The following is a 262,324-nucleotide window of genomic DNA, read 5'->3' on the forward strand; positions in this document are numbered from 1 at the left end:
TCGTGAATTCATCGATGAATTTCATCGATGAATCGGCACCGAATTCAGCAGCCGGTGTTTTTTTTCTGCTGATGAGAAGTCACGAAAACTCTCCGAATAAATGTGAATTAAACTGAACCATGATGGAAATGCTGCCGTGTGCAGAACAACAGGCGGCAGCAGCATCTTCTCCCCCCGCCATGCGGCTCCCCTGGGGGGGCAGCCGGTGCAGGAGAACCGGACTAATTCAGCGGCTCGCCGTCGTGCAAACCTACCGCCTGCAGCTTGTGCCGGACGGCCGCCTTCCCGAGCGGCGGCGGCGGGTCGCCCTTCTTCTGCAGCCCCCTCCTCGGGTGCTCCCAGTCGGCTTTGTGGAGCCCCCCGGCTCGGTCCTCTCTCTTCTCCCGGCTCCTGGCTCCTCCGTCCCCGGCAGCCGAGTCCAGGCTGCTGAAGTTCCACACGATGAGAGTCTGGACCAGCAGGACGGCCAGGGCGGCCAGCAGCAGGGCGGCCCGGGAGTGGCGGGCCAGCCGGCGGCCACACGGGTTTCCGATCATCCCTCCGGCTCTCAGCCCGGCCGATAAACGCCGACAGCGGGGTGTGAATGCTCCCCTCCCGGCCTGAGAGGAGGAGGAGGGTTTGGCACAGGCTGGAAATGAGGAGAGAGGTGGCCGCCTGCCAGGCCCGGAGCCAGCACCCCCACGGCCCAGGGCGGCAGCAGCCCCCCCAGAGGCCCCAGGAGCTTCTGTTACTAAAAACAACAGGAAGAGCAAATTACAGCACTCATGTTGGAAATGCAAAGACATTTAAATGAATTAAATATTTAAATACACCCGTAAAACCAAAGAGGGGAATAAAATGTACGATTTTAGATTTATGGTCATGTGATTTAATTACGTCACCGACATGTATTTAAAGTTCTGTAGAGATCTGTTGTTCTAGTTCTGGCAGTTTTGATTTATTTCAGAAAACTATTCATCCTTTAAGTTTACATTTCATTCAGATCAATGAAAATGTTTCTCATGAATTTACTATTTTTCATTTTGATTTGTTTGGGCGGGAAGGCGTTATCTAAACAAATTAACTGATGATTATATAATTAATCATACGGTCCAGTGTCCACATGTGAAATATACGATTTTTTTAAGGAGCATATTTTCCTCTGTGATTTAAAGTGAAATGTGGGGTGACTTTTAAACATAAATAAAGTTCATTAATGCAAGAATTTAAATCTAAACCAGTATATTGTATGAAAATAAAATGAAAGTATGAAGAGACACATTGGCTGGACTTTGGACGGAGTAAAGTCAGAGCAGCAGTTCACTGTTTTCTCGGTGGATCACTCACACTTTCATGAATGACCGGAGCAAACGATGAGTCTCCATCTGAGCAGTGACTCCTCATCAACGATCCTCCTCTGTTGCTGATACACTTTCAGCAGATTAGTCTGATTTCATGCATATTTCAGTGACGTGCCAACGATCTAATTGAATGAACATCTTAAAATAGAACATGATTTTTCTCCTTTCGCTCCTTTGCCCTTTCTATCTCTTTCTCCTTCCACATGCTTTAATTCAGGCGTCTCCTCTGTGTGAATTATGTCCTTCGCTTTTGTCTCTTGTGAGTCATGGGAGTTTTTTTGTTTTTTTTTTGTCCTTCCGGGGGTTGATGTTTCTCTGTTGTGGCATGTTAATACTGTTATATCTGTACCAAAAGCATGACAGGGTCAAGATTTGAATTTTTACTTGCAACTAGAAGTGCTGGTGTTTTTCTTGTTGATTAACATTCACAGAAAAGGCTGATGGATTGTCCACAACATCATTAATTTTCAGTGGCAGAAGTTCACAGGCTGCAATTTTAGAATAAAGACCTTTATTTTGTAGGTTCCAATGACAGAGTCAGAAAATACGTTATCATTTATTTTTTTATCCAAATATATAAAAATACATTTGAAGATACAAAATAAACTGCTGACATGTCATAATGCTCACTGGTAGCCCCATGCACCACATTGAGGTGGAACAGGGAGCGGTTTAATGAAATTAATGATCTCGATTTGTCTGGGATCCCAGATACAATTCTCCTCCAGGCCGCTCTTCACCATGCCACAGTTTGGTGGCACCCAGGCGGTGTCATATCCGTGGGCATGCCAGGTCTTCTGAAGCGGGTGGCCCTGGCGATTGATGACGACCACCTTCCCCACTTTCACAGTGACCTTGATGACGACCCTGTCGTACTCAGGGTGGTCAATTGGATAGCGGCTTGCTTTCTGCAGGTCTCTGCTCAGGTAGACTCCAGGCCCAAGCATCCCATCTGCAGACTGCTGAAAACCGCTGGTCCGAATCCGTTGAGCATTCCTGCTGGTGGTGCCGTGGTACATGACGTAGGTTTTATCATCACGAGGCTGAGGCTCAGAGAGCCGAAATGCCCCACGTGGCACATCAAAGTCGTCCTCTGCCCACTGGAAACGGCTCATGATGGTTTCAGTATCACTGTGGGAAGGCAGTTTAATGTTGAAGAGACTTGAGACAATGAAACAACACAAAAGAAACTGAATTTCACAAATGACTCAGCGACACAATATTCAAGGTCTTTCCAGGTTCCGGAAGCGTTTATCTGAATTTACAAAGACTGCTGCCCTTATTTCCAAAGGTATGTGATACAGCTGAGCCAATAAATTAATAAAGTTTTACTACACCTTTTCACTAAACTGAGCTCAGCATTCTGATTACTTTGGTCTGAAAAAATCAGGATTAATCTGATAAATCTAATCTGTCTGACATCAATTTATTGCACTGAAAGTTTGAAAGCCCCGTCTCTTCATACACAGAGCAGAGAATTATCGATATTTAGTGAGGAAACAAATACTCACGCACCTTTCTGCAGGTTTGTCCAAAAGTAGTGTGTCTTTTTTCACTTTCAGTTCACTTTATAAAGAGTCATTGGATTATGGGAGGAGGTAACATAAAGGCAAATAGCTTTCGTTTCACCTGACACATTGAAGAGTTTAGTTTCTCTTCAGGTAGGTGCAGGTGAGGTAAACATACTACACTGATGTTGGACAACTATACGTCCATGTCAAGTATGTTCAGTGTTGATAGACTGGATGAGCTGAACATTCAGTATCACATCCAACAGGAAGAGGCTTCCACACATGGCACACCCAAATTCCTCCCTTTGTCTTAGGTTTCCATTCTGATGCTGCACTCTGCTTTACATTGCCACCGTCAGACCGTAGCCAAAACGTTAATCACTGCTGGGGATCAAACCAGTTTCTTATAATGAGAAGAAGTCACGCCCCTGAATGTGTGCCCAGCTTTATGGCCTATTTGTATTGAAGACTTCAGCAGAGAATCATCATAAACTCATTTGGCAAATATTAAATGAGCTAATAAATAACAAAAATTCAGTGACTGTCTTACTTCTGTGTCATTGAAGTAAAATGGTTGGACCTTTTCTTCTTCTGGTTTCTTCCTTATTCAGTTAAGATGAAGTCTCAGGAAATTAGAGCAGGACATCGTTTAGCTCAAAACTGCTCAGAGCAGAAGTGAAGCTGCGTTAAAGACAACTGATTCGTTCATTTCATGCTCCTTCTTGCAGCCGATGTCTGTTTCAGGATGAGTCACAGCTGATCCTCAGCCATCCTCAGCCTGTTTCAGATCATGCAGGGTCAGAGAGACAAAACTGTGGCGTGGGATGTTAGTAAAATGAGCTGAGGCGTTTGAAGACCTCAATTTAATGTGTAACTGAATCTGAAGTTGAACTTTCACGTCACTAAAGGTTTTTTTGAGTCTCAGTCTGCAATTCAGAAGTTTTCTTTACATCTCCTCACAAATACAAAATATCATCACATCCTGATGAGCATTGACATCTTTTTTATTCAGCCCTCCGACGTAATTATAAGGCCTTAAACCTTTGTTCTATCTACCAACCATCAGGCGTCGACTCCACGGGTTGGAAAAAGAAGCCATGTTGGATTGAAGTGTGATGATGATCAACAGAATACATCACCCAATCAGGGTGGAGCACAGAACAAGTCAGCTCCATCTTCTCCAAACATGGTTTCTACTGGTTTAAAATAAAAACAAGATGGCTAATGGACAGATGAAAAACTGGAGGCTTCGAAACAGCAGCTCACAAACGGATGTATGCTGTCGTGGAGGACTGACACAAAAAACAAAATATGACTTTAAGTAAAGGATTCATAAGGTTTAAATGCCTTTAACCCAAATGAGTCTGAATGTGATAAACGAAGTGATGAACACACTCGCTCCGGTCCATCTGCCGACACATTAACCTTTTTGTTTGTCTGAATTCTCTGCTGAAATTTACCGAGACATCAAATGTGGCACACAATGAGTCACCAGAGATTAAGTCTGCCTTCTGTTTGCATCATTTCTTCCTTCTCCTGCCGCTGTTACTCTTCATGCTTCCTGCTTGTGTTGTTTTTGACTCTTCAGTTCTGAGACACAAACCCCTGAAATTCAATGACATGAAAACGCTCCTAAAAAGTTCTTATCCAGAAACCAATGAGAAGGAGAGAAAAAGATCTAACAAAAGATGGAATATCCTTCAATTTTTCATCAATCAAATATATCATAAATGGATTTGACCTGTGATCAAAGTCCATGGTGACGGATTTATACAAATCTAGGTCACTTTACGTGATGGCAGCTTGTGACCAGTTCATGTAATAAAATGTGTAAAAATATTCATACAATCCAGTTCTTCATCAGGATCTGCTGGTTGTGAGGCTGGTGTGGTCATCATGGAGTCACAGCACCACCTGGACACAGAAACATGCATCAACACCTCAGCGCAGACGATTGGAAGAAACAATCCCACAGTCAGATCGATCTGTGGAAGCCCTGAAAGGGAAACCGTTCTCTCAGGAAGAAAAGAATCTTTCCTTTCAGGGTAAAAAGCTCATTTTATATGAGCTTCATGAAATTCACGAGACTTTAATTTACCGATTATATTTCTTCAGAATTACAGAGATGGCTGCAGGTTGATTGCTTTTTTCTTTATTGTCAAAATTCAGACATTAATCAGGTTAAACGGATCAGTGTGATGATTTTTATGATTCATCTCAGAGTAAACCTGATAACATCATGTGATGACTGAGTTAATCCAGGATCTGATATTAGATCTACGAAGCGCAGGAGTCACGACTTAAATGCCCTTGAAAAATATGCTTCAGCTGACATGACTCTCGTGAGCTCTGCATGGGAACGACACAGCCATCAGTTTATTATATCAGCCTAGTACGAAGAGTGGACTGATAGCATGACTCCTCCCAAAGGTAACACAAGACGCAATTAACACATATCTAATCTGTTGATAGTTTCAGAAAAAAAGGCAACTGAGATTTTCCAATGACAGAGTCAGAAAATACATTATCATTTATTTTTTTATCCAAATATATAAAAATACATTTGAAGATACAAAATAAACTGCTGACATGTCATAATGCTCACTGGTAGCCCCATGCACCACATTGAGGTGGAACAGGGAGCGGTTTAATGAAATTAATGATCTCGATTTGTCTGGGATCCCAGATACAATTCTCCTCCAGGCCGCTCTTCACCATGCCACAGTTTGGTGGCACCCAGGCGGTGTCATATCCGTGGGCATGCCAGGTCTTCTGAAGCGGGTGGCCCTGGCGATTGATGACGACCACCTTCCCCACTTTCACAGTGACCTTGATGACGACCCTGTCGTACTCAGGGTGGTCAATTGGATAGCGGCTTGCTTTCTGCAGGTCTCTGCTCAGGTAGACTCCAGGCCCAAGCATCCCATCTGCAGACTGCTGAAAACCGCTGGTCCGAATCCGTTGAGCATTCCTGCTGGTGGTGCCGTGGTACATGACGTAGGTTTTATCATCACGAGGCTGAGGCTCAGAGAGCTGAAATGCCCCACGTGGCACATCAAAGTCGTCCTCTGCCCACTGGAAACGGCTCATGATGGTTTCAGTATCACTGTGGGAAGGCAGTTTAATGTTGAAGAGACTTGAGACAATGAAACAACACAAAAGAAACTGAATTTCACAAATGACTCAGCGACACAATATTCAAGGTCTTTCCAGGTTCCGGAAGCGTTTATCTGAATTTACAAAGACTGCTGCCCTTATTTCCAAAGGTATGTGATACAGCTGAGCCAATAAATTAATAAAGTTTTACTGCACCTTTTCACTAAACTGAGCTCAGCATTCTGATTACTTTGGTCTGAAAAAATCAGGATTAATCTGATAAATCTAATCTGTCTGACATCAATTTATTGCACTGAAAGTTTGAAAGCCCCGTCTCTTCATACACAGAGCAGAGAATTATCGATATTTAGTGAGGAAACAAATACTCACGCACCTTTCTGCAGGTTTGTCCAAAAGTAGTGTGTCTTTTTTCACTTTCAGTTCACTTTATAAAGAGTCATTGGATTATGGGAGGAGGTAACATAAAGGCAAATAGCTTTCGTTTCACCTGACACATTGAAGAGTTTAGTTTCTCTTCAGGTAGGTGCAGGTGAGGTAAACATACTACACTGATGTTGGACAACTATACGTCCATGTCAAGTATGTTCAGTGTTGATAGACTGGATGAGCTGAACATTCAGTATCACATCCAACAGGAAGAGGCTTCCACACATGGCACACCCAAATTCCTCCCTTTGTCTTAGGTTTCCATTCTGATGCTGCACTCTGCTTTACATTGCCACCGTCAGACCGTAGCCAAAACGTTAATCACTGCTGGGGATCAAACCAGTTTCTTATAATGAGAAGAAGTCACGCCCCTGAATGTGTGCCCAGCTTTATGGCCTATTTGTATTGAAGACTTCAGCAGAGAATCATCATAAACTCATTTGGCAAATATTAAATGAGCTAATAAATAACAAAAATTCAGTGACTGTCTTACTTCTGTGTCATTGAAGTAAAATGGTTGGACCTTTTCTTCTTCTGGTTTCTTCCTTATTCAGTTAAGATGAAGTCTCAGGAAATTAGAGCAGGACATCGTTTAGCTCAAAACTGCTCAGAGCAGAAGTGAAGCTGCGTTAAAGACAACTGATTCGTTCATTTCATGCTCCTTCTTGCAGCCGATGTCTGTTTCAGGATGAGTCACAGCTGATCCTCAGCCATCCTCAGCCTGTTTCAGATCATGCAGGGTCAGAGAGACAAAACTGTGGCGTGGGATGTTAGTAAAATGAGCTGAGGCGTTTGAAGACCTCAATTTAATGTGTAACTGAATCTGAAGTTGAACTTTCACGTCACTAAAGGTTTTTTTGAGTCTCAGTCTGCAATTCAGAAGTTTTCTTTACATCTCCTCACAAATACAAAATATCATCACATCCTGATGAGCATTGACATCTTTTTTATTCAGCCCTCCGACGTAATTATAAGGCCTTAAACCTTTGTTCTATCTACCAACCATCAGGCGTCGACTCCACGGGTTGGAAAAAGAAGCCATGTTGGATTGAAGTGTGATGATGATCAACAGAATACATCACCCAATCAGGGTGGAGCACAGAACAAGTCAGCTCCATCTTCTCCAAACATGGTTTCTACTGGTTTAAAATAAAAACAAGATGGCTAATGGACAGATGAAAAACTGGAGGCTTCGAAACAGCAGCTCACAAACGGATGTATGCTGTCGTGGAGGACTGACACAAAAAACAAAATATGACTTTAAGTAAAGGATTTATAAGGTTTAAATGCCTTTAACCCAAATGAGTCTGAATGTGATAAACGAAGTGATGAACACACTCGCTCCGGTCCATCTGCCGACACATTAACCTTTTTGTTTGTCTGAATTCTCTGCTGAAATTTACCGAGACATCAAATGTGGCACACAATGAGTCACCAGAGATTAAGTCTGCCTTCTGTTTGCATCATTCCTTCCTTCTCCTGCCGCTGTTACTCTTCATGCTTCCTGCTTGTGTTGTTTTTGACTCTTCAGTTCTCTTTGACACTTCAGACACAAACCCCTGAAATTCAATGACATGAAAACGCTCCTAAAAAGTTCTTATCCAGAAACCAATGAGAAGGAGAGAAAAAGATCTAACAAAAGATGGAATATCCTTCAATTTTTCATCAATCAAATATATCATAAATGGATTTGACCTGTGATCAAAGTCCATGGTGACGGATTTATACAAATCTAGGTCACTTTACGTGATGGCAGCTTGTGACCAGTTCATGTAATAAAATGTGTAAAAATATTCATACAATCCAGTTCTTCATCAGGATCTGCTGGTTGTGAGGCTGGTGTGGTCATCATGGAGTCACAGCACCACCTGGACACAGAAACATGCATCAACACCTCAGCGCAGACGATTGGAAGAAACAATCCCACAGTCAGATCGATCTGTGGAAGCCCTGAAAGGGAAACCGTTCTCTCAGGAAGAAAAGAATCTTTCCTTTCAGGGTAAAAAGCTCATTTTATATGAGCTTCATGAAATTCACGAGACATTAATTTACCGATTATATTTCTTCAGAATTACAGAGATGGCTGCAGGTTGATTGCTTTTTTCTTTATTGTCAAAATTCAGACATTAATCAGGTTAAACGGATCAGTGTGATGATTTTTATGATTCATCTCAGAGTAAACCTGATAACATCATGTGATGACTGAGTTAATCCAGGATCTGATATTAGATCTACGAAGCGCAGGAGTCACGACTTAAATGCCCTTGAAAAATATGCTTCAGCTGACATGACTCTCGTGAGCTCTGCATGGGAACGACACAGCCATCAGTTTATTATATCAGCCTAGTACGAAGAGTGGACTGATAGCATGACTCCTCCCAAAGGTAACACAAGACGCAATTAACACATATCTAATCTGTTGATAGTTTCAGAAAAAAAGGCAGCTGAGATTTTCCAATGACAGAGTCAGAAAATACATTATCATTTATTTTTTTATCCAAATATATAAAAATACATTTGAAGATACAAAATAAACTGCTGACATGTCATAATGCTCACTGGTAGCCCCATGCACCACATTGAGGTGGAACAGGGAGCGGTTTAATGAAATTAATGATCTCGATTCGTCTGGGATCCCAGATACAATTCTCCTCCAGGCCGCTCTTCACCATGCCACAGTTTGGTGGCACCCAGGCGGTGTCATATCCGTGGGCATGCCAGGTCTTCTGAAGCGGGTGGCCCTGGCGATTGATGACGACCACCTTCCCCACTTTCACAGTGACCTTGATGACGACCCTGTCGTACTCAGGGTGGTCAATTGGATAGCGGCTTGCTTTCTGCAGGTCTCTGCTCAGGTAGACTCCAGGCCCAAGCATCCCATCTGCAGACTGCTGAAAACCGCTGGTCCGAATCCGTTGAGCATTCCTGCTGGTGGTGCCGTGGTACATGACGTAGGTTTTATCATCACGAGGCTGAGGCTCAGAGAGCCGAAATGCCCCACGTGGCACATCAAAGTCGTCCTCTGCCCACTGGAAACGGCTCATGATGGTTTCAGTATCACTGTGGGAAGGCAGTTTAATGTTGAAGAGACTTGAGACAATGAAACAACACAACACAGAAACTGAATTTCACAAATGACTCAGCGACACAATATTCAAGGCCTTTCCAGGTTCCGGAAGCGTTTATCTGAATTTACAAAGACTGTCAGAAACTGTTGACCTATCTTTACTAGCTCAGAGACACAGCAGGCAGCCAGCTGTGTCTTCACAGCCAGAACATCATTTGTGGAAATTCTGATGAAAGAAAAACTCCTTCACAGTCATCGTGAACATGTTAGCATTTAGCATTTAGCTTTCGGCCTCATCTGAGTCCAGGAAGTCCCAAACTGTTCACCATCCCTTCTATAACACTGCTCTTATCAGATGTAGTTTCCCATCATTTCTAGAAGTGGATGCCACAAATCTATCAAACAGCATCAAGTTGAATAAAAGCAGTTTTTTTAGTTTAAAATTAGAAGTCTGAAGTTCTGGTTAGATTTGAAAAGAATCATTCTGTGTTTATCACACAGGTATAAGGGTTTCAGAGTTTAAGAGGAAACTTTGTGAACCAACTTCTCACAGAGATGAAGAAATGTGAATAATATTAACTGAGAAAATGTTGAGAAAAATCAAACTGTGCTCACATACCTCTCTCACGCTGGTTGAAGAATGCAGTCTCTGAGTCCGCCTCACTTTATTTATGGCCCTTCGGTTTGGGGAGGAATCCCGCATCTGTGTTGTAGTTTCGTTTTTCACGCACTGCTTTGTCTGATGATTTTCTTTTGCAGCCAAACAGGATGTAGGTGGGGTTAGGAAAGCACAAATTTTTCCTGTTTTCTCTTCATACGAGATTTAGATTGGTGGTTTTCTGGGAATTCCCTCTGTGATAACAGATGTTTTGTGACAACTGGATTCCCCCAAAATATGTTAAAGATATTAAAATAATTTATTCATACATGGTAGCAGGTTTTGACCCTCCAACCTCTGATCTTAATATCCACCTCACAGAAATGCAAATAACTAACAATCATCCATATCCGCTGTTCTGCAGTGAAGTTTGTACCTGTTTGTAACTCTAATCTGATCTGGTGACACACAGGGCCAATAACTAAACATTTTCTCTGAAAAACCAGGACATTCATTTACACGGATAGCTAAGTTCATTTATGAATGTATACCAGTAGATTTCTATGACAATATCATGATGTTTGCAGTTGTTTTGTGTTGTGTGTGCATGTGTGTGTCTGTTTTTGGCCCCAACTTTGAACTGATTTTGGATTGTTGCTTACACAGGAAAAGAGATGTTAAAAGGACTCTGATAAAATTATGATAGTATAATCTATATGATGCTTTGTGACTTCTATACCTAAACATACGCTCCCAGCCACTTTCCTGAAGGAGAACCGGTCCTGTTGTGTTCATTCAGACTGATATTGGACCGACACAGGATTCATAAATGGGTCAGCACACAGCACCACACAGTCAGACATTAATCTCAGCAGACCAGGTGGCAGCCGTCCGGTCCGGTCCGGTCCGGTCCACGGTGGGGACCTCCTCATCGTGCTGCGCCACTTTGGATCCGTTCATCATGTTTGAACCCGAACAGTTAGAATATTCGGGTCGGTAGAAGAAACTCCAACAGTACGCTTTAATTCAAAAACCAAACAAAAGTTACTGCAACTGAATATATCCATTTTTATTTGTTAAACACATGTACAAATATTGGTTAGTAATATTTTTTATTAACTGTCTTTACTAAATGTGTCAGGTTGGGCCTCCAGGTGAAGGCTCACCCTAACCCTGATCACCTGAACCTGAGAAGGTAACGAAAGGTTCAGGTCGGTGTCTCCTTCCATACATAACAGTAACAAAAGTGCAGAACTTATTAAGAGTTGTTCATTTATTTGGTCAATAAATGTGTTGATGTGATAAAACCTGTTGTTGTTGTTGTCATCAGCGTCCCACCTGACTGGATTGTGTAATAACAGCCAGTTGTTCTGTTATGGATGAGGATCTGATCAGCTATTGTTATTTAAAGATTTTTAGTTCCTAACTGGAGAAAAGATTTGAGAATAATGGACCTCAGCTTTAACACGGTCCACTCGCTGATGAGTCTGTTGTGGATCATTTATCTGAAATGTTAACCTCTGCGGCTTTTTGGTCAGTTTGTTTTTTGTGTGGGGGAAAAAACTCCAGACTCGGCTGTAAAGTGAAGGTTTATTAAAACTTTTCGCACTGTGGCACCGAAACGATCTCTTGTCCTGAGACTAAACAGATGTATCAGAGTTTATATCGGAGATCCCTTCAGTCATAGGCACGTCGTGAGTGAGCTGCATTCAGGACAAACAGAACAACTGCACACATGTTGGCGTATGAGAGCTGCAGATAAGGGAGCAGGTGCCCTGAACATGGATGAAAAACACAATTTTAACACAAAGATTGTTCATATGATACAATAGATTCAACATAAAATGTTTACACAATGAAAACGGAAATAAAATATAGTACATACAGTGTAAATCTGTGAGGTTCTGAACATAGAAATATCAGTTCATAAGTCATTTCAAAAGCTGGTGGAGATCACAGTTTTACATTAAATTCTTAAGTTCCAGCAAAAAAAAAGGGCCAGTTACCCATAGTCTTCAATACAATCTGACTTATTTTTGACCAGTGGAGTTGCCCCGATGGTCATTATATGGGATGAAGGTTTAAGGCTCTTCAACATACAGACCCAGAGTCCAGGTCCAGGTCTAGAGACTTTATAGGTCTTTGGTTTCAGCTGTCAGCGCCACCTGAACCTTCAACTGTTTCTGTGTTATGTTTTGTGTTGTTGGCTTTCTTGGTCTACAACATGAACATGACCTTTTCAGACCGTGTTCTTCGAAGGAAGCGGCTCCTGAGTTGAGACACAGATAAATTGAAGATAAAGAACCAATTAAATTCAAAAGCTTTATTTACACCCCACTGTACCAACAGAACAGTCACTTCTCTGTCGAGTGGCTCTTCATGTGAAGCTTCACATACGTCTTTCGATGGAAACCTTTCCCACAGATTCCACAGCGGTGTGGTTTCTCCCCAGTGTGCATGCTGCTGTGCTGCTTCAGTGTGGAGTTATCGCCAAAACTGCGGCCGCAGACGTTGCACAGGTACGGTCTCTCGCCTGTGTGCGTCCTGATGTGTCGTGTCATGTTGTGGCGACAGTTGAAGGACTTCCCACACTCGTTGCACAGGAACGGTTTCTCCCCCGTGTGGATCCTCATGTGCTTCTCCAGGTTTCCCTGACTGTCAAAGCACTTCCCGCAAACCTCACACACCTTCCCGTTCCTGTGAGTCCTCAGATGAAGTTTTAAGTCTTCCTCTGAATCAAAATGCGTCCCACAAACACCACAGACGTCTGTGGCGTGACTTTTGGCGTGATTAACCAGGGAAACCATGGAGCGGAACATTTTCCCACACACTTCACAAACGGTCTGGCTCTGCTGCTTCTTTTGTGACAAAGTCTTTGCCTTCCTCTCGCTGTCGTCACCACTTTGATTCTTGTTTGCAGACGTGCTGCTGGGGTCAGCGTGCTTCTTGTACAAATGAACCTGCAGGTGGCGTTTCAACGTGGAGTAGTCGTTGAAGCATTTGCCGCAGATGGTGCAGGGATACGGTTTCTCCCCCGTGTGTATCCTGATGTGTCGCATCATGTTGTGGTGGCAGTTGAAGGATTTCCCACATTCACCACATTTAAATGGTTTCTCTCCCGTATGGATCCTCATGTGTGTCTCCAAAGAGCTGGATGTCCCGAAACATTTCCCGCAGACGCTGCAGATTTCAGCTTTGACGTGTGTCTTTACGTGGACACTGAAACTCTCCTCGGTCTCGAAGCGTTCCCCGCAGATGCCGCAGACGTCCTTGGGGTGAGCTTCCATGTGATTGACCAGCGAGACATTGGCGTGGAAGTCTTTCCCGCAGACTTTGCAGCAGATTCTTGACTTGTTTTTCTTCCTCGGGTGAAGTGTCGGGGCCGTCGGCAGACGTGGTACCTTCCTCTTCTTCTTTGTGGCTTTGGCGTCGCAGCTGTCACTCTCAGAGCACACGCTGCCCCTCCACTCCTCGTCGCTGTCGTCTTGGTCGGTGGTACTGGAGGACGCGCCGTCATCGCCCTCGAGCTTCATCTGGTCCTGCTCAGCTGAGGTTCCCGGTGCAGGATCCCGAAGCTGGTCCTGCTCGTTCTTCCCGTATAGAGGCGTTAAGATGATCCTGATGGTGTGTTCTTCCTTCAGCTCCTGCTGCTCCTCCTCCTGGCTCTTCTCGGTCCGCGGAGGCTTCTCGTCATCCTGGTCCCGACTGGAGCTGCAGTCCAGATCCTGCTGCCGCTGATCGGAGGGCAGGTCCTCGTCCCACACTGACAGAGCTAGTGGTGGTTCGTCTGCCAGAAAAAACAGAACGATGGATCAGTGATGTCACAGCCAATCAGATTGTTGTTCTTTTTCTGATGATCACCTCTGAAATAATCCAGCCTGCTTTGTTTTTCTTTGGATGATTCTACGCAGCTAAATACTTTTAGCTGTGTATTATTGAATTCACTTTACTTCTCTTTATTCTTCTCATTGTTGGACACCAACTTTAATTTAATTTAATCTTTATTCTGTATGTGCTATTTCAGATTCAGTAGAATGTTTTCTTGAGCTATAAGATGTGACTGAGTGAAGCTAAATATTTTTATCATTTAACTACAACCGTATCTATAATGTGACACCAGGTTCTACTCAATCAAACGAGTTTTTAAATGTAGTCTTTCTGCTTCGGTGTCTTTAAATGAAGTCAACAGACGAAATAAATTCCATTTTCTCTGAATCTGCAGCAGTTTGGTGAAAATCTTATGAGCCGAATATAAAAGAGTGGCTTTGTGATGGATAATCTTTTAGAAATGACGTCATATCCGGTGTAAAGCCTGAACAAAGAACCAGCAGACTTTATACTTTCGGACTTTTGGACCGGTGTCCTCTCGACCCGGTTTTTAGTCCACCTGAGACCGGCAGGGGTCCCTGCGGGTCCCGGTCCAGGAAATAGTTCACCGACCTGAGTGATCGTTCGGGTTCGGGTCCGCTTTAGGAACCTGGACCTGCAGAACCCGGATCTCCTCCTCGATGGTCCTCCTCACCGCCTCGAAGATCTCCTCTGCGGCCGCGCTGAGCCGCTCGTTGACCTGGACCCGCAGCAGCTGGATGCGGGACACGATGCGGGCCATGATGCTGCGGAGGGACGGCGAGTCTGGTGACCGGAAGCGGCAGATCCGTCATCACCCTCCATTCATCCCTCCGTTTTCTGCTGCTTTCCGTTTCCGGGTCACGGGGCGTTCTGGCGCCAATCCCAGCCAACGTTCCGGGCGAGGGGCGGGGTCAACTCCGTCATCACCAGGGAGGTGGTTGTTGTTGTTGATGTTGTTGTTTTTTGTTGTTGATGTTGTTGATGTTTTTGTTGTTGATGATGTTTTTTGTTGTTGATGTTGTTGATGTTGATGATGTTATTGTTGTTTTTTGTTGTTGATGTTGATGTTGTTGTTTTTGTTGTTGTTGATGTTGTTTTTTGTTGTTGATGTTGCTGTTGTTTTTGTTGTTGATGTTGTTGATGTTTTTGTTGTTGTTGATGTTGTTTTTTGTTGTTGATGTTGCTGTTGTTTTTGTTGTTGATGTTGTTGATGTTTTTGTTGTTGTTGATGTTGTTTTTTGTTGTTGATGTTGCTGTTGTTTTTGTTGTTGATGTTGTTGATGTTTTTGTTGTTGTTGATGTTGTTTTTTGTTGTTGATGTTGTTGATGTTTTTGTTGATGTTGATGTTTTGTTGATGTTTTTATGTTGTTGTTGTTTTTTGTTGTTGATGTTGATGTTTTTTTGTTGTTGTTGATGTTGTTGATGTTGATGTGGATGATGTTATTGTTGTTTTTTGTTGTTGATGTTGATGATGTTTTTGTTGTTGTTGTTGATGTTTTTTGTTGTTGTTGATGTTGATGTTTTGTTGATGTTTTTTTGTTGTTGTTTTTTGTTGCTGATGTTGATGATTTTGTTGTTGTTGATGTTTTTTTGTTGTTGTTGATGTTGATGATGTTATTGTTGTTTTTTGTTGTTGATGTTGATGTTTTTGTTGTTGTTGATGTTGTTTTTTGTTGTTGATGTTGTTTTTGTTGTTGATGTTGTTGATGTTTTTGTTGTTGTTGATGTTGTTTTTTGTTGTTGATGTTGTTGATGTTGTTGATGTTTTTGTTGTTGTTGATGTTGTGGAAGACACCAGTGTGAAATTGTAATGAATCATTTCCCACTTTTCAGAATAAAAGCGACATTTGTACCACAGACTGTCTGTTAATCCTTCGTTTCACCTTCTGACCACCAGGGGGCGACTCTACCTGTAGACAGGAGTCAGACTGTACTGGAGTCTATGGGAAAATGTCCCTCCTCCCTGATGAGTTTATGGTCTCAGTCTTCAGAACAACATGATGTTCATTTTTTAGATGATGCTCCATTCAGAGGGAAACAGAGCAGGAAGGAGGGGAGGGGCTACAGACTGTACCATCCAATCAGGAGAGAGAACAGAGCAGGTCAGCTCCACTTTCTCCCCTGAAGATGGATGATGGATTGAGAATTTACCAACTGCAAACTGCAGAACTCCACAGAGGGTCGAGAGTAAAAACATGAGTTGTATCAGAGTCTCCTCTGGTTGAAATGTGTGAGTCTGATTTTCAGTCAGTGCTGATGATGTGTTGTTTTGTGTGTTCCTGTAGATGGCAGTCTTCCCACAGCATCCAGCAGCCTCTGCGCTCCAAGATGATGTAAGAACCATTTGTGTTGATAAAATAACTCATGCCCACACTGTGATGTTGAGCTCATGTAATGATGTGTTATGTGTTGCTGATGTTTTGGTTGTTGCATATTTATAAAATCTAAATAATCAGCAGAGACGTTGTGAGTCCAACATTCAACAGTTTTATTGTGAAAAAGTCTCTCTTCATACCCTGAAACTGTACAATCAATAATTTAAAAAAAAGAAAAATGTTCAGCTTAGTGTTTGAAGAAATTGTCTCACACACACACATACATGCATACGCGCGCACACACACACACACACACACACACTCAGATCACTCAGCAGCTTTTTGCCAAAAAACAAGAAAAGTGTTTTAGAGGTGTTTTTTTTTTAACTCATCATCATCACGACAGAATGCTCCTTTACACAAACATGACCTCATCAGGCGACATCAGAGGGCAGCCCTGAGGGGTCCTGATCAATCTCCCATCATCCTCAGCAAACAATTCCATAATTAAAAAACAAGAACACTGACAGAGGAAGACGTGGAAACAAACCCTGGAGGAAAAGGGTTGTGTTGTGACGTAACACAACAGAGCTGGATGTACAACACAAACAATCAATATCAAAGCGGGATTAAAAATCTTGGCAACAAGCTGGAGTTCAGTTTCCTCATCGGCTTGTTTATGTCTGTGTGTTTATAAATCTGCTTCTTGGCCTCATCAGGACCAAAACCACAATCCGGTCTGTCTCTCCTGTTTAAACTAACATCATCATCCAAAACACGTAGCGCTTCGTTATGTGTCTGTGGTGTTACAGCTGTTGGTTTCTATTTAAACTGGCTTTTTAAATCAGTTCTGGTTTGACACCTTCTCTGGGTCCTTTTCCATCATTGTCTTGTGTTCTGTATTCAGAAACTGAGCCTCTCTCAGTGTTTTACCTGAAATTTGTTATATGTTGATTGAATCACTCAGAAAACAATCAACCAATCAGAGGAAAGGATCAGATCTTCTCCTCTGATTGGCTGACTGAGCTGTTGGTCCAGAGCAAGGAGCTGCAAAGCTACGCTGAGATATCTGATATCTCTAAACTCTTCAGATAAAACACCAGAGGAGTTAAACTTCAGAACAGAAATATAAAATATGGACCATTGTTGACTAAATAAAACCAGCTCCACAAAATGGCTGCCTGAAACATGCTGGATCAGTCCAACGCAGTGACCAACACCTGAAGCTTCTGACCTGAGCAGGGAATCGAACAGAAAACAGCAGGACAAGCAGCACGATGGGGAAGTCCTCCAGAGAGCTATGAAAAGAGCATGTATTATTCAGCAGCTATGAATCATGGGACAGCGTGTGGAGGTGGCGGAGCAGATCAGAGTGAGGGGGGGTTGATCCATCAAAGTGTTTCCTTTCAGCTCATACAGTTTAAATCCAATAAATTAGATAAAGCAGCAACGTCGGAGAAGCTGCAAACATTTTTCTTCAAATCAGCCAGTTTATAAAATTGTTCATTTGTCTCAATTATTAAACGAATCAGACGTCGGATCTTCTGTGTCCTTATAAAGCCAATTGGACTGTTGTTTTCGTGAATGTGACCGGCGTGACTTCATAAACAAAGAGCCATCTCTACCTGGATCCAGACTACAACTCCCAGAAGCCACTGCTTTAAAAATACCACCAGTTTCCCACCAAGGGGAATAAAGAAGATTGTACCTGCAGCAACTTCACGACCCAAAAACCAAGATGGCCGCGTCCGTCCTGTTGGAGCCACAGACAGGAAGTGACTGACTCTGATTTATGACTTCATTTTGTTCTAGTTTTACTCTTTACAGCTCCGTCTGGCATCAAGTTAAAAATTAATTGATAAAAGATGTCTATGCTGCTTTTAAAATGTAGTAAATGGTATCCATGGCAACAAGCACCAGCAGATCCCTGCTGGAGTAAATCACAGACCTGAACCTGCAGCCCGGGCTCTTAGGCTGGACCGAGACTCTAACAAGTTTGGGCCTGAAGCTGAAAAGGAACCGTCACTCAACTTGCCGCCAAGATTTGACTTCAGCAAGAGCTGGAAGAGCTGCAGATAAACGCGGATCAACGAAGGACTGATATTAGTGTTTGGTGATCTGTAGCTTATTGGTCAGTAGAAAAGAGGTGTGGACAGAAACAGGAGAGTTTAAAACCAGACAGAAAAGTGGAGCTTTGTTGAGGTGATGTCAGAGACGCATCATGTAGAGTAACTAAATATGAGCGGTGAGGGATTCTGTACATGTAGCTGACGCTCCAGCAGACTGCAGTGAATCATATTAGAGGATATGGTGAGACTCAGAGGCCAGGAAGTCTGCGGTCGTTCTCCTCTGACATCCTGAGGCGTCATTCGAGCTGGAAGCTACGTCACACCGGTCTCAGCGAGGCGGGAGGTAGCACTCCTTCATCCCTTCGTCCGTCATCTCTGCTCTTCAGCTCTTCAGGTTCAGGGATTTGCTAACTACATCCTGTACACGTGTCTCCCGATCCCTGTCCTACGCCGTCCTTTCCTGCCCCTCCCTGCAGGAGGCTGCAGTTAGGAGATTTTACAGTTGTTGCGGGTGCAGTTCTGTGGGGGGCTCTGAGGCGGACGGATGGATTTGGAGCGTTTCAGGCTGTTGCCTTTGGATCCTCCAGCCGGGTTAGCCAGCGAGTAGGAGCGTCCGTGCATCATGACGGCGTTCATGCCGTTGGCCATGGAGAAGGACTTGAGGTGGGACTTGATGGCGACAGGCAGCGGGAGCTTGTCGATGAGGTGGACCGGCGTGCAGGACACGATGGCTCTGCAGCAGAGATCCTGGAGGCTGAAGACTGGGGGGGCAGAAAGGAGGTGAAGAGAGCATCACAGCCACATTCAGGTTTTTCTGTTGTTATTCTGTCAACACAGCGAACTCAGACTGACACTGACACTGACACTCACCTCTGTTGGGCCTCCAGAACTTCTCCATGCCATGTCTCATCAGGACGATCCTCGACAGCTCCGTGAAGGACTCGATGACGTTGAAGTTGCACAGAGGACTCACCTCGAAGAAGGTCATGCCATTCTTCTCAGCGTACGCTCTCGCCTGCTCGGTGGGAACTTGCCGTTTGAAGGCCAGATGCAGCCGGTTGCCGACCAGGATTCGAGGTACTCCTGGTGCATGCTGGGAAAGAAGACACAAAGCACACCACAGGACTGAGCTACTTTGTTGGTATTTAAATCAAAAACTTTTCATCTCTGCAGCTTTAATATCCTGAAACAAACTGACACTGAGATGGTTTTTAAAACCGCAAATATTCTTATTTATATCTAATCTGAACTGGAGAAGTTAAAATAAAACCCTTAAATGTGTCAGAGAGAAACATTACAGTCATACAAAGTGAGCAGCGGAAGCCTGTTATTAATTCAACACCATGTGTCTGCTCCACCCTGACTCATGTCCTCCTCCTCCGGTCGGGGAGTAAAACAGTGACGACGTCAGAGGCCTCGCTGCACCAGGCTTCAAACATGTGAGGAAAAGTTTTTTTTTTTTTTAACAAAGCGGTCACACAGATGGTGACAAAGTGGTTTAATTTCTCTTCATATTAAACAATCACACATCACATCCACAGCGTGATGAACACAAAGACCAGCAGTGTTGTTTCTGTGTGTGTCAGTCTGGAGTCATTTCCTGTTTTCATCGGACATTACGCCGTAGGAAATGTAAAGAGAAGTCAGACTGTATTGAAGTCTATGGGAAAAAGCCCCGTCCTTCTCCCTGATTTATTAGCTCAGCAAAAAAAGATGGCTGACGTCATGGTGGGTCATCTGCCTGTCTGTCTGTCCGTCCTCTCACACTGATGGAGGTTCCCTCCAGCTTGTGACCAACAACTGTAGGTCTGAGGAGGTGGAGCAGGAAACACCAAAACACATTCCACTGGACAGAAATACACACAGAGACACACAACAAACGGACATCCTCTGTGTTTCAGCAGGAAGGAGACACACACAGGTTGTCTTAAGTGATTCACTTCGCTCCTGTTTTCCTTCTGTCCCGACAGAGACTGTCAGAGCTCCAGGATGAAGAGAATCTGTCTATCTGGACAGACCTGTGTGAATGCAGATTCCTCACCTCGTCGATCTCCCTGATCCACCTGTCGATGCCGTCAAACGACCAGCGGTTAGTGATGTCGTACACCAGCAGGATCCCCTGAACACAAAAACAATCAGCTGTGAACTTCAGGGTCGGACGTTTCTGAACGTTAAGAAACAGCGGCTTCAGACTCACCTGAGCGCCGCGGGAATAAGAGCGAAAGATGGTGCAGAACCTGCCCTGTCCTGAGGTGTCCCTGTGGGCGGGCAGAGAATGGCGTCAGTCAGCTCACGTTTCTATAGTAACCAGGATATTCAGCACAATGGCCGTAGAGGTTTCACGTTTCAGCCTCCAGAACCGAACGCTGGACTGACTTTCACCCAACAATCACTGAACCAGCAGCTCTGCAGGTCGACTCAGGGCATCGGTCTATACAAAATGATTTCAGCTTTCACAGCTTTGACAGATGAGGGATCAAAGCGGAGGGTTTAAATAATGAAGCTGTGAACTTTGTGAACAGCTTTCTAAAATAGATCTTCACTGTTTCGCTCCTTCATGATTCTTTCAGAAGCTATTTTTGGTGGAGAGTTAAGAGGAAATATGATTATTTCAAAATGACATGTTTTTCCAATCTGAAAAGGAAAAGCAAAGACTGGTGACAGCTGAGAGCAGCTCAGACAGCGGGAGGCTTCATGTTGTCAGACATGAAGATCCCTGCTGAGGAAACCTTTTATGGAGTCAGATGATGCTCGCTGGTCTGAAAACCGACAGGCTGATTTCTGTTTTTCAGAAGTCTGATGAGAGCTTTGTGAATTAATGCTGATCATTTCTGTGTCATCATCTGGTAAAGACCCAATCCTTAAATAAGATCTACAGCATGAGGCCTGCTGCGATCCAGAAGTCAGTCGAGAGCTCCTTACAGCCTCACGGTTTGCTTCAGACTACATCAGCCCGTGGATATCAGCCCGTCAGCATGCAGCATCGTTTCGGGACTATTTTCAGCGGTGGATGAATCCACACATGTTGTTTTAGAGACTATTTGAGGCAGCAGGACTGTGTGAGAGTCCGAGCCAAATAAAGTCCAGTGAGTGTTTTGGTGGTGATACAGAAACATGTGTGTGACTCACTGATATGTTTTTAATAGATTCTGCTCAGAGGAGTCAGATATCAGCTGTAGATGCAAACAGAGCGTGTGAGTCGGAGACATTTCTCTCTGGCGGACACATCTAGTTATTTTAGTTTTTATGTTCTTCAGTTTCTCTGCTTTGTCTCCACAGGCAGAGACTGAGAGGAGTCCAAGTCATGAGGCAGAAATGGAAAGGAAGCTGAGGACAAGTAGAAGGGAAAGAGTGTGAGAAAGAGGAAAAAAATGAGATTCAGACGTGAGGAGAGGAGGAAAGACTGAGGCAGCACAAATAAAGACAGTCCAGCCTTTAAAGCGGTCTCTCCACGGGGACGAGGCGTTGCTTCTCCCCCGAGGAGCTGAATTCCTTGGCCTACTTCCACCAAACAGGCCTCGCCTCACGCTGCAGTGTCTTAACTGACAATTACACACATCTGCTGCATCTTTACTGATGCACAAGTGTTTGTGATGTATTTTAAATGTGCACGCTGACGTACATCGACGTCACAAGGAATGTATTCACCTCACAGATCAGTTTGGGCGGTGCGATTTATTACTAGAAATGAAACAGTTGATGTTTTCATCGGTTTATTATATAATCCTTCCTGCTGTGAGTTTGGTTCCATATATGAGCCTCACTCAAATGTGATGAATATTAATTCAGCTGTACAACAAGCAGTATTTTCCTTTTTTATTCTGTGTCATGTTGTTCCAGCTCTTCACTCTGATGTCGACTCACAAATGTGGAGCGGCTCAATGGAACAGAAATATTCTAGATGTATTATGCATCATTTTATTCCCGCTCACATATCTGACATTGACTTTGGAAACTTAAAGTAAAGAATTCAAAATGAACTGTTCTGAGTTTGAACGAGGTTTGGTCGAGACAGCATCAAGTACCTGAGTGACACCGTACTGTGACGTCACCGCTCAGTGCGCGAGCTGCTGTTTTCAAGCTGTCAGCCATCTTGGTCTGAATCTGTTCCCCTCTAAATGGAGCATCATTTAAAAATGAACATCATGCTGTATTAAACACTCTTTAGGAAAACATTTACTGCACTGATAAATCAGGTGTGAAGATGTGGGAGGTCTGGAGCGCAGCGCTCGTTCGTACAACATGACAGGTTACTCATTCAGCGGCGACATGTGCTCACCAAAGCTCCAGCTTCACTCTCCTCCCGTCCAGAAGGATGGTGGTGGTTTTATAGTCGATGCCTGGACAGAGAGGACAGAGACAGAGGAAGACATTAGACAGATGGACGCATCAGGAAGGTCAACATCAATCAAGGTTATAACTCAGCAGAAAGAGACAAGCTGCTGCTCCATCTTCAAACACAAGACTAAATCAAAGTGACATTTAGGAGGGGCGGAGCTTTAAAATGTGACAGCAGCGTTTTTAAATGCTGGTTGGACGTTTCAGTTAGGACCAGACACCAGGTGGACCTGACCTGCTCTCTACTGTCTCCTGATTGGCTGTTACAGTCTGTTAGTCACACAGTAGTCCCGCCCCCTAACCCCTCCCCTTTCCCTCTAAATGGAACTTTATTTTAGAAAATGAAAATGAACTCATCAGGGAGGAGGGACATTTTCCCATAGACTTCAGTACAGTCTGACTTTCTTAATCTCTGATTCCAGCTTCATATCCAGCCTGATCAGCAACACGCCAACATGTTCATGATAGCTGATGATCAGCAGACACATTAAAACGAAAAGATTGTGTCAGCACTTCAGCCGGTTAACGGATCGTCTCAGCACCAACTAACCGGTCCGACTGCTCCACGTCTGGACACGTTCTCTGAGGTTGGTTTCCCACCAACAGTTTTTTAAGGGACAGAAAACGAGCCACGCCCCGTTTTACTGTCATTTCCCGACTGCTCAGCTGACGGTTAGTTGATTCATTCAACAGATAATTGATCACTAACAGCGTCAGACCGCAGGAGGAATTGTTCAGATTTTTCAAAATGAAAACTTTTTGAAGAAAAAGGGATGAAATAACAGAAAAGTCTTGATGTGGCTCTCCAAAGGTGAACTGTACTGTTTCTGGTTTGACGTTAACATTCACAGATTGATTGGTGGATTGAAAAATACTTGTGTGTGGGACCTGTCAGGACTGAGACTAAAAACACAGACTGATGTGAAAACAACCTGACAAGAACACGGAAACGCAGCAGAAGACCAAAGAACAGCGTCCCATCAGTCTTTGGCAGCCGTTAGCAGCTGCTGGCTAACAACATTAGCTAAATCTTCCAATTTTCCTGGCAACATAAAACCGCTGCTGAGCTAAAGTGCTGAGCTCAGGCCGGCCTAATTGAAATGGGGCTTCGTACCAAGTGCTTCCTTCCTTCTGGTTTCTGCACTCACTCAGACTTCCCAGATAATCAATAGCTGCTCTGATTTCTGAGCTGAAAAGTGCTGCTTCTATTCTGGGAGGCTGCTGACGGCTTTTGTTCTGCGGCCGCGCTCAAAGTGTGAGACAATCAGCTTTTGTTGGGCCGAGCCGGCGAGGTGCTGATTGAAACTCTCTGGTGAAATTACAGATGATGTTTTTGAAGGCCAAAGAAGCAGAGTGAACCTGGGGTGAGGGGGCGGAGCTAAAATCCTCCATCCAGGCGTGTGTAATTACCTCTGATTAGCACACTTCCATAAAATCAGACCTGACAGGTATGAGTTTATCGTTTTAAATATTGTCTTTTATTTGGCAGAAGCAGAAAAAACTGATGGTGATTTTTTACATTTACAAAATCTGAAGATTATTGAAAAAGGATGTTTTCTGTGGATGTATCGCTCCGAGGCCAGGTTTAATAAAACCGGAAAAAAGAAAGATCTGTGCATCCTTCAGGAGGATTCGACCTGGTTCAGTCTTTGTTTTCAGGTTGGGGGTATCTCTGAGCTGGCCTGCCTCCAGCGATAGCTGCTGTCGATGGATATGTCGCTGTGAAAGCAGCCACAGACACACAATGGGCCTGGTGCCTGGTGGACCGCTGGGGAATATTCCATTGTTGGTGAGCGCCGAGTGAAAAAGAGATTTAAGAGGCTCACTTGTCTGCAGCTGCACTCTAAAAGAGCCTTTTTTTGAGCTGCTTTTGCATTTTAATTGGCTCCGCGTCATCTAATGGCTGCCGTCAACCGACCGTGAAATTTAAAACCTTATCGCAGTGGAACGGTAATCTGGAAATCATCTAGATCCCCCAACACAACAGAGCCGCCCCTCAGCTGTGAGTGTGGTTGGTTTCATTAAATCATCTCTCATTCAAATTAATTGATGAGACATAGAATCCAGAGAATGATGTTTCAATAAAGTCTTTACAGTCTGCTGTGTAATGAGGTCTGGTCACATGACTCTGAAGACAAAAACATGGCAGACGTTCGGTCTCTAATGACATCAAGGAGCGACGCCACAGGTTGTGAAAAGGAGTGTGATTGTACTGAAGTCTAAGGGAAGATGTTCCTACTCCTGTCATTCTTTAGCTCAGTAAACATTCTGCGGTTCACATTTGATGCAACCTATGAAGACTGTCTGTTTAATCACTGCTGCTGCTACAACAGCATGCTCATGTTGAACAGAAAGTAAAATAAAGAAAATGTGAAAGAATCATTTGAATGATTTGTTAATTACTACTCTTCTCTGTAGGAAACTGATTTCTGATGGATAAACAAACAGACCCCCGCTGTAGAAATGCATCAGACCACTCGCGGCCAATCGTAGCCGGAGTTTTCCTGTCCTGATTCTGTCCTCTTAAAATATTTATCTTGCTTGCGAGTGTTCTCCATCTCTCTGCGCTGACCGTTGTTTTCCAGAGGGATGGAAATCAATATCAGAGCTTCTGTCTGCACAAACATGGCAGCAGAAACGTTCTCGGCCACATTCAGCTCTGCTCGCTCATATTTAATGAAGCCATTTGAAAGCTTTTGATCCGGCTCGCATCAATTAGGACGGCTTTCTGTTTCAAAAGCTCTTCAGAAGCTGGCCTCCATCATAACGCCAGATCGAACTCTAAACCAGGAGAGGCTTCCATCTCGTCAGTAAAAGGCTGTCATACTTAAAACCGTAACAATTATGTCCTGACATTATTGTGCATGGCAAAATAACAGATCAAAGTAGTTGTTCGTTGTATTTTTCTGGAATGACACTGTAGTGCTCCGAATAGGAAACAAATCACAGCTCCAGGACCAGGATTAACATTCAGTGAGGCAACAGTGCTGCCCCACTGGTCAAGCTTCTGACAGATCAGTAAATGTGACAATTTCACGAGCCCAACAAAAACATCCACAGCACCCGGAGCACAAACGCACTGCTCTCACTTTCATTAAAAAAGCAGCAGCACGGGAACGTCAGCACTATTAAGGGGTGATTAAAATGGCTGCTGGTAAATTTTCAGTCCATTGACTAATTAATATCCCGACTCCAACTTCATCACACGACTGTATGAAGCACCTTGTAAATTTTCAGGAAGTGCAATCACAGCCAAAGACAATCAGCGTAGACCGATACAGGCTCATTACTTATTCAGGATGATGAACCGGCTGCAATCAAACAGCCTGGCCTTCGGTGAACGGGGATGATGGAGGGTCGTCACGCTGCTGCCACATGCCAGCAGGCAGCATCCCCCCTATGGCATCAGATAAGCACTGATGAAAAAGAGTCCCTCTGCTGACTGATGCATTTTTCATGAACGCTTGCTGTTGCTGCTAAAGGCAGGAGAAGATAATCTTCATCTGAGATCTTAAGTGGATGCTCAGGGGATGATCTACCGCAGAATTTCTACTGCGGACAGTTTGCCGTGGCGATGCGGCTCACGTACAAATTTTACCTTAAAGAAATCAGATGATATTCTGAAATCTGTGATTTAAAGTGAAGAAGAAGAAACTCTAATTAGGCAGTATGCTTGTGACGGATGGACTCTCCTCCTCTCTCTCCTGCTGTGCACCTCATTACTGTTTCACTGTCTCTATTGGCTTCATGCGAGCGTTTCCACAGATACAGGCGTCACCATCTGTGAGTATAGAGGGAGTAATCCTGTTATTAAAACATGCAAACCTTTGTGCTTGCGTGTTCAGGCCATTCAGATTATTTACATTTCAGCGGACTGATTCCCAGAGCATACTGTAGCGTCTTCCTGTCTTTAGTTTTCATTGGTCTCACTTTGCTCCAGCACATTTGTGAAAAACAAACCCCAACCCTTTCCCAAGTTGAGGTAATCCATCACAGTGAAGATTGCGGCTTGCACAACATCCCAACAACAAAGTAACTCGGACAACAAACATTACGTTCAGTGCGGTGAAGTGTTTCCCATATGGGGAGTTAATCTAGGCCACATTTATTATTACTTCCTTTTCTTTGGCAGCTTTAACCGCATTCTCCTAATTATTTGAAGAAGCATGTGTGTCTACAACACAGCTACAAGTGACGACAAAACCACAAAACCAGTAATAATATACAGCTGTATAAAAAGGACACGTGAGGAAGGGGACTCCCGTATCAGTGCATGTAAAGTCGTGCACCAGGTTTGACCGGCGTACATTCAGTCCGAAGATGTGAGCACAAATCTTCGCCAGCTGTTGTGTGTACATGTCGTGTGGCAGACAGATATGCAAATTAAGAATTTCCTCTCATTATTTTACCCCCTCTAATCTTTCTGCTTCTGCTTCTGCTTCGGCTTCTCTTTGAAATCCGTGGGAGTGTTGGGAGTGTTGCAAGTGTGTGTGTGTGTATGCGCGCACACACAGACGGCTTGGTGCAGCAGTTGGCTGTGCTCAGATAGTAGCTGTGAGCCTCGGAGCAGCAGCAGTGAGACAGCCAGGTGATGTGAGGGAAGGATCATCTGACTGGGCACGGCTCCATCAGCCTTCCCCTCTGACAGATCATCTAATTCTGTCTGAAATTTAAATCTGACAGAATAGTTGCAGCTGAAATTTTTTCTTTAGACAACAGCAGAGGGAAAGGATGTTGATAATCACGAGACGACCAGCACATTCATGTAGGTCTGAAGCCTTTTGTTTAGCTGCTGGTCTCTCAGGTCATGAACAGCATTGTTAACTAAGTGACTGATGATCTATGTTAAAAACAATGCACATACAACGATTGCAGTCTGACTCACTTCCATAAGAATGCTTTGTGTTATTGTATTTGTGCGTTAGTGTATGTGAATGTGTTTTTCCATAGACACTGAAGAAAGGTCTTTGTGCATTCTCCTCGGTCCACACTGTAAAATACTGCTTGTATTTTCACGACATTTGTGCTGAGCAAGCATGACACAATCTGAGAAGCTCGTCACAGATTGCAGGCCAAACTCAGCCAGCAGGTTCCAATCAGCTGAGACAGGAGTGACTCACCGCTGCTGTAAGCGTACGGGGACTCGGCTGATCCGTCCTGCAGGCTGTCCAGGATCTCTCCTTTGCCCACATCGCTGTCTCCAACCAGGAGGAACTTCAGCAGGTAGTCATAGCTCTTCACCGGGCTTCCCTGGCTGCCCATGATGTCTCACATCTGAGCCCAGTCCGGACCGGGGCTGAAGATGACCGACTGTGGACTGACTGTGACCAGCGGACCCCTTTAAGCGTGCTGTCCCTCTGATGTGAACAAAAACCAAGGAGGGGTCCGCTATGCCATGAACTTAACTTGGAAGTCTTTATTCTTCCTCTGGACTCTAAGTCTTCCAAACTGTGTGCCAAGCGGTTAAGTTTTAGACTGAAACCACACCACAGTCTCACAGGAATGCCCTGCTTGAATAACAAAGTGGCTGCCAAAAGTCTGCTTCAGAAAACCAGCACATCCTCTCTGCTGAAGTTAAAGACAAGAAGCCTGTTAGTTCTCTCTAAGGTGGTGCTCACTGCAGAAAATTCACTTTCCCTGACCGAAACAGATGCACAACCAAAAGCTTTTAATTTAGTGAGATTAAAATCCATTAAAATCTTAAAAACACAGATGATCAAGGTGCAACTCCAGCAGGGAAGAACATGATCATTTTCTGCTTTATGCTAGATTTAGCCACTTTCACAATAAGAGACACCCACTGGCATTTGTATTTTAGCATGCAGCAGAATAAACACTAAAATCTGTCTGGTGTTGGTGTGTTTTTGTTCCTGCTGACTGGAAGCTCTCTGCCAAAGTTAGCAGGGGACAACAAGCTAGCACCACCGGGAGCTAACAGCTAACGTCACTAAAAAGACGTAAATCTGTAATTCTTACAAAAACAAAAACACGTTTCTCCACAGACAGACACGCGTTGTCGTGTTTCTCTTTGTAACAACACACAACAGAATTAAAACACACTTGGTGTTTGGCAGCAGGCTAACTAATGCTAATGCTAACTAAGCTAGCGCAGCCCGTCGCCGAACTTCAGCGGCCGTCTGAGCGGTCTGAGGCCGCCTGCCTCCCTCCGCTCCGGGACACAGATTCCTGCAACTTCACGGCGTTACATCCAGAAAACTCCGAGCTCGGCGGCGGCTTTAAGCGGCTCTAGGTCCAGTCCAGATCCCGGTGAGTGTGCTCGGAAACCTCCGCCGGGGGTTCTTCCATCTTTCTCCGTGATACGGAACCATCCCGCCGGCTGCTCCTCCTCTGCCGACACTGACGGCCCCTGAGGCGGCCGCTGACAGATCCGAGCCCCGCTGTCCGCGCCCCGCCCCCTCTTCGACGCGATTGGACGCCTGCTCCGCGGGTGACGCAGACAAACGGCGTTGATTGGCTGCGCGACACGTCCGTCAAAGTCTGCTGTCAACAACAAGCAGCTGGTGGAAACCGAACCGGGAGGAAACAAAGGTGGGTCACCTGACCGGAAACCGACCGGACACCGGGAAGAAACAAAGGTGGGTCACCTGACCGGAAACCGACCGGACACCGGGAGGAAACAAAGGTGGGTCACCTGACCGGAAACCGACCGGACACCGGGAGGAAAAAAGGGGTGGGTCACCTGACCGGATACCGGACTGGGAGAGGGGAGACCTCTGACCTCTGACCTCTAAGCTCTGACCGCTCTGCTGACAGACGGTTCATTTCATTTGTTTGGAAGGTAGAACAGACAATGACAACAACAACAAAAAAAACACACAAAGACACACAGAACGACCAGAAACAGCCAAAACAACACAAAGACAGTTAACACAAACACGCCAGCCTGCACCTGAACTCGTATCAGTTAATTTGTTATTCAGTTCATTTTTTACTGTGGTTTAATTTTCAGTGGATAGATCTGTATCAGTAGGTACAGCAGCAAGTAATCAGACTGTAACAAATAAAACTGTAAACCTTAAAATATGAAATAATGGAATAAATAAACGGGCGACGTTCAGCAGGAGGTCATATGAATTTTAATTTAACACGAGATGAATCCGAGCTGAAAGATTCAGATTGTTTCCTTTCATAGAGAAAACGTGATGTTGGCCTTTCCCTGTGCTGCCGTGTGATTAATGTTATGAGATGTGATGTACAGTAGCGGTGCAGTTTTTGTGTCAGAAGGGTTTTTGGAGCATCATGACTCACCTCCTCCCTCCGCTGGGCTGAACTCCTACGCAGAAAGAGTGAAGCCAACAGATGACAGCAGCTTGAATGGAATCATAAGATGAGCAAAGTGCAATTAGAGTGATAATCTGGTGGGAAATATAATTTATACTGAATCTTTTAATGCACTCGGAGCTCCTTATATGGAGCAAATTTATTAGTGATGCAATTTATTACACCAATAAAAATGTTAATATCTTTGAGCCAAAGAATTATACAGTAAATTTAACTGCCCCAATAATTACCCCCCTCCACCTCACCGGGGAGATCGCCCATTCGTTTGTCAGCAGGATTAGTCTGTGGTGGTTGTGGTGGGGGGAGGGGGGCTGCAGGCACCAGGCAGGGCAGATGTTTGGTGCAGGCTGAGACGAAGGGGGCAGAACTCATTGAGTGCTGTTCTTCCCTAAAAGATGCTGTTCCTTTGTCACTGTGTCTTCTTGTGCGCGTCCTGAACTGTATGTTTTAATGGACAGTTCCTGTTAATGTTCCTGAGTGCTTTTATCCTGACAAGCTTCTTAAAGTTCAGTGTTTTCCCCTTAACTGCGTTCTGGGCCATTAATGAGGGTTTTTATGGCAGCGGGCCACATGGACTCAGCCTGCAGAGGCATGCTGGGACATCTGGACCTTATAAAGCTTCAGAACTTAATAACTAGTTGAAGCACCAAATGTTTATCCAAACACACACACACACACACACAACCAGAACAGGCTTTAACTCACAAATGTAAAAAAAAATAAAATAAATAAATATAAAAAAAAATAGTGACACAAAGGAATTATAAATAAAAGTGGCCTTCTAATCCTTCGTGGTCCTGCAGATTAACAGGAATGTTGTGGAGAGAATCAGAGAAGCTGCTGCAGTGCAGGGATCGTTCACGTCACGATTCAGAGCTACAGAAATAAATCTAATTAAATCTAAGTACATCAGTTCTGTTTCAAATGAATTATTGATGGAGCAGCTCCCTGTTTTGTTTCTTATTGGTGCTGCAGATTAAATTATATGAGACTTTCATGATTTCTCTTTCATTCATTAACTGTTAATAAACACAGAAGAGAAGATAGAGTGTTAAATGTGAATTAATTTTATTAAATAACAATGGGACCATTGGCACACATCAACAAAAGATTCAACTCAAAGAAAAGAAATGATGAAAATAAGTAAGATGCAGATTTACCAATTCAGGTGTAAATAAATGACAAGCTAGTGTTTTTTAGGAATTAAATAATTCACATTAAAATAATAATCTACAATTTATTCTACCGACAGATAAAATGGTTTATATGAGGATTTGTTTTGATTCTGACAACCACAAATATGTCTTTATAGATTTAAACCCTTCAAAGTAAAAGACTGGAGAAGCTAAAACACAGACCTTTAAATAAGTTTTCAAGTTCAAACTACCGGATTGTTTCTTTTACCAAACGACCGTTTGGGTTGTTTGTCGTAAACGATTCCAGGACAGCATACAATGAAAAATTCCATGATTAGGCACATAAATAAAAAATACTCTGACAAACTGGCTCAGAACAGAATAAGACTTATTCAGACTGGATCATTCATCTCACCAGAACTGACCCTCAGGAGCCAAATTCATCCATGAGTGTGAAACAGTTCCAGGCCTTGGAGGAAATATGGCAATGAAGCAGAGTACTAGTCACTTAATGAAGAAGAAAAAAAACAGAAACCTTAAAATATACTTAGTAAAAATATCTGTTCATCCAGTTGTTAGAGTTTGAATTCGGCTCATAGCAACATGAAATCATCTACAATCTAAATCTCAGTGCAGTTTGACATTAATACCTGAAGTTTTAAGGGAGGAGTTCTTCTTTACATAAAATACCGTCTCATCCTCTCACTCGTTTCCTTCTCTGTTAATCTCTTATAGTTAATGAAGTCAGCCTGATCAAATCTTAAAGCAGCACGATGTGACGTTATTTTAGGATTCCTCCAGGACCTGATGGTGACACTGAGGGACCGGAGTGTTAATGCCAACTAACAGGTTAAATACTGACATAAAACAGAGAAGTGAGGTTTGTAAATACGTTTTAAGACTAATCAGCAAAGTGGAAGTTTAACTTTTATTATTAATCATCAGATTTTTTTGTCTTCAACATTAAAACAAGTAGCAGGGTTGTCTTGGTCCTACAGGAAACACTGTGTGTAACGGTGTGTTTCTGTCTGATGATCTAAACAAGGAAATACCTGCTGAAGGGAACGTTAAAGGATCCTCAGCGCGTCCTGAATGAGGCACATGACTGCTTGTTGTTCATTTCGCTCAGAAAAGTGTGTTGAATTGGCAGCTTCTCTCTCTCGCTGACGTTTTTTTCCCATCGAACATGAAAAGCAGCTCAGCTCAGAGTTTCACCTTTACTTCCTCTCTGCCTCCATCTGTCTGTTTCTGTCTCATTATTTATTCAGTCTCTTCCCTTTCCTCTCTCTCCCTCTGTCACATTCCTGGCCGGTGTCTCTCAGTCAGTCTTGGTGGTTTTATGTCTCCAGGGGTAAATCAGCTCCCCGACAAACAGCTTCTTGACCAGCGCCGCCCACGAGTCTTTTGGGTAGCAGCTGTAGGTCGGCGTGCGGTAGGTCTGAACGACTGTGCTGACTTTAAGAGGGTTGATCTGTGGAGGGAAACAAAAGACAACCTGATGCTGAGAAAATCAATAACCCAAATTAAACTCATTCATCTTTTTTTTTTTCATCCTGTGGAATTTTAAATTTCTTCTTAAAGACGTCATCAAAATGAGCTCGCACAAGAACACTGAGTGACCTCTGACCTCCATCAGCAGGTGAAGGGCCGTCCCAGGCTCATCACACAGCACCCTGAATTTTACACCCTCTGTAACACAAAACACACACAACAGCAATTCCACTGTGTACCAACACTCATTGTGTTACTTATTCATTCATCCATCCATCCATTTGGAAAATCACTTCAGGAAACGTTAAACACATTTATAACCGCTGCATCATGTTAGTGTGCCGTTTTCTACCTTTATAGATAAAATTAACAAATAAAAGCATACAGATGATGGTGTGTGTGTGTGTGTGTGGGGAGGGGGGGCTACCTGCCAGTCTGTAGAACCGACAGACTCGGAGTCCAACAGCAAACAGAGGGAAGGAGTTGATGAAGTCCACACTGAGGTGGAGGACACCCTGGAAAAGTACCACCACCAACCGCAGCTGCACAATAGAGGGACACACAGAGGTCAAAAACAAACACACCCCTCTGCACACAATCACAGGTGGAAGTTTATTTAGTGGAAAAACTGGATGTGGACCAGTTAAGAGTCCCAGATTACAGACGAGCAGCATCATTAAATAAACATGAAACATTCATCTGATGACGTCAAGTCTATTTATAACCATCAAACCCCCCAGAGTCTGCTGATGGACACCAGGATTCTGTGATAGAATGAAAAATCCTCATCCAGTCTGAGAAACTAAAGTCATAATGAGAGCGGCGTTGTCTTCATGACAATAAAAGACCTGAAGAATAATAAAGTTTAAGTGTAAGATTAATAACCAAAATGTCAGGTTTACCCCCCACATCAGATCTTACCAGAGTGAAGACCAGGTAGTAGAGCGCTGTGGTGGGGAGGAGGAAGAGGAGGATGGTGAAGAGCAGAGTCCCGATGAAGAGCTGGAGCATCGAACACAGGAACACCACAGTGACCATCTGAGAGCGTGAGGACCGTGCTGCTCTGTGTGGATGTGTGTGTTGGTTACCTGGTCCAGGTCGTAGGAGCAGGAGTCTACTCTCTGTCTCAGGACGTTCCACTTCTTCCCTCTGAAGAGCCTCCAGAGAGACGAGAGGCCGTAGATCTTCAGACAGTACAGCCTGAAACACACACATGTTGGATGCCGCAGGCCACTGGAGGACTGGGTCTGGGATGGACCCCCCGACAGTGACCTTTGACCCCGGCTCCTTTAACGCCACCTGCTGCCCACCAACTGGAATCATCAGTGGTCCTGATGTTTTGGCTGTTGGAGTTTAGTTCTCTCGTCCTGTGACCACAGCTGGAGATATTTTTAGGTGCATCCAGATTTAATAAGTTCTCAGACTGAATCTAACTTTCTCCCACAATCCAGGAGCTGTCGGAGCATAAATATGTAACGAGGAAGGTGGGTAATATTTCATTATGCACCCGGGCGAGGGAGCGACCTATCTTTAGAGCAAATGCATAATTCAGTGGCTCCTTCCCGCTCCAACGCTGTGACCATTATCAGACAGACACCGACAGACGTTACTCCTGCACAGCTGAGAGGAAATCAAACCTGCGAGTCTACGTGATTCAACCTGACAAATAAGTAAAAGCACCCCGTCATCCTTTAATCCCCAGGCAGGACTTTCCAGTGATGACATGTTGGGACTTGGCTTCACAGGGATTAACAGAGAATATTATTTTAAACCATTAATCTGACAGGGTTTAAACTGAACTGGGGTTCTTTCAGTCCAACGATGCTCCGGGATGTTTTTAAATTTAAATTCTGACACCACAGAGTGGGTTTAAAACGTGTCTCAGAGTTTACAGTCACTCCAGTGATTCTGGGAGGCTGCTGCACCTTAAACATTTGTTTGAGCGCGAACACGTCAACACGAGATAATATAGAACCTAATCAAACCAGAATGCCTCTGTGGTTGTATCCCTCCACAACTCAGACTAGTTCCAGGGTTATCCAGAGTCATCGGACATTTTCATTGTTTGGATAAAGTTCACTGATCTTTAAGTCCAAGATGCAAAAAAAATCTGAAGTATCATAACAAACATCTTCACAATGTTTTCTGTTTTATCGACCCGGTCAAGATTGTGGGGTGGGAGGAGGGGTGGGGGGGGCTGAGGCCGAGTGAAGGAAGAAACAGCTAAATCATGTTTAACAACCGTTGCACTCAGTTATGTAACAGCGACGTTCGGCAAAACATCCTGTTCTCAGAGTGGGCTCAGACGATGAGTGTGCTGCTTTTCTCTGTTCTCCGGTGATAAAGAGACACAGACACCTTTAATGTGTTTGTTGTTGTTCACGCTTCATCACGTTCGAGACATTTGGACAATTATTGTTAATCATTGATCAGCAGGACGAGAAGACGATGTCCTCCTGATTTTCTAACATCAGCTGAGAATGTGTCAGTGATTTATTACCACTGAGCATATTTACCCTCGCGGGGCAGATAGAGCTGACTGTCGAGGTCACATTCCGGAGAAGCTCAAGAGGGAATGATGCTGTTTTTACTGAAGAAAACTGCCCCCTGCTGGGGAATAAAGACTGACTGAGCAAAGCACATTCAATTATTACATGTTTTTGCTTTTCGTGGATCTTCAGCATCTTCAGAGAGGGGGAGGGGGAGAAAACTCCGCCTGTGTCCTCTTATGGATTAGTTGTGAGTTAGGGGGCGGAGTCTGACCCTGCCCAGATGGCTAACCTGTCCCTGTTAGATGCTTCCTGGGCCGAGGTCTCACCTGGCTCCGTAGACGTAGAAGCAGTAGATGTGGAAGGTCAGCAGGGCCACCATGTCGGACAGCAGCGAGAGGGCAAAGGTCAGGCCCAGGCAGGCGGACAGGCCTCCGTACCAGAAGATCCCCTCGATGAAGGGGGACATCAGGTGGATGTAGCCTGGGAGGACAGACGACCATCAGAGTGATGACCTGTGACCTTCAGCAGGCACCGACAGGACGTTCACGCCTGTTCTGTCTCATTGTGAAACTTTGTGACTCACTGATCCACAGATGAATGTGATACAGGAAGAAACGTCCCAGGACCTGATCCAGGGCTCGGTTCATCTTCAGGCCCGCGGGAGCTCCCATCAGCCACTGCAGCAGCTCCTCCAGCTGTTTGGCCACATGCTGCATGTGAAGGCAGTGCGTTACATTCAAACTCAAGACAACAACAGAAATATCTCTTTTCTCTTTAATCATTTTTTCATATTAATTTTGTGAGTTCAGTCCGTCACATCAACACAGTAGGCTGAAATATTGTGTCGTGTGAAGAACACACACATCAGCTGCAGGCACCAGCGTGTTTGCCAACATGCTGATGTGGTTGTCTCTGTAGAGCCACGAGATCAGCAACATCCCGAGAGCCACGTCCACCAGGAACGACACAAAGATGTTGGCTTTCCTACAAACACAGACGACATGATGATGATAAGACTTCAGAGATGGAAACACTGAAGACTGAAAAACAAACAGGAAGGCAAACAGATAGAAAGGACGTATTTCCGCATCCATATATCGAGAGAGACAGATAATAAACAAATAAACCGGCAAAACTAGAAATGAAATCAATAACCAGGTTTAAGTCAGGTTAAGGTTCTGACAGTCCAGAAAAGACTCACCTCATGAACTGAGTGTGTCCAGCGGCTGGTCTGGGGGAGCTGAGCGTCCTCATGTGCTCGGTCCTGTAGCTCAGCTGGACACAGGTGGAGAGTTTACTGGACAGGAAGCAGAACGGATACAGGCTGAAGATCCTGGAGGGGAAATACAGAGACAAAGATGACGGGTCTGAAGCCTCCCGAAGGATCTCTGTCCTGATCCTGGTTGTGATCTGGATAATAATGACACAATAATCACAGATTTTTTCTAAATGGACTTCCTCCTCACCGGATGTTACAGATCCAGGTCCATAAGGACAGCAGCCAGGTGACGAGCAGGCAGAGCGGGACTGACGCCTGTTTGAGCAGCTCCACGATGATGCTGGCCTCCCGACCTTCAGACTGCCAGTGTGTCGACTTCAGTGGCCCGTCATCATACTTGTCCATGAAGAACAGTGGTTGGCTTTGGGCCACAGTCTGGAACATCTGGACCAGAGGAAGACACATCAACCTGCTGCCTGAGCCACATTCACACCGAAGACATCTGATCCCAATGTTCAGGTGTGGAAACACAAACGATGCTTTCAGGATGCAGATTCCTGACGGACCGCCTGCTCTGATGGAGGTCTGAACAGGACTGGACACGTTTTGGCTGTGAGCATCAAGCAGACTGAAAACAGGCAGCCAGGCTCCATAGAGACGCTGAAGCCCTTCTGATGTCAGAGGATATTATGGGATGTACCACTCCAGACTGTTTAAAGGAAATGTGGTCGGAAGCACACACCTGACAGTTCAGCTGAACTTCGAGACGTGAAGGAAATAACACAGTAACAGTGAAAATGTGAATCTGTGTGTCGTACCTGTCTCAGCTCAGACGGTGGATCAGTTTTGGGGTCCTGAAGTCCGTTCTCGATGGGGTGAAGCTGTGACATCATCACCTTCCTCTGCTCGTAGTGGATGAAGATCACCTTCTCTTCCTCCTCCTCTTCCTCTTTGTCCTCCTCCCCCTCATCACCTTTCACATCCTCATGTTTCTTCTTCCTTTTGACCTTCTGAGCCGATTCTCCATCTGGACATGGGAAAGCTTAATTCAGCCTGAGCTCTTATAAAGGTCCTGTCTGAAAACCGACTTCCTCTCCTCACAGTATTTCCCTCTGTCCTCATCCCGACGCTCTCACCATGATCCCGGTTCAGGACGTTGCAGATGAATCCAGTCTTTCCCATCTGGCGGCTGATTTGGAGCCAGCGCTTCTGGGGGAAGATGGTGCTGAGGTCCCTGAGGAAGCTCTCCATGCCCTCCTGCCCCTCTTTGGGTAGACTCCAGGAGCCCAGCACCGACAGCTCCACGCCGCTCCGAGTCTGCATCTGGAGGGAGACCTGCATTTTTACACTGCGGCTCATTTGGACAGTGAGAGTCACAGTTGTGTTCTGGCAGCCGCTGCTCTGACCTGCTGGACGTACTGTTTGACCTGCCCGGGGATGAACGGGTAGTGGATGACCGCCAGCACCACGGCAGACTCGTGACCGGAGATCCAGCGGCCCACCAGCAGCCCGCTGTCAGCCCGATTACAGCACTGAGGAAAGAAGATCTTCAGCACCATGATGTCAGCGTTCAGCCACTCTGACCACCTGAAGGAGACAGAACAGGAAACAACCAGAGATGAATAAAATAAACTGAAGTAAAATAATAGTAACAACGGTACATAAATGAGCCCAAACGATACATTTGGTTTAAGTTATGAAGATGTTTAGATGTTTATAAAACTGATTTGCTCGAAAACACATAAAACGTTTATATTTGCCTAACAGATGTGTGTGTTCAGTTTACATGTAAACGGGGAAAATCCTGACTCTCCTGTTTTTTGTCCTGTTTGCCCTTCATGGGTCGACTGTGGGTCGGCCTGATGTGGCTCAGAGCCCGGGGAGGATTTCCATCGATGTCGGTCTGAACCAGAAAGTCGGTGAACCGTGAAGTTAACGGCCGAAAAAATTAAAATAAAAACCGGAGCCGCTTCCAGTCCACCGAAGTCCGGACCGAAACAGAACCTCAGGAATCAAACTGAAGCTGCGGTAAAAGTCACTTACCTTCTGAGTCACCGACAGTTTTCAGCTCCCATCAGACACACCGACTTCAGCCCAGCCGTTAACGAACCGCCGCCATGTTTTTTGTTGACAGTCCGTCAAATAAAAAGTTCCGTCCGGAAACACGTTCCTTCTATTAAAACGGCTCCGTTCAACTGCATTACAGATTTAACTATTTCAGCTGAGACGGAACAATTACACAACTATATATAATGTAGAAAAATACGTGTTCTAATAGATAATGTATGCTTGAATATAACTTAACCTCATCATTTACCGACAGCACAGAAAAACAAACAGACAGGCTTTATACAGTTTGCTACCAAACAAAAACAACTGATATATATTATACTGCATGTCTCCTTTTCTCATGGAAAAAACTTGTTGTTTTGTTTGTATTTGATTTTCAAGTGTTATCTTTTCCAGCAGTTCTGCAAACACAATACAATAAAATAAGAAAAAGTCTATGATATCATATTTACCTTTTTGTTACTCACCATTAACTGTGTGTGTCTGTGTGTGTCTGTGTGTCAGACTTATGAGTAAATGAGGAGTTGGCTCAACTGTAAAGAGATTTATCTCTCTCTGCGGTGACACAGCAAAAAAAGAGCGGGAGATAAAACCCACAAAGACTAAAAATCTTCAAAAATATTCAAACATGAAGAAAAGATTAAGTTACAATGTGAATAATTTGTTTTTATTTTGTGAGTAAAAAATATAATTATCTCGGTTTTTCTTGTTATAACTCTGTGATTATAAATGAATTGTAAATACACATTTACATTTTTTTTAATGAATTCATTATTATTCTATGATTGTATTTTGATATATTAATGTAGCTTCCCTTATGCCTTATAAAATACATTTACATTTATATTATTCTTTATCTATTTGTGTTTTAAGCTGATTAAAGATGAAAAACTGTTGGGTTTTTAAAACTACACTACCCGGTAGGTCCAGCTAGCGGCCATCGCGGTGGATTGTGGGTAAGCAGGAAGTAAACAAAAGCATGTTGCAGATGGGACATTGAGAGGAAACGGAGAAGTTAAAAAAGATGGAAAAGAAAAAGATGGACATTTTAAAAGATTTTCAGGGTTCATTTTTCTCCATGAGGCGTCTGCCGTCACTTCCATGGACGGTGAGCGAGAAGGACAAACTTCATTCATACTCAGTGCGTCGGTCCGTGCTGCTGAGCTCAGCGGCCTCAATAACAACACAATTCACCAATAATCAATGATAATCGATGACAATCACCGTCAGAACGGGAGTGACATGTTGTTCAATCAATGCTGATCTGAAGGTTTTATTTGTTATGATTCACTTTCTGCTTGTTAATATAAATAAAGTTTGAGTTAAAAAAAACGGAATCAATAATAATCAGAACAAAAGTAAATATATATCAGCTAAACAGACGACACGTTATTAAAGTCTTAAATGTATTGTTAATAATGACGATCAGTAGCTCCACAGTGAATCCATAAATAAAGGTCTATTATCTTTACTTTTCAGATGTTGAATCAGCTGAGAAACTTCACATTAAAATCCTGGTCTCATGTAGTCTTGATCCAGAAGAGTCCTGTCACTGAAACCACCTCAGACCTGAATGTGTTACACTCAGTGATTTCTGATTGATGATTCCCTCTTTTACAGTTTCTAGAAGAAGACCTTGAAAGCAGCAGGTCATCCGAGTTGGTTTCAGAAATCCTGAATCAGGTGAGTTTCTCCTCACACTGACCTTTAACTGCTCAGTCATCATGAAGCCGCTCAGTGACGTCTCTGCTTGCAGACTTGCCTTCACTCTGTGTGCAGGAAGTTTCCTCCGTCCGTCAGATACAGGAGACTCTTCCTCTCTGAGCTCATCAGGCGACAGGAGGCGGCGGGCTGCGAGCCCCTGGACCAGCTGTACGACGCTCTGGCCGAGGTGGTGGGAGCTGAAGACACGGCTGAGTGCTACAAGAGCTACTTCCTGGTACCAAACACTCAGTTTCACTGACTGCTCATGTTGATGAATTCATCACAGGAATGAGACATTTTATTTTTTTGTTTATTTGTCTTAAAGGTTTTTTTTCCTTTCTCTTTGCTGCTGTAGATTTGCAGACTGGGAGACTAATGAGGGAATATTTCATTTCATCTGTGTCGGTAAATTTGAGATGAACAGAGAATTAGAGAAATTAAAATGACTGATTGTGTGCTGCAGCCGTGTGGTGATGCCGTCAGCCTGCTGGAGAGCGTCGCTCTGATATCGGAGGGAACGACGGGGCTGGTGACCTGGGAAGCTGCTCTTCACCTGGCTGAGTGGGCTCTGGACCACCAGCAGCTCTTCAGGGGCAGGTATCGCTGCCCCAGCTGCCCCGTCTGTTTCCAGGGATAAGAAGAACTTTGTTCTTCATCAGTGTTCTGTGGTTTCCCTCCTCAGGACGGTTCTGGAGCTGGGCAGCGGCGTGGGGTTGACTGGGGTCACAGTGTGCCGCTCCTGCGGCCCGCAGAGGTTCGTGTTCAGTGACGGTCACAGCAGCGTGCTGCAGAAACTGAGAGCCAACGTTCAGCTGAACGGGCTGAGCGAGCAGACGGCGCCCGTGGTCACCGTGGAGGAGCTGGACTGGACGGCGGCGACGGAGGAGCAGCTGGAGCGGATCGGGGCCGACACCGTCATCGCTGCAGGTCAGAGTTCAGCTCATCTCAGGCCGTTACACCTGCTGCCGCAGAGTTAAACCCTTCAGATGTTGCATTGTTTTGTTCCAGATGTGGTTTATGACCCCGACGTCATGGGAGGTTTGGTTAAGCTGCTGTCGAAGGTCCTGAGCTCTTCTTCTCCTCCTGACGTCCTCATCTGCTCCACAATAAGAAACCCAGAAACGTACAGCGCCTTCAAGCAGCAGTTGGGTGAGAGTTCGCCAACGGGGGGGGGGGGGCTGACATAAACTAATGAGCTGAACAGATCTGTGTCAAAGGTCGAGGTCAGCATGACCTCAATCAAAAACAAACAGTTGTCACTTCAAATTTCACACAAATGGTCTCAATTTGATGTGATCTTGTTGTTTTGTCATTAACTGTAACTGTGTGTTGTGACAGGGAACGCAGGAATCAGACATCATGTGATCACAGGACCCGTCAGTCATGTGTTCCCGTACAACAGACTCTCCTCCATCGAACTTATCAAACTGTTCACGTGACTGTTGAACAATAAAGATTTCATTTACAAATGTACATCAGCGCCTCTGTTTCACACTTAAAGGGTCTAACGGGGTCTGGTCTTCATCTGGGGCCATTGAGGAGCGGCAGGACGTTCTGGTCCCAGTTGTCGTCCCAGCGCTGCCCCCTGCTGCTGCGAAGGTTCCTCCTGAACAAACCCAGTCGACCTCCTGAGGCGGGGAGCTCTGACAGCAGAGACTGGAAACACACAGGAGTCCTGATGAGTCTGAGGCTCAGAAACAGGAAGTCAGACCCAGAACCAGAACCGTGAGGTCTGAAGGTCTCACCTTGAGCTGCTCGGCGAGCTCCTGAGAGTCTCTGAAGATCAGCCCGTTCTCCTCGTGTTTCACCAGCTCCTGTAAACTGAGCAGAACATCTCAGGTTCACTGGTCCATCCAGGTTGATCAGCCCCCCCCCGACCCCCCCTCACCAGTGGAAGTGGACGGCACAGACGGGCAGACAGCAGCCAAACATGTCCACCACCTTCATGGGCAGGTCCAGACCGCTGGAGGACTTATGGAGACACACACCCAGGTCTGCAGAACCTGCAGGAGAGAACAACCCCAGTTTGAGTCTCTGTATCTGGTTCCACACTGAGAACAGAGCTGGAGGCGGCCTGACCTAATAAAACAGGATAATCCTCAGCCTCCAGCCACGGGGTGCAGATCTGCACATGTTCCAACTCCAGCGAGTGGATCAGCTTCCTGTAGTGCTCCTTCTGAGGGCCTTTACCTGCACACACACACTCATGTAATAACAAAAAAATAAAATCAAGCAGCTCTTTAATCGCAGACTCTTGGACAGCTCACCTGTGATCGCACAGACCAGATGCGGTAATGAAGCTCCTCCTTTAATGAATCCTTCATACTCTGAAAAACAAACAGGTGTGAGGTGACAACTGATCACACACACTGTGGAGTTTAGTTTAGTTTGCATGTCGTACCTTTCAGAGCTTCCAGGAGGATGGAGAAATCTTCATCCTCTGTGAACACAACATGAACGTATCATTATATTATTAATATTGTTATTGTGGTGTTGCTGTTGTAAAATGTGTGATTATATTTTCCATCTGACACATGTTCAGGTTTATCCCCCCTCACCTGTCCAGCTGGTGCTGCTGACGAGCAACGCCGGTCGCTCTGCCCTCAAGGTCACAGAGCCATCAGTGAGGTCACGAGCTGAGAAGGCGGTCCGCTCCACATCGGCCTCATCAGACCTGAAAACACAGCTCCGTGTTGTTGTGGTGTTTTTGTTGAACGTTTCCGTCACAGAATTTCAGCGTTGATCTCACCCTTGCTCCCTGAACTCAGGATACGTGTCGGCCAGTTTCACAAAGAGCTGGTGCTGCAGCTCCACCGGTGCCTCTCTGAAGATGGAGGCCGGTCTGTCGTACAGAGTTGTTGCCCTGCAAAGGTCCGACAGGAAACACATACTATGCAACAGTAGCTACACGTGCTGACTGCTTTTACATTATGAGAAGTTCTGCCAACAGCTAAAATGTCTGTGTTGTTAATTTTGTGCTAAACACAAAACAAATTGTACTTGATGCCCCAGTTCTTCTGTAAGTCGTCCCTCATGGCGTTGGTGACACACAGGTGGTGAGTTGCCAAGGGCCCGAAAAAGTGCTCGTACCTAGAAGAAGAAGAAGAAGAATTAAAAAAACACCCGAACGCTGAACATGTTGGGCAGACCTGCAGCAGCGTTTAGACTGACCACTCAGCCAGCCGGACCACCGGGTGTCTCCGGCCGTGACTCAGCGCCATGATGGTGTAGCCGTAGTTGTGCCAGTCGATGATGAGTTTGCTGCCCCGAAGGACGCACACTAACCAGGCAACAGCGATACTGGGCAGCCCAGGAGGATTCTGGGATAGAAAATACCATTGTTAACATTAACAGAGAGTTGAATGTCTCAGAGACAAGGAGGACAAGTTAGACGGAGAAGAAGAAACATGGAGCTTTGATATAAAACAAGGTCCTGCAGACTTCAGGATCTACCTGACCTGCAGCAGAAGATGAGACTGCAGCTCCATCCTCATCAGGACGACCAGCAGCTGCAGAAACTGACCCATCACCTTCGTCACGTACGTGATGAGTTTAGGGCCAGCTGTAAAAAGCAGCACTGAGTGAAGCCTACAGACCGACAGGGGGCCGGCAGAGAGCAGCTGAGGGGTTACCTGTGAGCCCTTTGACCTCAGAGACCGGGACCATCCTGATGCTGTCCTCCCGCAGCACGTCCGGATGGGGTTTACTGTCTGAAATGAGACAGGAGACACTCTGAGCTGGACCCCCGGAGACACACAGCTGAGGGACACCGAGGCGGCCTCACCTGAGAAGCCGACGAAGGTGACGACGAAGCCGCTTCTGCTGAGGGACAGAGCGTGGTACTGCATCCGGGGGCTGCGGCCGATGTCCCCGAGGACCAGGACACACACCCGCCGCTCAGTGCCGCCGTCCGGCCGCCGCAGAGGCAGCAGAGCGGCGGCGACCAGCAGACACACAACCGGCACCACAACCGGAGCGGACCCCGACACACAACAGGCTGCTAGAAGCGCCGCGACCAGCGCCATCACTGTGCTGGGCGACGCCATGTTTGTTTGTAAGTACCGATGACGTGGCTCGGTGGAGGGGGGCGGGGCTTGCTGAGGCGTTCACTTCCATCTGTTCTATCAGGTCAGTTCATAATCACATTACGGTTTAATTAAGTGTTATCAATTAGTGACATCACGATAATTCACCATTTAGTGAGCAGATTAAATGAACGTGGTGGATTTATGATGAATGTTAATTCATGATAAATGATCATACAGGACATTTTATTGGTTGGAGTAGTTAAAGCTGCAGGTGGAGCAGCTTTAACTACTTTTTAAACAGTGGACAGAAAACTACGTTACCCTCTGACGTCACACCTGCCCCCCCCAGCCCTCACCACTTCCTCTCTCCGTTTCGTCCCGGAGCCTCCAGATCGGATCTATCCCGGTGAGGATGCGGGCAGCGAGGCTCGGTGTGGCCGCGGCTCTGGCTCTGTTTGCCGCAGTGAGCGGCGGCTGTCGGGCGGAGGTGATCGATGACATCCTGGGCAGCTTGTCCCGGGGAGCAGCCTTCCTGGAGAGGCAGCATGAGCACATCAACCTGGACGGGGTGGTCGGTTTCCTCATGCTGCAGGGTAGGTCAACATCTGGTTTGGGACAATTATTTCACTTATATCAATAATCTGAGAAACAGTCGACACGGTTGTAAGACGGAATCAAAAGCTGCATAATAATGATTTCTTTATAGACCTTTGGGTTGCCAGGTTTTTTGACACTCCATCACTCAGTTGCCTTAATCAGAATCATCCAAGCCTGTAAGCAATCATATTTATAAATCTTTACTATCATTGCTTATTCCTTTCATTACAATCTGTTGTTTCATCTTTAGTCTGTTTCCAGAACACAGAGACTCTGAGGTCAGAAAAATAACAGTCAGCAAAAACTTGCTTTAGAAAATGTAAACTGATCCGTTTGTGAATTGATCCTGATCCAGATTCTGCAGCTGCTTCCTTCCCTCTCCAATAAAATAGATAAAATAAAACAATTGATCTGACAGTTGTTGAGAAACTTCAGAAAGAAGAAGTCTGGAGGTCACTGAAGGAATTTGGATTCTTCCTCTGGGGAGCAGGAATCTGAGTTGGTTGAAGCTTCCATCAGATGGTCGTTTAGATACTTTAGTCGGTGACCTCGACACCAGTTGTGTGTTTTTAAATGGTGTAGCTGTTTTGTGTCTCAGCTGAACTGAAGGAGGCGATCCGGACGTGGCCTCACACCGACCCGGTCAGCTGGGCTCAGAGAACCTCCGCCGTCGCTCTGGTCAGACGCCTCGACCAGAGTTTCGACAAAGCAACCAACGCCCTGCAGCAGAATGACCCCAACTATTACAGAGGTGAGACTTCATGAGTCCACCAAGAAGAAATGGAAACCCCACCAGGTCCGTTTCCGATTCTTTCATCCTCCCACTGGTCTGTTTGTTTAGAGTTTGAGCCGCTGCTGTCCTGGACTTTCTGGTTGATTCCTCAGAAGTGGAGCTCCACAGACCCCAGTCTGGTCTACCCCTCCACCATGACCACGGAGTGCTACAACGAGCAGCTCAGTGACAAGTGTCTGACCCTGCTGCTGGGAACCTGGTACAAACACACAACAACACACAAATTGTCTGTAGGCCATCTTTGTTTTTTGAAACCAGAAGAAACCATATTTGGAGCAGAGGGTGGAGCTGAACTATTCATCAAACACTTCAAGGGAGAGGTAGGGACATTTTCCCATAGACTTCAATATAATCTGACCTTTAACAACCAGAGGATTCACCTCCTGATGGTCATTAGAGAGAACGAAGGTTTAAGGCTCTACAATGTTGACTTCAGTCCAGGTCCAGGTCTCAACGTGTTATCTATTATATGAAACACTTTTACTGAAGAGCTGCTGTTTTTTAGGAAGATGAACGGGACGCCCTGCATCGTCACCAAGCCGTGTCGGGACACCATGACCCGGTTTGGCTGTCCACACTACTCTCTTTCCCACCAGCTGCTCTACTTCATGATCGGGAAAATGGTGAGATGTGCAGAAATTCACCTGAAATGATGCCGCCCCCCTCCGGGTCAGACTGACTGGCTGAGTTTCCCTCTCAGAAAGGCTGCACCAACCTGCTGAAAGGAGACACACGAGCGTCCAGAGCCAACATGACTGAACAAAACTACCAGAAGATCTTCTGCTCCAACATGATGAAGACCAACCAGGACATTATCAGGGACGGGCTCACCGAGCAGACGGTGGACATCTTCATCGAGAACAGTCAGTGTCCCGAGCTTTAGGCGGCAGCAGCTTTGTTCATGTTTGTTAAACAGTTTTTACACATTCTTCATATAAATAATAGAATTTCCTTCATTTTTGAAATATCAAAGATCTCAATCAACAGAGAAATGCCGTTAATGAGATCAGACCTTTAAAATGAAAGACTGCAGAAGTTGAATTATGGACCTAATGTTTAATCGGCAGGATCACAAACATGTTAAAAACCTGAAGAGGTGCAGACTGAGTTTAGTTCCTCTGCTTTCTGTCGACAGTCCTGATTTGTGGACTGGCGGGTTTCTCTGACTTCTACAAAGCCGATTGGCTGCAGCACATACTGAGGCTGCAGGACGAGGAGGTCGGCTGCTTTGGGCGAGACAGTGAGTGAACAGGAAGTGTCAGATAATGTGAATGTTAACTACTGTGAGGTTTAAAAACGGGTCAACCTGAACCGACGGATGGAAGGATGAGCTAATGAATTTCTTTCCTCAGAGAGCATCATGTCTCAGATCATCGGAGATGAACTTCTGGAGCAGCTGCAGCCTCACAGGAGAGTGAAGAGAAGGGAGAAGATCCTTCCAGGTCAGCTGACTGGCTCATTGATTGATTGACTGATTGGTGTAATATGAATAACCACTGATGAGCATCTCAGATCAATGAGGGAGTTTGAGGCATTTGAACAGAAAGTTTAAGTACAGACTTAAAGCTCTTCCTGTCGTTCATGTTTAATGTTACAGCTGCCCCCCCCCCCCCCCTTCTCCCACCTCCTTCCTTTGACAGATGGCTGTTCCAGTCACATGACCGCGGTGGCTGTCGGCGCTCTGGGAGGATACCTGAACTATTACCTGGCAGAACAGGACATAACCAAGAGGCCGCTGTCTTGAACGCTGACCCCCCCACCCCTCACCCCTCTGCTCGGGGTGTGTTCGCTCATTGTAGATCATCAGGTAGAGACTGAGCTTCGACACCGTACGTTTCTCCATGAACATGATGAAATGTGTTTCACATTATACTCTGTGATCATAATGAGAAGCTTTTAGTTCTGATGTTCCGACTCCACCTCAGGCCGACATCTTTCCAGAATGCTGACTCACCGTAGATATCCTGACTGATTTAATGTCTGAGGCAGATCCTGTTTCTGTCCAAATCCACGTGGACTCAGTCTCTTCAGCTGCTGTTCGCGACAAACCAGCAGAGTCCAGGAGAATCAGCTCTTTCATCCATCACAGTTTGACATTTCGAGAGTTTCCAGTTTATCACAAACAGATTTTACTGAAGAGAAGCAAGTCATGTTTTTATGACAGACGAGCTGCAGCTGAGTTATAGCAGGAGGGACAGACACAAACTGGGTCATAGTCCAGCTGTCCCGTCCTTCAGAGGCTGAGTCACAGTGGTGAGAATAGAATGTCCCAAATCTTCAGATGTGTCCTTCTTCTCCTGGACCAAATACGGCCCAACATGTCCCAGGGTTCAAAAGTTCTGTGTTAGGAGACAGTTTAGTGCTACACCTTCATACACCACGTCCAATAAAAAATGCTTGATTGTTACCCAAGAAAAACCCCATCATCATCATCGTCGTCGACGTCGTCATCATTTAAATTTTTTTCATTAAAAATAAGTGATTATAAATCATTCTGATTGAAACTCAATCACAAATGCAATATCTACCACAAGTGCAAGTTTTTAAAGGCTCTTTCTACAAAATGCTGAACAACAACTACATATTGGCCATGAGAAAATAAGGAAACCCATAAAAAAGTTTTTTCTTCTCAAAAAATAATCATCCTTTTATTGTCTTTAAATTATGTTTTTGCTTTCCACAAACGGTGGTTAGTGCTGAATATGAAGCAGCAGATGAGGCTGGAGTGTCGGTAGAATAGAAGCATGAATCATGAATGTATGTAGATGAACTCACATAACGGTTTTATGTTGGTAGATTAAACACAGATAATAAAACAAAGTCTGAAAGTCTGCCCTGTGTCTCCGAACCTTCTCAGGCTCTTTATGATGAGAGGTTGTGATGGTGAATGTTGATGCTGAGTCTTTGTGTTAGTGCTGTGGAACTGAGCTGAGGCCTCCATGAGAAAAACAACACAAACTGATTACATAAGTTCTGTTGGAGCCAAATCTCCCCCAGCTCTACTCAGATTCAGATTGTGTGTGTGAAATGGAAATGGTTTTTACTTCCCAGAGGTGTTTATCTGCTGGTTTGATTTAAAATGTGTGTGTGTGTTACGTTAATTATCCCTTCTTTGGTTGCCGTCAGTGAAGTTTCTGGGACTGGACCTTACACCGGTTATGTCACTTGTTCCAGCCAATGACCTCGTAGAACAGTGCCTTGAGCAGCCGTGCCTCGTAGGTGACGGTGTTCTTGCCGATATGGATGTGGACTTCCTCCAGAGGCTGCTCGATGATGGCTGGAACCTCCTTCCCGTAGACTGGGAACAAGCAGAATTGTTATCAGCAGGAGTCTGATGGTCCACGTCCATCTGAGGATCAGATCATGTTCCGGGTTGTGATGAACTCATCATTCAGTTTTCCCTCAGTTTAAACTGACGTGGTCTGAACTGAGAACTTGAAATGTTTTAGTTAAAGTTCATGAAAACTACTCTCTTCAGTTAGTGTGTGTGAAGCTCTCAGAGCTACCTAGTTCAGGATTCACAAGATACCGAATCAAAGTGTCCAAGTGTAGGATGATATAAACCATCAAGTGAAATCTGTTGCTCTGCTCAGATCAAACTATGGTGTGTGTGTTTGTGTGTGTGTGTGTGCTCACCCTCACAGTGCTCCAAGAACTGAATACACTCTTGTACCACGTCATCCCTCAGCATGACCATGTGTTTGGACATGTTCTCCAGCAGAGAGAGGAAACAACGCTTGGCATAGAACCATGTGTCCGTCCCCAGCTATCAACACACACACACACACACACACAGTTTTAATCTTAAAGCACTAAAAGCCTGAACCTGCACAGTCGTGGTCTGGTGGTCTGCCAGGTGACATCGAATGTGGACCAGGATTCGGACTCCATTCTTCTGTGGCGCTGATTGTTGAGGGGAACTCTCAGGATGACGGCGTGTGTTCTCAGCTGGAGTTGAGTGGACTCAGCTGCAGCCAGAGTCCAGTGTTGTGACTGGACCAGTTCAAAAGGCCTCAAAAAGAGCAGCTCAGACTCAGGTTGATTGACGGGGGACTGATTTTTGCCTTTCAAATGTTACATTTCAACATCATAATGATTTTGGTCTGACATCAGTCAAACAAAGAAGAATAAAAGTAAAACAGTTTTCATTAGAATTCATTCATTCTGAGTCTGTTTGGGGGTAAAAATCAACGTCATGTAAACTGACTGACCTTCTTGTTATACGGCTCCAGACTCTTGATGACACGAGAGATGCCAAAATCATAGTTGCCCTTGGCACAGTACAACGTCCTGAAAGTGACACACAAAGATCTCAGAGCCGAATCTCCAAAACTAAACAACAAGATGACAATATTTTACTTCAGGTCTGGAGTTTTTGATGTTTATGAACTTCAAACAATGTGTTTCATACAATGTGCTGAAATAAAAACTGAAAACAATGAAGATGATGGAAAAAGATTCCAAACAGGAAAACGGACATCTTGAACAATTTTGTAATTCTTAAGGAGTTCATGAGTTGGAACCAAACACAAAAAGGCCGGATCAGGGGAAGTGGAACAGCAGCTTGGACTCACCCGATCACCAGGTTGACGATGCAGAGGTGGAAGACCTTTTTGTCGGGGTCGTCGTAGGAGATCTGCTCCTCCTCTTTCTCGATCTTCCTCATCAGTTCCTCAGCCTGTCCAACCAGGAGGAGATAAGAGAAAACTTCACTGGCCAGTTATCATCTAATGCAGAATGACCTCTTTGTGCTACGTTGTCATACAGACTGACAGCAGGACTGTGTACAGTACCTCTTCGTTCTGGCTGGTCATGATGTAGGACACACACAGATTGGCCAGGACCACGGCACTGACGTTCAGGATCTGCAGTCACACACATTTATCATCATGGCGTTTTTTGAGAACATCATTTTGGCTCCTGGAACTGATTCTGTTCAGCTCTTGAAAACAAAACTTAAAACATATCTCTATGCCAAATCACTCGGGCTGTACCTGCTATGATTCACCACTTTTCAGGACCTCGATGAATCAGTCAAATCAAGTTAATTCAGCCTCTTTCAGGTCATCCTGATGAAATCACTGATTCTCTTCAACTGTTTTTATCTTACAGGACTCGAGTATCCATGACTATCTTCACTGACGATGCCTCACATTACAAAATGGAGCAGTCATGGAGATTTTAGAGGCTACCATGAGGATTGATTTTGAAAATGAAGTAGGGATATATGGTGCTGCCTTATCAGAAGAACATAATGTAACTGCAAACAAACAAACCAAACGAAAAGAAAAACTGCACACAAAAACAGGAACAGCAGGAATGCCTTCAGACAGACATCATGCCAAGATGAGAAGACACGGCAGAGGAAGGAAAACATCTGTATGTCTATTTTACCGAAGGTTTGCACCTGCAGGGACACTCCTGAATTTTACACTGCTCCACCTGGACAGAGTCAGAGTGTCAGTGTTTACTCCTTCCCTCAGCACTGCCGACAGGTGACCCCATGACCCCTCCCTTCCTCCAGCCCCACTTACATTATCGTAGTGCTTCTTGACGATGGGCTCGTAGAAGCCGATCGCCTCCTTGTACTTGTTCTGCATGAAGAGCACGTGCGCCACATTCAGCTTCCAGGTGTCGTCCTCGTTACAAACCTCCACCGATTTACGGAAGATTTTCTCCACCATCTGGAAGTTCTCTAGGTTCCAGTAGATCTTGGCCTGGGCCATCAGGACCACAATGTACCTGCAAGACAGATGGGAAGAGAGAGGAGGAGGAAATGATCCGGATTTAATCTGGAGGAGCAGCTGATTCCCAGCTGACACTGGATGGATTCATCCTGATTGTCATCACACTGTCCCACTCAATTATTATTATTATTTCTAAAAAGTATATATTCTATGCAGAAATGTATGTGTGATATCTACAAATATACACATTAAATTTAAATTTTTATATCCAAGCCGTGTGTGTGTGTTTGTGTGGGTATCTCTCACTTCTCCTGCATCAGGTCATAGTCCTGCAAAGCTTTCTTCTGTGCTTCGTCGTCTCGAGCCAGCCTGGCTTCCTGAACCTGGGAGACAAAGGACACATCTATACATCAACTCTGGCTTTATTTTTGGCAGAGTAATTACAGCACAGTAAGAGTGCTAAGAAGTGTCAGTGCTTCCTTCAGCTACTATGAATCAGAACTGAAGAGGAGTAAGGAGGTGAAAAACCTGCTTGGCCAGCTTTCGCAGCTGCTCGGTCAGTTTTCCGTTCATGTCATCAAATTTCCTAAAGGCCTGCAAAGAAACTTGATTTTATTTATTGATAAAACACAACGAAGTGTACAGATTCTCGAGTTAAAGCTCCACTGAGCAGGATTTTTCTGTAAATACACTAGGCAACACTTTTCCCTTTGAAACGTTGATTAAAAGTACCTCCTCTGGTGCCGTCTGGCAGGTCAACAGGGCGTCAAGAAACTCATACATGTACTGGAAAAGGAGAAAACTCATCATATGGATTCAGTAAATCTTATTGTGGAGTTTATGCAGCGTGAACCAGGAGCCCATGTGGTTTTTGAGGAAACACTCTAACGTACCGGAGACAGGAACTTGTAGGTGAGATGGGCGTTTTCTGCCAGAACGTCAGCTGCCAGGTCAAAGTACTGATGGAGACAGAGCGAGATATTAATACTATTTTAATGACAGACCCGCAGCTCCAGCTCTCTCCACTGAGAATAACACCTTGCGTCCTTCTTTCTCGGTCCAGACCCTGCTGATCTGCACCGATGAAAACTGCCGACACCATCTCTCATGAGGGGAAGAGCTCAACAGGAACAGCTGTCGTGAAGACGAGAACTATCTCCGACTGCTTTGGGACTGGAGCCCATTGGGGTTCGAGCCGGCCCCTGCTGCTCACCTCGTGTTTGCAGTAGAGCAGCAGCAGGTTTCCAAAGGTGACGGGGGGGAAGGAGGGCTGCTGCAGCAGGAAGGCCAACTTCTCAAAACCTTCTGACGGCTTCGTGTCCATGTTCACCAGAGCCTGGTTGTGGAGCGTCACTGGGTCCAGCTCCTGACAGAACACAGCAGTAAATGAGAGTACTGTGGATGAACACTGTGAGAACACACACAAGAATCACTTCCATTTAATGTAAACCAGCTCTGGAACAACAGAGGGTTATCTGGAAAATAAGGTCACATTTAATGAATTGAAAAACACCAAGGGATAAAAAAAAAAACAAAACAGAAAAAGTTTGATAGTATTTGCTATTTTTCCATTTTGACACTGACATCAAACATTCACTAGGGGGTGCTACACGTCCACATGGATGTTAAAACAGAATCATGACTCAGTGGCGGTGACACAATGGATCAAGGACAGAGCCCCATCTGTACATTAATTTTAATGAGGCAGTTTAAAGACAATGAAATGATCATCACTGCCTCCCTGTAAGCCTTCACATCCACATTTCTGTTTTAATTTTCTTTTATCTCTCTTAACTCCAGGCTGTTAGTGAGGCATGTCCAAGCAGTTCCCTCAGATTACAGCAGAATGATCACACACACACGGTGATGGTGTTACCTCCTCTGATCTGGGGGGCATGTCTGTCAGAGCCTCCTGAGCTCCTTTCACTGCAGGATTCCACAGGAGAAGAAAACAGAGAAAAAAGCAGTTGGTAAGACTCTTCACACACTTTTCTCTATGAAGCAGCTCAGATGAAACAGATACACGAAGCAGTGTTGTTTTACTGCCTTGTTTACTGCAACATTTTTCTTTGACTCAGAGAAGCATTCTTCAAACATGCTTCATACTGGTGTTAAAAAAACTGATGAAACTAAGATATTTTACAAACGCACAAACAGGCAAAACCATTTCATCCCTGAGCACTTAAAAAGGTGAGGATCACAGAGGTGGTCAACTGTCTTAAGAGAGTCAAAGCCTAATAATGAAAAAGTATAACTGAAGTTTGCACTTGAACTTTAAATGGGATAGGACTTCGATTTTGACATAGAACTTAACCACAAACTTTATTTTCAACTTTTACCACTTATGTGATCATTTGGGGACATTATGTGGTAAAACTTTGACACTCTGCCACTGAGCACAAAAAGATATTTTACTGTATAAGGCCTGGAGCTTTCAGAGTGACTCTGCCTTTAATAGACGGGAACACTCAGTTGGGAAATGAGAAGTGAAAGAGTAATTGAACAAGGGATTTTATAGCTAAGTCCCTAACAGGACGGCTGACTCTTCAGCTTCTTCGTCTTATGAATATGAATTTGAAAACATGAGTTTATTCCTACACTTCAGGTCTAGATCTTGAGTGTCTTGTAGCTGTGTGTCCTTTTAGAGAGCAGATGCTTGATATTGACTTCAGACATGCTCCCTTCTGCTCTCTATCCTCAGATCACTATTCTTGAAGCTTTGTTCTAATAATGTGAGAGAGGCTGGAGGGAAGGAAGGAGGAGGTATTCTGCTTTTGAAGATCCAAGAAGGCTTTAAAGTTCTTTTCCAGGTGATTTCATCTGGTTCTAAGTGTCGTTGTGACTAAAATTTCAAACTCCTTAGTTCTGTGAAATGACCCAGAATTTATCTCAGAAATTATCTCAGATAAACACAAATGACCAACGTTGCTGTGACGTCTGACAGGGCTACACAAACTTTACCGGTGATTTGAGAGCTACTGGATTGCGATGTGTCATAGTGAAGGATAATTCCAAAATGTTTTTTAAATAATTGGCGGTTACTTCTGAAAGTCCAGCTCTCTGCCTCCTCCTCATCTCTTCCTGCTGCACCATGTTCACAGGCATTGCCTGGGGTCTTACCATTCTTCAGCTGGTATTCAATTGCGGCCTTGAGGTTGAAGGCTTCAATCAGAGCTGTCTGATGCAACACCAGAGTGTTGCCCACAGAGTGGACGTCAATGCCTTCAGTTGTCAACCCCACACTCAGCTCTAAAGCACAGAAACACCACACAGAAAAGCTTACTCTCACATAATCAAATGATGCATCTCGGTCCGGACATTTTCACTGTTTTTCACCTGGATGTTCTCTGATGCCTCGTTCAATGATCTCTCCGATGTATTTGAGTGCCTGAGCGTAATTCTTCATGCTGTAGTAAGACAGCGCAATGTTGTAGGACAGTGCTGAGGGAGAGGAGGAGCAGACATCCCAGTCAATGACTTTCTCTCAATCTCAATGTGATAAGCTTCAAAATTGCACCGTACACCAATCAGCCATAACATCATGATCGCCGACCTAAACAGCCCTGACCTGTCGAGTCATGGACTCCTCTAGAATTCTGCAAGTGTGATGACAGTCTCTGTATCAGATTGTGAGAGAGGACTGTAATTGGGAGTTTTATTTCAGATGAAAAAAGGCTTTGATCACCTCTTTAAATTAGGTTGCACTCTTTCCATCTCACTCCTTCACAATAAAGAAAGCAGAAAATTGACTCTTACCTCCAGCTGTGTTTCTGCTGTATGTAAAGATTACAGCACAACATTAACCAACTGTGTGTTCCTGTGTGTGTCTGTGAAAAACTACCTGGCACATATCCCAGCACTTGCATAGCAGTCATAAATTTCTTGCAGGCCTCCTCATATTTTCCATCCTGGTAAAGCAAGCAGCCCATGTTGTAGATGTAGTCTGGGTCGTCCTGGGGCAGCTGCTCCAACAGAGACTGAGCACGCACACACACACACACAAAATTGCATTAAGCAGAAAATGAATGTGTTTGGCTGCAGATAGTAAACTGTCTCCATATTGAAGAGAAACGGATATTTGTGTGTGTAAACAGATGATGTGTGAGAAATTCTTCACCTTGGCAGCAGAATAATCTTCCTCACAATATTTGATGCAGGCTTGCAGCTTGACCATCTGTACCAGAGAGAGAGAGAGAGTTAAAATGAATGATGAAATTGAGAAATGATGTGTTGAGCCAAGTGTTAATTTGGTTTGGGGGTATAAAAATTAGGCACAAATGTCCGAGTTTGATCCAAACTGTCATTCATCATTGATTTCAATGATCTGGAACATGTTCGTTTTCACAACAAACCAACTTTCTGTGTAAAGTACGTATTCTATTGAATAAACGAATCCAGTAATGAAAGGTGTGTAAGAGATGGCAGGAACAATGCAAAGATTTTAATGTGAAAAAGGTGGCGTTTGGGATTTTAAAAACCTGAAGCAGAAAGAAAAAGGTCCCATAAACAATAAAGTGAGCTTAAGTGGAGATGCTGAAAGATCAGGGTGTTGTGTGTATGCCCTGGATCAGCCATGAGATTATGACCACATGCTAATGTTGTGAAGCACCAGTCCTGACCCTGGAGACCTGGACTAGACCTCTGGAGGTGAGCCGTGGTATCTGTACCAAGACGTTACACCAAATCCTGCAGTGTTGGAGACGCTCTAACTCCGTCATCCATCCATCACAGTTTGGTCATCCTAAAAGTCACTCATAGTTTTATGGCTGCTCATCTGTGTGTATGGGCGTGCTGTACCTTGGTGTGACTGTTCGGGTTGTCCAGAACAAAGGAAGCCTTGGTGGCGTCAGGATAAGCACCAGCTTTGTAAAGGGACTGGGCATAGTAGACCTTGTACTCCTCCACCTCTGGGTGTAGCTGTGTGAGCTGCTCGTAGCACTCTGCAGCGTTGGTGAAGTCCTGGACGTGATAGTAGCAGAAGCCCAGCAGAGACAGTGCTGCCCTGGACTGGGACATAAAACAAAGAGTGTGTCACACTGACTGCTGCGTGGATTATTAAAACACCAACCTCAGCCAGTCACACAACAGCAATAAAACATTAACAAAGATGTCTGCAGTTACCACAAATCTAAATGTTAAACTGAGAAAATCCTGTCTGAACTTGATATGAATTTAAATGGAAGTACAAATGTAAATCAGTGCATACATTTTTTTCTTAGCATTTATTTTGACAGTTATTTTCCTGATTCTCCTCCCCAAAAATCATATTAACAGACATAATTTAATGAAACTAATAATTCACAATGAACATTACTGGATCATAATAATTGTCTGTCAATTCAGCATCCAGCTGTAGTTGGTATAAAATGTGATTAGTATTTAAGACAGTTCAGTGACACTGAAGGCCCCTCAGACAGCTCTCTGTTCGCTCTCTGTTCAGGATATTTATATTTTTTATGAAGACAGATGAGCAGAATCCTTTCTTACCTTTGTGTGTTTCTGAAGCTGACTGTTGAGGATGTGGATGGCCTCCACATACTGCCCATCTTTAATCTACAATCACAGGAGAATGAGCTGAGAAGGTCCAGGGCAGGTTTCTCACACTATTAGCACTGTTATTATGGGATTGAGATGAAGCTACGACCTAAAACTGCTCAACCTTTCCTGATGAATTCAACTCGCTGTCTGATTCACCAGATTCACTGTCTGATGCCGCAGAAACATATAACAACAGTTCAGATATGATCGGATAACATTGGTACTTGTCATGTTTAACTTGTGCTGAATGTAGCAGCAGGTGAATTTAGTGAGAGGACAACTGTTATCTGTCGTCTGTGTCGATTTGAACAAGCAAGAAACGAAAAAATGAAGGATTTCTGAACGGAGTTTCGGTTACCGTCATCCGTTGTTGAGTTCTGAGCTAAGTCGGCTAACCTTAGCAAAAAAGCATAACTCTCACCAGTTTGTAAATAGTTGCTGTGTATTCTCCGTCTTTTATAGCTGTCATGGCTTCAAACGAGCAGCGTTAACGACCAGAAATTACCAGAAACTTTGCATATTCCCATATTCTTACACCTAGCATTTGGCTAGCTCCTGTTTAGCGGACCGACGCTCTGTAACTTAGCAACGGAGCACACCGGAAGTTGGAAATTTGACGGGCGTTCGTAACAGCCAATCAAAAGCGGGAACAGACTTTCACTTTTTGTTTGACCTTTATTTAAAATTTGACTCTAAACAAACAAACAAATATGAACTGCTCCTTCTTCTCTTTGCATTAACAGAAAAAATGCTGTCTTTGTATTAAATATTTATCACAGTATTATTAAATTTCTGCAGATTTTATTTATTTATTATAATTTTATTTCCTAATAAAAGGCTAAAAGGCTTCAGCCAAGAGAGCACGTGATTGGTTGTTTCCTCAGTCTGGATTAAATCAAATATCATTATTTTAATTTCACATAACTTCAGAGAAAAGGAGACTCTGACGTAAAAACTACGTGTGACATCAGTTAGTTCCTGGTATCTCCAGGAGGTGACCTGACAGATAATAAAGAAATCAGTTCTGAAAAATGTTTTACTCCTTTGAAATAGTTCACTTAGTAGTGTAGTTTTATGAAATAAGCTCAGTTGTTCAAATGATTATAAAACAGTCTTTATGTATCTGTTTCATTCAGAATCCAGAACAGAAGCACAGATTGGTAAAATCTAACCTGTGATCTCATATTTGAAGGATCCAGGATGTGACTTCATCCAAAGGTCAGGAAAGAAGAACACACACAAGCAGTGGTCAAAGCAGCCTCAAACCTCAACCACGCTGTGCTGACCACAGGGCCTCCATAATGATGGGGAGGAAAGAGTCGATGCTGTGCATGTGAAGGTTTGAAAACCAGTGTGAGTTTTTCAGTGTATTTGCATGTGCATGCATGTTTTTATACAGCAGGGGCGTGTGTGTTTTCTCCTTCACTCTGTCAGGATTTCTTCAGTTTTGCATACCTGTCTCGAACTTCATTTGGGATTGTTGGGAAGCTTTGCAGTAGAGGAGCTGCAGAACATCAGGTCCAAACTGTTGTGGTACAGGTATGTGCTTAGAACAGGATTTATTTCACTATTGATTATACTGATGAAAGACTTTCAATTTCCTTACAGCTTTAAATTGTTGAGAAAAGTTATAAAAGGAGTGTTTATGATTTTTCTTAATTTTTCCAAAATGTTCCAAACAGGAACATTTTAGAAATTCTCATAGAAGAGAATAATACATTTTTTTGCCCTTGTTTTAAGTGAAATATCTCCAGATTCACGCTGCCAACAGGAATCACCCCTTAAAGATTAGAAGAAACTGGCTCTTTATTAGTATCTGTTGTTTAAAATGAGCCAAATTTCTGTCACCTTTGGCAAATTGTGCATAGTTAGAGGTGATGAGATTTTGGTCCATTTGAAAAAAAAAAAAGGGAAAGATTTACCTGCAGAGAAAACCTTTAGTGAAGGGTGAGGCAGCGACACGTGTGAAACCTGATTGTGGTTGCTTATGTATGCATTTTGTGAGGCGTTGATTGCATGTGGATACCTGCAGGATCAGCTGCTGGTGTTTGTTCAAAGCTTACCAAGTTCTTGGGAGATGGTTAATTTTGCATTAAGCAGTCTATTCATAAACACGAAAAACCTCCACATGTCCACAACTATTAGCTGAAAATTAGATGACGATGTGATATACAGTTATAATTTTAATTATATAACTTCTTGATTTACTCGTTTAGCATATGATCATCTTTACAACATCAGGAGCAGATGTGAGCTGATTTCTGTTTAGAGGAAGGAGCCGTCACACATTCAGGCAAACCAAAAGTATTTAAATCTGCAACTAAGTGATAAAAGAGATAAATGGAATCTGTTTATTGATTTCAACAAGCTGTAAAAACAACTCTATACGTTATCACTGAAAAACATGTTTACAGCTACCACCAAGTATCAACCCTGCATGACTAAAATATGAGCTCCATCACAGTTTTCTTCTTTTAATCTAGCAACAGTGGGTTTGGTCTTTGTCCTGTTGCCTTCTTCTCACTGTCACTTTCATTTCTTTGAACCATCATTTCCCTGTTGGGAGCTGCCCAGCAGGTCAACACATGTCTGAGATGACCGACTGTATAGTCTACTACAGTTTTTGTGTATTATTGCAGGTGTGTGTCAGTAGAACAAACATGAAGTTGCTGGGGTAGTTGGTCCTGCATGTCTCTGCAGCTCTCCTCCCAGTTTTCTGTGTGGCTCTGTCGGCTCAGTTTTGTGCATCAGGCTCTGACTGGCGCTTGGACTCGTTCCTTAATGTGAGCCGACTGCGGGAGCTGAGAGTTTAGCCCCGGGGCGTCTTTCTCTCCTCCATCCCTGACACGCCTGGGAGACTTAGAAGTTTGCACTCTGAAAAGTTAGATTTCCTTTTTCTCTGCTATATTAGGATTGATGGCCACGGCAGCAGCAAAGCCAAACAAGGTCTTACACACTCTGAGGAGGAGAGTAATCCAGCAGCATGCTGCCTCCGGCTGCACTGAATAATAATTTTACACTAAAATAGAGAGTAGCATAAGGGACTCAGAGGAGATCATGTACTTCAGAGGGGACAATGTCTAAGACGTCAGGAAGAATGATCAGAGAAGCTGAGGATTAATAAAATGCACTGACTCAGACAACTCTGTGACTTACAGGTGTAATTGAACAGATTCGCTCTCTGCTTTATCTCCAACCTCTATTATAATAAATATTATTGAAATCAACTGATCTGTTTTATTTTACTGACAGAAAAAAATCAATCATTTGAATAATTATTGAGCCAGATTAAGGCTTTTCTGTTGTTTCAGCTCTTTTCATCTCAGAAAGTTCCTCTCATGTGTTTGGATCGTTCTACAGCTGATCTGAAGGTTCTACCTTTGTCTGATCCGGAGTTCTGCTCATTAATGATGAGAAATCAGCTCTTTATTCTGTCACACAGTAAACTCAGAAACATACAGGACTGATCCAGTGACACTCTGATTGGCTGTGACATCACCCGCCGGAGCCAATAGGAGCGTCCGATGGAGAGACATGACTCTGGAGCCCTGAGTCTGAGAAAGAAGCTAAAAGGTCGACACCATCTTTCTTATTTAAAAGTAAATATTGACACTAATGTTCTTTCAGGTGCTGGTCTGGATCATGGCCTCCAAACTGAGTGTGCTGCTGCTGTTGCTGGCTGTTGCCATGGTAACAGTGATGGCCCAGAGGCGGCGCCCTGCATCGACGAACACCGAGTGGAACTACAGGGATGGCTGTGAGCACCCAGATTACTCTCTGTTTACTCCGGGTCAAGGGTCAATTCAGGGCTCATCTAGGTGATGTCACAGCTGGAAGTGAAAGTTCAGGCCTTGCTGCTCAGAGCCAACCAGTGACTGACAAGTCTTCATTTGTTTTTTTTTTAAGGTGTCTCTTAAGGTGGAAACGTAAAAAGCAGAATGTTTGTGATTGTGACTGAGCGTTCAGACTGAGGGGGCTTCGTGGTGCCTTCAAAGGCTCGCTGCCATAACTGTAAATGTTTTCTGTCCGCCGCAGCTGAGAAGGTGAACATGCGTGGTGTGGCGAACCTGACTCAGGTTCTGGACAACTGGAGGTTCGACATCGTGAACCAGATGAAAGGACTCCTTCAGAACGACCACCAGTCTCTGCTGCCTGACTACGCCAGGTATGTACGGGAGGAAGGAGAGGACAAAACAGTGTCAGGCTCCTTTCAGACAGACAGGAAAAACAACAGACAGGATTCAGAACATCCTCTCCACCATTCCATTAAAACAAATGGTGGAAATGAGTGAATTATTGTCTTTAGATATAATGAAAGTTTAAGGCTCTCACATTAGAGACGCTCTGTGACTTTAACATGATAGATTCAGTATTTCAGTTACTATCAGACTGAATCTGCAGGTTTTCTTTGGTCCTCTAGTGGACAACATGAAGCAGAAGAACGTGAAGAAAAGGCTGAGTTTAGTACAAATCATCTCAAAGCTCTATAAGCATCTCCACAGATGACTGAGTGGACTGTATCCGTGTCCTGTGTGTTTTGAAAGAGCTGAATATTCCACATGAATGAAATTAAACTGTCTGGAAGCTGAGAGTCACCACAGGAATTCGGTTTAAGCTGCATGCCCAAAAATAAAAGCAAGAGTTCGATGGCTCATTAGAACCTGCAGCTGAAACTGCAATTTAAGAGTCAAAAAAGGAGCAAGCTGCTGCGCCGCATTTTCCACAAGGACGTCTGCTGTTTCCTGCCCTCTGCCACAGACATCATAATAGTCCAGTAGCTGAATAAACAGTGTTTAAAATTCTCTCACTCATTCCTCTTCACACATCATTTTATATTCTGTATTGGTGACTTTTACATTTTTGTACCGAAGATGCAGGTAACATAAAATTTTAGAACTGATCCTCTTTCATCTATGAACACCAGAACTGTGTCTGAGTCCGCTCTCAGAATCTAAAGGGTTTGTTTATCCGGCTCTGCCAAACTGAACTGAAACTGATCTTTAAAACAGCAGAGAGCCGGAAAACATCCAAAACCAAAATTACACCACCAGTGAGGTCTGCAGTCCCGGAGAATAAAAAGTAAATCAAAACTTTTAAGGTCCACAGGGTGTGAAGGTAGACCTCGATGTGGACTTTCTGCTGTAGCTGATCAGAGCTCTGAGAGGATTTTTCAGTAATATTCAGTATTTTATCTGAAGAGAAACAGTGACTGAGTCCCGTTACAATCCTCTCTGTCTCCGTGTCCAGGATCCAGCCATTATCCGAAGCTCTGGACGACCTCTACAAAGAGTTCAACGCCCTCAAAGCTCACCTGGGCGACCTGACTGAGAAGTTTGCTGCCATAGAAACATTCATTGACGAGGTCAAGGCCAGCCGCGCCAACGGTAACGCCAACGCCAGCGCTGGCTCGGCTCAACCTCAGCCTGCCGTGCCCAGACAGAGTGTGAGGAGGGTGATGAAGAAGAAGGCCACCGCTTCCTCCTAACCAGCCGATGACCACTTCGACTCTCACGTCTGTGTCTTCTCCATTTATTCATTATGACCTTCGTACATAAAATGTAAATCTCTGAGCTCCGGGCCGGTCGACTCCTCAAGGCCTTTTCTTATTGGCTCTAAATCACAACAGGAATCAGTGAACTGTGTGTGCACATTGTGTTTATCAACACTTTGATAAATCATTAAATTGATAGTCGTCCTTGAAATGAGACACATGTTGTGTCAGACCACCCCTCCTTCTCTAAAAGCCTCCAGAAGAATCATTTGTTTCCACTATAAACAAGCAATTATCAAACATCTGATATTAAATTGGAGTCTAATTAGTCCCAGTTTTAGATCTTTGGTTTCTGCTGAGCAGTTAACGGAGATGTCACATCTGCTCAGCCTGTTAAGAGTCTCTGATGATTCATGAAAACTGTGTTTAGTGAGAGTAGCTCAGAAAACAAGACGAACTAAAAACACTCACTGAATTTGTTTGTATCTGATCCGACATGAGGCGACCTGCCCACAGCAATTCCTTTTTGTTGCTGTCCTTCTTCGGTTTGGGTTTGAGCTTTTTTTCCATCTAAACTCTCATTAAATTCTCTTCTTGCATCGTTCTTCCTCTCAGTGATTGCTTTATTCAATTAGTGAAGGCACAAAACTGCATCACATGTTTTGGTCCAAATTGTATGAAAGAAACAATGAAAGGACTGAAGGACCTGCTGAGGTCTGTGGATGGTGATCTGCACAACAACCTGATGTTGACTGCGATGCCTCCATTTTATCAATGAATTTGAAAATATAATAATTAGGTGAGAACAACTGTGATAAATGAAAACCTTCCTGAACCTGAAAACTTTTCAGTTAATTTCCAGAGTTGACATTTTTTAAGACTTGTTCTTATGTGATGTTAGCTTTTTTTTTTACTGATGTTTTTATTGGAGACCTGAGAAAACAGGAAATAGAAGATAGAAAAGCCTCACAGGCTGACAAAAGCTGTGACGCTCTTCAAGTGGCATTGCCTCTAACAACATGGGAACACTGTCCAGATGTCATTGAACGCACCACCAGTCACTGTTAGCTCCATCCATGTCTGTCCAATGGCAGCAGATCATTTCTGACAGACACTGTGACCGATGAAGTGACGAGGGGAAACAGATGAGGACCAGAAAGATCTCAGTGAACAAAAGTTCTAAATCATTTGCAGAAGCAGTTCAGGGTTCATTGAACGTCTCCAAACTTTTACATCCCAATGACTTTTGATTCAACAAGTCAGTGCTTGAAATCTGTGCTTATTGAAGCCTAAAAGCTGCAAAAGCTTCAGATCTGTGGCTGTGAAATACAATTAGTCACTGTTGGCAACAAGAACAACAACAAAATAACTCTAATGGACGGGAGTCTCTGAGCTGTGACCCAGATTTATTACATCAGAGCTGCTGACAGAAACATCAGTAATCCCGTTCACTGTAACATACTGAGTGTAATCTGTCGCTGCTCTCAATCCTGAGTCACTGCAGGGCATCAGCAAGAGGTGACACAGGGTGAAGGCCAATAAAATAAAACTTTGTTCAACAAAGATGGCGGACCAGAATCAGAGCTGATTCTCCTGTTTAAGGTGTAAATATAAGAGCTGAGTTGACCTTTAGATTCAGAGGCCTTGAACGATGGGCTGTGAAACCCATAACGAGGGGTCAAAGGTCAGCGTGTGTTCACAGGAAACAGGACATCACTGTTTGAGCGGAGCGACAAAGAAGCAGAAGATAATTTTAGAAATCACAGTGTGTCTCTGTGTCGCCTCGGTCGCAGCAGAAAGCATGAAATTCGTTATTGATCCGCCCCCTGATGCAGCGGTGTGATGTGGAGGCAGGAAGGGCCAGTCAATCCACTCATGAACTGGTGAAGTGAGGCAAACCGATAAGACCGTGTGACGAGGAATTCAGCCGTGAAAGTGAGTCTCGTGTTCATCTTGTGGTCCAGATTGGTCCTGTAAAACAGTTTTCAGTCTCACCAACTCAAACAGCTTCAAACGGGCTGATTGCATCATTTTTCCCCGACGGAGCCGTTTGTGAGTCCTGGATGTCAAAGGAGAGACTTCAGGTGAAAGATGAGAGCAAAACTGAACCAGAGGTCGTGTCGATGCAGACAGATTTTTGAAAGGTTCAATCTGAGCAACGTTGAGAAGATTTGGAAGACGCTCACAGCTCAAAGTGACAGAAGTAATCCTGGTCCTAACTCATCCCTGAATGAGATCTCTCCAGTTCATCTTTTTCAGTTCAGCAGCTGATAACAAACCCAGAACGTTAAACAGGAAAACAACCTGAGCCAGGCCACTCATGTCGTTTCAGTCACTTCATGAAAATAAGCAAAGTTAAGTCAGAATAATGGAAGATCCTGCACTGTGAGAGAGACGTGAGGAAAAACTCTCTGACCTGGAGAAGAATCAGCGCCGAGCCGGTCGGACAGAGACACAGCCAGTGAAATAATGTGCTGGAAATATAAGTCAAGGATGACGAAGCGGGATCAAAGTGTGATTGAATATGTGTCAGAGCCAAGGAAGCTGGTCCAGGACTATAACTTTGGAGTGCAGTGAAGGTTGCTGGTGGAGGACACTCAGGCCGCAAGGCTGCAAACATCAAACACACAATGAAAGAAAAAGCTCAACACAACTACAGTGACCGGAGCCTGACGGAGCTGTGGAGGGAAGGTGGCTCTGCTACAAGTATCCTTTAAATATTCAGAGCTAATATTTTCACTGTGTTTTCCTTGTAATGAATAATTATTCAACCGGCCCCTGATCTGCCACGGCTCCGTGAAGTTAGCGAGAACGCCTCCCCATCGGCCCACTGAGGCGTCAACTTCCTGCTCTGATTTCATTATTCATCAGGTGCCGAGCTGCAGCTCTTTATTGTCTGAATTAAGATGAGCTTCTGAAAGCGTCTTTCAACACTGACGCTTCCCAGCAGGAGTGATGAAATATGCACATTAAAAACATTAAAACTACAACAGGTTTAAATAAACCCAACACAGCTTCACTGATCTGAAATAAGGTTTAATGCAGATGTCAGCAGACGAAAACACAAAACACCAAAACTGCGATCGTAATTCAAGGGAGAATCTGACGACGATGTTTTCCTTCATAAGTGACGTCTCAGTTGATGTGGAGGGTTTTAAAAAATGAACATCATGTTGTGTTGAAGACTGAGACCATAAACTCATCAGGGAGGAGGAGGGACATTTTCCCATAGACTTCAATGTAAAGGAGGAGTCTAGGACCAACTTCCTGTCTTCTTCTGATTCGTCCCTCCTGACAAGCAGCCAGTTCATCTACGAGCTTCTCATGATAATTAGCTGTTAGCTGGTTTGACTCATCCAAACAAATGAACACGACATTTCCTGATTCCAGCTGTTTCCTGTTAAATCCCTCAGTTTGTGCGAGCGAGCTAACAAACACAAACACACACACAGAGCTGGCTGGGATTAGAAACCATGACAGGGAGATGGAGGAGGGATTATTCTGTTCCATGAGGAAGACAGAAAGCCGTCTGCTCCGTCACTGGAAAGCATCGAGCCTGAAGTCTGAGCTGATCACCATCGCTGACTTCATCCTGACCATGTTACACACTCCTTCATCTCAGGCTGGTGTTTGTTTGTGTTGTTTGTGTCTTGTGTTTGTGTTTAACTTTGAACTCAGAAGGTCAGACAGTAATTGACCTGCCAGCGACTCACTCTGATCTCAGAGGAGAATGTAAATGATGCTTCTGCCGCATCTGAATCCTGAAGAAGGGAGTCAGTCTTTGCTTTAATGGGAGCTTTTGGTTTTAGTATCGTCAGACGTTCAGGATGTTTCTGACATCTTCCAGGACAGAGTAATAAAAAAGGAGATTAAGAAGCTAAACGTCATTAAAGTCCCATTAATCAAGATTTCTTCATGAGAGAGTCCGTGTCAGGAGAAATAAGTTCATTACGTCTGCATTCTTTGAGCTGAAAGGGTAAAAAATGCTGCAACTTATTTTAAAGAAACTAATAAACTAACAACCAACAAAACATATTTATGTTTAAATATCATGTCTTCATGGATAAATCATAGAAAAGGTTTTGATTTGTTCCTGAGGCCCAAAACACTGAAGGAGAACTCTTCTAATCAGACGCTGCAACAATAAACCCCTCTGTGTGTGTCTGTGTGTGTCTGTGTGTGTCTGTGTGTGTCTGTGCGTCTTCATGTGTTCATACTTTATTCATATTTCTGCTCTTTGAGGTTTGTTGGGATGCTGCAGACAAAGCAAACAGGATCACAGAGACCTGAATGAGAAATGAACAGAGGGACGCTAATTTTATTATGTTTTCATGAGTTCATGTTTTCATGAGTTCATGTTTTCATGAGTTCATGAGTTCATGCTTTCATGAGTTCATGAGTTCATGAGTTCATGTTTTCATGAGTTCATGTTTTCATGAGTTCATGTTTTCATGAGTTCATGAGTTCATGTTTTCATGAGTTCATGAGTTCATGCTTTCATGAGTTCATGAGTTCATGAGTTCATGTTTTCATGAGTTCATGTTTTCATGCTTTCATGAGTTCATGCTTTCATGAGTTCATGAGTTCATGTTTTCATGAGTTCATGTTTTAATGAGTTCATGAGTTCATGCTTTCATGAGTTCATGAGTTCATGAGTTCATGAGTTCATGAGTTCATGTTTTCATGAGTTCATGTTTTCATGAGTTCATGTTTTAATGTCGTCATGCTTTCATGATTTCATGTATTCATGTTTTCATGGTTTCATGATTTCATGATTTCATGTATTCATGTTTTCATGCTTTCATGATTTCATAATTTAATGTATTCATGCTTCCATGCTTTCGTGCTTTCTTGAGGTCTAACTCTGAACACGGAGCAGCGTAGATTTACAGAATAATTCTCTGAATGTGGTCGAGCTTTTGAAATTTTAACAAGGAGAGAAAACACTTTCACTTTTACAGCTTAAAAAAAATCACAAAATATCAAAGTTTTTTCATGAATATCATTGAAAACTGGATCGTTAGCACTAATTTTGTTCCAAAGTTAAGAGAGGAGGGACCTTTTCCCATAGACTTCAATGCAACCTGATGGTCTTTAGAGAGAATGACGGTTTGAGGCTGTCCAATACTGGCTCGCTCCCCAGTCCAGGTCCAGGTTCTGGTCCAGACCAGGTCCAGGTCCAGGTCCAGACCAGGTCCAGGTCCAGGTCCAGACCAGGTCCAGGTCCAGGTCCAGGTTCTGGTCCAGACCAGGTCCAGGTCCAGGTCCAGGTCCAGGTCCAGGTCCAGACCAGGTCCAGGTCCAGGTTCTGGTCTGTTTTCACTTCCCCTATTTGAATTTTGTTGATTTTGTCGTCCAGCTGAGGGAAAGTTGTGAGTCTCCAAGGATGTGACATCCCGATTGTTGTATTCATTTGTCTGCAGGTTGACGTTACTGTGGGTGAATGTTTGGTCTGTAGTTGTCTCTTGTGCGACTCCACAGTAACAGCTGCTGCTTCTGGGTGAACTCGGTAACACAACACACACAAAACAACATTGACATGCCGGTCACGGAGGCTGAGCAGAAGGAGGTGTGTGTGTTGGCTGTTGTGTGAAGGCCACGCGGACCCCACAGGCGGTGGACTCGACCCATGGATGTGTAAATGTGTTACACAAACACAGACGCACACAATCCACCATCACTGAATAATTTAAATGTGTGTGTTTGTTCACACCAGGCCACAGTGACTGTGTGTGTCTTCACTGCTCCTGATCAGGACCTGAACTCCATCTGGACTCCAGCTCTCCAAACAACAATCGATTTATCCGCCCATGAGCGTCCGGGGAGCGCCGCAGCACGCCGCAGCACGCCGCCAACATACGGTGAGAAATCCCACGCAGTGCATCTACTTTGCATTATTTTACATCAACTCTGCAGCACAACCTGAGAAAATGTTACACAAACACAGAAACACATTAACAACACAATCAGAGCAGAAAAGCTCTCCAGGAGGTTTTTTAAACTTTATCAATTCTGCACCGCCTGATTCTCAGTCCGCCGCAGAGACGTCTGGGACTTTATGATGTCACCACGAGACGGTCAGTGTGTGTGTTTTCCTTTTTGTCCCTTACATCTCTGGAAGGGACAAAAAGGACACACACACGTTGTTTCACACATTGTCTTCCATGATAGACAAGTGTGATCTCACAGCGAAAGCCCAACAGGTGCTTTAATAAAGAACCTCCACAGGGCGAGAGCTTTGATGAGAACACACACACAGACACACATGCACACACACACAGACACACACACACACACACTCACACGCACACACACACACACAGACACACACACACACACACACATGCACACACACACACACAGACACACACACACACACACTCACACGCACACACACACACACAGACACACACACACACACACACATGCACACACACACACACAGACACACACACACACACACTCACACACACACACACACACACACACACACGCACACACACACACAATCCCTTACTGAGTGCTACTTGCTGCAGGAAGCATCTGGTGTCAGCGATGACACAGGTGGTGGAGTGTGACATCGACCACCTGGCTCTCTTTAAGTGTCCTTTTATAGATGAGGTGAATTATATTATAGTGTGTGTGTGTGTGTGTGCGTGTGTGTGTGTCCAGCCTCCTCAGACAGGAGGAGGTGTTTCATTAACATGGAGGTTCAGAGTCCAGCAGATGACGACCTCCTCCTCCAAACAACAACATGTCTGCCAGAAGAAGAAGTCATGAAGGCCGTTCTGAGTTTTTGTATTTGAGATCTGAAAAAGTTCGAGAAACACTTTAAACTAATGAACTCAGATATTTGCATAATGTTTTTCATATTTGCCCTTTGAAGGGATGACGCCATCTTGTTTTTGCGCCCCAGGGTAAGCAGCTGAGTGTGGAGCTGCCCGGGTGGTGTCTGCAGGGGAGTCTGGGAAATCCCCGGTGGACGTCACCGCCGCCGCCATCCACGTCAGTCAGCTACGGTTGGACCTGCTGTCCTGCCCCAAACAACGGCAGCGCCACAGGGGGGTGAAACCAAACACACCACCTCCTCAGCTGATATTCATGATCTCCAGAGGATCGATCCTTCAGACGCATCACCATCACAAAGCCCCAACACAACACAACAGTTTTCCATTATTTCCAAAACACACAAAGCTACTGATGACAACAAGCTGCAGGATCTGCTGAGTCTGTAACTGGAACCAGAAGACCCCAAACCTGTGAAACAACAACAGCATCCTGATCTCCCTTCACTGCAGACTCACCTGCTCAGCTAATGATCCGAGTGGGGAGGAGGAGGTGTGTGTGTGTGTGTCTGTACTGTATGCAAACTGTGTATATGTTTGTGTGTACATCCAAAGACAAAGTGGAGGTCACCGGTCCATCGGACATCTCAGCTCTAATTTGATTAATTTTGCCCCCCCCGGTATTGGACGGTCTAATTTAAACAAGGTGAATGAGCTGGAAGGACGCACACACACACACATGACATGAAGTGTATGGGTTCCAGCTGTGCGTACATTTGCTTCTGTCCTGAAAACAATCACTCATCTCTGTGGGGTTAATTTGCCGCCCACCGCGTCCGTGGCGACGTAGAAGAGCGAAGGTGACGGACAGCGAAGGACAGCGAAGTCTATCGATTCGTTTTTGTGTTCACACCCATCAAGGTCAACGATGACGTTCATCAGGCTTTGTGTGATCCTGAATGCGACTTACAGAAACGCTTTTCCCAAAACTTAATCCTAACCCTAACCCTCGAAGATACCATGAAGGTTTAAGAAGTTGAGCTGTTTAGTTTCAGACAGAAACCTCTGGAACAAAAAAAAAACTGTTGAAGATCAAACTGATTGTTTTTTGAGCAGATGTGACTTTATGCAGCTGACTAGAGCAGTTTAAGGTCAGAAGGTCGTCCTCAGCTCTGGTTGATTCCAGCAGATTCTGGACATCCACATAAACCAGCTGCATCTCTCTAATCGATGCACAGCCTGATATTACTGTGAGTTATTCCTCCGCTGCAGACGGTGAGTCTGAGACCTGCTGAGACCGACTAACAGACAATCTGAGATCCTGCTCATGAAGAGCAGGAAGTCTGAGTGACGGTGAACAAAAGTGGAGGAGACGGCAACATCAGGGCTGAAACGGCTCATTGATACAGTCTAGTAATTTCAATATTAAAAAAATCCTCTCCTGTCTCAAAGTTGAACACCTTCAGAGCCACATCAAGGCTTTTCTGCTTTTTCATCTGATTCTGTCTGTTCAGACTCTGTTCTCTGGAATCAGACGAACGAACGAACCAAAAACACCCTCTGAATGTTTTCCTTCTTTTCCTGAAGCAGAATAACCAAAGAAAAGTTCATCTCATGTGTTTGGGTTGTTCTGCAGCTGATCTGAAGTTTCATTATCAGAGTCAACAAATATTCAAGCTAATAACTCGACTTTGCTCTGAAACATCGGCTGTCAGAATAACTGAATGGTGATTGATCATGAAGCCATTGGAAAGCCTGAGTGTGTGAAGTTTTAACCTCAGTCTGTCTCCCTGTCACTCACTGATAAGCCTTCGCTCTCCTAAATCACTGGTGCTTTTTGTCAGAAACACAAACGAAGCAGCGAGGAGGAGAACAGACGGGCTAATCAACTATTGATTATTGAGTTCTTCTTTCTCTGTTCTCTTCATCCCTTCATCCCTTCATCACGTTCCCCGTGTCCCACGGAGACAGTCAGGAAAGCAGAGATGAGGAGAGGTCGTTTCCATCAGCTAATGAAGCCATGTCCCGTCCAATCAGCTGCAGCTGTGGCTCTGAGGGCTGATAAGGAGCGAAGCTGTGATTGAAATTGACCATTCGGTCGTCTGCTGGCTGAAATACTCCCCGACGCCTCAGACAGCAGGGATTTACCTGAATCTGCTTCATTTCTATTAGTTTAAACTCCCACAGGAGCATCCGGATTCTAGATTCCAAGTATCCGGACCTGTTTAGTCCGCCAGAGCTTTAAAATACATCATGTGTGCAATAATGCAATATATGTGCATAGAAACAAATCTTTCCTGATTTGGAGTCACTTTTGGACTCAACCTGAAAGAATTGCAGCTCCAAGGATCTTGTGTTTCTCTCAACTTTCCCTTCAAGGCGAAATAAAAAAAAAAAAATCCTCATTCAATTTTCATTTTTGATCCCAATAAGACATAAAAGCAAATCCGCAGCCCGTTCTTTTGTAGAAACCTTCTGGAGGCTGTGGAATAATTGGCTGAACAGTTTCAGCTGGAAACAAAAACAAAGGGTGAGAGAAGTAAATGGACTTTGTCTTCGTTCACCTCGTCAAAGGGAGAGGTGAGCACCGACGGACTGAATAAAACATGGACTCAACGAGCAGTCGGACCGGCACACACACGTCCTCCCAGAGAAGGGATTTATGGAGCATCGCCTCCTTTTCAACCCCCCGACACTTTCATTACAAAGTAAAATATCAGAGGAATTGGACATTTCCATCCCCGGAGAGGCGAGCTTTTCAATAACACCTGAATAATCCTGATGTGTGACAGAGGGGCCCTCAGAAGAAGCATGACCCCCCTCACACCGGGGCCCCGGGGGATCAGCTGGACTCCAGTCCCAGAAGTTACACCCAGACACTCAGTTTATTCAGTTTCAGTTGCAGTGTATGAAGCGCCGGCCTGAAGGCAGCACAGGAGGACGAGCGATCCGTCTTCTGCTTCCTGCTGTCCGTCCTGTCGTCCGTCACTTTCCCTCTCAGTCTCTCTTCAGCTGCGACCATCAATCTAATCTGTTCTACTGGTCGGCCGACTCCGAGCGGAGGCTGCAGATTTACAACACCGGCCTCACCGTCCGAGCCCGGGACTCCTTTCCCCTTCATCAAACCCGCAGGAAGTTACATCTTCAGAACTCCAGCCCTTAAAAAAGACCTTATCTGCAGCTCCACCACAAATCAAAGAAAAAACAATACGAGGCGGGGACTCGAACGCAGCTCAGGCCTCGACAAATGACAGCAGCTGCAGCATCTTTTCTTCCAGCGAAATGAACTCTGGTTGTTCCTCGTACTTTGATCGGTCATCGCAGAGATGTGTTTACTTCAGCAGCTTCATTTATTTTTAATAGCAGCTCCACGCCGTCTCGGCTGTGAAGAGCCGCGGGATGAATCCCAACCGCATCAAACACAGCGTGATTTAATCTGACTCAGCTCTGTAAATGCTGTTAAAAATAATTGTCAGTGAGGTTTTCTCATCTATTTTTCAGCAGCATTCGTGCTGGAGGGAGTGTATTTCCAAACGTTCCTGTTCCTGAACGCAACATCGCTGCAATCTCGTCAAATGTTTACTTCAGTTTTGGTGTCCGAAGGTCAGAGGTCAGGCTCTTCAGAGTCCAGGTCCAGATTTATGTTGAGTCCGCAGTCAGAGCTGATTAAAGAAACTGCAGCTGTTTGGTTCAGTCATGGAAGTCGCTTGGAAAAGAATCTTATTGCCGTTTGCTCGGATGCAGCACAGATACAGGAATTCTTTGAGTCTGAATGCTTTCTTTGAATTGTTTTTGGAAAAAAGGAGAAGCTAAAAACAAATAAATATTACAAGAATGAAAGAAATTCACGACTAAAACAGCAGTGAGAGAACCGTGTAGAAATGTAAGAACAGTCAAATATTCCAGTGTGAAATAGTCCGGTCTCTGTCTCTCTTTGTTTTTGTTGAAAGGTGCATCTGTATCAGACATTTTCTTTCTTCCAAAAACAGAATCAGTCATTAAACCCAGAAACAGAATGGTTTAAGGATCGAAACAAAGAAACTCGAAGTCTTAGCTGTCACCAGCTAACCAAACGTTTTCTGCTCACACTGCGAAGTGCTGGTTTGTTTTGCTGAAAAAACAAAGCTGTGTGGCTAATCAGCGTCCAGCCGGAGCCCCCCCCCAAAACACAAACTCCAGCTAACTGGTTTTCAAAGACAGGAAGGAAACACGCATCCAAAAACCGAGGAAAGTGTAGTTGTCCTCTCTGTGTGGCCTCTCTCTCACTTTTAAATTTAGTTTTTCACAGAAAGAACAAAGACACAGAGACGAGTCAAAAATGTGCTTGTTTGTCTGAATTTGTTCAAACTTTTCCTCCGCTAATGCTAACTTTAGCACTGCAGCAGACAGCCGACCTTTCTCCATTTCAGTGGTGATAATTCAGCGTCCTCTGCTCTTCTTCACAGGCCGGAGCCATTTTAGCTTCGTTAACTTAATATAATCTGCTGGTTGGAGCTCTGAAATGTTCAGAGCACACAACAGTTTTATTTTTGTTAGAAGTGAAAACGTGGGCCTTTAAAGTAGAAGCTGGTCTCCAGGTGAAGGTCATCAGGTCTTTGAGATCATGAAGGTTTATCTTGTGTGGAGCCTTAAGGGACGTTTGACCTCTAAGTTTAGAAGAGGAATCCATAATGTTGCAGAAGGTTTGATCTTCTGGAGAACACAAATGTCCACATCAGATATTCTCCTTTTTTACTGACCCACTGACATTCAGTCTGGCAGTAAAAAAGACTGACGGGAACATAAACTGTCTCGACGTATTTAACACTAAAGATGAAATATGGACCCTTAAATCTGAGTAATCGTTTGGATTTAGGATCAGAATTTAACCAGCTGATAAATGGATTAAAGCAGGTTAGTGTGGATTGGCTGTTTGCAGCCCTTCAGGGATCCTCTCTGCTGTGGAGCAGCAGGTGTTGGAGCCGTTCGGGCCCTCTTCCACCTGAGAAGCAGCTCATCTGTATCCCACAAAGGCAGCAGCAGGTGTGAAATGAAATTACAGCACAAGCTCGGCACTTCCACCAGGACACCAGCGTCTCACCTGTCAAACACCTGAGCTGTCCACAGGAAGGTCGTGTTCGATTCCCACGTCGAAATGCTACGGCCGTTTGTTGACATTGACATTCAGACAGCGGATCACTGATGACTGGGAAGTTATCGGAGCTAACCTTCACAGTGTTGAAGGAAGATGTCAGTGAGACTCACTCAGACCACGTATCCAGGTCGTGGTTCACCCTGGACAGGTCCACAGTCCACACCAGGACACACCTACAGTCAATTTAACATGTACGTGCATGTCTGTGGACGGTGGGAGGAAACCCACCCAGGCCGGGAACCGAACCTGCAACCTTCTTATTGTGTAGCTAACCACTACGCTCTGGGCTCGGAGGAAGAAGATAAATAAACTCACACACCATCTGCAGGCTCATGAAGGTGTCCACTCTGTCTGACTGAGGACACACAGCAGGAAATGTTCGCTTTGCATCATTTGAAACTGAATCCTGAAAGCGTCTGTTCACCCCCCAGTTTCATGTATGCTTCCATTACTCTGTTTAACTTCAGATTTGGAGGCTTTTTCCATTTCAGCAAGAATAAAACTTGTTTTTAATTCAGATACCAGTTTAAGACAATGAAAATACTGACATCAGTTTTCAGAAAATCATTTTGGTGGAAGCGCTGTAGAGGAGGAGGAGGCATGAAGAAGATGATGAGCTGCAGGTCAGCTCACAGCCACAGTTCAGGAGGAAGGAGGGCTCAGCTGAGTGTCAGCAAACAAACACACACGTGTGTGGACAGGCGCACACACACACACACTCCTCTGCCGCTGGTCACAGGGAGGATTAACAAGGCATCTAACTGCCATCGCTCTGTTTCTCTTTTTTAATCTCACTCTCTCTGGAAACATTCAGGTTCACCATCTGTTTATGTTATCGCTCTTCACAGCCTTTAAAGCTGCTTTAACGGCACAGAAACACCACACACAGAAGAGAGGTGAACTTCCTGTTCAATCTGTTCTGAATCTCTCCACTTGGATAAAAACAAGTATTGTTTTTTGTTCCAGGATTGCTGCATGAACTTTTTTTTGCTGACTCACGAACGTCTCACCTGTCAGCCTGAGCGCTGGTGCCAAAACAGATGATCTGCCATGATGTCATAATGAATGTGATGTCACCTGTTGGTAGTGAACTAACCTGAAGCCTCCATTTTGCAATTTGTCTGTTTACTGAGCTAATAAATCAAATGTCATGTGTCATGTGACCCATTCAATCTCTGCCGCCGCCGCCATCTCACCACAAGACCGAAGTCTGCAGGTGCGAAGTTACTGAGTCAGTCAGAATGTCTGAGTGGACACGACCCACTTTGCTGTTAGCAATCCATCCTCAGGGAATTTGCATAAATGTCATTTACTGGCCAGAATAAACAACTTAACCCCCCCATTCCCGAACCTGCCTGCACCCAATCTCACATTTAATTGGAAAAACACAAGCAGGAAGAATCTGCTGAGCGTGGAATTGATTGGAAAGTTATTTTCACAGGAAACTGCAATTCTATTCAGTTTTTTGGTTTGTTTCTGTGAAGTGTGTCAGCGGGGGGGGGGGGGGGGGGGGGGGGGGGGGGAGTGCGTGACGTCAGTGTGACCAACAACAGTCAGGGAGGGGTTTAAAAGGAGTCTGGAAGAAACACACACTGTACAGGCTCCAGTTCTGCCACAGGATGTGAGGGACGGCACCGAACACGAACCGAGCAAAAACAGTTTTGCTGCTCTGTCTTATTCCAGCTCAGTTTTTTCTCTAAATTATTTTATCCAGAATAAACACACATTGATCAAGACTGTGTGTGATCAGTTACCGAAGTTTTCCCATAGACTTCAATCCAACCTGACTTCCACCTGACTTGTGTCCAGGTCCAGGTTTGGATACAGTCTGTGGACAAACAGCAGCTCGACAACAAAAACCTGTAAACACAAATTTAATCTTCAATGTCCCCAAAATAATCAGCAGCATGTCGGCCTGCAGCGCGAGGATGGATTTTATTAACACGAGTTATTAGCTTAGCAGGAGGCGGCTTTTTATCTGAACTGAAAGACGTTATGAGACTGTTGGAGTCTGAGTCTGGGTCAGTTTGGAGCTCGTGATAAGCAACAACACAAAAACCGTCACATGCCGCCTGCTGGTTGTTATTTATTAATCTGAGACTGACGCTCCCTCTGCTTCTTCCTCACTGACAGCACGAAGAATCAAATGAATCATCAACAAGGCTGATTTTGCTCTTCAAGCTGCAGTTAAACCTGCGTTTAACTGATCAGAACCAATCAGAATGAGTCTTAATGTGTGTGCAGATAACTCAGAGACGGCCAATATCTCAGTAAACCGGACTGAATCTGACTCATTACAGATCACTGTGATTTGTGATGACTCTGTAACACAATAAACTGTGTTAACGCTGACACCTTCTGTTCCACGCAGGGTTACGGGTGAGGCAGCAAGGCTTTAACACACTCTATGGATGAATCTATGAATCATTTGAAAAAGAGGAAAGTGACTCATTTAAATGAAACATTTGTTGCTTGTCGCCTCACAGCATCAGAACTGAGCCGCCGACTTGATGGAACCGACAGAAGTCCGACAGACAAAAACACACTGAGACGGTCTGAAACTGGAGTTCTTCTCAAAGTGACCAGTGTCGATGTGGCAGACGCAGAATGTGACATCTCCAGATGATGACCACTTCCTGTTCATGGTGTCGACCTGCTGTGAAAACGTCTGTGTGACAGATTGTGTCACTCCCATGAGCCCAATTCATCTGCTCAGTCCGACCACCAGCCGGTCTGAAGGTCTGAAGGTCTGAAGGTCTAAAGGTCCAGACGGTCTGAAGGTCTGAAGGTCTAAAGGTCCAGACGGTCTGAAGGTTCTTGTGGTCTACAGGTAGACCTCCATGTAGTCTTTGATTCTAAATCCGGTCCAGGTTCTGTATTAATCCAGGGAAAGTATCAAAGGTCTCAGTCCACAGAGAAACCCTCAGAAAGGATGGGCTGAACTCATCGGAGCCTTTAAGGACTCAGACGGCAGCTTTCACACTCATTGAGCACTTTATTAGGGACACCTGTGCACCTGCTCATTCAGCCAATGAGATCCAGGTCAGGAGCTTCAAACATCAGAACATCAGAATGAGGACAAAATGTGATCTCACAGGCTGCAGATGGTCGACTGTTGTCAGTCCAGGTGATCTGACTCAGTAAAAAACCAAGAAACAAACAAAAGAAAGATGGCCGAGAAATTGGAGGCTTCAGCGGCTCACAGATGGCTTCTTATGGCTGCAAATTCAGGCGGGAAAGCAGCACATGGATTTCAATAACCTGCTGCACAAACAAGCCCTCAAAAATATGAGCAAGAAAGACGGAAAGGAAATGTGACGTAGCTGGAGATTAAATCCTGAGTACACTCTTTGGGTTGTTTGTGTGTCTGTGTGTAGCAGGGGCGTGTTGTTGACTTGCATCATGTTACAGGCTGCTGCGCAGTGAGCGGCGTTAACTCGGACGTCGTGATCTACTGGCTGGTGCCGGGATTTAATTCAGGCAGCAAACAAAGCTGATGCGAACCCACAGATGGTCCCGTATGTCCAATGGGAATTTGTCAGGGGCATCTTTCCAACAACACAACAAAATATATGTGGAGCTAGTGTGTGTTGTGTGTGCAGGTGTGTGCTTCCATGCCAAATCAGGATTCACAGCTCTATTTTAGGAGCTTAAGAGAAACAAAGAGAACCAACTCGAATATTTCTATTCATCAAACGTTCCATCTGAACATGAACCTGCTTTGATTTTATCTATTCACACAAATGAAACTGCGTCCAGAAACTGGACTGAACTCAAACAGACATCAAACCACAGACTGGTTGCATTGACGTCTATGGGAAAATGTCTCGCCTCTTTTCCTGATGAGTTTCTGGTCTCAGTCTGAAATAGGACATGATTTTTTAGATGATGCTCCTTTTAGAGTCACTGTGTGACTGACAGAGTGTACCACCCAATCAGAAGAGTCCAGAGCAGGTCAGCTCCGCCTTCTCCTCCAAATTTGGTTTCTACTGGTCCATTGAAAAGATGGTGAAGGTACAAACATGAGTGATGTCATTGTGAGCTGAGATCTCAGATTTGCCAGCTCGGAACAACGTGCTCGGTATGATCTTAGTCTCTCCGCGGTAACCGTGACAGCCAAGGCCCAGTACGCCCGCTGCCGTCATAAACGGTGATAGATTCATATGTAGTGATGGAGACCGGGGTGGGAGGCCATGTTGGTTTTGAACCAGTTTTCAGGTCGCAGAGCGTTAACATTTTAACTGCTCGCAGTCTGACGGCTGCAGCTTCATCACACATTTATCAACGCACCATTTTCTGCTGTTTATTGACTCTCCTGAGGTGCTTTGTCACCCCGAATCAGACCGGACCAGCATACATCACACACACAGTATTGATCTGTAGGTGGGAGCCATAAAGTGAGGTGATGGATGGAGCGGGGGACGGCTTGGCCTTGTCGTCGCTGATTTTCATGCCTGGAGACGGGAGCTCTCTGTCAGCTGATCGATTGGGGGGCCGGCCGCTTTCTGCATATTCATCAACACCGACACACCTGAAAAAGCAACCGGAGCCGAGGCCCGCTCCATCATCACAGGTGGCCGGGGGTTTCCCTGAGAGCAGCTCGGTCAGTGTGATGGATGAATCAGAGCAGAAAGTTCAGGAGTGTTTGACTGTCTCCAAACAGGACGTTAAGAACAAAGCCACTAAAGAGGTGTGTTTGTGCTCCAGTTTTCTAATAATCACAGTAACTCATCAGTCCCACCTGCTGATGCTCCTCCTGACGCTCTAACACCTAAACCCTGAATCCTCCACCTCCGTCAGAGTCATGGGGTCAGTCTGGGACCAGATCAAGACCGAGACCGAAGAATCAAAATCCTGAAGCTGAAGGCAGATCAGAGTTTCCTCTCTAATTCACTTTGTGTGAAGTTAAATGATAAATTAAAGTGAGAGAGAGAGAAACAGAGAGAGGGGGAGGGGGGAGAGAGAGAGAGAGAGGTAGAGCAGGAGAGAGAGAGTGAGGCAGACAGACTCCCCCCTCTCTCTCTCTGTCAGTCCGTCTCCTCTCTCAGAGGAGGAAGCTGTCTGATGGACGAGGACGTTTATCAGAACATTTCTGCTCCACAGTGTCTCCGTCCAGGGAGAGTCCGGACCAGCTGCCCCCTCTGAGGACGGAGAGACGTCTCTGCCTCCTTTCTTCTTCATCCCTCCTCTTCCTCCTCCTCCTCTTTCCTCCTTCCTCCTCCTCTTCCCTCCTTCCTCCTCCTCCTCTTTCCTCCTTTCTCCTCCTTCTTTCCTCCTCCTCTTTCCTCCTTCTTTCCTCCTCCTCTTTCCTCCTCCTCTTTCCTCCTTCTTTCCTCCTTCTTCCCTCCTTCCTCCTCCTCCTCTTTCCTCCTTCCTCCTCCTCCTCTTTCCTCCTTCCTCCTCCTCCTCTTTCCTCCTTCTTTCCTCCTTCTTCCCTCCTTCCTCCTCCTCCTCTTTCCTCCTTCCTCCTCCTCCTCTTTCCTCCTTTCTCCTCCTCCTCTTTCCTCCTGCCTTCTGCCTCTTCCTCTTCCTACCTCCTTCCTCCTTGGATGAACTTTCACGGCTCTGTCGGGGATGATGAAGACTACTCGGAAGTGTCGTGCGCTGCTGTCGGTGTGTTTGAACCTGGTGGCGCTCTTCTTCTCCACCACAGCCTTCATCACCACCTACTGGTGTGAGGGGACCCAGAGGGTCCCGAAGCCGAACTGCAGCCAGCAGCGGAGACACAACTGCATCGACTACGGAGTGAACGAGACGGACCAGAATAAAGTCCACTACAGCTGGGAGACCGGGGACGACCGCTTCCTGTTCCGCCGCTTCCACACCGGAATCTGGTACTCCTGCGAGGAGAACATCCACGAGGCAGGTGGGCACTTCCAGCTTAGAACACCTGAGGAGTTAAGAGACAGGAGACAGGGGAGAGAGGAGAGAGGAGAGAGGAGAGGAGAGAGGAGAGGAGAGAGGAGAGGAGACACGAGAGAGGAGAGAGGAGAGAGGAGAGGAGAGAGGAGAGAGGAGAGAGGAGAGGAGAGGAGACAGGAGAGAGGAGAGGAGAGGAGAGAGGAGAGGAGAGGAGAGGAGAGAGGAGAGGAGAGAGGAGAGAGGAGAGAGGAGAGGAGAGGAGAGAGGAGAGGAGACAGGAGAGAGGGAGAGGAGAGGAGAGAGGAGAGGAGGAGAGGAGAGGAGAGAGGAGAGGAGAGAGGAGAGAGAGAGAGGAGAGGAGAGGAGAGAGGAGAGAGAGAGGGAGAGAGGAGAGAGGAGAGGAGAGAGGAGAGGAGGAGGAGGAGAGGAGACAGGAGAGAGGAGAGGAGAGAGGAGAGGAGAGAGGAGAGGAGAGAGGAGAGGAGAGAGGAGAGAGAGAGAGGAGAGGAGACAGGAGAGAGGAGACAGGAGACAAGAGAGAGGAGAGGAGACAGGGAGGGAGAGAGGAGAGGAGAGAGGAGAGAGGAGAGGAGACAGGAGAGAGGAGAGGAGAGGAGACAGGAGAGAGGAGAGGAGACAGGAGAGGAGAGAGGAGAGAGGAGAGGAGAGAGGAGAGAGGAGAGAGGAGAGGAGACAGGAGAGAGGAGAGGAGACAGGAGAGGAGAGAGGAGAGGAGAGAGGAGAGAGGAGAGGAGACAGGAGAGAGGAGAGGAGACAGGAGAGAGGAGAGGAGAGGAGACAGGAGAGAGGAGAGGAGACAGGAGAGGAGGAGAGGAGAGAGGAGAGGAGAGAGGAGAGAGGAGAGAGGAGAGGAGACAGGAGAGAGGAGAGGAGAGGAGACAGGAGAGGAGAGAGGAGGAGAGAGGAGAGAGGAGAGGAGACAGGAGAGAGGAGAGGAGAGGAGACAGGAGAGAGGAGAGGAGACAGGAGAGGAGAGAGGAGAGGAGACAGGAGAGAGGAGACAGGAGACAAGAGATAGGAGAGAGGAGAGGAGACAGGAGAGGAGAGAGGAGAGGAGACAGGAGAGAGGAGAGGAGACAGGAGAGGAGAGAGGAGAGGAGACAGGAGAGAGGAGACAGGAGACAAGAGATAGGAGAGAGGAGAGGAGACAGGAGAGGAGAGAGGAGAGGAGACAGGAAAGGAGACAGGAGAGGTCTCTGTGGAGATCCAGACAACTCTGAGGAGTTTGAGGAGTTTGAGGAGTTTGAGGAGCAGACAGACTTGTTGGTCTGTCAGATGGAGTTTTTGTGCGTTTCTGTGGTTTTGTCTCAGAAACGTCCAAACAAACCATGAGCCTGAGTGTTGAGTCCTGTGTGTGTCTGTGTGTATAGATGTGCAGCAAACATGAGACATTTTTATTGGTCCTCATGTTTGTGTTTTAGGGAAAAGGAAAGTGAATGCATTGTGTGTGTCTGTGTGTGTAGCTGCTGGATCTGCCGTCCTGCAGCTCTGATGATGGTGATGGAACGTTGTGTTACTGTGTTGTTGCGTTGTAGTGAATGTAAAAAACTGCAGGATCAGGTGACTCACCCTCTCTTAAACCGTGTTTGGAGTTCGGAGGAGACACATCGATAAATCCCTGAGTTCAGTTTCACATCACAAACAAACAAACAGTGAAAGACTCACATTTCATTCATGAGGTCAAACGGACACTTGGAGCTTTGTGTGACTTTGTGTGAGCCGTGACGTGATAAAGACACATTTCGGCCCAAAGACGTCACTCATCAGTTTCTTTGCTGCTCTGAAGTCTCCAGTTTGTAATTGGTCTCTCTGCCTTCGTGGGGGATTTGTCTGAACTGGAGTGGGATAAATAACTCTGAACGAGCTGTCGGGTCAGATCAGCGTCTCTCAGCCTGGGTTAGAGTTTGTGTGTTTTGTGTGTGGCTGTTCAGGACAAACAGGCTTGACGTCCCTTCACAGTGTGACTCCCTCTTTTGTCCTCCGGTGTCACTCTGCTGGGACAGTCCGGTCTGACTGTGATGCGTTCAGGTGCAGGATGTGGCTCCTGACCTGCTCTACCTTTCCTTTTGTTGAAGTCGACGCTGCTGTTGTTGACAACCAGCTCAGGTCGGATGTGAAAATCCAATCGCAGCCCTGACCTTGGTCAGGAAGAAGACTAATAAATAAATTCTGTTTAGTGTTGCACGTTTTTCCGGCGAGGCAGAAATACTTCCTCTTCTCAGCATCAGCAGGAATAACGAGCCTGTCTTTAATATTTAACTGCAGGAAGGAGAGAAGTGGATCCGATTTATGGACGATTTCACTGCAACAGGTGACAGTCGACGTTCCACCTCGTCGGCGTTCAGGGGAACATCCTCCATCTGTTGTTTTCTGTCCGGTCTGGAAGAAGAGCTTTCACTCTGGGTGAAGCAGGCCAGAACACAAAATCTGTCACAAACAAAAAGCCAAACAGCAAAACTAAACTAAGCTGAGATCAAACTCAGCCTTTAAACAGCCTTTACTCTGAAAACACACATCTGGTGGTTGTAGAAGGAGATGAATGTTTACATTTTAAAAGTCTCTTTGTTTTCTCTAATCCAGCGTGAGCTGCCGCCAAGTGACGAAGAATAAACTAGAAAAGCAGAAGAAGGCAAAATGCTGGATGTTGACACACTGAAACAGAAAGCAGAGCTTCACCGTGTAAACTGGAGAATTTGGATCTCGTTCTCCTGCAGTGATCTGAAAGGCGTCAAATTATGAAGTTGATGATGATGGTGATGAGCTGAAAGCTTCTTACCCCAAAGAGAGACCCAGATCAGGCATATCTTTAGGTAAATGTAATAATAATAATAATAATAATAAGCCTGCTGAGGCGATTGGTTTTGTCACGGCCTTTTTGTTGAGTTTAAATTCAGCTGAATGTTTAAAAGCTGAAACGTGGAGGAGCTCAGATGCTGACTGAGGACCGAAGGGTTATGGTTCGGACAGGTCCCCGCTCTGATTCATCATCCAGCTGCTGTTTCGTCTGCACCAACAGACACACAACTTTTTATTAAAGGTAATTAAAGGTGGAGCTGCAGATCACTCAGCGCAGCTTAACCCGCTTCATTACATCACGACAATCTGGCGCCGGCGGCGGAGATGCTCGTAAGCAGCTCAGCTCCATGCAGTTTTAACAGCAGTAATGAGAAGTTGGTCCAGCAAGAGGCTTTTTCTGAAAGTTCACATTAATGTTAACTCATTGTGACTCATTGTGAAGTTGTGCGTTTGCTGTACTTGGTTCACTTCCTGAACATGTGGATCACAGTCACGGGCTTTAGGCCCAGAAACCATTTCAGTGTCACCTGACGCAGGACCAGGATGTTCTTTGTGCGTTTGGTAGTTTCTGAGGATCTTTGTGGTTCAGTTGTGTTCCTGATCTCAAGCTGCAGACCGACACCTTTTGTCTCTGCGGGGCAGATCCGGCTGAAAACCACAGCAGGAGTGATGGTACATTAGCTGTTGTTTCGCAAAACCATTTGTACTCATTACAGCTGCAATTAGCCCCGAACGACTCGGTATCAGTGATTAAACAGGCTGCTGCTGCAGGCGGAGGGAGGAAGATGAAGGAGCAGAGCTGAAACACGAGCACGCTGAAATCCACCTGAGGCTTCTTCTAAACGAATCAATTCTGCTGCGGGTCCTTTTTGTGTTGTGTTGGACTGACGGTGTTCAGAGGCAGGCGGAGGGTCACAGACCGGCCCGCTCGCTCTTTAATTACATTTTGGATTCATGTCTTAATCAGCTCACCTTGTCGCTTCGGCCCATTTTCGCTCCGGCTCAGCGAGTTACGGTCACATTCATCTGCTTTCCCGCCCGCTCTCCTGACCTTGGAGAAGATGAATTATTAACATCTCAGATGAGATCCTCTGCAGTGTGGCCAAATAACACAAAGCATTTACAGCACTGGTCACAATGTCTGCCCTGATCGTTCAGCTGGAGGAGGACTGGAGGAAGTTTCTGGAAGAATCAGGTGAACAGGAAGGATATAAACAACAGGGGGCCTACAGGTATGAGGTCCACCTGTCCAACTGCAGGTCGGGGCCCGGCCCTGGGGTCAGCCCCTCCACCGCGCCGACCCCGACTTCATTTGTATTCTAGCTTGGCAGAGATCGAACAGTCCTCCCTGATGGTTTTGGTGAAAATGCAGAAAACGACACCATCACATGATCCAAAAGAAAGAAACTGATACCAGCAAACAGGAAGAACAACAGTGTGGGTTATTGATTATTAATTAGCTCGGTGCTAGTTCGCATTCAACAATCAGCCATGTGTAATTCCTAAATAAACATTTCATTTCTAATTGATGCTCCACCTATGCGTTTTGTTCCTGTTTCCACCACTGTGGATCAACAGTGTCTGATCAGTAAAGTTAGATTGAGGTAAAGTTCTTTTTCACCTCTGAAACTCTGAAAGCAGCCACAGACGAACGAGTCCATTCATCTGTGTGGAGGGAGGCAGTTATGGATGGGCCTGCAGCCTGTGACGCTGCGGAGGTTGAATTATGGCCGGCGATCTGTGACCCGCTGAGTTTTGATCAACTCTCTGCAGCCTGAGCTCCAGAAACAGGAGCAGACTCTGCAGCGTGCACGTGCTGATGCAACATGGGAAAAATACCATCAGCGGTACAACAGCGTACAACACGATGTAGCCAACGACAACGTCTTTCCTGCTCTGTGATGGTCAGCTGATCTGTCCAATCTGAAACCGACTTCAGATCTGCATCCGTCTGACTCCCTGACTCTGCACTTCCTGTGTGGGCCTGCTACAAAATAAAACGCTAATAACGAAGGCCAGTGACATTGTGGAGTCGCTGTGTCTTTGTTTGGTGACCCTGACTGATGATTAGCTTTATTTTTTAAATCAGTTTAACACGCTGACACTAACTCTTTCCTCGCTCTGCGTCCTTGTCTCCTTCTCACTAATCACCTCTTTTCAATCCGTCCTTCGTCTTTTCTCATTTCTCCTCTCTGCTTCATTCCCAGCTCATTTCACCTTGAATGTTTCCCCTCTCCTCACTTCTCCTCCTCTTTCCTCCTGCAGGTGAGAAGTGTCGGAGCTTCATTGATCTGGCCCCGGCGTCGGAGAGAGGTGAGTAATGATGGTCATTAGACATCACGTCCACTCCCTGCCGCTCCCCACCTGTTCATCCGGCCCACAGAAACCAGGAAAAAAACAAAACCAGATAGAAACATCTCTCTTCCACACTCCAGCATGACTCACTTATTTATTTTACCTGCACAAGAGAAAATATGAGATTATTCCTTCGGAAGCTGTGTTTTAAAGGTCAGATCCACCTTCTCCTCCAAACACGGCGTCTGCTGGGTATAAAAACCAAGATGGCTGACGGACAGGTGACGTCACGGGGGATTGAAATTTGCCTTGAGAAGAAGATTAAAATCAGATTTTTCTGAAGAAAAAGCTTCTTTGTTCCCATCAGCTGTCTCTCATGTTAGAAGTGGAACGCAGATCTTTGATCCGTCATCAATAATTCTGTTTTTTCTGAACCTCCTGATTTCACCGTTGGAGTTCAGACAGAATCAGGATGTTGGATAATGAGGCTGCTCATCATGAGCTCTTTGAATGAGTGGTTCTGGTTCTGGTTCTGGTTCTGGATATCTGACGGCTTCAGGAGGAGGAGCTGGACGATGTCACACACCTTCGATTTCACACAAAGATATAAAGCATTCATCAAACAAACTTCATCTGTCCACAGCCGCAATTGAAGTGAATGGGGAAATGTTCCTCTGTCTCCCTGATTTATTAGCCCAGTAAACGTTTTCCTGTCTCCAGTTTCAAGTCCTGATGAAGCTCCTTATTTAAATTATGGCCCTATTTAGAACTAATGGCGTGGGGGCGTGGCCACAGTGTGATGAAAGATTGTGCCACCCAATCAGGATAGAATACAGGTGAGGTGAGGTTGGTGGTTCGATTGCTTTGGCTTCCTCTAGTTTCCCTCAGTTTCTGCCGCTAATCAATCTAGTTTATTTATAAAATAAAATAAGTGTGTTCTGATTATTGATCCAATAATCAATAATTTTGTAGACGAGGTCGAATAAAAGACATTTTAACAAACCTGGACAGACTTTGTCAAGAAAGGAAGACACAAAAACTGCTGCCACATCTGAAGCCCCACACAGACATACACAGATAATTAAAGAAGTAATTAAACCCATCTGAGATGAGACTCGGTCTGATGAGCTGCTTCCTTCCTGTTATCAGTCCTGCCGACTGAGTCCCTCCGAACAGGTTTTATTTACCTTCTTTGGTTTTAATGAAGTCTCAGTTTGCTGATACATATTCAATATAACAGAAACTGGGGAGAAAATGATTTTTGGTCAATATCGCAGCATTGTGATTTTACCTTGCAGGAGTTTGATTCTATCGACTGGTTGGAAATGAAATCTGCAGCTGATGAGGAAGCTGATGGAGTTTTCATTAAAACTCAGATCTGAGGCCAGATGACGTCCCTCAGCTCGCAGGGACTTTTATTAAATTTGAATAATTTTTATCAACATGTACATAATGAATGAATGAGCCCGTGTAATATGAACTCAATGAACAAAATTTGAATTAGCCACACATACTGTCCATCACACGCAGCTAAATTAAAAAGCTGTAAAACGATGAGCCTCCATCAGATCGTGTTCCTCTGGTGGCTGAGCAGCTCTCTCATCTTTCACTTCTGCAAAAGCTGCAGAAACTTTCTTTTTTCAGACTTTTTGGAAATCTGTAACAAACTCCCAGACGATGTAAAACCTCGCCTCTAGATTCACTTTCAATTAAAATTTCCAGCCGCATTGTCACTCCTCTTCTATTTAAAGCATTCTTGTCATTACACTCAGCGTCTTATGTGAAACACTTGAATATAGAAATTAGGTTCCCGCCCACAGAGAGCAAATGTGACAGGAAATCAGGCTCTCATATTGGCTCGCTCGGGGAGACTCACTGATGCTCAAATTGAAAAGTCGGCCTGCAGGTTGTGTCCTCCCCCCAGCCACAGAGCAGATAATCACTTTAATTCACTGCCGCCTATTAAAGAGGAGCCTTCTGAGTTTTATAGAACTCTAACTGTGGAGAGGAGAACCAGGAGCTGTGGTGATGAGAGGATCCTGATTCTCTTCATCATCCTGCATCCTGTCATCTTCTTCGGATTTTATTTCCCTCTTCGCCGTAGAGAACACACATGCTAAAGAGCCAATCAATGTGGCAGACGGGCAGGTGGGGATATCAAACACACCCTCCTCCTCCTGCAGGTCCGTCAGAGACAAATGGCTCGACGGCAGAATCACAGAGAGGACGGTCAAATGTCCCTGCTGTCCTCTGTCTGTCCTCAGAGACAACAAAGACAGCAAGCGCTGAATAATATTCACATCTGGGGAGGAAACAGCTGTAGAACCTCTGAAGATGTCAACCGGATTGTTTATTTGTTGAAGCTCAACTTAACTTAATGTTTCGACATGAGTCTCACAGATTTCCTCTGCTGTTGGTGTTTCTCCTGTTCCCTGTCTAACTGAGCTGAGTGTGTGTGTTTTGTGGGTTTTTCTGTGCGTTCAGGTGTGTTGTGGTTGTCTGTGGTGTCCGAGGTCCTTTACATCCTGCTGCTCGTCGTCGGCTTCAGTCTGATGTGTTTGGAGCTTTTCCACTCCAGCAACGTCATCGACGGACTCAAGCTCAACGCCTTCGCCGCCGTCTTCACCGTGCTGTCCGGTAAGATGGGCAGAAACACTCTGAGATTTAAGAGCGAAGCAGAGTCTGCTGCAGATTTGTGAAAGGTCATCCAGGGTCAGAGGTTATCCCTTGGAAGCCTTCGTTGGGTTGGGAGCCAGGGATGTTTCTGCCAACTCACGTTAAACCTGTTACACAAGAAGCTGGCTGAGCGTCCGCCATGTTCGCTGTAAGAGGCGGCTGCAGCTCCCAAAAACGAGAGAACAAATATTAGCGCTGAAGTTTTCCTTATTATGAAGATAAAACGTCTGATTTAAGTTCTTTAACAGACACACAACGAGCAGGAAGCGAACCATGAAAGCTTCAGAAAGTTAACACATAATGCTGAATGTGCAGTATTTTGTAGACTAAACACAAACACACATAAATCTGCAGCAGCTGACGGATATTCATCACACACGTGACACACTCATAGACTGTGTAACTTCTGCACTAATGTGTGTTTATGAGCGATTATTCCTCCGTCTCTGATTGATCGGCGGTGCGGCACGTTCAATCAATTGATACTCTGTAATGACTGATTATGATAATTACACGAGCTCTGATTTATTTGACTCAGACGTTCGTGATTTACTGAGATAATTATCAGAGCAGGTGATCTGGAGTTTTACCGGCTGATCGTTTAGTCGTTCGCAGCCTTTAAAACAGCCTCTAAGATGTCATCCGCTCATTGGTTCATCCTCTGGGGAGCAGGAAGGTGACTGCTGAGGCCACTGACTTGTTGAAATTCCACCTTCACAATTTCTAATTTCCAATTTTCCAGACTTAAAATCCTACTTCCATGTATTTGTTTTAATGTTGTGATTTGTCATCTTTTCTTTGTGTGTGTGTGCGTCTTGCTGGCCTTTTGTGTGACGTTTGTGTGTCGGTGTTGCAGGTCTTCTGGGTATGGTGGCCCACATGATGTACACTCAGGTGTTCCAGATCACAGTCAGTCTGGGTCCTGAGGACTGGAGGCCTCACAGTTGGGACTACGGCTGGTCCTTCTGGTCAGTCAAACTCATAAAGACATTTAAATCACAACCACACAACGATGGGACGAGCTTTTTGTATCCTGCTGCTCCTGTTGTGTTTTATCATTCAGCAGCTGACACTGTTACAAATTTGGAGGATTTCTTGGAATGAATTTTGAGGAGATGGTCTCTCTCCCTCATATTTGTATTTCTTTTAATTATTTTTGTGTAGTATTTATATGTATATCGACTGAGACTCAGAAACGGCTTCCACACACAGAATGTGGGAATATTATTGGCTGGTAGTTTCATATGCTGCTGGAGGTGGGGGGAGTGTGTCAGGTGGTGTTCTGGCTCACAGCGCTGTTGTTTCTCAGATAATTATCAGACAACACTCGTCTCGACCTTCCGTGCTCGCTGCTCGGAGGTGGAATCGAGCTGCAGCTGTCGTCTGAGTTCACTCGGGTCATTTCTGGATCAAATCTTCGCGGCAGTGTGTGATTTTCACACTTGATTAATAAATGTGCAGTTTTGTTTCCAATAAGCCTGAAAAGTTTTGCAGCGTGAGAAAAGCTGTGAGTCATTCAAACAGCATCATCTCATCAGAAAAGATGTTTTTATCTTTGTTGATGTCTTCAGATTGATAGTCGCAGTTTGATTTCCTGATCTCGGTTAAAGATGATGGATTTCTGCCATTTCCCAGCTTTTCTTTTACTCGTCATATTTAAGGCTCCTGACTGATTTCCTGTCGTACGCCTCAGCAGTCACTCAGTCAGTTAGCAGCACGATAACGTTAACTGGAGCGCAGAGTCAGACTGAATCACCACAGATGTCTCTGTGAGGACTGCGTCTGGCTAACAACACACATTTTGAATTGTGTGTTTGCACTCTGCTGCTGACGGACGGCTTTAGCACATGTTCATTCATCATTCCCACTTCCTTCCTTCCATCCGACACACGAGCAACCAAAACTCTTCCAAAGAGTTCCCACATCAGTAGCCTGATAATGAGACGATGCTGTTTTTCATTCTGCTCCGTCTCCAGGACGTTTCAGGGCCTTCACCAAAAAATCTGTAAAACACAAACTTCTCCTTCTCACCTTCTCCCTCTGTGTCCCCGTCTCTCCAGCATGGCCTGGGGATCCTTCACCTGCTGCATGGCCGCCTCCGTCACCACCCTGAACTCCTACACCAAGACGGTGATCGAGTTCAGGCACAAGAGGAAGCTGTTTGAGCAGGGCCTGCGCGAGGAGCAGAACTACCTGGACCAGGAAGCCTTCCACTACTTCCGAGACCGCTCGCTCCAGTCCATCTCCAGCACCGTGGAGGTCTACCCGGGCCACAGCGGGGCCAGAGCTGGGATTGTTGTCGGGGGCCCCGGTCCGGGATCAGGCCCCGGTCCAGGCCCCGGTCCGGGGCGGGGCAGGATGAGAGCTGCCTCTGCCTCTATAGACCTGGGGGAGAACACAGACTCTCTGGGGGAGGAGCAGTGCTGAATGGGGGTCAGGTGGGACCGGGACCTTCTGGTCTGGACCTGGATACTGGTTTTCACGCCAAATTCAAAAGCACAGCAGCCGTTTTTCTTTGACTGAAGATGATGATTAACGGACTTGACAAGAAGAGACGTGAAGAACACAAATACATAAAGTTAGACGGATATAACCTACATATGAAGTGAACGTGAATATTAAGTGATGAAAACCTCCTGGATGGAAATGATCTCACAGTGCTATGTGTAGTATTTTAACCCAGTTCATCATAATAATGATAACTTTTATCTATGTAGCAACGTTTAAAAACAAAAGTTTACAAAGTGCTTTTATGGACAAAGAAAAAGGACAACAAAGAACAAGACGCACAACAAGGCGGAAATGAACACGACTAAAGGAGAGGCCGATGAAATACAGAAACCAAATGATAAAAACATAAAATAAAATAAAGTAAAACTGAAGAGATGTTAAAGACCTCTGAGCAGCTGACTGGACAGTCCGCAGCGTGCTAATGTTTGTGTTCCTTCACACTGCTGGAGACAGAAAAGATGCTGAATAACGTCACCTCTAGCTGTTAACGCTAACGTTAGCTGTGTAGCAGTAAGTTAACATTTAGCGACTTTGATGAGCAGCAAACAGAAATAACAGGAAAACAGTAAATGCTGAGCAGACTCAGTTACACAGCAATAAATGTCGGTCTGTCCTGCTCCAGTTTATTATCATAGAAATGATTTGTGAGTCACGGTTCAGATCCAGATCAAGTTTCTGGTCCACCACCATGAGAACTGGCTCAGGACAGGAAGTTGATGTGCTACGTGATGTGAAAATGCTACACATAGCACGTTCCTGACAGTGAGGTTTAAAAAGTACGTGTCTGTGTTTGAATTTACGGTCCAGAGGTTTGAACCTCATCAGTCCTCAGCAGCTTGGTGACGCTTTTCACCAACATGGAAGATGAACCACCCAAAGGACAAGCAAAGACGTGTTTTTCCTTTCCTCCTTCAATAATTGATTTTATGAAGAAAAACTATTTCTCAACCAGCGAACCGGCCTCAGCGCCTCATTTAGCTTCCTCCGACAAATTTAATTAAATTTTGACTTCAGTCAGTTTTGGGAACCGAGCCGCCTTCCCTCCTGAAACTACAGAATCAGCTGATCTGACTCTCTGAATCCGTCCATTCTCATCCTCCATCTAGAGTCACAGCTCCACATCGGGCGCTCCTATTGGCTCCGGTGGATGATGTCACAGCCAATCAGAGGCCTAGCTGTCAGAGTCTGTGGCTTAGTCCTGTATGCTTCTGAGTTTATTGTGTTGGCAGAATAAAGACAGAGAGACGTGGACAATCAGACATTTAGAGCATCAGAGGCTTTGACGTCATTGTTATCTATAAAATATATTTTCATGGAAAGTGACGGTTCTGTTCTGTTTCACTGAGAGGAAACGTGACCGGCAGCCTCATCAGTCGGAGGTCAAAGGGTCGTTCCTCTCACGGCGTTAATGTGCTGAACAGTCACGGGGTCCTTGGAGGGCCTGCAGGGAGCCGTTCACCTTTGACCTCTGTGGAAATTACCTGCATTAATTTTCTATATGTGAGTCTCAGGGGGATATACCGAGGAGATAAATCCTAATCCTGACGGAGGGGAGGATTCAGAGCGTCAGTGTCCGACTCTGAGGGGTCACAGATGTGTTGTATCCATCCATTCAGATTTTTGACAAGCCGACGTTTCTCTCGCTCCCGAGTGTGGAAGGCGATGAATCACCGGCCCGGACTGAAATGGATTTTGTGCGCTGATTGATTTGGTGAATCACAGTCTGGCTGTCCTGAGTCCAAACCTCTGAATCACTGCTCACGTCTTCAGCTTCAGCGTTGAGCTTCGTGATGAATCTGAACCAAATAATTAGTCAGCCGCTCGAAGGGAAGGTTGACGGCAGAGTTTAGAACTGGAGAAAAATACAGCTGAATCAACAATATTTACTTTACATTGATATCAAAGAAAAAATGTAAATTCTGTTGTAAGTTCGGCTGATTTTGTGCACAAATCGACCCGTCTGGTCCCTGGACAGTTTTTTCTAATTCCCCTGCCTCCCTGAATGTCTGTACAGCCCTGCATTTATTAATGATGATAATAATAATAAGGATTATTATTATTTAGCTTGTTTAGCAGTTGGGGAAACACTGATGTTGACATGATGAGTACAGTGAGAGGAGCTGACTCACTTTCCAGCCATCTGGCCATTTTGTTCACTTTTGAGAGAGAAATATTGATTAGAGCAGATTTAACCCCCCCCCCCCAAAAAAAAAGAATCAGATGAGGCTGTCATCATGTTTGGGATCAGGTTTGGACATTTGTGGTGAGTTGGACAGAAAAGCAGCTGCTGAGGACGCCTGGCCCGAGGAGTCGGGCTTATGTAAAGCGTGGATTGTGACCAGCAGGGATTAAATTGGCCGAGGACGTTTTGGGGTCGGCATAATCCAAACACAAGTTTCTAAATCCTCGTGCTGCCTGACTGTAAAAAGTGCTGGACTATAGTGGCTCATCAACCTTCTGTGCACTGATGTCGCTTCTGTTTGAATGTATTCACTTACATATATTCATCTATGTATTCCACTTCCTGCTTCCTGACTCTTTTTTTCAGTTCCAGCACGTTAAACACACCGACTGATCGTCTCCTCCAGGTCAGAATTAACTTTAAATCTTCCTGCAAAAACAGCACAGAGCACATAACAGTAAATAGAAGAGACAAAACAATCCCAGCTTCACTGCGACTGATGCTGTTGGGCTTCTGCTGAAGGGAGATAAAGATTTTCTACTTCTGTTCCAGTAAATCTTCTCAGTGTGTTTGTCTTCTGTTCCAGTTCACACTCCTGCAAACAGAATTAGAGCTGATGCTAACACACGCTAACATTTTCAGAGTCAAACTGAGCTGCTAATTTTTGGCCGTGTCTGCAGCGCGCCTGATGAATATGGATGCAATATGGAGCAATATCCGGACCTGATTGGTCCAAAATGGAGACAAAAGGCGGCGGGAGCACTTCTGGGTTGCGTTGTTGTTTTCCTCAGTTTTTAAACTCTGTGATCTTCCAAAGTGACGAGCTCAAAAAACACCCGATTTTGTAGGTTTGCGTGTTTTTGTTTTTAGATAAATGGCAGAATCTGTTGCTTCATGTGGACTTTTACTGAAATCGGGTTTGTTGATTGGTGTTTGAAAAGCAAGCGTGCTTTTATGGCTTTAGATTTTTGGTGTTGTGTCACAATTTTAGCATTTCTGATGACAGAATGATGTTCAGTGTGATGGACAGGAGAAGGATCTGGAGTCTCAACGCCTGTAAACAGACGTCAGCCTGTAAATGTCCCTCCTCCTCCCTTATATTGAAGTCTATGGGAAAATGTCCCTCCTCCCTGATGAGTTTTGCTCTCAGTCTCCAGTTTACAGTCTTCAACACAACATGATGTTCATTTTTTTAAACGATGCTCCATTTAGAGGGCAATAGACCAGGAAGGAGGGGAGGGGTTAGGGGGCGGGGCTACAGACTGAAGCATCCAATCAGGAGAGAGGACAGAGAAGGTCAGATCCACCTTCTCCTCCAGATTAGAAAGCAGCAGTTTACAGACTGAAGGGCGACGACAGTGATCTTTCATTCAGACTCATTTTATGGATCCGATCAGCGTTCATGTTTAATTCATGTTTAATTCGACGAACAGAGAAACACGACTTCATGATGTTACAGTGAGTTTATGGCCTGAACCTCGGACCTCTGGAGGATGATTGCCTTTTTCTGATGAGTCAACATGAACGGACTGTGGGGCTGTGATGAGATGCAGTTAAAGCTTCTGTTTCGCTGCCTTGCTGGACGTTGGAGGATTTCCAACAGCAGAGCCAGAGAAAGACGCAAAATGTTAATTCATTTATAAAAATACACTCATTGATTATTGATCCACATGAGCCACTTTGTAAAGTTCACTTTTTCAAAATAAGACAAATGAGGTGATGAACTGTGGCACTGACATTTAGGGATGCTTTTATACAGTTACATAAACACGAGCACTCTTAATCTTCATAACGAGCTGACATTTAATCAGTGAATTATTATCTAAATCAAAATATAAATGTTATCTTTATATTTTCAATACACGTTAAAGTGTCAGCTCACTGAATGTGACAATGTAAAGTTAGAAACTGAACTTTGAACAGTTTTATATTTTTACATATTTATATTTAAACACCAAACCTAAGTGCGTTCAAACTGAGGAAACACAAAAACCTAGAAAGATAAAGAAAATATATAATGGAAATAAATCCAGTAAATGACTGAATGAAACGCTGCGGAGGTAATATAAATATGAATGACTAATAGTATGTGAAAAATATGTAAATCAATAAACTAAAAATGAAATTAATAAATAAATATAAATATTCTATTAATAGCCAGAATAAAAACGACCATCTTGAGTTTGCTTTTAAAATATGAACACTTTTTAAAATGATTATCTGTCGACCAAAAAGGTTCAGAAGGTAAAAACAGACATTATAAGACCAATTCGACCCAAAACACTGCTGAAGGAAACCTGAAAGTTTTTGTCGTTTGTGTGAAACCTTGGTGATGAATGTCTCATCTCAGCGTCGGGCCTCGGACGATTTATCGGATGTGTATTTCTGCGCTGCCTTTGAGCTTAATGGGACCTGATGACAGAAATCCTTCTTCTCAAGATGGAGCTGCATTTTTCAGCAGGAACAAACAGGCAGAGTGACCTTCTCCATTAATGAAACACAGAATTAAACAGGCCAACTGACATCACCGCCATTACTAACACAAATAGATTGAAGACGGGGCATCTGGAGCAAAGGGGGGAGGGCAGGTTGGAGGTTTACATCAAAAACAGATGATACAACTCATTTGTAATGAGAAAGCCCCCCAGTGCCAATAGACCTTATTCCCATGACCCCCCCCACACCTGTTCTGCCTCTGCAGAGGCCGATCGATGCAGAACCGTCCTTATTAACTCACATTCAGTGTCTCTGGATGGTTTGTTTGCTGTTTGAGTTCATGATTTCCTCATCAGGCTAAAGATCCTCTGAGCATACCAGCTCTGATTGGCCGATTCTGTGAAGATGCATCTAAAACAGGATCAATCATCAAATCACTCAACTCTAAAATCTGTTGAATCATTTCCCCGTTGGAGTAGAAGAAGTGATAAAAAAAGGGTTTTTCTGTGATACTGATTTTTTTATAACACTGAACACTGAACAGCTTTTATTCTCGTCTCCTGCCATCACAGTTTGGAGCTCCTCCGCTCTCAGACAGTAAAACTGCAATATGTAACTTAATTAATTAAAAAATAATTCTCATTGTTAACAATCAATACAATCAGAGAGGAAAACGAGTCTGTGGCCCGACTGTGTGGATATTTGATGGCAGCTGAAGTGTTGCAGAATGTTAATTCAGTGCATGCGGAGCTGAAATGAGGTCCAGTAAACGCCTCGTCAAACATCTAGCTCGACGTGGAGCTGGATGGATTTGTCCAGAAGGACCAGGAAGGCCTGTTTGTTTCCAGAGCCAGTTCTTCTGTCTGCTGCCAAGATGTAGAGGTACAATATCGAACATGTCCGTGTATTAGCAGTAAAATGTTTTAGTGCGAGGCTCCATCAAACATCCAGAGTGGCACTTTAAAGGAGCTCTGAGACGGTTCTGGTCCCAGAGGACGGCTCAAAGTCAGAGAGCAGCAGCGAGCCTGCTCATTAAAAGAGTGACTTTCATAAGCCGGCCCGTCGTGCTGATCACCAGTAAAGCAACCCGCTGGGCCTGCAGCTTTTAAAGGAGAGGGGACGGCCATATATCACCTCAGGGACACGTCCCTCTCTGCTCTGTTGGCACCAGGTGCTTTGTTTCGTTGTTTCACACGTCTTTTTCTTGTTTTACACAACAGGTTGACAGAGAGGCTGCAGACGGACCCATAAATATCCTCGTTGCTTCTGTGCAGCTGTCTGTGATCAACCGACCTCCGACCTCAGAGTCCAGTTACCCCCCAGGGTGGACCACTGAGCCCGAGGAGGCCGATCCACCACGGGACTCTTACTGGGATGTTGCATCAGGGAGCAGCTCTTTGATCTGTTGTGTCTTCAACCCAAGTCGACAGGTTGATGGCCTGATGGTCCAACTGGGAGGAGACCCAGAACCAGCTGGAGCGACTCAGGTCCCATCTGGCCCGGCAACATCTGGACTAGCCTGTTCAACCTGCTGCTGTCAGCAGAACACAGACGGATAAAAACTGTTCAGGACACAAAATAAACTAAAACCTGCAGTAATTGAATTTCTCCACCAGGAGGCAGAAAAACAGCAGAACGAGGTGAACTATAAACCTGGACCAGGACTCTGCAGCCTGTAAAGAGAAACCTTAGACCAGGATTCAACCTAATTACCAGAGATCAGATTGCACTGAAGTCTCTGGGAAAATGTCCCTCCTCCTCAGTAGTTTCCGGTCTTTGGGTTGGACTTTGTGAAGTACTCTGAGATCAAGGCCATCTGGACCGCTTTGGTTCAGACAGAGGATAATCTTTGGTTTACCTGACAAACCCAGTGGGCCGTCACAGTCCGACTCACATGGGGAGGCCTCTGAGTTTGGAGCCGCCCTGTTGGCCTCGGTCTGGATCAGGAACATGGAAGACTCTCCTCTGAAGGTGTGAGCAGGCTAATGCTACGCTACGTTAGCTGGTTGACACCGGGACTCTGGGACACCAGCAGGCGACAAATAATCTGACCTGAACGCCGGCGAGCTGAGCAGATGAATGATAATGATGTTTATCAAATCAAGCTGCTCTCTATCGATTCATTCTGGAGACGTCGGAACAAGTTTATCAGTGAGTTTCTGCTTTAATCATCAGATGGTGACACACACACTGTCCCTCTGCAGGGACGTGCAGCGAATGAGATGAAGGAAAAACTTGTTGATCACAAACACTTATTCCCACAGCAAGGGAGGTGTGTGTGTGTGTGTGTGTGTGTGTGTGTGTTTGTGTTGTGGTGGCATTACTCTTCATGTATCAGGGAAGGCAGCTGATGTTTACAGCCTTACTCTTATTTATTTAGTTTTTTTATTGATTAAACTTTGTCACATAATAATTTATGTCCAACAGACACAAACAGACGCACACTAACAATAAGTCTAATTTGCTCAGGGAAATTAAAAGTTTAAATAACTATCAGATTTTAAAACCTGTCGAATGTTCTTCTTCCTGCTGTTTGTTTGATGAAATTAAATGTTTTTACATTTTTATGTTTTCATTAGAAACTGATGAAACTGACAGAAGTAGAAACGTTTGTACGATTGATATGTCAGCGTTAACTGTTCCTGGGAAAGAGTTTTTCAGAGTGGCGTTCATAGAGAATTCCCATCAGAGATGAAGAAGACCAGAAAAATAATCATGGATCTAAAACATCACGCCATACTTCCAGAAAATACAGAACTGAAGGTTTCCAACAACACCAAATTTAAGACAGCTGCACCTTTAGACTCAGCTGAACATCCATCAGATCAGCTCAGGCTGTGCGGCCTCCTGAGGCTCTGTATGAAATGTCAGTTAAATATCAGGAACATCAGCTCCCACTGACCATAATACTCCCCCAGAGCGCCGTTCTCATATGAGCTGTAATGAAGCACAGCAAACTGAGAAAGCAACAGCTGGCGTGCAGATATTACGGTGATCGTTTTCCACCCCGGAGAGAGAAGACTGCTTTGCCGAGATATCAGACACCAACACAACCGCAGAGTTTCTAAATTTTATGGTGAATTAGCGAAGTGAGGGGAAGTCAGCAGCTCCAGAGAGACAATGAGTTAGGAGGAAGATAAACAACTTCAGCTGCAGCGTCCTCACCTTTTTATTTAGAAAACTGATTTCACACACACACACAACGTCAATGAGCTTCTGCTGACACCTCATGGCAAATTCTCATCATGACACAAACTGAAACCTGCACACGAGCTGCACAGCTGAATATCTGCGGGCCTTCAGGTTTAAAGGTCTACAGGCAGACCGTCAGCACTTCTGCCACTTTGTGATGTCACAACAACGCAGCCACGCCCACTTAGTGAGGTTGCTCACCTGAAATCTGATTTGTTTTTATGGAACGCTGTGTGTGACCTAAACTGGACTTATTTTGAAGCTGCTCCTGAAGCCTGTGGACGGGGAACGTCACAGATAACGGACCACAGACCAACAGCCAGCAGGACGCTTCCTGTCCTATTATGGTTGTCTTCTCCGCTCGACGTTCTCAATTTGAATATCCACACAGGCTTCACTTCACGAGACTGTTCAGGTGGCTCTTTGTTTCGCTGTGAGGAACTGTGTCTCATCACAAATTATCCATCCAGTTCTTCGTGTTGTTTCTTTTTTGTAAAGCTACAGAGCAGGAAAATGTTTCTTTAAAGTGTCCCTCGTGTGTTGTGTGTTATTTTTGTTCATTTTGTTGGTAAGCACGTTGTTGTCGCTGATAAAGAGAAGAGAAAACTCTCAGGTCAGAGTCTCATCAGGAGGGAGAGGGACATTTTCCCATAGACTTCAATACGGTCTGTGGTCTTTAGTTTAGCTGCAAGTTTTAGGCTCCTCAGACACACAGTGTGTGAGTAGATTCTAAAGGTCAAAGGTCACCGACCACAAACTGTTTCTGTTTAAAATGAAATAAACAGGGCCGTGATCTGGACCGGGTCTGAGAGGTTCTGCTGTTTTCAGGTAAATGGAAAACGAAGCTTGTTTCTAATGTAAGTCCACTTTAATCTACAGATGGAGTCCAACGGAACCAGATCAGAGTCCAAACTGAAGCAGGTATTTGTTTGTGTTCTGTTCTGGGGTCCCGTTCCTGTGCCTGTTCCTGGTCCAGGTCCCGGTCCCAGTCCAGGTCCCGGTCCTGGTCCTGGTCCCGGTCCTGGTCCCGGTCCTGGTCTCGGCCCTGGTCCCGGTCCAGGTCCAGGTCCCGGTCCTGTTCCTGGTCCCAGTCCTGGTCTCGGCCCTGGTCCCGGTCCAGGTCCCGGCCCCGTTCCCGTTCCAGGTCCTGTTCCCATTCCCGGTCCTGGTCGTGGTCTCGGCCCTGGTCCCGGTCCAGGTCCCGATCCTGGTCCCGGTCCTGTTCCTGGTCCTGTTCCTGGTCCTGGTCCTGGTCCTGGTCCTGGTCTCGGCCCTGGTCCCGGTCCAGGTCCCGATCCAGGTCCCTCCCCAGGTCCCGGTCCTGGTCCTGGTCCCGGTCCCTCCCCAGGTCCTGGCCCCGTTCCCGTTCCAGGTCCTGTTCCCATTCCCGGTCCCGGTCCTGGTCTCGGCCCTGGTCCCGGTCCAGGTCCCTCCCCAGGTCCCGGCCCTGGTCCCGGTCCCGGTCCTGTTCCCGGTCCTACTGCAGCTGTTGGACCAGCTCCTCGTCCTCTGGCTCTGGAGGGTTTTCTGGTTTCAGGACTCTGCCGGACTTCTCGGAGGGTTTGTGGCCCAAAGACAGCAGCTCCCTCCGGATCCTCTGCTCCCTCTGCCGCCGCAGCAGAGCCAGGATCTCCTTCCTCTGGTCGGCCATGGCCTCGTACCGCCGCCGCTCCTCCTGTCTCTGATGGAGGGTAGGCCCGCTGGGTGGTCCGGAGGGTCCGGAGGGTCCGGAGGGTCCGGAGGGTCCGGACGGTCTGGACGGTCCGGACACCGGAAGCCTCTGCCGGATATCGGCCGACACCAGCCGGGACTCGAGCGGCGGCAGCAGGGACAAGGAGCTCCAGAGCTGCCGGGCGTGAGACACGTCCTCCGGGGAGGAGCCCTGAAACACGGTGAAGAACCGGTCCAGGTCCGGAGGATCCGAACCGGAACACATTTTTCACTTTTAAAGGGAATGAAACGGAAACTGGCGATGTTTACTTCGGTAACCATGGAGACAGGCCAGACTGCTACGGCAAGTCGGCAGGGAGAGGAGCTGAAAGCTTCGCGGAAATAAAATGCCTTTAAATGCATTTTATTTTGTTAAAAACGGTGTTTTAGTGAAACTATTCACGATGCTTCAACCAGCTTTTATTATATTAAATACCACCAAATAAAAAAAACATATTTTTTTATTCAAAACCTTTTTAGCTCCAAGTTTTTATCTTTGAATGAACGATCACATTTTCAGGCCTGAACATCAGATAAATTTATTTATATTTATTTAACCGAAAGAAATCAAATCAAATAATATATAGATGAAGTAAAATTTTATTCATGAAATCTTTTCCTGAATGACAAAATAACTTGTCCTTCAGTCTTAAATCAACATCAGCCAGTAACATGTCTTTACAGGTGAAACAACGTTGTTGGTAAATCTTCATTTCTTTATGTTTTTTGTGTGAGTCAGAAGCTTTTGTTCCGGTCTGATGAGGACCTGTCAGGACTGCAGCTGGTGCGGGGATCGAACAGTAAACCACCAATAAAACCAAAGAAGAAGACTGAGTTACGTCACTTTCTGTTTTTGTGCTCTACTTTTGGAAAGTCGTTTATTGTTGCAATCACAAAATGGAAATTTCTTCGAGGGAGTGATTGGAGTAAAAAATATTATGAATGTAAAGAAGAATAAAAAAAAGTTTTTAAAGTTGAACTGGGTGAATGAATGAATTATCATTCGGATTTTATTTTGAAGGCATGTGGACTGATTGCTGGCTCGCGCGCCGCTGCCAATTTAGGAAAAGAGGCGGGTCGCGCGCTGCTCCGCCTCCAGGTGAGCCCTTTAAATGACTGAGGAGGAGGAAGTCTTCCTCATCATCATCATCATCATCATCCTCTGAGTCCGCCAGCCTGAAGACTGCAGATCTGCTCGGTGAGTCGGAGCAACATCTCATCTCTGATGTTGGTTATTCAGTCTGTTGAGTCCTGCAGAATAACAACGAGCTGCACGTTAAAAGCTTCACTTTAAGTTCACTTTAAACCAAAAACACAGATTGTGTAAATGTGTAAATGAAACAGTTGGCAGAGAAAATGTTGATTTGAACTGTGAGAACTGTGACATTTGAACTGTTTTGCTTTTATTCTGTTGGGTCATTTAAATTGAAAAACATGGTGGACTGTGGCTGTGTTTTGGGTGCCGGCGGCCACACATGGACGCTCCCTGTGACCTGTCACCTTTTTGGGGTGAACGGCGAGCTTGGCTGCACACGTTGAGCTGCACCTTATAAGGCAGCTGAGACCTGAGCATCTCTCGTTGGGCTCCCAAAAGGAGCAAAAGGTTGGCCAAACATGGGCATCCCAGCGTGGCAGCTCCTCGGTTTGATTGCAGGAGTTATCTGTGTGCTGCTTTTCATGTTTTATTACCTGCAGCTCAGCGGGAGGTCAAAGCAGCCCTGTGACCTGCAGCCACAACAGACCGGGACCAGCGAGTAAGTAGCTCCATGCAAAAGCAGGGAAATGTTCCGGTTATCAGCAGGCCGGTCCGTCAGGCAGCTCACTGGACAAACAAATGAAGTTTGAGTGGCAGGTGGAGGAAGTCTGAGCTGATGCTGGTTCGTCCTCGACACCTCTGTGGAGGAAGAGGCGGGTCGAGGTTCCAGGTGTTCCAGATGTTAGAGGCTGTTAGGTGTTACAGATGTTCCAGATGTTATATATGTTACAGATGTTAGAGGCTGTTAGGTGTTACAGATGTTACAGATGTTATAGGTGTTCCAGATGTTACAGATGTTAGAGGCTGTTAGATGTTACAGATGTTACAGGTGTTACAGGTGTTAGAGGCTGTTAGGTGTTATATATGTTACAGATGTTATATATGTTACAGATGTTATATATGTTACAGATGTTATATATGTTACAGATGTTATATATGTTACAGATGTTATATATGTTATAGGTGTTCCAGGTGTTACAGATGTTAGAGGCTGTTAGATGTTACAGGTGTTACAGATGTGACAGTTTCTGAGAGTTGTTATAATAATAGGTTTGTTTTGTATCACTGAGTGTGTTAATATCGGAGAATATAACAGCCTGCTGTCACTGATGGCTGTGGCCACGCCCAGCTGTGATGTCACAGCGTCCCAGAGTGATGTCTGTCCAAGATGTTGCTGTGTTGAGTTTATTTTTTATATTTAAAGACAAAGATGTGATCTAAAGGAAATTAAAGTTTTTATCATTTCTTCCTTTTCTTCCTTTTTCACAAACTCTGAACAGACAGCGACAGATGACAACATGGAGTTTTTAAACAAAGATGCGTTGTTGGTGCTTTTAGACCTTTTCAGAAAGTTGGCCCCCTTCTTGTCGTTTCATGATGTGAAAACTGTGAAGGAAAAAAAGGAAAAAAAGAGCAAAAACCAAATCAGAAGTCATAATATCTGAAATACTGGAAAAAAATGAGTGTGATATTTAAATAATGTTGAAGCTGAACGATGACGAAGCTTTAAAATATTTAATTATTTTGACTCAACATTTACCTGAATTGATGCAACACAGCACTACAAAACATTTGTGTCACTGATGGTCGCCTCACTGTTATGTTGTGTTGTGTCGGCAGGCCGGAACTCAAACCGAGGTCAAAGGTCAACTCGGCTCCCATCACTTCACCAGCAGCCGAACCCGTCGATACAGACTTCCGCTCTGAACCACCAGAGATCGACTCCACCGCCAAACCGCAGCTCCACTCAGCTCTTGACGGTGACACATCCAACATGGCTGACCCGGCCGGAGACGACAGCAAGTTCCTGTTCCTGGAAAATGACTTCCACAGCAGTGGCGTGGCGCAGGCCGACTGGGCGGCCAAGAAGATGGTGTGGGTGCCGTCAGAGAGGGAGGGCTTCGAGCAGGCCAGCATCAAGGAGGAGAAGGGCGATGAGGTAACGTCTGATGATGTCATAGGTGCTTCCTGAGACAGGTGCTGACCCTTTAACGTCCTCCCGTCGCTGCGCTGCAGGTGCTGGTGGAGCTTTCCAACGGTCAGAAAGTGACGGTGAACAAAGACGACATCCAGAAGATGAACCCACCCAAGTTCAGCAAGGTGGAGGACATGGCCGCCCTCACCTTCCTGAACGAGGCGTCCGTCCTCCACAACCTGCGAGAGAGATACTTCTCCAGCCTGATCTATGTGAGACACACACACACACACACACTGAGAACAAATCCTGAGGGGGACCAGACTAAACTAAGAGTTTCCCAAACAGCTCAGACCAGAAATCAACGAGCTGCTAAAATAAAACTCCCAAACATCCTCACAGCTTCTACCTCACTCGTGATGTCCGACTGCTGCGGACTGGCTTCAAATCAGAGCTGGGGCTGAAATCTCATTTTCTAAATCATGTAAAAATAATGAACGGTAAGTCAAAGTGGCTGTGATGAGCTCGATGGTCCAAAATAGAAATGTTCTGATTTATATAAAAACAAGCAGAGAGGAGCCACTTGATCCAGGACCTGCAGGCCCACGAAGAAGTCCCGTCCCTCCAGTCCTCACATTAGCAGACAAAAAGACTCATTCCCTGAACTCTGGACATGAGCTGCCGCTCTGAGGACTCAATTTAAAATTAATTAGATCTGCTTTTAATAGAAAATGATCTGCACTCGGACATTTTCATAACATGCACATGAAAAATGATGGTTCACAAATCTGAGACTCAATCAGGAGTAAATGTGCAAAGCAAGAAGAGAAGCGTGAGCCTGTTTCGATGTTTGGTCTGACCCCCCAGACGTACTCCGGTCTCTTCTGTGTCGTCGTGAATCCGTACAAGATGCTGCCGATCTACTCGGAGAAGATCATCGAGATGTACAAGGGCAAGAAACGCCACGAGGTGCCGCCGCACATCTACTCCATCACAGACAACGCCTACAGGAACATGCTGCAAGGTGACGCCATCAGTGTGTGTGTGTGTTAAATGCAGAATTTTAGATTTACATTTAAAAGTTTTGTACTTTCTTCTTTTCTTCATTCATTCAACCCTCATGTATTCAGAGCAGCTATACAATAAAATATGAACCCAAAAATCTGAATGAAATAAATCAAGATTAAAATGGTAAAATAAAAATGATCTAATTAATCATCAGATGATGGTGTTTAAAATGTGACACATCCTGACTGAGGACACGAACCTGCTTCCTCTCTCCTCCACTTCAACCTTCACTGCTGCTTTTCATTCCAACTGTTGGTTTCTTTTTCGTTCAACAGATTTCTCCACTAAACAAACTATTAATTTATACAAATTGTCCAGAAAACCGGCAACAACAAAGTCACACTGAGCTGCTTTAATAGAAGCTGTTTTCAGGTTGTGTTGCAGCTGCAGTCTGACCTCAGAGCACCTCCACACTTTCCACCGAGCTGCTGATGGCCATACAAGGAGCAGCAGGACGGAGCCTCAGCATCCACCTGCTATTTTTAGAGGATGTTAGCGATGGAGGCTAATCTCCCTCTGAACGATCTCAGCCGCCGCCTCAGAGTTCATGTTTGGTCCGTTCAGCTTCAACTAACAAGTTCATCTCTCCCCCCCACAGATCGGGAGGATCAGTCCATTCTCTGCACGTGAGTCAAAACCTACTATCACATTTTTCCATCGCAGCGTGAGAACAGAGCTGACAATAATAACCTGAAGTCTGCATGACGTCCCGACATGAACTGATTAATACTGTTTTTCATCTCATCTTTAAAGTTTCATGAAAAACTTTCACTTCACTGTTTTGTTTTTTCAGTTTTAATTTTTTAATTAAGTAAATTAGATATTTGATGTACTGTCCATGAGCTGCAGAATATCAAACTCAGTTTAATAATCTGATGAAGAAGATTCATTGTTCTCTTTATTTATAGTTTCTTCTTTTTGTTTTTCATTAATTGAAAGTGAAGAGGTAAATAAGAGGACAGAAATAAAAAGAGATAACTAGCTCATTATTTTTCCCGTCCTGTCTCCGTGTCCAACCCCCTTCAGAGGTGAGTCCGGAGCAGGAAAGACGGAAAACACCAAGAAGGTGATTCAGTATCTGGCTGTCGTCGCCTCGTCACACAAAGGAAAGAACCCGGCGAACCCGGTGAGTGGAAACATCTTCAGACCTGATGGAGGTCCACCTGTAGACACTTCAGGTTTAGTTGTTTGATGTTCGTACCTGTTCTGCTGTAACAGGATTCAGTTTCGGCGGCGGTGGCGAAGGTGAGGACGAACCTTGTTGTCTGTTTCTGCTGTTTCGGCTCCTGAAGATGAACTTTCTTCATTTCTGTCTCTCAAATCTCCTTAAACTGATTAATGTGAAGGGACCTAAGTGTGTGTTGATGTTTGACCTTTGACCCTGCTGCTCCTCTGGTGGTTTGGGGAAAATGCTAAATGCAGCACTTTGCTACAAAATGCAGCAGAAGAAGTTTGATGGTTGTAAAGTTTGTCCTGTTTCTGTTCTGCAGCAGCAGCAGCAGCAGCAGGGATCTCTGGCCTACGTGAGTATGACATGTTAACACACTGACTGATGGGCTGACTGATTGGTTAACTGATGTGATGACTGATGTGATGACTGATTGGTTAACTGATGGGCTGACTGATTGGTTAACTGATGTGATGACTGATTGGTTAACTGATGTGATGACTGATGTGATGACTGATTGGTTAACTGATGGGCTGATTGATTGGTTAACTGATGGGCTGATTGGTTAACTGATGTGATGACTGATTGGTTAACTGATGTGATGACTGATTAGTTAACTGATGGGCTGATTGGTTGACTGATGTGATGACTGATTGGTTAACTGATGGGCTGACTGATTGGTTAAGTGATGGGCTGATTGGTTGACTGATGTGATGACTGATTGGTTAACTGATGTGATGACTGATTGGTTAACTGATGGGCTGATTGATTGGTTAACTGATGGGCTGACTGATTGGTTAACTGATGTGATGACTGATTAGTTAACTGATGGGCTGATTGGTTGACTGATGTGATGATTGATTGGTTAACTGATGGGCTGATTAGTTAATTGATGGGCTGACTGATTGGTTGACTGATGTGATGATTGATTGGTTAACTGATGGGCTGACTGATTGGTTAACTGATGGGCTGATTAGTTAATTGATGGGCTGACGGGCAGAAGGATGAACAGCTGTATAACTTTGCTGCAGGGGGAGCTGGAGAAGCAGCTGTTACAGGCCAATCCGATTCTGGAGGCTTTTGGAAACGCCAAAACCATCAAGAACGACAACTCCTCCCGATTCGTAAGCCAACACAAAAGAACGAACAAGCAAACAAACAACCCTTTAGACTTTTAGCTCATGAGGCTGCTGTCTTCATTTCTGTCTGCAGGGAAAGTTCATCAAACTCAACTTCGATGTGACCGGCTTCCTCGTCGGAGCAAACATCGACACCTGTATCCTTCTGACTTCACCGTGTTCTGAAAATAACACCAACTGAATTTAGTTTGCGAACGGTGAGCACAGATCTAGTTGTCCCTCCTGACCTGCTCAGACCTCCTGGAGAAGTCTCGCTGTATCCGGCAGGCCAACACGGAGCGAGCCTTCCACATCTTCTACTACATGGTGGCCGGCGCCAAAGACAAGATGAAGGGTGAGCAGCTCCTCCTGCGGTCGACACGTAGAGGTGATGTTTTATTTATATTTGTGTTTTGGTTTTTTTGTGCGTGTAGAGGACCTGCTGCTGGAGGACTTCAGCAGCTATCGTTTCCTGAGGGCGGGTCATGTGGAGATACCCGGTCAGGAAGATGACGAGATGTTTGACGAGACCCTGGAGGCCATGGAGATCATGGGCTTCACCGAGGAGGAGAGAATAGGTACACACACACACAACAACAACAAATCTGTCTCAGGTTTTATAGTTTTTAATTCTCAGAACATTTAATAGCCAGGGCGTCCCCTGCTGGGCCTGATCCTCCTCCTCCTCTTCCTCTGCAGGCATGCTGAAGGTGGTGTCCACTGTGCTCCAGCTGGGAAACATCATGTTTGAGAAGGAGAGGAACAGCGAGCAGGCCACCATGCCCGACAACACTGGTAACAAAAAGCACACACACACCTGTACATGCACCTGTGACCTCACCTGTGACCTCACCTGACGTCTGTCATCATCACATCCCATCAACCCCAGCGGCCCAGAAGGTTTGTCACCTGCAGGGCATCAATGTGACCGACTTCACCCGCGCCATCCTGACCCCCCGAATCAAAGTGGGCCGCGAGGTCGTTCAGAAGGCGCAGACGAAGCAGCAGGTAGAGTCCACCTCACCTCACCACGACATGAAGCATTTATCCGTCCTGCTCCTCACCCTCACCCCCCCCCACCCCCCAGGCTGACTTTGCCGTGGAAGCTCTGGCCAAAGCCATGTACGAGCGACTGTTTCGCTGGATCCTGGCGAGAGTTAACAAAACCCTGAACAAGAGTAAGAGGCAGTCGTCGTCCTTCCTGGGCATCCTGGACATCGCCGGCTTTGAGATTTTTGAGGTGAGCGCTGACTGAAGACAAAATGCCGTCTTCGTGGCGTTCTGCTCACCGATTCTTCTCTTTCCTCGGTCAGGACAACTCCTTCGAGCAGCTCTGCATCAACTACACCAACGAGCGTCTGCAGCAGCTCTTCAACCACACCATGTTCATCCTGGAGCAGGAGGAGTACAAGAGGGAGGGCATCGAGTGGAACTTCATCGACTTCGGCCTGGACCTGCAGCCGTGCATCGAGCTCATCGAGAGGCCGGTGGGGACGGGCTGCCCGTTAAACATGTCACACTGTAGCTGGGAGTTCCATCAGTCTAGAGATTTAGTGATCAAACATACAAACGTTGAATCATATTATCAAAAAATGTGTCCAAAGCGCAGCTGTTAGAAAGAAACCTGAAGTTTTCCCGATCCTGGATGTGTCCTGCAGAACAACCCTCCAGGTATCCTGGCCCTGCTGGACGAGGAGTGCTGGTTCCCCAAAGCCACCGACATCTCCTTCGTGGACAAGCTGCTGAACACCCACACCGGCCACGTGAAGTTCTCCAAGCCAAAGCAGCACAAAGACAAACTGATGTTCACGGTGCTGCACTACGCCGGAAAGGTGAGTTCCGTCTCCTGACACGTCTTCAGTTTGGGTCTTCTTTTGATGTTGACATCAACAGGACCGTTTCTTCACTCACGTCTCCAGGTGGACTATAACGCAGCCAACTGGCTGACGAAGAACATGGATCCTCTGAACGACAACGTGACGGCTCTGCTCAACAACTCCTCCAGCAACTTCATCCAGGACCTGTGGAAGGACGGTCAGTCGGAAAATGAGTATTTGTGTAGCACTTGATTCAAATATATTCAATAAATAAATATTTACAACACATGAAGTAACTAATGACTTAAAACCATTTAGTTCAAACTTGTTGAACTGATGTTAACATCAAGATGACTGATGACTTTCACCTCAGATGATGAAACAAGGTCTAAAATGTGTTTGTGGTCTTCAGTGGATCGGGTGGTGGGTCTGGACACCATGACCAAGATGTCGGAGAGTTCGGTTCCCAGCTCCACCAAATCCAAGAAGGGCATGTTCCGCACCGTCGGACAGCTGTACAAGGAGTCTCTGGGAAAACTGATGACAACGCTGCACAACACGCAGCCAAACTTCGTCCGCTGCATCATCCCCAACCACGAGAAGAGGGTAGGTCCCTGTGGGCTGATTCTCTGTGGACGGAGAGCGTCTGGAGGAAGGGGTTCCTTCAGACGGTCCTCACGTTGACTCACTTCCTGTTTGTCGGCTGCAGTCGGGGAAGATGGACTCCCACCTGGTCCTGGAGCAGCTGAGGTGTAACGGCGTGCTGGAGGGCATTCGGATCTGCAGACAGGGATTCCCGAACCGGATCGTGTTCCAGGAGTTCAGACAGAGGTGAGGGTCAGATGTTTCAGAAAAGAGAGCAGTTAAAGCACAGCTTTGAATAAAGAACCTGGAAGAGTTAGTCTGTGCTGCTGCTCTTGTGTACAGATACGAGATTCTGGCCGCCAACGCCATCCCGAAGGGCTTCATGGACGGGAAGCAGGCCTGCTGTCTGATGGTGAGATGGACGGAAAAGACGTCCTGCGATCGAGGGACCAGAGGACGCTGAGTTTTAACTTCCTGTGTCCCGCCTCTTCCAGGTGAAGCACCTGGATCTGGACCCCAACCTGTACCGGATCGGTCAGAGCAAGATGTTCTTCAGGACGGGGGTGTTGGCCCAGCTGGAGGAAGAGCGAGACCTCAAACTCACCGTCGTCATCATCGCCTTCCAGGCACAAGCTCGAGGCTTCCTGGCCCGCAAGTAAGAGGGGCGAGAAATTAGATGCACAACTTACACTAAAACACACACACAACATGCACAACTGAATCTTCTTGTACACCTTCAGGGCTTTTAGTAAACGTCAGCAACAGCTGAGCGCCATGAAGGTCATCCAGAGAAACTGCGCCTGTTACCTGAAACTCAGGAACTGGCAGTGGTGGAGGCTTTTTACTAAGGTTACACACACACACGCACACACACACACACACACACACCGAAAAGTTTATTTTACTCTTAAAGTCCAAACATCTGCCTGGATCAGGTGAAGCCGCTGCTGCAGGTGACCCGACAGGAGGAGGAAATGGGCCAGAAGGAGGAGGAGCTAAAGGCGGCGAAAGAAGTGGCTGCAAAGACCGAAGCCGAGCTGAAGGACATCAGCCAGAAACACACTCAGGTGAGACGAACGTTCTTCATTTTCAGGTCAAAATAAAAACACGTTCTGAGAGACAGCTGATGTTTCCGCAGCTGATGGAGGAGCGAGCCCAGCTGGAGTCGAAGCTGCAGGCGGAGACGGAGCTGTACGCCGAGGCCGAGGAGATGAGGGTGAGGCTGGAGGCCAAGAAGCAGGAGCTGGAGGAGGTGCTGCATGAGATGGAGGCACGGCTGGAGGAGGAGGAGGAGCACAGCAACGCCCTCCTCCAAGAAAGAAAGGACATGGAGCAGCAGCTACAGGTGGAGCCTCCACCCTCACCTGCTTCTCTCCCGCCTCCTGACGTTTTATGTGATAAATAGGATGTTGTTGGGGTTTTTCTTGCAGCTGATGGAGGCGCACATCGCCGAGGAGGAGGACGCCCGGCAGAAGCTGCAGCTGGAGAAAACTGCTGTGGAGGGAAAAGTGAAGAAGCTGGAGGAGGACGTGCTGATGATGGAAGACCAGAACAACAAACTGCAGAAGGTCTGACAGGGCGAGCGGCGGGTTTGAGCGCCGCTGTGGCCGATGTGTTTGACTCACAGCGTGACTCTGGTGTTTGTAGGAGCGGAAGCTTCTGGAGGAAAGGATGGCCGACATGAGCTCCAACCTGGCTGAGGAGGAGGAGAAGTCCAAGAACCTGAGCAAACTGAAGGCCAAACACGAGTCCATGATCTCCGAACTGGAGGGTCAGTCTTTATCCACAAACATCAGGAGGTCTTCAGCAGAAACATCTAACCTGTAGCTCAGGGGGCGGAGCTACATTCAAAACAAAAGTCTTCATTATTTTAAAGTTTTAAGATTAATAACAAACGGCAGTGAAGTTTTTCGTCCACTTTAACTTTGCTGAGATGTAAAAGTGAATATTGATCATAAATGTTCTTTTCTTGTCGCAGTGCGTCTGAAGAAGGAGGAAAAAGGTCGTCAGGACTTGGAGAAGGCCAAGAGGAAGGTGGAGGCGGAGCTCGCCGACCTCCAGGAGCAGCACGCCGACCTACAGGCCCAGCTCGCTGAGCTGCGAGCCCAGCTGGCCGCCAAGGAGGAGGAGCTGCAGGCCACACAGGCCCGGTAAGGAGCACACAACACAACACAACCGCCGTTACAGGTGTCGTTTCCACAAACAAGACAGCAACACTGCTACTGTGTCTGTGTGCTCAGGTTGGAGGAGGAGATCAGCCAACACGGGGCGGCGGCGAAGCGGATCCGGGAACTGGACTCTCTGATCTCTGAGCTGCAGGAGGACCTGGAGGCAGAGAGGACAGCCAGGGCGAAGGCCGAGGCAGCGCGCCGGGACCTCGGGGAGGAGCTGAACGCTCTTCGCACTGAGCTAGAAGACAGTCTGGACACCACCGCCGCCCAGCAGGAGCTTCGGTCTGTTTGACTTAAAGTGTCACACTTAGATCGCACAAAAAGGAGAAATCCAACACACACACAAAAAGACAAACTGTAGAAAAATGATTAAAATGTCACCAAAATCGGTCATGATTCTGTTGGATGTGTTGTGGCGGCCTGACCTTCTCTGTGTGTTGTTGTTTTGTTGTTGTTGTGTGTGTGGTCATCAGGGCGAAGCGGGAGCAGGAGGTGGCCATGTTGAAGAAAGCCATGGAGGAGGAGGGGCGGAGCAACGAGGCGAAAATCCAAGACCTGAGACAGAAACACAGTCAGGCTGTGGAGGAGCTGAATGAGCAGCTGGAGCAGGCCAAGAGAGTACAGAACACACAGACAGACACACACAGACACACACAGACACACACAGTGAGGTAAACAGGCCTCCTGTCTCTCACCTGTCCCTCCAGGTGAGGGCCGGCCTGGAAAAAGCCAAGCAGGCTCTGGAGAAGGAGTCGGCTGATCTGAGCGCCGACCTTCGGTCCCTCTCCAGCGCCAAACAGGACGTGGAGCACAAGAAGAAGAAGTTGGAGGGTCAGCTGAGCGACATGCACGCTCGCTTCAATGAGAGCGAGCGGCAGAAGACAGAGCTCGGAGAGAAAGTCTCAAAGATGACTGTGAGTCTGACAATCACCCCCCGGCTGTCCTTTATTCTGAAAACCTCCTGCTGTGCTCACTCTTCCTCTGTCCCAGATGGAACTGGACAGCATGACGGTTCTGCTGAACGAGTCCGAGGGGAAGAACATCAAGCTGAGTAAAGACGTCTCCAGTCTGTCCTCTCAGCTCCAGGACGTCCAGGTGATGATGTGTCCACAATCCAGATCTGTCCTTGTTGAGTGTTTGAGACGTTTCATTCTGGGTCAACTTCTTTTCCTTCAGGAGCTGCTGTCCGAGGAAACCCGTCAGAAGCTGAACGTGTCCGGACGTCTCCGTCAGATGGAGGAGGACAGGAACAGCCTGATGGAGCAGCTGGAGGAGGAGACGGAGGCTAAGCGGGGGGTGGAGAGGCAGGTCTCCAGCCTCAACACGCAGGTTGGTAACTTCTCACGAGCAGACACTGAGCCCATGTTGAAACGGACCATAGGAACAAAAACTGTCTCGTCCTCCGCCAGCTGTCCGACCACAAGAAGAAGCTGGATGAGATGTCGGGGGCGATGGAGCTGCTTGAGGAGGGGAAGAAGCGTCTGCAGCGCGAGCTGGAGGCCGTCAACAGCGACTACGAAGAAAAGGCCTCGGCCTACGACAAGCTGGACAAGAGCCGGAGCCGGCTGCAGCAGGAGCTGGAGGACGTCCTCATGGACCTGGACAGCCAGAGGCAGCTCGTCTCCAACCTGGAGAAGAAGCAGAAGAAGTTTGATCAGGTCTCCCAGTGTCTGTCTGACTGTAATTTCACTAAACCAGTATAGAAAAAGATCTACAGCAGCTCTGATGGACCAAAGACGGTTCACATCATACAGGAAGTCAGGGGGAGGAGTCAGTGATGTCACGCTAACCTTCGCTGTCTTCCTGTTGGCCAGATGCTGGCGGAGGAACGGGGCGTGTCCTCTAAGTTTGCGGAGGAGCGTGATCGGGCGGAGGCGGAGGCGAGGGAGAAGGAGACTCGGGTCTTAGCTCTGTCCAGAGCTCTGGAGGAAAGCCAGGATGCTCTGGAGGATGCGGAGAAGACCATGAAGAGCCTCCGAGCCGAGATGGAAGACCTGATCAGCTCCAAGGACGACGTGGGAAAGAATGTAAGAGATTACGTCTGAACACGACAGAAAGATGAACAGATGATCTGATCTGAGCTCGTCTTCCTCTTCCATCAGGTCCACGACCTGGAGAAGGCCAAGCGAGGCCTGGAGGCCATCATGGAGGAGATGAGGACGCAGATGGAGGAGCTGGAGGACGAGCTGCAGGTCGCTGAAGACGCCAAGCTGCGCCTGGAGGTCAACAGTCAGGCCCTCAAAGCTCAGCATGAGAGGGAGCTGCAGGCCCGCGACGAGATGGGCGAGGAGAAGAGGAAGCAGCTCCTCAAACAGGTGAGCCGGTCCCGGTCCCGGTCCTGGTCCTGGTCCCTCCACCACTCAGAATAACTGACACTATCTCACTTTGTCAGGTGCGCGAGCTGGAGGCTGAGCTGGAGGAGGAGAGGAAGCAGCGAGGTCAGGCGTCAGCTGGGAAGAAGAAGATGGAGGGGGAGCTGAAGGACATGGACGACCAGCTGGAGGCCACGAGCCGGGCGCGTGACGAGGCCGTGAAGCAGCTCCGCAAGATCCAGGTCTGGGTCTCTGTGTTTGGTTTTCTTTACTCAGTATCTTTTCATCTCTTGTGGAGACGGATGTGTTCACTGCCCCCCTTCGGATCTTCAGGGCCAGCTGAAGGACGTCAGCAGGGAGCTGGAGGATTCTCGTGCAGGGCAGAAGGAAATTCTCTCTTCAGCCAGGGAGTCTGAGCGCCGAGCCAAGATCCTGGAGGCCGATGTGGTCCAGCTGCACGAGGTGAGGCCAGGTGGAGCATCAGATCGGTGCTGAGGACGTCTTTTACTTCTCACTTCTCCTCCTCCTCCTCCTCCAGATGTTGGCAGCTGCTGAGAGAGCTCGGAAGCAGGCGGAGACAGAGAGAGACGAGCTGCATGAAGAACTGGCCAGTACCTCATCTGGAAGGTCTGGAAGGAAAATCCGGCTGAGGGTAGATGTTCAGACTTACATCCCAGCAGCAGCTCTTCATCATCTGATTCCCTCGTCTTCCTCAGGTCGCTGCTGTCTGATGAGAAGCGCCGTCTGGAGACGAAGTCCAGTCAGCTGGAGGAGGAACTGGAGGAGGAGCAGGCCAACGTGGAGAGTCTCACCGAGCGGCTGAGGAAGAGCCAGCAGCTGGTGGGTTCACCGAGGAGCTGGACCAGAACAGTCCGGGTCCTGTAGACTCCGTAGACTCTAAACCCTCTCTCTCTCTCTCCACGGTCAGGCAGAGCAGCTGGGGGCGGAGCTGGCAGCAGAGAGGTCATCCTCCCAGATCAGGGAGGGATCCAGGCAACAGCTGGAGAGGCAGAACCGGGAGCTGAAGGCCAAAGTGCTGGAGATGGAGAGCCAGGCACGCTCCAAGATCAAATCCTCCATCAGCGCCCTGGAGGCCAAGCTGAGAGAGGCCGAGGAGCAGCTGGAGATGGAGAGCAGGTACTGAGGCATGACGACGGGAAAAGTCTGCTGACTGCATTCACTCAGACTGTTTTTCTCTGTGTGACGATCCAGAGAGCGCCAGGCCAACGCCAAGAACCTGCGTCAGAGAGAGAAGAAGCTGAAGGACCTGACGATTCAGATGGAGGACGAGAGGAAACAGGCGCAGCAGTACAAAGACCAGGTAACAGTGCTGCGTTCAGGTGCCCGATGAAACGCAGTTCACCTGCCGCTCGGTCACGTGCCCGTACAAACACAGCGGCTCGTCTGCTTCGTCTGCGCAGGCGGAGAAGGGCAACCTGAGGGTGAAGCAGCTGAAGCATCAGCTGGAGGAGGCGGAGGAGGAGGCGCAGCGCATGGCGGCGGCTCGCAGGAAGCTGCAGCGTGAGCTGGATGAGGCGAGCGAGGCCAACGACACCCTGAACAGGGAGGTGTCGTCTCTCAGGAGCAAACTGAGGTGACAGAGCGTGTGTGTGTGTGTGTGTGTGTGTGTGTGTGTGGGGTTACAAAACTGTACAACATTATCAATAAGAACGGTTTCAATGATTATTGGAAGTGAAGGCTGTGAACATTTCTCTTCACAACAAACGAGAAAAAAACCTTCATGAGTTTGAATCTGAATTTGAACTGAGGAAACACTGAAAGCTGAAAGAGTAATAAATAAAATGAAGACTAAGACGTAAAAATAAAGCATGAAAGGCTTAAAGAGTTCAATTTGATATAAAGCTGAAATAAAAACGAATACAGTCACAGAATATAATTAAAGAAATGCCTTCAAATGAAAAATGATATTCAGAAAGGTGATGATAGCTGACAGCTTCCATCAGCTGTCTGATTTCCCTGATGATGATGATGATGATGGTTTGACGTCTCCTCTTCCTCCTTCCTGTTCCTGTCTCTCCTTCAGACACTGAGCTGTGTCCTTTCCTTCCTCCTCAGTAGGCTCCATCATCTTCCTCATCGCTGTCCTGATTCCTGCAGTTTAAACATTTCATTTCAGCCAAGATCTCGCTTCTTCTTCATCTTCTTCTATCCTTCACCTCCCTCTGACCCTCCTCTTCCTCCTCTCTCCTCCTCCTCCTGGTGTGTCTCAGGCGCAGCGGCGGCGGCAGCGGGGAGGTGGCGTTTGGCAGCCCCAGTCCCCGGAGCAGCAGGAACTTCGGGATGGGGGGGGGCTCCGTCCGGAGGAGCACCAAGGAGAACTCTGTGGAGCTGCAGGAGGAGGAGCCACAGTCTCCAACTCCTCCCCCCTGCTCCACACCCCCACCGGGGGACAACGGCGACGTCTACATCGACGAGTGATGTCCCCTTCACACCATGATCAGAGTTCAGGCAAAAAAAAACCAAAAACAAAGCACCCTTTCAGAATAAAAGCTTCAATGTTCCTGAAAATGCAACAACAGCAAAAACATAAAACACCTGAGGCGGACCTGTCTGATCATCGTATTTACCATTAAATAGTTTTTAGAGAGATCTTCAAAATCTATTAGCAAGTAGTTAGATAACTGATTTTATTGTTTCACTCATTTGAGATAAATTTTTCTTTTTAAATCCAACTTTTCTGATGAAGAAAACAAAATATGGATTAGAATAAATCAGAATAAAACCAGAAACAAATATGAAATAAATGTTAATCCTAAAAAAATAATCAGAAAAGTAAAATATTTGAAGTTCTGGTCTCTGATCCCTTTTTAAACATTTTATGCACTTTATTCTAAATCAGTGGTTCTCAAAGTGAGGTCCAGGTCCAGGTCCAGGTCCAGGTCCAGGTCCAGGGACCCAGAGATCCTGGATGACATTCTCAGTGGAGAGTAATTTATTCTGATCTAATTCAAACTCCTAAATAACACAACTATCGATGTAAAAAAAAAAAATCTTTGAGAATCACTGATAAATTCATTCAGTCTATTAGCCACGAGCCTCAGTGGCTGTTTCCTGCAGTGTCCGCTCATTGAGGACTAACACGATCAGAAATAAAACTGACTTTACCCAGAATTCCACAGTGAAACGATTCTCCTTTAACTCCCTACGGAGCCCGGTGATTTGGAGTTCAAATTGTTTTCCTGCTCTGTTTGTAGCTTTCCTGAAATAAAGTCACTGATTGATGATTTTCTGATCTTTCTGCTCTGAATGAATAAATACATATTTAAAAAGCTTCACTCATTCTTTGGTCAGTTTTGTTCCCAGTGGCAGAAGATGAAAAAAAATAAATAAATAAGAGAGTCCTTCACTTGAAAATAAACGAGTTTCTAAAAATAAGTTGTCAGATTTTGTGGACAGAAATCAAATCTGAATTTCTGATATTAATTAATATATTAAGTGGCTGAAGTTATTCTGACTATAAAGGTGACTTAAATCTAACAGGTTTAAAGTGTATACTTATGATGGTCTGTGATATTAAATCTGTTTTTCCAATTTCAATCAAATAAATAAAAAAATCTCATTTTTATATTTTCTGTTTCAAGTTTTATTGCATCATAAGCAGCACTGAAGGTAAAAACAACACACAGGTCTGAGCACTTCATATAAGAGTCCTGTGAGTCACATAAGGCAAAAAAAAACAAACAAACAACAAATATTATTTTCCTTCTGTGTTCACACTGACCTTTACTGTGAAGGCCCAATCTGTCCCTACAGAAACTTCAGTGACATCAACAGCAGTTCAGCTTCAGTCCTGGAAGGACAGAGGTCCAGCTCTGCAGAGCTGAATCACAACTCTGAAGGTTCCTCCTCCTCCTGTCTCTGTGACAGTTTCCTTCCATCCGTCACCTGGACCCCCAACAGGTCAGCCCCTCAGAGTCCACCATCACAAAGACACACTGAAGTCTTCAGGCAGGTTTGCATCACCAAAGAACCTGAACGTCTGGACTTTGGGAGGAAGCTGTTTAATGTTTTTCAGTTTTTTTTGTCATCTTCACATTGAAGCTGAAAATCAAACTGTCTGGTTTGTTTTGTCTCATTTCCCAAAATCACTGACAAGCTTGATTCAGGGTTGGACTGAAATAATAAAAAGCTTCACTGCAAAAAGGGAAAACTCTAAATCAGTTCCTTTAGGAACGTGAACAGACGGACACTGAGATCAAAAAGGAATCAAGATTAAAAGACAAACACCGAAAACAGAAAGAGCCGCTCCAGAACCAGAACTAGAAGATGAATGAGGCTGAAGATGCTCGACGGTTTCTGTTTTCAAAGGCAAAGTAAACATTTTCCCATAAATAACCAAGTGAACGCCTGGCAGAGAGAATAAAACAGTGTTTCATTAAAACGTTCAGGCAGCATGTCCTCCGCCGTCGTGTCCCCTGAACCAAACATGATGACAGATTCAGGGTCTGGTCCCCCGTAGGAAAAACAAAAACTGATCTAAAGTTGTTTTTTTCTCTTTTCTCCTGTTGGCGGCGTGAAGACCTGTCAGCGGTCATCAGCCGGGGGTGAAGGATCATGAGGACAAATGACGGCCCAAAGGTTTTAAAGTACTCCAAGGTTAAAGTGCTCCTCCAGTATTCAGCACTTAGACGCCCTCAAGGTGTGTTCAGATCAATGAAAATCTCTTTGTCACACAGATTTAGCTGTGTAGACAGAGAGGCTTATGTCAGAACAGCAGGTTGGTTCTCCTCAACACGAACAGACCCCGTTCACAGACAACACTTTGTTAGAGTTAGATTTTTACTGTGGGCCACACTGTGCAGTGAACGCCTCATATAAATTCTATAAATAAAGAGGAGAAGGCTTTGGCGGTTCTGACCTTTAATCTGTCAGCGAAACGTTTTAATTGAGCAGCATAAACAAGGTCATCGTTTTCCTGCTATGCTTCAACTATGTGAGTGCTTTTGTTGGCTGTACGTATGAACACACCTTCAGAGGATCACAAAAAAGAGCGACATACTTGGCAGAATCCAAAGGGGGGTGTTCAGTCAGGTAGTTTAAGCTAAGTGCGAGTGCTGAAGAGATCTGAGTTTCCACATTAACATCCGTCCACACTGTCACTGCGGTCCGTGTCCTGAAGAGCCCGGCGTGTGGTTCACATGGTACCGTTAAAAGTTTGAGAGGTCCAGGCTGGACGGATGGAGAAGATGGAGGACGAAGGTGGTTTCACCTTCACAGCAGCAGTTTGGGTCCAGCTCCGAAGTCCAACCTCTTCACCAGCCTGTGAACACACAACACACACCACAAGTGTTGTTCCTTTACTGGGCTGATCACAGAGATCTGGACCTGAAGACCTTCTGCACGAAGCACTGACCCCCTCACCCCTTGTTGTAGAGGCCGTTGGTGGGAGGGGTTTCTGAGGAGCTGTTCTGGCCCGCTGGCACCGCCTGTCCACCAGCGTGACCTCTGCGATGAGCTGCCTGCTCGTTGACGTAGTCCCGACACGACGCCAGCTTGGACTCGAGGTTCTACGAGCAGAGACAGAAATGTTCAAACTCCAAATGTGGTCCAACAATCGTAACAATCCAGACTGCAGGGGAAAGAAATGTCTTTAAACTGAGTCACAACAGGAATGTTCTGGATGCTGTTCAGCTCAGTCAGATTCAGTCACGAAGATCTGAGAGAGTCTGGATTAAAGTGATCGATCTGCAAACGGGCTCAGACAGACGATGAATACGGATTTATTGGAGTGCTTTGGATTGTTTTATGTGCATTTCGTTTGAAAATGTAAATAAAAGATGAAGAGCAGCAGATAATTCATCATCCTCAGTGAACGTGAGTTCTCACAGAGACTCAACTTCTGACTGTCTGCGTTGTTTTCATTGTCGTGGAAGCTGCTGAAGCATCCTGCAGCATCACATAACAACAGCAACAACACAAAACATCCACGTTATTTCAAATGCATTTAAAAAAAAAAAAAAAAAAAAGAAAGAGAGAGAGCTCACCCCAACTTTCCTCAGCAGCTCTCCAACGATGTTCAGCGCTGAGATTCTGGCCGAGGTGGTCAGAGGAGTTGCTGACAGACTTTCAGCTGCAGAAACAAACACACAACACTAAGTTTCTTCCATTAAGATCAGATCATGATCAGCTGATTAACTGACCTCTGCTGACGGTGGGTGGCGGCGTGGCGAAGGACTCAGCGGGGGCCAGAGGTCTGGACGTTGTGGCAGCGGTAGAGGGGACAGGCAGGTTGGAGGCTGAAGACGTGGTTTTGTCCTCAGTGCGTTTGTCTGAGGGAGTAAGAGGAGGGGTGGGCAGCCCGGCTGAGGAGGAGGAGGACGAAGGCTCTTTGACCACACTGCTGAGGGACGGCTTCCTGTCCTGAACCTGCTGCTTCTGCTGCACAGCCAGCTCCTGTCTCAGGTCTGACACACAGACATTCACCATCTATAAGCTCAAGTCAACCTTACAAGTTCTTCTACGTCAGTATGAAACCTGCTGGAGGTGTTTCTTCATCGGAGCTCTACCTCTGGCTTCGTCCTTCAGTCTCTGGACGGACTCCAACAGATTCTCCTTCTCATCCAGCTCGCTCTCCAGAAAGGCGTTCCTCTCAATGACCTGGTTCATCCTCTGCTCAAAGTCCTCCAGTGACATGATGGTCGCCCTGAAACATGTGAGGAAGGAAAAAAAACCAAAAAGAAATTCAGAGGACCAGCTGAACAAATTCAGTACATTAACAGATGTTCAGACATATGAGAGGTCACAGCTGGAGGGTTAAAAACAAACAACAACAACCTTGGATGTAAAACATATAATAAAAATAAATGGATAAAATGATACTCTGTGATCTTAACATCACATTTACATTACTACCTTTAGGAGCAGCTCACTATTGCGGCAGTTAGGTACAAACAAATTTTATGGAAAGGGGAAAAATAGACACATCTAAATATGTTTTTATGAAAAATACAAAATTGAAGGAAATAATTAAAATCTTGTAAAAAATGGTAGTAAACATTTTATAAATATATATCACATATATAATTTATTTAGAAATAAATACATTTATATACAATACAATGAGGCTGCAAAGGTAACAAAAATAAATGTAAAAGAGGAAAATAACAGGAAAAAAGACAAATGAGCTGCAAATATAAATTACAGTACATTTCAACCAGTTTCTGTTCCTTGTCTTTATTTCTATAGATTCTACACTGAGCACACTTTTTATGCTTTAGACATTAACCTTTGTTGACCTCTTGTTCATAAACACCTCATTGTGTTTATTATCTGAGCAGTCTGCAGTGTTGTGGTGCAGAACAGGCGGATGATGGTGATGTTGATAAAGCAAATAGTTAAATGCTACAGTCAGATTCGTTAAACGTTACAGCTCATTTCTTAGTTTGTTGGTTAACCTTGTGAAAACCACATGCTTTTTTTGTTTCAGAACATAACACATTTTTTCAGCAGCTGCACAATCACTCATTTGTCCTTTAATGTGTGTGTGTGTGCGCTGACCTCTTGGCTCTCTCCAGGTCGTCGTTGGCTTGCTCCAGCTCTCGGATGTATTTGTGTAGATGGTCTCTGACGGCCGTGGTCTCAGCCAGGTCCCCCTCCAGGCTGGAGATCTGCCGGCAGGCTTCAGAGTGCTGGTTCTCATACTTCTCCTGGGGGGGGTGAATAAAGAGAGACAAAAGATGAAGTCTGGATGACAGCAGGAGAAAGTTACCTACAGAATAAGAAATCCAAGCATCAGGCTTAAAAACACACCCATTTTATTTTCTATACACATTTTACCTCCACAAGCACATCATTTCCTTTTGTTGTTCTTTTGCCTTATATAGTTCATCTGGTGATTTCATTTTATTCTGCAGTTTTATTTTATTATCTTTCATTTGATTGGACACATACTCAGATAATTGCTGTATAAACCAACTCTGTTTGCTTATTTAACAGCCTGAATGTCCCAAACAAAGTTAAACCAAACATGAGCTTTGTGATTTGATTCAAGCCGTTTATTCGCTTCTCTGCAGACTTAATATCTGGAAGCTCCTTCACACAAACAAGCAGCTCTGCGTGTATGTGGATTAGAAACAATGACTACAACACTTCTTTAACCATAGAAGAGCCTGCGTTGAGCACACTGGTCCTGGTTTCCCTGGCGGTGGTAAAATTTATGCACGGAGCATGACGCCACTTCAAGCTTCGGCATGTTTAACTAAATACCATGAAGTCTCTGCATACTGGACGTACATTCTATCTGAGATAATGCTTTCATGTTTGTTCTTTTCCCTTATCACAGGGGCTAAGAAGGAGTTCAGGTTGTGCCAACTCATCCAACTGCGATTTTGCTTTTGTGGAATAGTTGAGGACTTGTTTGATCAGTTGTGTGGCAGCGTTTGCCCCTGGACAACAACAAAATAGTGATAACTGTTATTGTACACTGACTACAGGCTATTAAGGTAAACTGTGAGTCTTTCCTTAAAAAAAACTACACTGGAGCTTTAAAAAAAATATGGACCTTTAACTGTCACAGTTTGACTAATTCTGCTGAAAGTGACTCAGCAGTAAGTCTGCCGCGAGCTGAAACAAGAGTTAAGCACCAGAACATGTTGTGTCCAGTTCTTTTATCTCCACTTGAGATTTTTATTTGAATTAAACCAGATTTTTTTCCTTTTTAAACCTCCCCTCAAACCACCAGGTATCAGTTCTTGTATGAAGGATAGATGTTTTCTTCTTAGAGAAAATGGCACAAGTGGACTGTGTCATTGCTTCATGGTTCTTATGGAAAGCACTGCCGTCCCCTCCAGACACGGCCCAGGCAGGAGACATCAGCTGCCTGCCGCCCCTCCCCCTCTGTAACAGTCCCTGTGTGTTCTCTCAGACAACAGCACCAATGAAGTCTGTTCACCACAGGCAAACCAGAGCCATAAAGCCAACTCCTTTCAGCTGATAGATATGGAAATCTCCAGTCAAATCCACTTGAACGGGTGTTCAGTTGATTCAGTGTTATTCAAAATAACTTTGTCAGCCTGGACAGCTGTGATGCAGCAGCTTTAAGTTTCAGTGGGGGTCACAGCAGCATGGTGAAACAATAACTTGTTAGATCAGTGGTTGGTGCAGACCTGCTTTATTTACTAACTCTCCCACCATCTACAGTTCAAGTGTCTCTGCCAGAGTCTAAACAACCGGAGACTCAGGTAGTGTGAGCACTCATAAAGCCCTTTTACCTTGTAGTTTTCCAGCTCCATACGGAGGCGGTTGTTGGTGGCGAGCAGCTCACGGTTTCGCGCCTCACATTGTTTCAGCTCCGTCTCGAGCTCCCCCTCATAGTCCCGACTCATCTGCTGAAACTCCTGCAGCTCCTCCTGAGCCTCTTCAGCACTGAACACACAGAATTAATGTCTGAGGTCACATTATGATTAATTATTACTCGGATTGTGTTTTTCCGAAGACAGCGTCTGTGGAGAAGGTTAGGAGAAATAAACCTGACCGTTTTCCCATTAAACAACAAGTCTACACATCCCACAAATGTGTTTAGATGGAAAACAGCACAGGTTCATGATAGTTTGTCTTGTATGAGGATCCACTAACTCATATTTCTACAAACTGAACCGGGGAGCAGCAAAGTTATTGATTATTTTTGAAAATGTATCTATGACATTAAAACATTGTGCACACGTTTGTTACTGCTGGCTGAAGATGTCACTTTTATAACAAGATAAAAATACAATAGTTCGTGACTTAAGGAGCTTCCATTTTTATTTATAGAGGGTATTATAACAGCTTTTGACTGAGTGCCTGGAGGATAAAGAACACACAAACAAAAATAGGAGCAACAGGCCAACTCTGCAGGCAATTCAACCTTGAAAGTGTATTTTTATACCATTAAACAGGGTGAATATACATCCCAGCCTTATTAGGTATGCACAGTTAAACCATCTAACCACTTTTTATACACCTTTAACATGAAGTGAGAACAGATTCCTGTCAGTGAAAAACAACATGAACCTCTGCTGGTGCCGGGCAGCCTGCTCCTTCCAGAAGCCCAGCTCGTCCTCCAGGGACCTGAACTCTGGAGGCTCTGGGTCCCCCATCTCCAGGACAGGTGGAGGGCTGACTCTCCTGTTACACACCAACGCTGACCTGTTTGTGCCATGAGAAAATATTAATACACACACACACACACAAAAGAAAGGGGGGCATCTGGACAAATGAGGTGGGAAGAAATTCCCTTTAAAAATCGGGCCATTATTTGTCAACATCACGCCAATGAACAGAACTTCATGATTTACTATTACTTTATTCCAGATCATACACTGGGATTTTAGGGTTAAGTCGGATAAATAGTGAGCTTGGAAATAACTCTGATTCAGATAAAAATTCAGTTTTCTAGAGTTTGATCGCAGCAGCCAGCTCAGTCTAACAGCTGACAGACAAAACAACGGGGCAACCAGAAGAATAAGCATCAACAGACAATAAATGAGATTCAATTTGAATTCGGGAATTGTGCCGAACTGGAGAAAAAAGTCCAAACATTCAAAGAATGCATGTAAAACGAGTTAAAGTCATTTAAATCATTAACGTGGAGAACTGTTAAAGTAATGTTGGCTAATATTTAGATCGAGTCTGGTCACAGCGACCTGTACTTAAAAACGGGAACTTAAAGCGAAGTTAACGGGAAACTTTTATACAAACGTGGCAGACGATTGGTCAATTATCAGCTGTTAAATATTAAAAACTGAGTCTATAAGAGAGTTAGAAGTAAAACTTTATCTTATAGAAGCCGATAAGTTAGCCAGTTCAGCTAACGGACTTCAGCGTTAACCATTTAAATCCCAGCTCAGATAAACACATTCAGGAGCAGTTAGCTTAATATTTTCATCAAATGTTAGCGGCTGTTTTTCGCCTGAACCTTCCTCACAACCACCGACAAACGTTAATGTCAAAAACGAACCTGGAAACGGAGAAATAACGGAGAAATAACGGAGTTTGGAGGACTTACCGGAGTTGGACGGACGAAAGTTTCTGCTTCTTCTGGAGGACGACGAACAATACATGTAGCCATTCACATTGTCCGGCCCGATTAACCAATCAGGAGCCAGCAGATAGCTGCGTTCCCCGCTGCTATTGGCGGACTACCTATCAATCAAAACACTAGAGGCGGGTCTTCTAATTCCGCCCAATCAGAGGAGCGATATCAGTCTGGACGTTTTTGATTGGGTTAACAATAAGCGATGCTGCGTTCAGGTGCTGTGGAAAACGGAGAGAGTGTGAGAAAAATTAACTCTCAAAAAGTTTTAAATTAAAGGCCTCAGTTTCCACAAAAAAGGCTAAAAACACATGCCCCAAATTACAAAACTGTAGCAGAAGTGCAACGCAACGAACACACATCCACAAAATAACAACAATCAATCACAAAACAACAAAATTACAAATAAAATGCAAAATTAGACTCAAAGCAACCAATCTGTCAAACAGGAAAAGTTTATTTGTGTGTTCACTTTGGAAAAGCTACTCCTCAAACATTTTCGCTGTCATGGAAACAGAGCAAATTATTTTTCTTATTTATTTGCACCATTTATATCCTGTTTGTTAACACACCAGTATAAATGTATAAGATAAGCATCAGTGTCAGGAATTTAAGTGGAAATAGATTTATTAATGTGAGACTGCGTGGATGCCCGTTTGGTTTGCACCTGTTTAGCCAAAGCCATTCACAAAATTAAGTTATCATGTGTCATCATCATCTTTTATTAGATATTTAGTTCAAAGAGCTCTGCTCCTCCTTCAGGATGTACGTTACGGTGGTTTGAGCTGCGTTAAATGACACCTGACACATTTCTTAGCTCTGATTGGGGAATTTCACTTCCTGCTGGTGGGGTCAGAGGTCGCACTGGGCCAGCTCTGTCCTTTTCAGAGGGATTAACTGAGTCTGTCCGATCCTGGTTAATCCACCAGCACCATCATTAGAGCATAAAGCTGTTACACACACAGATTCCAATCCGCTCTGCCCTTCCTTCATCTCTGGGTTTGTGACATTAGAGAGCAAACCAGAAAATATTCTTATTCGTTTTCTCTTCAAGAGTTCCTTTTTTTTATGAGTAACTGTCTTTTTTATGTAGAAAGTACAACTGCTGGAGTTCATCTCAGCAGAAGAACTTACTGCACTGAAACTCCCTTTTTCTCCAGCATGTGCTTCTTATTTGCGTTATTATGCGAAATGTCACAACTACTCTTGTGTGAATCGCTGTGAAATTTCACATTTCCCCTCAGAGCACACTAAGAAAACATCCCAGGAGTGCCATTATTAGCTCAAAATGTGATTTGACTAATACTCTGTTTTTGTTTCGTGCCAAAATATAACAACAAAATTGGTATTTACATGAAGCATTTAGTCACATGCATGAGTGCGGCTTTCATACTCCTTCAAATTGCCAGATTTCACTTGTCTTGTTGGTTCCATTAGTTTTAATGTGCTCCAGGAGCTGGTTCAACACCTTAACAGACTTCGAGGATGGATTAACCTTTTAGGGGCAAAAATGTGTCGTTGAATGTCTATTGACCTGCACTCAAAAGGTCAGTTTCATCATTTCCCCAGATTATCCATCAAATTATATAATTGATATAAACAGGCTTCTGGCGGTGACACAATCTCATCATTTATGGCTTAACTCTGACACAGTGTTCCTTCAAATCCCTTAAACAGAGTTTTCCCATCAACGCAACAGGAGAGAGCTGTTTGGTTTATTCACGTCAGGTTTACTGTTTCTTGTGTACCTGACTCACAACAATGAGGCGTCCCGTCTCTGAAAACACCACAGTGCAACAACACAAATCAGATGGGCTTTTGTATTTGTTCAGAATAATATTGAACACACTTAGAGGTTTTATTTTAATTTTTACATGGACAGATAGAATTTCTAGGTTTTTATTCAGTTAATTTACAGGATTGTGTCAAACTGCTCACTAAAGTCTTCTAAATCAATTTATTTTTATCCATAAAAGTCAAATATTATGTACATTTTCTACTGCTGAGGAAATGAGTTATATGCTGCCGTTACAGTTACCAGAAAGTATCCAAACGTCTCCAGAATTAATAATAATGCAAGTCACAAACATTTCAACTTCAAGAACGGATCGCTACGATCTAGGATGGATCTGGTTTTGGTAACTGGATGTGATGCATGATAAGGTACCTGGGCTGATGGCAACCTATGGGATGTTTCAAGTAAAAGGACAGGATTGAGATTGTGTAGTTTCACAGCTCAAACTAGGACACACAACACAGTAAGTGGGCTGCACCGACACATAACGGCCCAAAATGAGCCCCTCTGACCGGGAGAAGCATCGTTGGCGTCCTTTGGGGGAGAGTCAATGTTTTGGGAAATCTGTCTGTTTAGTTTCTTACTTCTGTGAGCAGATGAACACAGTGTGAAAAAAGTTTGACGCTGAATTCACAAAACGTTTCTTCCAAACTGGAATTTCTGGACATTAATGCAAAACTTTCAGAGTTTCCTGCTCTTTCCTCTCAGATTACTGTAACGTGTCGTCCTGATTCATTAGTGCATCCCTGGATATTAATGACTGTACACACATTATGTATCTTTAAATCATATTTCAGTGCATTGATTATTCACCAGTCAGCCAATCAGAGGTCGGGACAGTCTCGCCACCGAGAGAAGGCACGACTGGTGTAGAGCAGAGATACTCAGCCTCAATCTGATCTCCAAACCAAAACAACAACCAGCCTCATCACAGCACAACTGCCCAAAAACCCAGAAGCTCATTGGTCCAAACCGCCGGAGTCGGAGGCAAGAAGGTCGTCGTAAACAATGTGTGTCAGCACTGAGACCTCAGATCCTTCAAATTCCTGAGAGGAAAAATCCAGGAAGCTGGACGGAGAACATCAACACAAAAAGAAGTTCAAACACAGAAGGTCAGTAGCCACCGCAACATTGTGCCGCTTTGTAACCCCGTTACTCAGAAACCACAAATTTATTTTGAAGTCGACATTTTTGCTGCCTGGATTGTGTTTGTTGTCATAAAGTCAGTAGTCTTTTCCCAACTCTGCTGAAGGACCTAAACACGGCTCCTCTTGGAGGTTATCATCACGGGGGTCCGAAGGACTGAACTACCAATTTAGTGCTTCACATCTGGGTGACTCCAGCAGGAAGTACGTTATTACCGCCCTTCTTGTCTCATATCAGTCAGCGGTCGTGTGCGTATGTGACAGACATTGTTCTTGTAAACCTGATGCTCTTCAGCTCTCAGTTCACGGGTGCCGGTTTAGTGAAAACCGCTTTCTATCATCCCGTTGAAGTCCAAAGACCCGGACGACAGACGCAGCGTCCATCTCCTCCCCGCTTCAGTTCTCCCTCTGGGCCTTCTGCCTTTTCCGGGCGAGTCGGGCCTCACGCATCTCCTCCAGAGTTTTACGGGGGTCCATGACGAAGGCCACAGCCACCGCGGCAGTGCCATCGCCGTTCTGCCGGGAGAAGCAGAGGAAGGTGGCCCAGAGGAAGGCGCAGCAGCCCATGAAGGCCGTTCTCATGTAGAGCGGCATCAGGACAAAGTTCAGGAACTGAGAGAGACATCAACAATAATCAGACAACAAAGTCAACACGCAAAACACAACAAAGACCGCAAACAGATACAAACGGTTTACCTGCATGAAAGGCCAGTACATGAGTCCAGTCTGAAAGGGAAAACACAACATGAGTGTGTGTGAATCCCTTCTTACACTGAAGATAATGATAGTTTAGGTTGGAGGTAATTACAGTTTGGAGTCTGAGAACCTTCTTCTGTGGACCATCTTTGTTTTCAGAACAGATTTCAGCTCTAATTCAGCCTCGAAGGTTATTTTACATTTAAAAAAGGAGAAATGGTTCATTCTCTCTGAAGGCTCCAGTCAGAAACATTTTTAAACTAAATCAAATGCGACCCGTCTCCTCGGGTCTGGTCCTGATGTGGTCATGACGCAGCAGTTACAGCTCCTGAAGCTCTCTGACTTTTATCCTCTGGCTCTGCTCACCACTGAATTACCCCGCTGGTCTCCGGGCGCCGTGCCCACTGCGCAGGAGCAGCACGGTGACACAATCTGGGTTAATCTGGCTGTGAGGAAGGAAGGGAAGGTGACTTTCCTTCCCTTGAGGCCACTTCTTACCTTCCAGGTGTTGAAGAACTTCTCCCTCCAGTCTTCAAAGATGTCCTCCTTCCCCTCCAGGAAGCTCACCCCTGCGGGACACAGGAGACATTTACGCACGTTTGTGCGCAATGACGCACAAACTGAGAAGCGCGTGACGGCCTCAGGTCCCCAAACAGGACCCGCAGATCGGACTCACTCTCTCACTAACCCGTCAGACTCTACACTGGGCCAGGTGCTACATCCGGGACATCTCACCTGTGTAGAACACGCTGGTGGCCAAAGGCGAGGCGAAGCTCTGATCCAGCAGGAGTTTGCGGAAAACCATCCCGGCGGATTTCCCGGGAAAGCGCCTCTCCAGCGCGCGCAGCCAGAAGTAATTGAAGTTTCCTTGGAAACTGATGGCCACTATGGCCACGTTCCGGGTGTGTTTCCAGTCCAGGCGCTCCTTCTGGGCCATCAGCTGGTGGACCAGGTCCCCGCCGGCGAACAGGCAGCCGTACAGAGTGACGTTGGCCAGCCAGGGGAAGCGTTTGGCGGCTTCTTTCAGCACAGCTCTCCTCATCCCGGCGGAGGAACTGGATTCAACCCAACAACCAGGACCCGCTCATGGCGGGGGGAGGAGGAGGACTAGGCCGGACTCAGACACAGCAGAAGCTTCTCCCCGACAGACGGACCGGCACCATGGTCCAGTTCAGATGGAGGAGAAGCTGCTGGAACTCTCCTGGCTCAGTCTGGTGTCTGCGTGAATCAGGTGGCTCTCCGGTAAATCCTGCGGGTCAGAGCGCTAATCTGAGGGATTGTGACCCCCCCCCCTCCTCTGACGTCACAGATGTCGGCCTGACGGGCTCTCAGTCGGTCCATGTTGTTGTCAGATCAGCTGAGCTTCATCATCCTGATTCTGACCTGAGACCAGCCTCAACTCTGGGACCACGGAAGTCAGTTTATATTGAAGTCTATGGGAAAATGTCCCTCCTCCTCCCTGATGAGTTTATGGTCTCAGTCTTCAATACAACATGATGTTCATTTTTCAAATGAAGCTGCATTTAGAGGGGAGGGGCCAAAGGCGGGGCTACAATGTGACACAGACTGTACCACCCAATCAGGAGAGAGCACAGAGCAGGTCAGCTCCACCTTGTCCTCCAAACGTGTTGAAAAACCAAGATGGCCGACAGACGGATTACAATCTGGAGGCTTCAGAGCAGGAAGTGATGTGACATCACAGTGGGTGGACGTTTGGCCTCCTGATGATGCTGGAGATCAACATGAAGACTAGAAGAACTGAAAAAAGCTAAACATGATCAGGCTTCCCAGTATTCAGGGGAGACGGCCACCGGGGGCAGTGTGAGGCCGTCCACACAAAGAAGTCCAGAGTCCAGAGTCCAGCTGCTGCTGTGACGTTTTCAGAGCCACATCATGGAGCAGATCACCGACTATCTCTGCAGGTACAAAAACTACAACTTCACCATCGGAAGCACAACTCCAGAGCACATCGATTCACTCCAGAGCTTCCAGATCAGAGACAGTGACATCTTCCTGGTCACTTATCCAAAGTCAGGTCAGCTAAAGTCTGTTTTCGTTCAGTTCAGCTTCATAACCTCATAAACATTCTCATACTGTCCTTTTAAACGAAACAGCCGGGGAGACAAACATCTCAAACCCCCTGAGAAGGGGGGCAAATAAATCTGAAACCTTGTCAGCAGTCAGTGACAGAGTACGTTAGCAGTGCAGCTAACAGTGTCAGCCACTGCCAGATAAAGGTGGACAGATTAAAGCAGTTTCCAACCTGTGGCCTGCGGCCCCCTGATGGGCCATGGAGGTATTACAAATAGCACTGTGGAGAACTTTGACCGTCCGCTCCTCCCTCCTCCACCAGGCACCATCTGGACTCAGCAGATCATCATCTCCATCTGTGAGCTGAGCGAAGGTCTGAACGAGTATCCAAACAACCTGGAGCAGATGCCGTGGCTGGAGTACACGGAGGGACGAGAGGACTACGGCCTGAGACCTTCTCCACGGCTCTTCGCCTCCCACCTCACCCCGACCCTCATGCCGCCAGGGCTGAAGGACAAGAAGGCGAAGGTGAGGATTTTAGTCCTGGAAAATCAAACTTCCATTATTGGCATCTCTGACAATGTCATAATTACTTCAGTGGTTATTATTCTATATTGGCACAATTGTCATGAGACAAAAAGTGAAAAATTATCTTATAAATGAGAATATTTAACTGTGACCCCTTTGAGCTTCTATATTTGATGTGTCTAGTGCAACGTTGCGTGCGTGTTGGTCTCTGCAGGTCATCTACGTGATGAGGAATCCGAAGGACAACGTTGTGTCTTATTACCATTTCAGCAGAGTTTGGGCCGAGCTGGAGACGCCCAAGAGCTTTGGGCAGTTTTTGGAGCAGTATTTGGCAGGAAATGGTGAGAAAGAGACGTAATTTAACTGCAAACACACCGAGACATTGACCCGTCTGTGTGAACTGTGTTTTGGACCATCACACAGTCGGAGCATCGTCCTGGTTCGACCACATCAGGCAGTGGACTTCCAGCAGAGACCAGTATAACATCCTCTTCCTGACCTACGAGGACATGATCCTGGTGAGGTTTATTCTTCCTGTTGTGTTGGAAGGTTGAATGTTCCTGTTTAAATCTTGTTCTTCTTTCAGGACCTGAAAGGAGCAGTCACTAAGATCTGCAGGTTCTTGGGGAAACACCTCAGTGAAGCTGCTGTCAACCAAGTTGTAGAAAAATCAACATTTCAGGCCATGCAGAAAGATTTAAAAGCCAACTACGAGTTTCTGCCGCCGGAGAGAGCCAGTGGAAAATTCATGCGTAAAGGTGAATGGACGGTAACCAGCAGCTCCTGAGCAGGAACACGTGAACAAACTTTTGTTTGTTATTCTTCTGCTGCAGGTCAGATCGGTGACTGGAAGAACATCTTCACTCCGGCTCAGAGCGAAAGACTCGACCGGCTGCTTCAGGAGAGACTCGGAGATCTTTCCCTGAAGTTCGTCTGGGAGTGAAGATCGCAGCCTGATATGTGATATTTACTCTTCTAAACACGGTGAAGCTTCAGTCTGAGGAACAACGAAGACAGAAAGCACCTCGGTGTCTCTCTCACCGTCAGTGAGAAAGAAGAAAAGAGGAAATAAAACACTGATAAAAGCTGTTGGCCAATCAGTTGACTTTATTGAATGTCAAAAGGAATTAAATTGTGTTTCTGGTGCAGAGGCTGCTTTGGTCACTGGAGCCGACTCCACACCTCAGTTCTCTTCATCTGGAACAGGAAGGAGAGAAAGTGATCAGTGAACAGTAATCAATAATCACTCGTCTTTATTGAGGGACAAACAGAATCATCCATTCTGAATAAGTGGAGACGTCACGTCAGACGATGGCGACTTTGGAAACATGTCCAATTTACACAAATTCGATTTTTTTTAAGATGATGCCATCCAGCACTAAAGCACTTAGATCTGCTGAAGCTCACCTTCTTCCTCCTCGTCCTCTTCGTCTTCCTCTTCCTCCTCCTCTTCATCAGAGCTGAAGGTCCCGTCAGGCAGGCTGTACACTCGGATCACTTGCTGTTGACAGACAGACCAAACACCACATCGTCAGTGTGGAGCTGGGTTAGGCACCGAGGATCAGGATCAGGAGCCGCTCGCTCACCTTGTTGGGGTCCTTCAGGATCAGGTACTTGCCCTCGTCCAGCTTGCGGCAGATGTCAATGACGCAGCGCAGGATGCCCCAGGCGTTCTCCATGCTCAGGTTGATCTGGCTGGCGAACTCGTTGGGCTTGAACTGCTGCGTCCCCAGGATGACGTGGCGAGCCGAGTCCTTCACGTGGTAACGGGACACGTACCTGCAGAGGACGCAGGGACACCATGAGCGCAGCTGGTCCAGACCGTCCGGACCGCGACCCGTTTCATGGCGGCAGTTTTTATTCTTCCGTTTGTCAGACAGAGCAAAAGTGACTCGATTTGAATGTCTCACCCCAGTTTCAGGTACTCTGATCCAGCCAACATGGCGCAGCAGGTCCAGCGGGCCAGTTTGTAGCTGTTGTTCTTCAGCTCGGTGGCCAGGACGGCTCCTCTCTGAGAGTCCAGCTTCTGACGCCAGTCCACGCCGTTACAATACTGAGGGCAACAAGGAGGGACGGACATCAAACACTTCAGACTTAATGATCTGATGCACGAATGCCTCCAGAATCAGACTTACTCTGGAGTCCCACTCGTTGAGGGTCTTGATGTTGACGAAGGACACTTCTCCGTTAGCGCCAGTCATCACTCCGTCATGCTCACAGCGGACAATCAGATCGATATCATCTCCGAGCTTCCAGTGACGGTACCTGAAACACGAGGACGAGCCGTCAGCCTGACAGGAAACATTTCTTTCTTTTCTGTGGATGAATGTCTGAACTGGACCCCACTGGACCGTGGGAGACGCACCATCTGGCTTCAGTGTTTACCTGTAGGCCACAGACGCCACCTCGCTCTTGTCCATGTCTTCCTCCACAAATGGGTTGGAGTTAGGAAACTTGTAGCGCTCCCCACCCTGAAACACAAGCAAAGGGATTCAGCTCAGGAGGTTTTATGGTGAGCCCGGAGATGAAGACAGACTCGACCAGTGCTCCTACCATTCGTAAACACTGCTGGCTAAAGTTGTGGTTGATGTATGTCGCCTCCATCGCCAGGTTACGAGGGGAGTTGAAGGAGTTGCCTTCATCCTGCGGCGGCTCGTTGGCCGTCTCGCTCACAGTCAGTAAATCTGAGAGGAGTTACAGAAGCTGCCTGTTAGAGCAACAGCGCAGAAACAAAAACACACCACATCGCTGGAATGAGTTGCAGCATTCCTCTCACCAAAGTCCGAGTTGTCTCTCTTGTCGAAGAACAGCTTGTTTCCCACTCTCTGCACGATGATGTCCCAGGAGTTGACTGAGCGCGTGCAGCACATCAAGGTGGCCAGGATGGCGTCGGTGGCGAACACATTACCCTGAGTCTTAGCCAGCTGGAGAACAAAAGAGAGAAAATATTATTAGATGTTGAGGAAGCACTGTGCAAGCCCAGTTATCTTTGAAAATGAAATTAATAATAATGAAGAACATATAAACGTCACTAATGTTGTACATCTGCTTGTTTTTAACATAAGTCTCATTCTATTTATTCAAACTAACTAAATGCTATTTTAATGAGTTGGCTGTTATATCTTTCATGTATTTCTTCTGTAAAGGAGTTTAAATTCCTTTGTTCTTTGCTCTCTGTGGCTGTGTGTTTGTTTACTGAAATAGCTCATTGTATAAAAAGCTGGAAACCTTGCGGATGACGGGATCATCAGTCGTGGTGACAGTGTGGAAGATCCTCTTGATGCTCTTCAGCTGTTTCTCGTTGCGGGTGGTGATGCGGTCGAAGGCTTTGTCATAGTACTCCAGGGCACCGCAGCACTCGCTGTAGGAGGAGGAAACAGGAGACAACAGCTCCTCATCATCATCTGTTCTTCACCGCTGACACGACTTCTACAAGGAGGACGGCTTCACTTACATGTCAACGGGATCAGCCACCTCCATGTACCTCATCTTCATCAGCCTGGGGAAGTCCATTTCCTCCTTCACCTCCCAGTCGCTTCTTACCTCCACAGAAGAGTCTCTTGGCTTCAGCTGAGCCTTACAGGAAGGGGGGGTCACTTTTAACATTACTTTGAAATTGGACATTTAAGAAGCAGCAACCAGAAACTGTCATTTATGTTTTAAAAAAATGACAAAAATAACACAAATCCTGTTCTATCAGAGGCTGAAAAAAAAAATTTCAGACGTGCTCTCATCCAGCAATAAAACTGGTTAACCGATAAATACCTGAGACTTCTGGTCCCACTTCTGACGGACACCGAACTGCTTTTGGAACTTCTTCTGCAGACGCATTCGATCCCTGAAACAACAAGCGGGTTCGCCTGCTGTCATTACATGATCATTAAGTGACCTCAACTGAGCTCAGACTGACTCTCACCTCTCCTTCTGCTTGGCGCTCTTCGGGAGCGTCTGCATGTTGAACTGGGTCAGATTCCTCCGGTCCTTGTCCCTGCGCAGATTCCTCTGTGGGAACAATCATTGTGCTGTTACTTCTATTTTAAATTACCTGAGAATTCACCACATTATACTTACTATTCAGTCTGAGATCACATCATCAATAGAATTACCTGGGCAAACCTCATGCGATTCCTCTGGTACGCTGTCTTTTGGGTCTTGGCAGTGTCCACCAGCTGGAAGCTCGTCTCGTCTTCTTCATGAAAGTAGGCATACTGGCTGCCGCCTCCGAACTGAGAGGAATACTTATCTGAAGAGAAAACAGATTCATGAGTAACTGATCCGTTCTATCAGTAGATGAAAAGGGGTCAATCAACATTAATTAGCACGTTCTGGTGGTGAACGTGTAAGAATCTGTTTAGGTGAGTCAGTTAAATGAGGTTAATGAAATCACTCACTTGTGTATCTCTTGTCTTGATAAGTTGCTCCAGTCCAGTCAGCGACCTGAGGAGAGAAAAGTCACAGCGTCAGGAAGTGGTCTTGGCTCAGATAAATGTAGACGAGTCTAATGTGAGAACAAACCTTCCCCAGACGGTCTCCTTTGCTGAAAGGCTGGTACGGCATATCTTTGAACTTCTCCGGGACCGCACATGGACCCCATCCGGACGGATTGTCCTGGATCACTGGGGCGTGAAACTTCGCCATCTCCTGAAGGCTGAGGGGAAAAAAAGGAGTTCTGTGAACAAGCAGAAAAACTAAAAGCGGCAGAACTGACTAAGACGAGTTTAAACTGTGGAGGGTCTCAGGATACGAACAGCACAGATCTCTCCAGCAATGCCCTTCAGTAAAGAGGCACTGATCAGCTTGCGCAGTGGGCTCATCATCACTGACCCTTTTTCCAACAACACATCTCATCCTGTCATAAAACTTCAGTTTTCAACCTCACGTCAGCATGCAGCTTACAATATTTTAGTTCAAGTTCAAAGAAAATCTGAATATCATCGAGGCAACAAACAGGCCAGACAGAACCGTCCATCGAACCTGCTGATCACATTCATCATCGATCACTGATTTCTGATTTCTGATGCTGAATCAATGGATCACCGTCAATCTGCAGCATCTTTCAGCAGTAAACACAATAAAGACGCGTTTTTACAAAGAAAACAACAAAAAGCACTAAACTGTGACGTCATGTGCTCATCTTATATTCATAGGTGAAATTAAAATGTCTCCTCTGTCTTTTGCAGGTTTTTTAAAAACATTTTTTTCTGGCAGCTCTGACTCAGCTAGCGGCTAACGCTAACGCCAGGTGGTCATGTTAGCATGCTAAGCTAACTGGGCGACAGGACGCGGACAGCCTCGGGCGTGTTTTTATGAACTTCAACGAAAACAACAACAAACAAAACAAACACAACATCGGTCATGCGCCTGTCCGCCGCCTGCCGCGGCCTCACCGGGAGCGGCGTGTCAGCGGGTCGAGCTGTTCGGTTCCGCCGGTTCTCTAAAGACACGAAGCGCCGACAAACCGCCAGAGCCAAAGGAGGAGCAGAGCTGCCGTAAAGCAGCAGGAGGGGCCTGTTCCTGCCGTACTGCGAGCACAGCTGTCGTAAAGGTTAAAGACGCAGCCCCCAAAGGCTAAAAATAAAAAATCAATAACAATCACTTATATTATTGCACTGTTTTGTATTTGTATTTGTATCACATTTGAAAATGCATCTTGCCCATTTAGAGTTTGTTCTGTTTATGTTTATTTAATTATTTATTGACAAAATTTGCACAGGAAAAAAATTATTATTTCTTAACAAAGGGATTGAACACTAAATATGTCTGTTTATTAAACTCAGTCAGGATCCTGTGGGTCACACCACCGGCATCAGTCCAGATAGATTCAGCTGTAATGAATCTCTTTGACCACCAGATGACAGAAACACACATGTTGCTGTCAGAGAATTCAGAGCTAACGGGAGACGAAGAGGCTGCAGGTTGATCAGTTAACCTGCAGACAGAGATCTCTGGAGGTGGTTAGGGTTAGGGCGAGGGGCGGAGCCCCCCTGGACAGGTCTCCCGTCCATCACAGAGACAGACAGAGACCAATGCACCCAAACTGGATGTCTTTGGAGGCCCCAGGCCGGGAACCGAACCCAGGACCTCCTTGTTGTGAGGCAACTAACCACTCTCCCACCGTGCTCGGCACATATGAATCAAATGGTAAATAATTCAAGCGTCATGAATTTAAAATGAACTTCAGCCTGCCTCCTGTGTTAGATACATATGAGACAGTGCATGCAGCGTGCTCATGTACTCAGACTGACACTCTTTCCAAAGGAGCTTCAGAAGTGGAAATCAGATCTGTCACCGGTGTACATTTCCAGAATAATAACTGAGCAACACACAAACACGGCGACTCTCTGTGCTGTCACTCAACAGGCTTCAAGTGTGCATCTTGTGAATAAATCTCTGAATCCAATTCAGAAGTTATTGTGCTCTGTAAAGCTGGCTTCACAGCCATGAAGGTATCTGCTCTGTGTGACGGATGTTTATGTTACGCTGATTCCTCCTGGGATTCTGTGCAGGGATGAGCCAGCTGACGGATGATGCCATCATCTTTGTGCATCTGGTCTGCTCCACATCTGCGCTGACCTGCTTGCCAATTAATCAACTTTTTCTCATGAGGAATCACAAACATTTAGTCCTGACAGCTCCATTCGCTGCCACCTCCCATGTTTTTTCTGTCCATCATCAGCCATGGCAGCAGGGCTGTGAGTCATACCCGCTGTCGTCCTTCAGGGACGTTTGGAGCAGCGCTGACAACAGATGGCAAACTCAGTGTCAGCGTCAAGTCAAATTCATTACGTATCTAAATGGGGACGAGACTCAGAGGGATTATTTCTGTCAAATAGGCCAAATGTTGGTGACATCGTCATATCATCTTCCCAAAAAAACTGTTGCAAGATTGAGCTTGATATTTGTGGTGTGGTGGAGTTGTGAGAAGAATGGCACAGTGCTCTAAGGACTGTCACAGTGAGATTTTCTGGGTTTGCTTTTTTAAAAAAGAACCTGCAGAACTTCCCTGAGAATCATGTCAGCTGTTTGTTTGTTTGTTTTTTTCCAGGTTTCCTTCAGTATTAGAATAATTCCGTGACCTTTCCCTGTTTATCCATGGATACATTACAAACAGCTAATTTGGCTAAAACTGATTCCAAGACAGCATTATATCTGCTTTTTTATAGCTTCTGTTTCCACCCACTTAATATCTGAAATCATCTACATACCATATCTGAAGAGTCAGATGTCCCTCAGATAAGGAATAATAACTGTCTGAATAAGGTGCTGAGGCAGAGCTTTTCATTTCAGCTGATTTATATTCAATTCTATCCATTTCACTTCTTATAATTCTTGTTTTGATATCATATTTCGAAAGCTAACAGCCTCAAGATGCTGTTAAAACCATTTATGATTTATTTATTGTTTAATTTTTTTGTGCACTTTCTTAAACACGTGTATCTTGAAATTAATTAGGGATCAGGAGAAAAAATTACCAACACCTGTCTGCAATCAGACGGAGCCCTCTTTGCGATGATTACTGTCATTTCTATGAATAACTGAAGACTGAAGGAGGAACACAGCAGCTCCGTCACGTCGTCCGTCTGAAGGCCGGATCCTGAAATGTGAAACAATCCAGGTGGTTGATATTAAAGAAATAACCAAATGTTGAAGTTAGACTGATCTCTGTGATCCCCCTGATACGACTCAACGTGTCTCCTGAAGCAGCGTGGACATGACCTTTGTTGTCACAGTGACAGCGATAATCCGATGGACCGCAGTGTACCGACCTTTGTCTCCATGGTTACTGTTAAGACAGTCTGGCCTGGTCAGGTTTAGGAAAGAATTTGTGTCAGAATAAGTTCTCCCACTGTTGTCTTGTTCACAATAGAAACAGCATGAACCTCTTGGGAATCGAACGCTGCTCACCTGTGTCACATCCATCCACCCCAACGTGGGCTTTGTTGATGTATTAGCTGTCCCCTAGCAACAGAACCTAATGATGATGTCATAACTCCCTGCTGACAGGCAATCTCTGTTGGAGCTCTCTGATTGGCTGGTTTTGCCCCTTTAAGGCGGAGCCAGTCAAGCTGTGCCCTGATGCTAAGCTAAGCTAATTAGCGACTAGCGTTAGCTTTGTTTTCCCCATTAAGGCAGCAGATGGACCAGAGAAAAGCCACCAAACGCTTCACCAACAGAAAATGTTTTATTTTTTCAGACTTACAGATTCAATGACAGAATTGTCTTTTTGGCATTAAATATTGAAACACCACCAACATCACAGCAAAAACAACAACAACAACACAACAACCCAGTGTGTCTAATCCACAAAATCTACACCAGCACACATCAACTTGTGTCTCTTTTGTGTTGAATAATTTCCCCTGATGCTTCTGTGAAATCAGAAAGAAAACCTGACACCTTGACTTCGCAGAGATGAGTGTTTGTGTCCTTAAATCAGCACCAACACTTCAGCTGCTTTCTGCAAACACAAAGTAATAAAGACTCCCACTCAGTTTGTGTTTCCTCTGGGATAGTTTCGCACTCTTTGTTCTGCGTGTGCGCTGAAGAATCAGCTTCAGTGACCTGAAGGGTTAGTGTGGACCTTGTTGTGTTCATCCTCTGGTGCTGATGGCAGTGTCTGCTCTGGGCCGCCATCGCTGCTGCCAAAAAAGTGAATCGTAGGCTTTTGGAGTTAACTTGAGTCTTGTCCATATTGCATGTGGGTGAGAGTCGTAGGCAGAGAATCACACTGAGTCAGAGCGCAGCCACCAGCAGACCCGTCAACTGACTATCACCTCCAACAACAGTAAGCACAGGTGGGTTATCCCTGCAGGGAGCTGGGGACCGCACAGCCAGCTCAAACTGGCAATATTTATAGGCAAACACACACACACACCAAATAATAGTAAACAGAAGCAAACACACCGAGCTCCACTCAGCCTGAACAATTCTCCACTCTCATCAAACTGCACGCCCCAGGGGCCTGGAAAATAAAGTATCAGCGAGGCGAAGCTCCTTCTAATGTGGCTGTAATGACGTTTTTATGCTCCTCGGTGGATCTTATCAGGAGGGTGTGCGTGGGCATGCAGTCTAAAGACCAGCGGCAACACAGCAACATGGAGCACAGGCATCGTTTGACTGTATTTACATCCAGCTAAATATAACCAGCTGGCCTCAGTCTGTGTGTGTGGTGTGTTCGCTCTCATGAATGGAGGCCAGTTCCAGATGAATGATGAGGAGCTGCTGCCACCAAGATAAGAAAATATACAGACACTTGTTTGGATTGTTGTGTTCATGAATCTACTGAGCTCTGACAGGAGGCGCACCAGGAAGCTGCCATTAAAGAGGTCAGAGGACTGACCCGGTATCAGCGCAGTCTCACTGATACACTGATAATGAAAAATCAGCCTTGAGCAGAGTTTTTCTCCAGAGACTCACTTTGTCTGTTTAGATGAAGCTCGTTCCTCTTGGGCATGTTTTCTATAAGCCCTCGATGCTTTAACACGATGTGAGAGGGAAGCAAACAGTTAAAAAACACCATTAATGGAGTCATTTCAGCAAACTGTAGAAAATCCATTAAATCACATGTTAAGGTTTAATTACAATCGACTACTGAATTTCATGGCACTTGAATGACGCTACGGGAAAAAGAGCATGATTTCCTCATAATAGCTGTAATTTGGATGCGGCTGTGGTCTGCAGTGGAGTCTGTAGACTGCATTCATATCGAGCTTTCTTTTTCTGACAATTCGGAGGCCTTTACCATAGAAGCTCCATTCACACACATTCATACAGAGCTTCTATCATCACATCCCCACACTCACACACCGATGGAGCAGCTAGCCGAGGCAGTTTGTGTTTGGTATCTCATCCAAACACTGACAGCTGACGACAAACATGAAAATGACAGCGAGCGTTTGTGGTCGAGGGTTTTGTTCTCTCGTGGCAGCTGATGATTTGTCCCAAAATAACACTTCGTTTCCCAATAAAGGAAACTAGACTTGGCAGCAATGATTCCAGATGTGAAGTCTCAACTTTACATCTGTTAAATCAGAGTATCAGCTGCCACCGACGGGGAACGATCATCTTCCAACCAAAGAGCTGTTTGTAAATCAGTTTTTAAGGCTCCCACATGTTCTCCTTCCTGGCCAGAATCATTACCCATAGTGCATTGTGGCTGGCTGCAGTTTGCTCAGGCAGTCAGGTGCTTGAATTCATGTGTGGGATGTGTAGTCTGTGGTGTCCTTGAATCTGCCTGATAAAGAATAATGTAGTGAAGGTTTGATCTTTCCAGGAATGTGTCCGTCTCCTTGTTCTGTGTGTCGGTGGAAACGCTCAGCTCGAAGCCACCGAGAGCTGAACTCGTTTGTTTTACATGATAACTCACATCCCTGAAATAGCAAACGAGTCACGTGCGGTTTTCCACCGACAGCATCATCACAATAACGCAGTGAATCATCAACTTCTAATATAGCTTTAATATAAACATAATAGCTTTATCCAAAAAACGCTCCAGAATTTCCCGTCGCTCCAACTAAAGGAGCTATTTGTAGGTTTAGTGGTTGCTACAAAGCTAATATTAGTATTAGCAGCTGTTAACTTATCAGGAGAAGGTGATAAGCCCTGTAATCAGCTACATCATCAGGCAGAATAGACGCTACGCTGGTTAGCATGCTTCAGGAGAAGAAAAGATGTGACAGAAAACTAAAGGCACAATGATTTTTTTCCCACTAAAGCTGCTGTTGCTAATGCTAACAAATAGCTCCTTTAACTACTAAACCTTAAGGCTGCATTTTAAATTCACACATTTCCTGATGTGGACGTTTAATAATCTGAAGGAATGAAATAAATGTGCATTAAAACATGATTGTGCATCTGCAAGTGGAATATCAGAGAGACAAGTCAAAACTTCAGCTACAACAAGTGTGAAATGAGCACCCGAGGTCGGAGCCTGAATGTTCAGATATATACACAAGATAATATTCATTTATGATAAAATAATCACTGAGAACACAAGAAAGCTAATAATCCCCCTCAGAGACTTTTGGATATTTGTACATTTCCAACAGCAACTACAGCATGGTTTGAAGGAAATATAATCCTGCCATGATTGATATTTTTTTCTGAAGAAATGTTTTTAGTGAGTGAGTCTGCAAAAATATTATGTACATTATATATTAATATGTTCTCCTGTTTTCCTGGAGTTGTGCCAAAACAGAGATTTGGAATGTGAACATTTCAGGCAAAACAACTTTGGCATTTTCTAAACAAATGATTAGTCTGAAATATACAAGATACAGGACAGAGGATTAAAGGATACAAACGGCTCATATTTGTACATTCAGCCATGCAGATCTACACGTGATTCACTTTATAAAGTGTATAGATTAAAAATACAAACTGTGATGCTCTCTAAAGTCCAGCTCTGTGTGGTGGAGGTCAGCCTGTAAAAGTGAGTTCACTTCAAGTCCACATAGCTCACTATAAATAACTGATCTCCAACGAAGTGCTCTGCTCCAGGTTCTCCTCCGGCAGAGTTTTGACGTTCCCATTTTTGGCTCCATTGAGAAGCAACGGGAGAGTCAGCATGGACCCGTTGGCGGGATCTTTCCCCTTGGTGTCCCCTGCTTTGTCCTTCCTGTCTGGGGACGACAGCTCCGTTGTTCCCGGGGTCGGCCCCTTCTCTGAGAACAGCGGCTGCAAGCTCTGCTGCTGGAAGCTGCTGTTCCCATTCTGGGCGATTCTGTAGATCTCAGTCATTTCTGACACGTCCTCCTCATCGTCGTCTTCTTCGTCCCTGATGGCCCGTCGCAGGCTCTCCCTGGGCATGGGCGCCCTCCGGCCTTCCTCCTGCTGCTGCTGGCGCTCCATGGGCTCGTGGTTCTCTACCTTCCTGGTGGAACGGCAGAGCGCTTTCCGGAAACCCCTCTTGAAGTTGTCTGACAGGAAGCCATAGACGATGGGGTTGGCGCAGCTGTTGGCGTAGCTGAGCACCACGACGAAGTAGTAAAGGCCCTGGTACTCCGGCGGCAGCGACACCAGCAGGTTGATGATGTTCAGGCCGTAGAAGGGAAGCCAGCAGAACACAAACACGGCCACGACAATCACGACCATGCGTGTCACTTTCCGTTCTGACTTCCTGCGCTTGGTGGAGGTGGCGTGGACTTTTTTACCCGAGCTGCGGATCTTGAACACGATGAGCAGGTAGCAGAGGCAGATGATGAGCAGAGGGCAGAAGAATCCAACGGTGGAGGTGTAGATGATGAAGGCCGCCCTCCAGATGTTGGCCGGCTGAGGCCAGGCGATATTACAGGTGCCTCCCGTCTTCTGGATGTTGGCGAAGATCACCACGGGCAGAACAACGAGAAACGACAGCGCCCACACGGTGCTGTTCACCACCTTGGCCACCTGCGGGCGGCGCCACTTTGAGGAGTGAATGGGGTGGACGACAGCGAAGTAGCGGTCGATGCTCATCACCGTCAGGCAGAAGATGCTGGTGAACTGGTTGATGGAGTCGACGGTCATGACCAGGCGGCACATGAAGGGGCCGAACGGCCATGACTGCAGGGTGTTCTGCACCGCCAAGAAGGGAAGGCCGAGCATGAAGAGCTCGTCTGCAATGGCCAAGTTCAGGATGTAGATGTTGGTGACCGACTCGATCTTTGAGTAGTGCAGCACGATGTGGATCACCAGAGTGTTTCCTCCCAGGCCGATGATACAGACGATGATGTATATGAGCGGGATGAGAACGCCGGCCACGCTGGGGCCCGCGGACACATCGGGGACAGTGGCATTGGTGGAGTTCAGCAGCGTCTCGTTCAGATCGCTGCAGTTGAACATCAGCAGAAACAGGGGGAGTCCAGGGCCGGCCGAGCTGCCGTTCTCCATCGTCTCATCGGCCATCTCCTGCCCGGGAAACGAGACGTCACCCATCATGGATGTTGGCATCCTGTCGGTTTGTCCCTCTGCTGTCTCAGCTCCCGCCCATCTGTTCTGTTGGGGACATCATGAACTGTTTTTATTTTTGTTTCATAAAATGTTCAGCTTTGAAAACTATCAGCAGACAGAATGATACAAAAGGACTATAAAGTTTTTACACAAAGAACCTTGTTTATCGAGCATCACATTGGATTTTTACTGTTGAGCAGCTTTTTAAACTAAAGCAGCGTGAAGTCTTTCCCTTCCAACTCCTTCATGAAGGTTTTTCCTCTTACAAACCTTTTTCACATTTTTAATAACCTTTTACAGATAACTGTTCTTATATTCTGGCTGATGTTATTTGGTGAACAAAGAACTGCAAAGACAAATGTTGGTATAAAAATGGTTTTCAGCAGCTCAGTCGTGTCTGCAGGTATTCCAATCATTCTCTGTTCTGCCCCGATAACCTTCAGCGTTCAAGTGGGACTGCCTCATGAAGCCACACATCTCTGTACACATATATTTATATTTTTATGGCAGTTCTGCTCATGAAGCCAATGATGCCTGCAGTGAAAAAACCCATAAAGGTTTTTAATAAGCACTAATGTTGACATTTTGTGGTATTTTAAGGGAAATAGTTGTTGGAGTCATTTCTTGTCTGAGAAATGATCCAAAGCACAAATATAAAGTGCTGCAATGTTGGCGGAAAAAAAAAAACATGTGGACATGGGGGTTGATAACACTCAGAGGATGAGAGGCGGAAAAAAAAAATAGATAAGAAGATGAAGAGCAAATAAAATGGAGGACATGAAATAATGAGTCAGACAGGAAACAACTGAAGCTGGATGTTTGCAGGTGGACTGATTCGACTGCAGCTGCCATGTTTGGTCCCTGATTGATAAGACAGGCAAATTAAACACAGTGTGTTCCCACACGGACCGCAGTGTTCGCCAACATTTCATCGGAAACCCAGCTGGTCGGTACGAACTCACGTTTAACAAACATCTGGAAGGCTCACAGATTCAGAATCAGCCAGTAGATGACATTCAAAAGAGCTGGACGGTAACGACTCCCAACATATCTGCTGGCTCTCATTTGGTGGGTTCTTGGTTTCCAGAGGATGAACCCTGGTGACCATTAATGACCGTTCAGATAAACCTTGTGTGTGCTGTGTGCATCTGTGGTTAGCCACGGTTAGCTGCTAGCCAGAGATTTTGTTGAAACCAACTTATAATTGTCTCGTTTCTTAATTTCTCTGTTCACTTTCAAACAGAAAGAGCTGATTGGTCTAAAATCGGTCACCTGATCAATGAATTTAGGCCAAAAGGTCTGTGAAAGAAGGGGCGGAGCCTCCACGACGCTGTTGATGCTCACAGAGGTGTGTTTTTCTATTTGAGTGCCGATGCTGTTAGCTCAGAGATACCGGCTGCCTGGCGAATTTTTTAGATACATTTGCTCTTTTTGTTTTTTCCTCTGGCGGTTTTCACTCCTATCTTTGGCCCTGAATCTGAGCTGCACAGAAACATAAATCTTCTCGCTTCATTTCACTCCCCATTAACTGCACAGCTGTACGGTACCGAGAGTCATTTAAAGGAAAAAGAGAAAAATCATCAGGAGGGCCTGAAAACATTGACCAGCTCGTCTGCCGCTGCTTTGAGGGGACGAACGGTGAGAACGGCACAGATGTGGCCGGAGCTTCATCAAACAAACGGAATGAAGGTCTCTGAGCAGTCAGTCAGAGAAGACTTCTTCTTTCAAGAACAACCTGAAACTGCAGATGTTGAGTCTTTTTCTTTATCAGATCAGTTTATTTATCATTTTCCAATATCTTCAATTCCTCATGATTGCAGACGTTCCATTTGCTGCCAACTACCAGCTCCATGGAAACCAGACAAAGTGGGAAAGAGATTTGTGTCATAAATCAAACAGAACCAGATAAACGGCAGAAACAAGAACAGCCTTATCTCTTCTCTGCTCCACTCAAAGTGTTTCAACGATGAGAAGAAGAAGAGACAGCTCTCAAAGATACACAACAAAACAAAGTCAACATCAGCTGCTGACGGACAGCTGATGGACCAGATATCAACTGGAGGGCAGCAGCAATCATCAGAACATTCTCTCTCTGTCAGAGATTCAATCCACAAAACTGCTGTTAAATGACATTTGTGACGCTCTTTTGCATTTATTAGTGGCTCAAATTCAATTTTCTCTGATCAATAGGAGCTGTGAGTCATTCCCACCTAATGGGACGACGCAGGTCTGTCCCTCTTGTCTCCTGTCCTGTCAGGATTTAACAGCTCCGACTGCAGCCGATCAGCAATATCCAAGAATGAAGATAAACCTTTTTAATATTCAATATTGTTTTCCCTCCAGGATGAAACTGTTATCACATGAAATATCTGTTTTTGACATTCAGAGTCACTTAATGCATCTTAAACAGATTATCGAAAAATCCATCCATGTAAATTCAAACACTGATTTAATTGTGCATTTTTGATGTTGTTGTTGTTGTTGTGTGTCCTCACTGAGCTTCATCAGTCATCATTTGTGTTTTTGGAGATGATCAGCTGACATTAGAGAGGAAATGTGGATGAAGACGGTCAATTAGAACAGATTGGCCTGAAACCTCAGACTCAGCGGACGCATCAGGAAGGCTGGACTTTTACCAGAACGAAGACTTCAAATGCTTTTCACACTATTAATCTGTTTATTGAGGAAATCAGAGTCAAAATGAGATTTGATACTTTTATTATTATTATTGGAGCAGCAGAAAAAAGAGATGCCTGTCAGAGATTAGTAATCTCATCTTTAAATAAGTTTCCAGCCCGACGGTTGTGCAGCTCTGACCTCAGAGAAGTGAATTCATCATCTGCTGTCTGCTTTATATTTATAACGTTTCATTTGCCTTCATTAATCATCACACCAGCCCCCCCAGGACCATCAGGCCCCTGAAGGAGGAGAATCTATTCTGTTTGTAAATTGAGGTTGCGAACTGCTGCCAGAGTCAGACGGCAGCGAGACATCAACTAAACGTTCCTCATTTGTCTCCTTTTCTTTAAATGAATCCAGATGAGGTGGCGTGTTTCTGTTCAGAGCAAACAGCGACTCAAACTCATATCTGAATCCTTCAAATCAGAGTCATCAGTGTCTGTTAAACCAGTTAGTTCTATTGAAGGCTTCTGAACACCATTATGAATCTCTCTGGAGCCACATTAAGGCTTTTCTACTTTTTCAGCTTTTGTCATTTTAAAAATGTCTTCAAGTCTAAACATATTCAGAATCAGCTCAACCTCAGATGATTATATGTGTCACCTGATGTTGTGTGGATAAAAGCTGTGTGAGGCAGAATAACCAAAGAAAAGTTCCTCTCATGTGTTTGGGTCGTTTCTGTCTTTATCCGATCAGGAGTTCTGCTCATGAAAAATCAGCTCTTTATTCTGTCAACACAGTAAACTCAGACCAACTTCAGAAACCCTGCAGGTATAATCCAGATCCAGTGTCCTGACAACTTATTCCACCTGGCAAACCTTTGTTATGATAAAAAGCTTTAAATAATATTCAACCAGCTGTTGTATCTGTAATCACAGCCTGGAAATGTCACCAGAGGATGTAAAAACGCTGTCTTGGTTCATTCCAACAGCGTCGACTAATCAAACAGCAGCAAAGTCATGTCTGCAGTTATCAGCTGCTGAAGGTGAACGGCGTCTTATCGGAGGGTGTGACGGCTATTTGTGGTTTCTTGGAAGTGACCGAGAATTAAATCACAACTACTATGAGTGTGAAGAACATACTTTAAAAATAATGTAAACACAGTAATGGCTGTTTAAACAGAACCATTCAGCCTGCCCTTCATTCTGTCCTGGTTGTAAAGAGGCTCCAATCGCTTGTGAAGACTGGATTCATATTCATTTAGAAATGTGAAGAAGATCAGATGAATAATAACACTTATTTCTATTTTGATTGTATTGAACTGACAAAGAATCCCAATATATCTGAGTTATACTTCAGCATGTTTAGAGTTTATGGTATGAAGGAGACGGATTAATAGCCTGATTAAAAGTCAGAATTCATTCTTTTTCTGAGACATTACACTCATATAAATGAATCAGCACTTATTGGTCATTCAAGATTTCAACTGATTTCCTGTTGTTTTCGTCCTTTCCAGGATCTGTTTGGTCTAAAACAGACTGGAATGTAAATGAATATGTAAAACCATTTTAAAAAGGTGTGAGGATTGATGTGAATTCACAGGCTGCAGTGTCAGATGGTTCCACTTCACCTGTTTGCACCTATTTTTAGCAGCAGCAGGAGCTGATGTCCGATTAAAACTCACTTTTCTATCGCACAAATAAACTTTTATAAAATTCACTGCTACAACTGACTTTAGCTGTCATTGTGGGACCGTATGAGAGAACATGCAGACGTAACGTGGCGTTACACAATAAGTGTGTTGATGCCAAATGTCTCAAAGACAGATTCAGAAAACACCAAACTGCAACAAACAGCAGGAGAGCGAATGTGAATCACTACAGAAATGCCAACTATCTCAGCTGTCAACGCCGAGCGAGCATCCGTCTGACAGAGCGGTGCTTCAGGGAGGAGCGTGGTCAACCCGGCGAAGGATACAGGAGTCACCAGTGCAGCCATCTTGGCTTTGAAACCATATCTGAGTCTGCAAAGTGAAGCCTTACACCTTCATTCTATCTAATGACCATGAAGGGGTACCACTTACGGTTTCTACGGGTTTAAAAAAACCAAGATGGCCGACGGACGCCAGGTTGATGTTGTAATCGGTAATTATCGGAGTCATGGAGCCGTTTAGCCTTTTATTTATTTTGTTTTATTCCTTTTTTTCTCATTCAGAGCAGCTGTTTGAACAATGTGGACCATTTAGCAGCTAAAGATCTAGATATTTCCTCCAGCAACCCGGAGATTCAGTGGCTGACACAAACACAGCAATAACACAGTGATTGTGTAAATAATCCTGTTAAAAGCTGATGTTGTTGCTAACTAGTTATTACAGCTTTAATAGACCGGAGTGAAAACAAAACTCTGCCCAGTAATTGCTGTTAACGCAATAATGACGCCTCTGCTGTTGTGTTTTAGTGTTTGCTGGGACTCTGATTGGACGATGAAAGGGCAAAGTGGGAGACGGGACGCAGCAGCTCTGGGTCACACAGCTGTTTGAACAGAGTATTTACTCAGCGCTTTTCCTCGGCCTTTTGTGTTTTACCTCCTCTTGAAAGCCGAGAGTGAACGTTCAGGAGCTGTTAACTAAACAGTCGGTGAGAAAACGTGAGCGTTCCAGGTGTTGTTGTGGTTTACAGCTAAGAATGAAGGCTGTAGATATAAATTAGCTGTAAACCAGCTCAGAACGGCCACGTTAGCCTCCAGGATAAAATCGGTGTGTTTACGATGTTTGTTGGCCTAATACTCTCTCCTGATTGGCTGGCTGCTCCTTCATTGGGTCCATTGTACTTGGAGGTTAATTAAAGTGTTAATCTGTGCCAGAGGTGGTAACCATGGCAACGGAACAGATGCCACACAACCATTTGAGCGCTAACTATTGTTAGCGCTCAAATGGAAAATTTTAAAGACTCATGGCTCATTAACACTTTTCATAATCATCTGCTCATGTTGGTTTTTTGTATGATTATTTATGCTCTCAGTTAACTCATAGGTACTTGGTCTATTAAACAGCCATCGCAGAGGCAGTAAAATCCTCACGAGGGAGAAGCTTAAACACAAATTCCTTTATTAATATAATCTCAGGTTAATTTTCTGCAAATTGATTAATTATATCAGCCGTTGCAGAAAGTTTCCTCATCAAACTGCTCGTTGCCATAGCAACGAGCATCTTTGTGTGTGAGCAGTAAACCAAAGTTCTGTGCACAAACTTTATGCGTCGCGGGAGCTCCTTAATGTGTCACAGCTGTTCTACAGACTAAATCAGGGGGGTTGAAGAAACCGGCATGATGATGGTTGAATATTTAACGAAGATGTTGGAACCTGTTTAAGCTCGTCTCCTCCAGACTCAGCAGGAGTCCGGTCGACCTGAGGCTGATGAGGAGGAGGGAGGAGGAAGGAGGAAGGAGGGAAGAGGAAGGAAGAACGAGGAAGGATGGAAGGAGGAAGGAGGAAGGAGGAAGGAAGAAGGAAGAAGTAGGAAGGAGGAGCAAGGAAGGATGGAAGAGGAAGGAAGAAGGAAGAAGGAGGAAGGAGGAGTGAGGAGGAAGTAGGAAGGAGGAAGGAAGGAGGAGGAAGGAAGAAGGAAGAAGGAAGAAGGAGGAAGGAGAAGGGAGGAGGATGGAAGAAGGAAGAAGGAGGAAGGAGGGATGCTGCTGCTGCTGTCGGTGAGTCACCGCTGTTGAACAAACTCTGAATTCACAGTCAGCCTGACTTCCACTGAATTTAGATTTACGTTTTGACCTTTTTTCAGCTCTGTCAACATCTTCTACATCGCTTGGTTGTTTTCCAGGTGGAGGCTGAAAACAGACGGCTCTCCTCTCACCTCTGTACATAAATGTCCAGTTAACACGCCTCACTCAGATCTGCATAAGTGCCTGAGTTAGTTCGGCTTTAAAGTCGTGACTGGAGTGTTTCATCAAACCCAGATCTGAGAGCCGTCAGATTAAAGGAGCGACAGGAACATGAAAATAGGTTCACCAAAGTAGCCACGCCTCCTTCATGCTCTGTTTCCCTCTAAATGGAGCATCATTTAAAAAATGAACATCATGTTGTGGTGAAGACTTGAATATAAGGGAGGACCCATAGACGCCAACACAACCTGACTCCTGGTGGGATAGACTGCAGCTTTAGAGCTTTTGACACTTCTGAGGACAAAACGCTGCTGTCAGTGGGTGAACGTGTTATCATCTGAACTTCAAGGAACAAACATGTTGACTCATTTGAATATTTTGCTGCCCTGACCAGTTTTTTTTTATGTCAAAACATAAAAACAGTAACGAAGTTCTGTATAAAAACAGCAGAGGCGGCTTCACGTTGAGAGGCCGAGATGTTGTTTTGCTCTTCTAAGCTGAACTGAACGAATCATGTCAGCTGGTAATCACAATCACACAGTGAGGAAACAGTGGGGATGTTTTTTCTCAGGAAAAAAATAAATCATGTTTTATCTCACAAACAAAAATACAAACAAACAAAAAACTCAATTCAATTCAACTAAAGAGAGCACATGAATACTGATTTAACCCGATTATCCAACAAAGCGTCTGAAGTGATTTAACAGAACGAGGCCGTGTCTGTTTACGGAACATAAACCTCTCTGAAGCTGCAGGCCGTTCTTCACAGCTGGTCACTTCAACATTCACATTAAAGACGAAATGGTCTAAAACCTGAAAAACAAACTGATTTCTGTTTCTGTCTGAATTTATTTCATCTGTTTTTAGTTTGTTTAAAAGAGAACATTTTCCTCTGGTGGCTCTTAGAGGAACTACAGCTTTCTCTCTTCAGTCCTTCAGCTGATGTTAGCTGTGAGCTCTTTAAAATTATCCAGCATCTGAAGATCAATTATCCAGTTCAGTTATTTTTCAAGCTAAAATTAAAAAAACACTTTAGAGTGCGAGCTTCCTAAATATAAAACTTCCACGACTTTTCTTGCTTTTATAATTTACATGTAAATATTTTCCACAAGTGGGACATTTGTGGAAAATATAACTTACAAAGGTTTGCTAATGTTTCACAGACAATTTTCAAACAATTGGTTAATTTTAAGAAAATAACAGTGATGAGCTGTTGTGCTAAAATAATGTCTGTGGAGACGTAGATGAGAGACACAAAAATAAAACCCAAAATATTTTTCATGACTGGATCTTATTCACATGTTGTCTTTTAATTTCCTGGAAATAAATTAATTAGAAATTAATTAGAAAAAAGAAAAGAATATTATCCTGAAATAATTTCTGCTCATTAGAAATCATCCACATGTATTCTTACAATAAATAATTATTTCACACCGAAATATATTCTAATTTATGCAAGCCTACACACACAGATCAGGCTACTGCGCCAGTTTTTCTAATTATGTTTGAGGAGAAATCTGCTCCTGGTGTGGATTTGTCAGACGAGAGAGGAGATTTATTTTTCCTTTTTCTGAAACAATATTTCTATTATTTCTGCTACTTAGGTTCATGACTGGGTTTATGAGACTAATCTTTAAGTGAAAAGATTATTTTAGTTATTAGATAACTGATTTAGATTATTCATTGACATCATAAATAATTAATTCAATCAAATTGGAATTTAACTAAAACTGATGCTAAAGAGCAAAAATAACAAGAAAAAAAAAAACAATAAAAAGAGAGAGAGTGAGTAAAACAGTCTGTTTATCTTTCTGCTGAGTCTGCCCCCCCTCTCTGTCAGTTCCCCCCCAGCCCTGAAAATTCTCCACCCGCCCCTGACGATAGTTCAGACTAACGCATGTTGTGTGTCTGTTGTTGTGAGTCTGTTCTCAGGTGACAAACATCATCATCATCATCGGTCTGTAAAGCAGCTCAGGTCTGAGCCACAGTCTAAATCCGGGACTAAAAAAAGGTCCAGGTGTGGAACTTACCTGGATCCTGGAGACTCTGTCAGACGCGGGCTCTCCCGGTCCCTCCTGGTCCCTTCTGGTCCGGAGATTCTGGATTCAGGACTGAAACAACGCGAGAAGAAGCAGGAGCAGAAGGAGGAGGAGGAGGAGGAGGAGGACCTGGACCCGGACTCGGTCTAATCCCTGTCAGGATGTCTGCAGCTCCATCCTGCTCCGCTCGGTGAGTCCTGATGCTCCGAGACTCCACGTCAGATCCGCAGCTCAGGTCTCCGTCCTCCTGTAACTAGGTAACAGCTGAGAGGAGGAGGTGTGTGTGTGTGTGTGTGTGTGTGTGTGTGTGTGTGGACCTTCGTTTCAGCTCCTTCAAAAACACTCAAGTCTTCTGTTTTACATTTTTAACTAAATTAATTTATTAATAAAAAATTCGCTTAAACTGCTCTTATTGTGCTTTTCAAAGTAAAAGTTATGGGGTAACTTTTACTTTGAAAAGCACCTAGAGGAAGAAGCTTTTGGGGAAAAGGGGGCTGATAAGGATCTGGATCTAAACCTGGACCAGGACTCTGGTTCTGGGGTGTGAAAAGAATTTGAAATATTTATTAAAAGGTGATTGATTCCTTCAGTTTTGAAAGAGGCAGAATGTTGATGGAAGCAAATGAAGAGTTAATGTTTCAGGTCTGACAGTAATTAAATCATCAAACTATCTAGTTAATTAAAAAAGTTTGAATTCATTTACTATAGAAACGTTTTAATTATCATCAGGACTCCACGTCCTGTGGGTGTTTTTACTTGTATTGATTGTATTGACGATCCACATTCTGTCAAACTTTGATGAGAGACGTCCGTGACGTCCCAGAATCCTTTGTGTTTGGCTACTTTGACCTTATGACCTTTCTGTGAAAGGTTAGACTCATTTTTCTAAGTGCAACTAAGTGTTAATACTGTAATACTGAATGCTCATACATTTTTTTATGTGTATTTTTTTCCTTTGGTTCAACAAAATAAAAATAAATTGCCATATTTTAGATTTATTGTGGTTTTAAAATGTTGGTAGTGGATATTAAAGAAGCTATACAAGATTTCCCGCCAGCTGATAATAAAAAGGGGAACACAATAAAGGTCAGACTGCTGTTATCTAGGAATATTTCCTCCCCATTTTGTCCCATCTGACAAAGATTTTTTTATTATTCTGTCAACCAAAAAGCAATAAAACTAAAAAAAAACAAAAACAAACAACACTTAAAGAAGTGACGTCCATCAAGTGTTAATGTGATAAATGGTGTTTGTTTCCTGATGTCTGAATGTATTGTGTGTTTTACAGCCTCCCCGTGTTGCTTCAGCTCTGGTCTCTGGTGTCTCATAAAGCTGATTCCTGTCTCAGATGGATGAAGCCAATCGATGGATATCTGTGTCACAATCTATTATCACAGAGCGAGAATGATTCTGCTGCAGAGGACACAAACTTAAAATGGACAACAGAGACCATCAGCTGGCAGCGTGTGTTCCTTCTGATGATTATTCATTCCAATCTCACAAGAAAACCCACATCACTTCACAACATTAGTAACATCACAGTAAAACAGCAACTGCAGATGTGTTTGCTTCATCAATGCCAAAAAAACGAACACAGGGGGACACTCCGCTGTCTGATGGTCTTACCCGGACCAGGTAGATCCGTCTGAGGCCCGATCTGAAAGAGCCTGGAGCCGAGGTGAGGTGGCCGAACAAACTATGAATATAGTGGAGTGAAAAGTGAAAAGTGAAATAGTGCGAAGACATGAAACCTATTAAACCTTCTAGGGTTCCTTTTCTTCCTGTTTGAATGTTTGCTTATGAGCTTTATAAGCCGTCCACAGATTTCCGGGGTTGAGGCCCAGTAGTTGAACTGATGAGGATCTCGTCTTTGGCAGTGGGTTCATCCGCCTCACCGATCAGCACTGACTCATCAAAGTCCTGCAGAGCTGGAACAATAGTTAAAGAGAGTCGGTCTCTCCCACTCTGGCACTTTCTCTGTCATGCGAGTCCTGCATCAAATTTAATAATCTTATAGAAACCCAGAGTGAAATATTTGTTTCTTAAAGCGTGAGAATTCAATTACACTGCAATCGCAGATGTGGAAATAAAAGCTGATCCTCCATTAATGGTGACAGGATGATTTAATTTGACAGTTTCATTGACTGTTATTTTCTTGTGGAGTCACCGTCACGCTCTATTTCAGTACTACAGGGAACCAGCCTGTGATTTACAATGATGCTATTTGTGCTGACGAAGGCAGGGAGGAAGTACGTGGGCGCCGTCTGTGACCTTTCGGGCTCTGTAGGAGTCCACTCCCTGAAGCTCTGCGCCGCGCCCACTCCACACATGGCGGAGAAGGAGAAGCTAACACTGAAGCTACAGACATAACTGCTGCTGGGGAAAAAGACTGCTGTTAACTGACCAAGACATCAACCCACCTCAGTAAAATCTGATTTCATTTGTTAGACAAACTCTAATTCTTCTGCTCTGCACTGCCCCCCCCCCCCCCAAAAAAAACAACAACTTCCATTTACATTTATACTTAGTGACTGGCAGACACTTTCATCCAAACTGACATAATAAATCAGGGAGAAAGAGGGACATATTCCAATAGACTTCAATACAATCTCTTTTTAGAACTGCTGGAGTCGCCCCCTGATGGCCAATAGATAGAATGCAGCTATTAGGGTCTTAAGTGCAGGCCCAGAGCACTGAGTCTGCTCAGTTATTGGCTAAACTGAATCACATGAGCTGATTGGAAAATTAAAAGGAAACTCAACATCAGAATCTGATAATTCTCAACTATCTCCGTCGTAGCTTAAAGGCCGAGGATCACAAATATCACATATTAAAGCTCCGACCTCATACCTGAAATCACAGCTGAAGCTGCAGCTTGTGTTTACTTCTTCTCCTTTAAATAAAACAGCAGCGTCGTTTCCCATGATCCTTTGTTCCTTCAACGGGAACGAGCTGCTGCTCCCGTTAGACCGTCACATTCACGGCGCCGCCTCAGTCTCATCTCATTCCTGTTACTTCGGACAGAAACTTTTACTCCTTTTGCTGGAGGAACTGGAGGAAAGAGGAGTAATTCTGCATGTGAGAGCTGAATCTGGACATTGATGTGTTTTCATCTGTCCTCCACCTCACATTTCAGCACATTTTTCACATTCATATTTACTGTAATGATTGGTTGTTTCCATAGACTCCCATTAATCAGCATTTCCACGTATAAACCCATTAAATGATAACACTTACCGAATAATTGAACCATTCCAGCTGCAGCAGGTGGCAGGCGACCCCCGCCCACCTTCAGTTTCCTTACAAATAAGCCTGTGGATTGCTTTATAAATGGGATGTGCTGTATTTGGTTGCATGTTCAGCTCAGATATGGGAGCACTTTCTTGTTTCCTGTCAGCAGTGAAGTGGCGTGAAACTCTCTGTGGACCCGAACCCCTTTCGTCGGGTCTTGGAGTGCGTTAACAGTCTGCCGTGTGCATTAATGATGTTGAGTGGAGTTGTGGCTGAGACGAGCCTTCCCTTTGATGTCGAGACGATTACGTGTTTGTTTCTCCTTCACCATCAGGGATTGCATCATATTCATTTTTCGGCCCAAACTGTCTCTCTTGCTGAGAAAAGTGTGGTGTGTTCTTTTTGTGTGTTGTGTTGCTGCTTGTTGTGACAGGATGAGCAACGCAAACAAAAGGTAGAATGATCACCGAGCGGATCGTCAGGACTTCTGGGACTTTGTGATGTCGTTTGTTCCAGAGACAAGCTCCCGTCCTGACCACGAGCTGTGCTGTGTTAATGTCACACTTTGACAAAGATTGTGTTTTCACCCAGAGCTGCAGCGCTCTGATAGCTGATCCTCATTCTCAGGGGGCCTTGTTTTCTCTCATTTCTCCAGAAAAAGCACAATGACGCTTCAGAGGAAAACAGAAACGAAAACATTTAACAAATGATGTTTAAGTGTCTTAAGGCTTTCATGTGTGTCAGAGCAAAAACTTACTGAACTTGTATCATTGGGATACAAGAATGACTTGACTTGGGACAAATGCTCAACAAAGGAGAATGCAAAACACCAGATAAACAAACTACACAGGAGGAACATCATGGAGAGGAGTCAGGAAATCCATCAGGGCTGTGCTCTTTGTCAAGATGAGAGAGCTGAAGGTGACATTATCATGTGATGAATGAAAGGAGCTGGCTGAGAAGGTTTAGTTCAGCACCTCTGAAGCTAATGAGATGCTACACAAATTACACTTAATGAGTCATAACAGGAGCATTGTGGAGAAGAATGTTTTAAAGCCTCCAGCAGAACGGGAGCTGCATTGTCACAAATGTGTCAAGTCCATCACCGAGTGTGGAAACCTTGAGCTGCTGAAAGGCCTCCGACAAAGAACATTCACTTCATTGTTCACGGTTCATCTCTCGCTGAATAAATGCTGTTTTCACGGCTCTCTGAGGTACATTGGTTATTCTATTGGACACTTTATCACGGCCTCTTTCTTTTCTTCACAGAAACACGTCAGACTGCTCTGTGCGTGAGAGTTAACGGCATTGGTCGAATTCAACCAGGGCCGTTTCACTTTCTCCCAACAAAAGGAGGAAGGGGCTGAATTTGAAAGAGCCTTTGAGATGGGAGAGCTCATCTGGTCTTTGAGAGACCTGGGTCAGTTTTAGGCTTTTCACATTTTTGACAGACTGGACTTTAATTTAGATTCGTGGCCTCCAGAGGATGGATCCTACAGGAAGTCCAGTTCACTTGTCCATCCCGTGTTCTAAGGTTGTTACAGCTAATTAGCCAATCAGAGAGTGCAGTCTGTGCCAGCCATCAGTTCATCCTGATTAATCTGCTCAGGGCTCGCAGACTGTGGCTGTGATTCACTGGTTTTTGGGGTCTTGGGGTGTTTGTGCGACCGCCTAGTAAGGTAGGAAGTGGCAAAGACTATGTCTTTAGAAACCACAAAGTGATTTTCCAGATGCTGAATCGGTGCTGCTCCTGCAGGTTCCTGTACCGTCTTGGGGCTTTTAATGGCCATAATTATTATCTAATTATGGTTACATCCCGTTACATGCATCCAGAAACAGTCGTGTTCACAACATTTTGGATTCAGCAAAGATCATCTCAACCAAATAAACAGTCTGCACAACAGGAAAGTTTTGGATCAACATTTGCTTAAAGAACCATTAACTCCACTTTTGGTGCTCATTGCTCAGTTCTGTCAAAGCTTCATTTTGTCCTGAAATGTATGCATTCATAGTATTTTTTACTTTTTGGCAGTCAGACATTTTGACCTCATGTTAAAGACATGGGACCTGAATTTTAACAAATGGTAATACATTTTTTTAGAAACAGATTACTCTCTGTGAAGCCAAGGCTGAAAAGCCATTAACGCTCATTCTATCTAATCATGCTTTTTTAAAACAAAGTCACAATGGTCTACCATGACCTCTGTAGCTGCCTGCTGCAAATAGATCTGCTTTTAGTCCTGAAGGTCTCTAATCTGACGAAGATATTGGGTTACTAAGGCAACTGAATGAAAACACCGGCACCTTGAACAACAGCAGTTGTACGAAGGAAAGTTTCCCCAGCAGATGTGTCAGGTGCTGGCAGGAGGGAGGAAGGAGGAGGCACGCTCTCCTTGTTGGAGCATAAATGACAAATCAAAACACTCAGTGCTTGTTTGTGCAAGCGGAGTGATTCTAAATAGCTCAGATTGGGATGGACAGCATCTCAATAATTGGTATTATAAGGGACAGTCTTCCCCTTCCCTCGTCTCACAGCAGGTTAATGTTGACTCCTCAGTACAACTGCTGCTGGCGACTGAAGACAAATACGTCCCCTCTGCCTGACAGAGCAGAGCAGCAAACTGATCAGTGCGTCGTCATTAGAACAGCCTCACATGGACACACAGCAGGAGACGGATGATAATAACCTGGAGGGCTCAGATCCTGCTTGGTCTGGTTTCCTGTTCTTTGATTAGTCTGTGTCTCTTTGCTGTGATTTCTTCTTTCTTGGAAGTTTGATCATCTTACCCGGAGTCCCTTCATATAAAGGCTGTGGCCCCGGGGCCCTCTATGACCTCCTGTATGCCTGGATCTTATTCAGTAATTCCATTTGTGCTTGATGTTGCAGCGAGTCCATCTCTTTACTATTGTCCTATATATATGGAACAATACACACAAAACACTGCTTATTGTTGACAACAGGACATAATGACAGATGCTTTTACAGGACGACCAAAGACGAAAGGCTGCAGGAGGAAGATTAACTCGTACAATAATAAATTCTGCTGGTGATTGGCAGGAGGAGGGACCGGTCCGATTTTGATCGTTGTGAACTCAGAACAATCAAGCTCAGAGTGAAATATCAGGCTCATTATTCGTGTCTGGAATAGTTATGCTGTTAGAGTCTTTGTGCTGCAGAAACACAAAAGCAAAAATTGGACACAAAAACTCAGATGAACAACTGAAATATATATTAATGCAAATAAAGTACTGTTTCTCTAAATGTTGTTGTACAGGGACACCACTGGAATGATTCATGGAAGGAGGTACATGTACATGTCTAATAGACGCAGTTGAACACAGACGGAGGCAGCTAATTTTCCCGAGCGGCCAAATGAGAAACGGAGTGTTTTAAGGTTGGAATAAAAGGCTGAACACAGTTTTGTCAATGAAACACAACAAGCTGCTACTAGAATTGCACATTTTATCACAATTTAGTCCATATTCCACAAAGACCACCGGAAAAAAGAATTAATTTGTGTTCAATTTAAAGAAGGGCTAGAGCTGCTGTTTTAAGTTCAATACACCAAAAATAAAGTTCATTTATCTTAAAAATATTTGTAAATGCAAATGGTTTGCACAACTACTCTAATTACTATTTGAAGTTTAGTTCTCATTTTTAAACAAGAACATATTAATTAACAAAAAAAAAAAAAAAAACGAAACAAGAAAGAGACAGAATATATTTTTTATTTTAAATATAGTCTTTAAAAATACAACCAAACGCCTTTCCAGCCTTCTACAGGATCTTTTCATTAATAACAACAATATATCTGTATTTTACAATATTTTCAGTCTTTTATTTACAAATGAGTAACTTTAAATCCACGATTGTCCATTTAGCTAACGTTCCCTTCCGACTAGCTAATTAAGGTCTGAAAAATTTGGCTTCGACATGAGCTAAATATTTTATGTTTTTCACCATCTTTTTGCCAACAAAACAAAAAAACTGAACTATTTCATCCTCACCAGCAGCTGATCAAACTTAATAACCCCCGTTTGACTCAGTCAAAGCTAACCAGGGTACCGAGCAGTGCACGGTGTCAGAGGCCGTCGCTAACATCTTCCTGAACGGGCCTTACCTGGTCCGGAATCACCGGAGCGACAGTCCGGTGACTCTCGGTGTCCTTCTGGCCCGACAGTCCGGTGACTCTCGGTGTCCTTCTGGCCCGACAGTCCGGTGACTCTCGGTGTCCTTCTGGCCCGACAGTCCGGTGTCCTTTTGGCCCGACAGTCCGGTGTCCTTTTGGCCCGACAGTCCGGTGACTCTCGGTGTCCTTTTGGTCCGCTCCCCGCCGGCGGACACAGGCAGGTAGCCGTTAGCTAACCGGAAGCTAACTTAGCTAACCTAGCTACGTTGGCTAACAGAGTCCGCTGAACTTTGCAGTTAAAAGGTTCCAGTTTTCCCAAACAGCCCAGAAACTGTCCGTTTGGTGGAAAAGAAATTTGTAAAAATGTCTGCAGAACAGATTAAAACTAATTTATTCTGTTTTCACCGACAGCTCCTCAAATTAACAACAGGACTTACACAAAAAACACAGCTAGCTAAAAACCACCGTCATTTTAATCCGTTTGACTCAAAGTTATTCACTAATTACACATTCTACTGCAAATTAGACAAATACACCCATAATTTAAATACAATCAAACATTAATAATTCATGGACAAATAAATGTACTGTTTAATAGCACATGAAGTCGGCTAATGGTGACAACACACTTTATTTTTACATTTTGCGATCACTTTTGTTACACAAAATACTCAAATCAAGGTTCAAATCCCTTCTGATGCTGACTCACAAAGTTTAAATATGTCTGACCTATTGCACAAACAAACACACACAGACCCACTGATGATGAAATAAATCTTTTCTTATCATGGGACACATGAGGTCAAAATTATTTAAAGCTGGACAAACAATCGAGGCTTTTATTGTGTTTTAGAAATCAGTTCATGGGGATCATAAAGACAACACAGTTTTACAGCGTGGAGTTTTCAAATTGTGAAATGTCAAATTATAGTGATTCCAAATGTAAATCTAGACAGAAACAGGCAAAAAAGTTTTCAAAAATGTTGCTATATTTTATTTTAATCAGGTATAAATGTCAGTGGATGAGTTCAAAACACAGAAATTGGATTTGGGAACAAAATGTTGGAAGTTTGGAAGTTTTCACTTCCTCTTTTTAAAGGCATTTAAATGTGCTAAACAAAGATTTATTTCCTAACACACACTGTAATTTATCACCATAAAGCAGTCTTCTCAATGGTTCCTCCTTTTTGTGGTTTCTAAGTGGCTGTACAACGTGTTTAAGGAAATTACATAAGGCCAGAGCGGAAAAGAAAACCTTTGAGGTAACTGTCTCAACCTGAATGACCTGAGGAGATAATAGTGATATTGTGATAAGTATCATCACTGTCTGGGGAGGTGGAAACATTAAAGCCCACCAGGTAGGGCCTCATGAAGCTCTTTTTAATTCAGCTTCCTGACTGCTGAAGAAGACAAAACGAGGTGTCCAATGTATCCTGAACCAGTCACATTTATCCAAGGGCTTACTTAGAACGAAGTAACATAGACCAGATCAAGAAATCCAGCACACTAACATGCCATTGGTTTGCAAAGTGTGATTAAAAAAATTGCCATCTTGTTTTGGTTTTGTTTTTTTACATTTAAAACCAGAACAAACTATTTTATATTATTTTGTATTGAAGACTGGAAATGAGAGATTGAAACACATTTTCTAATGGATGACGCCATTTACTAGTTCCTATTTTTAATTTAAGTTCCATTCCATTTTTTTTTACCAACCAGTCAGTCAATTAATCCACAATAATGATAATAATAATGGAATGAATTGGTAATGAAAGCCAGAGTATCCCTCAGCAGAGCACAGACCTCTGAGGCCATCATCAGGTCACGTTAATCTAGGAGAAGGAGAATGAAGAGCAGCTGGACTTTGTTGTAGACGTTTCTCCTCCACAGGCCTCTTGAAACTGACGCGGTGATCACACAATTCAAACAGCTTTACACTTTTATGACTGACTCATGGAGATATCACAGCTGTTACAGTGAAGAACCTTCACTTGAGTTAATGATGATGAGGATGAGTTCTTCCTCCACCGAAGGTAAATAAGATGCCACAGTATAATGAAGAGTGAGACCTTTACTCTCACACATACAACCATCAGACATAACATTACAACCACTGATAAAATACACGTAATGATGTGCAACATAAATCTAAATTTGTTTTATTTCTTTTGTGAAGGAGACTTTCTTCAGATTTAAATGTAATTGTTTTTTTATCCTTTGTAGAACTGGTATTAGTTCTAATAGGTGTATCGTGGTGTAAAAATAGTTGCACTGAGTCCAGGCATGAATGAATTTCATGATAAAAATGTCCTCATGCACAGGCCAAGTGTGTGTGGTTGTGATTGTGTGTGTGTGTCTTACAACACTGCAGATGACGCTCGAGCGTCATCTGCAGTGTTGTAAGTTTGTTGAGTGAACTCGGAGTGTCTACAGCGTCGCCGCTCTCAGAATGGCAGTGCCGGCCCTTTTCTTGCTCTGACTCTCAGTTTCCTGTGCAGCCGTTCAGTCAGTCGCTCTGCACCACCAACAATATGGCCATATGCAGGAAAGACAGTTTCCTCTGGGGGAAAGGTACGATTTTTATGGTTATTGTCCTCATTATTGTCACACTTTTATATTATTATGACGCTATATTCTATCAAAAAATGCTGTTTCTCAAACACAAACACAGTGTTTGTTGTTTTTGGCCTCATCGGTTGTCTGCCAACATTAAAATGGTGCAAATCCAGGTTATGTCAGTCAAAACCAGTTCAGTGCTGTCAACTAAAACTTCCTGCTGTAATCTTGTTTTTAATTGTATGATAATTTTAGACGTAAACAACCTACAACAAAAACTGAACTTGACTATTATTTTGCTGCAAAAAGTTCAAGCTGCACAAAATGGTTTAACCTACTATGTCACAGTGAATCAGTCATTTGTTTAAAAGTAAGTTAGAGATCAGCTCTTTCCGCCTTCTGTCCTCCGTCTGTTCGTGGACCACTTCTCCAGGCGGTGAGGGATGAAGTGATCTATGGGGACGCTGTAGTTGTTAAGATAGCCCACAGTGCTCACCGCCGTCCTGAGAGCTCATACTTTTCTGTTGGCCCCCACAGCTCTGCTGAAACATGCCGCAGTAGAGAGGAGGTCCAGTGAAACCACCAAGATCCTGCTGGATGACATTCAGGTACTGTGTTTGACTGTGGCGGTGAAATGTGAACCATCATTCAGTCCTCCACAGCACACACTCTTCGTTCAGCAGCTGTTAGAGCTGCCAGAACTAGGAGGGTTATTCAGTAACAGAGGGGCAAATGGCCAATTTTCCCACAACTGAGCGAGTACCTGTGCTACGCTCTTATTCTGAACTTCTTCCTCTCAGAAACTGAGGCTGGAGATGGATCACGTCGGTCCAGAGGTCCATAGTCCTGAAGAGAAGGAGCAGAAGTGAGTATGAGGGAATTTCCAGCTGCTGCTTCGTCCCACAACATGGCTGTGTTGTCACTAAAATATTCACTATTCACAATATTTTGTCTTTTTTTTCATCATTTATTATTGAGCTAATTACTGATACATCAAGTGAACTATTTTATCTTATTTTCAGCTAACTACTGTAAATACATTACATTTAGCCAACACATCACATACTTATTTAACTATTTCATCTGTTAATTGAACTAACTTTGTTAATATATTTCTTTTAGCTACATTTTTTAACATTTAGCTAATTATTTAAACTATTAATCCTTGTGAATATATCATATTGATGGAAATGTTTAAACTTTTAATACTTTAAGCACACTTTAGTGACACTTGATTGTTTAATTATTTGATTAATTGGTGCAGTCGAGTGAACGCAATCAGAGCTTCAGTTTTTATGATATTTGCTTTGTTAAACGTGAAAATCCACATCCTGGTTATTTGTGGGGGACTTAAGAGGAAGTTTTGGGTGGAACAAAACACATTTACTGACCTAAGAACAAATTTTGACAACATGGCATTGCGACATTTTTAGAGCGTGTGCGGCTGTCTACATATTTGGACTTCCTGTTGGCGTATCAGAGAGAGCTGATGATGAGCGGAATGAAACATCACTCTGAAATGTCTTACTGGCATAATCACCACAGTTTCTCAGTATTATGCTCACACCTCACCAAACTCCCAAAGCCTCTGACACCCACCATTTGATAAAATGAATCTTCAGTCATTTAGAAACGTTTTCATTTCAGAAAATTTCACTTTTAGTTTATTTAAAAAAAAAAAAAAAGTGACCTTTTTTGTGTGATTTGCAGCAATAAAATGGTTGTGAAAAAGAGAAGATTCTTACGTGGCAAAAAGAAATTCAACATGGACCCCAAAATGGTGAGTTATGAGGTGTGGAAAAAGCAGAAGAAGATTTCAGGGTTAAATGTTTGACATGCTGCGTGTTACAGTATGTGTGGACCCGTGTGTTCAGACAGTTAGCAGATTTTTCAGACTGTATCTCTAGGTGTGACTTTAATTAGGGAACCTTTACTATCTTGATTCCCTGAAGTCACAGTTAAAGGGACAGGACGTGAGATTACACTGCCACTAACTTCAGAAACTTGAAGGCAAAGGTCACTCAGCACAAAGCTGATCTGTGGTTGAGATGCGCAGAAGTGCAAACCTTGTAGAGAAGCAGAGCAGTGGAGGTAGCAAGAAAAGCCACATCCTGTTCCCTGAAGTCGTGCAGAAGTGACGCTTCTCTGCAGCGATCTCCATCTTTAAGAGCCTTCCTGTCTTTCGTAAAAAAAAAAAAAAAAAAAGAAGACACAAAACAAACAAACATACAAACATAAGCCACTCTGCCCCTCGGCCTGTAACCGAGGACGAGTGGGCAGATGAGACGGACGCTTTTAAGGCTTCTTGGCATTGAGGGTAACTTTAAGTGGAATTGATTTGAAGAAGTGCTTACAGCTCACTGAGAATAAGGGCTCTTATTTTGGATTTTGAATGTGTGACACAACTGAATATAAACACAATTTAATACAGTGCCCTGAAACAGCAAGCCTCTGATTAAATAAGTCAACATTTAACATTTGCTTCCTGCAGGGCGTCCGTTATCTGGTGGACAACAAGCTGCTGGAATGGCGAGCGGAGTCAGTGGCCGAGTTTCTCTACAAAGAGGAGGGGCTGAACAAAACCGCCATCGGAAACTTCCTGGGAGAGAGGTACAGCAGTAACCTGACTTTACCAGCAGCTCAGTGAATGCTCGTAGTAACCCAAGAAGGTAACATGGCAGTTTAACTCAAACCAACCAATCAGAAGCCAGGCGTCTTCATTCTGTCTAATAACCATCAGGGGCCGACTCCACAAGCTGTAGAAAGAATTCAGATTTTATTGAAATGTATGGGAAAAAGGCCGCATTTCTGATTCAATGTATTGGCTGAACAAATGTCTTCCTAATAAAGTCAGGGAGTAGTTTTTACACTGTTAGGCAGAAAATCCTGTGTGCTGTATTTATAAATTACAGCACGATACCTCCATTACTAATGAGTAAACTGAGATTAGCATTTGATTTGATTTGATTTGAGGGCACACTGATGCAAGACTGAACCTCTTTAGTTTTAAATTATGGAAAAATGGGCCAGACCATTTAATGATCTTATTTTCTTTCCACACAGGGAGGAAATGCATCTGGAGATCCTGAAGGCCTTTGTAGACTTACATGAGTTCGCTGACCTGAATCTGGTGCAGGCACTGAGGTTTGCATCACAAAATAACACAAGTGTGAAAATCTGCATGAAATGTTGCAGCAGCTTTGCCTGAAGTCGTGTTTTTGCTCTCACAGACAGTTTCTTTGGAGCTTTCGTCTCCCAGGAGAAGCTCAGAAGATTGACAGGATGATGGAGGCGTTTGCAACTCGCTACTGCGACTGTAACCCGGGGGTCTTCCAGTCTACAGGTATGAATGATGATGACAGAAGCTGTCTGCTGTTCAGAAGAATCAATTCAGATTCTTTTCACCGAAGCTTCTCATCTTACACAGGAAGTTCAACAAAAGTGTCTTTCTTCAGACAGAAGCCTGCTTATTGTGCAAAGCGCAACCGTAAAGACTGCTTTTCTGTCCTCTGTGTGTCTGTTGTATGTTTGTGTGTGCGTATTAGACACCTGCTACATCCTGTCTTTTGCCATCATCATGCTCAACACGAGTCTCCACAACCCCAACGTGAAAGACAAACCCAGCCTGCAGCGATTTGTCTCCATGAACAGTGGCATCAACAACGGGGAAGACCTTCCCACCGAGCTGCTGACGGTCAGCCCCACCAACTCAGATTTTACTTTTTCTGAAGTGTCTGGGATTGTTTTTAAACCTCCCGTTCTCGGGATAGACTGCTTCTCTTACTGCTGCTAACTCTTGACTCTTAACTATAAAAAAGCCTGTTAAGCACAGAGAATTTATACGCTTCCTAAAGTGCCAAATATTCAGCCTGATCTGTGTGAAACCAACTTCAGAAATAAACTGATAAATGACGTTAGTTCAGATCTGGATCAGTCTGCCTTTCTGGCTGGAGCTTTGCTGTAAAATCTACATCTGATGATTCTAGAAATTATTTTCTCTTTTTCCGGTTTTCCAGAAACTGTACGCGAGCATCCGCAGCGAGCCGTTTAAAATCCCAGAGGATGACGGGAACGACCTCACGCTGACGTTTTTTAATCCGGACAGAGAAGGTTGGCTCCTTAAAATAGGTGAGATGATTGTGTTTGTGTCGCACTGAGTGGATTGTCGTGCTTTCTGGCCTGATAGTAAATTCCTGTTTGTCTCTGTCAAAGGTGGCCGCATAAAAACCTGGAAAAGGAGGTGGTTCATCTTGACGGACAGCTGCCTGTACTACTTTGAATACACCACAGTGAGTATCAAACAGCCGAATGCCAGGCATCCTACCTGCAGCTAAAAGGTGGGGTCAGACTGTGTCATATCTGTCTCCTCCTCCAGGATAAAGATCCAATCGGGATTATTCCTCTGGAGAACCTGGGTGTCAGAGAGCTGCAGGACACGAGCAAACCGGTACGGAGTTATTTACTTCCACACATTTCGTGTTCATGAATCACACAGAAGCTGTTATATTACGGCCCTGAAAACAGTGAGTCACAGAGCCACCAAAAACAAACAGAAAGCAGATGAACATGTACTGATGGTGTGTGTTTGAACAGTATTGTCTGGAGCTGTATAACCCCAAAGGCCAGAAGATCAAGGCCTGCAAGACGGAGCACAAAGGCCGAGTGGTGCAGGGTAAACATCAGTCCTATAAGCTCAGCGCAGCCAGCGCAGAAGAGCGGGACCACTGGATCGATGCCATCAGGTGAGAGCTGAGGACAGAAGGGACGTGACGGATAGATCTATAAAATTAGCTCGGATTTCAGCATTCAACATTAAAAAGCTGCTAACGGGTGGATTAAACAGAAACAAACACACGAGGGTTTGAGGTGTGGGAGTTCTTCATGATGTCCTCAACAGCTGATCAGCAGCCGTTTTAAAAATTCATGAATATTTTAATTTCCCTCAGTCACCTCAGGGTTTGATGTCTGAACATCTGGAGCTAAAATATGAAATGTATTCATTTTAAACATGCTCCTCATCTCCCTCCTGCTCAGGGCGAGCATCACCAAAGACCCTTTCTACGACCTGGTGTCTCTTCGGAAGAGGAAGGTCATCAACAACACGTCCTTGTAGGACTGAACATCCACAGACAGGACTCCAAACATGTGGCCTCCGATCTTAGCAGAGTTCATTCAGGGAAAAGAAAATTCAGCGTTTTAGGAAGTGACACTTTTTGAACTACTTGTGGAGTGAAGCATGAACCGTCTTCATGAACCGAACTTCTGCAAACTGTGACCTGAGTGATCATCATCAGCAGAGGATGAGCTGCTCAGACCCCCCCCGACAGAAAAAGGAGCAAAGTGTAAAGTTCTTAAGTCCTTAAATTAACTTATAAATATAAATTGTACAGTGTATTTAGATGTATTATGGTCATGTATTTTGTAAAGTTTAATTATAATTATTATATAATGTAAAGACTTTATGTGAATGAGAGGATCACACTGTTGTGTAGTAAACTGGTTAACTCTCATTGTGTTTGCGTTACTCCAGCAGATGGCGTCGTGTCATCATCACAACGTCTCACATTCCAAACATGGAGCTTTAATGTGAGTGTTTTTCTCACAGTCACATTTTATCGGCCTCGTCTTTATCAGATGAAGGAGTGTTTTCCTGTTCTGAAGCAGAAATGTGGTTTCCTGAAAACTTCTACACACACACGAAACAGCAAACATATTTGTGCTTGGTGGAGGTGTGTTAGCTCACCTGTGGAACACAAACATCCTCAGGAGTCCTCAGAGGACGGGACATCAGCTGTCACTGAAGTTTGAGTACAAATAAAATACATAATGAACATTTTTTTCTGACAGCCAAAGACCGACCCTCCGTGTTTGATTCAGGTCACTAATGTCAACGAGAAAAAGGAAACATGCTGTGATGACCATTAAAAGCCTGATCCTCCCTGAAGCCGACCTCTGGAATCTGAAAGACGGACTTTATGGTCACAACAGGATGTTCATCTTTGAAACGACGCTCATTTAGAGGGAAACAGGCCAGGCAGGAGGGGAGGGGCTGGGGGCGGGGCTACACTATGACTGACAGACTGAACCACCCAATCAGGACAGAGCGCAGAGCAGAGCTCCACCTTCTCCAAATCTGTTTTCTGCTGGTTTAAAGAAAAACTTTCATAAGACACTTGATTTATTTTGAAAAGGTGCAAAAATCTAAATATTTGTTTACATTTAATAAAAAAAAAACAACAAAAAAAAAAACCCTTCTTATTCATAAAAAAAAAACTTTAAAATTTACATCTCTGTACAAAACTTGATTCTTTGTGCCTCGAGTGGTTCTGAAGAATTCACATTTTAACCTCTTTAAGTTTCACCCGAACAAAAACAACACACACAGACGCACACACCGCCTGGACGACCCGCTGTGACCCCACTTTTCCTGTCTCCATAGCAACCACGGGCACGGCGTCATCCGTCAACACCTCCTCGGTCAAGGCACGTCTGTGTTAGTGGCATTTAGGGTAAAAGTGTGCTACAGAAACATATATTCTAACTGTGGAATAATTTAATACTAAAAACAAAAGCTAAAAATCTCCCATCAGCCCTTTGGCCAGAGAGAGAGAGAGTGTGTGTGTGTGTGTGTGTGTGTGTGTGTGTTGTGTGTGTGTGTGTGTGTGTGTGTGTGTGTGACCACAGCAGTTAAACTCAGTCAGACTCTGATCTCAGGACTGGATGCAGTTCTTCTTCTGGTGCCGCCGCCGGTTTCTGAATCCTGTTCAAACAACAGACAGGTTTCATTACATCTGGTGTTTAATCTGGAATCCCTCACATGTTGTGAACGGGCTTTTCTTTTTTCATAAATATATATTTCTGTATTTGTTTAAAAATTTGTCATCGGATTCTGTCTGATCACAGTCTGAATGTTTCCTTCTTTCCCAAAGAAAAGTTCCTCTCATGTGTTTGGGTAAGTTTCTATCTTTATCTGCTCATTCATGAAAAATCAGCTGTAATAACGCTGTAATAATAAAATGATGAGCTCTGACGACGTACCGTCTTCGTCTCCGGTGTTGATGGTCTGCAGAGACAAGCTCCTCTGCATGACCTTTGACGGCTTCTTGGTTTTGGTTTTCAGCAGACTTGGTCTCTCAGTGATCTCAAACGAGTCCTCCAGCTCGTCTCCTGCGACCCCGTTGGTTTCCGACACTCTGGGGGCGGGTGACGGCGTCTGAGTGACCACACCTTCTTCTATAGTCTCTGCGCTGTGATTGGTTCCTCTGCCTTTCAGGAAGTTCCTGAAGGAGCTGCGTTGCTTCTTTGTTCCAGGCGACTGGTTCTTCTTCAGGCCTGCCTTTCCTTCTTCATCCTCTTCCTCTGCAGATGGACTGGATGTCTGCAGGGAGACCCGCTCCACCATCTCCCTGCCACCCTGCAGGCCGTACCTCTGGTTCTGGTCCCCGACACTGGACAGGTCCTGCAGGGAGCAAGTGAGGCCCACGCTGTTCCCAAAAACCAGAGAGTACTTTGGATTGTGGTACTTGTGAGCCGGCACCTTCAGGTCGATCTGCTTGGAGTCCCCGATGGATACTTGAAAGCGAGACGTGGAGACCGGCGGAGGTAAGATTTGCTCGACTTTTGGCTTCCTGATGGGCGCGGCGACCGGCGGTTTGGTGATGTTGAACTCCCTGTAGAGGTCGACCTGCTCCGATACGGCATACAGCTCCCTGAAGTCGTTATCGAAAAAGTCCACGATCTGTCCCGTCATCACCGTGATGGTGTTCCTGTCGATCCGGGAGGAACTCCAGGTGAAGCTGCAGCCGAAAAGACAGGAACGTAAATTCTGTGGCATGATGAGCAGAGTCATCCTCTGAATGAACTTTTCAGGAATGCTCCAACAGGTGGACCTTCAGGACCTCCATCAGCTAAATGAACAGGAGAAGGACACACTCCTGCTTCGGCTAGCTAGCTTAGCTTAGCATAAAAAAACAGCCACTGAGAAGTCTCTGGTAAGTATGAACTGTTGAGGCAGCTGATGCTAAGCTAGGCTAAACTTCTGGTAAAGTAAATTCAATCAGAACGCGTTTTTCTTTCCTGTTCTGATTCTGAACATTAATGTTACAGTAATCTTTCCTGCTCACAGAACTGTGACTCAAAACAAAATGCCAGAGTCAGAATGCCACCAAGACTTCCTGCTGAACAGAAACTGCTTCTTCCCTCATGAGGTCGATACGAGCCGACGGCTCCTGTGCGACATTCTGAATGTTCATTAATGAACGATATCACCATATTTTTATGAATATAATGCTTTCCTGTGAAATGTGTGTGTGAAATATGTTCCCTTTCAATGCTGTGTATTTAATGGCACATACAAATATCTGTAAAAGGACTCACATCTCACAGCGGAAGACTGTGAAGAATTGTTTCTAAAAACTATTTAAATCATGTTCAGTGATGAATCATAATCGTGCAGAATCGTGCAACAATCCAGAAGCTGGTTGACGATTAAAATCTGGCTGCAGGTTCAACAGGCGGCGAAGACAAAGCACTCTAAAGGGAATTCAAAGCATTCAGCAGGTTCAGAAAGTCATTAATGTGTCAGTGAGTGCTGCTGCTCCTGGACCCGGTCCAGGTCTTTGTTGTGAGGCCAGTTCTCTCAGTCGGTGTGTTTTTATGAAAACTTTCTAACAATGTTTCAGTATATTTAATCAGAAGACGCCTCTTCTGATCGGCTGACTGTTTTCTGAGTAGTTTTAAAGGAAAGAGGATAAGTTGGTGGAGTTGGTGGCCCCCAGAGCTCACCTGTAGGACCCGAACATGACCTTCTCTCCGTCCACCAGCATGTACTTGGAGGACAGAGACCCGGGCAGTTTTCCGAAGGACAGGTGCAGCCCCACGCCCTTCAGCATCCGCACACGGAGATTCTGTGAAGCAACAGTCACCTGATTAAACGCCTCGCCTGGTCCAGCATCACACAGGTTAAACTGAGTAAACGCCAAGTCAAACGGCGCCGTCACACCTTTCCCAGAGAATAAAAGGCTAAAACTCAAACCCTTCGGCCGCATGTTTACTTAAAGGGAAGAGAGGAGGAGGCGAAGCGTCGAGTTACAGCCTCTGGATCTGTTCTGAAGTCCGAGTAACAGAGCCCAGAGGTCTGAAAAGGCCTTTCACCGCCCCGTCAACTGACACCTGCTGTGATCCGATTCCAGATGAGAGTCCAGGACCAATGGGATGATCAGCCGGTCCTCTTAGTGCAGACCGCCTTCAGTCCGGCTAATAATCCATCAACGCCCTGTCAGCGGTGCTGATTATAAAATGGCAGCTGTTTATGTAAATAACTTTTACCGTGGCCGTAGAACACCTGATCAAACCCGCCTCGCTCCTCCAGTTGACATTTGAGATGCAGAATTTTGTAATCCATTGAAAATCAGTACAAGTGCTGCCAGGTGTCCGGTCTGGTCCGGTCCGGTCTGGTCTGGTCCGGTCTGGCCTGGTCTGGTCTGTTATGGTCCGGTTTGGTCCGGTCTGGTCCGGTCCGGTCTGGCCTGGTCTGGTCTGGTCTGGTCCGGTCTGGTCCGGTCCGGTCTGGCCTGGTCTGGTCCGGTCTGGTCTGGTCTGGTCTGGTCTGGTCTGGTCCGGTCTGGTCTGCTATGGTCTGGTCCGGTCTGGTCTGGTCCGGTCTGGTCTGGTCTGGTCTGGTCCGGTCCGGTCCGGTCTGGTCTGGTCCGGTCTGGCCTGGTCTGGTCCGGTCTGGTCTGCTATGGTCTGGTCCGGTCTGGTCTGGTCTGGTCTGGTCTGGTCTGGCCTGGTCTGGTCTGGTCCGGTCCGGTCCGGTCCGGTCCGGTCCGGTCTGGCCTGGTCTGGTCTGGTCTGGTCCGGTCCGGTCCGGTCCGGTCCGGTCTGGCCTGGTCTGGTCTGGTCTGGTCTGGTCCGGTCTGGCCTGGTCTGGTCCGGTCTGGCCTGGTCTGGTCTGTTATGGTCTGGTCTGGTCTGGTCCGGTCCGGTCTGGTCTGGCCTGGTCCGGTCTGGTCTGGTCTGGTCTGGTCCGGTCTGGTCCGGTCCGGTCTGGTCTGGTCTGGTCTGGTCTGGTCTGGTCTGGTCCGGTCCGGTCTGGTCTGCTATGGTCTGGTCTGGTCTGGTCCGGTCTGGTCTGGTCTGGTCCGGTCTGGCCTGGTCTGGTCTGTTATGGTCTGGTCTGGTCTGGTCCGGTCCAGTCCGGTCTGGTCCGGTCCGGTCCGGTCTGGTCTGGTCCGGTCTGGTCCGGTCCGGTCCGGTCTGGTCTGGTCTGGTCTGGTCTGGTCTGCTATGGTCTGGTCCGGTCTGGTCTGGTCTGGTCTGGTCTGGTCTGGTCCGGTCCGGTCTGGTCTGCTATGGTCTGGTCCGGTCTGGCCTGGTCTGGTCCGGTCTGGTCCGGTCTGGCCTGGTCTGGTCCGGTCTGGTCCGGTCTGGTCCGGTCCGGTCCGGTCTGGTCTGGTCCGGTCTGGCCTGGTCTGGTCCGGTCCGGTCTGGTCTGGTCTGGTCCGGTCCGGTCTGGTCTGCCCCCCCATCCCCGGCTTACCCGCAGGTGCACCGCGCTGATCTGCAGCCGAGCACACATGTCCAGGAAGTGGGGGACTCCTTTGGCCTCCAGCACGGCGTAGACCGCCACCGTCCGCCGAGAGGAGGCGTCCAGCAGGTCCTGGAGGATCTGCAGGTCAGTCAGGAGGTCCATGACGATGGCCACCACCTGAGGAACACAGAGACGGGAGGGGGCGGGGCTAAATCAGACTGTTTGTATTTCAATTCTCCTCAACACAAGTTTACTTTTAAAGCAAAGATCGCGTTAATTTCATTTATCTGACTTTTTTTGTTTTGTGTTTGTGTCGTTCTTTTATGATGAGTAAATAAACTCCCTCTCTAAATCTAAAATCTAAATTAGCTGAGCTCCTTTAGGTTACCTCCTTCAGGTAACTGCAGAAGTAAGCCGTTGGTGCGTCACTGCGATTACACAAAAAGTCCCTCAACACAAAACCCAACAACTGTAACCATCTCTCAGGTGAAGCAATGAAACTGCAGCGTGACACAGATCAGGCTCAGTCCTTAAACACACATGAGGACCGTTTTACAGCCACAGCAGCCGTCATGTGATGATTTTTCCGTTTCCTTATTGCAGCTCCGTTCGGACGTGTCTGGGCCTGAATGGTGTTTTCCTGACAGAGCAGAAGCTATAATTAAAGCTGACTGTGTGTCTTTTATCATTTAAAGTTAAATCCATAACATCTGCATTAAAACAGACTTTTCAGGAAATCTGTTTTTAAAACTAACAATGAGATTATCTCTCTTTTACATTTGTATTACTGATGAAGCATACAGAGAGGCGATGCTGCCACTAATCAACGGTTCAAAGTTTCATCTGTCCCACATGAAACTCGCTCTACGCCATAGATTTCATGTTATCAGATATCGTCCCACATCGGATTCCACGATGAGCTGCTGAAACTGACTGCGTGAAGACGGAGAGCTGGTTCATCTGCACCTTCTGAAACCTAATTCAGCCTTTTCCCTCCTTCTCCATTTGGAACTGATTCTTCTTCCCATCATCCTTTGGGGCCAAACGCTGCAGCATTCATTGTTTTTGTGCATTCCTGCCAGGTCACCCAATCAGGAGCTTCTCAGTGGGCGAGAGAGAGAAAAGCAAAACTCGGGGCTCGGCTGCAAGTCCTGATGTGCATCTCCCATCTACGACCTTTAAGACCTGAACCGCAAACCGGTCCGCCTGTCAGAACCTGCACACGACTCTCCCTTCGGTTTTTAGGCTTTGAGCCAAAAACTGCATCTGCAGAGTCTGATGCTCCAAAAGGGTTTTATAAGCGTGCAGGTCTGAACAGAGACCGAAGGAGACCATTAAAGTGACACATCAGCTCTCATACGTTAATCCGTTAATAACCAAACGGAACAAAGAAATGTTTCATGTTCAAAATTAGTACATATTGGAGCTTTACATCCAGAGACAGCCCGTAGGTTCACTCTGGGTTCAGTGCACTTACAGCAGAAACGGTTTAAAATCACCGATGTCCATAACAGGTCTGACTTTATCAGACGATTACAGGAAGTGATGGAATAGAGGCGATGAAGTCCTGACTGAACAACGTACAACAAAGACACACAACGACACAAACGACCACAAAGAGGGCCATTTTGTGTGTTTGTTTTCGGTGAAGGACAGTAATGTCTCTCAGAGTGGGGGGGTCGGGAGGTCTTTGTCTCCTGCTGCAGGTGAGTCACAGTCACATGATCACCGGCAGCCAATCAGTTTGAAGTTTTATTCAAAGGGGCCAAGTAGGTCAGAGCTGGTTTTCTGTCTGCGGACTCTTCGTGAGCCGGCTGGTGTTTTTCCACAGACTGCTGATCCGTCTGCTGACTGAAGCTTTTCGTGGTTTCAGCTGGTTTTCATGTGAGAACAAAATGTGAATGTTAACATGAATAAAAAAAAACTAACCAGTTCATCAGAGAGACCAATCAAGACCCTCCTGGGTCTGGACTGGACCTTAACTGGACCATGTGGCCTAAACAACTGAATGAAACTGATGTTTGTGTGTTTTATGGGATCATTGTCATGTCTCTGGTTCTGGTTCTGGTCTGACCTTGTGGGACTCCTGGATCAGCCTCCTCACCACCTCCCTGATGTGTGGTCCCGGTTCTTTTGGGGGGTGTGTGAACACCGACACCCGGGTCACCCCCCTGTAGAGGCCGCCGCCGCCGGTCCAGCCGATGTCCAGGGCCGGCACCTCGGTGTCGGACATCTGGGGCCAGTACGTGGAGGGGACCCCGGAGTCGGCGCTGGAGGAGCCCCGGGTCTTGTCCTGGTCTCCGGACTCGGAGTCGCTGTCGGCCTCGTACTCCCTGAAGGTCTTGCGGACCGTCCGGACCTCCCGGGCGGACAGGAAGTCCCGGATGTGGTCCTCCTTCAGCCGCATCCTGAAGGCTCCGTCCCCGGCCCGCAGCAGCCGCTCCAGGGCGGCCCGCTGCTCCTCGCTGTAGTAGAACTCCGGACGGGACTCCGGGATCTTCTCGTTCACGTGTTCGTCGTCCATGCACCGGATCTGGGACTGAGCCATGGCCGAGCACCTGCTGTCCCATCCGGGACGGTCCCGCTGCGGCTCAGGTGAGTCCGAGGGGGCGGAGCCAGCAGCCTCTTCTAAGGCAGCGCTCCGTGAAGCCGAACCTTCACAATAAGACCTCCTGAGTTCATTTACTCCAGTTATTATTATCATGAGGATTTTAATGACCATCAGATTTATTTTGTGGCTTCAAAATAAAATTATACTGCAAAGTGTTGATGATACAATAACATCAGGTATAAAAACAGAACAAGTCGGACTTTTACTTTGATAGGCAAGCAGGTGTTGTTGAGTGTTATATGAATTTATGCAACGTGTGAGGTTCTTCACAATAAAGGTCAGGGAACCTGCAGCACCTTATAGAGATGAAACTGTCTGCTTCATGTCTTGTCAGTAGTAATATTTCTACATTTCAGGAGTTTTGCCTGACTTCTGCCTCCTCGATGAGCTGCTCACTCTTCACATTATCTGATTTATTACCATGTTAGTCTGAAAACTTTTCTTTGAATTGCCTTTCTATTTGTTTCACTTCAGCTTCATGTGTGTTTTTACGACCGTCCTTTAACTTCAGATGTAACTTTGAGAATAACTTCTGACTCAGGAGGTGGAAAAGAGAAACCAACCAGGTGATCAGGCCTCCTGCAGCACGCCACAATATCCAAACAATTAGAGGCTGAAGTTAAAGGTTTCCATTGCTGGATGATGAAATGACACTCAGTGATCGTTTCATTAGGTACAGCAGCTAAGGTTTACACATTTAACATGACTGATTATCAGTTTCTTAAAAACTCCAAAATAAATGAAGCCATCACTTCATATTTCATATGTTAGAACATTTTCTTGGTTTCATTTTCCTCCAGACACGTGACGCAAGTGTGCAGCGATTTTATTTAGGTTTTAGGGAAATATTTCAGAGTTGGTGAGAAATGATTTTCTGTTTCTGTTTTCTGTGACGCTACAAATTTCAGATTTAAGATTTGGAGACTCTCTAATCCAGTTTAGTACATCTTTTATTTTGAAAGCCAGTTCCCTTCTGTGTTCATTTCAGCTTGAATTGAGTATGTGGATAATCCTGTTCTTCCCTGTTCTCTGGAAATTTATATTTTGGGTTCACTCAGCTCCTGCTGCAGACTGAAGGAATCTTAGACACGTTAAAGGAAGTAAGGATCATCAGAAATCAGGCGTAAAAAATGTGAGGACGGTACATGTTTATGTGAAGCATCTAGATTTGTTTGGGAATCTGTTTCATAGAACACTTTTTTTTCTTGTGTTATGAAATATGAACAGAAACTTTTGGCTCCCTGGCAGACGAGCCATGAAAACATGAACTGACTCAAAGTTCTTCAAACCCGGCAGGCTGGTGAGGAGATTAGATGAGTCACTGAGGCCTCAGAGTTTATTTTCATAACGACACTTCCTGCAGTGCAGAGCGACTCCGAGGGTGCGTTGGCCCGGGGGTGGGGGGGGGGGGTTTCTCACTGCTGTATTGTGTAGTTGGCAGGAAACAGCCCGGTTTTCCCTCGCAGCCTCCCCCTCCACCACGACGAGTCTGAGCGATCCAGCACCTCGATGACGTCTCCGGCGTGGAAACCGAGCTCGTCGTCTTCCTCCGCCGAGAAGTCGTACAGCGCCTTCACCTGCACGGCGGACGACCTCTGAGGAGGGAGACAGCCATCACCGTCACTTATGACAAAAATGTCTTCACGTTCCAAATAAACTCCACTACGTTACCTTTCCCTCTAAAAGCTTACAGTTTACAGAACAGATGTCCTGCTCACCTTCACACTCATCCACACAGTCGTGCATCAGCTGTTGGATTTGATGATTTTATTCACGTCTGTGTATATTCTCAACCGAAAACAGCTGGGTTTAGACGAAGCTGTATTTTATTTAATGTCATTTCTACCTGACTGATGGAGCGCTTCACATTAGCACAGTCAGCATCAGCACAACTTTTATATTTTATTTAATTACGGACATTTATTTTTTCACCCCAAGTTATTAAAAATCTGGACAAATGCTGCAGAATAAAACGAGCAAAAAGGGGTCAGTTCTGAATTTCTCTAGTTCACGTCGTTCAGCAGGAAAACTGTTTTAGATTAAGATGAGTTGTTGATTGAAACATCGACCTCAGACCGACCTGAGGCAGAGGCATCGTTTCAGACGTCCGGCGGGGAGGATGGGCCAAGCTGACGGGGCTGTTCCTTCCCGTGTGACCGATGGTGTGAGCTCGCTCCTCCAAACCGACCCTCTTCACCTGGAAAAGGAGGACAGACACGTTTCTGAGATGGGCGGACGTTTCCTGAATCACACGGCGGCGTTCTGTTCGTAGTGTGTGGACGGTTTACCAGCTGGCTGTGAGGCTGGTCTGAAGCTCTGCGCGGCGTCGTGGTGGCGGCTGCAGCTGACTGATGCTGTTCAGGCAAACTTCCCCTCTTCACCTAAAACACACAGGAAGCAGACAAGCAGACTAATTAAGACGACAACCGTCAACTCACACGTTCTTCATGACTACATTGTGTGAAAAACACATTCAAATCAACACAACTGAAAACACAACGCACACAGCAGAAATATCGCCAATTTCCTGATTTCAGATTTCAAAATGTAAATATTTTCTAGCAGTAAACTAAAATTTGTGCACAAAAGTGACACAAAGAACAGATTTGAAGCATCATGGGAAGTCGGCACTGCTCCAGCGTACGAAGATAATTTAGATCTTTAGTTTTGACGCTGCTCTCCGTTTATTTCTTCATTCTGATTCATTTTCATCTTGTTCAGCGATATTTTATGTATTGGAGTCGATCTTTATGTATAATTATGGTACAAACAGGAAACACCTTGTTCATGTTGCAGCATCAGGATTGTGAATATTTTCTCTTTCTATAAAAGCAAAGGTTTTTTGACAGTGTGATCATGTTGCGGCCGTTGGAACGTCTCGTACCCACTGAGAGTTGGGGGGGGTCCGGCTGTGCGAGCTGCCGTCGTTGAGGTAGATCTCCCTGGTCTTGGAGATGGAGGTGGTTTTGTAGAAGTCCACCAGCTTGTTCAGGGAGGTGAACTTCTCGGACCACAGGAAGTACTGGCCTCGGTTGTCCTTCAGCACCTTGAAATGCTGAACGTCGCTCTCATGTCTGAGGGGAGAGACGAAGACAAAGAAAGACAGTCAGGAAGTTAGCTGGCAGTTTGTGTTTCACTCCGGCTGTTTATTACACAAGATGCAGAAGAAATCAACAGACGGCTGCTTTGTATAGCTGCTGCTGTCTGTGTGGTTCCTGTTGTGTTACTTGCTTGGTTAATGATCTGAAAACGCGTTGATGAGATTGTGATGGATGAGAAGGTCGAGGACTGATTCTCACAGGTGTGAAAAAGCCTCCTTCCTCAAATTCAAACTCCCTGGAGTCCCCCTCTGTGTTCAGGTACTTCAGAACAACAGGACTTCCGGATTCCTGGACTGTCCTCTGCTGGTCAATGCAGAAAACTACACTCTTTTACTAGAAAGCAACAAAAAGCTGGTGTGGAAGTGAACTTTTATTTTGTCATCTCTTTGCTTTTACCCTGACTAACTTATCTTTTCTAAAAATGTCACCACATATTTAGAATCATCATCAGCTGATATATGTGACTCAATAAGAATCTAAACAAGAACTAACTACAGCCACACACTGAACGTTTTCCTTATTTATTAGAATTATTATAAAAGTTGGACACGGAAATTCCCTCTCATGCGTTTGGGTTGGTCAGGAGTTCTGCTCATTGATGATGAAAAAAAAAAAAAAAATCAGCTCCAACTATCTGACTGTCTTCATTCTGTCAACACATTAAACGCAGAAATACACAGGACTGATCCAGAGACGCTCTGATTGGCTGTGACATCACCAACCGGAGCCAATAGGAGCGTCCGACGCAGAGATGTGACTCTGGACCTCTCGGAGATGGAGGATAAACACACAGAAGGAGTCAGAGAGTCGGACTGATCCAGATCTGAACTAACTTCCTTCAGCTCTTGGTGATTCTGCAGTTTCAGGAGGATCTCCAACCATCACTGTCTAAATAATACTTTAAATGAGGTCAAATGTCTTTGACTCACCTGACAGAGATGGAAAAATCTCCCGGTGAACTCTGAGAGCCTCGAATCACAAAGTCTCCAATTTCCTTGCTCCTCAGGAGCTCCTCTGCAGCGTTGCGACTGGCGTTCTCCTGAAACCATCTGCAAACACAAACACCTGATGAAAACCTCACGACCACAAAGTGACACAAATCCCGCTGTCAGAATCGGCACGTTGAACACGCTGTGGCAGAGGGATCGCACATTTCAGCTCTCAGGGTGACGTTTGGTTAATGCGAGTGTCTGTTACCTCGGAATCTGCCAGTCCAGATAGTTTTGTGGGACGAATCCTTCTTTTCCGTTCATTTCCGCCTTGTACCAATCGTCCTCACGGCTTAAGAGCTGCTCAGGAGATGAAAACCACAGAGATGAGATCATGTGAAGCCACAGAGATGATTTCCAGTAAACACACACTGACCTTCAGTACGTCGCCCTTTTTGAAGCTGAGCTCGTCGTCTGCTGTTGCAGAAAAGTCGTACTTTCCTCGGGCTTCCATCGGCGTCGGGGAAGTTAAAGAGAACGGAGAAAAGGCCAAAAGGTTTCTGCGCAGGGTGAAAGAGAAACAGGATTTATTATTTGTTTTCAATGCCAAGTTTCTGTGACAAACTCTTCAAAAGTCTGATGTGCTGCTGAGGAGTCGACATCCTGACGAGAGAGCTGAAAAGCTGCAGATTATCTTTAGGAAGTCACAAGATGATATCAGAGCTGCAGAGACGACATCATCATGCAATAACCTTCAGGTTTTTGCATTTGCACCGTCTTCCCTGTAAAAATCAATTAAAGCTAAATTAAAGAACAATAAAAGGACCGTTTTATCATTTAGTGAACAATAAAAAGAAACCTAAATTTATTGTAATTAATTTAGCTTCAGTAATTTTCATAATTAGAGCTCATGATTGGTGGATCAGATTTGATAATAAACTATGAAATTCAAATGAACATCTAAATGATTCTTCCCTGAAACAGTGATGTATTAACAGATGAATTATTCAGCACCTGACACGAAAAAATATTTTAGTTTAACCAGCAAACACTGAAGACAAGCAGAAAATGTTCTGCTTTTCGTGCATCAAAAAATGATTGTCAAAATGGTGTCTGGCGTTTTCTGATCTGACTGTCTCATCAGTTAATCAAACAATGATTCAACTCTGAACTGAAAAAGACATATTGACGACGTCGCCTTCGACTCTGCAGGCCTGAAATGAGTGTTTGCTATAATTTCTGAAATAATCAGCAGATGGATCAATAAATATAGAAGTGCACTTAGTGGTGCTACAATTAAAAACTACAAAACACAAAAACGTAAACATGAAGGCAAAGACAGTAAAATTGGCCGTACAGAGTTCATTCACTGATTTAAATATGAAGTTCAGCTGCACATCACTAAAACTCCTGGAATGTATTTTTTAATGAAACATTTCTGGTTATAGTTTAAAAATAGTCAGACTTCTCTTTAGTTTTAATGGGACACAATAAAAAGGAAGAAGAGACAACAGCACATAAACAGAACACACAGCAGCACGACACGCCACACAACCCGACCAAACTTCAGTTCCTGATTATCAGACGTAGTCTCCTACTTGACCACACTGAATGAATGAATCTACGTGGAAATGATGCGGTTGAAGGAACTGGAAACATCTTTAGTTATTTATTTTTAAATTAGGAAGAGGCACATCAGCAACTTTTCCAGTTGTGACTGTTTATCAAACCTTCATTAAAGCTGCAGTCAGGACTCAAATCAGAGCTTACTGTAGCTGAGGTGTTGCTTTCAGTTATTTTCACACACATTTGAATAAAACCTTCAGTCTGTGGTCATGGAGTAAAGGATGTGGTCCACATCCTTTACTCCGCATCATGTGGTGTTACATTAAAAACATCAACTGAATTCACTCACGCAGCTGCAAAATGACAGATTTTATCTTTGAACTTAAATATAACAGCAGTTTACATCATTTCCACGTTGTGAAGAAACACGTCTTCACCATTTAATCTAAACAAACCTCAAATTAAATGAAAGAGCTTTTCGTCATTTTAAACTGTTCCTGTTTCCAGTTTCCAAACGGCCAGTTGACACTAAAAGTTCAAAAAATAAGTAACGTGGATGAAAATCTTAAAACGATTGGAAGAACTTAGCCGACAGAAAGTGTAAATTTGCTTAAAGTTAAAGATAATTGTTGATAATTAGATAAACGGATGAAGCTTAAAGATCCACAGCTGGAATAGATCACTTAAAGGTGGCGATAAATAAAAAAGCAGACTAATCTTACTGTTCTATTCATGAGTCACTCGTGATCCATACATTGTGTGATAATTAACACAAAGTCAACTGCTCGCACACTCCAACAATGAAAGACTGAAGGATGTGACATAAATAAAGCAGATTGTTATTTCAGATCAAACACACGTAAAAAGTTCACTTTTCTTCCCACTATGAGACAAAAGCCGCTCAGGGACACTTTCAGCACAAACATGGTAGTTTATCTTTGATATCTAACTAATATCCAACACCTTCTCGGCCTCAGTCCACACTGCGATAAGAGCAACAAAAGGACTCTTTGAGCGGAGAACCAGGACGGGATGGATGATAATTAGCCCGGACTGTCCAAAACATTTAGAGAACTTCCAACTGCCGATTTCTGTTTAACAGAAATACAAACAGGACTTTTTCTAATAAATTGAAGAATAGACAAAGTTGTGTTTACCATTTTGGTAACGATAAACTGCCTGTTGGATTTCAAACACGACAAAAATGTCTTCTATGTGTGATTTTTTTTTTAATGTTATTGTGAGATTGTTGAGGTGGCCCTCTGATTATAAAGTAGGTCTGGGTTTTATATTCATACGCAGCCATCAGACCAACCGTCCTCCGGTCTTTGGAGCCGTCGGTAAAGCTATCATCAGGTTCAGCTTCAGTCACTTTTATCAGTGATTTTTACCAATTTACAGAGCGATTGGCCGAGCTGAGCCTCGTTAAGAAAACTGTCAGCCAGTCAGAGACAGTCGTTTCATTAAACAGCTCTAGTGAGAGAACTATAGATAATGTTTGTGGTTATTAAAAGCACAAATTCACTTTTGATGAAAGTTAAATCCTCAAATAAAACAAGAAGTCTAAAATATGGGATCTTAAATTTTAGTTTCTCGCCAAATCGTGTGTGACATTTAAATGAAATTAAGATTTTGTTGGTGAACTGTGCATAAAACTCTCTTAAATGGAAGTTCTGTCAGCAGCTGAAACAAAAAACAGAACCATACTGATTTATTTGAACATTTGGGCCTGAAACGGTCTGGAAGTAAAGGCATGCAGTGTTTTCTCCAAAGCTGATATAAGTGTTGCTTGCAGCGCTGCGTCTGCTCCGTCTTTAGCTGCAGGGGCTTTCTCCGTTTGCAGCTGCATCATAAGTGTGCAGGCAGCCATGCAGATGCAGCACAAACTATTTATTTCATTCCATTTTCGGGTGAAGTTCCTCTCCTTTGAAACATGCTGCTTTTTACAGGAAGTCAAGGAAGTACTTAGATCCTTTTCTTATGTAAAAGTGACATTGCTGCTAAATAAAGGTGTATTCATGTTGACCTTTTTGGATTATTATCTGTTTTAGTGTAAATTCTTTTACATTTCCAACTGGATTAGACACAGAAGGCATCAGAAAATATAAATCAAGTATTCAAAAGGAGTGAAGAAAAGCAGGATGTTTCAGTTCCACAGCTGGTTTTTACAGGTACATTTAAAATCAGCTGAATAGAACAATGAATCCTAAGATTTTACATTTCTGGGGTCAGACCGACTCAGTTATCTCGAGCAAAAGTGCTGAAAGGTCAGAGCAGCAGTGAAGGAGGTGCTCTGATCCTTTACATGATTAAAAGTGTCGATGAAATGAAGTAAAAGTACTCCATCGCCGGGAAGAGTCCTCCATTTAAGGCTGCATGGATACAAATATCAGCTGTGGAATGTCCTCATCACTGATATGTTGTCATCTTTAGTTTGTTAAAGTCGTGTAGACTGAATATTTTATAGTTTTGGGTCCAAACGGACACTGATACCTAAAAATAAATGAAGAATCTTCAACTGGAGCTTCACATGTTTATCGTCATATATTTACCATGTTGTGTTCATCATACAGTTCCTGTCACAGAAATGTGAAATGAAGTGCAGCACTTTCATAAATATTCCCAGTTGGGTCAGAACTGGATCAGATAAAGTCCAGTCTGAAAATAAAATGCTGCTGAGATGTCTAACAGGATATTTTAGTCTCATGTCCATGTACAAATGTGAAAATATCTCTCAATTCAAAGCGGCTGTTCAGTCTAAACGTTCAACTTTTGCTTTTACTTCAGTAAAGAGTTCAGCTGCTGCACTTCGTTTGTAACGTTTTACAAACTAAAATTTCATCTATACTCCAAATCAACGCAGTTCCTTCTTGATTATAGCTGTGTGCGAGCAGAAAGGAAGACTTTTGGTGAATAAATAAACTGACTTCTGAGTCAGACTGATGATTAAATATCACATAGATCAAAAAACTGGACAGCAGCCACAATAATTGGTCAATTCTTCATAAACAAATGAGCAACTCTTGGGTGGTTTGTGACCTTCACAGTAAAGGCCCACCACAGTGTGACTGCAGCTCCTCAGCCGCTGGTTGGATGCTTTTTGTGGTCTCTGACAGCAAACCTGTCGACCAGCTGACTGCGTCGTTTCGCTTAACCACAGACTGCAGAAGGGCGTTTCATGTTTTGCAGGACGGGACCTCAAATGAACAGCTCACACTGATGCGGATGGATCTCTACTTTACAGCTCTTCGCTGATGGAACAGCAAAATAGCCCCTCAGCAGGTTTGACCTCTGATAACCTGCAGCCTGTTTCAACAGCCTTTTTAACCACTTCCCCAAAAGTACAGTCAGTAAAGTCAGTTAAAACACACAACCCACATCATCTGTGAAATAAACACACAAACAAAATGCCTCAGAAGTTGACATTTGTCTGTTTTTATGTCTGGAAACGAGCATAACTAGAAAGCATCACTGCCTGTGAAGTTCATCCACAACGCAGCAGACAGATTTCATGAAACCAACCAGAACTTCGAGAGTAAATGAGAGTAAATGCATAAATATAAACGGAAGGAGAGGACTAAATAAAGGACTAAATAGAGGACCAAATAGAGGACTAAATAAAGGACTAAATAAAGGACTAAATAAAGGACTAAATAGAGGACTAAATAGAGGACTAAATACAGGACTAAATAAAGGACTAAATAAAGGAAGATAAATCAGGTCCTCACCTTCCTCCTGAGTTTATTCTAAGGCTGAGCACGTCTCCCTCCGTGGCGGGAACACAGCAGCATATTTCAGCGTGGAGCAGAAAAATAAAAGAACCATAAAACAAAATAAAAGCTGAGATCCGCCGTCGGAGCTGCTCTGCTGGCTGACGGCGTGAAGACGGAAGGTGGAGTGATGAGCAGCGGGGAGCCGCCTCTCTTCAAAGCGGCGGCCACATGCTGCGGCTGACGTCACGTCCGCCAGCACTTCCAAAATAAGACTCAGATTTAGCTTTCTTTTCTTTCCTTTTTTTTTTACATTTTACATTTTTACATCTTAGAAAATCAGCAAAGAACACTCAGAAACCAGACTCAATACATTTACAGATATAAAAAAGTGATTTTAAAATGGGTGGAGAGTTCATGTTAATGTCTTTGGGATAGAAACTTCAGACATTTTGCTGTTTTGAAGGATATTTTTATTTCAGTTTTTATTCATTAATCCATTTCATATTTTCGTTAATCACTCGGTATAATCGTGAATGTAGCTTTAAAAAACCCCACAATATAGTAGTATTACGACAGTATGTAGTATTACAATAGAGTAGTGTTTAACCTGTCTTTAGCTTTACTGTGATTACGTTCATACACATTCATCTGGTGCAGTTTGGATTGTTACATTATCCATGAGAGCATTAACTTTTTAATCATGATGGCATGTTTTTGTACATGACAGAAAATCTTCTTACTCTGAGTGCTTGATTGTCCCGTTGCTGTTTGGTGTCCATTGATATTGCTCCACTTACTGTGGTGGTTTATAGCAGCATGGCCATAAATAATGAACGGATTGAATATGTTGTGGCATATCTGTGTGTTATGTTGGATTGAATCTGTATTTCTTCTTTGACTTTGATGGACAGTGGGTGTGTCAGATTGTTAATTTCAATCCTCATTAAGTTCTCTTTTATAGGATCCAAGTTTTACTGAGAAAACTATTAAACTGAAGGGATTCAGAGCTGAACACAGTGACTCAGAGTCAAACAGCAGAAGCAAGTCATTTGTAGAATAATGTCACAAAGTTTATCTGACTTGACCTGAATCTTGACATCACCAAACCACTTGCCGTGCAGCTGCATGATGTGCTTCCTCACATCCGCCTCAAAAGGTGAGAGTCAATACCACAAAAATTACATATCTGTGTGTGTGTGTGTCTGAGTGAAACTGCAGAAGTACTGCAGGTGTGTGTGGTGACCAACAGTTGAATGCATCAACATTTAAGTGTGAGTGCTGATTTGACATAAAATAATATATTGGTGGTTTTATAGCTACACTGACATTTCTGTTAAATTAAACTGATTAGATCCAGAAAAGGTGAGGTCCACATTCTGTGAAGCAGACTGAAGGACCAGAGGAGGAAGGAAATTAGTGGTTAAAACTTCTTTTCTCATCTCCTCGGTTATGGTGAACGCTGTTAATAACCACATTGTTCATTTAAAAGCAACACATCAACTTCACATGTTAGCAGAATTTTATGATGTTCTCTCTCTGCAAAGTCTAAACTCAGTTGGAGTTCACCATTTTCAGTGTTCCGACATGATAGTTGTCACCAAATACATTTCATATCTGATGTGATTGTGTCACACATTGTTCTGTTTGTGGTGATTTAAGCCTGCTGCCACTAGATGGAGAGCTGGATGCACAAACCTGGCCTCAGCTTTGGGACTCTGCTCTGTCTAATTGTGGATCAGAAGAAATCAGTTTATTGAAAAGAACGCCTCAAGTGCTCCAGAACAGAAATAGAAATAGGTCCACACTTGGGAGTCATAACATAGATAGAATCTGCAAATAATTAGAAATATGCTAAATAAATTAGTAAATAAAGATGAAGTAAAAATGTTAAGTGTTAATTACACCTATTTTATACCTGTTCTGGCTAACAAAGTCTGTGTATCTACATCTGTACCTTATTTATGATCATTTATTGTTTTCTCCTTCCTCCTGCTGTTTCCCTTCATGGAGGGATTTGTTGAGTTTGATCTGCTGTAACATATTTTGTTTATGTTTATTTTGTTTGTTTAGTTTGATTTGATGACGCTTTTCTTTCATTTATTTATTCTAATAAATAACGTAATAATGTTTTGTTCCGTGTTTTGGTTTTTTCCGCAGGACAATAAAATAAAATCTAAAATCTTTTATTTTTGAATCAGAGACACCGGAAGTTGAAGTGATCGGGGGGCTGGCTCTTCCGTGTGTGTGTGTGTGTGTGTGTGTGAGCTGTCGGACACGCGCCTGTGACGTCAGCCGCGGTGAGGTCCGGAGGCGGGCCGGGTTCCCGGGCAGAGAGCCGCTGACCGGCGGGCTGAGTGGATCGTCCGGCCGGCAGACACCTGGAGACACGATGGACCGGACCGGCTCTCCAGGAGCGGGATAACTTCGGTTCGGTTCAGCTCCAGATGAATCTGTCGACTTTCTGAACATTTGTTCTGTTAAAAAAGGACCCGAAGATTTAAAGAGTCAGTTAAAAAGCTAGCCGAGCGGCGGATGATGCTGTTTTCTGCCACCTGCAGCCGTTTTAACGGAGTCCATGTTTGTTTGTGACATCTCAACAACAAACAAACAAACAAACAAACAAAAATGATTTCTGAGGAGAGAAGCAGCCACGTTAGTAAACAAGCCCTGAACTTCCCGGTGGGTTTGCTGATCCGCTCCCCGAAGAGGAGGCTGGCCAAGCTGGGGAGGAAGCCCAGCAATGGGTCGGTCCAGTAAGTCTGTCTCTGTTGGTAGATTTTACATTTAAATCCCAACATGTCAAATAACCAGTTAGTTAACAGACAGAAGATCAATCTGTACACTGCATTAATCGATTTTCAGTAATAATAATGGTATGCACCATTTTGTGAATGAGTTGATTGCAGATTTATTGATGAGAAAACTTAATTGCATTAGGTGGCACTAAAATGTGGTCATTTATTGTTTGAACAACGTGAGAAAAAGTCATTTCTGTGGGTCTTCTTGGCTTTCACATCTTCTGATTCACTTTGTGGTTATTTCCTCAGTTTGACAGTCATTCATTCTGTCTGTTAAACAGCAGAGCAAACTGACGAGAGCTTTAATTTCTCTGTAATCTCTTCAGATGTCTTCTTCTGTCTGAGTAACATGGAGCTGTAGAGTTCAGCATCTCTGACCAAGAAAAGCTCAACTCATCATATTCGAGAGTCAGCTGCCTGCAGACGTTTTGTGTTTATTCATTTATTATCTCATGAAATTAATTGGCAGATTTTTCGATGATGAATTCGTCTTCACTAAGAACACAGACATTTCCATGGTTTTGATGATGGAAGTTTGTCACTGGCATGTACAAACATTTTTCACTGTATTGTGATGTTTTACAGACCAAATGGCTGATTTATGAATTCAATCAGTGATGTAAATAATAGTTAGTTTAGTTCCAGCCTTAGATTGTTGTCCACAGTCGCATATATTGGTGCTGTTATGAGACTGATTTGTCTGAAGCAGCAGCAGATGTCAATGTGCAGGATGGCTGATTATGTCATTGTGTTAATTTAAATTTTGCACGAGGTTATCCACTATCCTCTCCTCTGTTCCCTCTCAGATCCAACAACTCAGACACCACAGTACGCTCCACAGAGAGCGTGGGTGTCCGGCAGCCGGCCAAAAGCAAAATCCGCCGCCACAACAACAGGCTCTCGACTGTTTTCAATCACAGCCCCAACCTGCGGGACGCCGGACGCCGGGGCCAGGCGCAGGGCAGCAGGAGCTTGGCCGGAGACCTCCAAGCTACGGATGACCCGGCCGAGCTGTCCAGTCAAATGTCTGTTCCGGGCATCCTGAAGATCTTCGGCAGCGATATCTGTCAGGGGACCAACTACAAGAGCGTGCTGGCCACCATTCAGTCCAGTGCCAAGGAACTGGTGAAGGAGGCCTTGGAGAGGTGAGGCCTTTCATTAGTGGGCTGGTGTGGTTTAGATTTCAGATGAGGCTGTAAAACATTTTTGGAAAACCTCTTCAGTTGAACCTGAACAGAAGAATACTGAACGATTTTCTGGGCTATAACATTTATGTTGGCCTAAACCAGGATTTAGCTTCCATCCAGCCACATCATCCTCCTGACTGAGTTTCTGCTTTTGTTGTTCAGGTACTGTCTGGAAAAGGAGGACCCCAACGACTATGTGCTCTGCGATGTGATTGGACAGATGGGCGGCGACAGCCAGTGGAAGAGGGAGTGCTTTCGGGTGGTAGGAGACAACGAGAAGCCGTTGATGCTGCAGTCGTTGTGGAAACCCAAGGAAGGCTTCTCCAGACGTTTTGAAATCCAGCTGAGAGCGAGTGTGGAAGAGCAAAGTTTAAAGGACAGAGACACAGTCACAGCAGGTACACGTCCGCTAACGCCTTCCGACTCAGGTACAGCTTCCTGCTCTCTTTTAAAAGCACATATCTGGTCATTTTCAGTAACGTAGATACAGACCAGTGGTCTTAACGTCCTCACGCCTGGGTAATCAATCACTCAGCCTCTGTTGTGGAGGCCTGGGGAGCCTTTATCCTTGTCTCTTATTGCAGGCTATCAGCCTTCATTGTACAGCTTATCACCAGCTAGAACAGGGGAGATGGCGGGCATGTGAGAGAGGTCAGGAGGAAACAAAAGCTGCACTGAGGGATAGAGGAGGTCAGCATGGCCCCACTCTTATCTTTGTTTTATTGCAAGGGCCCGCCGCATCCCCCGTGAAGCATCAAGGCACTGGGCGGTTCTTCCCACCGAGCCTGTAGCTGCCAGAGAGTGGACGCTCGCTGCGGTGTTTTTCTTTCTGTCAGAGCTCACTTCCTGCGCTCTGGGGACTCAGCAGGCTGTTGACTTTGGAACAAGATTGGTGCGGTTCTCCTCTGCATTAGACCCATCTGCCGCTCATGCTGATTCCGGCTTTTAGTAAATATTGTTCTTGGTTCTGTAGGTATACTGGAGCTTCCTCCTGATCGCAGCTGCACGAATTTCATGCATTTAGACTTTAAGATCTGTTGAGGATTTTTGAGTTGATTCTTAATTAAACTCAGTGTGCAGTTTTACCTCCCAAAACTCATAATTAATGCAAAGAATCTATTAGTCCATAAAAATATATTTTTATAAAGGAAATGACAAAGACAGACATAGCAGTGTCTTTTATTAAGCACACAATGAAATGTAAATATAAACTAGAAATGCCATATTGAAGTTCTTTTCATTAGTATGACTTTCTCATACTGTCTCCAGTAGTTTCATTCACTGTTGAGCTTACAACACAAAACGGTCTGATCCGTCCTCTAAGGAGAGGAAATGCTTCAGGGCAGACGGGACGTTACAGTGACTCAGTATCGCGAAGTGATGAGATGATCAGGCTGGACTGTAACTCAGTCTTTCGTATCCTATGAAACGTCAACATTCGGTGATCTCACGATAGTAATCTTTGACTCAGAAGCTCTGCTCCAGCCACTGGCCTTTACCTCTATGGGTTTTTTTAGGCACTCAATGTGTCACACTGGTGCTGAACAATGTGGAAAACACCCATTTCCATTTTCCTGATAAGAGCGGCAGAGCTGCGGGTGTGAAGCCAGGCCCTGTGGACATTCCACGGTACTTAGAGGCTCCAAATGAGCTGAATAGTGTTTGTGTTACGTCAGGCCCGGCAGAGTGGCTGTTGGTATCAGATAGAGGTGGCCACATCTCACTTTCCCTGCACATTTCCTCTCTTTCCTCTGGTTATGTTTCACTTGAGTTGGTGCCAGTGCAGCGAACTGTTATGTTAGAGTCACTTTAGCTCAACCGCAGTGATTTTTTGGTGGGGGGGGGGGGGTTTGGTCATTGTTAATTTTTTTTTGTGATGCATTTACCTCGACATGTGTTACTTAAAAGCATGAGATCAGATCTCAGATTTTGTATTCTGCCTTTATCTTTTTGCTTTGGACTTTTCACTTCGTGGCCTTTAACTTTATCTTGTTTTTATTTTTGCCTTGCCGGGCAGTGTTAAAAAAACGTACTATAATGTGGCTGTGGATTGATGAGTTGTGCCGAGGGCTGCAGCTTAAGGTCATGTTTAACTGATATTTGGCTCATTAAACTGTCTTCATTCAGCATCCCAAAGTATCTATCAGCAGCAAAATATCCATGCATATACAGAGAGCTGTTACACTGAAATACACATAAAAACATGATCATTCTCAGGAAAGGTCTGGATTTAAATCAGCATCCTATTTCTATGATTGCTAAGCTGAGTAATGGCTGTTTACTCTGAGATAATGGTAGCCTCAGAGTGACTTATTGTACCTTCTGACTGCACACTGTATATATAAACAGGCTGTATCAGTGGTCCAAACTACAGTAATTAACATCCTGTCATATTTACCACACCTGTCCATTTCTGCCTTGTCCCTGTGGATAGTTTGAAAACAAACGGTCCAGACTCTGTGTTGTTGTAACCGTTTGTTTTTCATAGTGTAGACAGTGGCGTGTCAAGTATGGATTTATAATAGACACCTCTCTGTTAAGACATGGTCTAGACACACTGTCTTCTCGTGAATCCAGGCATCAACGCTCAGGCTCGGAAGCTGCAGAAGAGCCGCGCCAGAGTCACCTCTCTGTTTGTGGACGGCAGCGGGGAGGATGTGGATGGACTCGGGATTTGGAGGAGTCTGAGCGAGATGGATCTGTCTGCGATGGGGAAAGAGGCCAGCCGGGCCCAGCAGAGTGTGCTCCGAGAAGATCCAGAGGCCGAGGCGGACAAGGAGGTGCTGCGACTCGGCATGGAGAAGGAGGAGACAGAGAGCAGCGATGACAACACCACCCAGTACTCCATTCACCCACCCTTCGACTTCCCCTACTTCCTCCTGCTGCAGGGCTTCAGCCACAGACAGGTGAGAGACGGAGGAGGGAGTCTTTTTTTAGTAACCTCACAGAAGTGTATATGGTATTTCCTCCTTAAATAAGACACTCTGCTCCTTCTAACAAGCCCTAATTAGTCTGTGTTGGACATTTACATCCGTCTGTACACTCATGAAGTAATTAAGGTAACATTTGGACAACTGCCAGTAGTTGCCTCATTAAAGACCTCTTAGTGTCTAAGCAGTGAGTGGACAAGAAAACAAAGTCTTTCAGGGAGTAAACAGGTGGATTAACAACCTCAAGGAGAAAATCCCAGAGCATGCAAATGCTCAGAGCTTTGGATTCCTCAGTTTGTGAACTGGACTCGAGGACCTGTAAGTCCTGCGCAGGCTAAAAAGGGCAAAAGAAGTCAGTCCGCAGGATGAGCTGTCTGTTATCGTGTCCCAATGAAAGGACGAGGAGCAAAGTGTTCACGCTGAGTCTGAAGGAAACCTGCTTGGACATTTAAAAACAAGAGCGATAACCCAGATTAAAGACACTGCAGGGGAAACTATTCTTAGAGCATGCTGTATCAACAGTCAGGAGGGGAATTTAATCTGCTGAGCTGTAATCTACATACCAGGATTTAAAATTATGCCTCATTTGAGCCAGAATGACAAAAATATCACCTCCAATGCGTCCCTGTTGCTGTGAGCTTGAGCTGAAATCACCTGTTGATGCAGCTTGTTTTTCAGCTGGAGCTGTAGCTTTGGCCCAACCTCTTTCCCAGAAACAGGAAGTGTTATCACGTAATGTTGCTCGTGGAGATTGCTGACAGCGCAGGATACTGGTAGCTCTGGTCAACAGCAGGCGTTGCCAGCAACAATAGGTCAAACCAGAGCAACAGCAAAGAAGAAGACGGTTCTGCTGTTCATTGTTCATCGTATTCCAAGTCTGTGTAGACCTTAAATGTTTCAGATGCTGCGGTGTCACAGGTAAATTACATGCTTTCTATTCTCATCAATTAACTGGCCCATAATTTTCTTGAATATTTGATAGTTGAGGAAAAGAAAGGGCATTGTGGTATTTGACTGTTATCACTGTGACATGTGTCTGTAATTATATGAAAGACCTCTGGATATGATGCAGCGCACTAATTACAACCTCAGTGCTGAAACATTTAATCAATTTAACACCTCTCTGATAGTGTCAACGAACTGACCATTATAGGCGTGGTTGTGGTTGAAATAAGTGGAAGTGGACACTGAGAGTTCTCATCCATCTGTGGGTGTGTGGGATGTAACACGATGTCTTCACTTTCCAGCCCGTTATCTGACTTAGTACAGGCCTGTCAGGCTGCTTGGCTCTGACCAGCACAGTTGATACAGTATCATCTCCTGACTAATAGTCTTAACTGCTGTGACCCCGAGGTCACGGACATCACCGATGTCTCACTCTTAAGCCTTTCCATTCCTGTCTCATCTCACGCTGCCTCTGCAGGCTGTACTTACCCCCAGCTGATCCTGCTGATGTTCACATGCGCACTGCTGGCTCCTCTCCAAAATGTCTCGTCGTACACACTGCCTGTTCTGTCTGGACAAATTCCTCCATGGCACAATGCTAAAAAACTTTTCAAGCAGAAATGGTGAAATTTGATGGAAGCAGCTTTTCCGGTGTGAAGATTTGTTGCTTATTCCTTCTGTTCAACTGTTTCCACCAAAGAAACAACCAGATCGTTGAATCAGCTTAACTCTAGGAAACATGACAGTTTGATCATCTGCTGCTGTCCTTGCGCCATGATCGTATTATCTTTGAGGTTTAGCATATTTATCAGTCAAAAAATCCAACATTTGAAAGTGGAAAACAGGAACCACAGTCTTCTCCATGAATTAATTATTCAAGTTTTAATAATAGATTGATTATTTAATGGATGTTCTGCAATCTAAATTTGATATATTTAGGTTTTATTCCGCTGGTTGGACATTTAATGTTGTCACTGTTCATGTGCATTCATCCTGGCTTTTCAGACCCATCAGTTGAATACCTGTGAAAATAGCGGCAGTAATCTCAAATTTTCCTCCAGAAAATGATTTATTAAAAACATGCGTTTGCAGGACTTTGTCATCTACCTGATGAGCGGGACGACGACCATCTTTGGTTGCTGCAGGGAGCACTGTAACGGGGAGGACGAAGAGAGGCTGAAGGTCGACATCCTTCTCTTCGCTCCGGACGTGTTGCCTCAACACTGCTGTGTCAGGCGCTTGGACGACCAAAGCTCCGAAGGGGAGCACAAAAAGACCCTGACGATGCTGAAGCCCCTCCACGGGGCTCCCGTCACCAGAAATGGCTTCCTCCTCAAAGAGGAGGTGGAGCTGAACCCTGGGGACTTGGTTGGTTTGGGGAAACACTACCTATTCATGTTTAAGGATCCTACCAGCACACCAGGATCCCCGCAGACCCCTCCTTGGATGACCAGACTCTGCCCAAACTCTGATACAAAAGCGTCATCCTCTTGTTTATCGTGTGGCTCCTCTTTCGCCACAAAAAGGCCGCAGAGGAAGTCTGCACCTCCTCGCTGGAGGGACATGGAGGGCACAGAGGCTTTGCTCTGCTACGGGCTGGAGCAGGAGGACAGGATCCTGCAGGAGATTTTGGACATGCTGGACCCCAGGGGCAACGAACCAAAGCTCACACCTGCCTTCCTGCTGAGCCTCTGTATTCAGCACTCAGCCTCCACGTTCCAGCTGACACAGTTCAGACAGCTGCTGCTCCGGATCGCCAGCCAGATCCAGCTCGTCACGTGGGTGAGTACGAGTCTCTGCTCTTTCTTTCTGTCATCAGATAATTGACCCTTTGTGCCCGTGCATATCAAATGTTTATCTGAGTGTTTTCAGCTCCATATTCCCCTGAGCCGGACAAAGAATGTAAAAGTAATCAAATCTGTCATCAGGGTTGAATGTATGGAGAATGCTTGCTTCTCCAGCTTGTATGAAATGGATATTTTCTTCATCTGTTCTCCTTCTTAGGAGAAGACAAAGGAACTTGCAGCTATCCAGCCAGAGATGTGAGTAGACGAACTTTAAATGTTTTCAGAATGTCCCACGAATGCGTGACAATGAGCTGCAGCCCTCTGTGATGACAAATGACACCTGACACCCCGAGTTCAACTGTTTGAATAAAAGAAGAATTAGCGTGTGATTTATAGTCAGGTTTCATAAATGCACTTTGTGCAAAGGCAGAATTTCCCTTTTTGCAAAGCCACAGCAGCTGAGAATTTTCCCATGATCCCACATTGCTGCTGAGATTTGTGTGTTGCTTTTAATATTTTTGGTCAAATGACGGGAAGTGAAACTTTTGGAGTTTGTCATAGAATGATTGAGCAAAACAACACTGGAGCTGCAAATGTATTTAATTATTGTACATTTTATCTGCTAACATTTGAAGGTATAAACAAAACAACTCTGTTTATATTGCTTTATTTTCAAACGACTTCCAGCAAAGGAAGATGTGATTGTTTCCTTATGAGCTCCCTGTTACTGACTGTCATAAAACAATCACTGTCTGTTTGGGTTTGCTTTAATTATCTGTTTTGTGAAGTGTAGCAGATAAACTTTGATTCATTATTTTGTCCAATCCAATGGATTCATCAGCTAATCATTTTCTCAGCAGATGTTTCAGATGTTTCTGCGTTAACTGTCTTTCTTCAGTGGAAGGTTGTATTTAGAGAAAGTTCCACCTCTCCCATGTTGTGCTCTTCTTCCGTCAGGAGCTCCAGGAAGGGACAGCCCGATCATCTCCAGCTGCTCAGCATGCAGGAGCTGATCCCAGGCTTGCAGCCGCTGATGCTGTGGATGGCCAACTCCATTGAACTGCTGCACTTCATCCAGCATGAGGTCCCTCAGCTGCTGCCCTGGAGGCAGGACCAGGAGGACGAAGGTGGTTGGAATGACTCTCCTGCTCTCAGCTGTTGGACCCCCGGTGTGTGTCTGTGTGTTGTTAAGACTTGTTCATATGTTTTCTTAGGTCTGCTGGACTCAGAGATGTCGTCCACTCGAACAGCTTGTGAAGAGGCCATGACAGTCCTGGAGGAAGTCATCATGTTCACCTTTCAGCAGTGTGTCTACTACCTAACAAAGGTAGGCTGACACACATTCATAAACATATAATATAAATCTGTAATTATTTCATGGAAATTTGAATTTGAAAATTAGGTTTTATATACGAGGAGGAGATTTAAACAAGGCAGAATGTTTTTGCTGCTGCAGATGAATTGAATTCAGTGAGGAAATCTGTCACAGAGGATGATCTTAAAAAGTAACAGAAAATTATTTAGACAGAGTCTCTAGTTGGATCAGTTCTATCTCAGGGAAACTTTCAGGAGTGTAAAAGTTGCTTGTCTGCCTTACGTCTATAAGTTCTATATCCACTCACAGGACATCAACAGGTTTCCAACCCTTTTGACCTGTAAAATCTGAGATTTGGTCACATGTGAATCAGGAAACTGGACTTTATGGCCACAGCTCTCTGTTTTCCTGGAGTGATTCCAGACAGAAAACACAATAAGAGTGGAAACACAGACTCTCAGTCAGGAAGCGCTGCATGAGATAGTGAGCACAGTTTCTTTTCCACTAACTGGAGCATAAACAAACACAGTCTAGTCTGTCAAGGCTCAGCTGGTTTGTTGAATAGTAAAACCTGAATGTCTGATATGGTACGATTTATGCTATGAACACCTGAAGGTTTGTGCCAGTTGCGTTATTTGATTATTGATGGAAAGTCTGACTTATTCACTGAGTGTAGAGCACATTAAAAAGAACGGGAGTTCACACTGGAAACGTGTGTTAGTGGTGCTGGATTTTATGACACAGGTGGATGACAGCAGTCGGCTCTCCTGTTTTATAGCCCAACAACTCAGATTTATGCAGCTTTCCCAGTGCAAGCCAACGTAATTACACAGCCACATAACAGCAGAGACTGTGGAAGCCCCACCACTCTGCACAGGGAGGGTGTTTTTATTTCTATCACTGGTGCTGCAAAGCAGCTCAGACAGAGAAAAAAGACAGCGCAGTAGATGCTCTTCGGCGTAATTAAAGTTTTCTTTTATGTGGCGTCTGGGGACTAAATGTTTACTTAGTAATTCCAAAGGTTGTTAATCACTCAGCTCCAGCTCTGTTGCAGCAGTGACATTTGCTGTTAATTTGAGACAATGTGCTATATTGGTGGTAACGTGCTTTCTGTTAGAAAAACAGGAGAAAGATTAGCAGCGCCGGGCTCAGTCTGTTTCCTGCAGAGGAAGACAAACTGTCACCAGAGAAACACCCAGCAGGGCGGAGGAAGTACAAGCTCTTTCTGTTAACCTGAATGTTACCATTTTTCCACCTCTTCTTTTTCCTCTGGTTAAGCCTCTTTAAAATTAAAATATCAATAAAACTGGACCAAAGGGCAGCAATGCAGCTGTGACTTTAAGTGTTTTATATCCATGATAATGAGGAAAAACGTCACCTGTTGATCTGCTGAGTCTCACTGGAAATGTATCTGCTGACTGTTGCCTCAGGCATGCAGGGTTATTGTCATCTTTATGACCTTCTTTAAGTCGGTCTGAGGTCATTATCTTAGTCATGGTGTGTGAGGGAGAGTGTGTTGATCAGGATGATGTCATGTGTGAAACAATGCCTGAGCTGTGCCAGATGAAGTTGTGAAAAAGAGGTGGTGTTCAATAAAACACTCCATGAGGTGATTGTGCAGCGTTAGCAGAATTAAAAATGGAGTGTTCCTCCTTCTCATATCGGTTTCTGTGTGAGACACCTGCCCTTTCCAGGGTGCCACATTCAGGATTTCTACAGCTGCGAGAGACTGGAGTATTTCAAAACACTCTTTTATAGTAACTGTTTTTTAATTGTAAAACACATCATTTCAAGGTACCAGCATGTTTCAGGAAACAATACTTGGTCATTTTATGTCTAATTTGTGGTATAAAACAAAAGCTTTCAAAGATCAATGACAGCAAAGCGAAGTTTCATCAGTCCCATAGTGGTGATGGGAGTTATTTTTTTTTACTGTAACATCTGGTACATTGTAAACCGCCCCTTCTCTTCACAGAGTATGTATTCAGCACTGCCCGGTCTGCTGGATGGGAACCCGTTCTCAGAGAGCGGTCAGCTGCGAGTGCCTGACGGACTCAGCGGCATCATGGAGGTGCTGAAGGAGACGCTGAGACTTCTCACGGCTTTCCAGGTGCATCCGGACATCTCATTACAGCTCTGCGCCTACCTGTTCTTCTTCATCAACGCCTCGCTGTTCAACACTCTGATGGAGAGAGGTGAGATCAGCGTCCCAACCTGGGACACCTGTCTGAGATGTCGTGATCTTCCTGTACAAAATGACAGACTAACAGCTGCTGAACTTGGCTGAAATGGAAGCATCCATAAAAGCAGACGGTGACACCGTGGCTTCAACGGCACGCATATTTCTGTGATTAGGACCAACCAAAAACCACCTTGTTTTTCAGGATCAGTCTCTGGATTCTACCAGTGGTCCCGAGGCGTTCAGATCCGTGCCAACCTGGACCTGCTGATGGACTGGGTGCAGAGCATCGGACTGGGCGATCTGGCCACGGAGTTCTTCCAAAAGCTTTCTGCTGCCGTCAACCTGCTGGCGACGCCAAAAGAAACCCTCCTGCAGGTCAGAGGACATCCGGTTCTCCTTCCGTGTTTGTCCTAACTGCTGACAGGTTGAGTGATGTTTGCACAAGCCTCAACGTTTTCATTGTTTGCATTGTTGGTTTTGAGATTAATTCAACTTTTCTTTGAATTTGTCCCTCATTGTTGCTAAACAAAGGCTGACTATTAAAACCAGAAACTCTGACAACTCTGTGGAAGCACGTTATCAGTTGATGGTTATAACACTGAGACTGAACTTGAGCTTCCATAAAACACAACACTCATTGATCACACATGAGGAAACACACTGAGTAAACACACTGCAATGATCTGATCACAGCGTCATGGTGCCACTGAAGGTTTGACCTTCACTTATCTAACTTCGAGTCTTTCAGAGCTGAGAGTGTCCTGGTATGTCCCGGAGTGTATAAATGATTTATTATCAGCCCAGATCTGATTAATGCTTATATCAGGCATGTGAGTGGAAACATTCATCTTAATGTTCAGATGCACAGCAATAGATTAGAGTAAAGGCACGTTGAAGTGTTTAATACCTTCGGTATGTTCAGGGATGAGCTCAAACAATGCTGTACACCAAGAGGTCACATCCGTCTTCACTGTGCCAATTTAACACCTAATCCTCCCTTTCTTAGTTACCCATTCAAGTCTTGTTTACACTTTACACCAGAGAAGGAAGCTGAGGTCTCATCTGACTTGCTTGTTAAACACTCAGGTAATCAGTCATAAAGAGACAAAGGCTGATAAACAGGTTTATGGGGGCAACATGGGCTTTAGATGTTTTCGGGATGAGGCAGCTGCGTGTGGCCTCTGATAAATAACAACAGCCTCTTTATGAACTTTACTACACGTAACCTCAAGTGATCTATGTCCACACAGGCCCTGGTCTCAGGAGCTCTGTTGTCCTTTCACTCCTACAAATGTTATTCACACAATTTCAAGAAGTCAGATTGGAAAATGGGAGATAAAATTTTTGTACAAATTTTGTGTCTTTTACCGCACAAACAGCATTGTGACACATTTTACCTTTAAGAAAAATTGCAGCTCCTGAGCTATCTGAGTCCTTCTTGAAACAATCAGTCTAAGCTGCTTACTCCTTACTGACTACTTGCTAATGTCAGGACTTCAGAACTTCAGCTTTCTGTCTATGACTTCTTGGTGTTTTTACCATCTGTTCTTTGCTTTTAGTTGACTATATAAATGTGCTGTCTGGCTTCATGTGTCAGCGGGTTATATAGGGTCAGATATGTGATGTTAGATTTACGCTCTGTGGTTGACACCTGTTTTCACTGTATGACTCACAGTCATATTTCCAGCTGAGTTGGGGGGGGGCACCCGCTCAGCTATGACACAGCTGTTGATGGCTCTGTTGACGGCTCTCCTCCGTCAGGAAGCTGGTGGTTTTTCATGTCTCCCTGTCCTGACATGAGGTCACATTGTGGCTGCAGCAGAGGAGCACACACCCTCTGAAGATTTTTAGTTTTCCATCTGGAGTTTTCTGGGCTTTTGAGAACTGAAGTGGCTCGGTTGTAAATTACACCAGAGGGATGCGGTGTGGCTTGTTAAGGAGAACGCAGCATCAGAAGAGTTATTTTGGGAGGATACAGCCTCAGAGTATTAACACTCAGACACAACAGAAAGAGACATTTAAAATTTGTGCTGAGCAGAGTGTGGTGTGTGTGTGTGTGTGTTCTAAGAGAAGGGGAGGAACTTGACTACATTTAACTTCATTTAGCTTCTCTTGTGGCACCGGCATGTCTAGGCAGTCTTACTTCCACCAATTCAGCTGGTAACTGAGCTGAGCTGACTGAATGACCTGTGTAATATCTGTAATCTTTTAATAATTACATGAACATTGCAGGCGAGTGACTCACCTGTTTCTTCGTCCTTGAGCTACCTTTCCGCTGCCATCAAAAGATCAAATATTCACAGCAACTCAAATGGTTGCGAGGGAGGGAAAAGCAAACTTTACACTTCTCACAATACAGAGAAGGACCAGGTGTTAATTAAAGTTTAACCAGTAAACGCTTGAAAAGCTTCTGTATTCCCGAGCATTGGGGTCAGACTGAAATATTCTCCCTAGAGGTTTTGTTCCCACATCTGGCTCCAGTGGTGACGGCAAGAACGCTGTTTACTAGATCATATAATTGTTTTAAAATGCTTTGAATGCAAATGAGAGAGTAGCACCAACTTTTTCCTTATATGGAAACAAACATGGTGTTTTTTTCCTGCCATCTCCTTCATAAAACAAAAACATCAACAAATCTGTTTTACAATACCGCATTTTATGTTCCCGAAGGGTTTTGGCATAACTTTGTGGTGTTTTGTTTTTTGTTCAGGCGTCCTGGGCGTCCCTCAGGAGCGAGTTCTCAGCCCTGAACCCGGCCCAGCTCCACCACATGCTGAGGGAATATAACTCCGGTAAAGCCTGTCCCAGCGGCTGGAGCCCGTCACTGGATGATGCTCAGGATGCCATCAGGACCGGTGAGGAAGCGACCTTTTTACTGCTCAAATAAATAGACCGACCCAAAGTTGACCCAGCTATGAGTGAGCTTCTGTAGATCTTAATGTTTTCCCAAACTTTGCTGAGGAGGGTCCATGACGTGGGGCAGCTATGAACCCCAGAAAGGTCAAGATTATCTGCAAACTTGGTGTAAAAAAGTCAGAACACTGTAAACACTGCATCATGAAACCGCCTCTGTTTCTGTCAGCAGCAGCGTTGTCCCTGTTGACTGTAAACTGAGATAACCAGACTCCTTTTTGAATCTGAATAGTCTATTGTGCAGCTTCACATGTTTGGACACGACCGTTGACACGGTCGTCTGAAGACACGAGACGTCCTGACAAATAACAGGGGACGAAATGAAAACAAGAGGGGGAAGCTCTGCTGATGACAGAATTACCTCACAATGAGTCCGATGTGTTTCTGCTTGTTTTGTGTTGCATTCTTTTACATGTCTCACCTTTTAAAATCTGAAATTGTAAAATGAAACAAAAACTATTTATGAAGTTACAAATCATTTTTGTCATTTATTTAACTAATAAAAAATACTGTTCTTTATCAACAACCTATTTCCAAGTGAAGTAATGAAGCTTATACTGATGTAAATAATAACTAAAGCATTACATTTACAGCACAGCCCGGCCTCCCTTTACTAAAGTTACTGTTCAGTCAGCTGAGATCACCTTAGGCAGAAAAATCTAAATCACACTTTAAGTTTTCATGTTGTCGACAGTGAAATCAGCTAAATCTCCTTTTCAGCTGGTAAACATCTGGTTAAAGATGGCAGCTGTCAAAACCATTACATCATAGTTTCTCTCTCTGTGGCTGCCTGTACTGTGTTTTTAATGCAGCTGAATACAGGATATATTTTGCTGAACAAGTATGAAATAACTGTCATCTCAGCTCATAAATAACTACATGAACTGGAGCTCCCTTTGCCCCACCCTCGCTGAGAAGGCTCAAATCATCAAAACCATCCGCCGCTTTAGGTCTATAGACTCAGGAAGCTGTCTGGACGGAGATTTTTTTACTTATTTAGCTACCTTAGAGGGGACGCACTGTGACGAGTCCTCCGGAGTAATCTAGTGCCGTCTGCCTCCACCAGTCAGCTTCAGTTCAGCTCTTCGGGTTGACGACAGGCACCCTGCTGTGGTAAAAAGCAGCAGCCCTGTGCTTTGTATTAAGGTCTTAATTAGGTGTTATCCCAAAGGCAGCAGCTTTACACAGGGATTGAAGTCCATCAGAACGCAGTAGAGGTTGGGTCATGTGCGATGGAGGCTGACTGGGGGGGGTCCATCTCTCTTCCTGCAGGCGACATCCTGCAGAGCTTCGACAGCCACCCTCCGCTCATCCTGCCTGACAGCACGTTTCACCTGGAGCTGGGTAAACCCATCCTGGAGCCCGCTCTGTTCGAGCAGCTCAGTCATCTGCAGGAGTTCATTCGCCAGCTCCCCTGCAGCGAAACCCGAGGATCTAATGTGGAGGAACAGGTAACGAGCTCCGTGACCCCTGAACTCAAGAACGTAAGGAGCAGGCCAGAAAGACACGCTTTCAAGTTTCTACATCTGTTATTGATAGACGTTTTATTCCCCAAACTCAGACTCTCAACGGGACGACCACAGACAGCCAGTCTACGACCTCGCCCTCTGTCAGAGTCATCCAGGACCCTGCCCATCAGGTGGTGTCTGACCTGGGCACCGCCCCCTCCCCTGAGGCAGACCTGGACTGCACCACTCCTGCAGAACCCGCTCAGACCAGAGGATCTCACGGGGACCTGAGTCGCTGTGAGGCAGTCCTGACCCAGAAGCTGAAGAGCCTGGAGCTGCAGAACACTCTTCCTGGACAGGCCGACATGAGCTACCACAAGAGCCTGGCACTTGACCCGTCCTGCCTGCTCACGCCACCCAACACCCCCCAGGGCATGGAGCTGGCCGAGCTGGAGGCAGATCTGCAGGAAGGCGCCCGCCAGCAACAGAAAGGTAGCTGAAGGATCCAGCCTTTTTCCAGATGCTAACTCTGGATCTCTGTCCCAACAAGATTTCAAGTTCATTTAGCCCCGCCCCCCATCCCTACATCTGTTTTAATCAAACTGTTCAAGGTGGAAGTACTCAGGGTGTAAATTATTTCACTCATCATATGTCTGTACTTTATTAACACAGACGGGTCAAAAGGCCTTTTTAAAAACACATACGGCCTCCTAAACCATCCAGATTGGCCCCATTAAGGGACACCGACTGAAACCTGACAACAGCAGATGTTAATTAGGAGTAAGAGTGTGTGTAAAGGAACCCTGAAACAGAGAAAACCGCTCAGCCACCTCACATGATGACACACCGACAGCGTGGAATGAAAAAGCCCATTCAGGCCTTCACAGGCACACAGCAGGTTTTGATTTAAATCACACGCCGCTCTGTCACTTCGGCTCAAACCTCCTCCTCCGTCTCTAACGTCTCGGAATGAGGTCACCGTTACCCCTTCCTACCAAAAACCTCATTTCCTTCTCCGGCTGACTGAACCTATTAAGGAGAGTATAGAGTGACTTGACCTTTTGGACCTGCTGCATATTTGTTGCTGGCAGTTCCAGGTCCACAAAAAGGTGGCCCGACCCAAAAAGAGGTGACGCGCTTCATCTCTTACTGACTCCGGAGGTCAGGAATTTCAAGTGGAAGGCCGTGAGCAGGGTGGGTTTGCTGTGCAGAGGAAGGAGTGTTTCCTCTCCCACCCCTATTGTTTTTGGAAGCCTTTGTCATGAGGTCATCACAGGGAGCAGTGTTATAGTCGACCACTTCAACTTCAAACCAAAACGCACGCACACACACACACACACGTCTAATGAGGCTGGGCGATGAACCTTCCAAAGCACTTTTCGTCACGCGGCTTTATTTGAACATTAAGAGGCTCAACCTGCTTTAATTTGCTCCTCAACAGACCCTCCCAGTCTGGCTGTGTGCAGTTACAGAGGAGTGGGGGTTAAGCTGGGTTATTTTGCAGATCTTAATCACTTATTCTTGCTCTCATTGGTCATTCGTGGCTCCGTGTTTTTTCTCTTAATGCTTTTATCAAAGGTAATTTGCTTGAAGTGGTTTTGAGGATCACACTGAAAAGAAAACCATCTGGCTCCATTCCTGTAGTCGACTGTCCTAATGGGCCGTACGTTCACTTCTTTAATACTTTAATGTTATCCACAGGTGCAGACATTTTTCAATCTTAGCTCGTCCAATTACTCAGCCATAGTTATATTTAGTCTATAAAACTTAAGAAAATGGTGAAAAATGAACATTATCTTTTTTTTAATAGGATATTCAGTTCACTATAAAGTAAGACTGAAAATTCACATTAAATATTTAATAATTTTGCTGATAAATTATTAATTTTAATTGAAGTTTAACCATTAAAAATAAGATTTAGAACATTGATATATTAATATCTCTCTAATACAGTTTTGGTTTATTTCCAATGTGACAAGCTCAAAGTTGTAACGAGGAGTTTATTTATAATGAGAATGACCAAACGTAATGTTTCTATCAGTGAATTAGTTCAGGGGGGTCCTGGAGCTCTGTTATCTCCCCCAGCTGTACGTCTCCCTCTGTGGTTTTGGCTAACACCTAATGTTATTTTGAAAGTTTGGTAATCCTTTAATCTGGACTCAGGAGTGACAGAGAGGTGGTGATGTCAGGAGAGAAAAGAGCAGTGGCCGATCCGTCATGGGAATTTACAGTTGGGTTGGTGCGTGGAATCTTAATCGGCGGGCGGCATTGTTCGGGTCAGGTCCTGTGTGGGGGGCAGACAGGCTGCATGTTGGGAAAAGGCGGAGGGAAGTGGGGGTGGGGAGGAGGGGAGCTGCAGGGGTGGGAACAGGTTGTTTGGGAATGCTGCTGTTCCTGGAAGTCTGTGTTGATGATCTGGGCTCAGCCTCTGGATCAGCCTCTAGATCAGAGCTCAGCCTCTGAATCAGCTTCTGGATCAGCTTCTTTATCAGAGCTCAGTCTCTGGATCAGAGCTCAGTCTCTGGATCAGAGCTCAGCCTCTAGATCAGAGCTCAGCCTCTGAAAATCAGCTTCTGGATCAGAGCTCAGTCTCTAGATCAGTCTCTGGATCAGAGCTCAGCCTCTGGATCAGAGCTCAGTCTCTGGATCAGAGCTCAGCCTCTGGATCAGAGCTCAGTCTCTGGATCAGAGCTCAGCCTCTAGATCAGAGCTCAGTCTCTGGATCAGAGCTCAGTCTCTGAAAATCAGCTTCTGGATCAGAGCTCAGTCTCTAGATCAGTCTCTGGATCAGAGCTCAGCCTCTGAATCAGCTTCTGGATCAGAGCTCAGCCTCTTTATCAGAGCTCAGTCTCTGGATCAGAGCTCAGCCTCTGAATCAGCCTCTGGATCAGAGCTCAGCCTCTGAATCAGCTTCTGGATCAGAGCTCAGCCTCTGAATCAGCTTCTGGATCAGAGCTCAGCCTCTGGATCAGTCTCTGGATCTGGGCTCAGCCTCTGAATCAGGATTTGGCCTTCGTAAACTTCATGAACTGGAGTCAAAGAGCACGTGGTGGTCTACTTTTAGGGTATAAAAAAAAACGTTTTCATGTGGTGACAGTGAAATGAAGTGCTGTTGACGGACAGGAGTTAGAACTTTGTTGTTAGGTGATTGTGTGTCTTTGTTTGTGACAGAAGCTGTGGGTGAAGAAGGAGAGGAGAAGGAGGAGGTGTTCACAGTGGAGCTTCACAGAGGACCTCATGGTCTGGGTCTGGCACTCGTAGATGGAACGGTAAGATGTTATTATCCAACAACAACCTAAATTTAATTCAATTTAACGTCGTCATATTTATTTGAACTTGTCTTGACTTCATATAACTTAAAGTGAAGTTACTTTTATTTGAATGAAAAACATAATTAGATTTGTTTTGTTTTTGATAATATATATGTTCTTTGTGTTTGGTCTTTATGTGTAGTTGCTGTTTCATCACCATGTTGATCAGAGGAAAAACAGCCGCTGAATAATTTTCATGAACTAACAGCTGTTTCTTCCTCTGACAGAAAACTCCACTGAGGATGAGCGGCATCTACGTGAAGTCCGTAGTTCCCGACTCTCCAGCTGCTCAGTGTCAGAAACTGAAAACAGGCGATCGCATCCTGGCTGTGAACGGAATCAGCCTGGTTGGGATGGAGTATAACGTGTAAGTGTGTAAGTGTTGAACCACGTTAAACTAGATAAAAACCTCCTCTCTCCTGCTCACAGTGTTCATCTCCGTCTTTTCAGCGGGAGAGAACTGATTCGATCTTCAGGAGACTCGCTCAGACTCCTCGTCGCCAAGATCGACTCAAAAATGAGCAGCAAGGGCTCCACTAAATGCTGAAGGAGGAGAAAAACAAAGAAGCTGAGAATACCTAAATATCAGAGCTCGGTCCTTCCTGCTGCGTCCAGGACAGATTCCCCGACTGGAGGAAGACCAACTCCTTGCTTCTTATCTCACCGTGAGATAGAGCTGAGTGTGTGTGTGTGTGTGTGTGTGTGTGTGTGTGTGTGAGTGTGTGAGACAGTCAACCAAAGCAGCAGGACTGACTCGTTTTGTTCCCACCAAGGCTCCAGCTTCTCTCCGGCCAACAAACAGAGTCAGAGCTGAAGAATAACCGACTGCTGCTTTTGTGGCTGTTTGTCGTCATCCAACTTCTGTTCCATCGCTGGACTGGAGTTATTTGGAAATTCATTTGTACATTTTTTTTATTCTGAAAACTGTGAAAGTGTATTTAAAAAAAACAACAACAACACAGTCTGTGTTGAGTCTGTGACTGAAAACATCTGTGAAAAAAGTGTTTTCATCTTCACATATTATGCTTCAGTAAGGACGTCTCTGCTTGGACTCCTTCCTGTCCCTATCAAAATAAAGGTGTAAAAATGTGCTTCAACACGTGGATCAGGATGATGACTGGGAGGTTGCATTAACTCAGATGGACTTATGGACCTTCTCTGTGTCGATGAGTTGGATGAGAGCTTGAATATCTGGAGGAGAGTCGTCTGCTCCAGCTGCAGCTCTAACAGGAAACTTTAGACTTTATCGTCACACTTAAAGGCTCAAATCAAAATGTTTTAAACGCAGCAGTGAATTAATCTCAGACGGGAGAAAAACAGAACTGGGACACGTTTGAAAAGACGACATGAAGGGAACAGCAAAAATCTGATGTGGAAATAAAACTGCCACGAGTTTGTGTCTTCATCTCTGAAACGTTAAAGTTTCAGAGATGAAAGATTCTTCATAAACACACACTCACACTCACGTGTACATTAGATATATTGATATTAATCCTTTTGATTTCCTTTTTTATCACAAATGTAAACAGTGTTAAAGTAAAGTTTAAGTATATTGAAACAAAAAAGTATTCAGTTTTTTAAAATATTTATATTTGTGTATTATTTTTTGAACCTGTTGAATAAAAACTATTTTCACGTGAACGCAGCTCTTGTTGTTGTTGTTTGGTCCTGATCCTGGATCTGGTTTCTCCCCGCAGTGATCTGGATCTGCAGCTGGTCTGGGTGGAGCAGCAGCAGCAGAGAGGATTCTGGGTGTGTCGGCTGCACGGCACGTTTTAGCTGCCGCCGCCGCCGGCCGCTGTTTATAGCTGCTCTGTGGTTTCCACCAGCCAAGCACTTTCCACTGACTCCCAACACAGCACGGTCCAGCCTCTGTGCCCCCCCCACACCCCCCAGCTACTGAGGCCACAGCTAAAAACACAGCTCCACGCAGGAGGAAAGATCTGAACACGTCAGAGTCGTGTAATTACAGAGGAAAGTGTGAAGCTGCTGCAGCTCTGCAACTTCAGGCCTTTTAATGGCTGTAAACGTTTTTCATAGAACAAACAAGAGCGAGTCTCTGCAGTTCCTCCCAGCTGGGCCTGGACCTGGGATTGGTGGAGGCAGAGGATCATCCACAGGAGAACATGAACCACCGCTCACATTTTGATTTCAGTTCTGGCTCAGGAACAAGATTCCTGCCACTCTCCTGAGTCGACCTGTAATTACAGATCAGACCAGACGTGTTTTATGGACTCTGACGTTCTCTCGTGTCTGCGTCGCTTCACATTGTTTACATCAACACAAAAACACAACGGCTACTGCAGAGACACACTGTAATTCTGCCACACAACAAAAAGAAAAACAATCGCAGCGTCCCGGTCTAAAAAACCATCAGCACCTGCCAGGAGGTCTCACTGAGACCCCCTTTGTTTGCAGAGCTGTCCTGGAGGAGGAGATTTACTGTCGCTGCTGAAATGACCACCTGACCTCAGACCGGGAGGTCCGACGTCTTTATGGCTGCTTCTTTTGTTTCTGCTGTCACTAAAACAAACGACTGCTGCTTCTGGATCTGCACTGACTGGCCACAACATGAAGACCAGGAGGTCTGGACCTGTCAGCAGAAGTTCTTGAAGGGGAGCCTCATGGATCTGGACAGATGCTGGACCAGTTTCTGTTCTTGAGTCTAAGAAATCTAAAACTAGAATTGATGTTTCTTTGACAGCTTGATAGAAGGAAGCAAATTGTTCTTGTTTTCATGAATTAAAACTGAAAATGAGCTCTCCAGAGGACGAGCTGAGTGACTCGTTTGGTGGGACTGCTGAGATTTTGAGTCTCTGCTGATGAACAAAACGACGTGTCTGTCGTCTGAGCTCGTCCTGCGGTTCTGCTCGTCTCTGTTTGATGAGCCCAGATCATAATTACATACGTCGGTCCTCAAGTCTGAACAAGTCCACCTCAGAGAGAGACAGCTCGTCCTCTGACACCCACATGACCCTGAAATCCTCCTGTAAAATATTCTGTGGTTCGACAGGAGCATTTGGAAACAGAAGACCTGCAGCTCAGACTGGAGATTCAGTTTGATCCTGCAGGTCTGAGCTCCTTCAGCCTTCCTTCAGTTCACGTGTAGTTTTCTCTGTGCGTCTCAAGTCGAGCGGACAAAAGGGACATTGTCCTGTTTCGGTTTCCCAGAGCCAGCTGCTCTTATCTGTGAGGGGATGAAAGGAAATGAGCCACAGCTCCTATTATCAAAAGTCTGATTCACAGAATCTCCATAAATACTTCAGGACAACCACACCGCTGCCTTCGCTTCATACTGACTCACTTATCTCCTTCTAATCTCTTTTCTTTTTCAGACGTTTCAAAGGAGCTGGATCGGGGAGGACCTCTGCAGATCTCTGGTGCCAGAAAATAAGATAATTGGGAGGGAGAAGAGAGTGAGAGGGATGACGGTGTGGAGAAGATGGATTACCAAACGGCCGAGGAAACCCACAGGCCCTGGAGGCCTCACAGGATTTGTCAAAGGCTGGACTTAAAAGGTGTCTGTCCAGATGAATAAAAAATGGAGCCTGGATGTAAACTGATGAATGGATGTGAAGCGCTTTGTTTGCTTCCTAAATGTATGAGTGATTTATGATCCAGTTGGGATCAGGATGAATCCGGCAGCAGCAGCAGTGACGGTTTGATGGCTCATCCTTCCTGCTCATCTTAGACAATGAAGGCAGGAAGCAAACGCTCGATGAGCTTTTAAACACAGAATGAGCTCACTGCTGCTGCTCAGCTTCCTCAGTCAGGCTCCCAGTTTATCCCAGTTTCAGAGCTCCCTCACACCCAGACAGGAAATCCAAGCTGGAGACGAAGGTGTACGAGGAAAGGGCAGCCAGTCAGGATTCCTCCGAGTCCGAGCAAACTTTGATTTACTGACGGATGTGAAAAGTGATAAAATGGAAATGACTGCAGTTAAAACTAAAACACTGGACCAGCTGGAATAAATTTAAAATATCAGAAAATTAATAGAAATAACAAAAGTTGCTTCTACGCTGCACCTTTTCTTTTCACTGCCTACTATAAGTGATTCAGTTTAAACTGCAACTCATTCAATGTCTTTTCAAAATAAACCAATCAATTTAGCAGGTTGGTGCCTTTAAATGGAAATTTCTTATTGAGGTGTCTCACATCTAGTGAGAGGCTTCTAAGTCAGAGGACACACAATAGTTAAAAATAGACTCACAATGACAATAGAGACATAAAATCTCTGTGAGGAGAACAAAAGAGCCACAAAACCACCCGCAGAGAGAAAGAAAGTAAACACATGAAATGAAAGAAGACCATAAAGAGACACACAATGTTTTTCTATGTATCTGTTAAAGACACAATTAAAAATACTCCCTCGCTGACAAGCTGATCTGCAGCAGAATGAAGAATATTCACTCATGAAACATGAAACACGGTTCAGAAAAAAACTGGTGATCGTTCATCTGTTGTAAGATTCCTGGAGTTTTGTTCATGAATCTACAGCAGACAGATCACAGATGAGCTGTTGTTGTTTTAACTCTGATGCCAACGTATGAACTCCCTGCATGACATTTAAGACTCAAGATATTTTTGGAAAGGTTTTTGGAAAATCTCCAGTGAAAAGTGCCAAAAGACGGATTTCTATTCTTCAGTAAAAGCAAAAAAAAATGAAAACTGAGAAAAACATTTGAGCAAAATTGAATCCGATATTTAAATATATCTGCAGGGACTTGAATAAACATGTTGTTCTTATTATTATTGAGCACAAAGAGAGTTTTTAGTCTTTTTGAAACCTCAGATCAGTGAAGTTAAACTCATGACGTGTTTTGTTACAGCTCCCTCTGCTGGATGAAAGAAGCTCCACACATGAGAGGAAGAGAATAAACTCACTTCACTTTAAACATCACAAGTTATTACAGCCACAAAATGGAAACAAAAAGGTGAACACGATCACCAATTCAATACATTTTTATTTGACCAACTGCATGTAAACACAACCAGCAGGTCAGAAATCCATAAATCAGCTCTCATTCAAATGTGAAATCTAAAAAGTCATAAAGTGGTAAAATATTCTAAATCAGAGACACAAATGTGAAATTTTCATTTCACTGAGGCGGCTGTACTCAGATCTGTGACGGCTCTTTTTGCTAATTCGATGTCACTTAATATTTTAGCTTTTTTCCCCAAAAAGACTGAAAAACTCATGTAACTCAAATATTTACATAAACGATAATACTCACAGAAATAATCTCACTTCATTATAAAATATGATGTGAATTGAATGATGTTTCTGTATAAATGTGACACTGTAGATTGATAATCATCACAACACCAGAAATCTGATCTGATTGTGTTCATCAGGTGATTGTAAAGTTGTGATACACAACTAACATGCCCTCTGGATGTTTTAGTGCTCCAGTCTTCCTCCATTTAAACCATTCAGTGGAGTTCAGGTCACATGACAGGGAGTGCTTGGAAATGATGTTTGATTGTTTTGTTTATCAGCACGGATGGGGGGGTCAAACCGGAACTACGTGTTTTTGGAATAATTTTGGATAATGTTTAACTTTACCAACCAAAACTCACCACACTGAGTTCATCGTGATCACTGTTACAGTAAGCTTAAACTAATTTATAGTAAAAATGTGATTGTTCAGGTAAACATGATGTAGAAGAGACAGGGGAACGGTTGATAAACAACAACAACAACAAAATGTGATTTGGAGAAAAATTCACAACCAGCCGCTTTACTTTGAAAGAGACGCCCGGAAGTGTGTGTTTCCGCCTTGGTGGCGTTGACGCAGGCGCAGTCCGGCTCAGGTCAGCCGTCAGGTTGGTGCGGATCCTCCAGCAGCTCCGCCGGCTGTCGGAGCCTCTTTTGGCCGAGAAAGGCGCCTCCCCGCCGGCTTCCCTCCATCAGTCCGGGCCCGACCCGGCTGCTGTTCGCTCCCCGCCGACGGTGCGTGTTGTTCGGCCGGCTGGTGAAGGTTTGAGCCGGCGCACGGCCGCTCGCAGCTCCCTGTTAGCCTAGCAGCTAACTCAGCAGCATACAGTTGGAAGGAGGGAGGTGAGGAGAGTGAAATTTTTTAATTTCCTACAGAAGAACTTCTGCAGATCGGCACAGCAAACACACAAAGAGCACCAGTATTTTTAAAAAACGTCACATTAATTCGTTTTTCATGTTTCGATGGCGCTAACAGCCTTTAGCCGGCTAGCTACAAAATGTCAGTTCTGTGAAAACAAACAGCTTTATCTGCTGAAATAAACAAACATTTACTTTAATGATCCCAAAGATCATTCTGTTTGTTTCTGTTTGTACACGGTGGTCATTTAGAGTAAAAAAACCCTTTTTATTCACTGAACAGAGTTCATGCCAAATTTCAAAGTGGACCTTTTTAATGACATGTTGGCCAGATATGGATTTAATGGATTATTAAATCTGTAGGACACTAACAGAATGTCTTGCTTGCTCCTCAGGCCCATCGACCATGGCAGGTGGAATCACAGAGACCGGGGAGCCGTACTCCGCCTTTGTAAGAGTCTGCAGAAAACCGTTTCTTCATTTAACCAGCTGTCAGAATGTTAATCGACTTCAGGAGCTTGGAGCTGCCGCAGATATTCAGATATTCAAATCAGATCTTTGTCTTCGACCTGTTGAGTTACACTGACAGAATAAACTGTCTACAGACCAAATGCTGTGTGTGAAAAATGAAAGAGGAAACAAAATTTGCTTACACATCCACTTTATTCTTTTTTTTTAAACACAGTTGGCCTCTTTATGGTCTGGACTCACTTTTAAAGGCTCTGACTTTGCTTACATCTGCAGGACTTGTCCGCAAACATCACGTCTTACTGATCAGATGTTTTTGTTCTTTTGTTTCCAGGAAGCTAAAGCTTTGAATCATTAAAGCGCTCTGCCACCTGATAGGGTTAATAAGTGCTGGCCTGTTTGTCAGCTGACCTCCGTGACTATGGTTGATGTTATCATCTGGGCTCCTGAGGAGCACCTGATACTGCACCGCTTGAGATTTTGGCCTCAAAGAAATAATTCAATATGTCAATAGGTGGAGAGCGCTGTTGCCTCACAGGGCCTGGGGCCTTTCTGTTCAGTTTCCTTGTTCTTCTGGTGCCTGTGTGGGTTTTCTCCCTCTGTCCAAAGGCATCATGCTTAGGTTCATTGGTGACTCTAAACTCAGTGTGAGAGGTTGTTGGTCTCTGTGTGTCTGTGTGTTATTATACTGACTCCCTTTCCCTCCATCCAACAGGTGGGGTTGATTTATATGTTCAATCTGATCGTGGGAACTGGAGCTCTGACGATGCCCAAAGCCTTTGCCACGGCCGGTTGGGTGGTCAGCTTAGCGCTCATCTCATTTTTAGGCTTCATGAGGTGAGTCTTGAACCAAACTCACCTGCGGCACCAAGTATTTTCCAGTTTATATTCAGAGAACCACACAGCATGTTTGACCATGTTGTTTGTTTCCTGTCAATAAAAAACACTGTTATTCACACAATCTTTGCTGGGGATGTTTTAACTTAGTCATATGTGTCGCCCCCCCCCCAGTTATTAATATATGTTATATTTATGATCGGCACCACCACTAGATGTTGCACTAGACCACCAACGTCAGCTCAGTGGAAGCTCCCACTGAACACACAACAAAAAAATTGCCTTGTATACAGAGAGACCGACAAAAACAAACCAGTTGGCTAAATGTAATAAAGCTGAAGCTGTAAAAGGTCAATATTTTACAGTAAAGGTCGGTAATTTGTATCAGAGGTACTTTAGAGGGTCTTCTAATTGGCTGACTGGTTTCTGTTTCTCTGTCTCCTAAAAATTATATTCATGAAGAAATAAACCAGTCAACAGTTTTAAAGCTGGATGATATTTACAGGCATTTTATTTTATTGTTTATTGTTTTATTGCATCTAATTTCAGTTATTTTTTTTTTACATATTAAAAGCATGAAGGTAGAAAAATATGGAAAGGGCAGAATGCTGTGAGAATCTGTTATTTATGGCCAATAATCTTGAAACTATTTCTGTAGTGTGAATAACACTGTGAATTCAGGTCATTAAAAGCGAGTTATTAAGCAGCTGTGTTTTCTCATCTTTGCCCCCAACAGCTACATGACCACCACGTTCGTGATCGAGGCGATGGCGGCGGCCAACGCTCAGCTGCGCTGGAAGAGGAGGGAGCAGGAAGAGGTGAGATAAAAACCTGCCTCAGTTTCAGGAGTGTAACTGACGATCTGTCTGTTAGCTGTGAGGATGTTTGAGACAAACCAAATTTTAAAGAAGTAAACGGTCCCCTCTGTCAGGGCCAGTTTGTCTAATAAGACATTAAAACAAACACCATTTACCTCCCGCCGGCAGAACAGTGGAACTAATGTTGGAATAAATGCAGCGCAGTTCTTAGCTTGGGTTAATGTTTTTCCATGTTTCTCTCACAGGTTAAAGAATGTTTAGGCAGCTAATAAAAGAATGAACTTCCCTTACAAAGTTGGTGACATTTGCTGAAGCTCAGCTCGTTAGGTATGTGACTTCAGAAACTGCAAAGGGTGAAAATACAGATGTGTGGCGTGAGCCAGCTGATTTTTAGTCATGTGACCATTATCTCATGTCGCTCCTCATCTTGGTTTCCTGCCAACGTGTCACTTATCGGTTCGGCCAATCACACTCACTGAATTAACCTTCACTGGCGGCTGATTGATATCAAACTAGAGAGAATTAGTGAAATGACAGAAAGTGACGAGTTGCTGTGATTTTTGGCCGTTCATCCCAGCTGTTGCTCGTCACTTTCCAGATGTTCCCTTCCAACTGTGTTGTATACAGAGCAGATGAATACAACACAAACATCCTGTAAAGTGAAACGATTATTAAATTTATTAAGATTATCATTATGAAGCTTCACATGTCTCCTGTTCCCCAGATCGACGACAGCGACTCCACATCTGAGTACTCGGATGATGACATCATGGGACGAGGCCGCTCGGAGCCGGAGACAAAGCCCATCTTGTCTGTTCGTGAGTATCAGTGAGGTCAATGATTGTTTTTGTCGGTCAGCCAAACTTTTATTTGTGTAACACTTTTCATACAAGCTGCTGCAAAACAGAATTCAGACAATGAAAAAACCCAGAAAACTGAAAATGATCATGAAGTAAAATACAAATAACTAAGCAAGTCTCCTGATTATTTGTCTTGATGGTTTATAAAACATAATTAAAAATGAGTTTAATCTTCCTTGTTAAAGGATGAGCCAGTGCAGCTTTACTGTAAATTCTGTTTTATCTTGAATAGTTATCTTGCTAATTTCACTTTTTGCGCTTTTCTGTGATTTTCTGTGGAGCAGTTAAAAGTCTGCAGCCTGCTGGGTTTTATTAGGACTCATTCAGATGATTAGCTATGAGAATGTTGAAATATTCATTTCAGTCATTGGTTCACCTCCTGATTATTTGTCTGGTGGCTGTTTTTCGTTGTGTTATATCTTTTTATGAATTTAATTTCTGGGTATGTTGAACGATGTGAGCTTTTAGGAGCAGCTGCCTCGAACTATGGGTATCTTTATTGGCGTTGCATTGACATTTTTCAAGTTTATTTTCTAAATGTGCACAGTGATATGTTGTAATATCACGTCTGTGCAGCTATTTTATGAAGAGTTAGTTTTATTGCTGTTAAAATGAGATCAGGTTTAAGTAACAGTGAGCTGAGCTTTTGTATTGCTTCATCCAGACTGCTGAACCTCAGCAGTAATCTAATAAACCAGCTCTGTTTATTTTCCTTAAACCGTCTTCTACATTTCGCCCCCTCCGCTGCGAATGCGACTGACTACAGGCTGATGTTTTAATGTTTCCACAGAGAGGTCGGGAGGTCACGTCGATCACTTCGACATCGTGGAGCGGGTTGAGATGGGTCAAATGGCGTCCATGTTCTTCAACAAAGGTAATTTTCCTCCGGCCTTCAGCTTCCACTCAAACTGCCTGTCACTCATTTAGCTGCTGCCACCGCCGCTGGTCGTGTTTATGGAGGGAGTGAGGATGAGGAGGACTGAAGGATTGTTCTTTAAAGGTCTAACAAGGAAGGCTGCTGGGTGTAATTATAGATGGATAAATTGCCTTTGGTTTTAATTATCTGATCAAACCCCATCAAGGTTTTTTAATGTCCTCATTCTGCAGGTATAAGAGGGCGGGGCCGAGGTGTCTACTACTACTGCTTGAATGATAATGAATCCTCTGCTAACATGTGATGTCAATACAATCACCTTGAAGCAGAGACGGAGAGCTTTACATCTCATTCATTTCAGGATGTTGTTGTCCATGTACGTGGGCATGCAGCGACCCCCCTTACTCCCCCTTCCTCCCCCTCCTCCTTTTCCTCCCCTCTTGTCTACTCGCATTACGCCGACTGGTTCCTCTTAACCAGATGTGAGTGACTCAACCATCTGCAGCGTCCCTGTTGTCGCAGGAATAAAGGAACAATGAAAGGTCAAAGCTCTGACAACATCATCTGAGCTGACACATCCTGTCCTTCAGTGTTTCAGCACTAGGTGGCGCACTCGAGACACACACACACACACACACACACACACACACACACACACACACACACACACACACACACACACTTGTATATAGGTCCAGTCGACTCATGTTCACACCCAAACGTGTGAACGCACTTGTGCATGGCGTGCTGTTAAAGCTGCAGTGTGCTCCGGTCCATCCAGCTTCCTGTCACTCACTCCTCCGAGCTGCCCGTTGAAGCTGAAGACACCAAAAAAAAAAGAAAGAAAAAGAAGCTTTGCTGATGACCTTTCCTCCCGCCATGAAAACAACTGAGGCGTGTGGAGGTATTGATCTGTAATGAGGAAATTAGTTTTCTCTTCTCATTCCCAAACCAATGAGTCTGAGTGGCGGCTGATGGAGGAGACGCAGCTCGGTGATCTGGCGTTTTTTGTTCACACAGTGTCCAGATAACGAAGTGTGACGGCAGACAGGCGGCAGAATTGATATTGTTTTTGTCAAAAATCTACAGAGCTTTATGGATCTGGCCCCTGAACTCTGGAAACTGGTCCTGACATTTGACAGAACGGGCAGAACAGTTTATAGATCAGTCAGTAGATCGGATTAATTCACGCTGTTTTTTTAGTTTCACTCTTAAAATGATAAAAGAGCAACAAAACTGGACATACTTTGTTTAGAAATAATGAAAATCTGTCCAGTTGTGTTTGTTGGCGGTGATTTCAGGAGACGACCCTCAACAGGAAGAGTTCACTGGTGTGGAGTATCACTTCCTTTTCTTATAAAGCAGCTGAGGCCAAACTGTAGTCCGGACCTCCCTCCACATTCAGTTCCCTCTTTATGGATTTAAAGAGCTAAATAACAAGAAAGTGCAAACGGGTCCATTATGTTCTGCCAGATTTACAGGAGGTAGCTCGCTCCACCTCCCCACTCTTCACGGATAATAAACCGTAGGCGTGATTGCACATTGTCTTTCTGCCCTGCACTTTTTGCAGGCAATTAAAAGCATCTCTCCTGCTTAGAGGGCGTTAGACTTCCTCCTGGGCTGAAATTGACGTGGCAGCAGTAAGTCGGGCTTGGAATAAGGCCACGGCTATCGTATCAGCCTGATCTGCAGGCACTGACAGGAATGTTGATGGGGGCTGGTTTATTCGCACCACTGTGGAAAAGGTGTTACTATAACCTTCACGTTGATGATTTGAAAGTTGATTAGAAGACGACTTTGGCTAAAGTCACAGAGAAGGGGGGAGACGAGCACAGCGCCGTCCTTGCATCAACATCTTATCTCAGCCTTTCTTTGCTTCTGTGATGTGATGTGTGCGGTCGTCATGGCGGCTCTGCAAACAGCAGGATCAGCCCCTCGACGAACGCAGGACCGCGGCGGTGAATGCTAATCTGCTCCGGCGTAACCCGAGCTCGTGTCTTCTAATGAGAACCAAACACGCCCGCATCCATTTTTAACACTTCAGTGACTTTTACTTAAATGTCATACTTGTGCGTCGAGAGCGGCCTGTAAGATGAAGCCAGGAGCGTCGCAGCCTCCGGGAAGATAAATGGACACGTTGGCTTCAGCCCGCAGCCGCATCACTTCCCATAAGCAGCAACAAGAATAGTTGTGTCAGCTTTTTAACAGATGCACTTCAACTGCGATCAGCTCAACAAATCGATGTTACAAGTTTAGTCCCAGGATGGAAGTCGACCGCGGGGAGAGCCAGTGTAGAGAGAACTGATAAACCTGTGTTTTAGCTTCCAGTCGTTTGTTAGAGGTGATCGAAGTCTCACTTTTGGTCACATAACTTCTTTTTTCAGTTAACTGCTGGTTATTGCCTCACATATCAGCAGCACCCTTTAGGGAACCAGGGGCTCCGACCAACATCTGGATCTCTGAGGATTCTTGGGTTAAACCTTTTTTTATGTCAAAAACATTCAGTGTAATTGTTGCTGTATCACTGTCCATTACATGGGAACAAAGCAGACTTAAATCTTCCAGTTGTAAAGCTGCGTTGCCATATTTACCCCTCTTTTATTTTTAGACACGTACAGGTAATGATGTTGTTGCCTTTGGTGGCTGACTCCATCTAGGTTTGATTTCTGAGTATCTGTGATCGTCGTTCATCAAAATTTCACCTTGTCCTTCCCACAAGAAACAGAATTTGATTACAGTGAGAGAGGGGATGTTAATGAGGTGAAACTCAACGTTAAAATTCATTTAGTTGTTTATTTCAGAGGCTTTGGATGTGACCGACGTTGTAATGAGTCGTTAATAGCCTCTAAGAACATGAAATAACACATTGCCCTCCTGCTGTTACTCAGTGTAACAGTACTGCTGACTCCTTACAGGGTAATAAAGCCAATGAAACTGCCTCTCCTTAATGTGCCTTTAACTGAAAAGCTGCCCTGCTGCTTCTTTTTCTGTCCGTCGGTCCGGCAGGTCGTGTCCTGACGGATAGTTCTGCATTTCACAGCTACATGAAAGAGCCGGGCTCCTACGTGAAGAGCCATTTTGCAGTGTTTTTGCCCGTGGCTGCGGGTAATCGGGAAGTGTTAGTTACAGTGCCGTGAAAGGCCTGCATCCCCCCCGTGGTCATGCAGAGCTCTCTACTCGCTATCACTTACTGACAGCGGCGGCGGAGTTGGGTACATCCTGTTTCTTCTAGCCGCCGCTGAGACACTAATATACTTTGTCCTCGTCTGGACAGATGACAGACGGGGACGGCTTCTTACATCACGTTCACTTTTGCTGTTGTTTTGAACAGAATTAAGCAGCAGTGTTGCAGAGGGTGTGTTTAGAGATAAATCTTCAGCAAAAGTTTTGTGGCCAGACTGTAAATGTGATGACAGTCTGGACCAAAGACGTTGGAGGTCCATTCACCGTTTTATTTCTCAGTAAGTAACTTATTCTAACCGTCACAAACATTCATTTCCTCTCTGGGATGAACTGAATAGACTAAATCTTTGTGGTCTAAGTAAGTTATGGATGCTAAGAGGAAATCTCACCCAACAGCTGACGTCACGGCGGTTCCTTTGGCTGTGTTTTGCACTGTTTGCAGCCCGGGCCTTTAATTCAAAATAGAATCAGTGCAGCCAGCCAAGTTGTAAATCTGTCACTTCTTATCTGCTTTTAATGAACTCTAGGCTCTAATTTCTTTGGCCACAATGAATTACCTGAGCGGTCCAGTATGACAGTCGATCCCCCTTCTGAGATTTCAAGAGCGTGATGGATGTGAGGTAGGCCGCAATCACCTGACTGCTGGTGAAAGCTTTCGATTCTCGGCTTGGCAAAAGCAGCCTGGCAGGACCTGCCAATCCGGGGGCAGAGAGTTTGGGGGGGGGGTGATGACAAGGTAGAAAGAGGATTCTGGGAGGAGGAGGGGCAGATGTCAAACGCTTGTGGTTGTGGAGAGTTTTTGGATTAAACCTTTTATTATTTTCCATCGGTCCAACTACACGTGTCTCTTCTGCACACGCTGCTGTTCCTGAAAAAAGATGAACGGCTGTAATTAATGCCAGCATGACAGGAAGGAGGTGTTTTATTGGTCCAACAAATGTCTTTTATCGTTTGGACAGATGACAGAGGTGAAAAATGTGTTGGCTTGTCGCCTCTCTGCCTTGAGTTAAGTCTTGAATCTTGTTTTTAAACCCTCAAACACAAGCTGGCTGTGTCGTTCATATCTTGTTTGTCCGTTTTTGTTTTTTTCTTTCCTCTCTCTGTTTTTCAGTTGGTGTCAATATGTTCTACATCTGCATCATCGTCTATCTGTACGGTGACCTGGCCATCTACGCAGCAGCTGTGCCGATATCACTAATGGAAGTTGCCTGGTAAGTCTCACTTCATCTCATTCATTCTCAGTTTTGTTGTGAAATGAAATCGGATGCGTGCAGATTTATTTGAAGCTCGGCTCGAAGAGCATTTGGACACGTTTACTTCTCCGGTCAGAGCAGAGCTCATCTTTCTCCATCTTGTCCTCTGAACTCCAGATTGAGACAATAAAGCTCTGCTGACAGAGGCCTTAGGCCTGTTGACCTCTAACTGCAGCCTCCGACGCACGAGTGCTTCCAGACAGGTTTTTATTGGCCAGACTTGGTGAGAATTAGGTGTTTCATCTTGTCGGAGACTCTTCCCCTCAGACCTTCGGCCACAGAAATAGCCGTTCCCCCTTTAGTGAGATGATTTCAGGAGGCTGACGGTTAAAGTTTCTGACAGGGGCGGTCCTGACGGTTTCAGGCAGTTCTTCAAAATATTACATTTTGAAAAAGTCTTATATTTTCCATGACCTTTGACTGAGCTGCTCGTTTCTTCATCATCTTTCTTTATCTCTTTTGCTCTTGTTGACGTCAGCATTTGGAGTCTTCAATTTGAAATAAAATATCACCACAGAGTGACTCAAACGAAAGCTTTGACTGTTTCTACATATCAAACACAGGGAGTTAATAATAACAGTTAAGTAATGACGATTTGGAGCTAAATAAAGACTTAGCTAAAGCTGACACAATGTTAAAGATATTCTGACTCTAACTTAGATAGTAAATCCAGCTGAATCACAGTTCAGTCTTCGAGGTTATAAAATCAGGATTTCACCAGAGGTGCCTTGGAGATATTCTGAGTTTTCTGAAGCTGATGTGAGTGACAGCAGCCATGAGATTAAATATAATCAGCTATGATCACTGATTTCAGAACAATCTTCACAGAACTCAGAGAAGACTGAGGAGAATCCCCACTTCAGTTCAGATAGCACTTCAAAACGCTGTTATCTTTTCTTTGATTTGACCCCGATGAGTATCGTTTTGTTTCCTGTTTCGTTGAATGAGTTTGTCATAATGAAATCAGAGGTGATTTTTAAACTATTCTTCTAATTGTCGTGGTAACAAAGCCGCCTCACCTCGTCTCATCCCGAGGCACGCTCCGCTGATCTGCTGTCTGATCGTATTAAATCCAAACCTTTCTGACCTTCCAGCAGGAATGAATGTGAAATGTAAGTGAAACATCAAAAGCAGTTTTGCTTGCCTTAAGGCTCTAACTGCAGACTTCTGAGGATCATGAGAAGAACCAGATGATTTTACTGAAGCTTGCTCTGTCACGCAGCAGTGATGGGCTTTGTGGCTGTTTGTAAGAGATACCCTTCAAGTTTTCACAACTGCTGCTGCTGCACGCGTCGGCTTTTCCCTTCAGCAGCTTTATCTGATTGTGTCTTTTATGAAACGTCAAACCGCTCTCAGAGTTCAGACTGTAGATTTAAAAGAGCAGAGGGGACGAACTGATGCGTGCTTCCGTTCAACCCCAGAAGGCTGAGGTTGAACGTTAAGCTGTGCTGTTTGTTTGTGTTTCTGTTGCGGTGCAGCGGGAATCACTCCTGCAGCACTGGAAGTGTGAAGTACAACGATACCGACCCGTGCTGGGGCTCCGTCACCAGGAAGGATGCGTACAGGGTGTTTCTGGTAAGTGTTTCTTCATCCCACTGACTTCTGTAAACCTGACGACCTTTAACTGTCCTCCTCCTCGACTTCCTTCTCACTTGTCAAGATGAGCTCGACTTTTAAAGGTCCCTCATTGTGTAAAGTGACACTTCCATTTATTTCTAAATCCGGTCCAGGTTCTGTATTAATCCAGTGAAGGTATCAAAGGTTCCACAGAGAAATGCTCCCCGTCTGGATTCAGTCTGGACTTTGTGATGTCACAACAAAGATGTTGGCGCTCTTAGCCCCGCCCCCCTTGTAAGTTTTGGTTTCTTGGTTTCTTTTTGTGGTTCTCAAAAACACAAAAGTTTCTTCCTGTGGATATCAACCCTTCAAATGATTAGAAATGTGTAAACATGAGAACAGAGTGTTTCCTCTTGTGGAGACAGTTTGGACCGTTTTTTGGATCTTGTAATGGACATCAACACTGCAGTTTAAAATGAGAGACCTTTAAGACATCAACGTTTAAATGTCAAAGCTAAGGCCAGACACACATTATCTTTCCAATAATTCCTTCCAAATCTACCTGATTAGCATTACTGACTAAATAATAAATATTTTTAAAGACTGATATACCAGACTTCACATTTTAATTGCCAACAGTTCAACAGACGACTTTCAGCAGAAAGTTTTATCAGCCGCAGCTAATTAATGTTAATTCTATGAAATGGCCAAAGGCCAAAATAAAAGTGTTGGCAGCAGTCTGGGTGTTGTAGTCTCTGCAGATCGCTGTCTGTTCTGTTTAATAGAGAGAAGGACGCTCTGCTTGTTTGCGACTTTAAAGTTGACTCCAGATGATCCAGCTGGTCAGTCTGACTTTTAGTTTTCAATCGTGAATGACCATCAGCTGAGTGACAATAAAATCTGAGCTTGTCAGGCCTCTGTGGTTGAGGTGTAAGAATTAATGAGTGCAGCAGATCGATGAGGAAAGACAAACCAAAAATGAAATGTTGGCTTTACAGTGTGGAGGAGAGTTTAACCGTCAGCAGTTCACACCCCAACAGAAAGCCAACGATGTGCTGCCGTTGATCTTGGACTTGAAGGTCCCCCGCTGCTTAATTAGACGTCACGACGCCGGCTGAGAAGGTGACAGGCAGATCAGCTCTTCTCACATATTTACGTTGAGACTGGAAGCGTGGCTTGTTTTCATTTGTGTGTAAGAATACGCTTGTGACTCGAACAGTGCAGCTGCTGTACATGTTTGTGCGGTGTTTAATGGGCCAAAGATGGATTCAGACATTTTCAGTCCTCGGAGTCGCCGGCGGTCTGCAGGAATCATACGTGTCCTTGAAGAACTCTGAGCTGTCCGCTGCAGCCTTAAATGCACAGCGACATTGATAGATGTGGCGACTTCATCCCGTGTAATTTCTCAGCCTTTCTGCTTCCTCTTTCCTCTGCGCTCTCTTTTCTTCCTAGCTTTGCTCATATTTTAATGGAATATGACCCCAATAAAGGGTCATTACGGTAACTCCACTCGCACTGTTGCTGGAAGTCGGTGAATCCGCTCCTTCGTAGTTAACCGTGACATTCTTCAAACTGGAAACGGATTATGAAACTCTATGTTTTCTGTAAAAAATGGGCAAAGGCACTTAGTGACAGGACACTTTGTGGCAGAATTAAGCAGAAAGTCCAGGTGGACAGTAGGAACCTTTGGTATCAAGGTATCAAATAAATGAAATAATTCTGAATCTGATCTCCGGTCAGTTTGTTTACACTTGCAGTTTGATCATGACTGTTTGGGGAACAGATATGTGACAGGGAAGAACACCACCAAAGAGATGTACTGACCTGACCTTTTCCTCCGATCAGGCTGGTCAGGAGCTGCTCCGATACAAAGCTGAAAAGTTAAATCTCTTTGTTTGGCTCTTGGTCTTTAGATGACACATTTATGCTGCAATTTATACACGCTAAAATACACTTTGCAGGCTTCTGCTGGTGTTGGTAATACATACAGACCTTTAATTATACTTTTCTTGGCCTTGACCTGCTTAACCTCCTGCAGTGTTTTTCATCCTGCTGGTCTAAGATTAGTGTATTTTAAAAATATGTAATCCAGAAGAACAGAAAGTGTGGAGAGCTCTTGCAGCAGTTCCACTCAGAAAAGATATATTGATAATGTTAGCCAACTACAAATGTCAGCGTCGGAACTTCTGGTTTCACAGTAAAGGCCTTGACATTAAAACACATTTATGGTGAAGCGCGTGCACTGAGCGTCAGTGGCAGCAGAAGAATGAAGCAGATTAAATGGCCAACGTCTCGTCTGTTTTATTACCAACACAAACAGCACTGGTTTTTGAATTGGTTTGAGAAGCTGCAGACTCAACAAACAGAGTAAATCATCTCATGGCTGAAGAGTTTTAATGGCGTCTAAGTGCAGATTTACCTTTTTAAAAGCATGAAGCCAGAAAATTAAGGAATTGACCGAATGTTGTTAAACATCATCGTTTGCTTTTAGACCTTTGGTATCCTAATTAACACCTGTAGCAGTGAAAAGGGAGATGTGGCTGCAGCCAGAGCAGTTTTTACAGGTTAGAAAATGTTGGGAGCTCAAAGAGCAGCCTGATTATGTTGTTTAATCCTGTGAGGGTTATTGGTGCGGAGTGATGTGCACTCAGGGAGTCATTCTGGTGGGTGGAGAAGCCCTTTTGTGAGTCCTTCAGGATTGAACCATTGTGCGTCAGCCTTGTTTTATCCAACCTGTTGCCCTCAGTGTGTCGGACTGAGAGTTGCGTTGTGTTTTGCCTGAACTTTGTTTCTCACTTTAATGCATGAAAGGCGCGATTGAATATAGCATCACAATTTCTTTATAGTCCCACCCCCCCGAAGCTCTCATCATGTGTCAGTCACGTCGGCTCAGTGTCAGTCCTGACGCTGACACCCGGCCTGCAGGGACTGGAGAGGTTTCCTTAAAGTGAGATTAGCTGAATTCTTCCTGTGATCTTCGTGCCATCTCTCCACTTCTGTCATGTCAATTTCACTCGTCCTTTCACAAGAAAAAACGTGGAGCGATGTCGATGCCGTAATCATTGCATCAAACTCTCACCGCTGAATTCACGAGCAGACTGACTAATTAGTTGACGATAACGAGTCTCAGTTGATGTTTCCTCAGGTCAGATCTTTTATTTAATCAGTATGGACTCGGCACGGCTCCGCCGTCAGCCGTTGCAGGACCACGGTGGGCCACGACGGCCGATTTCTTTATTTGAGCGTCCGGAAGCTCTTATGAGGGTCAATTGACTGATTTCCTCTGCAGCTGATTAATTCTCATGTCGTCGGTCTAGTGGACAGCTGAGGGCTTGTCTTCCAACATCTCCAGTATCTGTGGGCTTTGGGGGGCGGTTGCATAACAGTCCTTTACACATCTTGGATTGGAAAGAATAAGGGAACACAGATTCCCAAGACTTCAATCAAACTTCTCTGTCCTTGATTGCCCCCCCCCCCGTTAAGTTCTCTTTTTGACTCTGACTGCGGGGGCATTGTCACCGTGGCTGGCCAAGCAGCGGTGGGTACGCTCCACCCCGCTGGACGAGCCAGCTCAATTTAAATGGCTGATTTACTGTTCTCGCAGTATGTGGGAAGTGATGGAAAATCAATGCGGTGTATGAGGTGAAAGGCAGATGATGCTTACGCTGCATTGTTCACTTCTTAACTTCATGCAGATGTTTCAATTACAGCGTGTCTATTAAACCACGCACCGTCTCGTGTATTGAAATGATTTTAAGCGCAGCTGAAATTGTAGCCATCCCCTGAGAGCACTGAAATGACCCCCCTCCCATCCACCAACCACACACTTTACTCAACACAGAGCCGATTGATTAATTACCTGACTAATAAAGATTTATTTCAGGAGCAGCTTCAGCGACCTTGACGCACAGGCATTTTTTCACTGCAGTCTTTTGTCCGAGCTAACAAACACAGTTTGCTTTTCCTCTTCAAGCACAGACAAACATTAATAGGAAAACCGATGGTGTTAATTAAAAACTGACGTTTAAGAAAGACCAACCTCATGATTGTTTGGTTATAACTTTAATTTCTTTGCTAATTGGCTTGACATTTATCAACCGTGATGCAATTTAAATGGTACCTTCTCGGGAAAGGAGCCGATTTAGCAGCCTGGTTTTAGTTTGTAGTAAAGTGAAATAAACTTTTAAAATAAAAGACTGAACTAGAGGAAAATAATGAGAATGATATGAATTTATAATAAAACACGAGATACTTTTCTGAAGCCAAATTCTGAATGTAAATTAATTTAAAAACAGATTTTTATAGAACTGACTCGTCTTTTAAAGCTTCCTACAGTCTAAAGGGAGATCAGACTACACCGTGTTGTTGTTATTGATCAGATCAGCGACTAAAACTATGAAAAGGTCAAAAGTGATTTAAGAACAGGCCACATTTTTACTTTGGAAGGTCCATATTTGGTTGAACTATCGTGGAGATACAGAGGATGAGCCTTCGTGTTGGTGTTCTCACTGAGGTTAAATACTGTACGTATAAAAGACGTCCTGCGGTGGAGTGGCAGTGACTCTCCCAGTCGGGGGGGTGCAGTGACAGTATAGCTGGTTTAATGGAGCTTATCGCAGCAGGGCGACTTGTATGAGCAGCGAACTCATGGGGGGAGTCCACTCCTCGCAACAGCAGGAAGTCGGATCAGAGCGGCGCTCGATGCTGCTGCTGCCGCCTGAATGATGAGTTTCATACAGGAAGTGACCATTTTCTTCAAGTGGTAGTTTATTATTGAGCCGGTTTTGTCTCAGCCTGTGATTGATTGTGACGACTTGTTTGTGTTACAGCGCTGTACATGCATCATGCTTTTATTTCGCTGTAATGCAGCGTCTTTGGGTCAAATCTGCTATTATCACGGTCTTCGTCCTGATGAGATGCTCCCTCCAGCAGCAGCATTTGTTGTAGCAAATGCAGAAAAACTGTGTCTCTACATTCGAGCAGCAGTTGGCTCTGGCAGCCACATTCATTTCTCTCACTCACTAATTACTCTTGTTTGTCAACTTCACAGGAAGAAAAAGTGTGATGTGTTCCAAAAACCACAAAAACCAGCCGAACGGAAGGTTTGAGTGCCGCCACAATCATTTGTAGGCGATGGGGTGAAGTTGCCTCTGGGCTTGTTTGGCTTCTTTGGGCTGTGATTTCTTGCAGACCAGCAGTACGCCTGCAATAAGCTCATTTAGACGATTTATGGGTCCAGCTGTAACACTTCTGTCTTTATTTTGTCCCACGGATAGAGACGCAGGAATAGAAAGGTCTTCTATTCCCACCAGTCAAACACAAGATCTGTGGCACTTTTTTCAACTTGTTGATTGTAGATTAGATTTAAAAGATGAACTCAAAAGTTATTCCCTTTAGAGCAAACGCTCATGAGCATCATTTTCCTCATTTTAACAGAAAACATAACACGATGACGATGGCTGTTTCATGCTGCCCGTCAGACAGAGAAGGAGGAGACCAGGAGGCAGACTGTCGTACAGAGCAGGACATCTCACTCACAAATTAACAGATAATAGTGGGGAAAAAAGGAATAAAATGCCAAAGAGGCAGGACCAAATTTGGAAAAAGGAAATAAACCAATAGAGATGTTCAGATGGATGCATGCAGGGCGGATGCACACTGAGCTCAAGGCTAAGCTGGTCGGGTCTCAGAGTGGACAGCTATTGTGCATCCATCTGCATTTCAAATATGGCCGTGCACATTTCATGGACATCACGTTCATTCGCCCTCACGACAAACCCCCCCGAGACATCCTTGTACCAGATGCCAGATGAGTTTTACAATCCCACACAATCAGCATACAGAGATGTTCCCTCATTTAAAACAGAGAGAGAAGGAGAAAAAAGACAGGACCAGGTCATAAGCAAGACCACATCAGGACCAGAGAACCACCAAACACACCAGTTGAATACAGACCTCAGTGAAGATGCCCCGATCCTGATCCTTCAGCTCCGGACATCTCTGCCCAGAATAACGTGTTCTGCGTGCTCACGACTTTACGTCAGACCTGGACGTGAGCTTGACCCGGACTTGAAGAAGCTCCAGTGAGTTGAATCAGGCCTGACAGGTGATCCACAGTCTGGTTCACTGCCCTCCTGAAGCCTGCAGTACTTGTCTTTTGGATGCAAGGCATGTTTGGGGAGAAGCAGCATTATTTATTCATGCGGTGTGTGTCAGTGTTGGTGCGGGGTGGGGGAGGGGGGGGGGGGGTTAGGTCAAAGAGGAAGTAGAATTTCTGTAGCTGATCATTGACCCCGAGATCCAGAGGGGGGGAGCAGCATCTGGCGCTGACACTTGGCGACATTAGAGATGGATGGAACGACTTCTGCTGGCAGCAGATCAGCCTCGTTCTTCTCGGACTTCATGACTGTCGTGAGACATTAAAAAAAGAAAAAGCACACACTCAGAAAAACGAATATGACGACGGCCCAAAGTCTGCCGTTTGTTAAAATGTATAATTAGCTTTTTAAAATTCAGACACAGATCCATCGGAGGCTGAAGTGTGTCCTCTCTGCAGTGTAGAAAACAGGTGAGCCACACGCTCCATCTGAAACAGGCGTCTGTGAAAACTTTGCAGGTGCACAGTGATTTTTGTCTAGACGAGCACTCCAGCTCCATCTCCGTCCACCTGAACACACAGCCGCTCATGCTCAATGAGCATGAATGAGCAGGTGTAAACAGGAAGCAGATTGTCAGCTCTGCAGGTGATTTGTTGCTTTAAATACATTAGGAACAGAAAGACAGTTGTTGCAGGCTGTAGTCTTTTCGTGCCTTTCCGTTTTTATTTTTAAAAATGCCACATATTCAGAATCAACTCAAGCTCTAAATATATATGATACTCAATAAAGACATTTTTCTTCTTTTTCTTATGAAAACTGTGTAAAGCAGAACAACCAAAGAAAAGTTCCTCTCCTGTGTTTGAGTCGTTTCTATCTTTATCTGATCAGTAATGATGAAAAATCAGCTCCAAAGCCTCGAATGCTCGAAATATCAAAATTCTTTTAAAATGACAATATAAGGTTTGAACCATGTGTTAGTCTGAGTTGCTGTCAAGTTTTTTTTTTTTTTTTAATTTAAAGAATTAAAGTGTTAATGTCGAACAATAGGAATGAATCGTTGAGCAGCTGGAGCCAGAAAATATTTAAAGCTGCTGCTGTAAAATAAATCATGAAAAAATTATGTCTGATTAATTGAACAGTCATTTTGGCTTTGTGGTCGTAGCTGTTAATTGTGTTGTCACTTAGCAGCCGCGTTCATTCATCGGCTCTTTAAATGTGACGTCGGCTCGTTTGAAATCATTAATAATGTATTTATGTTGATGATGATGATGCTCGTAGCCACACCCCCCCGCCGCCTCCTCTCCTCCTCTCCTCCTCTCCTCACACCCTCGCCATCGTGAAGGGAGCATCTTTGTCTTGTGTTTCTCTTTCCTGGCGTGTGTTCAGTGAATCAGGTGACTTGTTATTGCCTGCTCGTGTCTCCTGGGCCTTTATGGCCTGTTTTATGCCGTTTCTATTCTGTACCGCCATGGTCCGGCTTCCCGCAGGTCTTCCATCATGCGCGTCAGCACCAAGCCTCTGAATTGCCCCATAATGTCCCGTACTCCATTACTTCCTGTGTGAGATGTCGTAGATGTGTTGTTACTTTCAGCATCACGCAGTTTGATTTTGTTTAGCATCATTAAGATGAAATATCATCTGGGAAAACAATCTATTTCCTGGATTCATCATGAACACACACACACGTTTTTATGTCTTTAAATAAAATATAGTGGGCTTTGAGACATTTAATTCTGTTCAGAATAATTAAACTACTTTCTCGCTGCTAATTAATTTCAATCAGTCTTACTGACAAAAAATGCTAATGGAGGATCAGTCACTCTGGAGTGTAAACAATGTCAAACTGATTTTATATCTGAAACATTCAAAGTCTTAATTAAAGCTAAATGATGTGTGCGATCGTACGGTTGTTTCCAGGGCGCACAGCTCTGTCTGTCGCTGAGTCCCGGAAATCAGACGTTCTTGGTTTTACCTGAAGCTTTTACAGTGTAATCCTCCGATCAGCTGCTGCACAGGAAACAGTGTTTAATGGCCGAGGTCGTCTTTCCGTAGCGCGGCGACGCCACCTGTTGGCCTGGAGGTTGACCTGTCCAACCTCAGCAGGCCTCAGCTCACCTGGGCCCTCTGGACTATTAAAGCCGGCCCATGTGGTCGCTCAGGACGGCAGGTGGCAATATCTGATAAATCAGTTTGTTCATTAATCAGAAAAAAAGGAGTCCACTTTGGAAATTGATAAATTATTAATAACGAAGAGAAAGTGACAGAGTTTTCTGTGTGAGATGTATTTGGACTAAAGATTAACATCAGACACAAATGGCCGGGGATTTTGGGACTGTGGGGATTGGAATTATGATCCTCTGTTTGATTGTGGGAGGATTATTGGTGTCCAGGACGAACCTCCAAGTGGACCCACCGGTCCGTCGCTGTTCTTTCCCCCTGCCGGGTTCTTTTGGCCGCTAACCCCCTTTACAGCAGACCAACATCCGTTTCAAACCCCCAAACTGAACGGTCATCTCCCAAAGCGCCCGTGAATGCAGCTACATCTGTCCGTCGGCGGCGTTTGGAAAGGAAAGAGGAGGAGAAATATTTGTTGAATAATTATTTAATGGCGTGGACGGTCAGGGGTCGACCGGCGTCTCGCCAAACTGTGATGGATGAAGAGCGTTGACACAACGCGTGGCTCCGGGCGAAACGCTCACATGTGTGGAGATTAATGAGAGCGTTGGATCGGCACTGGATTGGACTGGCACCCGCTCATCCGCACAAATCCGAACCAGGCTCCAGCAGTGATTGACAGCTGCGGCCCGGGCTGCCAGTTGGTGGCAGGTTTTCACCATAATTGAGTCCACTCACCATATCTAAGCCGCATTAATCTCTCACTCCTAAATTATAACTTTGCAGCATCACAGAGAGAGACGGCCAAAAAAGTTGAGGGAAAGTTACGTTGTTGTTGTTTTTTCTTTTACAAAAGGAGAGCAGACATGTTGATCAATTTTACTGACAAATTAAAAATTAATGAGGGTTTAAAGATGAAAATGGGGCTTTTAGAGACGGAGACATTCAGTATTATTTTTGTGTAAATCAGCAGGCGACTTCACTCCTTGTTGAAAAAAGTTAGCCTGTGTTGAAGTCTATGGGAAAATGTTCCTCCTCCTCCCTGATGAGTTTATGCTCTCAGTCTCTAGTTTCAAGTCTTAAATGATGAATGATGATGTTAATTTCTTTTAAATATGGTTTGGAAAAAAAAAAAAAGAAGAAGAGAGAATTAACCAATGGGTGACGTTTCTGAAGTTTCTCTCCGTTTTTTTCCTTTGGGAGAAGAAGAAAAATTTGGGAGTAGGCAGCAGGTTGTTGATCCCTCTGTCTCCGTCTGTCACGATAAAAAGACGCCGTCCTCCAAGCGTTGCTGTGATTCGGGTCACGGACGGTAATGAGACCTCGTTACGGCAGAGAGGCAACAAAGGCTTCATCTGGAGCCAAAATGACAACGGTGTCACCACAAAGAACAGAAGCTGAGTCTGGATGTGGATGAAACGCTTCTCAAAGTCACATCCCAGGAGACGATAATTATCTGAATTGTATCATGTGCGGATTTTTTCTGTCGCAGAGAGTCGAACAATTAAGTTCTGTTATCTGCTCACTTCAGCAGGAACATTCAGAAGTACAAGATGAAAAGAAAAGTGTCTGATCAGCGAAGGGAAACTTAAATTATCATTATGGGTTCTTGGTCTTCTATTTTTAGTCCTTTTCTGGAATCATCATCGTTGAATCTTAAAGTCTGTGGATTTAAGCTCCGCTGTTATTCACATTTTGTTCAACATTGTTATGTGAAAATTAAAAAAAGCTCATCTGCTCTGACTTCCCAAAGAGAAACCTGGATGAGGCCAGAATCGGTCCAATCAGCTGGTATCTTTTTGTTTGTTGTTTTTTACGTTTCGAGCGGTGGACGGTTTGAAGAGGACATCATCGATTGGTCACCTTTAGTTTTTCAGACTCGCTGTCTGTTGTGTGTCACTCAGGTGTGCGATCACAGTTGTCGTTCCTCCTCACACTGAGGTGCAAAAAATAGCAGTCTTTTTTTTTTTAAAGTCATTTTCATGATGTCTTTTGTCAACAGTGAAACGCCCGTGGTTGATGAGCGAGTGGTGGCGGAGGAAAGGAAGGAAGAGAGGCATCTTCCCAAAGCTGATTCATGCCGCTTTCCTGCCGACAGAATCTGTTCGGGTTTATTGAGACATTTATTAAACCGAGCTTGAAACGTAAGCAGTTTCCGAGGCAAGACGCGGAAATGCAGACGAAAATGTGTGAGATGAAATTGCCAGAAGAGTCTGAACAAAGTATTAAATGAATAAATGCATCAGAACAGAGCGTCAATCTGTCGACGTTACGAGACTCTGGTTATATTCATCTCTTTGTTTTCCTGTCTGGCACTTTTATTTTTCTGGTTGACGGAGCTGCACATTTCCAGCTGATGCAAACGTCGGAAACTGGAGCTCAGGTTGTTCTCTGTGATGTTCCTGTGATTCCATCATGGGGGCTTAACTGGGTGATGAAGGTTGGAACTGGAGGAGACCCGATCCGGTCCAACTGGTTTTTTTTTTGGTTTGTTTGTTTTGTGGTTGTTAAGGTGGACTGGTGAAGTGTGATCTCTTGCTCGCGGTGACACCGCCACCTTCTCTCTCGGTCGGGTCGGGTCATGCCAGCTCTCCGGTCTGAGTCAGCCTGTGGCCACATGGCATCTGATGCTTCACACTCGCCCACTCACACTTCCACTTTTCCATGTCCATGCTGTCGCTTTCTGGCCCTTCTTCTCATCACTGTGTGGCTCTTTTACCTCTGATTGAATTTTCTTTTCTCTGTTAACACACTCATCCTGTGATATTTAATTAATAGACTGGTTGCAGCAGTTTTACATGATTTAGCACATTAAACATGACAAGGTTAAAGAGAGCGACATTAAAATAAAGGCAGTTCTTTAAAAACTGTTGATTTTTGATGGACACACGAAAACATCTGCGGAAAATCAAATCAATATAAAATCATGTGGGACAAATGCAGATATATATATTTCCTCCATAAGGAGGAAGGTGTTGTAGTTTATCTTCAGGGTGGTGGTGGTGTTGTGATGCAGTTGAGCGGTCTTCTGTCCTCGGGCTGTTGTTCCGTTGGGGGTTTTATGGGAAGACCTTGATTCATGATGCTTCCTGAAACTGCTGAGAAACTACACCAGGCTCAGTGCTTTTAGCCCTCAGGGATATTTCCTGTATCTGTGGCCCGGCTGTCTGTTCAGGAGTGTTTCTCTGTCTGACTGTGTTAACGGCTCTTCATACGCTACGAAGGAATGAAGGACTGAGACGTCTGAAATAAAAATCATTAAACAGCTGATCAGATTGGTTTTCTCCTTTACTTATTTCTGGAGAAGACATCTGATACTGATCTCAGCCTCTCAGCTGTCAGAAGTTGTTTTTAAATTAAAGATTTACATTTAATCTTTATATCCCCCAAAATTTGTATTTGATGATTACACTTGTCTCGCCTTGGTCTACGGCTAAACTTTCTTCCCATAAAACCAAATCTTTCGAGGTTCAGTGTTGTGTGGCAGGTCCAGCTCGATGGAGCTGTGGGTGTGGCAGACAGCAGTGACCTCTTTGTGACATCACAAAGTCGCAGAAGTCCTGCCGGCTGGTTTTAAAGCTCAGTTTCTGAATCCAGACTGTGAACATTTCTCTGTGAAACCTTTGATACTTTTACTGCATGAATATAAAACCGGGATCTGATTTCCCATCAAAGAAGACGTGGGCATCAATCGTCGGACTATATGGACCTTTAATAGCTCGGCTTCCTCGGGAGAGTCAATTCAAACAGAAGTGATGACGAAACAGTTTTCATTAGTCGGCCATAAACATTTCTAAACTGACTGATGTTTGTGCAGAAATGCAGGACGACCTGTTTGCTGCTCTGACAACAATCCTGACTGTCAGCCAGCCGTCATTAGTCTCACTTTCTTCTTCAGACACATCTCTCTTCATAATGATTCATTCATTGCCTACGATAGTCGTGCCGATTTATGCTTTGGCCCGCCGTGAGTTGGTGCTGCACTTTGCCAAGAAGACAGCAAGTGTAACTTTAATATATAGACATACAGGCATCATCGTTATTCAGCAGAGTTAAAGGTTGTTATTTTCATTTTTATTTTTTTACCGCAGCTGTGCATCTGTGCGGACATCAGAGCTGACTCCTCGTGACTGACTTAGACTAAAGCCTGGTCTGAAAGTTTCCAATGATTCCAAGCTCTCTTCTCATTTATTGGTATTTTTTCCTGGAAAATGAAGATGAGCCTGAATCCTGCCAAAGGCCGATCTGCTACAATATGAAGATTTGTAGTTGGAAGCACCAGAGGGTTCCCCTCTGAGATCCCCCGGCCCTCAGAGTCTGTGGATGGAGGAGCTGCTTCTGATTTCAGCTCTTTATAAAGAAAGTGTCTGATAGGCAGTCAGAGCTGAGGCCTGAGAGGATTTGAAATTCTTTTTGTTGGTCCACCTGTTTATTTCCTCGTGCATGATGAGTCTCAGCTGGTCTCTGGGGAATCATCACAACTGTTTCAGCTCAAGGCATTTTTTTAATGAAAGTATTCAGCGTATCTTTATTCTTTGTCTTCCTGCAGAGTGTGTTCACCGTTCTGTTGGGGCCTTTTACCTTCTTCAACGCTCAGAAGACCAAATATCTTCAGATCCTCACCTCGTTCATGCGCTGGATTGGTAAGACCAAAAATAAAAATAAAAAAATTCTGAATTTTCAGATTCTTCTTGTTTTCTGGGGTCCGTCTTTGTTTTCCACCGTTCTTCATGTTCTCTGGTTTCCTCTCTCCCCTTCCTCCACTTCTACCTACAAATATCTCCATTTTCTCGATGTATTCCTACATTTCTTTCACCGCCCCCCCCCTCGTATGGCTGCTGTGCTCAGATCCGTCCATCATGGTTTGGTCCTGTGTTGTGTCTTTGATTCCCATCTCCTCTCATTCCTCAGCCTGACAGCCCTGACAGCCCGTCCCAAGGTTGATTGGACCGTCACTCACGGGATGACGGACAAAAATAAACCGCCCGTCCTGGGCCCGCTGTTAAAATCACACCGCCACTGAATCATGGCGCCCCTGCTACCCCCACTTCGCAGCGTGGTCGCTCACATATTCAACACAAACACAGCCGTGGCCATTCAAACTGTCTTCAGCTCTCCTGGAAATAGACATGAAATGGATAAAATTAAAAAGCATCCTCAGATTTTAAAGCGTAAAAGAGATCATTACAATACTAGGACAGATTTTCTGGACTCTGATTGGTTAGAATAGATTTATTTCCATCTGAAGTGAGAACATTTGGCTTGTTTACAAACTGATCAAAAACAGAAAAATATAAAAACGGGACCTTTAAAGGCAGTAAGTGCAATGCTTGTCTTTCCTGTGTTGGTTTTTAGTGCAGAGTGTATTTCCTGTTGTGGAGACAGTTGGTCTCGGATATAGATTGGCTGTTGGAGCGTTTCTGACACGGCTGCTTCTCAGAAGTGCTACAGTATTCCATGAAGACATTGTTTCTGCTCAGAAAATGTCTGAGTGCGTCTCAGTTTTTTGGAACAGCTTCAAGACGTCTGGTGACTTAAGGAGGACTCAGTAACTGTCTGCCAGTTCTGCCTTTATAAAACAGTGTGTGTTTCCTGGACTTGGATTTGTTATCGATGTGGCTGTCAGGATCTTTTTCCTTTAGCATCACTGACACTCTGCTCCGTCCCCTCGCTGGCTGTCAGGGTGACCTGACTCCCGCTCTCAGCTCCGACCTTGTTGTGGTTGTTGCCGCTCAACTGTCGCCTCTTCTTGTCTGACGAGTTGTGTTTCTGTTACGACCACACGAGTCTGGAGTCAGGTGGTCCTTCCATTTTCCAAACCGTCTCCTCTGGCCCAACTGTTCTGCCTCCACGTTGGCACAGGATTAGGGGTGCTGGTCTAACCTTGGGCCTGGTCTGGGAGTTTTTATGTTCTCTGGCTTCCCCCCACAGTCCAAAGAAATAAACATTAATGACCCATAAAACTACATTAGCAGTCAGAATACAGATGAAGTGTAATGCGATAAACAGAGATGATGTTGACTTCCTGTGGGATCGCTGACGTCTCTCCTGAGTGCAGCAGAGAGCTCATCTAATTCACATGGAGTGCTATGAGAGGAAGGGAACATGTTAACAGCCTCTTCAGTCTGTAAACGAGTATTAATCACTTCTGTCCATCTCTCCTGGGTTCCATCCGGAGTCACGTGGATCCTCTGAAGAGGTTCTGTCAGCGGAGTATGGATCCAGCAGACACACTGTCGTAAACAGTAGTCAGTAAATAAATGTAGAACAGAGCCAACGTAAAAACCTTGGTGGGGGAAATCAGATGAACCCCACCTGTATTTACGAGTACACAAATACAATAAACTGCACATTTTATCTGCACTAAGAAAACACAACTGGAAGTCAAAGACATCCTTTCACTTCACTACAACCTGCAGGGACATACACTGCTGCCTTCTGCCACACTATGTTTGAAGGTCAGGGGGACGCTTTCATTTTGTCCAGAGCTCACGGGGGGGGGCTGAAATATGAGCGAGAGCTAACGAGCCATATGACAGAGGTTCTGGAAAAGTAAATTTTTAGGGAAACAAAAATTCTGTCATCAGGTGGCAGCGATCAGGGAAGACAAAGCCCGACAGCTGACCGCCACCTGACTTAAATCCAGCTGCTGTTCGGTGCTGCTGGATGATTAAAGTCTGCTTTGTTTGAACATGATGAATTTAAAATATACGTAGAAGCTGAGCTTTAAATTACGTGAGCTGTATTATATATTGTCGTAAATTTAATCCCTCACAGATGAGCTGTATCATTGGAATTTCTTTTTCTTTTGGATCTGTCAGATTTCATGTCTTCACTTTTTCATGGAAATGAAAAATGCAGGATTCAAACATCCATGTTAAATCTTCATTTTACCTTCTAGAGAGAACAGGCTGATTCGTGTTGTTTGGTAACTGATCTTTAGCTCTTAGTTATTGTGTTCTTTGGGAAATTATTTGTAAAATCATTCATCTTCAGTCTCTTGACCAACACTCATCGTTTCAGAGTTAAACTCTAGATGAGAGGAAGGTCTCAGATCTGTGGATAATAAAGCGGTTGTGTTGGATAAGTTCAGTGAGGGAATAATTGATGTTTTCATGAAGATGTAAGATCGTGTCACAGAGTTTGGCTGAATCCTCCTCGTGGAGCAGAGCTGCTGAACAGCGGGCCGACTGCAGCGCCGCTCTGTGCTGCGTTCACAGATAGTCCTATCTGCCATCACACACCCCGTTAGGAGGCGAGGCAGCCACTTATCGCCCCGTCTCCTCCCTAAAAACAGGCCCAGCAGCCGGCGAGCTCCGGTCCTGATGGGTTTAGTGATAGAGCTCCACCACAGCAAGAGATGCCGAATCCCCCGGTGAGAAGTGGGCAAAGAGTCGGTGCTGCTAATTACCCCAGAGATTATCGGAGAGCTCAAGGAGTCTCTCCTAATTAACGATGGGGTGATTGCTCTGCTTTGAAACTCCCAGCGGGCGGAAATTGGCAAACAAAACGAGGAAAACAGGCTTCACCAGAAGCGGAATTAGATTAAAAGGTGTCAATATGACGTGGTTCTGTTCAGGCTGAGAAGTCCTTGACCTCACTGTCGCCGAAGAATCGCTCACGTTGAAGTGTCCGAGTCATTCTCTCTAAGGAACAAGACCCCCGCCCAACAACTTCCATCGCACATGAGATTGATCACCTCTCACCTTCTACCATTTTCCACTTGTTAATTGAGTCCAGGAATCTCATTTCTCTGATAGCCCTCATGCTCGGTCCCACTCCACAGGAAGTGGATGACTCCTCTGAGTATTGCGAGCGTGCACCAGCCTTGGCTTTGTTTGCTTCCAGCGGCAGCAGCTTCCTCTGGAGGGCTGTTAAATCGAAGCATTCCTCACAAGGTCGTTCCCGTCCCCCCGTCCAGGTGGTATAAATCAGCACGTGGCTGTTTGACATCTGCTTAATCTACTCATGTCCTGCGTCGGCATGTCAAGCATGTTGGTGGAGTGAGTGCACGTAATCACCACATCCTGACGGGTGGAAACGGCCCGTTGCATCAGAATGAGTGGGGGGGGGCTTCCTGCTGGACTGTAGGCGGGTGACTCGTCTCCTTAAGAGCTTTTTTCATTCTGACAGTCCTGCTCAGATTAAAACACGTCAGATTCCCGGTGGATTTACTCTGTGGGACCTGAATCTGGCCCAGTCAGATGCAGCTTCAGTGGTTAACCGGTCGATAAGACGAGCTCACAATCGATGTGTTCTTATTTCACAGCTGCTCAGCCGATCGCCTCTACAGGTGGCGTGATGGCGCCGTGATCTGACCCCCTTGTGCAGCCGCGGTTGGTGACGAATGAGCACATTATGAAAAGCTTTATTCTCGTGGCCTTGCTCCTGATCGACTTTCAATTTTGTAGAAAAATAATGGGTTAGTTCCTCCAACTTAAGTAAGACAAATGGGTCCCTGCCAGTAATTAGCATAAAATGTCCCAAAAAAAAGATGTTATGCTTCAGATTTTTGCACTTTGGGGGGATTTTGGCGCGGCGCTTTATTTATTAACCCTCATTTACATTTAACTGGGAGCTTTCCATTATGACCAGCAGCGCCGTTTCTCACCGGCTCTCTCTGGCAGCGTCTTAATCTTGGCTGGACTTGCAGAAAAGGTGGCGAGCCACCCTCAGGCAGTCTTAATTAAAAGCCTCCTTCCTCCGCCACCTGAGTGTCGGTCAGAAGGGGGACAGCACTTCCTGTTCACCTGACCCTCAGCACCGCAGAGAGAGACGGCCAACAGAAGGGTGGCAAGAAGATGAGAGTTTGAAGGAGAAAGGAGTCGAAGGGAGGTGCTGATGGCTCCTTCACACATCACAGATGTGGAGAGTAAAGCAGAAGAAAACAGGAGACGGTTACTGACCTTCATCACAAATCTGTGGAACGCTGCGCTGATCAGTTTGTTTGGTCCATTTCAGTCCCGCTTTAGAGACTAAACACTTAATAAAAATAACTAACTAAATAACTGTCAGTCAATTATGGAACTTAATGTGTTTGCAGCCGTTTATCTTCGTGCCCAACCAGTTGACCCCGTTGTTACAGGGAGAGGTAAAGTCGAAGTGGGGGGAGGCAGAAATGAGATTGGATGGAGGCCAAGGACGCATTAAACACTGAACACTGTGCAACAGGTTTATAGACTCTGCCCCCCCCATCATCGACTCTGATGTGGGTTTATGCAAATGTCTCCAGGTTCATTCATGGCTGGTCGGTCTGCAGGAGCTGAATGAGCGAAGTGAAGCCCCGCAGCAGGGGGGGGGCTGACTGCTTGATCCTCCTCAGTCCTGAAGGCCTTTGACTCTGACGGTGTCTCTTTTGTGTCCAGCCTCCATAATCGAATTTTATTGTCCTGATACATTAAAGTGGCACTTAGAGGACACCAGAGCTGATTTATGGAGCTGAAACACTGAGTACGCCCCCCCACTCCGAGCTGTGTGAACACACGCTCCTCTTTTCTGGGACCTGCAGTCTGAAACGTCCATCAAAGGCAGCAGGTCTCTCAGTTCTGCGTTACAGCATCTGGAATCATTTCCTCATCGTGTGTGGAGAATTAATACTCGAGTGTCACGTCCTAAATGTCATCCTGTGTTTAAAGGATGGCTGCTGATGAAAGTTGGGGGCCGGCTCTGACTAACTCCTGGTGTCACGGGCTGATGGAGTGCGTGTGGCTGTGAGACCACTCACAGGCCACATGACTGTCGGCCCGTAACGTGGTGGCATGCGGCGCTTTCGATACGCTCGCGCTACTTACCGCAGACGCCTCTCCGGAAATCGATTGGGGACGCGACGTGAACAGCAGGAGGTGGAGGATTCTCCATCCTCACCTGACTCTGGTGACTTCCTGTCAGGCCGCGAAACGTTTTTATAGCTGATGTTTCCAGAACAATCAGCTGGAGGACAAATCCACCTTCCAGCTCAGCCGCATTCATTTCCCCCGATATCACCACCAAGAAAAGTTAGTTTGTATTTGTTCGGATTTCTGAATGTTTGTGTTGATGCGGTTCATTCCCGACATTTCTTTGTTTGACCTCCTTTTTCTTTGTTTTTTCAGCGTTCACCATGATGATCATCTTGGCTCTGATCCGGATCATTAAAGGCACCGGTGAGGGTCACCCGCCGGTCGCCTCCCTGTACGGCGTGCCCAACCTGTTCGGCGTGTGCGTGTACTCCTTCATGTGCCAGCACTCGCTGCCCTCCCTGGTGACGCCCATCTCGGACAAGAAGCGCGTCGGCAGCCTGGTGTTGGCGGACTACATCCTGATCCTGGGCTTCTACGTCCTGCTGTCTTTCACCGCCATCTTCTGCTTCGACAGCTCCCTGCTGCACGACATGTACACCCTGAACTTCACCGACAACTGCGACGTCCTGAACAACTGGGTGCTGCGCTACTTCCTGGGCCTCTTCCCCGTTTTCACCATCAGCACCAACTTCCCCATCATCGCTGTGACGCTCCGCAACAACTGGAAGACGCTGTTCCACCGGGACGGCGGCACCTACCCGTGGGTGGTGGACCGCGTGGTGTTCCCCCTCATCACCCTGGTGCCCCCCATCCTGGTGGCCTTCTGCACCCACAACCTGGAGTCGCTGGTGGGCATCACGGGGTCGTATGCCGGCACGGGGATCCAGTACATCATCCCGGCCTTCCTGGTTTTCTACGCTCGCCGCCACCTGGAGCCCGTGGTGGGGCGGGATGCCGTCAACAAGCACCAGTCCCCCTTCCGCCACGCCTTCTGGGTGTGGTTCGTTTTGCTTTGGGCCACCTTCTGCCTCATGTTTGTCACAGCCAACATCATCCTGACGGACACCAGGAAGTGAGAACCAAAACTTTAGACTGGAGGCCTTACCTGCTGCTGTACGGACAGCGTGCCTTTTCTTATGGGACTTTCGCTGTAATTAGAAGTCATTTATCAGATTTGTGAAAAGGGACCAAATGTCACATGTTTCTGTTTTATTCTAAAAGCATGAAAACGCTGAAAGGGAATTTATTAAGAATCTTTTACTGTCAAACACCCGACGACTTCGTAAACTGGATAAACTTGGGACGCAGACGGACTCGGACATTTATCAGAGCAGTCTCAGTCAAACTGTGGAGAAGAGCTGAGAGGCTGAATGATCCGGCGGACCTTCAGGGCAGATTGTTAGTTGGGGAAGAAGAAGAAGAGCCTGTCGCACCCAGACGTGTGTCCTGCTTGGCATCAGTGCAACTTCATAATGAGATTGGAGCAGAAACCAACAGAAAGGGGGGAAAAAGAAAAGTCAGTCTCTCACGGCCGACGTGTATCCATTCCTCAGCGACGGCTGCCTCCGATCTCTTCCTCCAGCCGGTGAACGATGACGCTCCGACCGTGACAGATCCAGACGGATGGGCCTCCGGGAAGAGCTTCATCTCAGTTTATCACCCGACGCTCGCACCTGCAGTTCCCAGCCGGGGCACACGTCTCCCATCTCTTACCGCTCGGCCGCCCGCTCATGAGTCCGTCAGCTTCGTGTCTGTGTCCGACTCCTGATTTACGGCGCTCCGGCTCCGGCGGCCGACTCTCGGCAGCTTCCTGTCAGAGTTGTGCCTGTTAATGTACGTCTTTAACTGTCATTTCGTTTTCCATCTCTGACCCGACAACAGTTCTGTCTCTGGCTCAACAAAATCTTCATGTTCGGTGAAGCTGTCCGTCTGTCCGTCCTCCTCTGAGGGACTGTTTCTTCCCTGCAGGCTGGAAATGATGTTTTGTGGATTGACGCTTTCTGCAGAGAGACGTTCTTGTTTTAATCTTTAAATGTCGTTTTTCAAGCCTGTTTGCTCCAAATGATCCTCCACAGCGATGGAGCCGCATATCACAACAACAGCAACACAATCACCTTCTTGGGAGCTTTTACTTTTGTTAAATGTGTCCCGTACTGATCAGCTGATCGGTTTAATCAATGCTGCCTCTGAATACGTGTAGATGTCCTCCTTTGTCTGTCATGTGACCTGTCGGCGCCAGTTTTTATTTGTGTGGGAAACGGCTTCAGCTTCAAAGTGAATGAATGTGATCAAACCGTAACCATAGCAACACGCCGCTGAAGGCACAAAAAAGTAAACCAACTGAAAACACCAACAGCTGTGAAACGACTTTGGTTCTGTTCTGTTCTCACGTTATGATGTCGTGATGACATCACGGCGTCTGGGAGCGAAATGTTGCAGCTGTTTCGAGGCCGCGACATTTCAAATGGAAAACATTTGTAATTTTTATTTCCTCTGTGTTTACTTTTCGTCTGAGAGCACAACACGTCCTTATCTTTATCGACAAACTGCAGTTAGGATCGCCGTCATCACAAACTAACTTCAGGGTTAATTTATTCCTTCTAAAGGCCAAATATGGGACCTTAACTTTGGAAACATTAGATATTCAGAATTCCATCTGGAAACAAATATCAGATTGTGTTTGTTTGATTGATGAGATGCTGAATGTGGTTTTGATGACTCTTCTCTGGAGTTGTGAAATGTGCCTTTTTTGCAGAGTTACTGTAATTATTATTGTTTTGCCCTGAATTTATTGACTTTGAGAAGCAGTTAGTCGTTTCTTTTATATGACAATCAGCTTGTCCTCGTCTTTTTTACCGCATCAGTCAGTTTTTCCTGTTTTGTTGGTTCTGTTCTGATCCACGACTCTGGTGTTTGTTTACAGTCATCGGGCCGGCCTCCGGTTCACCGGTTCATGTGGATCTTTTCTGCTTTGCTGTCTGATTTTTATGATTCACAAAGGAAATAAATACTTTATGTTGATCTTAATCTCTTGAACTTTTATCACTTGAAGGGAAATTGGCTTTTCCTTTTGTAGTTATCGACCTTCAGAGCTGGAAACCAATCAGTATAAAGATTTAGACCATAAATCATAATAATCTTTGTGGAGTTAAACTTTAGGAGGATGAGGACCGTACGGTGGCTCTGAGAGCTCAAAATACTCAACAAGTGAACGAAACAAATTCTGATTTTCACAACAAATGGGTGGAAGTGAAGCACAACACTGCAAAAAGGTTTCCATTGCTTAGTAACAGGATTTCTATGTATTTTAAAAACGTTATCTGATAGCAGTAAGCCGCCTGTGCTGAGCCCTCCAGGCCACCGTAGACGGAGCATGAAGGAAGTCTTGATGCTGCAGCTGCAGGTAAATATTTCTTTCTGATGTCCTTTAAAGCTGTGAGAGGAAGCCGGCCACCGAGCCGCTCGGTATTCAGCCTGAAACACTGGACTCAGACCTGAGTCTGACCTGGCTCTGATTCCGATAAAATAAAAAGATTGAAGTGGTGAATTAGTTTGTCACCATCTTGTATTTCTACAGTGTTTCAGACACTTTTTTTTAACACCTCTGTTCACCTCAATCTTTGAGGCGCCCGAGCAGGTTTTTTATTGACATACAAGATTCCCGTTTTTATGATCAGACAGAACAGTTTAATTCCCGCGCCGCCCTTTCGTGGGGGGGTCGGCCCGTTTAGGAGGCAGAGCTTTAATTGGAAATGCAAACCTGGCACAGCTTAATTAAATCAGTGTGTTTAATTCCGTTCAGGTTCTGGCTGCTGCTCCTTCGCAAATATTTGATCTGCTGGTGTTAAATTTGTTTTAACTCCTCACTCCATCAACATCTATGAAAACTAATCTCAAACCTGCTGCAGCTCCACTGAAGCATCAGCTCCGTCTGATTATCTCCAGATTTAAAGTCTGATCCTCTTAATGAGGTCCCTTGTTTTTTTTTTTTTTCTCCACATCTTCATATTTTTGGTTCGTTTTCTCGTCATATATCAATCAGTGACTGTGTGCGATGAGTCGCACTGAAGAAGCTGATTTTGTGGTGTATTAATATTTATTAGGTTCACCGTCGCAATTTTTAATTTATAATTGTAAGTAAGAGTGAGAACTGGAATTATTAAAGTAAAACTATATATGTTATTCATGTAATAAATGAACTGTGTGGAAAGAGAAAGTTTGACTGTGTATTTTCACATATTGTGATTTTAGGAACCAGAAAGTTTCTCAGTGTAGTTTTAGGTCTCTCAGACTTTCCTTTGAATGAAAATACAGAAGATTCAACATCCAAGATTAGATGGTGGGTCCAGGTGGGCGGGGCTTGTGGGCGTGGCTAAAGACAATGACTGCTTCGTTGTGACATCGCAAAAGATGAGGAAGTCCTGCTGGCTGGTTTTAAAGTTCAGTTTCTGAATCCAGACTGTGAGCATTTCTTTGACTGGATTAAAACAGAAGCTGGACCTGTTTCAGAATCAGAGACCAGATGGAGGTCCACCTTTAGACCGTCTGGACCTTTTAGAACTTTCATTCTGGCTCTGTGGAGTTTGTCCTTGTGAGGAGATACTGTCTGCAGTCCGATCCATTCTGGTCCACAGTTTTATTACCAGATTTATTTAGTCTGGCTGGTTCAGGTGCTGCCGGCCTCTGCAGAGTCTCAGGTGGACCAGACGGGAATCGAACAGTAGAGCTGTAGGAGGCGTCACCGCTCAGATTTAATATTTAATAATATTTAATATTTCGCCCGAAGCTTTCGGCCCATTTGGAAGTCCTTACCTGCCAGGTGGACTCTCATCCCGCCATGACGGATGGATTTCTTTTAATTCCAGGCAGATGCTGCTGTTTTTTTAAAGCGTCCTCTTCCCGCCTTTTCTCCCCGCCGCCGTCATCCGTCCCCTCTGTGAGGCGATCCGACTTCAGTCTGCTCATCTTTGATTATTGTTCTCACAGCGAATCACATGAAACCAGCAGAATCAGGTGATTTAAGCTGCCATATTGTTTCTGTAGTTTTTTGGGGGGGGCTGACACTGAATCTTGGGATATGTAGGAAGAGAAGCACATGAGGGAGCCTGAGAAGACCACCAGAGCACGCAGCCCCAGACGTCTCCTCTGTCCTGCCTCCTTTTTGGTTATTTCCAGATTAATGTCAGAAACAGTTTTATGAACTGACCTTTTGATGTTCTCCTGTAGAATTCATTTTTTATGGATGTCTTCTCTTCCTGTGTTGATCCTTTAGAAATGAAGCATGAAATGACATCATTACATTTTGATATAAAAAGTGATTCTCTGCCTCCGTTTGCATTAAATAACCTTTCAGATGTTCATCTCTGCTGGTGTCGGCTCGGACGGTGCAGAGAAGGGAAGATGGTTCCATAAATCCTAAATGAATCAGGATTAGGATGCAGTTAATGTTGATAATCGCTGTTAACATTTTTAATTGCCCATAAAAGGCTTTCTGAGGTCTTCGGCCGTCACAGATGAAATGTTGTGTCGTCGCTCGTCCTGCTCAGATTCTCGGCCAGCCGTCTCTCTGCTGCCTCACCTGCAGGAAAGCTGTCGGAAGGTTAGCAAAGTTAATTATTTAGTATTTAACTGCCCTGCCGAGGGCAACCGGGGGCAACTGCTAATCATCATTCTGGTCCTCTCTGCTCATTATGAGTGAGGCCGAAGGCGGCAGAGCAGCTCAGAGCGCCGACGGCATGAAATCACTGAAATCCCTCATTCTGGGCAGAAAGCTGCAGACCGCTGACTGAAACAATCAGTCTGAAATAAGAACAATCTGCCACAGAGGCAGTTTTACATTCCTGCCCCAACACACATCTGTAATATTTTATTCTATCCGGTAGGAAACAGATGAGCTTTAGGTTTTTCTGTCTGAGTTGAAAACAGCGATGTTCAGATCCTTCCTAGTTTTTTCGGTTTTACCGTCTTTCTTGATACGAAACCAGCAGCTTCCATCTTTCCATCCATCCTCTGCAGGTGTGATCTGAGTGACCGCCGTCTTTCCAGGAGCTTCTGTCAGGACGTGAGTTTGGACTGATGAGGCCAGACGGCGGTCGGAGTCACCGTCAGAATGCAAAGTGGGAAAAGTGACAGCAGAGCGATGAGGCCTCTGGTGACTTCACACTGAGCATCACCAACGTGGTGGATTAACAGAGAGCGCACCGACTGTCTGATTAGATCTAAATAACAGCCTCCATTTCACTCAGACTGATTGTTTCACACTCTGTTCTCCTCTGACCCAGTTTTCACCGCCCGTCCTGCTCAGTTTGTTAGTGAATGATGACTTGGATTTATGCATGAACGCGGCTTCATGCTCGGCTGAGCTGAGAAGATTTCGGGGCCTTGATGTTCTCAGAGCAGATTAAGGTGTTCGGCAGTCTGTCTGTATCAAGTTTTGGCTTTTCGCCGCCCCCACCTGATGGCTGGCCTGTAAATCCACAGCCTGACAGGGTCGGCCCTCATTCTGCATTCAGCCGGGTTAAATTTATTTATTTATATTGTGCATTTAAAGGTGAAGCTGTGACATGTTGTTGTTGTTGTTGCTGCTTTTTGCAGAAAGACACAACAGACAGTTTGTGGAGACTGAAGTCTTCTTCAGTTCAGGTCTCTGCTCCCAATTAAACTCCTCGTCGTCTGATTTCTCTCTCAGGATTCAAGTTCAATCTGTTGCTGCGTCTTTGAAATTTTTTGCAGGAGCATCGTTCTGGATTCAGGCTGTGGTTCAGCCGAAGTGACGGCGTACTGTACGCCCCCCCTTTTCCTCTGAAGCCATCTGTCACTGAATGTGGGCATCAGTGCACATAAAAAGAGTCAGAGCATCAGTCACCAGAGGAATCCCATTCTGTGGCTCCTTAATACAGTGAGACTGAGACGGAGGGAATCATGGGAAAAGGGGGGAGGGGCTCAAGGTCACCTCATTGTGCCGTCGCCAAACTCATTCTCAACTCTTTCGCTGTTTTTGTTCTTCAAATGTTCACAGAAACAAAATATAGAAAAGAATTCGTATTGAGGCAGATGAGTTTGAAACAGATCCGACTCTGAAAGGTCACGTTAAAGGTCAAAGCACCTTTAAGGGATCATGCCGGTTCATCCTCCTGGGAGAATGAATGTGTGCAGCTAACAAACAAAAAGAAACCAAAGATGTTGAACTTGATTAGATCTGAAACAGAAACGACAGAAAAGTCAAACCATTTTTTTGTTGTTGATGAATTATTTCCACTCATCTTTTCAGTTCATGTGAGCTGCTGTTGGAGGAGCTTTCATCTCCTCTTCAACATTTCAAAAAGCATCTCTTTGTTTCCAGTCAAGGTCGATGCTGCCACGGTCGGGTGTGAAGGGTACAAATGGAGAACCGGCTTTGGATGTCACATTAATCAGTCCCCACTCAGCGTCCACTCAGCTGACTTTGGTCCATTAACGTCAACCTCCGTCCCCTCTGATCCAGGTGAGCTGCAGAGATGATGTGTCCTGATTTTGTCTGTTGAGCTTGTTGTCCTCACTCAGAAAAAGGCCGTTTGTCTGTTCTTTCTCTGCTTGTGTTTGTTTCCAGACGCTGAGCTGTGATTGGTCGGTTCTGTCGGCCGCGTCACGAGCTGACGTAAACCTGCAGCTCTGAAAATGAAGATGAAGCTGAATCCTTGGAAATGAAACAGGAATCTTTAACTGAGAGAAAGAAAAACGAACGGTCCTCCGCTTCCAAAAAAACAGTTTGATTTCCTTCTTCCTTTTTTATCGACCATCAGCGAGTGAGAGGTGAGTGGACATGAACTCCGTCACCTGGAGGAATGTGCTGCTGGACGGGGAGTTACGAGGCAAAAAAGTGAAATATCTCTTTAATATCCATCCTCCTCCAGCCTTGATGAACAGCACTGTCCTCGCTGTCTCAGCGGTCTGAGCCGGTTTGTCTGAGAACCCTCGGAGGACCGAAGCATCTGTCACATTTTATGGGCGCCATTTAAACCACAAAGTATTTGTCCCCTTGAATCGCTGCTCCCGCCTTTGAAACTGTTCAGGGATTTACACTCAGCGCTGCCTGCTTCCTGTCGGTGGTGGGCGACAGGAAGGCCTGCCCCCAGGAGGCCACGAGGCGTTTCATGGTCGTGGGAAATGTTGAGATTGAGAGTTACAGGTTGTGTGTCCTCTGGATAAAAGTCGAGCTTTCCTAACTCCTCCTGTTCACGCTGACTCCTAATTGGTGTTGGGGGGGGGGGCGGCTAACTGGCAGGTTTTTTCCTGACAGAGAAAATTAAAAACATCTTCTATATAACTGATTGTTTACATACTGAGACGTAGAGTTTGAATGTCCCAGAAGCAGGAATCCAGAAGTAATCCTTCAGAGCTCAGCTAATCCGCTCCATCAGGAATACGTGGACTTTCATCATCAAACGCTGGGAAACAAAAAGAAAAGGAAAGTGAAGAATAACCAAAAGTTTCTTTGTGAGGTGACCTTCAGGACCGTTTGGATGGATGTAGACTGAATCTGAGCAGGAAAATGAAATCTGCACTAACTATTTCTCCGTTTCCTGTTGGACCTAAAGGGCGCCATGAAAAAGCAGCAGATTGGAGTTAAACTAAACCACAAAGGAAAATTAGCTTCCCGACAGGAATGCCTCGCTTCTGCTGCTGGTCTGAGTTTGACGGATGTCTGTTCGGGAGCATTCATCAGGCGTTGGGCTGTGATGGTCCATGCTAATGCATGTTTGGACCCCAACATGGTCTGCGATTATGGGATGTTTGCCCAGCAGGTTATGGATGAAACACTGCTGCTCTCATCCATCCTCAGACCAGCTCTGTTCTGAACTCAACATTAACTTTTTCATGTCGCCATCTTGAATGTCTGACTGATGACTAACGTTATCTATTTCTTCAACGTTGTCCAAAACCTAATGAAGGAATTTTATGTTAACATCATAAAAAGGAACTAAGCACATGATGATGTTTGTTCGCAGTGAGCTGCGGAAAAGAAGAATGCCAACCTGATATAACAGAATGATGATGATGTGTTTGGGGCCCCAACAGAAGCTGTGTGGGTTCATGGTCGCAGCAGCAGGAGATTGTTTTGGCTGTAATGGAGGATCTGTTCGTTAACCCCCCGACCTCGCTGTGGTTTGGGACTTTGACCGGCTCATTGTGTCTGAGCTGAGGCCTGCAGCTCTGATGCTGAGGAAAACGTGCTGCAGGCAGTCTGACGCGGTTTCCATCAGCAGCAGCTCTGTGATCAGATCTCAAATCAATGACTCACATTCTAATTTGTCAAGAAGTCACGAAGACACAAATTCAGTCTGAGATTGTGTAGTGATGTGTGTCATTGTTGTGTCTCCTTGTTTCAACTGTTGGAGAGGTTAAACCCCGATAACACTCCTGATCTTTTTCCCTCCATATTCATTTCGTTTTCACTGTCATATGTTGGACCGTTATTATGAGTTTACTTTATATTAATTGCAATTAATGATGATAAAACTCCATGTTGTGGATTTAAAATCATGAATCACATTCATCTGTTCTGTCTGATGGCAAAAACAATTAAACCTTCACTTTTAAATCTCCTCTTCTTCACATCAGTGCACACCAACAGAATACAGTCATTTAATTGAATCTATAAAATCAATAACTCCTGAAGTTCTATTCTTCGGCCTCCGTCGGACGGTGATGAATCTCCGTTACAACGTGCTGATAATTTAATTTAGGACTGCATCAATATTTGTTCATCTCTGTAATTATGTTTGGAGCATGTAGAGCTGGAGCTGATTAATGTGGTGAACCTGTTTGGTGTTTTTAATTTCCCCTGCACAAAAAGAAAGAAGAAAAAACTTTTAATTCGAAGAGTGTCGCTTCATCTATTGATCCATTTCCTTCATCAGGTATTTGGACATCCTGATGAGGAATGCTGAGATGTTCCCAGACCAGATGGACGATCTGGATCCACCCGGACCGGACTCAGGTAGATCTGGATTTCATTGAAGGTGACCAGATGACTCGTGAGGGGGAAGACGCCGTAATCGTTACTCACGGGTCACTTCCTGCTTGTGTTTCCTGTTCTGAGGTAAATATCTGTTGGAAGAAGGAGCCGGTACAGATTTCCTCTTTAACTTTCCTTCCTTCCTGATGGAGCACACAAACTCAGGAAGTACAGCGACGTGTTTAATTCAGACAATAGAATAAAATAAAACCAGGTGCATTTCCATCAGATGCTTAATGTTGACAGAATTAAATAATTGTAAATCAAGTTTTACAAAGGTGCAAACTTCAGTTTTATTCTTTCTAAACAGTTTCATTTTATTTTAACAAAAGGTCAAGATGCCTTCTTACCTCATTCACACATCCATTTAAAGAAATTGAAACTAGAAACTGCTAATTTAAATTAGATGAACAGCTCCCATTTAGTTTTATGTTGTTGCTGATGCAGAAATTTCTGTTTGCGTCTTGTTTTTGTGAGCTTCTTTGCAGGGCCTGTGTAGATGTTCTGGGGAGCTAAAGGATTTGATTGGAGTGATCAATCAACACAAAGATGAGATGAAATTATTGACACGATAATTCCTCTTCCTTATTCAGCAGTATAAAATAATGCCCCTTAGGAATTCTAAAAGTCTGTTTCCTGTCAAACGCCCAGTGATGGCTTCTGTCTTTGGCCCGAGTTCAGAGCTGGACATCCAGAGGGTGAAAACAGTGAACCTGCAGAACCATCTGTAGTTAAATTGGGGTCGGGGGGGGGTGCAGGATCAGGCCTCCCCCCAGGCAGATGCTCAGCGTGGAACCGACTCCAGTGACTTCCAACAGCTGCTCCAAAATAGATATCAAGGAATCTTTCTTGTTTTCTTGTTTTCTCTCATCACAAGTTTGTACTGTAGTCCCATTATAATGTGAACCCCACCCCCACCCCGACCTCTGTTTCTGGCAGGTGGGGTTGAAGCAGCAGATATCGATTTCTCATGCAGCTCCTCCAGAATCGGACAGGAAGGAACAGATGGGGAGACGCTGGCGGCCGTTCAAAAAAAAAAAAAAAAAGTTGGACAGAAACTAAAACGTCTGCAGCTTCAACACAGAGCAGACGAACAAAGGGACTCATCAGCCTGAAGACCAGCACACAGAGGGGACATTTCTGTTTATCCGAATCAGAAGTCATTGAATCTGTTCGTTTCACAAATGAAATCTTTCTGTCATTAGTTTCTGTTTCTGTTTCAGCAGCGCAGAGTGTTCCGAGTCTTTCGACCTCTGTGCCAGTGACCTTCGAAAAAACATGAAAAAATGATAAATAATAAATGGAGTTAGTGGACAAATGTCAAGAGGGGCAGAAAAGTGGGAGACCTGAGGGAGCGAGAGAGCAGAGTGTGAGAGCACACTCAGCTGATCTTCACAAACACACACACCATCTATTAGAGTGGATGCCGTCCCTCCTCTCAGTTGTTGTTTGTCTTATCGGAGGCTCGGACAGTCTATCAGACCTTCACTGTTACACAAACCCGTCGCTGCCGCTTCAGTTGTCGACACAAAGCGCGCTGTTGTGAGACTGCTGCTGAGTTTCATTGTGAATATCATGATATAAATATTTGAATATAGGTTGAAGACAACAGCAGTGCCGTCGAATTCATTACAGACAAATTAACTGTGAAAAATGGGCCTTAAAGACACACAATGTGACACACAACCTGGTTAGTACGTTCACATTTAGAGGAAAAAAAAGTGTGCTGCAGGTTTTTTTCCTCGGCTGCTTGTTTTTCATTTGAATTCATGGAGATGTCAGCGCACGTTATTCTCTGATGTTCCAGCTCGCGCCGCTTTTATATCCAGCACAAAATGGGCTGCAAATTGAGAAGCTTTACAACAGGTAGAGCGTGGTGAAGGTCAAGGTAGCCCACTTTCCAGAGGCCTGTGTGTTTGTACACCATCATTTCTTTTCAGTAGGGAGGCCTTCCTTGTGATTTCCTCTGGGAAAATTTCCACTTCAGAGAAAAGTGGCTCTTAACTCGCCTCCCTCTCACACCAACTATCGCCGGCTTCATCACTGTTTCAGTCTGTTTCTTTTTGCTGTGCTTCCTTTTTGGTATTTTTTAGGAAAATATGAATCATATCTTCTTTTTTTAATGTAACTTTTTGTTGGTTAAATGCTAAAATGTGCTGAACATCCATCCTCTGCCATTCGTTGGGAAATGGGAAAGAGATTTTTTAATGTTTAAATTATACACTTTATTAAAATCTGGCCTCTGGATGTCAACATGCCAAAGGGGAACTCAGCTTCCGCATCAGAAATTAGCTGCAAGATTTGTATTCATATTGTATTCTTTCATGTAATCTGAAAAAGTTTTCAGTTGTTCTATTGAGTCCAGGATCCAAACCCTCCATGTAAATGTGCAAAAGGGAAATGTAGATGTCAAAGGAAGGATGCAAATTAAAAAAGCTAAACTCAAAACTCAAAATTTTAACCTCCTGTGTTTTCATAAGCACCCAAAACTTAATCTGTCATCGTGGTCGTTTTTGCAGCTGAAGCTCCAACACGCTGCAGATTTATGTGGTCATTTCTACTGTATCGCCGCTGCGCCAGATTTGGCCTTGTGAAGTAAAAATCGATAACAAAAATGATCAGGAGTCAACCATCTGTAATGTCTGATGGTGAAATCCATAGGAGAGCAGGAGGACGAGTCGATTCCTTGTTGTCCGATCACGGGCCCATTAACTCCGGAGCAGAAAACAATTCATGGATCAGTCCGAGCTGATGGATGACGCCGCCAGCAGGTGGAGCGGCAGCTGAGGATGTGCTTTATGACACTTCTACTGTAACTACATTTCCTGACCTTGAAGACAATTTGGAGATGTTGCAGGGAATTTATGATGTTCATATACAACAGCTGATTTTCTTTATTCTTTATATGCACATCAACAGGAGTGTGCCCAGGGCCTGGAAGGGTAAAGGGGGTACTTGGACATACCTGGAATAGGTAAAGAACCGGAGCTCCTCCACATTAAAAGGGATCTGATGAGGATTCTCCTGTTGGGCACCTTCCACCTTCTTTCGGAAGAACAGTAGTCTGTAAAGAACACTGGACTGGAAAGTATTACTATAAATTCAACTCACTTGACTGAAACGGGATTGTAAATCGGTCGGGTAGTGCCAGATTGACCGGAGGTTTGGGCACTCGGGTTGGCCAGAAGGAAAGGGGGACTTGATCAAAGGATCATTATACCTACTTGAGGAGCACATGGGCACTTGGACCAAAGAGAAGGGCACTTGAGGTGGGCAGGGAGGCTTTTGAATTAATTAGATGGATAATAACCAAAGAGATGAAGTTGCACACTTGGACTGACACCAGACGGGACTCCTGGGCCAACCAAATGGGCATTTGGGCCAACAACAATGGCACTTTGGCCAAAGGAATCCATTGGACTCTGTCATTTACACTGTCCCGAAGGGCATTTGGGTATTTTGGCTAATTAAAGGAGCACTGGGGTGAAACTAAAGGCCTTTTACATTGACTCAAAGGATACAGGAGCATTTCTAATGTCAAACATGACACGTTGATTGAGTTGCTGGTGTTTTTGTGCAAATGTAGCGATGATAGAGACATCTTGGTGAAAGTTAAGGACTGCTCGTATCATTCAGCCCCTCAGGTTCAGGTAAAGCCATTGCTTTTAAAAAGGGGGGCGGGGTTAACTGGACAGGCATGTTAACATTAGAGGGAACATTAACTTCTATTGATTTTACCTTGATTACTCACAGGCCTCCCAGCGTGCATACAAACGCAGCATGTACAACATTCTTACAAATGGAGGCTGCAGAAAAGGTGAATGAACGACTTCCTTGTGTTTTATTTATTTATTTTTTTAACCTTAGCTGCAGCTCCGTCTCATTACTACAAAGGGAATAGCTCTCTGTAATGATCCAGCCTGCCCTCCTTTCATGTGTCTCTCACAGACATGGAAAATGAAATGAAGGAGGAAAGGGAGGATCCCATTAAAGTCCCCCCCATCGCCCTTGGACCAATGTTAGGGGATTAAGCACATGAGGAGAGGAAGCATATGACCGATACAAGACGGTGAAGGTCAAAACCTGATGACATCAGAGACGGACGACGCTCATGTACCGTTAACATTAGCTTTATCGATCCAAAACACATCACGCTGATCAAACCTCTGTTGTGACGTTCAGTGTATTCACATACAAAGACTGATTCCAGTTCTGTGACGTGAAATTTTCTTTCTCTCTGTCAGACCGTATCATCATTTTAAGATAAATAAAAGACAGTCAGGGGAAAGTAGAGTATGAACATTAGGTTTTAGTTTAGCCCATAATGGATTCACGTATTGTGCGACAGTCGTGAATAAACTGCCAGCTTCTTACATTTAAAGATGACTGAACATCCATCCACAATAACATTCAGCCCGTGTCTTCTGTGTAACCATGTTTCACATGCATGCTCTGTGAAGTGACGTGATGGAGAGATATTCAGATATCAGGCTAATTGTCCCTGAACCTCATGCAATAACATCATTTTATTGCACGTACGACTAAAAGCCCACCGGCAAGTTTAATTTTTTATTACAACTCAGTGCAGAATAGATTGCGTTTGAATAAGTGTGATAGTGTGTCCATGTCCTGAATTAAAACAAGGTGCAAATGGGACATCTAATGACAACGCATCCTACACGGCCAAAAGTATGCAGACACGCAAAGAAGTATGGAATCAATGTAATTTAATGCTGGCCTGTGATTTCTTGAATAAAACCAGATTAGTCTGCAAAAACCCACTAAGTGACGGTGATATTTAACCCTTTTTCAAGTTTGGAGACGTGATGCCTTAAGAAATGAAGAAAATGAAGAGGAAATCCCCAAACACTGTGAGGACAACATAAGCCCATTTATTCCAACAGTGTGTGTGCTGCCGAGCAGATAAGTAGCACAACATCAGTGACCTGTTTACTGTTAGAAGGGAGGAGAACAAGCAGAGGTCATAACATCACTTGTGTCTCCAGATCGTTTCAAGTCGCTGCTTTTTGTGCTCATTGATCAAACTGCGGCTTAATTGATGGCAGATCACGTTAATGGAGGATATTTCTACCGTAAACAGGTGCAGTTTACAGGAATGGTTAGCCTTTATGTTGTCAGGAGGAGCTGATGGTGGATGTACTATGAACAGCAGGCCACTGGTTGGAACGCCTGGGCCAGATGGCACACTGTCATTTCAGAAAGTGAATGATTAAAGAGGAAATGCTAGCTGACATTTGGTTTTAGAGGTAAGGTCTGCAGATGCATCAAAATTTCAAGGGTACACGTGTCAAGTCAGGCCATAACGGTCAGCTGACACACCTCCGTCCTGTGTAGTTCAGGTTAGGGGCGCCACAGAGCGCCGTAGTTCTGCTTCCTGTAATAAACTGGTTGTTCATCATTGTTGGCTTCAAACAGGAAACAAGCTGCAATCAATACGAAAACTGGTTGGTTGTCATGGTTACAATGATACATGAGGACGGGGCGGTCAGGATTTAGGGATTTGGGTTCAACCTCAGATAATCTTTATTTTTCCAAACAACAGAAACTGGTCAGCCTCAAAGGCAATTTTCATTCATTCATTCATTGTCTACCATTTATCCATGCCAATCCCAGCTCACCCTGCACAGGTCTCCGGTCCATCACAGAAACAGACAGAGACCAATGAACCCAAACATGTTGTCTTTGGAGGCCCCAGGCTGGGAACCGAACCAGGACCCCCTTGTTGCGGGGAAGCAGAGCTAACCACGCAGACAATTTTGCACCTTAGAAATATTACGTAACCAAAACCCAGCAGACAGCAGAACTGCAAACTCTGAGCAAGCAAGCAGCCTGCTTGTGTTTGTCCTGGCACCACAGACCCTCACAGGACGCCCGCCATCTTTCCCTCAGAGTGCAGTTCAGGGAAGGCCCCTGTGGGACCCCGACTTATCTGCAGGCCTTGGATAATGGATGATGGAAATCAGGCTCCATTATGGCCACCAATCTGCTCCACCGAGGGCTCCTGGCCCCGTGTCCTGGCAGACCCTGCATGCCCTGGAGTTTGCTCTCTGCCAGCATGCACTGATGCTTTCGTACTAACCCTGGGCCCAGATGCCACGGCATCTGAACACATATTCAAAGTAACGCTGATGTCACGTTGTTGGGAGCCTCAAGGGGCCGGTGCCCAGCCTGTCTCCGGGTCTATCGATTCGTCCTGAGCTGATTAAAACTGCCCCACTTCATTTACTGAAGTGTGCACACTTGTGAATGTCGCACAAGAAAATTTCTGCTAATTGTCATTTAAGAATTTTTTTTTTTTAATTGATCATACATCAAGATTTGATCCTTCTGTCCAGTCGGAGTCTGGTTCTGTTTAAGGTTTCTGAAAAATACGAAGAGTCAACTTTGTGTTTAATTTGAACCTCCACAGCTCTAATGCATCTTTTGGCTGTGGCCAATTCCTGGTACTCAGATAAATAAAGTTGGTTAATCCTTATTCCCATGTCATGTGTAACATTTAGCCAATCCCACATGGGATTACATAACAGTGTGTGAGACACTCTGTCTGACCCAATTTTCTAAAATCTTATTAAAGAAATAATACATCAAATTCATATAAAAAAACAAAAATAAATCTATATATAAATACAACATTTCAACCTGACTTCATGTGAGGGCTGAGAGTAAATATTCTGGAAAACAGTGGCCCATTTTGACCAATGGTCAAATATAGATTGAGATATTGATGTCCAGCCTCCACATTTTATAACGGGGAACATAGAGGGGTCAGCACTGTTGCATGAATCCATACCAGTCTGCTTGATTGCATTATTTTGCATTATCATTAGCCTAATCTACTGCGCTCTTTGACCTAATGACCTAATGTCCGCCTCTCCCTGTTGTGCTTCATATAATTAATACCAGCCGCATTCCCTGATAAAATTGATCCAATTCATTCATCATATCGACATGACACTAAATCCAGACACAGGTTTAACCCTTCACTCCGTCAGTGTTGAAGTTTGTCAGCCACACAAACTAAATTCATCACAATTTAATTTGATTGATAATAGTCAATAAAGTGTTTGAACAGTTTCATCACGTTGATGTCAACCTTTAAAGTCTGAAGTGTTGGGATTTGATCAAATTTTAATGAGATCAGAGAGGCTCTCACCGCTGAAGTGGCTCCATGTTTGACTGATTCAGCTGCAGTGCAGCACCAACTGCTTCCCCTCTGGATCTCAGTTTCGTCATTTCTCACCTGGTAAAGGTGCTGCTGTGATGAGACGGCTTTTAAAGGTGACGCATTTGGCTTCTCTGCATCGTTGCCTTTATAACTGTGATTGAGGTGGAAAGTTTAATCTTTTTTCATCCACTGTTTCCATTATTTTGTCCACCCCCTCCCTCCCACCTCTGGCTCGGCACTCCCATGCGCAGAGCTGTCACCCCTGCAGTGGAAGGGGAGTTCAAGGATTCATCAAACAAGCAGCAGGACCTCGGTCTCTGCAGAAACCTGCTCAGCTGGTCAGCCCCGGCCCACACATCATGACTGAGATAATGTGAGAGGCCGGACTGGTTGGGCTCTGTGCCAGCTCTTACCTGTACAGGTGGTTTGATTAAACACATTGTCTGCTGGTTGAGGAAAGTGGATGAGGGAGTTGTGTCAGACTACAGTAACTTGAATTCAGAGAACAGACCAGCAACCAGAGAAACACACTGGGTTTTTCTGGTATCGTTCTCAACAGGTGACAACAGAAACTACAACTCCTTCGTTTGCAGGCAGTGAATTCTCCTGACAGCGCCGCCTTAAACACCTTTCAGCCTCAGTTAGTTTAGTTTCAGTGACCTTTTCAGCCTATCGCGGCGGGATGACTGCGGCGTGGCTAAATGGCAGCAGTAAGACAATGCAGTCAGGTTTGTGAGCAGACAGACTGATGATTAGTTTTCAAAATTATGCGTCACTTTACAGCCTTGATAATCCAACAATAATTCACCCAGTTTCATGATGGCAGTGGCGAAAATGAACTGTTCACTTTAATGGGATATTAGACGTCCTCTTTAAAAAAAAAAAAAAAAATCTAGGCCTGTAGTGAACACATTTCAGCAGCTCGGATAAAGCTGTGAAAATTTTAATGCTTTCAATATGCCAAGGGAATGAAGAATGAAATCATATTCATAAGATCCAGACTCTTGAGTATTTTTGTGCGTGGCTTTTCTTTTATGCTCACCTTCTGCAAAGTAATAGATCTCTAAGAGGAGTGAGTGGGGATGAATTTGTCATGTTAAGCACACAGTTCACACAATTACTCATTAATTAGTGTGTGAAATGAAGTTAGATTGATTTGGTCACTGAGCACAGCCAAAGAGTTCATATATTCATCCACAGCCGTTTACTTCAGGGTACCAGAAATTGGTTTATTCATCTGAGAATCAGTTCTCACACTTATTAAGTGGTCGTGGCATTAATCTCTTTGTCCAATTAGCGGTCACATTTCTATATGATGCTGGGCTTCAGTGAAAAGTGCTCATCAGTCAGTGATATCAGTGAGAAGCTCCGCTTGCTGAGTTCGCAACTCAAAGCATTTAACTCAGAATGACCTTCACATGATAATACGTTTTTTCCTTGGAAGACACAGGGGACATATTCCCTGGATATCTCCTGTCTTTAAAGAACCCAATTAACCCTGACGGGGTCCATTTTGTTGAAGATCCTGTTGGACCAACACAAAAGCTGCTTTAAAAGCGTCCCTTCATGAAGGAAAACCCAAGACGGTCAAGGATTTTTAAGTTTGGCTGCATATTTAGCTTTTGGCCAAATGTTAAAGTCATAAGAGTAATGAAAGCTATTCTTCATGTTTTTAAAGATAAATTCATTTTTGAAAAAAATTGGACTTTATGGAAATGATTTGGCCTGGAGATGATGAACTGCGTTCCTAAAACTCATTTTATATGTATTCATCATTAATTCTCATGAAAATATACAAGCAGTTTTCAATGATAACTTCTCCCAGTTGTAAGAGTAAATTGCTGTCATTTAATGGCTTTTGAATCAGGCCATTAAATATTAGAGTAAAAAGGAAAAAATATAAAACTTTGCTCCAATTTTTTTATTAAAGGAAGCTAAGTTGGCCGTTAGCCGTTGTTGTCCACATTTACCCAGACAGGTTCATTAAAACACATCTGCGCCGACATTCATGTAAAATTAACTCCTGATTAAAAAATGAAACTAAAATGTTTGTTTTCAGTTTCATTCATGCGAATATCCGGATATGAATCCACTGCCATCCTGTTTTAACGGGATATTAGCTAACATTAGCTTTTTTCTAAGATAGTCGTTTGTGTATTAACCTCGATAAAATTAAACAAAATTATTCCACGATGTACATAAAGCTCGGCTCCCATTTAACATTAGAATATAAAATTCACAAAAGTTGCAGGGGACTCAGCTGATTTTAATTTATGTAAACATCCCGACATCTTGTTTAGCTGATCACTAGCTAGCCGTTTAGCTAACAGCGCCAACGCCGTGAAGGCGCGTGTGACCCGGTAAAGAACACTGAAAATCTCCAGAGACACCAACAGCGACTCACTGCCTGTCATGAGAGAGTCCGAGGGAGTGTCCACACCATCTGTCATAACACAAAGAAAAAACTCACACAACAACAACAACAACAACAAACATCGACAGCGGACCAACACGTCACTAGTTGACTTTACCACCGAGACGCCTCTCAGACAGCAGGATGACCGCCGACGATGCGAGCACACAGACCGGCATCCAGCCGAAGTTTAGTCCCCTCAGCAGATCGGTCTCCGGTAGGTCCATGCCAGTGTTCCCCGGTAACATCAGCTCCGTTTATCTCCAACATGTTTATTAAAAAAACATTTACTTCAGCTCGTTTGTGAAGTTTTAGCTCCTGCACAACAAAAAGCCGTTGTTTGGCTAACCCGTTAGCTGCTGTTTAGCTAACCGTTAGCCAAAGTGTTGTTTGTTATTTGGTTATTTGGAGTTAGTTGGTCCAAAGTCGGCAGAGGGGACAGATAGTTTATCTTGATCGCACAGGTAGGATAGTAAAAGTGTATTTGGAGTCTAAAGGCCTGAACAGAAAAACTTTAGCTGTTTTTGTGCCGTTAGCGGTACACCTGTGGGAGGTGACGTCATCAAAAGTGGCGAACGTAAACATGAAGTTATTAAAATTGTTCTGGAGATAGTTTTTTTTTTTAAACTCTTGTTTGTGCCAAACTTAAATTAATTAGTCATATCTGAATTGGTTAATCCACCCACCCGTTTTCTGCAGCTTATCTGGGTTCAGGTTGTGTTTAATGATTAATGAATGATATTATGAGGAATTGTTGTCACACGCAGCTGGGAGGGTTTGATAAAATGTGACATAAATCAACTAATCCATGTTCTCAGAAAATAATTCCTGGCCATGCCATCACTGCTGGTTCTCATTCCTGTTTTCACACACAGGTCTGTGTGTTTGTATTTATTTCATACGTTTTTCTTTTGGCTGTACAACAGGTTGTTTTTAAACGTGCTTTATAAATAAATCTGACTTGACTTTTGGTCAAACTTTGGATGTTTTCACACAGGAGATGTTCTAATTTTAACATTTTGGTTTAAATACAGTGGTTCCACAGTGATTGATTACTTCTATATGGCAAGCAGACATTGACTGTGCAGGCGACATAAGACTACAGTGGTAATCAGTCAAATTCCTATTCAGGTTCCAAAATCTTTTTTGGGTGTCGGTGCAACATCCGTTTGTTTTGGCATGTTAGTATGTGACTCATGTTGCTTTTTGTCGAGAAGGATGTCTCTCAACGATTATGTTCGATCATCGGTGCAGGTGTTTTGGAGAGCTCTCAGTTGCTGCTGCCAGCCCGTGTTCTGTGGCTTGTTCTCACCAAAATGAACTGCCAGTCACTGTTCCACTTATGCTCGCTGGCATGACTATGCGTATTGTTGTTTATCTGCTTGGAAACAAGGCTGTCAGCACTGCTGGCTGCACAACTTTGTCGGTTTATGCTCTTGTTGACTGCAAATATCAGCTGCCAGCTGTTTCAGATGTATGTGAAGTATTTGCAATTATCATCAATTCTGAATTCACATCTTAATGTTTTTCGGGGCTGTTGTTCGGCAAACTCGCCATGATGCTTTCATGCTGTTGATTTGCGTCATGATTAAAAGGCAAACACTGATGCTGAATCATAAAGTGGCGTGACTGAGTGTATTTAGCTAATTCAAAGAATTGTTTTCTCTAATTTTGAATCACTGATATCAAACCTTCCTCATATTGGTCACTTCACTGCAAGATAAGTGTCTGCAGGTTGTGTTAAAATGCCGATCACACCTTTGAAGTTCTGTCTCAATTTCACACTGCTCGCCTGTGGTTTTTATAGTGTTTGCACTGCAATGTTGTCTGATCTTTGATTGTGCTTCGGACACTTTACAGTGAAATATATAAAAAGATTTGCCTCAGGGTTTATGTGATTGTAAATATGTCTGCTGACACTGATGGTTGTTTTTGTCGCTGCCGTGTTGCTGCTCTCACCTCCTGCCGTGCTGCCATTTTGGACAGCTGGAATTAATTTATTATTGTCAACAAACAAATTTTCCTCTGGCTTTGGTTTGATGTGCTTGTTATGATGCTTTAATATTATTGCTGTCATCAAATGCAATAATGAATGGGTGAGTGTTACAGTGCTGTGTTGGTTTTCACATTTGCCCTCCAGTTTGTTGTTGTCTTTCTTTGTGTCAAGAGCCAGTTCACATAATTAGTCTCACTAACATTTGGTCAATATTTAGAGACTGAAGCAGATGTTTTGCACGCAGCTTGGAGCTGCGTGGTGTTCAACAAAAGTCGGGTGTCAGCTGTCACTCATCCATCGCTGATTCACTTCGCAGCTTGTGTTAACATGCATGTTGTGACTTTCTGTCTCGGGTTTGTTCAGATGCTGTTTCTCAGCTGTGAAATTTGGCTGCAGATGGTGCTGCTGGTGGATTTTGTTACTTTTTACAGATTTGCCTCCGGATTATTTCTTGGTCAATTTGGGCTTTTGTGGCTCTGCTATGCATGTGCAATATTTATGGTATTTGATATTAATTAAATTAATGGCTGAACTACTTTTCTTGTTTGGTGCATGCGTTGTGGTGATTTCATGCTACTGCTTTGTGCTGTGATGTCCTATGAATACTGATGTGCGAGTGTGTGTCAATTTTGAGTTGTGTGCTGTTGACTTTCCCTTTAGCTCCCTGTAACAGTTTTTTTGTTTGTTTGTTTTGAGAGGAGGGAGAGCGGGATGGTGAAGTTACTTTATATATCGCTTAATGGATGGAAACACGAAAAATAAGTTTCATGTATTAGAAACATGGCTCAGAGGCACATTCACGTTTCCTCACCTTGCAGAGGTTGTGCTTGAACTGATGACAATGACCACTGACTTTCACTTTTCATTATATCAGTGTTGTATCTTAACTGCCAAGCTTTTGGTTAATGGTTTATTCATCTGTCAACTTGAAGGTCACATTTCTACACAGAAGGTCATCCACAGCTAACATTTAATCAGAACCTTTTTGTTTCTAAATTTGTTAATTTATTATCCATAAGTTCTTAATTACCTTCTGCCTCAGTTCACTGTAGGCTGTTTCCAGTCCCCCGGCACCCAAGGTCAGAAGCTCAACATCCAGTACCAACTTTGTACATAAACTGTGTTCACATAATCACCCCTGCTGTGTGAGTTGGCAGGCTGAAATAATAGACTATGTGCACTACTGAGCACGACTGAAAGGCAGAGTCACATTCATGATATCACTGTGCGATGTGAGAGCATGTTTTAGATACAGATGGAGATCACAGATGATTCCAAAAGGCCCTTGCGCTGACCTTGTTCTTTATTAAAGAGTAGTGTAACAATGGAAATACATGTGATAATTTTTTTTAATGGTTTTCCCTTTTTAAAATCCCAGTAAATTACACCAATGACCAATGGAGCAGAAAGCCTCAGAGCAACTTTGCATCCTAAGGTCGAGGACTTAAAAAAGTTGGATATGTCGGTGTGTTGATCACAAAATTATCTGAATAATTTATCTTCTTATCTGAAATGGTGGGTATGGAAATGAGCTTGGGGAAAAAAACTAAACCAAATAGAGATGTCTCAAGTTGTAATCAGATTGAGAGGCTACAGTATATTGTCTCCCAGATTTCTTTCACACAGCAACACAGCATTTAAAAATCCTTTTTAAATAACAATCCACAGGTTAAATTCTTACGTATTAAATACTTTTCAACATTGCCATTAATTTTTCTGTATTTTAAATTTGGCTTACAA

At 44.7% G+C, this 262,324-nt stretch overlaps 22 protein-coding genes across 32 annotated transcripts in view; 8 read left to right on the forward strand and 14 right to left on the reverse strand.

Annotated features, from left to right (window-relative positions):
* Positions 1-536, reverse strand: part of LOC115046960 (xylosyltransferase 1-like) — a 19,316-nt gene extending 18,780 nt beyond the window's left edge. Inside the window, exon 1 of the mRNA XM_029507535.1 lies at positions 255-536. Within this exon, the coding sequence (XP_029363395.1) occupies positions 255-536 (282 nt within the window). The remainder of the gene's footprint in view (positions 1-254) is intronic.
* A 1,311-nt stretch (positions 537-1,847) lies between these two features.
* Positions 1,848-6,496, reverse strand: LOC115046970 (uncharacterized). The gene is made up of 3 exons (XM_029507548.1): positions 6,342-6,496; positions 5,489-5,957; positions 1,848-2,389 (listed from the first exon to the last, which is right to left on the reverse strand). The coding sequence occupies exons 2-3, from the start codon at positions 5,939-5,941 to the stop codon at positions 1,967-1,969; spliced, it is 876 nt and encodes a 291-aa protein (XP_029363408.1). The 5' UTR covers positions 5,942-5,957; positions 6,342-6,496; the 3' UTR covers positions 1,848-1,966.
* A 4,945-nt stretch (positions 6,497-11,441) lies between these two features.
* On the reverse strand, positions 11,442-14,719 carry LOC115046963 (zinc finger protein OZF-like). Its single transcript, XM_029507539.1, has 2 exons — positions 14,500-14,719; positions 11,442-13,846 (listed from the first exon to the last, which is right to left on the reverse strand). The coding sequence occupies exons 1-2, from the start codon at positions 14,666-14,668 to the stop codon at positions 12,414-12,416; spliced, it is 1,602 nt and encodes a 533-aa protein (XP_029363399.1). The 5' UTR covers positions 14,669-14,719; the 3' UTR covers positions 11,442-12,413.
* Positions 14,720-16,379: 1,660 nt separating this feature from the next.
* LOC115047915 (ras-related protein Rab-40C) lies at positions 16,380-28,994 on the reverse strand. 2 transcript variants are annotated; one of them, XM_029509139.1, is made up of 6 exons: positions 27,752-28,994; positions 22,573-22,633; positions 20,491-20,551; positions 20,337-20,412; positions 19,164-19,331; positions 16,380-19,054 (listed from the first exon to the last, which is right to left on the reverse strand). In XM_029509139.1, the coding sequence occupies exons 1-6, from the start codon at positions 27,891-27,893 to the stop codon at positions 18,780-18,782; spliced, it is 783 nt and encodes a 260-aa protein (XP_029364999.1). In that variant the 5' UTR covers positions 27,894-28,994; the 3' UTR covers positions 16,380-18,779. The 2 variants fall into 2 exon arrangements, with proteins under 2 accessions (XP_029364999.1, XP_029364998.1); XM_029509138.1 differs by having other exon boundaries at positions 19,164-19,386; positions 20,335-20,412.
* Positions 28,995-31,014: 2,020 nt separating this feature from the next.
* LOC115047360 (phosphatidylinositol N-acetylglucosaminyltransferase subunit Q-like) lies at positions 31,015-38,398 on the reverse strand. Of its 2 annotated transcripts, XM_029508229.1 has the most exons (15): positions 38,315-38,363; positions 38,058-38,174; positions 37,678-37,858; positions 37,408-37,594; positions 37,090-37,298; positions 36,519-36,715; positions 36,254-36,385; positions 35,916-36,036; positions 35,636-35,762; positions 35,379-35,532; positions 33,649-33,760; positions 33,482-33,562; positions 32,988-33,102; positions 32,697-32,758; positions 31,015-32,540 (listed from the first exon to the last, which is right to left on the reverse strand). In XM_029508229.1, coding segments are annotated over exons 2-15 (1,833 nt in total). In that variant the 5' UTR covers positions 38,060-38,174; positions 38,315-38,363; the 3' UTR covers positions 31,015-32,387. The 2 variants fall into 2 exon arrangements, with proteins under 2 accessions (XP_029364089.1, XP_029364090.1); XM_029508230.1 differs by lacking the exon at positions 38,058-38,174 and having other exon boundaries at positions 38,315-38,398.
* An 897-nt stretch (positions 38,399-39,295) lies between these two features.
* Positions 39,296-42,222, forward strand: eef2kmt (eukaryotic elongation factor 2 lysine methyltransferase). The gene is made up of 7 exons (XM_029509301.1): positions 39,296-39,449; positions 39,962-40,024; positions 40,098-40,280; positions 40,509-40,642; positions 40,728-40,972; positions 41,054-41,194; positions 41,384-42,222. The coding sequence occupies exons 1-7, from the start codon at positions 39,366-39,368 to the stop codon at positions 41,482-41,484; spliced, it is 951 nt and encodes a 316-aa protein (XP_029365161.1). The 5' UTR covers positions 39,296-39,365; the 3' UTR covers positions 41,485-42,222.
* LOC115048057 (chitobiosyldiphosphodolichol beta-mannosyltransferase-like) lies at positions 39,358-44,106 on the reverse strand. 2 transcript variants are annotated; one of them, XM_029509300.1, is made up of 13 exons: positions 43,830-44,106; positions 43,678-43,755; positions 43,504-43,607; positions 43,217-43,365; positions 43,046-43,135; positions 42,795-42,908; positions 42,604-42,719; positions 42,447-42,485; positions 42,313-42,372; positions 42,125-42,235; positions 41,934-42,048; positions 41,791-41,866; positions 39,360-41,701 (listed from the first exon to the last, which is right to left on the reverse strand). In XM_029509300.1, the coding sequence occupies exons 1-13, from the start codon at positions 44,089-44,091 to the stop codon at positions 41,567-41,569; spliced, it is 1,449 nt and encodes a 482-aa protein (XP_029365160.1). In that variant the 5' UTR covers positions 44,092-44,106; the 3' UTR covers positions 39,360-41,566. The 2 variants fall into 2 exon arrangements, with proteins under 2 accessions (XP_029365159.1, XP_029365160.1); XM_029509299.1 differs by having other exon boundaries at positions 39,358-41,701; positions 43,504-44,106.
* A 345-nt stretch (positions 44,107-44,451) lies between these two features.
* LOC115047133 (UPF0764 protein C16orf89 homolog) lies at positions 44,452-48,297 on the forward strand. Of its 2 annotated transcripts, none has more exons than XM_029507871.1 (8): positions 44,452-44,666; positions 45,269-45,421; positions 45,512-45,662; positions 45,969-46,086; positions 46,164-46,326; positions 46,599-46,707; positions 46,820-46,905; positions 47,104-48,297. In XM_029507871.1, the coding sequence occupies exons 1-8, from the start codon at positions 44,486-44,488 to the stop codon at positions 47,205-47,207; spliced, it is 1,065 nt and encodes a 354-aa protein (XP_029363731.1). In that variant the 5' UTR covers positions 44,452-44,485; the 3' UTR covers positions 47,208-48,297. The 2 variants fall into 2 exon arrangements, with proteins under 2 accessions (XP_029363731.1, XP_029363730.1); XM_029507870.1 differs by having other exon boundaries at positions 46,599-46,703; positions 46,816-46,905.
* On the reverse strand, positions 47,428-57,257 carry LOC115047132 (tetratricopeptide repeat protein 30A-like). Its single transcript, XM_029507869.1, has 19 exons — positions 57,110-57,257; positions 56,638-56,703; positions 55,948-56,157; positions 55,268-55,324; positions 54,992-55,127; positions 54,487-54,591; positions 54,271-54,399; positions 53,027-53,076; positions 52,364-52,516; positions 52,044-52,109; positions 51,883-51,936; positions 51,679-51,744; positions 51,457-51,533; positions 50,998-51,205; positions 50,257-50,328; positions 50,038-50,141; positions 49,675-49,753; positions 49,100-49,229; positions 47,428-48,761 (listed from the first exon to the last, which is right to left on the reverse strand). The coding sequence occupies exons 1-19, from the start codon at positions 57,155-57,157 to the stop codon at positions 48,625-48,627; spliced, it is 1,947 nt and encodes a 648-aa protein (XP_029363729.1). The 5' UTR covers positions 57,158-57,257; the 3' UTR covers positions 47,428-48,624.
* Positions 57,258-79,672: 22,415 nt separating this feature from the next.
* Positions 79,673-90,175, forward strand: gsg1l (gsg1-like). Its single transcript, XM_029508956.1, has 5 exons — positions 79,673-79,964; positions 85,043-85,090; positions 87,557-87,709; positions 88,605-88,716; positions 89,809-90,175. The coding sequence occupies exons 1-5, from the start codon at positions 79,673-79,675 to the stop codon at positions 90,173-90,175; spliced, it is 972 nt and encodes a 323-aa protein (XP_029364816.1).
* A 9,371-nt stretch (positions 90,176-99,546) lies between these two features.
* hoatz (HOATZ cilia and flagella associated protein) lies at positions 99,547-100,005 on the reverse strand. Its single transcript, XM_029507987.1, has one exon. The coding sequence runs from the start codon at positions 100,003-100,005 to the stop codon at positions 99,547-99,549; it is 459 nt and encodes a 152-aa protein (XP_029363847.1).
* Positions 100,006-101,165: 1,160 nt separating this feature from the next.
* On the forward strand, positions 101,166-116,260 carry LOC115047576 (myosin-11-like). Its single transcript, XM_029508603.1, has 44 exons — positions 101,166-101,533; positions 102,655-102,973; positions 103,051-103,221; positions 103,817-103,973; positions 104,616-104,643; positions 105,044-105,143; positions 105,236-105,262; positions 105,508-105,540; positions 106,217-106,309; positions 106,398-106,461; positions 106,560-106,658; positions 106,738-106,881; positions 107,003-107,098; positions 107,193-107,311; positions 107,391-107,543; positions 107,617-107,790; positions 107,962-108,135; positions 108,223-108,337; positions 108,533-108,726; positions 108,830-108,951; positions 109,048-109,117; positions 109,200-109,360; positions 109,446-109,554; positions 109,641-109,772; positions 109,844-110,050; positions 110,136-110,273; positions 110,353-110,476; positions 110,684-110,855; positions 110,946-111,158; positions 111,350-111,494; positions 111,584-111,790; positions 111,867-111,971; positions 112,053-112,205; positions 112,286-112,534; positions 112,691-112,903; positions 112,979-113,191; positions 113,269-113,430; positions 113,522-113,650; positions 113,727-113,815; positions 113,905-114,028; positions 114,117-114,325; positions 114,401-114,509; positions 114,610-114,782; positions 115,420-116,260. The coding sequence occupies exons 1-44, from the start codon at positions 101,394-101,396 to the stop codon at positions 115,625-115,627; spliced, it is 6,336 nt and encodes a 2,111-aa protein (XP_029364463.1). The 5' UTR covers positions 101,166-101,393; the 3' UTR covers positions 115,628-116,260.
* Positions 116,261-116,785: 525 nt separating this feature from the next.
* On the reverse strand, positions 116,786-124,223 carry LOC115047578 (nuclear distribution protein nudE homolog 1-like). 2 transcript variants are annotated; one of them, XM_029508604.1, is made up of 9 exons: positions 124,194-124,223; positions 123,200-123,334; positions 122,419-122,572; positions 120,707-120,855; positions 119,716-119,852; positions 119,350-119,613; positions 119,194-119,279; positions 118,571-118,716; positions 116,786-118,469 (listed from the first exon to the last, which is right to left on the reverse strand). In XM_029508604.1, the coding sequence occupies exons 2-9, from the start codon at positions 123,283-123,285 to the stop codon at positions 118,421-118,423; spliced, it is 1,071 nt and encodes a 356-aa protein (XP_029364464.1). In that variant the 5' UTR covers positions 123,286-123,334; positions 124,194-124,223; the 3' UTR covers positions 116,786-118,420. The 2 variants fall into 2 exon arrangements, with proteins under 2 accessions (XP_029364464.1, XP_029364465.1); XM_029508605.1 differs by having other exon boundaries at positions 118,563-118,716.
* Positions 124,224-126,062: 1,839 nt separating this feature from the next.
* Positions 126,063-129,082, reverse strand: LOC115047677 (mpv17-like protein). Its single transcript, XM_029508768.1, has 4 exons — positions 128,592-129,082; positions 128,355-128,425; positions 127,857-127,886; positions 126,063-127,772 (listed from the first exon to the last, which is right to left on the reverse strand). Exons 1-4 carry the CDS (start codon positions 128,896-128,898, stop codon positions 127,557-127,559), a joined length of 624 nt encoding a protein of 207 aa, XP_029364628.1. The 5' UTR covers positions 128,899-129,082; the 3' UTR covers positions 126,063-127,556.
* sult3st1 (sulfotransferase family 3, cytosolic sulfotransferase 1) lies at positions 128,181-131,556 on the forward strand. The gene is made up of 6 exons (XM_029508767.1): positions 128,181-129,891; positions 130,210-130,415; positions 130,630-130,756; positions 130,839-130,933; positions 131,002-131,173; positions 131,249-131,556. Exons 1-6 carry the CDS (start codon positions 129,750-129,752, stop codon positions 131,356-131,358), a joined length of 852 nt encoding a protein of 283 aa, XP_029364627.1. The 5' UTR covers positions 128,181-129,749; the 3' UTR covers positions 131,359-131,556.
* Positions 131,505-135,925, reverse strand: eif3d (eukaryotic translation initiation factor 3, subunit D). Of its 2 annotated transcripts, none has more exons than XM_029508766.1 (16): positions 135,803-135,925; positions 134,931-135,063; positions 134,807-134,852; positions 134,522-134,658; positions 134,332-134,417; positions 134,181-134,253; positions 133,870-133,985; positions 133,644-133,776; positions 133,192-133,339; positions 132,969-133,099; positions 132,801-132,886; positions 132,551-132,680; positions 132,326-132,468; positions 132,002-132,194; positions 131,823-131,916; positions 131,505-131,612 (listed from the first exon to the last, which is right to left on the reverse strand). In XM_029508766.1, exons 2-16 carry the CDS (start codon positions 135,051-135,053, stop codon positions 131,599-131,601), a joined length of 1,653 nt encoding a protein of 550 aa, XP_029364626.1. In that variant the 5' UTR covers positions 135,054-135,063; positions 135,803-135,925; the 3' UTR covers positions 131,505-131,598. The 2 variants fall into 2 exon arrangements, with proteins under 2 accessions (XP_029364626.1, XP_029364625.1); XM_029508765.1 differs by having other exon boundaries at positions 133,870-133,991.
* Positions 135,926-141,875: 5,950 nt separating this feature from the next.
* Positions 141,876-143,327, reverse strand: LOC115047463 (somatostatin receptor 3). Its single transcript, XM_029508412.1, has one exon. It carries the CDS (start codon positions 143,325-143,327, stop codon positions 141,876-141,878), a length of 1,452 nt encoding a protein of 483 aa, XP_029364272.1.
* An 18,358-nt stretch (positions 143,328-161,685) lies between these two features.
* LOC115047728 (cytohesin-4-like) lies at positions 161,686-167,835 on the forward strand. The gene is made up of 13 exons (XM_029508847.1): positions 161,686-161,822; positions 162,345-162,415; positions 162,608-162,672; positions 163,518-163,587; positions 164,299-164,417; positions 164,871-164,951; positions 165,038-165,150; positions 165,353-165,501; positions 165,824-165,935; positions 166,020-166,096; positions 166,183-166,254; positions 166,401-166,549; positions 166,842-167,835. The coding sequence occupies exons 1-13, from the start codon at positions 161,783-161,785 to the stop codon at positions 166,918-166,920; spliced, it is 1,197 nt and encodes a 398-aa protein (XP_029364707.1). The 5' UTR covers positions 161,686-161,782; the 3' UTR covers positions 166,921-167,835.
* Positions 167,836-168,009: 174 nt separating this feature from the next.
* fam83fa (family with sequence similarity 83 member Fa) lies at positions 168,010-175,089 on the reverse strand. Its single transcript, XM_029507715.1, has 5 exons — positions 174,413-175,089; positions 172,348-172,515; positions 170,592-170,713; positions 168,846-169,603; positions 168,010-168,567 (listed from the first exon to the last, which is right to left on the reverse strand). The coding sequence occupies exons 1-5, from the start codon at positions 175,058-175,060 to the stop codon at positions 168,518-168,520; spliced, it is 1,746 nt and encodes a 581-aa protein (XP_029363575.1). The 5' UTR covers positions 175,061-175,089; the 3' UTR covers positions 168,010-168,517.
* On the reverse strand, positions 175,025-184,431 carry grap2a (GRB2 related adaptor protein 2a). The gene is made up of 8 exons (XM_029507716.1): positions 184,274-184,431; positions 179,416-179,539; positions 179,248-179,339; positions 178,980-179,099; positions 177,834-178,023; positions 177,238-177,330; positions 177,030-177,146; positions 175,025-176,544 (listed from the first exon to the last, which is right to left on the reverse strand). Exons 2-8 carry the CDS (start codon positions 179,491-179,493, stop codon positions 176,365-176,367), a joined length of 870 nt encoding a protein of 289 aa, XP_029363576.1. The 5' UTR covers positions 179,494-179,539; positions 184,274-184,431; the 3' UTR covers positions 175,025-176,364.
* A 2,170-nt stretch (positions 184,432-186,601) lies between these two features.
* On the forward strand, positions 186,602-206,695 carry LOC115047230 (ras-associating and dilute domain-containing protein-like). 4 transcript variants are annotated; one of them, XM_029508028.1, is made up of 17 exons: positions 186,602-187,011; positions 187,863-188,201; positions 188,406-188,641; positions 190,821-191,149; positions 193,211-193,900; positions 194,123-194,160; positions 194,863-195,035; positions 195,120-195,232; positions 197,196-197,415; positions 197,605-197,777; positions 200,113-200,257; positions 201,588-201,827; positions 202,013-202,255; positions 202,632-202,661; positions 204,935-205,032; positions 205,302-205,441; positions 205,525-206,695. In XM_029508028.1, exons 1-17 carry the CDS (start codon positions 186,884-186,886, stop codon positions 205,619-205,621), a joined length of 3,432 nt encoding a protein of 1,143 aa, XP_029363888.1. In that variant the 5' UTR covers positions 186,602-186,883; the 3' UTR covers positions 205,622-206,695. The 4 variants fall into 4 exon arrangements, with proteins under 4 accessions (XP_029363888.1, XP_029363885.1, XP_029363886.1 ...); XM_029508025.1 differs by lacking the exon at positions 202,632-202,661 and having other exon boundaries at positions 194,863-195,032; positions 201,588-201,799; positions 201,877-202,255; XM_029508026.1 differs by lacking the exon at positions 202,632-202,661 and having other exon boundaries at positions 194,863-195,032; positions 201,588-201,799; positions 201,877-202,255; positions 204,938-205,032.
* A 4,184-nt stretch (positions 206,696-210,879) lies between these two features.
* tmem104 (transmembrane protein 104) lies at positions 210,880-243,122 on the forward strand. Of its 2 annotated transcripts, XM_029509091.1 has the most exons (10): positions 210,880-211,135; positions 211,546-211,601; positions 212,334-212,455; positions 213,192-213,273; positions 213,998-214,091; positions 214,924-215,007; positions 219,302-219,401; positions 220,922-221,018; positions 233,763-233,856; positions 239,305-243,121. In XM_029509091.1, the coding sequence occupies exons 2-10, from the start codon at positions 211,557-211,559 to the stop codon at positions 240,066-240,068; spliced, it is 1,482 nt and encodes a 493-aa protein (XP_029364951.1). In that variant the 5' UTR covers positions 210,880-211,135; positions 211,546-211,556; the 3' UTR covers positions 240,069-243,121. The 2 variants fall into 2 exon arrangements, with proteins under 2 accessions (XP_029364951.1, XP_029364952.1); XM_029509092.1 differs by lacking the exons at positions 210,880-211,135; positions 211,546-211,601; positions 212,334-212,455; positions 213,192-213,273 and adding an exon at positions 213,517-213,600 and having other exon boundaries at positions 239,305-243,122.
* Positions 243,123-262,324: the final 19,202 nt, after the last annotated feature.

The sequence above is a fragment of the Echeneis naucrates genome, chromosome 8 (genome assembly GCF_900963305.1).
Source record: "Echeneis naucrates chromosome 8, fEcheNa1.1, whole genome shotgun sequence".
Taxonomy (NCBI): domain Eukaryota; kingdom Metazoa; phylum Chordata; class Actinopteri; order Carangiformes; family Echeneidae; genus Echeneis; species Echeneis naucrates.

Bases quoted from the DNA above. Each gene is read 5' to 3' on its own strand.
- LOC115046970 (XM_029507548.1), bottom strand. From the start codon at position 5,941: ATGAGCCGTTTCCAGTGGGCAGAGGACGACTTTGATGTGCCACGTGGG. The intron at 2,390-5,488 runs GTTCCACCTCAA...CGGCTCTCTGAG, and splicing joins ATTTCATTAAACCGCTCCCT to CCTCAGCCTCGTGATGATAA.
- LOC115046963 (XM_029507539.1), bottom strand. From the start codon at position 14,668: ATGGCCCGCATCGTGTCCCGCATCCAGCTGCTGCGGGTCCAGGTCAAC. The intron at 13,847-14,499 runs GTCGGTGAACTA...TTTTTCTGGCAG, and splicing joins GAACCCGAACGATCACTCAG to ACGAACCACCACTAGCTCTG.
- LOC115047915 (XM_029509138.1), bottom strand. From the start codon at position 27,893: ATGGGCAGCCAGGGAAGCCCGGTGAAGAGCTATGACTACCTGCTGAAG. The intron at 22,634-27,751 runs GTGAGTCACTCC...CTCTCTGTCCAG, and splicing joins CCCGTACGCTTACAGCAGCG to GCATCGACTATAAAACCACC. The intron at 20,413-20,490 runs GTGAGTCTGAAG...TTTTGTGTTCAG, and splicing joins CTTATTCCCGCGGCGCTCAG to GGGATCCTGCTGGTGTACGA.
- LOC115047360 (XM_029508229.1), bottom strand. The intron at 36,386-36,518 runs GTGAGGAGGAAG...TTTCCCCTCCAG, and splicing joins ACCTGGATCTGTAACATCCG to GATCTTCAGCCTGTATCCGT. The intron at 33,103-33,481 runs GTAAGATCTGAT...TCTATTGTGCAG, and splicing joins ACTACCTGGTCTTCACTCTG to CTGCGGTTGGTGGTGGTACT.
- eef2kmt (XM_029509301.1), top strand. From the start codon at position 39,366: ATGGAAAAGAAAAAGATGGACATTTTAAAAGATTTTCAGGGTTCATTT. The intron at 39,450-39,961 runs GTGAGCGAGAAG...CCTCTTTTACAG, and splicing joins TGCCGTCACTTCCATGGACG to TTTCTAGAAGAAGACCTTGA. The intron at 41,195-41,383 runs GTGAGAGTTCGC...GTGTTGTGACAG, and splicing joins CGCCTTCAAGCAGCAGTTGG to GGAACGCAGGAATCAGACAT.
- LOC115048057 (XM_029509299.1), bottom strand. From the start codon at position 44,091: ATGGCGTCGCCCAGCACAGTGATGGCGCTGGTCGCGGCGCTTCTAGCA. The intron at 42,236-42,312 runs GTGAGCTGTCCA...GTGTGTGTGCAG, and splicing joins TCTGGTCTGTGCGATCACAG to GTAAAGGCCCTCAGAAGGAG. The intron at 42,049-42,124 runs GTCAGGCCGCCT...TCTCTCCTGCAG, and splicing joins GGATTATCCTGTTTTATTAG to GTTCTGCAGACCTGGGTGTG.
- LOC115047133 (XM_029507871.1), top strand. From the start codon at position 44,486: ATGCGGGCAGCGAGGCTCGGTGTGGCCGCGGCTCTGGCTCTGTTTGCC. The intron at 44,667-45,268 runs GTAGGTCAACAT...TTTGTGTCTCAG, and splicing joins CGGTTTCCTCATGCTGCAGG to CTGAACTGAAGGAGGCGATC. The intron at 46,708-46,819 runs GTGAACAGGAAG...TTCCTCAGAGAG, and splicing joins TGCTTTGGGCGAGACAGTGA to CATCATGTCTCAGATCATCG.
- LOC115047132 (XM_029507869.1), bottom strand. From the start codon at position 57,157: ATGACAGCTATAAAAGACGGAGAATACACAGCAACTATTTACAAACTG. The intron at 51,745-51,882 runs GTACTTTTAATC...GTTTCTTTGCAG, and splicing joins GCCAGACGGCACCAGAGGAG to GCCTTTAGGAAATTTGATGA. The intron at 51,206-51,456 runs GTGAGAGATACC...TCTGTCTTGCAG, and splicing joins TATGACCTGATGCAGGAGAA to GTACATTGTGGTCCTGATGG.
- gsg1l (XM_029508956.1), top strand. From the start codon at position 79,673: ATGATGAAGACTACTCGGAAGTGTCGTGCGCTGCTGTCGGTGTGTTTG. The intron at 79,965-85,042 runs GTGGGCACTTCC...TTCCTCCTGCAG, and splicing joins GGAGAACATCCACGAGGCAG to GTGAGAAGTGTCGGAGCTTC. The intron at 88,717-89,808 runs GTCAGTCAAACT...CCGTCTCTCCAG, and splicing joins GACTACGGCTGGTCCTTCTG to CATGGCCTGGGGATCCTTCA.
- hoatz (XM_029507987.1), bottom strand. From the start codon at position 100,005: ATGTGTTCCGGTTCGGATCCTCCGGACCTGGACCGGTTCTTCACCGTG.
- LOC115047576 (XM_029508603.1), top strand. From the start codon at position 101,394: ATGGGCATCCCAGCGTGGCAGCTCCTCGGTTTGATTGCAGGAGTTATC. The intron at 110,051-110,135 runs GTGGAGCCTCCA...TTTTTCTTGCAG, and splicing joins ACATGGAGCAGCAGCTACAG to CTGATGGAGGCGCACATCGC. The intron at 112,904-112,978 runs GTAAGAGATTAC...CTCTTCCATCAG, and splicing joins AGGACGACGTGGGAAAGAAT to GTCCACGACCTGGAGAAGGC.
- LOC115047578 (XM_029508604.1), bottom strand. From the start codon at position 123,285: ATGGGGGACCCAGAGCCTCCAGAGTTCAGGTCCCTGGAGGACGAGCTG. The intron at 120,856-122,418 runs GTAAAAGGGCTT...CACCCCCCCCAG, and splicing joins TGGAGCTGGAAAACTACAAG to GAGAAGTATGAGAACCAGCA. The intron at 119,280-119,349 runs GTCAGTTAATCA...TTGTTTCTGCAG, and splicing joins GCCACCCACCGTCAGCAGAG to CTGAAAGTCTGTCAGCAACT.
- LOC115047677 (XM_029508768.1), bottom strand. From the start codon at position 128,898: ATGAGGAGAGCTGTGCTGAAAGAAGCCGCCAAACGCTTCCCCTGGCTG. The intron at 128,426-128,591 runs GTGAGATGTCCC...TGTGTCCCGCAG, and splicing joins CACCAGCGTGTTCTACACAG to GGGTGAGCTTCCTGGAGGGG. The intron at 127,773-127,856 runs GTAAACCGTTTG...TGTCTCTCTCAG, and splicing joins TGTACTGGCCTTTCATGCAG to TTCCTGAACTTTGTCCTGAT.
- sult3st1 (XM_029508767.1), top strand. From the start codon at position 129,750: ATGGAGCAGATCACCGACTATCTCTGCAGGTACAAAAACTACAACTTC. The intron at 129,892-130,209 runs GTCAGCTAAAGT...CTCCTCCACCAG, and splicing joins GGTCACTTATCCAAAGTCAG to GCACCATCTGGACTCAGCAG. The intron at 130,416-130,629 runs GTGAGGATTTTA...TGGTCTCTGCAG, and splicing joins TGAAGGACAAGAAGGCGAAG to GTCATCTACGTGATGAGGAA.
- eif3d (XM_029508765.1), bottom strand. From the start codon at position 135,053: ATGGCGAAGTTTCACGCCCCAGTGATCCAGGACAATCCGTCCGGATGG. The intron at 132,681-132,800 runs GTAAACACTGAA...CTCGTGTTTCAG, and splicing joins GTGGCGTCTGTGGCCTACAG to GTACCGTCACTGGAAGCTCG. The intron at 131,917-132,001 runs GTGAGCGAGCGG...GTCTGTCAACAG, and splicing joins TCCTGAAGGACCCCAACAAG to CAAGTGATCCGAGTGTACAG.
- LOC115047463 (XM_029508412.1), bottom strand. From the start codon at position 143,327: ATGGGTGACGTCTCGTTTCCCGGGCAGGAGATGGCCGATGAGACGATG.
- LOC115047728 (XM_029508847.1), top strand. From the start codon at position 161,783: ATGGCCATATGCAGGAAAGACAGTTTCCTCTGGGGGAAAG. The intron at 162,673-163,517 runs GTGAGTATGAGG...TGTGATTTGCAG, and splicing joins CCTGAAGAGAAGGAGCAGAA to CAATAAAATGGTTGTGAAAA. The intron at 166,097-166,182 runs GTGAGTATCAAA...CTCCTCCTCCAG, and splicing joins ACTACTTTGAATACACCACA to GATAAAGATCCAATCGGGAT.
- fam83fa (XM_029507715.1), bottom strand. From the start codon at position 175,060: ATGGTCATTAAAATCCTCATGATAATAATAACTGGAGTAAATGAACTC. The intron at 170,714-172,347 runs GTAAGCCGGGGA...GTTGCTTCACAG, and splicing joins TCAGCGCGGTGCACCTGCGG to AATCTCCGTGTGCGGATGCT. The intron at 169,604-170,591 runs GTGAGCTCTGGG...TTTCGGCTGCAG, and splicing joins GTCATGTTCGGGTCCTACAG to CTTCACCTGGAGTTCCTCCC.
- grap2a (XM_029507716.1), bottom strand. From the start codon at position 179,493: ATGGAAGCCCGAGGAAAGTACGACTTTTCTGCAACAGCAGACGACGAG. The intron at 178,024-178,979 runs GTGAGTCAAAGA...CTCTCCCCTCAG, and splicing joins GATTTTTCCATCTCTGTCAG to ACATGAGAGCGACGTTCAGC. The intron at 177,147-177,237 runs GTAAACCGTCCA...CTCCTTTTCCAG, and splicing joins ACCAGCCTCACAGCCAGCTG to GTGAAGAGGGTCGGTTTGGA.
- LOC115047230 (XM_029508025.1), top strand. From the start codon at position 186,884: ATGATTTCTGAGGAGAGAAGCAGCCACGTTAGTAAACAAGCCCTGAAC. The intron at 193,901-194,122 runs GTGAGTACGAGT...TCTCCTTCTTAG, and splicing joins AGATCCAGCTCGTCACGTGG to GAGAAGACAAAGGAACTTGC. The intron at 195,033-195,119 runs GTGGTTGGAATG...ATGTTTTCTTAG, and splicing joins GCAGGACCAGGAGGACGAAG to GTCTGCTGGACTCAGAGATG.
- tmem104 (XM_029509091.1), top strand. From the start codon at position 211,557: ATGGCAGGTGGAATCACAGAGACCGGGGAGCCGTACTCCGCCTTT. The intron at 211,602-212,333 runs GTAAGAGTCTGC...TCCATCCAACAG, and splicing joins GGGAGCCGTACTCCGCCTTT to GTGGGGTTGATTTATATGTT. The intron at 214,092-214,923 runs GTGAGTATCAGT...ATGTTTCCACAG, and splicing joins AAAGCCCATCTTGTCTGTTC to AGAGGTCGGGAGGTCACGTC.